Here is a 282,165-nt window from a genome sequence, read left to right as displayed (position 1 = left end):
TACAGAGCAATGGAAGAACGTGGCTTGGTAGGGTGAATTTAAAAATGGCTTGAGGAGCACGTTGAGTTTGAGGTATTGACTTGGCCTCCGAATTCTCCAGATCTCAATCCAATTGAGCATCTATGGGATTTGCTGGATAAACTAGTCCGATCCATGGAGGCCCCACCTCACAACTTACAGGACTTAAAGGATCTGCTACTGAAGGCTTATTAATTCTGGGACCAGGAACAACAAATGAAACCACGCTTTATAAGGTTTTTTTTTTTGCCTTCTTCTGGTTTAACAGTGGGTATAAGGCTCTTTGGCCCAGATTCTCAAAGGGCTTATGACGGCGCAGCGCCATGTACGCCGTCGCAAGTCCTAATCTGGGCCGTCGTATCTATGCGACTGATTCTTAGAATCAGTTACGCATAGATATCCATTAGATCCGACAGGCGTAAATCTCTTACGCCGTCGGATCTTAAATGCAATTTTTTTTTTGCCCGCTAGGTGGCGCTTCCGTCGATTTCCCCGTTGAGTATGCAAATTAGCTAGATACGCGAACGTACGCGCGGCCGACGCAGTAACGTTACGACGTTTACGGCATAAAGTTGCCCCTGGGTCTATGAGGTGCAGTCAATGTTAAGTATGGCCGTTGTTCCCACGTCGAAAATGTATAAAATTACGTCGTTTGCGTAAGTCGTCCGTGAATGGTGCTGGACGTAACTTACGTCCACGTCAAAACCTTGCAAAGCAATGCATGCCGGAAAATTTTAGGGACAGCGCATGCGCAGTTCATTCAGCGCGGGGATGCGCTTCATTTAAATGAAACACGCCCCCTACCCTCCGAATTTGAATTCCGCCGGGTGATTTACGCTACGCCGCCGCAACATTACAGGCAAGTGCTTTGTGAATAAAGCACTTTCCTGAAAAACTTGCGGCGGCGTAACGTAAATGAGATACGTTACGCCCGCACAGAGATACGGCGATCTCTGTGAATCTGGGCCTTTTTATGCAAGTGTTCAACTTATGCCGCGTACACACGGTCGGAATTTACGACAGGAAAAGTTCGACGGGAGCTTTTGTAGGCTCCATCTGACTTTTTCTGTCGGAATTTCCGACAGCAAAAATTTGAGAGCTGGTTCTCAATTTTTCCGACGGGAAAAGTTTTTGTCGGAAATTCCGATCGTCTGAATGCAATTCCGACGTGCAAAAAAAAAAAACACGCATGCTCAGAATCATTGAACTTAATTTTTCACGGCTCGTTATAGTGTTGTACGTCACCGCGTTCTTGACGGTCGGAATTTTGTGTGACCGTGTGTATGCAACACAAGTCTGAGCCGACGTTCCGTCTGGGAAAAAAACACGGTTTTCTTGTCGGAATTTCCGATCGTGTGTACATTGCATTACTCTTTTTTTCAGCCTAACTGCATAACTTCTGCTATCTGTACCTTTGGAGTTGACGGAAGGCAACTTCTGCATTACTGTCGTGCTTCATTTGCATTTCCCCGATTTATGACCCGTTTATGATAAAAACAAATGAGTTTTTCCTTCTGGCTGACAGCGCACGTGCCGAGATCACAATCTGCTCATGTGACAGTCAGTAATGTGCACACATTTCCCCCAGAGAACAGAAGGAAGAAATTATTATTCAAATACTCACTTACTCTAAATTCTTTCATCCACCCAAAGGACGTCCAAGAATAATATTGTGACTCCACACTAATTGTTACGTCTTATTGTTTTAAAACAACAGGGAAGCAGCTGGTATGAAAATCAAATACCCTTTTCTTGCCTTTATCTGACCCTCAGGAGATACGCCGTCGTATCTTCTCTGTGAATCTACCCCGAAGTCTCTACCTGCCAACTACCATACTACGGGAAGGAGAAGAATGGGGCTGCACCGCTACATTATTTTCCTATTTCTGCCAGTCTGAAAGTGTAGATCTTCTTCCAGAAGTTTGTAAAACCACTTTTAGATAACGGTTTGTAAACCGTAAAGGCCAACGTCAGAAGGGTCGGTGAAGCAGAGCGCCCTTTGTCAGTAATGACAAGGGGGGGTATAATGGCGCTTGCAACAGGATCTAATTAAAACTAAATATCAATAACGATTTCCATAATGTGAATAAGTTGTCAGGAAAATGTGCTCCACTGGTTCCTGTGTAAAATATGTTCCACTCTGAATAAAATCATATACCCACCCAACATTAACTGAGTAATGTGGAGAGTAGTAAGAGTGGATAAATGATGATAAAAAAGACAAATGTGCCAGTGACCCGCACAATATTAATAGCGAGTGATCTGGAATCGTTCAGATAAAATTAACAAGCAGTAGCTATCTTCACAAACATAAAACATATATAGTGCAAATATGCAAATGAGCTCAAACCAATCCAAAGTGCATAGTGCAATAAATGAATAATATCCATAAAAGTGAAAAAAACATCAAAAAGTGGAAGAAATATAAATAATAAAATTCCAATCCATGCATAAAAGTGAAAAAAAATTCAATCCATAAATGACTGCAGTGAAAAATGTCCCATATAATTCACCAAGGAATTAAAAAAAAAAATCAAGAAATGTCAATATAAAAAAAAATATATAAAATATATATATATATATATATATATATATATATATATATATATATATATATATAAAGCAATGTGTCCAGTGCAATAATAACGTGAAGATGAAAAACAATCCAATCCAATAGTCAAGAACGCAATATCAAACAAAGAACGAATGAATATAAAGTGCATCTGTGCTCCACTTCTATTAAGATTCCACGATGAGTGCTTCAGTGCAAAGTAAAAAACGTGCTTCCAAAATGATAGACTCCAAACCTTTCCACAGTGCAGTAGTGAAGATGGAAATAGTTAATACAAGCCCCTTACCTTGAAGCGGCTTGTATGTAAGCCTTATAACATGTAAATGAAGGATGTCCCACAGCCAGCCTGCCGTTCTTACACTGCATAAACAGAGACCTGATCCCAGCAATGGCACTCAAAAAGAACACAAGGAGGCTTCCATAGCGTAAGACCATTCACAATTTAATGAGTAAAAACAGTTAAAACACTTACAGACAGAGCTGTATAAACAGCATGTAGTACGATCGGGTCTCCGCTCTGCGGCCGCGAGCGAATCAAGTCACCAGCAATCCTCCTCTTCCTCACGCGTATCATAACGAACACACGTTACTTAATCATAGGATTTGCCCTTTGTCAGTAACCGCCCGTTAGACCGCCATTAACAAACGCATAACCGTTCACAAAGTATGCTGGTGATTTCTTTTGCGTACAATCATAACGTTTTTTTTGTTCTGCTTTGAAGGATTGAGGATAATAATACTACTGCTGACTCAGAAAGAGGAATTTATTTATAACTACTTACCCATGAAACACGTTGCGTGGGCAAAAACGTGGTGCTTTGGCAGACAGTTTGGAGATTTTTATCGTTTTTCCTTTCTATGATTTCCAAGATATTGTACAGCACTCTGCAAACAAAGAAAAGATTATCGCTGCCAGGTCACACGAACTTGTACGAATAACGTGAAGTTCATAGTACAACAAATAGATTAAGCATGTGCTCCGATGATTTTCCCTAAGAATAAACAGCTAGATACCGTGTGACCTACAAGTCACTGATAACAGATGACATGGAAAAATGCTGCCTGTTTAGAGGGCAGGGCGAGGTCACAGCCAGGGCCGTCTTTAAGGCAGGGCAAAAGGGGCAGCTGCCCTGGGCCCTGTCCTTGTTGTGGGGCCCAAAGCAGCTGCATCATACTTGCCAACTATCCCAGTTTAAATTCCCTTTTCCCTTGAAGTTTTAGTCCTGTGCTGTGTCCTGATGTCTCTGTGTGAAGTGCTGCTACTAATGCTGCCCAGCTCTGCCCTATTGTTGTGTACAGATGACTCACCTGCAGACCCTGTGTTTACATGTAAATAACCGGCATTCATATACAAATAACAGGAGCATTTATATGTAAATATCAGCGGCCGGCGGCATTTATATGTAAATAAAGGCGGCATTCATATGTATATCATGCCCCTCTGCAGTGAGGAGATGATGTGCTGTAACCTCTAGCAACCAATCACCAAGCAGAAATCATGTGCTGTAACCTCTAGCAACCAATCAGTGAGCAGTATTACTGTACAGTAGAGAAAAGGGAAACTGCCGCTCTAGGTGAGTGCACTCAGCAATCAGTGTCCTCTCAGAAGCGTGGGTGCTGGCAATGCACAAAGCGAAGACCGGAGGAAAGACTGGACAGCCGCACTTCCACGAAATTCTTAAAAAGTTGCCTTTAATGGTAAAAAATGGAAACAGCGCTACAAATCACAGCAGACAGTGGGGTGGATAGCTGACGCGTTTCGCACTGGGGTATCAGCGCTTAGTCATAGCTTTTTAAGAATTTCGTGGAAGTGCGGCTGTCCAGTCTTTCCTCCGGTCATTACTGTACAGTATTCTCTAGCAACCAATCAACAATCAGAAATCATGTGCTGTAACCTCTAGCAACTAATAAGTGAGCAGTAATGTGTGCTGTAACCTCTAGGAACCAGTCAGTAAGTGGTAAAGACATGCTGTAACCTCTAGCAACCAATAGCAATCACTGACTTATCTGAAACAGAAAACAGATTTTAGGTAAAGTTGATCCGGGGGAATATCTGATTGCCTCTCGGGGGAGCAGGAAGGAATTTTTTCTCCTGCTGTAGCAAATTGGATCTCATGCTCTGCTGGGGCTTTTCGTCTTCCTCTGGATCAACTGTGGGTATAGGATTGGGTATATGGGATTGTATTTGGGCACCAGTTCTCAAAAAGGATATCGGGGAACTGGAGAAAGTGCAGAGAAGGGCAACCAAACTGATAAGAGGCATGGAGGAGCTCAGCTATGAGGAAAGATTAGAAGAACTAAATCTATTCACTCTTGAGAAGAGGAGAATTAGGGGGGATATGATCAACATGTACAAATATATAAGAGGTCCATACAGTGAACTTGGTGTTGAGTTATTCACTTTACGGTCATCACTGAGGACAAGGGGGCACTCTTTACGTCTAGAGGAAAAGAGATTTCACCTCCAAATACGGAAAGGTTTTTTCACAGTAAGAGCTGTGAAAATGTGGAACAGACTCCCTCCAGAGGTGGTTCTGGCCAGCTCAGTAGATTGCTTTAAGAAAGGTCTGGATTCTTTCCTAAATGTACAGAATATAACTGAGTACTAAGATTTGTAGGTAAAGTTGATCCGGGGTAAATCCGATTGCCTCTCGGGGGATCAGGAAGGAATTGTTTCCCCTGCTGTAGCAAATTGGATCATGCTCTGCTGGGGTTTTCTGCCTTCCTCTGGATCAACTGTGGGTATGGAGTTGGGTGTATGGGATTGTATTGTGTTTTTTTATTTTGTTTGTTTATTTTTTTGTGGTTGAACTTGATGGACTTGGGTCTTTTTTCAACCTGACTAACTATGTGACTATGCCACTAGATACACACTTGTTGCTCATCAGTGACCACAAAGTAATAAAGTCAGGTAACTGGAATTTTTTAGGGAGGAGGTCAGCAATATCTGAATACGTATTTCTCTCAATACAAGTCAATTATATGAATAAAGGTACACCCTCACCTGTGTATCTTCAGCGCTGAGTGTCAAAGTTTCTGGGAAAACCCAACGTGGCAGAAAACAGAGTCACGAGATTACTTTCTTTGCCTTAGGCGACATACCTGAGAAGTGGAGCATCATCTGCATATCAAAAGAATCCTTCAGCACGGAATTCAGTATCACACGGTCACACAGAAATGTCACAAAGTGTAGGTCCAGCCATGTTTTTCTTAGTTTGGATAGAATAGGAAACGATTAGTCTGTCGGGATGTGGCGATCGGATACAACGATTTCCCTTTCTTAATGTCACAGTGACGATGGTTTAACCAGACAGGAAAGGAGAGACAATCTGTAATAAGGAGACAGACAGGAATAAAAAAAAAAGAAGCCATAAGAATTTCAACTAACTTTTCCTTGAAGGACATAACCCATCTCAAATAAGGATATACCGTATATACTCGAGTATAAGCCGAGTTTTCAGCACTTTTTTTGTGCTGAAAATGCCCCCCTCGGCTTATACTCGAGTCACCTTTTGGCGCCTGATCTCCCGGACTTTGGGGACCCGGTACCGGCTGGGACCTCTGGAACCCAAACTTGGCACACATACAGCCCCACTCTTCCTCTACAAGTGTGCAAAGTTTGTTGTGCGGAGGACCTACGGCCGGGGAGCACCGATTTTTCAAACCTGGGCACCCCTTCCATAGACTCCAATGTTAAATGGTAATTTCTCCGGTAACTTTGGGGACCCGGTACTGGCTAGCCGTAGGTCCCCTGGACCTAGAACTTGGCACACATGTAGCCCAAGTTCTTCTCTACAAGTGTGCAAAGGTTGCCGTCTGTGAGGCCTACGGCCGGGGAGCACCAATTTTTCAAATTCGGGCACCCCTTCTATAGACTTCTTATGTTAAATGGTAATTTCTCTGGTAAATTTGGGGACCCGGTATCGGCTGGACGTAGGTCCTCTGGATCCAAAACTTGGCACACATGTAGCCCAAGTTCTCCTCTACAAGTGTGCAAAGGTTGATGTCTGGGGGACCTACGGCCGGGGAGCACCGACTTTTCAAAGCCGGGCACCCTTTCTATATACTCCCATGTTAAACTTAAGTCTAGTCATGGACACAGTGAGGCATGGACACAGTGAGGCACGGTGAGGCATGGACACAGTAAGGCATAGGCACAGTGAGGCATGGGCACAGTGAGGCACGGTGAGGCATGGACACAGTAAGGCATAGGCACAGTGAGGCATGGGCACAGTAAGGCACGGTGAGGCATGGACACAGTAAGGCATAGGCACAGTGAGGCATGGGCACAGTGTGGCATGCACATGGACACAGTGAGGCATGGACACAGGGCTGTCTTAATGAGAGGGCACACCTGGGCACTGCCCAGGGGCCCCAGCTGCATGGGGGGCCCCTGCACTTTCCCCAAACTAGCTTGTCCTTGAGCCCACGCTGCCCCGAAATTTGGGACACCATAATGGCACTGAGAGTGATAGATGCACAGGGGAGGCAGTCTGCCTCCTACCTACTTGATGTCTGTTTACCTGCACTGTCATCATTGTAGGGGCCCCAGAGCATTACTTTGCCCAGGGGCCCATGATGCTATTAAGACTGCCCTGCATGGACACAGTGAGGCATGGACACAGTGAGGCACAGTGAGGCATGCAGATGGACACCCTAGCCTTATACTCGAGTCAATACGTTTTCCCATTTTTTTGTGGTAAAATTAGGTGCCTCGGCTTATATTCAGGTCGGCTTATACTCGAGTATATATGGTAACCCACAACTGTTGAGAATAAATGGGACTTTTAAGGTACAGAAGTGATTTACATCATTGCAAATATATTTTACCGGTTGTGAATCTGCTTTAAAAAAAAGTTAATAAAACTTTGAAAAAAGTGGTATTTACAGTCAATGTTAAAGAATTTAAAAAGGAAAAAAAATATTTAACTACTTCAGCCCCAGAAGATTTGGCTGCCCAATGACCGGGCCATTTTTTTGTTTACACACACAGATCCCAGTTCTCGCTCTGTCACGAGTGATTGCGGGTGTCCGGTGGTCATCGCTGCACTTTCATTGGCTCCGGAGTGGCGCCGCGGGTGCGTGGCCTAGTGGTCAAAATGCGAACCGACATACAGTTACGTCGGTTCGCCCAGAACAACAGTACAGGGGATGTAAACCCTCCCGGTTTTTCACCTCAGTGCATGCATTGAGATGAAAAACCTATTATAGTGCACCAGCCCACTCCCAGCCCACACTATTTATTATATACTGTATAGTGCATTCATAAAGTATTGTAAAGTAAGTACGACCCCCTTCTCTTTTTTTATTTTATTGTGTTGCAGCCTGATACTACAGTTGTTTACATTCATTTTGTTGTCCTCATTAATCTACAATCAGTACCCAATAATGACAAAGTGAAAACAAAATTTTAGAAATGTCTGTGAATTTATTAAAAAGAAAAAAGCTGAAATATCACATGTAGTTAGGTACAGACCCATTACTGCATACTTTGTTGAAGCACCCTTGGCAGCGATTACAGCCTCGAGTCTTTTTTGGGTATGACACGACAAGCCTTGGACACCGGGATTGGGAGATTTTCTGCCATTGTTCTTTGCAAATCTTCTCAAGCTCAGTCAAGTTGGATGGGGACCGTCGGTGGACATCCATTTTCAGATCTCTCCAGAGATGTTCAATGGGGTTCAAATCAGAGCTCTGGTTGGGCCACTCTACGTAGGACCTTCACAGAGTTGTCCCTAAGCCACTCCTGTATTGTCTTGGCTGTGTGCTTGGCATAAGTATTCAGACCTTTTCCAACAACAATTTAGCTCAGGTGCCTCCCATTTCTCTTGATCATTGCGGAGATGTTTCTACACCTTGTTTGGAGTCTACCTGTGGTAAATTAAGTTGGTTGCAGAGGCGTTGCTAGCGGGGTGCGGGGGGTGCGCTCCGCACCGGGTGACACCTGCTAGAGGGGTGACACCATCCGACTCTTCTGAGGATGAGGAGCGGGGGGTGCGCTCCGCACAGGGTGACACCCGCTAGAGGGGTGACACCATCCGACTCTTCTGAGGGTGAGGAGGGTCCTGGCCAAACATCTCTAGTGCCGTGCGCCGCAGCCGCGCGTGTGTCCTTTCTGCCTCCAACGTCCCTGCTGCGTGCTGAGCCTGTCACGTGTCTGCACTATCTCTGCCCGGGCGGCGCGGCTGCACACAGTTCTCATCTCTCCAGCTGCCGCCCGGGACGTGTGTCTGCGTGGCCCCAAGCTGGTGCTGTAACGGGCTGGAGCGCCGGGAGGGTGTCAGCATGTTGAGGGGATGACCGCCGCCGACCCGAGGTGAGAGGAGGGGGGGATTGCCATGGTGTCTATGTGAGTATGTGTAGCCTGTGCTCGTCTGATGATGGGGGGGGGGTGGGAACTGGACACAGCTCTCTCTCTCTATATATATATATATAGCCCGGGGGTGCTATGGGAGGTGAGAGGGGGTTCTGCACTGAGGGGGGTCTATGCTTATGGAGGGGGGGGGTTTGCACTGAGGGGGATCTCTTCTTATGGAGAGGGGGGTCTGCCCTGAGGGGGATCTATGTTTATGGAGGGGGGCTGCACTGATGGGGGGTTTACTATGCTTAGGGAGAGGGGGGGGAAACACTAAGTGGGATCTATTTTTTTGTAGAGGGGGTTCTGCACTAAGGGGAGGTCTATGCTTATGGAGGGGGGGGGGGTTGCACTGAGGGGGATCTCTGCTTATGGAGAGGGGGTCTGCCCTGAGGGGGATCTATGTTTATGGAGGGGGGCTGCACTGAGGGGGGGTCTACAATGCTTAGTGAGAGGGGGGTTTGCACTGAGTGGGATCTATTTTTTTGTAGAGGGGTCTGCCCTGAGGGGGATCTATGCTTATGGAGAGGGGCTGCACTGAGGGGGGTCTATGCTTATGGAGGGGGTCTGTTCTAGGGGGTGTCTATGCTAATGGGGGGGTCTGCACTGAGGGGAGGTATATACTTATGGATACGTACTTAATGGGAGTGGGTTATATTGAAAAAAGGGAGTCTGTACTTAGTGGGGGGGGGGTCTATAATGGGGGAGGGTGGTCTGTTCTGAAGAGGGACTATAATTGGTCGAGGGGGGGGGGGTTGACACCAATTTTTTCCGCACCGGGTGACACCAACCCTAGTGACGCCACTGGTTGGTTGAACATGATTTGGAAAAGCACACACCTCTAGATAAAAGGCCTCATAGCTGACAAAGCATACTGTATCAGAGCAAATGCCATGAGGTCAAAGGAACTGCCTAAAGAGCTCAGAGACAGGATTTTTGCAAGGCACGGATCTGATTGTAGGACCCTGGTCCTAAACAGACTGCTAATAAATCTAGTAGTGCTAGGTGGTAACTAGCCTGGCTAATTGGTAGTCTTTGATCCACTGATTTTTGTCAGAAGTCTGAGTTTAATTTGTAGTCTCTCTCTTCTGTCATATCCTTCTGTCTCTTCATGTAATCCCAGACAGACTCCATGATGCCGAAATCAGGGCTCTGTGGAGGACTAAACCATCACTTCCAGGACTCCTTGTTCTTCTTTACACTGAAGATAATTCTTAATGACATTGGCTGTATGTTTGGGACGATTGTCCTGCTGCAGAATGTATGTGGGGCCAATCACACGCATCCCTGATGGTATGGCATGATGGATAATTATCTGACTATATTTCTCAGCATTTCTCAGTTTGGCGTGGAGAAACTTGACTGGCTTGCACTGAGTCCTGACCTCAACCCGATAGAACACCTTTGGGATGAATTAGAGCGGAGACTTCGAGCCAGGCCTTCTTGTCCAACATCAGTGCCTGACCTTACAAATACGCTTCTGGAAGAATGGTCAAACATTCCCATAGACACTCCTAAACCTTGTGGACGGCCTTCCCAGAAGAGTTGAAGCTGTTATAGCTGTAAAGGGCGGAGCCAACTCAATATTGAACCCTACAGACTAAGACCTTGTACACACGACCGGTTTTCTCTGCAAAAACCAAAAAGAAAACTGCTTCTTGCCGAGATTACCATTTGTGTGTACGAGGCTTTCAGGTTTCTCGCCAGGAAATCTGGCCAGAATCTAAAAAAAAAAAAAAAAGAGAACCTGCGCTCTTTTTTCTCGTCGAGATTCTTGTTGGTCTGTTTCCCGACGGGAAACCCGAGAGTGTGTATACTTACCTGTCACCGTGAAAACCTGCGCATGCTCTAAATGACTTTGACGCATGCACGGTAGCTTCCACAGCATAGGTAGGGTGAAGCAAGATGGCGGCGACGGCATCGAATGTGACGAGCTCATGCTCGTCGTACACGATGACGTCACCGCTAAGAACCGCGGTTCTTTTGAAAAGGTTAGTGTGTACACTCGGGCGGCAAGAGATTCTTGCCAAGAATCTCGTCAGGGAAAACTATGTTTTTTTCCTGACGAGATTCTTGCCCGTGTGTACAGGGCCTTAGACTGGGATGCCATTAAAGTTCATGTAGGTGTAAAGGCAGGCGTCCCAAAACTTGTGACAATATAGGGCCAGATTCTCCTCCAGCGGCGTAATTTTGTGCGGGCGTAACGTATCTGCTTTACGTTACGCCTCCGCAACTTAGACGGGCAAGTGCTGTATTGTCAAAGCACTTGCTCCGTAAGTTGCGGCGGCGTATCGTAAATCGGCCGGCGTAAGCCTGCCTAATTAAAATTTTGATCAGGGGGGGCGTGTTTTATGTAAATGTACTGTGACCCGACGTGATTGACGTTTTTCCCGAACGGCGCATGCGCCGTCCGTGGAATATCCCAGTGTGCATTGCTCCAAAGTACGCCGCAAGGACGTCATTGGTTTCGACGCGAACGTAAATGACGTCCAGCCCCATTCACGGACGACTTACGCAAACGACGTAACTTTTTCAAATTTCGACGCGGGAACGACGCCTATACTTAACATTGGTACGCCGCAGTTATGCCTCATATAGCAGGGGCAACATTACGCCGGGAAAAGCCTAACGTAAACGGCGTATCTTTTCTGCGTCGGCCGCGCGTATGTTCGGGAATTCGCGTATCTAGCTAATTTACATATTTCGACGCGTAAATCAGCTTACACGCCCCTAGCGGCAGTAATGAGAGACTTACGCCAGTCGGATGTAATAGAAATCTATGCGTAACTGATTCTAAGAATCAGGCGCATAGATACAACGGCTCGGATTCGGACTTACGACGGCGTACATGGCGCTACGCCGTCGTAAGTCCTCTGAGAATCCGGGCCATAGTGTATACTATTGCTTCAGTATATCCAAAGCCAAAACTTGTTTCCAGTTTTGAATAGTAGTAGGAAAGGGTTACAACCCCTGAATATTTTTTCGCCATCAATACCACCAATAAAAAGGCATAAGAAAATAGAATAAAAAAAAAAAGACTCTTTATTTTTAAAAAATAACTTTTTTTGTCAGAATTTACAGAGCAAAATAATTAAAAAAATATCTCTTCTCAAACTTCTTGGGGTGAAAGGTATAAAAAATAATTTTGAGGTGAACACTTTTTTCTTTTGTTTATTTTTAATACTTGGCGTACAAAAAAAAAAAAAAAAAAGGGAAATTGTAACTAGTATTTCCTGCAAATTGCAAAATGATTCAGTTCAACGATCCCTTACACAGTGAAACAGTCTTGACCGATCGATCAAAATTGGAGTTAAATATGACTGAAAACACACAACAACATCAACAACAACATCAACAACAACATCTTCATTATCATCTTCATCAATCTTCATCAAGAACAGAGAAACAAAGAGTCCATTTTTTCCGCCATAGAACATTGTTCTCATTCAGAATGTTTGAGGTTGTGTTATATTGCACGACTGTTAGGAACTTGGCAGTTAAAGAAGACAAAAGTAAAAAGTAGACCTATTGGATAAACAGAATGAAGGACTCCACTGGAAATGAATCAGTAGAAGTGGAGTGTGGTTGGAGGATTTGGGGTGTAAACCTTGAAGTAAACCTATAGGCAAAACTTTTTTTCTATTTGATAGAGAAAGATGGTATAACTCCATGTTGGTTTATTTTTTGGGGAGATTTTGGGGAAATACCTTTGGAGACCCCCAGGTAATCTGAACTAGTGTCCCCATTGGAAGATTTCCCCCTCTATTACCTTTTTTGGGGACAACCCAAAATGTTGCATTTTCTTTTACTTTAATTTTCACTGACAATGGTAAACAGGACAAAGAGAAAGGGCTAATATCACTAATATCACTAACGGGGGCACAGACATCAATAAAAACTGACAGGGGGTCTGATCCCTCTCCACTGAAAAAAGTTTTGCCTTTAGCCATACTTTATGTAGAACTATGGACAATAAAATGAATATATATGATGCAGTCTGTCACTATAAAGAAAGATGTGACCACAAATATTTGACAACTTTTGGGTGCTTGAGGCCAGTAAGAGTCAATATTTGGGTCAGGGATTGGGGGGAGGGGGATTTTGGGGGGGACTTTTCGCGGCACTGATACAAACAATCTGGTAAAAGGTATCGATATTTATTTGACAAAGAAAATACATATATAATACAGATGAAATTTTAAGAACAATCCCCACATCATACATCAGAAAGTGATTAACAGACTGTGTTTTAGTGGAATCGATGACCTCGACCGGTTTCGCGGTTTTACCGCTTCTTCAGGAGGAGATTATATTCTAAAAGGTATATATAAACAGTTGAAATAAACAAGCAGAACATACAAAATATATATACATTATGTATAATTCAAAACAGCGCATTATACAGTAGAGCAAAGCACTCACCCAGGCTGGTCATATGGTCGGACGTGAAACCTGGCAAAAGCCTTCTGTGGCGCGTGGAGGGGGATATTTTTATTTAGACGGGCTCTATTAGGATAAGGAGTAGAATGAATAATATATATATAACAAGGATGGCCAATTAGTTATTGAGGTATGGATCACCAGGGGGTGAGGAAGGTGTGTGAATGACCAAACAGGATGAAAAGAACAAGGAAGGGAGGGAGGGGAAGAATTGGAAAGGGGGGGGGAAAAAAGAAGGAGGGAAGAAGAGAAAGGAATGGGAGAAAGGGAAAGGGGGGGAAAGGAAAGAAAATAGGGGAAGAAGGGGAGGAAAACAAGAGGAGGAGCGGAAAAAGAGTTATTGGAGCGGGACAAGGGGGGAGGGAAAAGTGGGGGGGGGGGGGGAGTTCCCCCCCCCCCCACTTTTCCCTCCCCCCTTGTCCCGCTCCAATAACTCTTTTTCCGCTCCTCCTCTTGTTTTCCTCCCCTTCTTCCCCTATTTTCTTTCCTTTCCCCCCCTTTCCCTTTCTCCCATTCCTTTCTCTTCTTCCCTCCTTCTTTTTCCCCCCCCCCTTTCCAATTCTTCCCCTCCCTCCCTTCCTTGTTCTTTTCATCCTGTTTGGTCATTCACACACCTTCCTCACCCCCTGGTGATCCATACCTCAATAACTAATTGGCCATCCTTGTTATATATATATTATTCATTCTACTCCTTATCCTAATAGAGCCCGTCTAAATAAAAATATCCCCCTCCACGCGCCACAGAAGGCTTTTGCCAGGTTTCACGTCCGACCATATGACCAGCCTGGGTGAGTGCTTTGCTCTACTGTATAATGCGCTGTTTTGAATTATACATAATGTATATATATTTTGTATGTTCTGCTTGTTTATTTCAACTGTTTATATATACCTTTTAGAATATAATCTCCTCCTGAAGAAGCGGTAAAACCGCGAAACCGGTCGAGGTCATCGATTCCACTAAAACACAGTCTGTTAATCACTTTCTGATGTATGATGTGGGGATTGTTCTTAAAATTTCATCTGTATTATATATGTATTTTCTTTGTCAAATAAATATCGATACCTTTTACCAGATTGTTTGTATCAGTGCCGCGAAAAGTCCCCCCCAAAATCCCCCTCCCCCCAATCCCTGACCCAAATATTGACTCTTACTGGCCTCAAGCACCCAAAAGTTGTCAAATATTTGTGGTCACATCTTTCTTTATATTCAATGGGATGTAGGCACAATTTTCATCTATTATACCCCCATTTTAAGAGAGGCGACACTCTCCCCTTTTCTCAGCAGTCTGTCACTAGTTGGTATTAACACAGAGAGTTTCCTGTGTCTATAGTTTGGTTGCCTTTTGATCCTGCCAGTAGATCCCATAATATTTCCACTTCCTGTAGAAGGGCAAAGCTGTCCAGCAAAAGTGGCAGTTACAGTTATACCCGGCATGGTTTGTGTTTCAATGACATGCTACTCCTAGGTCTTCGACTGAGCATGCACAAGATTGGCACATGTGTCAAGATCTGCCAGCGTTTGTAAAAGCTCCCCTAGAGTGAATGTGAGTAACCTGGTAAAATTTCCCTGAAAGTTGATGTAGCCTTCCCAGGGGAAAGCTGTGAGGCCCTGGTGATGTAGCCAGTGCCTTCTGAGGGCCATGAAGTGGGAGAGAAAAAAAGTAAATTTCCCAAATCTCTTTGAATGTACAAAAAAACAAAGCTAAATTCTAGGAATTCAACAACTTTGCAAAAAGTGCAGACACACTATGAGTTAAGGCCAATTAGGTGCATGTCATCTCCGGGACTTACTGTATCTCTACTGCAGGTTTATTGCACTCCCAGAGGATGCACTCCGGCTGTGAGAGGAGAGACGCACACACAGAGCAGCTGTGCCAGTTCCTCCCCTCTGCTGCCCATTCAGAGAAGCCTTTGTATTTTGCGAATGAGTTCACACAATACAAAGGCTTCTGTGAATGGGCAGAAAGAGGGGTGGGCATAGCAGTCCCAGCAACTCTGCTCTTGAATGAGTTGAGACCCCAGCGAGCAGTGTTGGAGCTCCTGAAGCTATCTTCCTGGCACACAATAAATGGAGATAAGTCTGCAAGGTGGCAGGCACCTCGTTGGGAGGACAGAAGCAAACACAGAGCAGCTATGCCAGCCCCTCCCCTCTGCTGCTAATTCACAGAAGCCTTTGTATTGTGTGAATGAGTTCACACAATACAAAGGCTTCTGTGAATGTGCAGAAAGAGGGGAGGGGTAGGCATAGCATTTCCAGCAATTCTGCTTTTGAATGAGTTGAGCAATTCTGCTTTTGAATGAGCAGTGTCAGAGCACCTGAGGTTATCTTCCCGGAGCACAATAAACCTGTGAGATGTGAATAATAGAGATAAGTGTACAAGGTGGCAGGCACCTCGTTGGGAGGACAGAAACACATACAGAGCAGCTATGCCAGTCCCTCCCCTCTGCTGCCCATACAGAGAAGCCTTTATATTGTGTGAATGAGTTCACACAATACAAAGGCTTCTGTGAATGGACAGAAAGAGGGGAGGGGTAGGCATAGCATTTCCAGCAATTCTGCTCTTGAATGAGCAGTGTCGGAGCTGCTGAAATTATCTTCCTGGAGCACAATAAACCTGTCAGATGTGAATAATAGAGATAAGTCTACAAGGTGGCAGGCACCTGGTTGGACTTTAAGTATTTGTAAAGGCAGAAAGTTTTTTTATCTTAATGCATTCGATGCATTAAGATAAAAAGCCTTCTGTGTGCAACAGCCCCCTAATACTAACCTGAGCCCCTTCAGATCCAGCGATGTTGCAGGAGTGTCTTGGTTGTCCAGGACTCCCATCCCCATTGGCTGAGACAGCAGTGCGGCGCCATTGGCTCCCGCTGCTGTTAATAGAAATCAGTCAGCCAATGAGGATAGAAAGGGGGTGGAGCCGGGCCACGACCCTGTGTCTGAATTGACAAAGAGAGCTCGGGTGCTGTGGGGGCACTCAACATGAGGGAGGGGCCAGGAGCACCGAAGAGGGACCTGAGAAGAGGAAGACTGGGCTGCTTTGTGCAAAACCATTCTACAGGGCAGGCAAGTATAACATGTTTGTTAATTTTAACTATATAAAAAAAGAAACTTTAAAATCACTTTAACAGTTTTTCCAAAGTACCTGAATTTCGGGAGTTCAGCTTTAAGGATGTTTAGGGATGTGCATGCAGAGTCCATCCAAAACTACCCTGTCCTTAGCATAACAATGTTGCAGTGAGATTTTACTACAGAACAACGTTGTCGCCCTGTTAAAGGAAGTGGAAATATCTTTGGATCAAACGTTACGGCAAGGAGGGGGGGATCAGAAATACAAAAACTTCAATGTCAATGTGTCAACGCTAGTGACAGACGGCATCCTACTTGTCATTTTTAATTCTAACTCATAAAGGATAAAGTTTCTGCCACACATTTTTTCAGCAGCAACTGCCATCTTGCTTTTTTCACCCCTAGGTAACCGTGTTCCTGGTTACTGGGATTGGTCCAGCCTAGTTGAACCTTTGGAAGGAGCCATATTGCTGGATAGTCAATAAACGGGACCAATACAGCAGGTACGGTTTCCGGCACTCTTAGCACTATTGAATAAACCTGTTTTGCAGCTCCCTCTCCAAGTGGGTCATGTTGGTTTCTTTCACAAGCTTCATCAGTTGTGGAAGAAGAGCTTTACGAGGCTGTGAATTTTTAATCTTTCTCAGCAGCTGGCGGATCTGTTTACGGCCGATCCTTTTGCTAGCTTCCTGCTGGCTCACAGTATGCAGAAGCAGGAGGAAGTTTTCCTTTGTAAAATGCTGGTGTGCGACAAATTCGAATACTTCATGATCGCACTCTAAATTTTCTGTTAACAAAAATTGAGAGAGAGGTTAGATAATCGTCAAGATTGTAATTTTTTTCACAGTTCACATTGGGAAAGTCAGTATTCTTTCCAAAAAAAAAAAACACCACAGACTGGTCAAAATAGGAGTTCCTCATCAAATTCTGGGTTATCGTTTTTCCACCCCGGTGTGAGTGAACCGTAACAAACATTTCTCAATAGGCAGAGAGGGACATACACTTCCAATGGGCACCAGAGATTCGCCAATATACTCCAACTAGACCCCAAGATTTACATAGTCTGGTTGAAAAAAGACACAAGTCCACCCAGTTCAACCAATACAAATCATACAATCCAATATACACAATCCAATACCCACAGTTGGTCCAGAGGAGGGCAACATCCCCCAGTAAAGCATTATAAAATTTGCTCTAGCAGGGGAAATAATTCCTTCCTGATCTCTGGAGAGGCCATCGGATAAGTTCCTGGATCAACTTTACCCATAAAAGTTAGTATCCAGTTATATTATCTACATTTTGGAAAGAATCCAGGCCGTAACCAATCCATTTGGATAATGTATTCCTATAAAAAAAATATTTTGGCCCATCTCACCACAACAACCTGTTGGGTTTACCTTTCTGTTGGTCACAAACCCTACATAGCCATAATTTACATGCACTGCACTGACGATGGCCAACAAGCCTGCAATGGCTAACAGCTACACAGTATGAGTTTTGCACTATACTATTAGGTTGTACCGCAAAATCGCATCCCACTGACTTCAATGCAAAATCGCCAGCCAAAAATAATTAAAAGAGAAGTTGAGGATTTCTTTCAGAATCATACTTACCTATGTGGATGCAGCATCAGTACCCTGCTCTAAAGCTGAGAACCGAGTGATCAAACACTGCTGATTGCTCAGTTCTCAGTGCTCAATGTGCAGAGAGCTGGTGACTGTCACTCACAGGCTCTCTGTTCTGCCCCATTCCCCCCGTGATCACTGGAGAGCTGAGCTGTAGAGGGAGCGGGAGTGGCTGGCACAGGCTCTCAGCACCTTGCTGAGAGGCTGAGCCAGGTGCCGGTCAAGGGATCTGACCGGATCGCTCGTCCTCTGCTGCGGACGGCGCTGGACTCCAGGACAGGTGAGGCCCCATACACACGAGAGGATTTATCCGCGGATACGGTCCAGCGGACCGTATCCGCGGATAAATCCTCTCGAGGATTTCAGAAGATTTCTATGCGATGGCGTGTACACACCATCGCATTGAAATCCGCGCCGAAATCCTCTGGCGATGACGTGTCGCCGCGATTATGACGCGGCGACGGGCGCGACGCTGTCATATAAGGAATTCCACGCATGCGTCAAATCATTACGACGCGTGCGGGGAATCCCTTTGGACGGATGGATCCGGTGAGTCTGTACAGACGAGCGGATCCATCCTTTGGGATGGACTTCAGCAGATGGATTTGTTGAGCATGTCAGCAAATATTCATCTGCTGAAAATCCATCCCAGGGGAGATTTATCCGTGGATAAATATCCGCCGGAGTGTACACACCATAGAATCTATCCGCTGAAACCCATTCGATGGGATTTATCTGCGGATATATTCTATGGTGTGTACGGGGCCTAAGTGTACTGATATTAAAAGTCAGCAGCTGCTGTATTTGTAGCTGCTGGCTTTTAATATTTATTTTTCAGGGGACATCCGCTTTAAGTACCGAGGAATGTTCCTAATATTCATTAAACTGTTGGAGGATTATCAAAATGCCTCCAGCAAACATTACAGAACAAGCCCAACTGAATGTAACTATTAGTAAATACATTTTCAATTAGACTCCAAAAACAAACCCATATACTGCAACTAGTCAATAGAAAGGCATTATATTTCTACTAAATGCAAAAAAATAGGCAGTAAGCTTCACCTGGGCGAGTATTCCTGGGCGAACTACTACTAAAGAATATTAATAGTTCTGGCGGCTAACACAAACTGCAGTATTCTTTCCAGCTGACAACAATGATTGGACTAGTGGGTGCCAGAGGAGTCTGTGAAATAAAGGAATTTGAGGTTTCAATAAAATAGACTCCTACCCATTCTTAGAAATACAACTTTGGGAGCCTCTGCCAATCGGACCACCAACAGGCCTTTTTTTTTTTCGACTTCTCTTTCACTTACTGATTCCTTATACCTTCCTGAGAATCCCTCAAAGAATCAAGGATGGAAACCTTTAATGCCCCGTACACACGATCAGGCTTTTGCCCGGCCAAACTCGGACGGAATTCCATCGGCATAAAAGAGAACATGTTTTCTATCTAAACTCTGATGGAATTCCTTGGAAAAAAGTCTGATGGGGCATACACGCGGTCGGAATTTCCGAGGGAAAAAGTCAGTCTGACTTTTTCCATCGGAAATTCTGATTGTGTGTACGGGGCTTTAGGCATAGAGCAAAACCATCTTAATCCTGCATGGTTTTCTTCACCATGGAAGGTTGTGTGTTTCCCACCCATTTGGGTGACCACAGCCTCAGTAGATGCAAGTCATCTTTTATCTCCTCTCTTCATACTGTGGAACCACTCTCTTTGTTTTTTTAACCTCATGAAGCAATTTACTACACTCCGTGGCCCATTGAGCTATACCAGGAGACCTGGTCAGTTCTTCAGGTCCGAACTCTTCAGGCCATGGTTGACCAACACAATTTAGACCCTGAACACAGTTGACCAGCCGAGGGAGAGGGCATAACACTGTGGCTTTCAAAGAGTGAAACTGCCCGGTATTGAATCATAAAATGAGAGACATAGACCTGCCTATAATGAAGAGTCCAATTAAACTGTCTGCAAGGTATAATAAAAAAAACATTCAGGGAGGCCGAGACATTTTCTGCATAACATCAGCAGCTTACTGATTAATGCTGCTCAAGTAGCCCTGAAACACACGGTATAGTCATAACTTACCATAATCGGTCTTATTTCTGCAATCCTTTTTGCAGTAATGAGAGTGCCATAGGAAGCCTGGCTTGCATTCGCAGACTCTATTATGGGTGGCATTGCACTCATGTTTGACCTGCTCCTTGTCCTCACAAATAACGTTGCAAAAGCGGCATTTTTCCACATAATTCCAGTATCCAGTGTAATGATGCTCCGGGCAAGGTTGGCAGTCCGTCTTACTCGTGGACGTGCAGTGTTTGGCCACAAAGGTCCCTTCGGGGCACTGCTGGCATGTGAAATCCTCCCCAGTCTCCTCGTCTGTCCATGTATAGGTTGGGGTAAATGTGAAGATCCCTTCAACGACTAGGAAAAGCAGGGCCAAAGACAGCTGAAAAACAAGAACACAAAAACAATCGAGGTTATTCTTAAATAATTTCAGCAGGACCATATAAAAAAAAAAACACTTTAAGGTGGAACTATAGGCAAAACTTTTTATTTTTATTTTGGGCAGAGTAATGCCGCGTACACACGGTCAGAATTTCCGACAACAAATGTTCGATATGAGCTTGTTGTCGGAAAATCCGACCCTGTGTAGGCTCCATCAGACATTTGCTGACGGAATTTCCGACAACAAATGTTTGAGAGCTGGTTCTCAAATTTTCCGTCAACAAAAAATCTGTAGCCAATTCCGATGCACAAAAATCCACGCATGCTCGGAATCAAGCAGAAGAGCCGCACTGCCTATTGAACTTAATTTTTCTCGGCTCGTTGTACGTGTGGTACGTCACCGCGTTCTTGACGTTTGGAATTTCCGACAACATTTGTGTGACCGTGTGTATGCAAGACAAGGTTGAGCCAACATCCGTCGGAAAAAAATCCACGGTTTTGTTATCGGAATGTCCCATCGTGTGTAGGCTGCATAAGGGAGGGTTATAACCTCTGTGATATTTTTTTCCACCATTTGTGTCCCATTGCGGAGATTTCCCTTCACTTCCTGCCCCATAGCCAATCAGGAAGTGAGAGAAAATCACTGCAGTTTAAAGGAATTTCTTGGGGATCCCCCAGGTCACCATAACTAGTGTCACCATTGGAAGATGTCCCCCTCTATTAGTTTTCTCAGGACAACCCAAAATGTGGGATTTTCTTTTACTTTGATTGATAATGGTAAACAGGAAAAATAGAGAGGGAGATCTCCTCGTTGGTGTCTATTAATGAAAGTGAGCTTGCACTTCAGCTAATGGAAGGAGCACAAGTTGGAAATGACTGAAACACTGTGGTGTCCTCTCTATGAAGCACTATATGAAATAGAGACTTTGGGGTAGATTCACGTAGATCGGCGTTTCTTTGTGCGGGCGTAACGAATCCTATTTACGTTACGCCTCCGCCACTTTTACAGGCAAGTGCTGTATTCTTAAAAGAAAGTTGCGGCGGCGTAGCGTAAATAGGCCGGCGTAAGCCCGCCTAATTCAAATTGTGAAGAGGTGGGCGTGTGTTATGTAAATTAGGCTTGACCCGACGTGATTGACGTTTTTCCCGAACGGCGCATGCGCCATCCGTGGAATTTCCCAGTGTGCATTGCTCCAAAGTGAACGTAAATGATGAATTACGCAAACAATGTAAAAAATTCAAAATTCGACGCGGGAACGACGGCCATACTTAAAGGGGTGGTTCACCCTAAAAACTACTTTTTCTTATTACACTGGCCCCCCACATTACAATACGATTAAGGCTATTATTATTTTTTTGATGCTGTACATACCTTTGTACAGCATATTCACCCGTGGCATCCGGGTTGCGAGTCCCGCGGGAGTGGGCGTTCCTAACATGTCTGTGATTGACGTTTTGACCAAAAACGAGCTCCCCCCATCGCGTAAGACGCGTCACGATTGACGAAAGGAGCCGAACGGCGATGCGCATGCGCAGTATAGAGCCGACTCGCCGTTCGGCTCCTTTCGCCAACCGTGACGCGGCTTACGCGACGGGGGGGAGCTCGTTTTTGGTCAAAACGTCAATCACCAGCATGTGAGGAACGCCCACTCCCGCGGGACTCGCAACCCGGATGCCACGGGTGAATATGCTGTACAAAGGTATGTACAGCATCAAAAAAAAAATAATAGCCTTAATCGTATTGTAATGTGGGGGGCCAGTGTAATAAAAAAAAGTAGTTTTTAGGGTGAACCACCCCTTTAACATTGGTACGCCGCACTTACGCCACCATATAGCAGGGGTAACTTTACGCCGGGAAAAGCCTAACGTAAACGGCGTAAATGTACTGCTTCGGCCGGGCGTACGTTCATGAATTCGCGTATCTAGCTGATTTACATATTCTAGGCGTAAATCAGCGTACACGCCCCTAGCGGCCAGCGCAAATATGCAGTTAAGATCCGACGGAGTAAGAGACTTACGCCGGTCGGATCTAATAGAAATCTATGCGTAACTGATTCTATGAATCAGGCGCATAGATACGACCGGCCGGACTCAGAGATACGACGGCGTATCAGGAGATACGCCGCTGTATCTTGTCCGTGAATCTGGCCCTTTCTGTATTGCACAACTTAGAAGAAGCCTTTTTATTCATATTTTATTGGATTTTGTAGTATAACTTTTGTATACACTCAAGGATTTATTTTCGCACTGGCACTTTATCTTTATGATATGTTTAACTATATAGTCACTTTTCAGTTGTCGCCTCACCATATTATTGAGGCAGCGTAATCACACATTCCATTATTGTTAATACAGGAGGTGTGTTACTGGCCGGATCAGCAGGTGAAATCAGAGAGAGAGAGAGAAATAGCCTAAAATAAAATATGACGAAAATCAATAGCGTCTCTGCATTCTTAAATGACGTCAAACCACAAGAAAACTCGTGGCTGACGAAAACCACAAGAATACAACCTTGTGACAGAAATAAACCTTAAGCCTTGCCAACCACAAAGGTTGGCTGCGTTCGCGGTCACATGATGAAGCAGAGTAAACAAAGGGCACTTTTCCAGGTACGTTTAGGTAATGTTGACGTAAGCCCTAAATTGTATAATGCTTACTTACTTCCAAACAAGTGACATTATGGCATGCAATATTGTTGCTCAATCCCTCAAAGGTTGGAAGAGCTACTCACGCATGACTTTGTTCCTGTTCTATTTTAATTTGCAAAGCTATTTTAGTAAGTGACAAAGCAGTATGTGGATATTGTGACTTCACTTTAACCCTTTTCCTACTCCAAGCACGTGGATAGCTCTCTTATTACTCAGCAATTGTTCCTCCAGAAAAGTGTGCATGTGGTAAATAGTACCTAGGAACCCTGGGCCAGATTCACAGAATAGATATGACGGCGTATCTCCTGATACTCCGTTGTATCTCTTGTCCTATCTATGCGGCTGATTCATAGAATCAGTTCCGCATAGATAGCCCTAAGATCCGACAGGTGTAATTGACTTACACTGTCGGATCTTAGGATGCAATACTTTGGCCGCCGCTGGGTGGAGTTTGCGTCGTTTTCCTGCGTCGGGTATGCTAATGAGCATTTACGGCGATCCACAGCGGTTTTCGCGTTCGTTACGTCGTCGCTAGTAATTTTTTCCCGTCGCAAAGTTAGTCATGATTTTACATGCATTAACTTTACACGAGCCATGTTAAAGTATGGCTGTCGTTCCCGCTTCGAATTTCAATTTTTTTTTTTTTTTTGCGTAAGACGTCCGGGAATAGGAAACGCCGTAACTCACATCGCCATACAAAAAAATGACGTCACATCGCACAAAGCATGGCGGGAATTTCAAAACTGAGCAGGCGCAGTACGTCCGGCGCGGGAGCGTGCCTAATTTAAATGGTACACGCCCCATTTGAATTGGGCGGGCTTGCGCCGGACGTGTTTACGATACACCGCCGCAAGTTTACAGGTAAGTGCTTTGTGGATCGGGCACTAAAACTGAAAACTTGCGGCGGTGTAACGTAAACGGCTTACGTTACACGGGCGCTATTGTACCTGAATCTGGCCCAGGATATCCAAATATAGATAGGAACATCATTCACAATGTTCATACCACAACAATGCTTAAAGTACAAGAGTGTCTATACATGTATTTTACTAATACTTAATGTACTCCAAAAGGAGACAAGAAGTATAGTAGGTCCTCACGGGACATGTGTTCCTCTACATATTTCACGGGGTTCTACCGCTTCATCAGGAGGATCATATCTGGAATGGGATGACAGGATTTGCATGATAGTCAAGAGTACAAAAAATACCCCTTCTACCGCATTCCCCATTTATTAACTGTGATTATTTCAGTGTGTGTTTTTTGTACACTATTATGCATATCCTGTTATCCCATTCCAGATATGATCTCCCTGATGAAGCGGTAGAACCCAGTGAAACATGTAAAGGAACACATGTCCCCTGAGGACCTACTATACCTCGTCTCCACTTTTTGGAGTACATTAAGTATTAGTAACACATATGTATAGACACTCATGTATTTTAAGCATTGTTGTGGTATGAACATTGTGAATGATGTTCCTATCTATATTTGGATATCCTGTTTTTATCTTTGTGTACAAATAAAACATTCTTATTTTACCTAATGTGTATTCTGTCCAATTGGTACCGAGATAGTGCATTCCCTTGTTCCTTGGAGGCCAGTGTGGGGGAACTGTCTTTATCCTCAATTCCTAATATAACTTGGATGATGGTACCCCCCCCCCTTCTGAATTTTGAACCCAGGTACATTTGAGACCTTCCTGTTACTTGATATTTCCCAAGTTGATAACGCTCACTAAATGTACTGTATCTATGGAGGATCAGCTTTGTCGCCCAATGCTGTTGACTCAGGATTTGGACCATAGAGCACCTTCACTTCTCCTCATCTCTATAACAAAAAGGTGTAGGTGTTCTATGGTCTACCATTATTTAGCCTGAGTTACACAGTGGCTATGGAATTTGCATCCTTTATGGCAATCATCTCTGTGAATTCTGAGCACTTAAAGTGGAGGTTCCACCAAAAAAAAATATCTGCCTCTTCATCGTCCGCGGTGGATTCTCTTCCTCCTCCTACACTGGGCGTCTTCTTGTGAATGGGGCACGCTGCATTCTGGGAACTGTGTGTGTCCCAGAAAGCAGCCAGCCCATTCACAAAGCGCCACGCTGCTCGCCCATGCGCAGTAGGAAACGGGCAGTGAAGCCGTACGGCTTCACTGCCTGTTTCCCTTACTGTGGATGGAGGCGTTTGGAGCTGCCAGGATCGAGGATCGGCCTCGGTGGGGGCTGACATCGGTGGCGGCTAGGACAGGTAAGTGTCCTTATTCAAAGTCAGCAGCTCCAGTGTTAGTAGCTGCTGACTTTTTTTTTTTTTTAATGGAACCTCCTCTTTAAGTGTTCAGTTTTTACTGGGTATGCAGTAAGTTATGAGTCCAATGTATTTTATAATATGTAATAAAGTGATATAATTGTTTGTAAATTAATATCAGAAAATCTGCTTGTGTTCAAAACAAAACTACTGCTTACATCTGTTGTGTTGTGTTTATCATATCAATTTTTTTTTTAGTACCTACAGAGGTGTTATCTGCCAAAGCAAAACATCACTGGGGGAGTTATAAGGTTATATAATGTCAGCCACGTTCACAAAACATTTAGCAATGGTCTACAGAAGATGGGTAAGAAGCGGTGGTCTACAGAAGATGGTTAAGAAGCAGTGGTCTACAGAAGAAGGGTATGAAGCAGTGGTCTACAGAAGATGGGTAAGAAGTAGTGCTCTACAGAAGATGGGTAAGAAGCGGTGGTCTACAGAAGATGGGTAAGAAGCAGTGGTCTACAGAAGATGGGTAAGAAGTAGTGCTCTACAGAAGATGGGTAAGAAGCGGTGGTCTACAGAAGATGGGTAAGAAGCGGTGGTCTACAGAAGATGGGTAAGAAGCAGTGGTCTACAGAAGATGGGTAAGAAGCGGTGGTCTACAGAAGATGGATAAGAAGCAGTGGTCTACAGAAGATGGGTAAGAAGCGGTGGTCTACAGAAGATGGGTAAGAAGCGGTGGTCTACAGAAGATGGATAAGAAGCGGTGGTCTACAGAAGATGGATAAGAAGCGGTGGTCTACAGAAGATGGGTAAGAAGCGGTGGTCTACAGAAGATGGGTAAGAAGCGGTGGTCTACAGAAGATGGGTAAGAAGCGGTGGTCTACAGAAAATGGGAAAGTAGCAGTGGTCTACAGAAGATTGGTAAGAAGCAGTGGTCTACAGAAGATTGGTAAGAAGTTGTGGTCTACAGACGACGGGTAAGAAGCAGTGGTCTACAGAAGATGGGTAAGAAGCGGTGGTCTACAGAAGATGGGTAAGAAGCGGTGGTCTACAGAAGATGGGTAAGAAACAGTGCACTACAGAAGATGGGAAAGAAGCTGTGCTCTACAGAAGATGGGTAAGAAGCGATGGTCTTCAGAAGATGGGTAAGAAGCGGTGGTCTACAGAAGAAGAGTAACAAGCAGAGGTCTACAGAAGAAGGGTAAGAAGCAGCGGTCTACAGAAGAAGGGTATGAAGCGTCAGTCTACAGAAGAAGGGTATGAAGCGGGTTGTCTACTGAAGAAGGGTAAGAAGCAGGTGGTCTACTGAAGAAGGGTAAGAAACAGCGGTCTACAGAAAAAGAGTATGAAGTGTCAGTCTACAAAAGAAAGGTATGAAGCATCAGTCTACAGAAGAAGGGTAAGAAGAAGGTGGTCTACTAAAGAAGGGTAAGAAGCAGCGGTCTACAGAAAAAGGGTATGAAGCGTCAGTCTACAGAAGAAGGGTAAGAAGCGTGTGGTCTACTAAAGAAGATTAAGAAGAAGGGCAAGAGAAGAAGAATAGGGAGCAGAGATCTGCAGTAGGAGAAAGGACCGAAAATCTAATAGAAGAGCAGCGATCATTGATCTGCAGCAGAAGAATTTTGAATATAACATTCTGGCAAAGGCAAAAAGCTGGATAATGTAGCAAAAGTAGAAAATTGCAGTAATAAGTATCTAGTGATCAGATTTGCTTACCTTTAGCCCAGAGGATTGCATTTTTCTTTTAGCCATTTTTAAATGTCTCTTCTTTTCAGGGGTCTATAGGGACTTAGCTGGCAAAGAAAAAAAAACTGCATGAGCGCCCGATTGCACCGCTAGGTGTCACACACATTCTCACATATGAGCTCTGCAGATGTTGCAGCAATGACATAACTCCAGAGACTGACACAGAATCTCCTTTCAGTTTTATTTCCTATACACAGTCACCCCTCCCCTACTACTAGACACACACACACAAACACGCACACACACACGCTCGATCTTCTGAGACTCACCTCTAACAAGTGCAGATTCCTGAGCAGAGCAGCACACTATATACTACAGTGATGAGTCACATGGGGATGTCTAATGAGAAAACCCCCACAAAGTGGGGGGGCTGTTTACAAAGATAATATTTAGTTATATAACAAAACAACTCACCCGGTTTTAACTGAACGTTAAATAAATATTCTAGTTTCATCACATGATCCTAAATTTTAGCGCGCAAGATATCTTGGTATTGGAGGTCCATCATGCACTAAAGATTCACACAAATCACAAATTCCTATCTATCTACTCAGTAGAGCAACAAGCTAGACTTAAATGATGTTGCCCCCCGTTCCCTAGTCATAATTGAGTGAGTAACTTGTATAGCGCTACAAATGCGAACTGAATTGCCTCAAGGCGCTTTGCATCCAGTGTCGTCCTGGTCCTTCAGAAGAGGTGGGTCGTCATGTCTGAGTCAAAGATGACTCCGAGGCTTTTTTTTTATAAAGTGTATTTTGTGCGTGTACTCGAGAGAGGAGCCGGACTGCAGGAGTTGGGAGTAGGCAGGCCTCCCCCAGAGGCAATCTGCCACCTTTCTCCATGCCCCGGGTGGCAATGGCGGGTGTGTGAGGGGGTCCTCTCACACAGCCCGCCCTACCTTCTCCGCTTTGAAGCCCAACGGGGCAGAGGGACTCCCTATAAGGGAGTGAGAGGATTTGCCCGCTCAACCAGCCCCGTTAGTCCTTCGCCTCTCTTTTTTTTTTTTTAGAGACCGCGTGGTCAAAGTGCGTGCATGTTAACCCAATTTCCAGTGCGTGTAAGTGTGGTGGTTTTTGTGGGAGGGGGGTGGGCGTACTAAGCGCAGGCTTACCTCGTATAGCACACCCACCGGGAGCCGGGCTGAGACCACCAAACTCAATTCACATGTAGCCGAGACCGGGATCCGAACCCCTAGCTGCAGAGGTGAATGGCTTGTCAGCGCAGTGCCAATCGCGTTGAGCCACCGCAGCTCCCTGACTCCGAGGCTTTTGACTTTTTTGCTTGGGTTGAAGCTTTCAAGCACCCCCTAAAAACACAACTCTTCAAGCAAAGCTTATACCAGTTTTTTTTTAACCTTTTAAGGACTATAGACACCCCCCCCCCCTAACCTTAATGAATTTCCCAATTATCCTCATACCCCCTTCCCTGGATAATTCAAATGATCATCACAAGCCCTTATAGCTACCACTTTGGCTTTAAAATAGGTCAATAGCTTGACTTTTCTTTACCTGTGGAAAGTCCGGTACTGAATAGTTCGATTCGGGTCGGATCGGGTTCTGATCAATTTTGAAAAAAACAAAAATGGGTCTGGAAACCAAACTAAACAATGAAAAAGAACAGACAATCATCTACGTACCCTGATGATGGGTGGGGTTCAGTGGCTAACCACGCAATGAAAAAAGGGACGGTTACAACAAAAGGAGAAAAGGTGTAGGAAAGGTACCACATATAGAACCACAGAGCTATAGTGTCTGAAAAAAGGACTAATGGATTCGAACAAAATAGAAATGTATTGTATGTATAAATACACAAAGTATAAAATCAATAACCTCCACTATTAACTAACCAATGACAAAGTTGTCAATGACCAAACAAACTAACAGACTGAAGCCCTGTACACACGACCAGGATTTCCAGCGGTATAAAAAGTCCAGGTTTCCCCGTGGTTAAAACTGCGGGGATAGATTTGGTCGGGAATCCCGGCTGTGCGTATGCTACCTCGCAGTGTTTTCCTATAGGAAAACTGTCGGGTTTAAAACCGCCGGGAAAATAGAGAGCTGGTTCTCTATTTTCCCGCCGGGATTCCCGGCAGTTTTCCTGTCGGGAAAACTGCGATGGAGCATACACACGGCTGGTTTTCCTGGCCAAAAGCTCTCCTGGCAGTAAAACCGGTCGTGTGTATGAGGCTTGACAAACATATAGGGCAAACCATGGCCGGGGGCCACATGTGGCCCTTTGCTTGCTTTTACCCAACCCTTGGGGCACTATTTCATCCACTGATACCAACAATGGGGCATGATTCTCCTCAATGACACCAGTGAAGGGGTGCAATTCCTCCCAATGACACCAATGATGGAACACAATTTCTCCCAATGACACCAACAATGGGGGCAAATTGATTTTTTTTCCCACTGATGTCAGGACCTTTTCTACTCTCAGTGGCCACAGTCCGGCCCCCCCTAAAGTCTGAAGGATGGTAAATTGGCCCTTTGTTTAGAAAGTTTGGAGACCCCTGATATAGGGGAACGTCTTCACTGCATGTGCATAAATATATGGGCCATAGAAATGCTATATAAATTTAAGCAATGTGGCAACATCAGACGTGGAACCTTTTATGAAAAAAAAATGGCAGCAAAAAATAATAGAACTTATAGTAATTCAAAATCGTTCGATTGAAAATTGTAGATAAAGTGGGCATTATGAAGCTGTTAAGGGCAAATAGCAAAAGGGTATTGGCATATTGGATTATAGCAGATGGATATGCATTTGGTGAGCACAAAAATATATATATGTTGCAGTCCATAGGACACAGGAAAATAGCCTGCACAGCGATCGTTAATAGCAGAGACCAAACAGTCTAAATAACAGAAGTAGAGCGGGTAGGTAAATAGTATGATCTACCTTACCCGAGATGTAAACAGTGATATGCTGCAGGTAGTTTTCCGCGGTCTGCTGTGTTCTACTAGTAGTCCATTCTACTTACGATGGAAAAGCAATGGTGTTCACATAAAGGTGGATATCAAACAGCTGAGCGAGGAAACACCTCTTGTATCAATCAGTATCTCTATGCCACAGTATTCACTTATGTCCGGACTTGTGAATTCATACATCGAAGATGGATAAAGGATGAATGATGACTTGGCGAATGAGATTGTCAGCCAGATAGAATTTAGCAGGAAAGCCGTGTCCTGCATTAGATGCTGTGCCATGGATCCTGAGTGCTGATGCACGATGCACACGTTCACATGGAGGGGGAGTGATGTCAACTAGTTTCACAGGGAATCTCCAGCTTCTTCAGGACTAGCGCCCCCTGGGTGGCTGAGACAGGTATTAATACCAGTAGTGACTCAGTTTCTGTCTTCCCAATCAATTTTGACCTTATAGGAATAACCCATCTATAGCGGGCAACCCATTCCATCCATATACCGTACATGAGGAAGTGGATTTCAAACGATAGCTAAGAAGATTTGAGCATAACTTACGATTGTAAATGATCAAACGCATCTCTGTGTCCACTATCTCGTAATCTGAGCGATCAAAATACAAATCGTATTCATGAACAAAGAATCTTTTTTTTCAATGAAAAACAATTGCTAATTTCCCATCCTTCCCAGGGCTAAATTGAACGCAAGGGAAGTTATAGCTATTCAGAGTCAATCGGTTCGATCGACTCGTTCAATAATCAGGGGGGGGGGGATAAAAATGAAAGCATGTGTGGTCACCAATAGACTTTTATTATATATAGTACAGTATATATCATTTGAAAACTGAATGTATTATGTTCATGGTTTATTTGTTTTCACAGTACAAATATGCTTCAACAATATCTGTGAGGCTTCAAAATGTCCTGACGAAGCGGTTTGTTCTGTGAAATGCGTAGACAGACCTCGACATTTTTGCCTCCTTGCTTTTTTTTTTTAAATAAGATTTTTTTTATTAGAGCAGTAAACACAAAACCTAAACACAACCCATGTACATAATGGATCTAATCGTAGTGGGAAATAAGAATAATACCAACATAAACAATATGTAATTTGTATTACAACAATGGTGTAAAAACATAATATGATGTAATTTAAGATGTTTGTAGAAAATACAAGATTAAGAGCATCAATCCATAATATAATAAATAAATAAATAAATAAATACATAAATAAATAAATAAATAAAAGAGAATTAGATATTCTGGGCATGTGCCAACTTCCTCTGATCGACATCTTAAGACAGTGGTCTCCAAACTGTGGACCGGGGGCCAGATGCGGCCCTTTGCTTGCTTTTATCTGGCCCTGGGTGTACCATTTCATCCACTGAAACAAACAATGGAGCATAATTCCACCCCACTGAACCCTAATGAAAGGGCAACATTCCTCCCAATGACACCAACGATAGGGTACAATTCATCCCAATGACACCAACGATAGGGCACAATTTTTCCCAATGACACCAACAATGGGGCCCATTGACTCCAATGATGGGACACAATTCCTCCCAATGACACTAATGATGGGGCACCATTTCTCCCAATAACACCAACAATGGGGCCCAATGACTCCAATGATGGGACACAATTGCTCCCAATGACACCAATGGTAGGGCACAATTTCTCCCAATAACACCAACAATGGGGCCCAATGACTCCAATGATGGGACACAATTGCTCCCAATGACACCAATGGTAGGGCACAATTTTTCCCAATGACACCAACAATGGGACACAATTCCTCCCAATGATGGGACACAATTCCTCCCAATGACACTAATGATAGTTCACAATTTCTCCCAAGGACACCAACAATGGGGCCCAATGATGGGATGCAATTCCCGACTGACACCAACGATAGGGCAGAATTCCTCCCACTGACACCAATGATAAGCTTATGTGCCTGAAAAAATTACCCTAAAAACAATAGGTGTAAAAGTGTTTTTAGGCAACGAGGATTCATCTACCATACTTAGAAGACAGATACCAGGGTCTTCGGTAAAGTTTGCCTGAAAAAAGAAATATATATATTTATAGTGGTAATAACACCTTGCCAATAAATGTTGCTTTTTAATAGTGTCTTTGATATGTCTTTTTGGTAAAAAAAACAAAACAAAATAAAGTCTTTTAAATAAAATATATTGAAAGAAAAAGCAAAAGATTTTTTTATCTTTTTATATTTCTTAAATTTTAATATATTAAAATATATTTTTTATAAATGTGTATTGTATATATCCACTATTGAATACACAAACAAAAACCCAGCGCCGACAGTTCTGAAATATGTTGCTTTTTCATAGTGTCTTTGACATGTCTTTTTGGTAAAAAAAACTAAACAAAATTTTTATATGAAATATATTGGAAAAAAAGCAAAAGATTTTTATCTTTTTTTATTTACTATATTTTAATATATTAAAATATATTTTTATAAATGTGTATTCTATATATTCACTATTGGAGAAACAAACAAAATACCATTATGGTTATTAAGTGTTTGCATATAGCAGAGGTGTATCGCAAAAGATTTATTTTTCACTCTGTGCTGACATACACTTTAAGAAAAATCTGCATAGTAAAAAAAGAATAATAATAATAAAAAAAAAATGTAACATTTTATAGAACTTTTGTAAAGTAAATTCCTTACAAATTTACTTGCATGAATACTGTATGAATGAAGGTTCAGTTTTTGGTCTATCGCCATGTGCTGGCAATATCACAAAATGCATAATGCAGATTATTATCTTTTTATATTTATTACATTTTAATATATTAAAATGTATTTTTATAAATATGTATTGTGTATATTCACTATTAGAGACACACAAAAAAAAAACAGTGCGGACAGTGCTGAAATATGTTGCTTTTTAATAGTGTCTTTGATATGTCTTTTTGGTAAAAAACAAAACAAAACAAAAAAAACGTATTTTATATGAAATATATTGAAAAAAAAAAAGCAAAAGATTTTTATCTTCTTATATTTATTATATTTGAATATATTAAAATATATTTTTATAAATGTGTATTCTATATATTCACTATTGGAGAAACAAACAAAATACCATTATGGTTATTAAGCGTTTGCATATAGCAGAGGTGTATCGCAAAAGATTTACTTTTCACTCTGTGCTGACATACACTTTAAGAAAAATCTGCATAGTAAAAAAAGAATGATAATAATAAAAAAAAAATGTAACATTTTATAGAACTTTTGTAAAGTTAATTCCTTACAAATTTACTTGCATGAATACTGTATGAATGAAGGTTCAGTTTTTGGTCTATTGCCATGTGCTGGCAATATCACAAAATGCATAATGCAGATTATTATCTTTTTATATTTATTACATTTTAATATTTTAAAATATATTTTTAAAAATGTGTATTGTATATATTCACAATTGGAGACACAAACAAAAACCCAGTGCCGACAGTGCTGAAATATGTTGCTTTTTAATAGTGTCTTTGATATGTCTTTTTGGTAAAAAAACAAAACAAAACAAACCAAAAACTTATTTTATATGAAATATATTAAAATGTAATACATTTTTTTTCAATATATTAAAATATATTTTTATAAATGTGTATTGTATATATTCACAATTGGAGACACAAACAAAAACCCAGTGCCGACAGTGCTGAAAATATGTTGTTTTTTAATATTGTCTTTGATATGTCTTTTTGGTCAAAAACAAAACAAAACAAAAAAAAAAACGTATTTTATATGAAATATATTGAAAAAAAAAAAAGCAAAATATTTTTATCTTTTTATATTTATTATATTTGAATATATTAAAATACATTTTTATAAATGTGTATTCTATATATTCACTATTGGAGAAACAAACAAAATACCATTATGGTGTTTGCATATAGCAGAGGTGTACTGCAAAATATTTTTCACTTTTCACTCTGTGCTGACATACACTTTAAGAAAAATCTGCATAGTAAAAAAAGAATAATAATAATAAAAAAAAGTAACATTTTAAAGAACTTTTGTAAAGTTAATTCCTTACAAATTTGCTTGCATGAATACTGTATGCTGAAGGCTCAGTTTTTGGTCCATTGCCATGTGCTGGCAGTGTATCCCAAAATGCGTAATGCAGATTATTGCAACAGACTACAAACCTACTATTAAGTTTTGTTTTAACTCTTATTTTGCATTCACTTCCAAAAAAAAACTTACAACGTAAAATTAGTTTTTACATTTTATTGCTATGACACATAACATGGTGGTGGCAGTCATATCGAAAGAATGACGAATCATCAGACTTTTCAAGTAGCTCCGAAGAACCGGATGCTACCTACTGCAATGATAAAAATGTCTAATACTTTAACTGCATTAATAATAGGGAAAATGTGAAATCGTAGCTATTTACATACAAAATATATTTTTTTTTACAAAACTTCACAAAATATTCTCTATCTTCTTTTGACAGCAGCATTCTTTTAGGGTATCTGAATATATATATATATATATATATATATATATATATATATATATATATATATATATATATAAATAATAAATAAAAAAACAATATAAATAAATAAATAAAAAGTAAAATATAATAATATGAGTTTGTTAATTTTTCCTAACTCTTTTTTGAGACTCTTGGCACAACCCGTATTATATATCTTCTAGACCAGGGGTCTCCAAGCTGCGGGCCAAATGTGGCCCTTTACTAGCCTTTATCGGGCCCTTTGGGCACTATTCCTCCAACTGATATGAGGCACTATTCCTCCCACTGACACCAACAAGGGGACACTATTTCTTCCTCTGATACCAATGATGGGATACTATTCCTCCTACTGATAGGGACACTACTCCTCCTCCTACTGAGACCAACCTTGAGGCCACATTTATTGTCACCGATGCTGGACATTTGCTGTCTCCACTGGCCACAATTCGGCCCTCCTAAATTCTTAAAGGGGTTGTAAAGTTACAATTTTCTTTCTCCTAAACAGCTTCCTTTACCTTAGTGCAGTCCTCCTTCACTTACCTCATCCTTCCATTTTGCTTTTAAATGTCCTTATTTCTTCTGAGAAATCCTCACTTCCTGTTCTTCTGTCTGTAACTCCACACAGTAATGCAAGGCTTTCTCCCTGGTGTGGAGTGTCGTGCTCGCCCCCTCCCTTGGACTACGGGAGAGTCAGGACGCTCACCAACACACAGGTCCTTTCTCTATCTGCAATATAGAGAGCGTCCTGACTCTCCAAGGGAGGGGGCAAGCGCGACACTCCACACCAGGTAGAAAGCCTCGCATTACTGTGTGGAGTTACAGACAGAAGAACAGGAAGTGAGGATTTCTCAGAAGAAATAAGGACATTTAAAAGCAAAATGGAAGGATGAGGTAAGTGAAGGAGGACTGCACTAAGGTAAAGGAAGCTATTTAGGAAAAAAAAATCGTACCTTTACAACCCCTTTAACAGAGAGGAATGGAAAAACTGCCTTTGAATAAGCTCTACCAGGAAATTAAACATCTGCTAAGAACCTTGGCCATCTGCATCATTCCAGCTGGACCATATTAACATAGTTCTTGGGACAGTTTCTACTTTCCTACGTTATTTTGTACAATGGCAGCATGGAGTTGACTGCTTTTCACCAAGAAGCCTGAGTAGGAGGGTCAGCATAAGTCCACCTTAACAGAATTTCCCTTCTCGCATAGAACAGCGCAAAAGTAAGACAGAACTATCTCCCACAATATCCTCAATATTGCTTAGTAACAAACCGAGAGGGTCCAAGGGTACAACAGTGTCACATCTCTCGCTCAGAGTGTCAACCACCGGCTCCCTATAACCCGATTTCGGTAGTGCACCTGGGTCCCTGTGAGAGTAAATAGTGGTCAGTCTTTGGGGAGTATACTATAGTATAGTATGTGAAGAAATTTTATTTGTAGGAACCAGTGGTGGCCGATCCATACGGAGCACAGGGGCCCCCCGAATATATGCGCCCGGCCCCTAATCTACATGCAGGGGCACATGGATTCCAATGTTTTTTTTCCTTTTTTTTGAAGCACGTGATTAGAGCCTGAGGCTCTAATCGACTTAAAAAAAGGGGGGCAGAGCACTGCCCCCCGGAGCCCACGCAGCTGTGTGACAATAGCAAATTAATATTTGCTATTGTCTTCCTCCCAGCCAATCAGGAAGTGGGTCCTGAGACCAGATTGGCCAGGGGGTCTTAGGACTTTTGGCCAAACGGGTCTCAGAACCCACTTCCTATTCAGCCAGGAGGAGAAGCAATGGCCCGGTGTCACGGCAAGCTGCAGCAGGTGGAGGGGCCCTACGGGTCCAGCACCACTTCCTAAGGTAAGGACATGGAGCCCCTCCACCTGCTGTAGCTTAACATGACACCGGGCCATTGCTTCTCCTCCCACCTGAAAAGGAAGTGGGTCCTGAGACTGGCTGAGAGTCCTAAGACTCCCTGGCCAATCGGGTCTCAGGACCCACTTCCTGATTGGCCAGGTTGCAAGTGTAAGTGAGGGGGCCAGGGGCAGTTTTCAGAAGCATGCACCACCTCCGATTGCCATCAGTCTCTCCCAGGGGGTGGCGGCTGATGCGAGTGAGGGGGGGGTCAGGTTTGTTTGCAACCCCCCCCCAAAATATTGAGCACCAGCCACCACTGGTTGGAACCTATCCAAGATCATGGGACGTAGGAGGAAACACAATCATCCCACTTATTGTCAAAGGTTTGGGTTAGTCCAGCATCATTGGCTATGGGCAGTCAGAGGTAGGGAGAAGATAGGGATTTCCCTATCTCATTGAGGGACAGAAGGCGCTCTACGGGATCTGTTTCTAGGACAATGGGGTCAGGGAATTGAGCCCTGAGAGTGTTTATATTTATTATTCTTATTCCGAGTTCCTACTATTAATATTTTACTCATATCTATACAGGGCTTTTTTTCTCAGAGAATAGGTGCAGGAACTCCCTCCTTCTGTCACCTCTTGTGTCCACCCCCTACCCACCTCCAAGCACCATTCCTTGGTTCCACTCCCTACCCATCTCTGAGTACAGTTCCTTGGTTCTACCCCCTACCCACCTCTGAGCACCATTCATTGGTTTCACCCCCTACCCACCTCTGAGCACCATTCTTTTCTCCACCCCTACCCACTTACGAACACCATTCTTTGGTTCCACTCTCTACCCATCTCCGAGCACCGTTCCTTGGTTCCACCCCCTACCCACCTCCGAGCACTATTCCTTGGTTCCACCCCCTACCCACCTCCAAGAACCATTCATTGGTTTCACCCCCTACCCACCTCCGAGCACTATTCCTTGGTTCCACCCTCTACCCACCTCCGAGCACCATTACATACATTCAGATCTGAAGGTGCCGGAACTGCGTTCCCCCCACGTTCCTGCTGAAAAAAAGCCCTGTATCTATACATCTACAAAAGTTACTTTATAGTAGATAGGCACGAACCAAGTTTGCCCTGTACAATAAAGGGGTAAAAAAACACTTGTCTTGAAGCAATTAAGTCATAAACATATTTCCCCCCTTTTTGGAGTCTGGAAGTAAAATAAAACAAGAGTATTGAACATAATAGTTTTTTATTTTTATTTGCACTAACAGTTCAAGTTTTTGGACTAGATTTTAGGAGATCCACTCTTCTCCAGGCAGAGGCGTATCTAGTTAAAATAGCGCCTATGGCAAGCATTTAAACTGCGCCCCTGTCGTAACATTTGAACCCCATCTTTCAGATAACCTTAACAAAAAAAAAAAACTAACAAAACTAGTGATATGTATCATCCTTTGTGATACCTTGGGTTGTGACATATCCTCTTTATGGAGAAATGTGGGGTTTATTAGACCCCTGATCCCTCCTCTGCCCTCCAAGGCCAGGTAAATGCAGAACCAATACTGGAAGTGATGAAATCTTCATCACCTAAGGCCTCAGTTTTCACAGAGGAGAGGGAGAAACTGATGTTCCTCCTTTGTGCGCTGCCAACCCGACCAGATGGAATGGGAGAGCCTGGGATTACAGGGGAGGACTGTGGCTGAACGCAGCAGGGATAGCGCTGCCATTGTCCATTAGCAAAGGTGCTGAAAAGGAGATCCTGCCTATGCTCAGGAGGAGGGAAGAAGAGACCCTGGTAAGTGCCTTGCTGCCCAGCCACTCAACAGCGCCCCCTTCATATGGCGCCCATGGCACTTGCCATGGCTGCCATACCCTAGATACGCCACTGTCTCCAGGTCAAAGCAACCTGGGCGAGAATAATATAAAAAAAGATAAAGATATGTTTATCATCATATCATTAGCCTTTGACAAAAGAGAGCCACCGCCTTGTTTATTACGCTCTGCATGCATAATAAACTCTATGGTGTACATGGCAATAATGAGTTTCAGAAACAGTATAATCATAACATTATTCTAATTGTAGCAACACGGTTGAGTGCTGCTCATGATTTTTGTTAAAGAACATGTAAACCCAACACTTCACATTCCTGATATGTGCCTGCTGTACCATGTATGTACTCGTATGAAAAAATATATCCTGTCATTTGCCAGTCCCTCTGCTGCATTCCTATTAAAAACTGACCATACTAGGCAAGAGAGACCAATGTGCTGCTGTTTCTCCTCCCCTAACTCCTTATGCAGCTGAAAACAGAGGGTATGTGATCACTCCTTTTTTTTATAATGTTTTTATATGTGTATACATAAATGTTTTGCCTCTCATTTCTATTTTGAACTGAATGGGTTATGCGAGGGGTTCACATATACTTCATGTTTTCAGGATAGAAGAGCTCTGCTTCAACCTAGAAGAGGCAGACTCCAGAAAATGTGTCCAGAAGAATTATAACCCAACAGAAGTTTAATAAAAAAATTTAAAAAAAATTAAGATAAATTTATGTTTACATACACACATGATTGCATTGTGGTGTGTAAGACAATGAAGGAGGAGCTTTAAAAAAAAATATATATATATATATATATATATATATAGTGACAGGAAGTCAGGTAAATCAGTGGGTGTTGTCACAAACGAGACATACATTGCTGCCTTGCTTAGACAATACACTAATCATTATTAGGCGTCGGCTGCGAGAAATAGCCAGACAAGGTCTAAGGGCGTTGAAAGACTCCAGCTGTTCAGAATGAGGCAATTAAGGCCTCTATAAGTAGCCCAAAGGATTACCACTAATTGGCTGCATCACTCCTAAGACTGTGCGAGTAGGAGAGCAGTGCCAGAAGGTCTTCGGTGGAGGTGAGGATTGATTTTTCTGTGTGATAAAAATCAAAAGACTATTGTTTTGTGCTGTATGACCAGCACTGTCTACCCAGCAGTAGGCTGTGTTAGACTTCATAGATAGGTTCCTGTGTGGAAGGTAGACGCCCAGAGTGGCTAGGATTTATTTTATGTTTGATTTTGTTTATGCTGTTTGGATGCTTGCAATTGTTTTCCAGCAAGATGGAAAAATAAACCAGAAACTTTGTTTTCAACCGTCTTTGACTGCCAGTCTGTATAAATTCAGTGTGTGGTGAACCCAACCAAGGGGTCACACACCCCGCTACCGAGCTAACCCCTCACAATATATATATATATATATATATATATATATATATATATATATATATATATAATTTTTATTACATTTTGTTTTTTATTTTATTTTTTATTTAAGTTTATCACTATCACAAGGGGGTCCAACAAGACTCCTATGTGATAACAGGAGCAGGTAACATCAGGGGACTATTGGACCACACCAGATGCACATCTTGCCAACGGGGTAAAGCTGTGATTTGCATGGCTCTTCCCACCAGGGCCATGGATAGGGAGGTAGAGCTGGCTCTCCTGTACAGGGCCCTGGCCCTATGAGTTCACTAGGTGAGAGGGGACTCTTTGAATACCTTTTGGCATACACAGTATTTCCAGCAGCCATGGCTCCGAGCAATTTAATAGAAGAGAACAGGGAAGGGGATATTTAATAATAGCCCCCTATAATAGCCCCTATTCCTCCCATTGATGGGACACTATTCCTACCGCCAACACCATCGATGGGGCACCATTCTTTCCGTCAAAAGCATCCTTTAGGCACCATTCCTCCCACTGACACCATCCCTGGGGCACCATTCCTCCTGCCGACACCATCCATCGTTCATCATTCCTCCCGGGAACACCATCCATCGGTCATCATTCCTCCCACCGACACCATCCACGGGGCAGTATTCTTTCCACCGACACCATCCATTGGGCACCATTCCTCCCGTCAACACCATCCATCGGGCACCATTCCTCCCACTGACATCATCCCTGGGGCTCCATTCCTCCTGCCGACACCATCCATTGGTCATCTGTCCTCCCACCAACACCATCCACCGGTTATCATTCCTCCCACCGACAGCATCCACGGGGCACTATTCTTTCCACCGACACCATCCACAGGGGGAAAATTCCTCCCACTGAGAGCATCCATGGGGCACTATTCCTCCCACTGACACCATTGATAGGGCATTGTTTATGCTTACTGATGCCAACATTTTCCGCTCCCACTGGTCACAGTCTGGTCCCCCTAAAATCTAAAGGACAGCAAAATGGCCCTTTGCTTAAAACGTTTGGAGACCCTTGTCCTATATCAATCTGTCGGGGAAGGCCGGATTGCTTCCTTAGGAACCTTTGACAGTAGGATGCTGTTGTATATAAAATTCTGCTTCCATATACGATGTTCGGCTCAGTAGGCCAAATGGTGTTAATCGAAATGCCCAAACAGCCAAAGTTTGTTCTCATCCTACTGTAGATTCAGATTGGACCATTGACTCATCCTTACTAAAAAAAAAAGGGAGGGGGGCCCTCTTTGGTTGGCAGTATGGGGTCTTTAGATTTATAATGGTTCCCCACTGTCCTGAAATTAGGAAATATGATGAAATTAGATATGGGAATCTTTTGCTGCTGAGCGGATTTGGTTGGAAGGCTTTTAGAATTTGCTTTAATCCCTTCTCACCACATCCCGCATGATTTATACTGTCTCTAAAATGGGTTCTGAAATGATTTACAAAGGAAATTTACTTGCTGGGTTTCCATTTACATCAATTGTTTAAAAATTATGAAGAATTATGTAGAAAACCAAGACGCAAGCAGGGTCGTTCATTAGGGAACTATTTTTTTTTTCACCTTCGTAATAGCAGGAGTTGGATGCCAGAAAGAATTCACCTCCTTGCCAAAAAAACAAATCTTCAGTAACAGAATCCATAGCCCTCATATTAGTAACGCTGACGCAGAAACCGATGGGGTCGTTTTATTTCCAGAATATCCTTTTTTTTTTTGTCAAATTGTGAAAATGTTAAATAACTGTGCTCTGTCTGCATCTCCGGCTGGGGAAGAATGCTCAGTCATTCTATTGCGCAATCAACATGATTTTCTTCTCAAGAGTGCCTGGCAATTAATTGCTATTTCCGTAAATTAGGAAGCCAAAATTTCCTCCCCGTCTCGTTAAACTCATGAAAAAATTCACCCTTTATGTAATAAGTTCCTGGTTGAATCTGAAAATTGACTATGTCATGTCTGCTAAAACATTCGTGTCTTAAAGCTCATTCTCATCATATATACGTCAGACAAGCCGCACTTCCTTTCAGTTTAGGATGTTGTGACACACTACACCATAAAAGAATAAAGATGAAGGAAGCGTAAATTTTGTGATATTGCAATAAAGATGAAAAAATGTAAACCGTGTGATGTGTCATTAGAAGGCATTGGCACTGCTCCTTTTACGGCGCACACCAATGGCCGATGGTGTGACCAAGACCTTATCCCGCGCAGGACCGTTTGAAAGAATTTGGGGGCCCCAAGCAAAATGGGGGCCCCCCAAGCATCCCCCCCGCACGCAAAGCCTACGTTAGCTCTACACTAATTTTTTACACCCATGTTCTTACTCTCCCCCCCCCCCCTCCCTTGTCCCTATATTTTTCTATTCTCACCTCCCCTTCTTCCCTGTAGGCTGCCGCTGTTGCGTGGCCAAGCTCCTCTTCCTCCTGTCAGTCCGGTGTTCTATCATTATGGGTCCCCAGTCAACGGTGCCCGGGCCAGGCCGGGTATAGGGTGACCACATTTCAGGGGACACCCCCCCTTCCCAAAAATCAGCTTGTGCTGTAGAGAATCACAGCACAGTGATTGGACACAAGAGGCGGGATTTATGATTTCTCCAATCACAAGCAGGAGGCAGGATTGTGCTCCTCCAGGCATTCCCGGCCAGGACAAGCACCGTCAGTGAGTAAAGCGGTGATGTGGCCTTTTTTGGGGTATCAGATTGGCCACTATATTGTCCTGCAATGAAGGTGCCCAGGACAGACCTGCAAAATGCAGGACTGTCCCAGGCAATCCGGGACACGTGGTCACCCTAAGTGCCCGGGCCGTGTACCGCGCGGTACAGGAGATTCAGTTTCCTGTGTTCCCGGCCGGACTGACAGGAAGTGAGCGCTCAGTGTGCACTTCCTGTCAGTCCAGCCGGGAAAAGGAAACTGAATCTCCTGTACAGCCTGGGAAGGGGAAGTTGGGGGGCCCCAGGCCAGCTCGGGGCCCCAAACAATTGTTTGTTTTGCCTGTCTTGTAGCGAGGGGCCTGATCCCGCATCTACCAAGCTACGTCCATAAATAGCCTAGGTCGTAATTGCGACCTGACGCCTGGGGCGGCACAGTTGGGCTAACCTGTCTCCATGCACAGAACCCCCCCCCACGATCGCGTCGGCCGCAGCTTTGAGGCCTTCTGCGGGCATATCCTTCTTTCTGGAATCTGGCGCCCTCTTGTGGTGGCCGTTGGTATTACAAGACGACCAGCAATGCTAATGGAGCTTGCCGTGTCTGTTTTCATTGCCCAACAATCTCCTTCTCTTAGAACCCCCAAACATTATATATATATATTTTATTCTAACACCCTAGAGCAGGGGTCTCCAAACTGCGGCCTTAATGCGGCCCTTGGGGCACTATTCCATCCAACTCCAATGGGGCATAATTCTTGTTGCTGACACCAATGGGGCACTATTGCTCCAACTAACACCATCAATTCTTTCCATTGACACCAACGATGGGGCACTAGTCCTCCCACTGTCACCAAAGATATGGTATTATTTACTTCCACTGGACACCTGGACATTTTCTACTCCCAATGGCCCTAGTTTGGCCCCCCCTAGAGTCTGAAGGACCGTAAACTGGCCCTTTGTTTAGAAAGTTTGGAGACCCCTGCCCTAGAGAATAAAATGGCGGTCGTTGCAATACTTTCTGTCACACCGTATTTTCACAGCGGTCTTAAAAAGCACACTTTTTTGGGAAAAAATACACTTTTTTTTAATTAAAAATTAAGACAGCAGTAAGGTTAGCCCAATTTTTTTTATATTGTGAACGATAATGTTACGCCGAGTAAATTGATACCCAACATGTCACGCTTCAAAATTGCGTCCGCTCATGGAATGGCGACAAACTTTTACCCTCTAAAATCTCCATAGGCGGCGTTTAAAAAATTCTACAGGTTGCATGTTTTGAGTTACAGAGGAGGACTAGGGCTAGAATTATTGCTCTCGCTCTATCAATCACGGCGATACCTAACGTGTGTGGTTTGAACACCGTTTTAAGATGCGGGCACTGCTCACATATGTGTTCGCTTCTGCACGCGTGCTCGGCGGGACGGGGCGCGTTTCTGGCTCCTTATTTTTTTTAGCTGGCTCCTAGATTCCAAGAAAATTTGTCAAGCCCTGTCATAGGAAGCATTATAGCAATATAGTTAACCACTTAAAGACCGCCCATTGCATTATACTGTGGCAGGGCAGCACTATTGCATGAAATTATGTTCCTGTACATCGTTTCAATTCAAAGATAGTGTGGGTAAGCCTGCACCGCTGGAGGCGCGTGCCTGCTGCAAGGAGGAGCCTTTGCGCGTGCCACCCGCAATCGCGGTACAGAGAGGTAGAACGGGGATCTGCCTATGTAAACAAGGCAGATCCCCACTCTGACAGGGGGACAACATGGAGATCTGCTGTTCCTAGTGATCAGGAATAGCGATCTCTGTGTTTTTCCCTGTCAGAGGGAACAGAGATAACCCTTTGATTGCCCCTGTAGTTAACCCCTTCCCTGCCAGTGTCATTTATACGGTAATCAGTGCATTTTGTTAGCACTGATCGCTGTATTGGTCAAAACTTTTGTATGCATACATGTGCCTACATTGTAATTTTTTATGTACTTTGACCTTTTTCCATAATAAAAACCGTTTGTAAACAAAAATTGCAGATCGCAGCCATTACCAGTAAACACAAAAAATAATCCATAGATCTATCTTTTGCACAAACCAATCAATATACGCTTATTGCAGGTTTTTTTTTTATACATATCGGCCTAAACTGATGAATACATTTGCTTTTTTGTAACTTTTTTTTGATGTGTATTATAGCAGAAAGTAAAAAAAATATTGTTTTTTTTTCAAAATTGTCGGGCTTTTTTTGTTTATAGCGCTCAGGAGGTTTTTACTTTAATGCACAGAATACATTAGGTAAAAAAAAAACTTTTACCATTACTACCACTTTAACCACTTAAGCCCCGGACCATATTGCTGCCTAAAGACCCAAGGGGTTTTTACAGTTCGGGACTGTGTCGCTTTAACAGACAATTGCGCGGTCGTGCGACGTGGCTCCCAAACAAAATTGGCGTCCTTTTTTCCCCACAAATAGAGCTTTCTTTTGGTGGTATTTGATCACCTCTGCGGTTTTTATTTTTTGCGCTATAAACAAAAATAGAGCGACAATTTTGAAAAAAATGCAATATTTTTTACTTTTTGCTGTAATAAATATCCCCCAAAAACATATATAAAAACATTTTTTTTCCTCAGTTTAGGCCGATACGTATTCTTCTACCTATTTTTAGTAAAAAAAATCGCAATAAGCGTTTATCGATTGGTTTGCGCAAAATTTATAGCGTTTACAAAATAGGGGATAGTTTTATTGCATTTTTATTAATTTTTTTTTTTTTACTACTAATGGCGGCGATTTTTTTCGTGACTGCGACATTATGGCGGACACTTCGGACAATTTTGACACATTTTTGGGACCATTGTCATTTTCACAGCAAAAAATGCATTTAAATTGCATTCTTTATTGTGAAAATGACAGTTGCAGTTTGGGAGTTAACCACAGGGGGCGCTGTAGGAGTTAGGGTGCACCTAGTATGTGTTTACAACTGTTGGGGGGTGTGGCTGTAGGAATGACGTCATCGATCGTGTCTTCCCTATAAAGGGAATGACGCGATCGATGCGCCGACACAGTGAAGCACGGGGAAGCCGTGTTTACACACGGCTCTCCTCGTTCTTCAGCTCCGGGGAGCGATCGCGACGGAGCGGCTATAAACAAATAGCCGCGCCATGGTCCCGGATCGCTCCCCGAGCGGACCCGACCTCCGCATGTAGCGGGGGGGGTCCCGATCGGACCCCCCACCCGCTAATAGGCGAGGACGTACCTGTACGCCCATGTGCCTGTACGTGCCATATTGTGGACGTATATGTACATGCGGGGGTCGGGAACTGGTTAATAGGGATGTAAAGGAACACTTTGATGCCGCGTACACACGATCATTTTTCGGCATGAAAGAAAACGTCGTTTTTCAGCATGTCCAAAAAACGAAGGGCCAGATTCACATAGAATTGCCCTGGCCCGCCGTATCTTACCTGGCTCCAAGTCGAATCCAGGAAGATTTTGCGCCGTAAGTTACGGCGGCGTAGTGTATCTCTCGGCGCGTATTTCAAATTGGGCGGGTAGGGGGGGTGATTCATTTAAATGAAGTGCGTCCCAGCGCCGATTGAACTGCGCATGCTCCATTTTGGAATTTCCCGCCGTGCTTTGCGCGAAATGACGTGGCACCGACGTCATTTTTTGAACTTCGACGTGAGTTACGTCCTTTCCTATTCACAGACAACTTACGCAAAAAAATAAATTTAAATTCGACGCGGGAACGACGGCCATACTTTAACATGGCAAGTCTATCTATACGCCACAAAATAGCAGCTTTAACTATACGCCGGGAAAAGCCGACTTGCGACGACGTAAGAGAATGCGTCGGCCGCGCGTACCTTCGTGGATTGACGGAAAAAGCTAATTAGCATACCCGACCAGGAAAACAACGCAAACTCCACCCAGCGGGCGCCGAAGTATTGCACCTACGATCCGAAGGCGTACGCCTGTCGGATCGAAGCCAGAAGCCGTCGTATCTTGGTTTGAGGATTCAAACTAAAGATACGACGCGGCAAATTTGAAAGTACGCCGGCGTATCAGTAGATACGCCGGCGTACTTGCTCTGAGAATCTGGCCCGAAGTTTTTCCAACTTCATCATTAAAAACGACGTTGCCCACACACCATCGTTTTTCAAAAATGATGAACAAAGCGCGGTGACGTACAACGGCACACTAAAGGGGAAGTTCTATTCGCCTTTGGGCTGCTTTAGCTGATTCCGTGTTAGTAAAAGACGATTCACGCTTTTTTGTCTGTTACAGCGTGATGAATGTGCTTACTCCATTATGAGCGGTAGTTTTACCTGAACGAGCGCTCCCGTCTCATAACTTGGTTCTGGGCATGCGCGGGTTTAAAACGTCGTTTTTGCCCACACACGATCATTTTGTACAACACGAAAAACGACATTTTGAAAAACGACATGAAAAAATGCAGCATGTTCGATTTTTTTTTTTGTCGTTTTTCAGAAGCCGAAAAAACATGTGAAGCCCACACACCATCATTTTAAATGACGTCTTAAAAAATGTCGTTTTTTTTTCATGCCGAAAAATGATCGTGTGTACGCGGCATTAAGACTTTGGGCTAGATTCAGCAACCAGATACGGCGGTGTATCTCCAGATACGCCGCCGTAATTTCAAATCTGCGCCGTCGTATCTGTACGCCGATTCTCAAAGGCAGATACGTTTAAAAAATAGGCTTCCTCCGCCGACGTAACTTGAATACGGCGGCGTATAATTGTGTGCAATTTTACGCTGGCCGCTAGGGGCGCTTCCGTTGTTTTCGGCGTAGAATATGCAAATGACCTAGATACGCCGATTCACAATCGTACGTACGCCCGGCGCAATTTAGTTACGTCGTTTACGTTAGGCTTTATCGGCGTAAGGTTACTCCTGCTATTAGGAGGCGCAGCCGATGTTAAGTATGGACGTTGTTCCTGCTTCGAATTTTGAATTTTTTACGTCGTTTGCGTAAGTCGTTTGCGAATAGGGCTGGACGTCATTTACATTCACGTCGCAAGCAATGACGATTTGCGGCGGAATTTCGAGCATGAGCACTGGGATTTTTTTTACGAACGGCGCATATATGCGGGGTCTACGTTAATTTAAATAAAACACGCCCCCTCATCCTCATTTGAATTAGGCGCGCTTACGCTGGCCCCATTTACGCTACACCGCCGTAAGTTAGGAGGCAACTGCCTTAATAATGCGCGCAGCTACATGAATCTAGCCCATTGGATTTAGAAAATGGGACTTTTCCTTTAGGACTCTTGGTAGACTGCCAAGTAAACAGTCACCTGGTTACCTGTTGTTGTCAGGGATTCCTACCATAACAGCATGCTTCCAAGTCACATGTGCTTTAAGAAGCAAAATCACCTTGTAGTGAATCATGCAAAACGACACAAACGTGGAGCCAAAAACATACAAAGAGAAAGCATAATAGAAAGGGAAACCGGGAGACACCTTGATGTTTGTATTATAACTGTGTGAGTAAGAGGAATACCATTGTAATTTTTTTTTTTTTATTCTCATTTTTGCAGGCAAGGAAATTAACCACTTCCATACCGGGCCTATTTTGGCACTTCTCTCCTACATGCAAAAATCATCATTTTTTTTTGCTAGAAAATTACTCAGAACCCCCAAACACTATATATGTTTTTTAGCAGACACCCTAGGGAATAAAATGGCGGTCATTGCAACTTTTTATCTCGTACGGTATTTGCTCAATCATTTTTCAAGCGCCTTTTTGGGGAAAAAAACGGTTTCAGGAATTAAAAAATAACAAATTAGTAAAGTTAGCCCAATGTTTTTGTATAATGTGAAAGATGAAGCTACGCCGAGTGAATTGATACCTAACATGTCACACTTTAAAATTGCGCACACTCATGGAAAGGCGCCAAACTTCAGTACTTAAAAATCTCCATAGGCGTCGCTTAATTTTTTTTACAGGATACCAGTTTAGAGTAAGGCCCCATACACACGATAGAATCCATCCGCTGAAAAATCCCAGCGAATGGGTTTCAGCGGATAGATTCTATGGTGTGTACAATCCAGCGGATCTGTTTCCGCGGATTTTTCTCCCATGCGATGGATTTCCAGCAGATAAATATTTGAAGACATGTCTTCAAATCTATCCGCTGGAATCCATCCCAACGGATTGATCCGCTGGTCTGTACAGACTCACCGGATCAATCCGTCCAAAGGGATCCCCTGCATGCGTCGTAATGATTCGTGGAATTCCTTATATGACTGCGTCGCGCACGTCGCCGCGTCATCATCGCGGCGACGGCGCGACACGTCATCGCCAGAGGATTTCGGCGCGGATTTAGATTCGATGGTGAGTACACTCCATCGCATCAAAATCCGCGCAAATCCTCGAGAGGATTTATCCGTGGAAACGGTCCGCTGGACCGTATCTGTGGATAAATCCTCCCGTGTGTACGGGGCCTTACAGAGGAGGTCTAGTGCTAGAATTGTTGCTGGCGCTCTAACACACGCGGCGATACCTCATATGTGTGGTTTGAATGTCGTTTACATATGTGGGCAGGACTTATGTGTGTGTTCGCTTCTGAGCGCAAGCTACTGGGGATAGGGGCGTTTAAAAAATATATATATATATTATTTGACCTCATTTATTTTATTTTTACACTTTAAAAAAAATAAATAAATTTTAATCACTTTTATTCCTATTACAAGGAATGTAAACATCCCTTGTAATAGGAATGGTTTGTGACAGGTACTCTTTTTGGAGAGATGCGGGGTCAATAAGACCCCACATCTCTCCTTCAGGCTGGAAAGCATGAGATCGTGAAAAAAAAATTCACGGATCTCATGCTTTCAGCCGCGATTGCGGCTTTGTTTACATTCCGGTACCCGGGCGTGACGTCATAACATCGTGCCTGGGCCGCGGATGATCATAGAGATGACTGGTGACCATCTGGTCACCAGCCACCCCCTCCCGTCGCCTATAAGAACGATCAAGCGGTGGAACTGCCGATTAGATCATTCTTAGGCTGCATTCACACTACAACGCGGCGTATTTTACCGCGAATTGCCACGACAAATTGCGGCGTTTTGTCCCGCGATTTGCCACGTCAAAACGCGGTAAAATACGCCACGGTAACATACACAGGAGGGGTGATCAACATTGTCGGCTATGGCCGAAAGCCGCCTGAAAAAAAGGTCCGGGACTTGTTTTGGGCTTCAGGCGTTTAGGCATTAGGCGTGGAGATGTGAACCATCTCCATAGCCGACAATGTAAACTCACCCCTCCAGCGTTACAGGGGCTGCTGCGGCGTCGCGCTTCAGGCGTATATACGCCTAGGTGTGAATGGGCACTTATGGTGCTCCAGTCATCTCTATGCCTCTCATTCGGCGCCGGCAGATCGTTTCTACGGGTCTCCGATGGCATGGGAGAGCACGGAGAAGCACCGGATGGCGGCGAGAGGAGGGGGGGACATCCCCTCCCGTTGCCTATAAGAACGATCAAGCGTTGGAACTGCCGCTATGATCATTCTTATGGTGCACAGGATCGCTAGCTGAAGAGATGGATATCTGAATGATGCCTGTAGCTGCAGGCATCTTTCAGATATCCCCACTGAAAGTCCAGGACGTCATATGACGTCCTTGGGCGGGAAGTGGTTAACATAAGAGGCCGTGAACAAAACACCACAAGAACAAACATTGCCAAAAATTATAATAGCACATCACATTTAAGCTAGTACATAAATGGCTGCTAGGTCAAATATCAAATGATCCATCAGCAACCGCTGGCATCAATGCCCATTATAGGACGTTACGTCGAAAACAATTGTATGTTTTTCAAATCAAAAGATAGAAAAGATTGAGATATCGGTCTCTATTCAAACACACAACGGAACGCAACCCCGGGCAAGGTGCGGATGGACACTTCCAAAGCCGCAGACGGACACTCACAAGGCTCGACGGACCCCGCGCAACGCCGCAGATGGACGCCGGGCAAGACAGCAGACGGACACCGACAAGGCTGGACGGACCCCGCGCAAGGCCGTAGGCGGACGCCGGACAAGGCCCCCGATGGACGCCGGGCAAGACATCCAAAATGTAAGTTTTTTCCCTAAACTTCCCTTCTCAGCTTGGGGTGCGCGCTATACGCCGGCGCGCGGTATATGCCGAAAAATACGGTATATATATTTATATATTTTTTAATTCATTTGTGCCATTTTCTGTTTGCAAAATTTATTTCATTTTAAAAGCTGTAGGAATCATCACCATTTACTCCAAAAATACCACTTACCTTCCACTTTTAAAAAACAGGCACATGACTATTGCGAATCCAATTCCTTTAAATAGTTGATGCTTTCAGAGTTTTATTGTTTTATTGTTGTTGAGATTTGAAGTCCAACACATGCCCGCTGACTCAGCTCACTGCTGACAACCAGTCAGTAAAACGATACTTCCAAATCGAAGTCCCCACCCTCTAGGTGGATAAAGTCAAATCTAGAATACGGTTTACGATGATGGAAAAATTATGACGATGTCAGAAATGACAGAAGAGAGACAGATCTGAGTACATTTGGCAACTCCAGGTTTTCTGTTATGACACCCAGGGATTTTACCGGGCCGATTTATCTTTCGCAATCTTGTTTTATAATAAGCGCTACCCTTACAGCATAATTGTGCGTGTTATTACCTCCATTTCCTTTTGTTTTATATATATATATATATAAAACGGTGCATTGAAAAAGTATTCATACCCCTTGAAATGTTCCACATTTTGTCATGTTACAACCAAAAACGGAAATGTATTTTATTGGAATATTATGTTTAGACCAACACAAAGTGGGAAATAATTGTGAAGTTGATGGAAAATAATTTTACAAATAAATATGTGAAAAGTGTGGGGGGTACATTTGTATGGCGCCCCCCGGAGTCAATACTTTGTAGAACCGCATTTCACTGCAATTACAGCTGCAAGTCTTTTTTGGGGATGTCTCTACCAGCTTTGCACATCTAGAGAGGGACATTTTTGCCCATTCTTCTTTGCAAAATATCTCAAGCTCTGTCTTTCTCAAGCTCTGATTGGATAGAGAGTGTTTGTGATCAGCAATTTTCAAGTCTTGCCACAGATTTTCAATGTGATTTAGGTCTGGACTGTGACTGGGCCATTCTAACACATGAATATGATTTGATCTAAACCATTCCATTGTAGCTCTGGCTGTATGTTTAGGGTCGTTGTCCTTCTGGAAGGTGAACCTCCCCCCAGTCTCAAGTCTTTTGCAAATTCTAACAGGTTTTCCTCCAAGATTTCCCTGTATTTAGCTCCATCCATCTTCCCATCAACTCTGAGCAGCTTCCCTGTGCCTGCTGGAGAAAAGAATCCCCACTACATGATGCTGCCACCACGTTTTCCACCACACATAGCGTTTTGCTTTTAGGCCAAAAAGTTAAATTTTGGTCTCATCTGTGGACGTTTGCTGTGTCCCCTCCCCCACATGGCTTCTCACAAACTGCAAATGGGACATCTTATGGCTTTCTTCCAACAATGTCTTTCTTCTTGCCACTCTTCCATAAAGGGCAGATTTGTGGAGAGCACAACTAATAGTTGTCCTGTGGACAGATTCTCCCACCTGAATTGTGGATCTCTGCAGCTCCTCCAGAGTTACCACGGGCCTCTTGCAGTGGCGGCTGGTGCTCAACACTTATGGGGGGGGCGCAAACAAAAAAAAAAAAAAGACAATTGCAGCCACTGTGCCCATCAAATGCAGCCACTGTGCCTTCAATTGTCACCACTGTGCCATGCCAAACATGGCCACTGTGCCCATCAAATGCAGCCACTGTGCCATCAATTGTCACCACTGTGCCATGCCAAACATGGCCACTGTGCCCATCAAATGCAGCCACTGTGCCATCAATTGTCACCACTGTGCCATGCCAAACATGGCCAATGTGCCCATCAAATGCAGCCACTGTGCCATCAATTGTCACCACTGTGCCATGCCAAACATGGCCACTGTGCCATCAAACGCAGCTACTGTGCCATGCCGTCAATTGTTACCACTGTGCCCACATCAATTGTTGCCACTGTGCCTACATCAATTGTCGCCACTGTGCCCACATCAATTGTCGCCACTGTGCCCACATCAATTGTAGCCACTGTGCCCACATCAATTGCCGCCACTGTACCCTGTAAAATGCTGCCAGTCAGATTGCCCCCCTGCCCAGCACTTACCTTCCTGGGGTCAGCCATCCTCCTTCTCTGGCTCTGATAAGCACTTCCAAAGCCAACCAGCTGCCGTGATTCAGATGGCCGGCGCTCACCAGGGGGCCGGCCATCTGAATAGTGGGCGGCAGCAACAATACATAGATTCATGCAATGCATGAATCTGTGTATTGTATTCAGTGGCGGTGCAGGAGAGAGAGGCAGCGGCGCTCCTGTGCCCTCTATGGAAGCACCGCCACTGGCCTCTTGGCTTCTTCTCTGATGAATGCCCTCCTTGCCCGGCCGGTCAGTTTAGGTGGACGACCATGTTTTGGTAGGTTTGCAGTGGTGCCATACTCTTTCCATTTTCGAATGATGGATTGAACAGAGCTCCGTGAGAAGTTCAAAGCTTGGGAGATTTTTTTTTATAACCTAACCCTGCTTTATACTTCTACACAACTTTATCACTGACCTGTCTGCTGTGTTCCTGGGCCTTCATGATGCTTTTTTTTTATGTTTATTGAAATTTTAACATTACAAGCAAAAACAAAACAAAAAAACAAGCCCTGGTTCACCATTATAAACATAAAAGAGAAGAGCAAAAGTTGAGCAATAAAAGGGGGGTGGAAGGGATGGGAGAAAGGGAAGGGGACAGAGGAGGTATATTTACCCATAAAAAACAATGTGGTATAGTATTTCAAGGTGATTCATCACAGTAGATATCAATACTTTCAAGAGTGGAAGCAGCATTAGGAACATCTGGGTGGTGATTGCCTGAGAATGATACAACAGCAATAATAACAACAGAGAAATCATGATGCTTTTTATTCACTAAGGTTCTCTAACACACCTCTGAGGGTTTTACAGAACAGCTGTATTTATACTGAGATTAAATTACACCCAGGTGGACTATATTTACCAATTAGGTGACTTCTGAAGGCAATTGGTTCCACTAGATTTTAGTTGGGGGTATCAGAGTAAAGGGGACTGAAAACAAATGCACCCCACATTTTTCACATATTTATTTGTAAAAAGAAATTGAAAACCATTTATCATTTTCCTTCCACTTCACAATTATGTGCCACTTTGTATTGGTCTATCACATAAAATAAATCCCAATAAAATACATTTATGCTTTTGGTTGTAACATGAGAAAGTGTGGAAAATTACAAGGGGTATGAATACTTTTTCAAGGCACTCATATATTTATATATACATACTCAGTATACGTGAATCTGATTGCCAGGAGCTACACTTTCAATTGCAGAACATAAATATTATCTATAGAAGCAGACTGTAATATATATGTATGATAATCAATTATATATATATATATATATATATATATATATATATATATCTAGATTCACAAAGAGTTAAGCCGGCGTATCAGTAGATACGCCGTCGTAACTCGGAATCTAAGCCGTTGTACATTTAAGTGTATTCTCAAATTGAGTTACACTTGAATGTAGCTAATACAGTATATTTGATATTTGATATATTTGATACAGTATCAAAAAAAATCATAAAAAATGTACATAGAAAATGTGGCATGTGTCTTCATGGTTCAGCCAGCTGCTCTGTGCTGACGTGATTTATTTCAATTTTGTTTTAAAAATGGACCCCCCTAATGTTTCACATAAAGTTATTTTATACAGGAATTGCACATTTTTGTAGTAAATAATTTATTACAATTTCATTAAGTATACACAAATATCAACAACATATAAATATAATGTATCACATTGCATCTGTTGCCCATTGGCTTCTATGCCACCTTCAAGTTTTTATTTTTTGGTACAAGCTCCAGTTTCTTTAGGTAAGAGTTGTCTGTGATCGCGCTGTCACTGACAGCTCTCGGTCACTAGTTTAAGCCTCGTACACGCGATCAAATTTTTCGACGGGAATTGTGTGATGACTGGCTGTTGGCAGGAAAACGTGACCATTTGTACGCTCCATGATGGCCAGCCTCAAAGGGGCGGGTGGTTTTCTGAAATGATCGGCCTGCGCTGTTCTATCAGCGAGCGGCGTGGATAAGCATAATACACCTGCCCCTTAGAAAAAAAACATCCGCCCCTTGCTGTATTTGAGGCTTTGGCCCATATTCAGGTAGCCTTGCGCTTTTTTTACGTTGGTGCAGGGCACTGTTTTTGCCCTGCGCCCCCGCAAATTTTCTGCGCTACCCGCGATTCACGGAGCAGTAGCTCCGTAAATTGCATGGGCGCTCCGGCAAAATGCCCGGCGTAAGCGCGTGCAATTTAAATGATCCCGTAAGGGGCGGGAATCATTTAAATTAGGCGCGTTCCCGCGCCGAGCGTAGGGCGCATGCTCCCTCGGGAAACTTTCCCGACGTGCATTGCGGTAAATGACGTCGCAAGGACATCATTTGCTTCAAAGCGAACGTGAATGGCGTCCAGCGCCATTTACAATTCACTTACGCAAACAACGTAAATTTCAAATTTCGCGACGCGGGAACGACGGGTATACTTTAGCATTGGCTGCCCCTGCTATTAGAAGGGGCAGCCTTACGCAAAAACCGACGTACGCAAACGACGTAAACTGCGTACGCAGGGCTCGCGTAGGGTAGTGAATCGGCGTTAGTATGCAATTTGCATACTATACGCTGACCACTACCGGAACGCCACCTAGCGGCCTGCGTAAGAATGCAGCCTAAGATATGAGGGCATTAGAGCCTTATGCCACGCATATCTTAGGCTGCAGTCGGCGTAACAAGCTCTCTGAATCAGGAGAAGTCGTTACGCCTGCGCAAGTTAGCAATTGCGCTGCGTAACTATGGTTACGCAGACGCAATTGTTTCCTGAATCTGGGCCTTTGTTTTTTGTGAATGGGTGCACATAATAGAAAGCACTCTGTGATTGGGCAGGAGGATGGGAAAGGCAGGCAGAGCTGCTGCATACAACACTGCAGCTGCAGGAGCTGAGGTCTGAAGGTCCAGCATCGTTAGTATAGAGCAGGGATATGCAATTAGCGGACCTCCAGCTGTTGCAAAACTACAAGTCTCATCATGCCTCGGCCTCTGGGTGTCATGCTTGCGGCTGTCAGTCTTGCTATGCCTCATGGGACTTGTAGTTCTGCAACAGCTGGAGGTCCGCCAATTGCATATCCCTGGTATAGAGATAGCTTTGCTCCAAGCACTCAGAAAAAAAAATATTGTAAATTAAAGGAATAAATCCACCAAGGTGGCATGCACCATGTTGGACTTAAACCCCTAGAAGTCCATAACATTAGAAAGTGGATGAATTTCTGGAGTTCTGCTTTAACAAATTCCGATATAGTGTACTCCCAAAAAAACAACAACTAAGCACTAGTTTCAGTGCAAAACGCGTCAGCAGTCGGGTTTTATTTTGCTATGACTTGTAGTGCTGTCCTTCTTTTAATAAAGGCTACAATTTGTTCAGAGTGCGGCTGTCCAGAGACAATTTTTGTTCCTGTTTCGGAAATTCCGATCGTCTGTAGCAATTCCGACGCAATTCTGAACTTTTCTCGGCTTGTTGTAGTGTTGTACATCACCGCGTTCTTGACGGTCAAAAGTTCAGAGAACTTTTGTGTGGCCATGTGTATGCAAGCCAAGCTTGAGCGGAATGTTTTTTTCCGACAGAAAATCCGATCGTGTGTACACGGCATGGGATTGGCTGAGCATGTAGGTTTATGGATGTATAGGAGGGAGGGGAAGAGCACAGGGCCGATCCTAGGCAGGGTGCATTGCACCCAAGCGCCTGCAAAGGTGGAGGCACCGAAGTGCCAAGGTTCTCCCCTACCTCCTTCTCTCCTTGTTTGTGTCCGTCCAGAACTAGTGTTTTGAGCATAGGTGTGTATCTGTCCAGAACTGATGTGTGAGCATAGGGCACGCCCGTCCAGCCTGGCAGTGCTCGGGGGAGGGGCCACTTCTCTTCCTGACATGAGAGTTCTAGTTTTCAGTGGCTGCTGAGTGCTGATGTGCAGGAATGAATTCCTCACACTGGGAGTCTTGGATCCCGCACTGTCTCCACCAACTCCAGTTGGAATGCCTCCCACTCCCATCTCTATCTCGGGCTGCACAGAGAGAGAATCGAGGTGAGTCACAGTGTTTAGTGTGCTGGGGGATGTCATCCCCAGCATCCCTTTACATGTGCTCTGGGCTGCCCCTGCTCTAGATGTTTTATGGCATGATAGATTGCATAGGATACACAGCCCCTGCCCATTCCTGTGCCTAGTCCATCTACAGATGTGATGTATAATGAGATGTAAAGGGGAGGAGTTAGTAAAATAGCAACGCCCATGTGGGGGCGCCAGAAATATTTCTGCACCCAGGCGCCTGTGACCCTAGGATCGGCCATGGAAGAGCAGACTATCCAATCAAATCACAGGAGAAAACAAAAGCGGTTTGCAAAAACTACCCAATGCGGCAATCACTAGTCCCCCCCCCCCCCCCCCCCCGAGAATACACAGATAGCCTTTGCAGACACATCCTGGCCTCTGTATGTTTCCCCATATCAAACAATCAGATCCAAAAGATCCATTGTTTCTAATTTCCTAATGCAGGTCTTAATGTTATTTGGTTGAAGTCAGGAGGCAGATTCAAAGGTCATGTAGGTCGATGTCAGGAGACACCTCAACATCTGGAAAAAAAGAAACTGAAGCAACCTGCCAACAAAATAATAATCTGTGAACGGAGGTCAATAATTCCTAGAGCAAAAAGGCAAACAAAGCTTTCGTAGCACGAGTGCAGATTACAAGTCCCCACCCTTGCATTATCCTCGGATCCTTGATTCTATGATCAGCATAAGTTATTCATTTTCTGAAGAATAGAGGATCAAGTAAACATAATTTATCACCACTAAGAATCATTTCTGTGGCTCCCCACAACAAAACAATCCTATTTCATCCTGCAGTGGAAAATGAGTGTAATGGGTTCTCCAAAGTCTTAGCAAAAAGTAAACTTGTCAAAAAAAGAAAAATACGAGACTCAGCAAATTAAACGCAAGCATGCCTTTTGGCTTATGCCTTGCCTGGATTATCCCAGAACCCTTGAGCTCAGACGCCCTCAAGTAAACAAATATCCGTTCCCTGCGGCAAAGTCAAGGCTCCTCTTCTTCACTCCCACATACCCACATACCACAATGCAATGCCAATGGAATTAAGGCCACTAAGGATGAGTGCAGGAAGAATGTGTGTATATATGGGTGAGAGATGTCATGACTCAAGTCACTTCATACTCATGTATATGGGTATGAGAGATGTCATGACTCAAGTCACTTCAGGCTTATAGAGCATACTCATACCCGTACAAGTCAGGGCCCCATAACAAAGAGAAACCAAATCAGAAAGGGAAACTAAAATACATTTTAAAGCGGGGGTTCACCCTATAAACGCAAAAAAAATAATTTTTTTTTCTTATACCATAAAATCAGGCATTGTAGCGCGAGCTACAGTATGCCTGTCCCGATTTTTTTATCCCCGTACTCACCGTGTACTCGTACATCGAAGATACCGACTTCCCTCGGGGAATGGGCGTGCCTATGGAGACGGAGGATGATTGACGGCCGGCTCTGGCGCGTCACGCTTCTCCGGAAATAGCCGAAATAGGCTTGGCTCTTCACGGCGCCTGCGCATAGCCTGTGCGCAGGCGCCGTGAAGAGCCGAGACCTACTCCGGCTGTCTTCGGGGAGAGTGACGTGCCAGGGCCGGCCGTCAATCATCCTCCCTCTCCATAGGCACGCCCATTCCCCGCGGGAGCCGAAATCTTTAATGTACAAGTACACAGTGAGTACTGGGGTAAAAAAATCGGGACAGGCATACTGTAGCTCGCGCTACAATGCCTGTCTCGATGGAAAAATGATGTAAGTGAGGGTGAACTACCGCTTTAAGTAAGATGCAGCATGCAGGTGCCTTGGGGCATTTGCTTTTATCTTACCCACATAACTTTCTCTATATGACAGGTTTACTTAAAGCGGAGGTTCAACCAAAAAAATATATAACATTACATTCAGTATACCTCAAACATGTACAGTATGCCGTATTTATTTTTTTGGGGGGTGTACATACGGTATTATCGGTATTTTCCTCCTGTGCCAGGTAAGCCTTATTATAGGCTTATCTGTAGGTAAAAAATAGTGAAGTGGAGGAGTTCCAAACGAAGTTACAGGCAAAAGTAGAACTCAAACAAAAGAACACCCCCCCCCCCCTGTTTTTGGATTTTTCTTTTCGTACTTTTTTTGGCATGTTTTCTTCAGAACTTCCGTCCCATGTCGCCGCAGCGGCGTCCGCCACTTCTGTGGTTTTATCCGACCCCCCTCCTTCCCCCATTGCCTTCTGTGACCATTCAGAAAGCACCGTGCGACTCGTGCATGAGCAGTAGGTTTCCCTTACTTGCCTGACGTCTGTACCCGAAGCCGATGGACGAATCGACTTGGGGGGCCGACATTGCGGGCTCCCTGGACAGGTAAGTGTCCTTATATTAAAAGTCAAGCAGCTACAGTATTTGTAGTTGATTGACTTTTACTTTTTTTTAACCCCGGTCGCGACTCCGCTTTAATGGAAATGTGGCCCATCACCGTATGCAAGCTCCTAAGCAGCTCTTAGTAAGTTTATAGTATAAGTAAACCCCCTATTGTTTTCAGCCAAGGAAGCTGCCATCTTCGCCTCTGTTTAATAAACAACTGCCATGATGCACACGTGATCAGTTATGACACCAGCCATTGAATGGTTTGACAGTTAGGTTGAGAGCACAACCAATGAGAGTGTTACATTTCCGGCACGTGCAAGAAATCAAACTGTTTTATGGATGGGTTTACTGCTTTAGGCACTACCTAAATCTTGATTAAAGCCTGCTAGCAGCTTGTTTAAAGTGACAGTCAGCTATTTAAATTAGACCTTAATAAGTGAAGGTTCTACTGCCAACCAGCACCCACGATAGAGTGCTGGTGACCAGTCCTGAGCTCAGGCAGCAGACATGTTGGTCCTTACAGCCTGATACATCTGCTCTGATAGGTAGAGAATTCAACTGAACTACAGCAAACATATTCATAAGACTGCACAATTGTAATAACTTCAGAGTGGAGATTACGATTCCTAAAAAAAAAAGTTAGTTACTGGTGGCTTCCCTTGAATTCTAAAAACAAAGCTTTCCTGGGAACATGATAGTTTTAGTCACAGAAACCAATTAGATTGTATCAGTCAGTATTCAGTCTTCTACCATCTGTGGTATCATTCCTGACCTTGATTTAAAGGTAAGAAATACTTCTGCCTTAATTCTCTCTTCTGAATATTGCTTTGGCATTTGGGGCATTTTCCAGTTTCCTGAAACAAAATAAAGATAATAATATCTGTGAGAAATGACAAGAAGATCATAGCTGTGGGGCAGAGGGGTGAGGTGAATTGAGAAGACCATGTTAGGATCTGGCTGGCAAAAACGACTTGGAGAATAAGAAGATATTTGAATGTGTATATGATTAGTATATCTATACCTAAAAAGTCCTGGGCCTGGATTCACGTAACACTTACGCGGTGTATCTCGAGAAACGCCGCGTAAGTGTCAATGTGCGCCGTCATATCTATGTGCGGTGCCCATAGAACTAGATACGCCTGAAAATAGGCTTCCCCCGACCGACCTAACTTTCCTACGCCGGCGTATATTGGGCGCATATTTAAGCTGGCCGCCTCATTGCAAATATGCAAATGAGGGAGATACGACGATTCACAAACGTAGTTGCGCCCGGCGCATCATATACGCGGTTTGCGTAAGGCTTATGTCCGGCGTAAAGTTAAGCCTCATAAAGCAGGTGTAAGTCATGTTAAGGTATGGACCAGGGAACAGCCGTCGTATTTTACGTCGTTTACGTAGTAGTACGTGAATAGGGCTGGTCGTAGGCAGTGATTCGACATATCTTAAGGAGCATTTCCGACGTGATTCTGAGGATGCGCATTGGGAAGCGTCCACGGGACGGCGCATGCACCGTTCGTTCGGCCCATCATTTGCATGGGGTCACGGTTCATTTAAATGGATCACGCCCACTTCCACCTACTTTGAATTAGGCCGGCTTACGCTTAGGAATTTACGTTACGCCGGCGCAACGTTGGGAGCAAGTGCTTTGTGAATACTGTGCTCGCCTCTCTGCGCTACGTCGGCGTAGCGTATATTCGATACGCTACGCCGGCATAACTATGCGCCGAGGCGTCCTTGACCCACAGAGGTATGGGCGACTCTTTCATCAAATGGATTGACAACTTGTACACAGATCCCTCAGCCACGGTGAAGTATATGGGGCATGAATCACCTTCTGTCCCTATAGCCATGGCATCCGCCAAGGATGCCCTCTATGGAATTCTATCTTTGCCCTGGAACCTTTGTTTTTTTGAAACCCGACATCGGAGGAATTGAATTGGCTGGTGTACAACACAAGCTAGCAATTTTTTGCTGTACATTACTTCTCCGGATATTATACTTCCCCATTTAATTTCTCTGTTGAATAGTTTGGCTTCCCTCTTGGGTCTTCATGTTAATCAGGCTAAAAACTTTGCCAAAACCTCTCCTTGGCCAACACCACTTTCCAGATGGTGCAATATCAATTCTCCTTTTAATGGTCCGCCTCCATCTCTTACTCTTCGTCCTCCGACCGGGTTTCTCGGCAAAAAACAGCAAGAAAACTGCTTCTTGCCGAGATTCCCGTTCGCGTGTACGAGGCATTCAGGTTTCTCGTCTGGAAATCAGGCAAGAATCTCAACGAGAAAAAAAAGAGAACCTGCTCTCTTTTTTCTCGTTGAGATTCTCGTTTGCTTGTTTCCAGACGAGAAACCCGAGAGTGTGTATACTTACCCGTCGCTGTGGAAACCCGCGCATGCTCGAAATGACTTTGACGCGTGCGCGGTAGCTTCCACGGCATAGGTAGGGTGAAGCAAGATGGCGGCGATGGCATCGAATGTGACGAGCGCATGGGGAACGCTCTCCAATACTTAAGCGAGAAAATAAAACCCTACGTCACCGGTCTCCCAACCAAAACCTTCTCCAAATTCCCAAATTCCGCTACAAATCGAAGGGAGAATGTAGATTTTTGGTCCAAGGACCACGGCTCTGGAATGCTCTACCCACTACCATCCGCTTGGAGGAAAACCATCAGGCCTTTAGGAAAAAACTAAAGACCCACCTCTTCTGAAGGACCGGTACGACTCTGGATGGAAGCGCCTTGAGGCGATTAAGTTCGCATTTGTTGCGCTATACAAGTTACTCACTCACTCACAGCGTTCTTTCCTTTCAAGAGAACCGCGGTTCTTTTGAAATGAAAGTCAGTACACTCCAGCGGCAAGAGTTTCTTGCCAAGAATCTCGTCAGGGAAAACGACAAGTTTTTTCTGACGAGATTCTCAAACGTGTGTACGAAGCCTTCCACTTTCTCATTTCTCTTCTCTCTCCGACTTGGGATTGCCTTTTGATCTATGATTACACTATATCCCCTCTTATCAAATCCCTGACACGGCTACTTGAGATGTGGAATAAGACCCACATTTCCTGGTTCAAACACAAAGGAAAATAACACCAAAGCTCATGACTTCCTCTCACAGCACTGCTGCCTCAAGCCTAGGCCTTTGGTCTGGTCCCTCTATCAGCACCACTGTGCTCATGTGCAACTCTGCATCTCTTTCTCAGCTCTCTTTCTTGCAGCCCCCTGCTGCTCTGGCCCATGCTCTGGCCTTTGGGCATGGGACCTTATTTTCCCAGGGGGAGCCCTGAACTGCAGACAGCCCCTTTGGTTATACTGTGATTGTGTGCACCTGCACACAAAACCTGCTGGGTCTCCAGTAAAGCTTGGACAAAGGGTTAGAGCAGGCATGTCCAAAGTCCGGCCTGTGGGCCAATTGCGGCCCGCGTTCCGGTTTAATGTGGCCCCACTGGTGATTAGGATATATATATCTTTTGTGGCCCACCCCAATGAATCCCAGAGGGGGCGGGACGAGTGCCATCAGATTACATACAGTGAGAATCTCCCGTAATAGGAAGTCCTGTCTCCTGGGCTGCATTGGACCACTGTTCTGTCTATCCTAGGAGTCAGATCTTTGTATTAAATAGGCCACTGCGTAAACAGGAGATTCTCCTGTATGTAATCTGTTGGCGCTCGTCCCGTCTCCCTCCCTGTCCCCTCTGAGGCTGCAGATGGCCATTGATCAGGCTGCATTGATGGCAATGGTGAGGCTGCCTGCATGTCGATGGTGAGGCTGCAGATGGGCACTGATTAGGCTGCATTGATGGCCACTGACCTTTATTTTGCTTCACAATTCTTTACTTAAAGCTAAAAAAAATCCTGAAATTTCCTTATTAAAGTGAAGGTGCGTGTTATACGCCGATAAATACGGTATATCCAAATAACACGCCCAAGCTCATCCTTAGACTCTTCACCACACACAACCACAAAGGCAAGAGAATTCTTGTTGGGCGGTGTATTAGTTCATTTGCATTTCATTTTAATGGTTCAAAAAATGGCAGGCAATATGGTCGACCCTCACACATGTTCAATTCATCAAATCTGGCCCTCTTTGAAAAAAGTTTGGACACACCTGGGTTAGAGGATTTGTCCCTCCCAAGACTCTTTGAAGTCCCTGGACTCAAGAGACCAATCCTGGAATTACAAAACCTGGAGAAATCTGAAAAAAACGATTTTCTCCATTTATAATATCTATTCTGGAGCCCCTCAATCTGCATCTTTGAGAATCCTGCATGCCATTTACCTTTTTCTTAGGCCTCGTACACACGACCGGATCTATCCGCTGGAATTGATCCGCGGATCAGTTCCAGTGGACAAATCTGGTCGTCTGTACGGCCTAGCGGATATTTATCCGCGGAGATTTCTCGGCCGGATCGATTTCAAGCGGATATAAATTTCTTAGCATGCTAAGAAATCTATCCGCTTGAATCGGGTCCAGCGGATTGATCCGGTGGTCTGTACAGACTCACTGGATCAGTCCGTCCGCTCTCCTCCCTCGCATGCGTCGTAATGATTCGACGCATGCGTGGAAGTACTTACATTCCAGCGTCGCGCACGTCGCCGCGTCATCATCGCGGCGACGGCGCGACACGTCACCGCGGATGAATTCCGCGCGGATTTTGATCCGATGGCGAGTACAAGCCATCGGATCCAAATCCGGAGGAGGAATCTCCGCTGGAAACGGTCCGGCGGACCGTTTCCAGCGGAGATCCCCTTGTGTGTACGGGGCCTTACACTGTGGCAGGGCACAACACCTACAGATTTAAAACTGTAACTTTGTGTTTTTTACCACAAGAAAAAGTGGCTTGAAAACGGATCAAGAAATAAAGAAAAAAGTCAGTCCGACAAGCAGACATCATGACAATCATGGCCATCGCTAGAACTGCCTGTTCTGGTTGTTATTATTATTATTATAAAAACTCAACGTTCCTATAGAAAGACTAACCTTAAGGTGTTTTACCCAGCATATCTTACAACAGTAGAAGGGACATGACGTGCATTTATAGGGAACAGAGCCTCTCAAGGTACACTGCGGACACTGTGGACCTTCTGCAAAAAGAAAAGAAAAAGTCACGTTATACTGCATTAGTTGCTAGTGTAGCTAACACGTATATCAACATAAAAATCCAGTAAGCTCATAATTTCTTGTTGTTGGCTGACAACGCTGCCTCTGTTGCTATGAGTTCTCAAGCAGTGTTGTCATCCTTGTCTAAGTTTCCCCTGCTGGGCTACAGAACTCTGCCTATCCCTGCCCCATGCCACATACATACATTAATGACCCCGCCATACATTAATGACCCCACATGAGTGCTCCCTTAGCAAACAGCTTGCTATGGGGCACTTAGCAGGGGGGGAGAAGCCAGGAGCACCAGCAGGGGACTCCAGAAGAGGAGGATCCGGGATGCTCCTTGCAAAACCATTATACAGAGCAGGTAAGTATAACATGTTTTTAAAAGAGACTTTACAATCATTTTACATACAACTATTATGGGATACAGAGTACAGGAACGTGACGGACTGTGAATATTATCATCCCCTGGCTAGATCCATCCTTAAAGGAGAAGTACAGCCAACGCTCATCCTGTGGATCATAGGAGCGCAGTTCGCTCTGCACTCCTGTGACCAACGCTGTATCCTGGCCTAGGCCAACAAGGCCCAGGCCTAGGGCAGCACTTTGCAGAATAGCAGCACGGAAAAAGTCCCCGCCGGCTTGTGCTACACTGTTAGTGTAACGCAAGCTGCTTCTAATTTGGACTGTCCTATCAGCCTGGACCACAAACCTTCCTCACTGTGCTTTATGTTTTCTGCTGCACCATTGGCATGGTTATATCTTCTTAGTCCTCTTCATAAAATTATCAGAAATTTGTGTTTAAAGTAGAACTATAGGCAACACTTTTTTTAAAATTTTGGATAGAGCAAGGGAGGGTTATAGCTAGGGTTGCCACCTCATCCCTTTAAAACAGAACACATATGAATTACACAGGTTCTGTGGCTGATTTAATGCAGGTAAGGCACCAAATGAGTCTAATTACCACCTTAATTAGCCACATTAATTAACCTGTGTAATTCATATGTGTTCTGTTTTAAAGGGATGAGGTGGCAACCCTAGTTATAGCCCCTGTCAGTTTTTTTTATACCATCCCTGTCCCATTGCAGAGATTTCCCTTCACTTCCTGCCCCATAGCCAAACAGGAAGTGAGAGGAAATCTATGCAAATTAAGGGAATCCATTGCCCCCCCCCCCCCCCAGGCCCTCAGAAAAAGGGGTGTGGACTTGACAGGAAGGGATGGGTCATATTTAAATTAGGGGGTACATAAGTTTAGTCAGGCCTAGGACAGCACAAATCCTTAATACACTACTGCCTGTGACCCATTTTCAGCAGACAGCAGGCTAAAGCCTGCTGACATCACAGAGCCTGTCCAGGCTCAGGAAATATTGCAACCATATGGTCGGGATCCCCCCACATGCCTGAACCAGCACCCGGGTCAGCCTCTCAACGAGCCTGTGACAGCCTGATCCGCCTCTCCCACTCCCTCCGCAGCCCAGTGCTTCAGTGAGCCCCTGAGGGGCAGAGCAGATAGCTGTGACTGACAGCCACCGGTTCTCTACTCAGGGAGCAATGAGAACTGAGCGATCAGCGGTGTTTGATCCTTTGTTCCTCATCCTTAGGCCCCTTTCCCATTGAGGAGTTTTTCAGGCGGTACAGCGCTAAAAATAGCGCTGCTATCCCGCCTGAAAAACTCCTTCACTGCAGACTCAATGTGAAAGCCCGAGGGCTTTCACACTGAGGCGATGCGCTGGCGGGAGAGAAAAAAAATCTCTTGTCAGCAGCATCTTTGGAGCGGTGAGAGGAGCAGCATGTATACCGCTCCTTCCCATTGAAAACAATGGGAAACCGCGGCAAAACCGCCCGCAATGCGCCTCTATAGAGGCGCATTGCGGGCGGTATTAACCCTTTATCGGCCGGTAGCGGGGGTTAATACCGCAAAGCTATCGGCTGATTCCCGCGGCAATCCCGGCGGTATAGCGCCGCTATTTTTAGCGGCGTTATACCGCCACTGCGGCTCCCGTCTGAAAGGGGCCTTCGAGCCAGCAGAGGACCGATGCTGCATCCACCTAGGTAAGTATGATTTTAAAATAAATAAATTTCTCTTTTAGGAAAATAGTGCATGTGATTTAGTCATCACGTTGGTATATGCAAGCTCAAATCAAATTGTATTTGCTTTAACATATTATATTTCATTTTAAAAGCCATTTTCAATCTGCCAAGGAGGTTCCGCGACACCACTTCCTGTTATAGGGTGGCACCGTTTGGTCCCTGTCTCTCAATTGTTCTCCTGTGATGTCATCCTATCACTCACTCTCCTAATGGAGACAACAAGCAGCTGCGCCAGCGCACATTGCCCTTGAATGCTCCACTGCTGTTACCATCAGAAAAAACCCACTCTGAGAAATGGCATGCTGCCATCGCTGGAATGTATAGACAGGAAGTGGCTGCAAAGAAATGTAACAAAAGATGAAAAAAAAAATGGAGAAATATATTAAAAAAAAACAAACAAAAAAAAAAAGTAGTTGATTTATGATATAGAATTCTTTAGAAACGGAATATCATTCAGTTAGGTCTATACAAGGTCATTTGCATTAAGCTGATCAAATATTGTATTTTCCTTTCCCATGTCAGACCATTGCTCTTTGTTCCCTGTACAGTTGTGTCATTCTGCATGATTGGACAATCCCCGAAAAGTTTACTTCTGCTTTTTTTAGAGAGAATCGTCTTCCTTCACCTTTTACCACAAAAAATGTGTTGCTCACTCCTGGGACCGGGGCCCATACAGGAAAAGCCCAGTGACCATTTACCGGCCTTACATGAAACGCGGCGTCTACTATTCTTCGAAACCGCACATTTCTGTAGTCAGACATCTCACTGGAAACTGGTTGCAACACAGGGAAGAGCAGAGAGACACAGGATTCCCATTCATCGTTGTCATTTATTGTACAAGTACAGGATGCTTGTATTTATTTTATCCATTTTTAAGATTCGACAGAATGTTTCAGCATACACAGACCATATACAGCTCTTGACCCTGAAGGGATTTACACTATATGACCAAAAGTATTGCGACACCTACCTTGACACACACATTAATGGCACTTTAACCTCCCTAGCGGTACGATTATTTCAGATTTTAGGTGCTGAAAGCGGTACCATTATTTGCAAGGAAATTTGGTGTTTTACATTGTAGTCCTGCAATTCTTAGGAATAACTCACATAAATCTGACCAAACAAGAGTCTAGTAGGCATCCCGGGTATGAAATTTTTTTAAAAACAAAATTATAAATTATAATATAATAAATAATTATAAATAATTCTAACAAATAATAATATAATTATAAAAAAAATTATTCAATAATGTAATCAACTCAAAATCACTGAAATTTGCTCAGTTGCAGAATTGTCGCTGTCATTACTTTTATTTTTTTATGACGAATTTCCCCACAAATCGCTATCCCACAATTCTGCAAGTGATTATCATTTATTATCGCTGTTTTCTAGCTGCTCTAAAACCATTTTTGACATAAAGGGACACTTTTGGTTGCTATGGACAATCTACAGTTTGCAGGCAGAAAGAACAGTTTTTATTATATAAAAGTACATGTAGGGCACTGGGCAGACCACTAGGGACAAGGGGGGTGTGTATTTTTTACATACAGTACTGTAATCTATAAGATTACAGTATACTGTATGTATTGTGTTTGTTTACTTTTTTTATATTGGCGCCGTTCTCCGCCCCTGTGCGTCGTAACGTCACAGGGAACGGAGATCGGCGGCACACAGAGGCACTGTGTGAATCGAGCGAGGACCCGCTCGCTCACACAGCGCGGTGGCATTGCTGGATCCAGGGACAAGGTAAGTAAACACTGCCTGTGGATTCAGCGAGGCAAGCCCGAGTCTGACTTGGGGTTACGATCACAGCAAAAAAATGTAACCCTGAGTCAGACTCGGGAATACCGCCAGGGGGGGTTAATGGCATTCCAGCCTTAGTCCGTAGGGTTCAATATTGAGTTGGCCCACCCTTTCCAGCTATAACAGATTCAACTCTTCTGGGAAGGCTGTCCACAAGGTTTAGGAGTGTCTATGGGAATGTTTGACCATTCTTCCAAAAGCTCATCTGTGAGGTCAGGTACAGATGTTGACGAGAAGGCCTGAATCGCAGTCTCCGCTCTAATTCATCCTAAAGGTGTTCTGTCGGGTTGAGGTCCTCCACCCCAAACTCACTCATCCATGTCTTTATGGACCTAGCTTTGTGCTCTGGTGTGCAGTCATGTTGGAACAAGAAGGGGACATCCCCAAACTGTTCCCACAAAGTTGGGAGCATGAAATTGTTTTCTTCTCATCTTTTTATCAAGTTTGAAGGGACGTCCCGTTCTTTGTAATGTCACTGTTGTGCCATATTTTCTCCACTTGAGGATGACTGTCTTCACTGTGTTCCATGGTATACCTAATGCCTTGGACATTCTTTTTTACCCTTCTTCTGATACATTTTAACCATGAGATCCCTCTGATCCTTTGGAAACGCTCTGCGGACAAAAAACAAACAAACAAACAAACAAAAAAACCCCACAAAGGTGAATACCACCACAAAAAAAGCTCAGTTTGTGGGAACAAAATGATAAAAATGTTGTTTGGGTACAGTGTAGCATGACTGCACAGTTATGTCACCGCGTTCAACGGAAGGAGGAAGGGCTCCTATAGTGCCGGCCGGCATATGTTTTTATATGCTCGTTATTTTTGGATCATTTAAAACGTTATCACGCTATGGTCCGCTCTTCTTAATTTATGATCCACGGACAGAACGTATGATATGGGCTAGCGCTCCTATGATCTGATGATACTCTGTTGAGGCTTTTGGAATACCCAGTGCTCACCTGCTGACGGAATACCATTATACTGCTGTTATGTGCTATGTGGTAAGCTGCTCTCCATGTGGTGGCGGTCTTCACGGATGCCAAGTGCACTTGGGTGTTGTTCGTCTTGATTTCGGTTATCAAGGAATTTATTCAGCACTAATTCTGGACATTATGGGCCAGATTCAGGTACATTGTCGTATCTTTGTGCCGGCGTAGCGCATCTCATATGCGCTACGCCGACGTAACATTGAGAGGCAAGCTGAGTATTCACAAAGCACTTGCGACCATATTTACGCCAGCGTAACGTAAATAGGCCGACGTAAGCCCGCCTAATTCAAAGTAGGCAGGTAGTGGGCGTGTTGTATTAAAATGAGTCGTGACCCCATGTAAATGCATGGCTGTACGAACGGCGCATGCTCATAATCACGTTGCATATACTCCCTAAGATACGACGGCTCAATGCTTTCGACGTGAACGTAACCTACGCCCAGCCCTTTTCACGTACGACTTACGTAAACGACGGACGGCTGTTCCGACGTCCATACCTTAACATGACTTACCCTGCTTTATGAGGGGTAAACTTACGCCGGACGTACGCCTTACGTAAACGGCGTAGCTTACTGCGTTCGTGAATCGGCGTATCTAGGTCATTTACATATTCGATGCGTAAATCAACGGAAGAGCCCCCTAGCAGCCAGCGTAAATATGCACCCAAGATACGACGGCGTAGGAGACTTACGTCGGTCGTAGGAAGCCAAAATTCAGGCGTATCTTTGTACTGTGAATACGGCACATAGAAACGACGGCGCATCCTAGAACTTACACGGCGTATAAGAAGATACGTCGGCATAAGTCGTTCGTGAATCTGGCCCTATAATTTTTTCCATTTAAAGACATTTTTATTTATTTATTTATATGGTTGCATTTCATTTTTGTGACCTGTAATTTGTATTTTTACACTGTTATATTTATCTTAGCCTTGCTTGCCAAGCCTAAATTTTTGGTTGGCGCAGTTTTTCCTCTTATTTATATTATCTGGGGCAGATTCACGTACCTCCACGCATTTCTCCGCCAGGAGCAACGTATCTATGATACACTACGCCGCCGTAACTTAATTTTTTTTTTCAAATCCACAAAGAATGCGCGCCATAAATTACGGCGGCGTAGTGTATCTTTGGCGGAGTAAGGGCGCGGAATTCAAAACGATGTAATAGGGGCATGTTTTATGTAAATACGTTGTGACCCGTCGTAAACGACGTTTTTTTTTAACGTCCGTGGGGTTATCCCAGTGCGCATGCTCGAAATTAAACCGGAACAAGCCAATGCTTACGACGGTGACGTCATTCTACGCAAATCCCTATTCGCGAACGACTTACGCAAACTACGTAAAAAATTCAAAATGCGAGGCGGGAACGACGGCCATACTTAATATTGAGTACGCCACCATATAGCAGGGGTAACTATACGCCGGAAAAAGCCGAACGCAAACGACGTTAAAAAAAGCGCCGTTCGTGGATCGCCGTAACTAGCTAATTTGCATACTCAATGCGGAAATCGACAGAAACGCCACCTAGCGGCCGTCGAAAGAATGCACCCGAGATCCGACGGCGTAGTAAGACGTACGCCTGTCGGATCGATCCGAGATGCCGTCGTATCTTGTTTTGTGGATACAAAACAAAAATACGACGCGGTAATTTGAAATTACGCTGCGTATCGAGAGATACGCCGGCGTAATTCTTTTGTGGATCTGCCCCTCTGTCTTTATATCACCTAATTGGAGCCTTCTGGTTTATCATTTCCTATTATATTTTTTATTGGGTTAGCGCAGTTTTTCTTGCACTATCATTTAAAAAGTGACAGTGCAGAAAGCTGAAAATTGGCTTGGGCAGGAAGGAGGGAAAGTGCCCGGTACTGAAGTGGTTAAACAATTTTTCAACTTTTCTTTTTGGAAACTACTCCCTTCCGTGGAAGAGGTGCAGTGCTGGAGAGGTTTGCACTGTGACTTCATTGGGGGAGACGAACGTCTGATGTCTTAATACATTTACATAGGATTTAGGGGCTTTCCTCCTCTATCTGAGATCAGCATTGGGCAGGAAGACATATTTAATAAACGTAATAGACCTGCTTCATGAGAAGAGGTCATTCCCCTCCGGTGAGTTTGTTTAGCCACATGGAAGTTTAGGAATGAAGCACAGACTGGAAGCTGGATGATCTAATACTTGGACTACACTCAAGAATAACTTTTAGGGAAATAGTCACGTAGTGGACGGTCTGTGACTTCATCGCACTTTATTATGAATTATATTCATTAATGAACTGAACTGTACACTATAAACTGAATATTTGACACTTTTGCATTTTCTACAGCACATTAACCACTTCAGCCACCAGAAACGTTTACCCCCCTTAATGACCAGAGCTTTTTTTTGCGATACGGCATCGCGTCTATATTAAAAAAAGAAAGAAAGGGCTATGGGGGTACCTCATCCTATATAATATTTAGAATAAAGCGAACAAACATGAGGGACTTTTACGGTACCAAAGAGGAACTTGTAAATAGAATATTTGACTACCGTATTTATCGGGGTATTGCGCGCTCCGGCGTATAGCGCGCACCCCTAAAGTGGACCCGCATTCCTGTGAAAAAAAGATTTTCGTACATACAGTTTTGGTGTCTTGCACGGCGTCCATCTGCGGCCTCGTCGGGTCCGGCGTCCGTCTGCGGCTTCGGTGGTGTCCTCCTCGTCAGGTCCTTCTGTGATGTCCTCCCCGTTCGATCTCCGCTTCCCGCACTGAGTTTGAACTACTGCGCCGGCATATACCGAGCGCAGTACACTCGTCTATAGTTGCGCAAGCTCGTCTCCTCTCGCGGTCACGTCCTGTGCGTCCTGTACATCCAGGACGTGACTGCGAGAGGAGCCGAGCCTGCCCGACTATACACGAGTGTACTGCGCTCAGTATATGCCGGCACAGTAGTTCAAACTCGGTGCAGGAAGCGGGTATCGGCGTATATCGCGCACCCACGATTTTGCCCTGAATTTCAGGGCAAAAAAGTGCGCAGGAAAAGCTGATAAATACGGTAAATATTTTTATTAACCACTTGCTGACCACCGCCAGTAGATATGTAGGTTGCTTTGAAATTCCCGCCGTGGTGCCGTGATCAGGTCAGGGAGCTGCAGAACAGGGGGATGCCTGTGTAAACAAGGCACTTCCCTGTTCTGCCTTGTGACAGGACAGTGATCTACTGCTCCCTGTCATCGGGAGCAGTGATCAATGTTGTGTCACCGGTAGCCCCCCCCCCACAGTTAGAATCACTCCCTAGGACACACTTAACCCCTTACTCGCCTACTAGTGTTCAACCCCTTCCCTGCCAGTGTCATTTACACAGTAATCAGTGCATTTTTATAGCACTGATCGCTGTATAAATGACAGTGGTCCCAAAATGGCGTCTAAAGTGTCCGATGTGTTTTTCCATAATGTCGCAGTCACGATAAAAATCGAAGATCGCCGCCGTTACTGGTAAAGACAAAAATATTTATAAAAATACCATAAAAATATACCCTTTTTTGTAGATGCTATAACTTTTGCGCAAACCATACACTTAGGGCCCTTTCACACTGGTGCGTTTTTGCCGCGTTTTCGCGGTAAAAATAGCGCTATTAATACGCTCCCCATGCCCCTCTCCATTGAAATTAATTAAAAACGCGGTAAAATCGCGGTAAAAACGCCGTGTTTTACCGCAATTTTAACGCTCCGTTTTTCCAGTGGTTTTTAATTAATTTCAATGGAGGGGGCATGGGGAGCGCTTTATGGGCGTTTTAATATCGCTATTTTTACCGCGAAAACGCGGGAAAAACGCACCAGTGTGAAAGGGCCCTTATTGTGATTTTTTTAGTATTGCCCTGCTTTTTTTTTTTGTTTGCGTCTATTTTATAAACGATAAACAATTACAGACAAATCTTCCAGGGCTGAAGTGGTTATAAAGTAAAAACATTGGGAAATGTGCACATCCTGCACAGATGTACTATATATATATTTTTTTTGCTTAGAAAGAAAATAAACTTTAATTGTTTTCCATTTATTTTTATTGGTCTATTTTTTTAAATACAAAGGCCCAGATCCACATACATTGGCGCATATAGGCAAGCACAGTATTCACAAAGCACTTGCTCCCACTCGCTCTCAAATCTACGCTGGGTTTCCTCGGCGTAAGCCAGCGTAGGTGGAAGTGGGCGTGAGCCATGGTAATGAGGCGTGACCCCATGCTAATGATGGGTCAAGCGCCATAGAAGTACTTAAAACGAACAGCGCATGCGCCGTCCCGTGGCCGCATCCCAGTGTGCATGCTCAGAATCACGTCAAAACAACTGCCTAAGATACGTTGAATCACTGCCTACCATGTGAACGTAACCTACGCCCAGCCCTATTTAGGTACTACCTAAACAACGTAAAATACGACGGCTGCGTTCCCTGGTCCATACCTTAGCATGACTTGCGCCTCATATATGGGGCTTAACTTTACGCCGGATGTACGACTTGCGCAAACCGCGTATATTATGCGCCGGGCGCAAGTACGTTCGTGAATCGGCGTATCTCCCTCATTTGCATATGCGCATAGAAACTCAATGGGAGCGGCCAATGCGCCCAGCGTAAATATGCGCCCACGGTACGCCGGCGTAGGAAAGTTACGTCGGTCGGATGAAGCCTATTTTTAGGCGTATCTCAGTTTATGGGCACGGCGCATAGATACGACGGCGCATATTTACACTTACGCGGCGTATCTCGAGATACGTCGGCGTAAGTGCTTTGTGAATCCGGGCTATTAAGTTTACGATTAAACAAGATTCTATCACAATACATATCTATTCTTCTTCATTATTCAATGTGCAGAATCTAATCAATATCTATAAACCACATTATCAACATTTCTTACAATATGTATCCTCATATATTCTGCTACCTTCCATTCTCATTCATCCTATCGCACATCCATACTAATTCAACCTAGAGAAGAAAAAAAAAAAGAAAACCCTCTATTCTCCCCCTTTTTTTTCAATTTTATGTTCCCTTTACAATGACCCTTCAAGTTCTTCCTATTTTTTTCCATTTATTAATATTCTTTCATTCTATTAGAGCACCGAAATTCATCCCATTTTTGCCATAGTTCTGGCATTTGACTATTTATGTATCCTTCTTCTCTTATCTGTCTTTCAATATATTGGCCCAGATTCTCGAAGGGCTTACGACGGCGCAACGCAATGTACGCCGTCGTAAGTCCTAATCTGGGCCGTCGTATCTATGCGACTGATTCTTAGAATCAGTTACGCATAGATATCCATTAGATCCAACAGGCGTAAGGCTCTTACGCTGTCGGATCTTAAATGCAATTTTTTTGCCGCTAGGTGTCGCCTCCGTCGTTTTCCCCGTCGAGTATGCAAATTAGCAAAATCCGCAAGTTCCCGAACATACGCGGGGTCGACGCAGTGAAGTTACGACGTCTACGTTAGATTTGCGACGCGTAAAGTTGCCCCTGCTATATGAGGGGCAACCAATGTTAAGTATGGCCGACGTTCCCGCGTCGAAATTAAAAAAATTTACATTGTTTGCGTAAGTCGTCCGTGAATGGGGCTGGACTCCATTTACGTCCACGTCGAAACCAATGACGTCCTTGCGACGTCATTTAGCGAAATGCACGTCAGGAAATTTTAGGGACGCGCATGCGCATTACGTTCGGCGCTGGAACGCGCTTAATTTAAATGCTATATGCCCCCTACCCGCCTAATTTGAATTAGGAGGGCTTGCGCCGGGTGATTTACACTACGCCGCCGCAACTTTATGAATAAAGCACTTGCCTGTAAAACTTGCGGCGGCGTAACGTAAATGACATACGTTACGCCACCACAGTTTTACGCCTATCTACGAGAATCTGGGCCATTGTATTTAGTTCACTTCACATACCCAGTCTGTTATGTTTGGGCTTTTATTTTCTCTCCAATTACGAGCTATTATTGTTCTGGCTGCTGATGTCATGTGATGGAAAATATCCTTCTTGATGCTCTTTATTGATTCTGGCATCAGGAATAACAATAAAATATCTATGGGCCAAATCTTCAAAGGAGATACGCAGGCGGAACTGCTGTTCAGCCTGCGTATCCCTGTGGCTATCTTTGGAAACGATCCTCAGAAGGATTTTTCCAAAGATAGTCAGAAGATCCGACATCTGTAAGACACTTACACTGTCGGATTTTAGGATGCAGTACCGCATCCGCCGCTGGGGGCATTTCGAGTTGAAATGCCGGCTAGCGTATGCAAATGAGTACTTAAGCAGATCCACAAAGCTTTTAAGCTTTGTGTTTTCTGCGTAAGTTACGATTTGCTTGCGCAAAATTAGGGCTGGTTTTACAATGTGTAAAGTTAGTACTCCACAAAGCCCGGCGTAAATCACGTTCGCGCGCTGCCCGTCGGGAAAAATGACGTCACACGCATGCGCAGTACGTCCGGCGCGGGAGCGCGCCTCATTTGAATAGGAATCGCCCCCTCGAGCAGACGACCGCCTTGCGACGGAGGCACTTAGGTTACACGGCGTGTAATTTCTAGGTAAGTGCTTTGTGGATCGGGCACTTAGGTAGAAATTTAACGCCTGTGTAACTTAACTGCTGAAAGTTAAGTTAGGCAGGTTTTTTGAGAATTTGGGCCAAAATTTAGATTCCTCTCTATTTTCGATACTTTTTCATATATCTCATATATTGTTTTCCAGAATGTTCTCACCATGTGACAATCATACTAAATGAAGAAACTTTAATTGGAAATTATCTGTGTCACCTCTTTGGCTGTGCAGTGTGGAAAATATGAAGAGATCACTGATTGTAAAAAAGTTGCAATCCTTCGGTAAACAAAAGCAACAATATATAATCCAACTGCCCACAGTTTCAGTTTACCACATTCATAAGATCGCTTATACTACGCAAGTCTTTTTCACAGGTATAATAATAATAAAAAAAAACTATAGTTCCCCTGTATGCTATATGGGGCTCTTGTTATCCTGTTGCCACCAACACATCTATTATATTGCCAACTCTACCGAAGAACAAAGTATAGGGAAGAACATATAACAATACACAACACCTAATACATAACGGATGTGCAACCGCAAAAAGCACAATAAACCAGCAAATACACTATTCATTATTATATAATAGGAGCTATTTTAAAATGACTAGGAAGGGAGGTTGTGTTTGTTCTGCAGAATTTAGAGAACCTGTAATGCGTCACGGAAGAAAACACAGGGTCACGGTGACATGCAGCGCTTCAACTGCCAGTTTGTCTCATGGCATGTCTGGACTTTGGGTTTCTTAACAGATATCACACAATACAGCCTTCATCTGCCTACACAAATTGTATTCATTGCACATTGTAAAGCACTCCACTATGCTGTTTGAAAATACCAACATAGCATATGGCTATTATAAACATAAAACTAAATACAAAGGAGCAGATCCTCGTAGAATTGCATGGGCGCAGCGTATGGAAGATACGCTACGCCGCTGTAACTTACTTTTTGAAGCTTCGAATCCACAAAGAATTTGCGCCGTAAGTTTATCTCTCGCGGCGTAATGGTGCGCAATTCAAATGCGGCGAGTAGGGGGTGTGTTTCATTTAAATGAAGCGCGTCCCCGCGCCGAACGAACTGAGCATGCGCCGTCCCTAAATTTCCCGCCGTGCATTGCGCTAAATGACGTCGCAAGGATGTCATTGTTTTGACGTGGACGTAAATTATGTCCATCCCGTGATTCACGGACGACTTTATAAAAATTATACGCGGGAACGACGGCCATACTTAACATTGCGTACGCCACCAGATAGCAGCTTTAACTATACGCCGAAAAAAGCCGACTTGAGACGACGTAAAAGAATGCGACGGCCGCTCGTACATCGTCGGATATAGCTAATTTGCATACTCGTCGTGGAAAACGACGGGAACGCCACCCAGCGGACGCCGAAGAATTGCATCTAAGATCCGAAGGCGTACGAAGACGTACGCCTGTCAGATCTAACCCAGATGCCGTTGTATCTTGTTTTGAGGATTCAAAACAAAGATACGACGCGGGAAATTTGAAAGTACGCCGGCGTATCAGTAGATACGCCGGCATACTCTCTTTGTGGATCTGCCTCAAAGGCTGTAACGAAAGTAATAAAAAAAGTGGGTATAACTTTTTTTTATTAGCTTACACAGGTCTTTCAAATTTTACATGGCGGAAGGTCCACAAGGGGCACGCCCCCCCAGCAGCCTGTACCATCTGTGTGGTCATGCACTGTGTGGGTGGGGCGCCGGACCAACGGGTCTCTACCAGGTCCGTCACCCCCTCACAAGCACGTGACCACATCCCGAGGCCCCAATTGGCCAGTTGTATATTGTCCTCGGGGCAAAGAGCACTGCGCCCCAAACCCTCCCACCCTGTGATACCAGCGAATTGGCTTCCCGGCCAATCAGGACAGAAAGACCCAGACCGGGCCAAGACAGAAGCCGCATCACTGGGCACCAGGGGAGCCGTGACAGCTGGAGGGCTCCACCGTAGGGTGAGTGCAGACTTGGAGGGGCCCGCCTGTGCCCCCATCAAATTCTCCAGCACCAGCCGCCACTGCATGGCAGTAGAGTAACTATTCCTCTATAACAGGGATATGCAATTAGCAGACCTCCAGCTATTGCAGAACTACAAGTCCCATGAGGCATAGGAAGACTGACAGCCACAAGCATGACACCTAGAAGCAGAGGCATGATGGGACTTGTAGTTTTGCAACAGTTGGAGGTCTGCTAATTGCATATCCCTGCTCTATAATAACTCTATAATGGATTTCAAGCAGAAGCAACTTGCTACCATTGAGTTCTCGATGAAGAAGGGGAGCAGGCTGCCCAACATCCACAGAAAGCTACAGAATGTTTATAGAAAAGACTAGCCGAACATGTCAGTGGCCGGAAAATCAGCACCAGGACACCGCATCGCTGCAGTGGAGGCAGATATAGTTGCACTTAAAAGGAGAAGTACAGCCAAAGCTCGTTTGGCTGTACTTCTCCTGTGCATCACAGGAGTGCAGTTCGTTCTGCACTCCTGTCACCCATTTTCAGCAGACAGCAGGCTGAAGTCCGCTGTCTGCTGACGTCACAGAGGCGGTCCAGGCTCGGACAAGATCGTGACAATGGAGTCAGGATCTGACCTCATGCCTGGACCGGACCCCTGCTTAGTCTCTCAGCGAGCCGAGAGCCTGAGCTGGCCCCTTCCATCCCCTTAATAGCCCAGCGTTTCAAAAAGTGAGGAGGGAGCAAAGCAGAGAGGCAGTGACTGACAGTCACCAGCTCTCCGCTCAGGAAGCACTGAGACCTGAGCGATCGGCAGTGTTAGATCGCTCAGTTCTCAGTCTTCGAAATGCCAGGGGACAGATGCTGCACCCCCCCCCCCCAGGTAAGTATGAATCTGCAAAAAGCCCAAACCCCATACTTCTCTTTTAAAGGAGAACTAAACTCTCTCAATCAACTTTAAATATTTTGAATCCTTATGCCGTGTACACGACTGTTATTCATGTCATGCAAAAAAAACGTTATGATTTGTCGTGATTCCTCTCAAGCCTGCCTTGCATACACACGTTCGTGAAAAACAATGCTCGAGCATAGCGCGGTGACACACAACACGTACGACGGCCCTATAAAGGGGAAGTTCCATTCGAATGGCGCCACCCTTTGGGCTTCTTTTGCTAATTTCCCCATCTCATAACTTGCTTCTGAGCATGTGTGTTTTTTTCCTCCTTGTTAAAGCGTACACACGACCGTTTTTTCACGACGTGAAAAACAACGACAAAAAATAGAGCAGGTACTAAAAAAAAATTCAGGCATTTTTGTCGAGAAAAATGCTCTGGAGCCCACACACGACCGTTTTTCACGACCAATTTTAAAAATTGCATTTTTCTCGTCATGAAAAACGGTCGTGTGTACGCGGCATTATGCTGCTAGTATTGGTAAATAAATAGGAAAGTATATCATATTTACTTGTTTTAAACTTTTTTTTTTTGAAGGGGTCTTCATGGGAGGAGGGGTTTTCTCAGCTAAGCACACCCTCCTGCCTGCATGTCTAAGCTAAGGGGAGATGGATTTCAAGTAGCTACAGGAATCTTCTGGCCTTACTTAAGATGGCCACTGTTATAAATGCCGGAGAAGTGTTTTTCAAAGTGATTTAACAAAATAAAGCATGGACACATGAATGGATGGGCGAGATTGCTCTAAGAGTATTACCCAATTCAGGTCCATAGCAGTTTTAGTGCTACAGGGTGACACGTGTGCACTGGATCACATATATATATTGTGACAGGAAGTCAGGTAAATCTGGGGGTGTTGTCACAGACGGGAGATACATTTCTGCCTTGTTTAGAAAATTCACCAATTACTATCAGGTGTCGGCTGCAGAGGTAGCCAGACAGGTTTAAGGACGTTGGATAGCTTCAGCTGTTTAGAATGAGAAAATTAAGGCCTCTATAAGTTGTCCAGAGGATTACTACTGAATGCTGCATCCTGAGGCTTGTTGAGTTAAAGAGAGCAGTGAGCTGAGGAAGACTTCTGAAGGTGAAGTGGTTGTTGATATTTTTGCTGTGTGATAAGAAAATCAAAAAGACTATTGTTTTCTGCTGGAAGACCAGCAGTGTCGGCCCAGCAGTAGGCTGTGCCAGACTCCATAGATAGGTTCCTGTGTTGTGAAGGTAGATGGCCCAAGTGGCCAGGGTTTATTTTATGTTTTGTTTATGCTATTTGGATGCTTGCACTTGTTTCCAGCAATATGGAAGAATAAACCATAATCCTTGTTTTTTCAATTACCCACGGCTGCCTCTCTGTATAATTCAGTGTGTAGTGAACCCACTCAGGAGGTCACACACCCCCGCTACCGAGCTAACCCCTTACAATATATATACGTGATCCGGCTCCCCCGGGTAGGGGGTACGCATGCGTGCTGCTGGAGATCGCTGCAAGTACCACGGACTCAATGTCCATCAGCACCTGCCAATGATCGAGCAGAGAGGCAAAACGGCGATCTGACTATGTAAACAAGGCAGATTGCCATTCTGTCAGAGGGGAAGGTATGGCTCCTGCATTCCTGCAAATCAGGGACATGGATCCATGCATTCCAATAGTAAAAGCACCTCCCACAGTTTAGAAAAACAACCGATGAAGTATCGCAGTCCCGCTATAAGTCGCTGATCGCCACCATTACTAGTAAAAAAAATTAGATAAAAAAAAAAAAAAAAAAATTATCCCATAGTTTGTAGACGCTATAACCTTTTGCGCAAGCCAATTCGTAGATGCTTATTGGGATTTTATTTACCAAAAAATATGTAGCATATTAGCCAAAATTTATGAAGAAATTTGATTTTTTTTTTACTATTATTTACTACTATTTTTTTTCTTTTTTATTGGATACGTTTTATATCAGAAAGTAAAAAATATTGTTTTACTTTTTAAAATGATCAGTCTTTTTTGTTTATAATGCAAAAAATAAAAACCACAGAGGTGATCAAATACCACCAAAAGAAAGCTCTTGTGGAGAAAAAAAAAAAAAAAAAAGGACATCAATTTTATTTACCGTATTTATCTTCCTATACCGCGCCCCAGCGTATAGCGCGCACCCCCAACCTAGAAGAAAAATTCCTGGAAAAAAAGAAATACTTACAGTTTGGATGCCCCTCGTCGGTGTCTTGCCCGGCGTCCATCGGCGGCCTTGTCCGGTCCGGCGTTCTTTTGCGGCCATCGTGGTGTCCTCCCCGCTGTGTTCTTCAGCCGATCCCCGCTTTCCGCGCTGTGTTTGAACCACTCCGCCGACATATACCGAGCGTAGTACACTCGGGCAGGCTCGGCTCCTCTCGCGTAAAGGACATACAGGACGTGACCGTGAGAGGAGCCGAGCCTGCCCGAGTATACTGCGCTCGGTATATGTCGGCGCAGTGGTTCAAACACGGCGCGGAAAGCGGTTATCGGCGTATATCGCGCACCCACGATTTTGCCCTGATTTTAAGGGCAAAAGAGTGCGCGGTATACGCCGATAAATACGGTATGTACAGCGTCGCACGACCGCGCAATTGTCAGTTAAAGTAATGCAGTGCTGTATCGCAAAAAATATCCTGGTCATGAAGGGGGGGGGGGGGGTCAAGTGATTTTGAATTAAATAGCATTTTCAGTTTGAAGTGCTAATTTTTGAGGCCGAAAGATACTAAAACCCTGCAGATCAGTTACATTTAGGTTTTTCCAGAGCTAACCAGCTTGTTATTACACCATTGTTTGATCAAGCCAAATTACATACAACTACTCAAACATCATAGAACAATCACATACCTAACGAGGTCTATGAATACAAGGTTCTGAGTAAAATTGTCATTGTCCATCAATATTCAACAAACAAATTCTTGTGAAAATACCCATTTCCTTGTAACTTTATCAGAGGGAGTTGCGTCCTTTATACAAACAATTGTCATAATGCTTGGAAACTGCCATGTTTTTTTTTTGTTAAGCCAACAAAAACTTCCCAGCTGAGTATTTGGCAATGTGTGCCTCTGGCCCGGGAAAGAGAAGCCGGAGCGAATTACACCAATCGCTTGTTATGGTGTAATGTTAACGGTTATTTCAATCCTTTCTCCCGGGTTTAAAGCGGAACTAAACCCATCATTTAACCACTTGCCGACTGCCGCACACACATATACATCGGCAGAATGGCACAAGGCAGGCAAATGGGCGTACAGGTATGTCCCTTTAAATTTGCCTCCTTGCGGGAGCGTGCCCCGCAAACTCGATGTTTGCCGGCGGCCTGTGATCGTGAGACCGAGAGGCAGAGCGTGGGGAGATGCCTATGCAAACAAGGCATTTCCCTGTTCTGCCTAGCAACATGACAAGGGATCTACCGCTCCCTGTCATCAGGGAGCAGTGATCACTGTCATGTCACTGGTAGCCTACCACCCCCACAGTTAGAATCACTTCCCTAGGACACAGTTAAAGGGGTTGTAAAGGTAAAAAAAAAAAATTCCCTAAATAGCTTCCTTTACCTTAGTGCAGTCCTCCTTCACTTACCTCATCTTTCCATTTGGCTTTTAAATGTCCTTATTTCTTCTGAGAAATCCTCACTTCCTGTTCTTCTGTCTGTAACTCCACACAGTAATGTGAGGCTTTCTCCCTGGTGTGGAGTGTCGTGTTCGCCCCCTCCCTTGGACTACAGGAGAGTCAGGACGCTCTCTACGTTGCAGATAGAGAGCGAAAAAAGGGGGGAAATATTGGGCTAACCAAAAATAATTGAAATAAAAACTAAAGCAGCCACACTACAATATGACAAATATTGAACAGTGATGTGAGAAAGAAAATGTAGCGCTGTGATACCATAGAGACAATGATTTCTCTTGGGAAAAATTAAATCAATAATCACTGTACTGAAGCAGTGACGTAGTGCCAAAAAAACACACAACCAACTAAAATAAATAAAAAAAACTGGTGTTGAAAAAAACATTATCAAAAATAATGTGGCACACAAAAGTCCATCCAAAAACGGTGAGATGAATGGATAGTGGAATGACCACGTAGATCCTCACAGAAAACAGGTCACTTTCGAAATGCAGATAAAATTGCGCTTACCAGAAAGCGTGGATCTACCCGTCAGCGACAGTAGATCGATCAGGAATGGACACACACGGGGCGTACTCAGCTCGGCTTCCTCGGACTGGATCACGGATGGAAGAGGTCATCAGTGGAGGGCCATGGATGCACAATATCCCAGATGGATGTCCCGATTATCCCAAGATGTCCGCTCGATGGTGGATGGAAGGGATGATGAGGGGTAAGTGGAGTGGAATAGCAAACTCCAAACAATGTATGGGGGAGAGAAGGAAAAACACAACCCCAATGGTGCAGGTCAAAAAAGATTTTTGGGTTTTATTATAATAAAACCAGCAAATACAATAAAAGTGATCACAAATATAAAAAAAGGCAATATGGGAAGTGGTAAATAACCAGGCCCTATGCGTTTCGTCCTAGAGGGACTTCAACTGGGGCCCCAGTTGAAGTCCCTGGTAAGCGCAATTTTATCTGCATTTCGAAAAGTGACCTGTTTTCTGTGAGCATCTACGTGGTCATTTCACTATTCATTCATCTCACCGTTTTTGGATGGACTTTTGTGTGCCACATTATTTTTGATAATGTTTTTTTCAACACCAGTTTTTTTATTTATTTTAGTTGGTTGTGTGTTTTTTTGGCACTACGTCACTGCTTCAGTACAGTGATTATTGATTTAATTTTTCCCAAGAGAAATCATTGTCTCTATGGTATCACAGCGCTACATTTTCTTTCTCACGTTGCAGATAGAGACCAAATAAAAAAATTGCATTTTTCTCGTCATGATTAACGGTTGTGTGTACGCGGCATAAGTGTAGAAATATGGTCACATTTAATGAAGGTACAACATTTAGCAACTTATTGCTACACTTAGAGGCGCTTCTCTTCTCTTTTATACTCTGTGGCTCCTGCTGGATTTTGCTTCTAATCCCCTTGTGGAGGCTTCCATTTGCGGATGGACATTTTATGGTTACACAACTCATCACATTGCTGTTATCTTTTTATATGGACTATAAACTGAAGGACTGCTGGATAAATGGTTGTGGAACAAATCATTTGAGTTTCCATTATTTCTCATGGGGAAATTTGCTTTGATATACAAGTACTTTTGGATTACAAGCATGTTTCTGGAACAAATTATGCTCGCAATCCAGGGTTTCACTGTACATTCAGAAATGAAGTTCTGTGCAATAAAATGGAATCAGGCCTCGTACACACGACCGAGGAACTCGTCGTAAATGAAACATCGTTTTCCTTCAACGAGTTCCTTGTTAGGCTTGTCGAGAATATTGACAAGCTTTCTTTGCGTACACACTGTCAAGACAAAATCTTGTTGTTCTCAAACGCAGTGACGTACAACACGTACGACGGCACTATAAAGGGGAAGTTTGATTCCACTGGCGCCACCCTTGGGGCTGCTTTTGCTAATCTCATGTTACTGCGTGTTAAAGTGGGAGTACACCCATAAAAAAATGTTTATCCTTAGATTGATGCTCATTTTGTCTAGGGGAATCGGCTAGTTGTTTTGAAATCGAAGCTGTACTTACCGTTTTAGAGAGCGATCTTCTCCGCCGCTTCCGGGTATGGTCTGCGGGACTGGGCGTTCCTATTTTGATTGGCAGTCTTCCGACACGCTTCCGACGGTCGCATCCATCGCGTCACACGTTCGGCTACTTTTGGAAAATCGTGACGCGATGGATGCGACCGTCGGAAGCCTGTCAATCAAAATAGGAACGCCCAGTCCCGCAGCCCATACCCGGAAGCAGCGGAGAAGATTGCTCTCTACAACGGTAAGTACAGCTTCGATTTTAAAACAACTAGCCGATTCCCCTAGACAAAATGAGCAGGAATCTAAGGTTAAAAAACGTTATTTCCGGGTGAACCTCCACTTTAAGTAAAAGTTTGGTAAGAGACGATTCGCGCTTTTCAGTCTGTTACAGCGTGACGAATGTGCTATCTCCATTACAAACGCTACTTTTGAAATTGAAACTCCCGATGAGGAAAAAGAGAACTTGTTCTCTTTTTTTCTCGTCGAGTTCTCATCGAAAAACCTTTTTCTCGGCAAAAAAAGCTCTGCCACCAAGTTTCTTGATGGATTCTGTCGAGGACTAGGTCTGACAGAGAAAAAGTATTGAACACGCTAATTAAAAGGTATTTAATACTTGATAGAAAATCCTTTTTTGGTAATGACGGCTTCAAGGCGCCTCCTGTATGGAGAAACTAGTCACGTGCGTTGCTCAGGTGTGATTTTGGCCCATTCTTTCACATAAACAGTCTTCAAATCCTGAAGGTTCTGTGGGCCTCTTATATTAACTCTGATCTTTAGTTCTTTCCATAGATGTTCTATATTTTCTTTCTTTCTTTGAAACCAATTGAGAGTTTCCTTGGCTTTGTGTTTGGGATCATTGTCTGGCTGAACTGTCCTCCCTCGTTTCATCTTCCTGGTAGATAGCAGCAGATTTTTATCAAGAATGACTTGGTATATTTTTTCCATTCATCCTTCCTTCAATGATATGAAGTTTGCCAGTACCGTACGCCCCCACCATGATGTTCCCACCTCCAAACCTCACTGTTGGTATGGGGGGTGTTTTTGGGGTGATGTGCCATTTAACCTACAAACATGGGGCCAGATCCATGAACATGGGGCCAGACATGGGGCGTGGCGCTTCTATCCGTCCGGCGTAGCGTATCTCTGATACACTACGCCGCCGTAACTTACAGCGTATTTTCTGTATCCTGAAAGAATTTGCGCCGTAAGTTACGGCGGCGTAGTGTAACTTTGGCGGCGTAAGGGCGCGCAATTCAAATGTATGAGTTGGGGGCGTGTTTTATGTTAATACGTCTTGACCTGACGTAAATTACGTTTTTTTTTGAACGGCGCCGTCCGTGGGGGTATCCCAGTGCGCATGCTCGAAATTAACCCACAACAAGCCAATGCTTACGACGTGAACATCATTCTACGCAAAGCTCTATTCGCGAAACAACTTATGCAAACAACGTAAAATTTTCAAATTTCGACGTGGGAACGACGGCCATACTTAACATAGGATACGACTCATATAGCAGGGGTAACTATACGCCGAAAAAATCCTTTACGGAAACGACGTAACAAAATGCGCCGGCCTGACGTACGTTTGTGGATTCACGTATCTAGCTAATTTGCATACTCGATGCGGAAATCAACGGAAACGCCACCTAGCGGCCAGCGGAAAAATGCACCTTAGATCCGACGGCGTACTAAGACGTACACCAGTCGGATCTAGCCCAGCTTCAGGCATATCTTGTTTTGTGGATACAAAACAAAGATACGCCGGAGCAAACTAGAAGTCACGTGGCGTATCAATAGATACGCCAGCGTAACTTCTTTGAGGATCTGGCCCATGGTGTGCAGGGCCATCTTTTCCATTGGGCACGCTGGGCAGTTGCCCGGGGGCCCCACTTGCCTGGGGGGCCCCACCGGCTGCCCAGCAACCCCAGTAAAAAATTGTGGAGAGTGACGGGTTAGAACTGCCCATGCCCAGTTTGCGGAAATCACAGAGAAGATCCGGTCCTCCACGAATGCAGGGGGTTGCTGATGTAAGGGGGAAGTGAATGCAAAAATGTAAGGGGGCACTGATATAAAGGTTCCCCCTCCTGTATTAGTGACCCCCCTTACCTTAGCGTATTTACTCTACGGGAGGTGGTCTCTGGTCACCAGAGTGCCCCCCACATCAGAGTTCCCCTTTACATCAGAGTCTGCAGGATTCCCCCTTACAATGCAAGGGGGAACTCAGTCTGCGGACCCTGATGTAAGTGGGAAAGAGAAAGCAGTGGACTCTGATATAAGGTGGTCTCTGGTCACCAGAGCCCCCCTCCACATCAGAGTTCCCCCCTTAGATCATGATCTGCAGCGTTCCCCTTTACATAAGAGTTCCCTTTCACTGTAAGGGGGAATCCTGCAGACTCTGATGTAAGATGAAACTCTGTGCTGGCTGGGTTATAGTAACCTGACCTTCATGTCAATGAAGACATTTTTTTTTTTACTTTTGTTTAACTTAAACACATTGCCATAAGCACTAGCTATATGTTTATAGTTTAAATACTGACATTTGCATTGTTCGGCCCTGAAAACTGTAATTTTAGGTACTTTTTTTGCAGTGGCAGTAAAAAATGTGGTACTGCCAGTAAATTTTATAATTTTTGTCAGTAAATTCTCGTGCGTGATTGTGTAGACCGGGCCCCAGTGCACTGTATTGCCCGGGGGCCTATAATGCTCTTAAGATGACACTGATGGTGTGCATTATGGCATCCAAAGAGTTCAATGTAGGTCTCATCTGAGCAGACTATTTTCTCCCAGTATTTCACGGGCTTGTCTAAACGTTGTGCAGCATGCATCATACTTTGTTTGTCCTAACTCAGAGCTGTCAACATTTGAGCATATTTGTCCAAGTAAGACCTGTCTTTGCTTTGTAGGCATATATTGTATGCATTCTTCTAAAAATAAAACTTAAATAAAACTAGATGTTGTGCAGCAAACTTTAAGCGAGCTTCAACATGCTTTTTCTTCAGCAAAAGAGTCTTGCGTGGTGAGCGTGCATACAGGCCATTGCGGGGGAGTGCATTACTTACAGTGAGTCAAAAAAGGTTTTTGTTCCCCCGCTGATTTTGCCCACTGACAAAGAAATGATTGATCTGTATAAACATGGAGCCCAAGACCGAGGGAGATTGACAGTTATTTTGCATTTCTTCCATTTGCAAATAATTGCCTGTTCCATCGAGGAACCCAAGAATCCAGCTGGTGGTTCCGCCAGCTGACCATAGAGCTGATCGGAGACCAGAACGGCTCCAAACATCTCTATGGCCTAAGAAACTGAAAGCTATGAGCATTTCATGACTTTGGTTTCGCCGGATATAAACAATGCCATTGGGAGATTGGGAAAGCATTTTTTCACGCCGATCTTGGTGTGGTCATGTGCTTTAAGGACAAAGGAAAGATCTAGAGTCTAACACACGAGTGGATTTTCCGTTGGAAAAACCTTGGGTGGTTTTTCCGACGGAATTCCGCTGAAGCTTGGCTTGCATACACACGGTCACACCAAAGTTCTCTGAACTTTTGAGCGTTAAGAACACAGTGATGTACAACACTACGACGAGGCAAGAAAAAGAAGTTCAATGCTTCCGAGCATGTGTCCAATTTTTTCCCGAGCATGCGTGTTTTTTTCCCCTGTCGGAATTCCATACAGATGAACAGATTTTCCGACAGGAATATTTACTGGCGGAAAAATTGAGAACCTGCTCTCTATCTAAGTCCTTAGGAAATTCCGACAGGAAAAAGTGCTTTGTCTTCCAGTGGTGAGAAGAGTGGGTGATGTGTGGCATAAGCTGTGAGTAATTTTTTTTTTTACAACTTTCACTAAAGCAGATGAAAAGGGGACAGATCAGTGCAGGTAACTCCCCCCGCCGCACAGATCATCCCTGACTGCCCAGCTATCGGATGAAGCATTGGAGCATTTCCCCCAGTACCAGTACTCTGGGAAATGCTTGGTATCGGAACCGATACTAGTATCGGTATCGGGACAACCCTACTTTGTATGTATGGATTGCATGACTTGTTACGGACTTGTGGTGAAAATTTCATGTCAATAGCATGTTTAGAAAAATATTTACCTAGAAAAATGGTGACGTGTGCAATACTTATTTTACCCGCTGTAACTATATAAGGTGGGGATAGTGCCTTTGTCTCTCAAGGAAGAAAGACATATACGTTCAGAATCTGAATAAGGCTAATTGCGGAAAGCACCACCGCTGTTGAAGGTGAGAAAATGAGCAAAAATGAAACTCCTTAGTCAATGATTGAAAGGTAAGCGGATCTTACTCCATCCATCATGAAAAGTTTGATCTAGAAAGATGTAGATCCAGTACCCAAAGATGTAGCGATTGACACACCACTTCATTTCAAGGTGGTTAGTATTCTGGGCTGTACAGATTTTGATTGACCAGAGTAACCCAGGGAGGTGAAAACGGATTCAGAGAGGCTATTTTAAATCTTAGTCATGGTATGTGGGTAGAGCAGGGGTTGACAAATTTGGAATCTAGGAGCCAGCTAAAAAAGTTAGGAGCCAGAAAACGCGCCCCGTCCCGACGAGCTTGCGCGCAGAAGCGAACACATACGCGACGGCCACCACCAGATGGCGCCAGCTTACACATCTGGTGGTAATAACTTGTAATACCAACGGCTCACCACCAGATGGCACCAGCTCAGCTTCCAAGCCAAGTTGCCAGGACACTATTTCTAGTCGCCATGGCGACCTGGCGCCCGGGATTTGTCGAGCCCTGGGGTAGAGGGTGCATGCCACTGTGCCAACTGAACAAATCTGGCCACTATATAATAATGCCAGAGATTGGGCAAATCTGATAGCGACTGAAGTCTATATACTAGCGATTTACCAAGGTGTGGTCTTTTGCCTCAAATTTATAGACCTTCGATTTGAATGTTCTCACTGGTGTAACGACGGACATAAATTGGAAGGGCTCTTAAAAGAAAAACAGCAATTTGGGGAGAATAGGCATTTTGACAGAAACCACCCTGCCCAGGAATGAAATATGATAGGATAGCCATCATTTCAACAATTGCTTGACGCGGGAAAACACTTGTGAGAAATTAGAGGAATTCAAAAAACAAAGCCGGTGCATTGCCACGAAATGAGATTTGCCATCGGATGAGATGGTCCGCCTCCATCACATCCTATTGGCTCACTCCTGTCACGTGACATATTTAAACGTCAAGTATCGATGCGAACATCAGTCTCAGCTAGGCTATCATAGGGAGAGGATCTCCTCTCCCTGTGATAGCTGAAGCTGCACGGAGCTGGTGCACGGAGCTCACATGGCCTCTGTGGCCCGATTCCGAGAGCGGAATCGGGCCACAGAAGCTCATACATTTACTAGGCTAATAAATGTTCTCCTTCATTACAATGTCAGGCTAATAAATGTTCTCCTTCATTACAATGTCACTTCGGGATCTACAGTGATATCGGGATCCCTCTGCCCGATAGCGCTGTCATGCCTCCCCGCGAGCGCGATAGATCCACAGCGCTATCGGGATCCCAATGCCCGATAGCGCTGTCAGCGTGCCTCCCGCCAGTGCTAACTACACCCCGCGCCCGCAGCTCTACTCCCCATCCCCCGTTAAGGCTCAGGGAACGGGGAACAGAAAGTAGAGCATCGGGTGCAGGTAAAAGTAGTAGTGCGCAGGCGCAGCACTACGCAAATAGCTCCGTGCAGCTTCAGCTATCACAGGGAGAGGAGATCCTCTCCCTATGATAGCCTAGCTGAGACTGATGTTCGCGTCGATACTTGACGTTTAAATATGTCACGTGACAGGAGTGAGCCAATAGGATGTGATGGAGGCGGACCATCTCATCCGATGGCAAATCTCATTTCGTGGCAATGCACCAAGAGAAGTTGAACCCACCACGGATACCAGCAATGGTGGGTGGACAGAGATTAATTGGCAGGGTTACACAATTGGAGAGGTTAACTCCCAAAGCAGTAAGGTCATCATGAAAGATCTTCAAAGTTGAAACGAGATTCGGGAGGGAAACCACATCAAAACGTCATCTGCATACATGCTCAATTAATATTCATCATTTCCTTTCCGGTATCCTTTTGCGTTAGGATCTTGCTAATGGTTTAAAAGCTAACACAATGAAAAGGGGTCACTCTCCTTTTTCTTGACTGTATAGACCAGTGTTTCTTAACTCCAGTACTCAAGGCACCCCAACAGTTCATGTTTTCAGGATTTCACCCAGATGAAACTGATCAAATCACCTGTGCAAAATAATGTAAGGCCTGAAAACATGACCCCATTGGGGCGCCTCGAGGACTGGACTTGAGAAACACGGGTATAGACTAAAGCCTGGTACACACCATTAGTTTGAGTTAAATGAAAAAAAAAAACTGACAGCTTCGGACAGACTACCAATTGTACCAACAATTCAACCTTAGTGCAGCGATCTCCCCTGCTTTTCCATTGTGTTCCGATAGGGGGGCGCCCCCCCGCCAGAACACTCGGGTCGGTGCTCTCAGCTATTGGCTGAGAACGCTGATCGGAAGTCGTCAGCTATTGGTTTTGATTGGCTTCTGCCGGACCGAAAGCCATACACGCGGGCCAAGTGTCAGACAGTTTTTATTGAACTGGCCAATGTCACCCAACATTCGGCCCGTGTGTACTAGGCTTTAGAAAACCAATACAAATCTAAAGAGCTAGTTATTACACAAAATTTCCTGGTCTATTATTCTACAGACCAGTGGTTCTCAACCTTGGTCCTCAAGTACCCCCAACAGGCCATGTTTTGGGAATTTCGCTTAGGTAAAATAGCTGTCCAAAATACCAAGCCATTGTCTCCAATTAAAAACACTTGTGCAAGATGAAGGAAAACCTGACAACATGGCCTGTTGGGGGTACATGAGGACTGAGGTTGAGACCCACTGCTACAGACCATAAGAAAGGACCACAAACATTTGTCTGAGCTGCTTTAGCATCAAGGCAAGCACTGAAGCAAGTCCTTTCAAGTGAACAGCCTGTGTGAGAGCAGACAAATTTCTTCCTAAACATCATTTTGTGGGTCAACATTTTCCTTTTTTTGGTGAACTGAATGTGACAAACAAGACCCAAACGTTATGCTGCTACTACTAAGGAGTGCCTACATATGCCACCAGCAAACGAGGATTCCCCATGTACATAAATGTACATTCAAACAATGTATTTAACCACTAGGGGCCCACGTTATAGCCGAATGACGGCTACAGCACGGACCCCAATTGCCGGGAGGACGTCAATAGACGCTCCCCACGCAGAGCACACGCGGTGCGTGCTGTGATCACCGGGACTCGGGTGATCACAGATCCAAGTATGGGGCCGGTCCACATGAACAGCTGTCAGCCAATGACAGCTGATCACGTGATGTAAACAAAGCTCTGTAATCATTTTTTTTTCTCCTCGCGCTGACAGTGTGAGGAGAACAAAAAGCCGATCACCGGCTCCTGTGTAAGGGACATCGGTCCCCAGTGGAAGAGGCACATCTGCCTCATTAGTAACCACCAGTACCGCCTGCCAGTGCCCACAGTGAACCCCAGTGCAATAACGTGCCAACTATCAGTGCCCATCACTGCCACCTATCAATGCCCACCAGTGGTCCCAGTCAATGCCTCATCAGTGCCACCTAGCAGTGCTGCCTGTCAGTCTCACCTACCAGTGCTGATCTGTGTCCATCATTTTTACCCATCACTGCCACCTATCAGTGCCAATCACTGCCATCTATTAGTGCAAATCTCAGTGCCCACCACAAAAAGCCGATCACCGGCTCCTGTGTAAGGGACATCGGTCCCCAGTGGAAGAGGCACATCTGCCTCATTAGTAACCACCAGTACCACCTGCCAGTGCCCACAGTGAACCCCAGTGCAATAACGTGCCAACTATCAGTGCCCATCACTGCCACCTATCAATGCCCACCAGTGGTCCCAGTCAATGCCTCATCAGTGCCACCTAGCAGTGCTGCCTGTAAGTCTCACCTACCAGTGCTGATCTGTGTCCATCATTTTTACCCATCACTGCCACCTATCAGTGCCAATCACTGTGCAAATCTATTAGTGAAAATCTCAGTGCCCACCAGTGCCACCTATCAATGCCCTTCAGTGCCACCTCTCAGTGCCCACCAATGTCACCTCTCAGTGCCCACCAGTGACGCCTTATCGGTGCAGCCTCATTAGCGTACAATAATGAAGGAGAAAAATTACCTGTTTGCAAAATATAATAAAATCTAAAACGTTTTTGTATTTAATAAAAATGTTAAAAAAAGAAAAAAAAAAAAAAAAAAAACGGAGGTGATCAAATGCCAAAAGAAAGCTCTATTTGCGGGAAAAAATGATAAAAATTTTATTTGGGTACAGCGTTGTATGACCGCGCAATTGTCATTTAAAGAGTGCTGAAAGCTGGTCTGGGCAGGAGGGGGGTTTAAATGCCCAGTAAGCAAGTGGTTAAAACATTCACTACTCACAGTCAAAACAGCTGTTTAAATGTAACTTGGGACATGATGAGACATAACCTTATAGGACTGAATCATGTGATCAGGCATGTTTATGTTGGCAATGAACACAGCAGGAAAATATTCAAGATGTGTGGGTATACAGTTTCTAGAGTTGTACGTGTTGCAAAAAAAATGAATGGGTTCTGAATAAACTTTATTGACTTTAATTGCCCGGTCTTCTTTTGACGCGAATTACTTTATACGGGAGTGACACATTTCCTTCCGTTGAGTATGCGATTCCAATATTCATGATACCAAGATTACAAAATCTTACAGTAGAAGTTTCACATTACTACAGATACGTGGTCTGCAAGTTGTTGCTGTGTTCACATTACGCAGGAATTACTGTAACATAATTGTAATTATTTCTATTATGCACTGTAAACTGCCAAACAAATGGCATTAAAGCGGAGGTTCACCCATAGAGAACACATTTTCCCCTTAGATTCCTGCTCGTTTTGTCTAGGGGAATCGGCTATTTGTTTTAAAATATGAGCTGTACTTACCGTTTACGAGATGCATCCTCTCCGTCGCTTCCGGGTATGGGTCTTCGGGAGCGGGCGTTCCTTCTTGATTGACAGTCTTCCGAGAGGCTTCCGACGGTCGCATCCATCGCGTCACGATTTTCTGAAAGAAGCCGAACGTCGGTGTGCAGGCGCAGTATAGAGCCGCACCGACGTTCGGCTTCTTTCGGCTACGAGTGACGCGATGGATGCGACCGTCGGAAGCCTCTCGGAAGACTGTCAATCAAGAAGGAATGCCCGCTCCCGAAGACCCATACCCGGAAGCGGCGGAGAAGATGCATCTCGAAAACGGGTAAGTAATGCTCATATTTTAAAACAACTAGCCGATTCCCCTAGACAAAACGAGCAGGAATCTAAGGGGAAAAGGGCAAAAAATAAATAAATGGTTGAACTCCCGCTTTAATAGGAGAAGGTGTTGGGATTTGTGTGCTTTTTTTTTTTGTTCTTGTGTTTGCATGTAGCAACAACAAAACTTTCCTCGATAACAAACAAGTGGGAAATTCTGGACACTGCTTAGAAACATAAAAGGGGCAGATCCACGTACCTCCGCGCATCTTTCCGCCGGGCGCAGTGTATCTAAGATACACTACACCGCAACTTATTTAAGTTACGGCGGCGTAGTGTATCTTTGGCGGCGTAAGGGCGCGGAATTCAAATGGATGTAATGGGGGCGTGTTTTATGTAAATACGTCGTGACCCGACGTAAACAACGTTTTTTTTTGAACGGCGCATGCGCCGTCCGTGGGGGTATCCCAGTGCGCATGCTCGAAATGAAACCGAAAAAAGCCAATGGTTAAGACGGTGACGTCATTCCACACAAATCCCTATTCGCGAACGACTTACGCAAACGACGTAAAAAATTCAAAATGCGAGGCGGGAACGACAGCCATACTTAACATTGAGTACGCCTCATAATAGCAGGTTTAACTATACGCCGGAAAAAGCCAAACGCAAACGGCCGGCCAGACGTACCCAACTCCTGGGACAGCCCTGCTGGGCGGTTGCAAAAAGGCTGGGAGAGCGGTGCAAGCTTCAGGAACAGTCCAGGATTCAGTGACCCCTGGCAAATCATCATTTGAGTCCCGACCCCCAGGTTGAGAACCATTGCAGTATATTTTCCTTGCCTAAGCAAAGACATGACCATATACAGTAATTTATTCAGGACAAGTATGGGGTTGATTTACTAAAACTGGAGAGTGCAAAATCTGGTGCAGCTGTGCATGGCAGCCAATCGGCTTCTAACTTCAAGTGGAGTTCCACCCATAAATATAACATTACATCAGTAGTTTTAAAAAAAATTAATTAGTCCTTTACGAATTATTTTTATTTTTTTTAGATGCCTTCAAAGTGTTGTTGCTAGGCAGAATAGTTAATCTTCCCACTTCCTGCACCTAGGTGCTTAATGCACCGCACAGACTCCTGGGAATGTAGTGGGTGTAACTTTCCAGGAGTCTGTGCACTCCCCAGTCTCAAAGAATCATGTGACTTGGACAGCACAGGTGCTGAAACCTGATCTGACACTGCTTGTGCATCTGCAAGGCTGAAATCCAGGAAGTCATACAGTCTGGCTTCATGATGCCCACACTTAAGATGGCCCCAGTCAATTTCTATTTTATAAAGTGTCTAAATGCTGTAACAACCTAACAAAACGGACCTTAGTTTACAGACTAACTTTACTAGAATACATTAAGCTTGTGTACTACAGGGGTATTTATATTTAAAAAGTGAAATTGTGGCCGGAACTCCGCTTTCAGCTTGATTGGTTTCTATGCAGAGCTGCACCAGATTTTGCCTTCTCCAGTTTTATCACAGCATCCCAAATATGTCAACTAGCAAGACAGTTCGGGCCATATCCACAAAAGAATTCCGCCGGCGTATCTCTTGATACGCCGCGTAATTTCAAATTTTGCGCGTCGTATCTTTGTTTTGTATCTACAAAACAAGATACGACTGCATCTCGGATCGATCCGACAGGCGTACGTCTTAGTACGCCATCGGATCGTAGATGCATTTTTTCCGCCGGCCGCTAGGTGGCGTTTCCGTCTAATTCCGCGTCAAGTATGCAAATTAGCTAGATACGGCGATCCACGAACGTACGTCCGTTTCAAGGGGGCTGCCTCTCACATAGCGGGAACCACTGATGAGGTCTGTGCATCAAATCAGAGTACGAGTGCGTTCGTAGGTGTTAATGCACCCTAAACCTGCTCTAAAAAAACAACTAGAACGGTAATATATATATATATATATATAAATAAAGGAGTGTTAGATTTACTGACAGAATGGGAACATACACTGTATTGCCAAAAGTATTGGGACGCCTGCCTTTACACACACACGATCTTTAATGGTATCCCAGTCTTAGTATGTAGGGTTCAATATTGAGTTGGCCCACCCATTGCAACTATACCAGCTTCAACTCTTCTGGTAAGGCAGTTCACAAGGTTTAGGAGTGTCTATGGGAATGTTTGACCATTCTTCCAGGTCAGGCACTGATGTTGGACAAGAAAGGAAAGGTGACCCCTGGAAGTCGCACATCTATGATGTCCTGCTGCAATGAATAAAGGACTCCCCCTTCTTCAGGGCTTCTATTTGAATAAAGATCCTGTTAGGGTCTGCCTAGGACTTGAACATCGTGACGGTCCAGCCGGAAAGTGCGGCTTGAGAGGCAGCAATTAATGGAGTGTCAACCCCAGCCGGGACTCCGACCAGGCCATGCCCCAACGCATTTCACTGCGCCCCCAGAAGTCATGGGGAACTGATGTTAAACAAGAAGGCCTGGCTCACAGGTTCCGCTCTAATTCATCCCAAAGGTATTGTGTCAGGTTGAGGTCAAGATTCTCCACCCCAAACTTGCTCATCCATGTCTTTACGGACCTTGCTTTGTACACTGGTGCTCAGTCATGTTAGTACAGGAAGGGGCCAGCCCCAAACTGTTCCCACAAAGTTGGGAGCACGAAATTGTCCAAAATGTCTTGGTATCCCTTTACTAGAACTAAGGAGCCAAACTCAATCCCTGAAAAACAACCCCCACACCATAATCCCCCCTCCACCAAATGATTTGGATCAGTGCACAAAGCAAAGGGTGGGCCAACGCAGGATTGAACCCTACAGACTAAGACTGGGATGCCATTAAAGTTCATGTGCGTGTTAAGGCAGGCGTCCCAATACTTTTGGCAATATAGTATATATAGTGGCGGGTTCTCAAAGTTCACAACAAACGTGGGAATAAACTATTTTCCTGTCACATACAAAAGGTATGAAAATCATGTAGACAGTAGGCTACGTGGTATGTATTTAATAAACAAAAGACTCTCTTGATCTACTGGTTGGAAACCAGACACCAAGAGACCTTGGTTACCAAGGAAGGGTCTATTCATGATAAGTAAAAGGTGCTTTTTATGCTTACAATAATAATGAAATTCGGCAGAGTTGACGTAATCTGTTGTGAATTTTAGACCCCTTTCACACCGAGGCAGTTTTCAGCCGTTTTAGTCAAGTCAAGTCAAGCTTTATTGTCATTCTACTACACGTGAGGACATACAGTAGAACGAAATGTCGCATCTCACAGGGTCAACCGTGCTACATACAAATTAACAAAATTATAAATAAATATACAAAGAATAAAAATACACTGGGCCAGATTCAGATAGATTAGCGGATCTTTAGATCCGCATAATCTATCTGATTTTCGATCCGCCGGTCCAATTTTGCGAGGCAAGTGCATGATTCACCAAGCACTTACCTCGAAAACTGCACCGTCGGATCATAACTCCCCCGGCGGAATTCAATTTCCGTGGCTAGGGGGAGTGTACAATTTAAATCAAGCGCGTTCCCGCGCCGATTTAACTGCGCATGCGTCGCCGGTGAAATTTGCCAGTGCGCATGCTCCAAATGACGTCGCTAGGACGTCAATGTTTTCTGCGGCTACGTAAATTCTGGCCATCCGTATTCCCGATCGACTAACGCAAACGACGTAAAAATTTGAATCTCGGCGCGGGAACGACGGCCATACTTAACATTAGCTACCCCTCATATAGCAGGGGTAACTATCCGCCGGAAAAAGCCAAACGCAAACGACGTAAAAAAAAAGCGACGGGCGATTCGGTCTTGAATCGGTGGTTCTCCTCATTTGCATATCCGACGCGTAAAAAACTGCGACGACACCTAGCGGCCGGCGGTAGATTGCAGCCTAAGATCCGACTGGTGTAAGTCACTTACACCAGTCGGATCTAAGGGAGATCTATGCGGAACTGATTCTTATGAATCATTCACATAGATCCGACCGTCGGATCTCAGAGATACGACGGCGGATCAGGAGATCCGCCGTCGTATCCCCTTGATGAATCCACCCCACTGTGTAGATGGGTGAAATATCCACGCTCAGTTAAAAAAATATATCAAGCAGCAGCTGAACACTAAAACCTGAATACTACATGTATCAATATTCCTGTATGGATAAAGTGCAGATGTGCAGAGAAATGCAACTACATAAAATGAAATATGCATATATCAATTAATGTGTAAACAAAACCATGTGCCATATAATAAGATGCAACAATAAAAAGTGACATATGTGATAAAAAGTCCATATAAGTGACTAAAAATCCTTGTGGGAATAAAGTGACTTGGTACAAATGCTTGACCTCGTGAGAACCGTCACCCCAGTGAGATGAAAGGCTTACCAGAACTCCAGCGATCCCCCTTACTCAGGGAGGTCACAAAGCGCTAATTGGATCAGAGATCACCAACCATGGATATCCAGATCTCATGGGCGTCTCAAGTCTCCCGGGCGTCTCCCAACAGGAGCCTCTGGATCCCGGGCGGTATTCAAAGCAAGCGTCTCGAATATCCAAAGAAAGTGCAAATCATGCAAACAAAATCCAAATAGTGCGATATTGTCTCTTTAAGTAGATTTAATTACTGTATATGCTCGAGTATAAGCCGAGATTTTCAGCACTTTTTTTGTGCTGAAAAAAAAATGCCCCCCTCGGCTTATACTCGAGTCTGTGTAACTGTGATTATCCGTAACATGCAGATTGCAGAGTCAGACTGTGGGAGTCCAGTGTAAAAAAGCCACGCCTCCTCCTCGTTCTGTTCTGTGATAGGTGGTACACTCAGTTTCCCAGCAGTTACTGTGTTCAGTGTTCCGCCTATCATGGACGTCCTCTCGTCCTCGAGATAATGGTATGGAGATCGGCAAAGTGAGGCTGCAATGGGTACAGTGAGGTGAGGCATGAGATATGCAATGGGCACAGTGAGGTGAGGCATACGATAGGCACAGTAAGGGGAGGCACGCGATAGGCACAGTGAGGGGAAGGCATGCGATGGGCACAGTGAGGCTGCAAATGGACACAGTGAAGTTGCAAGTGGGCATTGTTGACCCTCTTTTCCACTTACAGTAGCTGCTGCATTCTCCCCCTAGGCTTATGCCGCGTACACACCATCACTTTATGTGATGAAAAAAAACGACGTTTTTAAAGACGTCAATTTAAATGACCGTGTGTGGGGGAAAACGTTGTTTTATGTCTTGTGAAAAACGACAAAAAAAATTGAAGCATGCTTAAATTTTATGTGTCGTTTTTCAAAACGTTGTTTTTTACTTCACAGAAATTGACCGTGTGTAGCAAAAAACGACGTTTAAAACTACGTTTTTACACCCGCGCATGCCCAGAAGCTAGTTATGAAGCGAGCTTCAATGGAAAAACGTGGTGAACGTAACCTCGCTTTGCTAGAGCATTGTGAAAAAACGATGGTGTGTAGGCAACATCGTTTTTGAAAATTAAGGTTTCAAAAACGTCATTTTTTACTTCACAGAAAATGACGTTTTTTTCCATCACATAAAGTGATGGTGTGTACGCGGCATTATACTCGAGTCAATACGTTTTCCCAATTTTTTGTGGTAAAATTAGGTACCTCGGCTTATATTCGAGTATATACGGTAAATAAAACAGGTGCAATGCTACATGTGAATGCTGCATATAGGTAATCCGATTCCACCGAGTCTCCAATTCGCATAAAACACGGTAAAAACAAGGAGCTTGCTTACAAGTAGAAAAAAATTCTCAACACAGACGTGTAAAAGCGATCGCACATGCGCAGAGCGTGTGAGCGTGGTGTCCCGACGATCGTTTCGTCATAAATGACATCATGCCATTATTATATGGCACATGGTTTTGTTTACGCATTAATTGATATATGCAAATTTCATTTTATGTAGTTGCATTTCTCTGCACTTTATCGATACAGGAATATTGATACATGTTTTACGAACACTGCACTTCTTTTTAGCCAATAAAAACAAAGTGAAGAAAAAAAAAAAAGAAAAAATGATTATAAACCTATACACATCTGGGAACTACGTAATTGTACACAAGTCTTTGTAGCAGCAAGTGTTTATAAAAGTGTCTAGTGCATATTCAAGAGTAAAAAAGGAGGGGAAGTGAGATGTTCCTGGTCACAATTTATAGGTTGTAGAAGAGGTTTGAGGCTGGGTTCACACTACTACACTACTTTCATCCTACTTTGCTCTGCTACATTGGTCCTACATTTATCCTACATTGGTCCTACATCCATCCTACTTTCATGAACAGGATACTACTTTGGTCCGACTTCAATGATATTCAATGGGCCTGAAGTAGGATCAATGTAGGACCAAAAGTAGTACAGGGAGCATTTTCAAAGTCGGACCGACTTGTGTAGGACGCTACAAGACGCTCTCATAGGGAAACATTGAACACAGAGCAAAGTAGGATGAAAGTAGTGTAGTAGTGTGAACCCAGCCTTAAAGAGGATTGGAGTTGAGGGCTCTCACAGCCCTCAACTCCAATCCTCTGGGGAAAGGGGAAAAAAAAAAAACTGTTGAGCAGTCCGACAGTCCTGGTTTTGATCCAGGTGAGATCCTCTGAGATGCGCACTCCCAGGAATGTAAAGAGGTTGTAAAGCTTTGTGTGCATCCTATGCAGTAAGGTGAAAAAAAACACCTTACATTCTCAGGCCCCCCCCCCCCCTGTTATACTTACCTGAGCCACAAAACTCTGTGGGGGTGCGATCCCGCGATGCTTTCCCCCAGCTTGAGGTGGCCCCTCATTGGAGATTGATAGCAGCGCAGCCATTGGCTCCCGCTGCTGTCAATCAAATTAATGACGCCACGCGCCTGGGGGCGGCGCCGATTGATACAGTGGCAGCCATAGCCACCAAGTGTATCACACGGGAGCGCGCCCGCAAGCTAACCCCCTTTGGAGAGCGCTTCCCGGAAAGGGGGTTAGCTCTTGCGGGGAGGAGCCGAGACAGCCGCCGAGGGACCCCAGAAGATGAGGATCGGGGCCACTCTGTGCAAAACTAACTGCACAGTGGAGGCAAGTATAACATGTTTGTTTTTTTTAAAACATTTTTTAACCCTTACAACCCCTTTAATACTGCTTACTCTCTCCACAGTCAAGCGGTCGACGGTCAGTGGGGGGGTCGATCAACAGGAATTCTCCTGAAATCCATCACAACCTCCGCTAGAAGGTTTAGCGCAAGGATCCTCAAACTACGGCCCTCCAGCTGTGGTGGAACTACACATCCCATGAGGCATTGTAAAACTCTGACATTCACAAACATGACTAGGCATGATGGGAATTGTAGTTCCCGAACAACTGGAGGGCCATAGTTTGAAGACCCCTGGTTTAGCGCTAGGAAAAGCGCCTGAAAACTGCCTCCCATCCTCTGCAATGGGTGCTTTCACACTGGGGCGGTGCGCATGCGGGACGCTCGGAAAAGTCCTGCCAGCAGCATCTGTATACAGCACTCCCAAAACGTCCCTGCCCATTGCGCTTCTGAAGCACCGCAACACAGAAGTTTTTAACCCCTTCTTTGGTTAAAAGCTCCCGGCAGCGGCTGAAAAGCGACACAAAAGCGCTGCTAAAATGAGCAGAGCTTTACTGCGAGCGGGGACCCAGTGTGAAAGGGGTCTTAATGTACAGGTTCCTTTTAAATGCACCAGACTACCCTGGAACCTGGTAGAGGTCAATGTCGGACAAGAAAAAAAAAAATCTTCTGATGAGCAGGTCTATAAACCTTTTTCCTTTGTAATGGCGTGTAAAAAATATTCCAATGAAATGTTGCAAATGGCTAACGAGTATCAGCAGTTTTATTGTTAGGAGGAAGATACCCGGCTGGTGTTCGCAAATGATATATTTGCATTGGATCACTGAAGTGTTCCAGTGAATTTCTCGTGAATTTGACGCCTGTGAAACAACACAATCATACATGAAAAGCTCAACCTTTCCATTTCTGGCAGCCTTGGTCCAGAGGAAGATGGAAAAAAAAGAAATCGCCATGAGGAAATATTCCTTCCTGTTCCCACAGCCAAGTTACTATTCTTAAGTAAGGATATCTTATTCCGATGTTGGCCACGCACGCATCAGTTGCGCATGGACTTTCTTTAGATTTAAATGGAATTTTCGTGATTATTTTAAGGCTCCTTCAGGCAGGTGGTTCTGCTTACCGCCCGCTGAAAAGAGAGATCCGTGATGGCCCCTTCGGACACCTCTTTTGCTTATTTTCTTTTATTTAATTGCCGCCGCACCACAACTGAGAGCCAAGCATCTGGTTTTCAGTTGCAGTGCAGGCCCATTGATCTCAATGGGCAAGCTTGACAGGTGGTGCCACCTGTCAAACTCTGAAGCAAGAGTTAAAAATGGCGCGACAGTCCCGTCAGGCATTACGGTGGGTTCATCCATGCCGTTTAGTAGGATGGGGGGAATTGAGGTATGACCAAGTTACATATTGAAGTTTTTATTATTTTCATTAAGGCCCCTTTCTTACGGGACAAACTCCAGCAGCAGCAGCTCCACCTGCTGAATGAGTAATCTCTCCACTGATCGCCGCCGAGCAGGAGGATGATAGGTTCTTGTCTGCTACGCTGCTGAAGAGTGGACACAGGGCCGCTGCTACCACTAGGTACACTAGGCAGCCGGCTAGGGTGCACTGCTGCCTAGGGCGCCCGGCCATTGGTGTTCTTACTCTTTTCTCTCTGCAGCAAGCAACTAAGCTTCAGCATCAGCAGGCAGTCGCCTCTCTGTTCGCACTTAGACCCCTTTCACACTAAAGCGTTTTTACAGCGTTTTAGCGTTAAAAATAGCGCTATTAAAACGCTCTCCATGCATCTCAATGGACCCTTTCACATTGAGTCCTGCAAGCAGCATCTTTGGAGCAGCTTTTGGGCGCTGAAAAAAAAAACACTCCAAAAACGCCCCTCTCCATTGAAATGAATTGAAAGCGTTGTAAAAAAAAACAAAAAACGCCTTGCCCTTTCACACTGAAGCGTTGCACTTGCGGGGCGTTGAGAAAAGTCCTGCAAGCAGCATCTTTGGAGCAGCTTTTGGGCGCTGAAAAAAAACGCTCCAAAAACGCCCCTCTCCATTGAAATGAATTGAAAGCGCTGTAAAAACGCCTTACCCTTTCACACTGAGGCACGGCAAAAACGCCCTAAAACATTAGGGTCTTAGCGGTGCTTTACCAGCGTTTTTCGGCCGCTGGCAGTGTGAAAGGGCTCTGAAAGCACTCGTGCTTTCACATTGGGATTGCAGATGAGGCTTCGCTCAAATAACACTCGAAAAACACCCCAGTGTGAAAGGGGCCTTAGTGTCAGAGGCTCAGCGGTGGAGGACTGTGTCTGAGTCCCGACTCCTGAATGGAAGCAAGCAAACATTGATTGATAGGCACTGGAAAGCTGCGATTGATGGGCGCTGGTGTGGCTGCGATTGATGGGCGCTGGTGAGGCTGCGATTGATGGTGGGCGCTGGTGAGGCAGCGATTCATGGGCGCTGGTGAGGCTGCGATTCATGGGCACTGGATTAAAAAAGATGGGGGTATACACAGGCAGGGCAAAGGGGGTGGAGTCAGGGGTGGAGCCAATGGGGGCAGCAAAATGAGGTTTTGCCTAGGGCAGTGATGGCGAACCTTGGCACCCCAGATGTTTTGCAACTACATTTCCCATGATGCTCATGCACTCTGCAGTGTAGTGAAGCATCATGGGAATTGTAGTTCCAAAACATCTGGGGTGCCAAGGTTCGCCATCACTGGCCTAGGGTGTCAAAAATCCTTGCACCAGCCCTGAGTGGACATGTACACAGCCCACTATTCTCTATGGGACGGTCGGAAAGGAAACAGACCACCTGTCCATTTCCATCCGACTGCCATACGGACAGCGAACGGATCCCCATCTGTCTGTTTTTAGGGGACAGGGTCGGATTGGATGTCGGTGGGTCTCGCTGACATCCGCTGCTCCATAGACAGCAATAGATGATCCAAAAAAAAACTGACAGGCGGACCCGATTGGTCCGTCGATGTGAAAGGGGCCTTAGAGTTCAATTTACAAATGTTTCCAGAAAAGATTCAACTTTCATCTGGAATTCACACATTTTTCTAAATGGAATTTAACTGGAAGGATGAGTGAATCCTGCGTGAAGGATGAGCGAATCTTGTGTCAAAATATTAATACATAGATCCCTTAGCATTATTTTAATCCTACTTAGTTCCATGCATATGGGCGGCGCTCTCTAATAAACTCGTCTCCACTGCCTAATCATACAATCCCAATCAATATTTGAATCTGATGCATTTCTTGCAACTACCAGGCCAGCTATATATGGACATTGTAGTACACACATCTGTGGAGATGCATTCTTTTCAGCCCGGACTGGAAAAACAACATGGCCTTTGGGTAATGACTGCGCTCCCAATAAGTATTTTTATAAATAAATAAATAAATATATATATAATTAAATAGTATGACCAGCAGATCAGGACAGCTTTTAGAACTGGGCTGTCCCAAAATTGGAGCCTTCACTGAATGCCAAAAGGAAACCCAAGAGGTACCCGACATGGTATCGGTATATAGTAGCCAAAGACATAATGTAGTGAAAATGTAGATTAAAAGTGGTTGTCAATTCTCACATGCACCCAGTGAAGTGACTGGCCTCAGATTATACACTGAGATGAAGCAATTACTCCTACATAAGTTGTACCCGTTTATATGCAGCCCTATTCTCTACATAAGTCCAGATTTTAAACAGTATGTTTGAGCTACAGAAGGCAGGGGGTTGGAGATCTGATATCGCACACTGCGTAGTATAGAGCTTAGTGTAATCTGAACCTGAGTGGAGGGGATAGACAACCCAACTATAAACAGCCTCATAGGGAAACATGCACAGCTGAGGCTGTCAGTCATCCACTGGGTGCTATGGAGGGGGAGAGGCTTTCTCCTGGGTTTGACTGATATCGGCATAAACCAGGGGTAGGCAACCTTTGAGAGGTGGAGACCTACCTGAACAACATGAAAGAGATTAAGACGTTAACTAGCAAGGCCTAACTCAATAGTAAGGAAAACTTATTTTTTTCTCTAATAAAACAAATGTCAATGGAAAAATATAAACTTGGCCTAAAAGTGGACGGTGTCGGTAGGGCAGCGGACGGACAGTGCCGGTAAGGCAACGGACGGACAGCGGACGGACAGCGTCGGTAGGGCAGCGGACGGACAGAGCCGGTAGGGCAGCGGACGGACAGCGTCGGTAGGGCAGCGGACGGACAGCGTCGGTAGGGCAGCGGACGGACAGCGTCGGTAGGGCAGCGGACGGACAGCGTCGGTAGGGCAGCGGACGGACAGCGTCGGTAGGGCAGCGGACGGACAGCGTCGGTAGGGCAGCGGACGGACAGCGTCGGTAGGGCAGCGGACGGACAGTGTCGGTAGGGCAGCGGACGGACAGAGCCGGTAGGGCAGCGGACGGACAGCGTCGGTAGGGCAGCGGACGGACAGTGTCGGTAGGGCAGCGGACGGACAGAGCCGGTAGGGCAGAGGACGGACAGCGTCGGTAGGGCAGCGGACGGACAGCGTCGGTAGGGCAGAGGACGAACAGCGTCGGTAGGGCAGCGGACGGACAGCGTCGGTAGGGCAGCGGACGGACAGTGTCGGTAGAGCAGCGGACAGAGTCGGTAGAGCAGCGGACAGAGTCGGTAGAGCAGCGGACAGAGTCGGTAGAGCAGCGGACAGAGTCGGTAGAGCAGCGGACAGAGTCGGTAGAGCAGCGGACAGAGCCGGTAGAGCAGCGGACAGAGCCGGTAGAGCAGCGGACAGAGCCGGTAGAGCAGCGGACAGAGCCGGTAGAGCAGCGGACAGAGTCGGGAGGGCAGAGGTCAGTGTCAGTAGAGCAGCGGACAGAGTCAGTGGAGCGGTTTACTTTTTTCGTTATCTCATTTAGGGTGAACTTTATTAGGAAGTGGGGTTAAGACTATAACATTTTTCAAAAGTGGCGTGGAACTGTAGGTTAAACTGCAAGCATACTATAGTGCATGTAAGGTCGATGAATGCATGCAGCACTCACAAAGCTGCACAAACCTACCTACCTGCTACAGTCCTAAAAGGAAGTGGATAAATATGCACGGTTTCCTCACTGGGATTTTCAGCTTGGCCAGAAACTTGGCAGAGAAAAGAGGAAGAGACAACAAAAGGGAGTTCAAGTTCAGATAAAGTCTTGTCACTCATTCTTCTTATTACTAAAAATAACATTAAACTTTGCTGTCCTATTTTTTTTGTTTGGAGGCCAGACGGAAATTAATAAAAAACACATCTGAGAATATAAACCGCATACTGTGAGCCTGAGCTCTGCAGTCCTGCCAAACAAATAGGGAATTTTCTTGGAAGTAGTATCAAATAATAAATGCTTATTTTTAACCACTATACCGCCCACCGTCAAATGATGGCGGGACGATAAGCCTCTCGTTCTGGGAGGACGCCGTATGACATCCTTGCCTTCCCAAGCCACTAGGGCGCTAGGACCCGCCGCGTCACTGGGAACATGATGCACGTGCCCGGCGGCCGCGATGTCCGCCGGGCACCCGTGATTGCTCGTCACAGAGCAGGGACGTGGATCTCTGTGTGTAAACACAGAGATCTACGTTCTGTCAGGGAGAGGAGACCGATGGTGTGTCCCTTGTACATAGGGACACCGATCGGTCACCTCCCCCAGTCAGTCCCCTCCCCCTACAGTTAGAATCACTCACTAGGGTACACATTTAACCCCTTGATCGCCCCCTAGGGGATATTTATTATAGCAAAAAGTAAAAATAGGATTTTTGTACGGACACAGCAGCATGATCTTGACATTAGGGTATTAGCCTTCTATCAGGAGAGGTCCTCTCCTGATAGAAGGCTAATACCCTAATGTCAAGATTATGCTGCTGTGTCCGTCCATGAACAAAAGAGAAAAATATGTTTTTTTTCACAAAATTGACGCTCTTCTTTTGTTTATAGCGCAAAAAATAAAAACCGCAGAGGTGATCAAATTCCACCAAAATAAAGCTCAATTTGTGGCGAAAACAGCGATTACAATTTCATTTGGGTACAGTGTTGTATGACCGTGCAATTGTCATTCAAAGTGTGACAGCGCTGAAAGCTGAAAAAAGGCCTGGGCAGGAAGAGGGTGAAAGTGCCCTGTATTGAGGTGGTTAACCACTTCCGGACCGCCGCATGTACATTTACGTCGGCAGAATGGCACGGACAGGCACATTGGCGTACCTGTACGTCCCTGCCTAGACGTGGGTTGGGGGTCCGATCGGGACCCCCCCCCCCCCCCGTACATGCGGCGGTTCCCGTGGCTTCAGGAGCGATCCGGGATGAGGGCGCGGCTATTCGTTTCTAGCCGCCCCCTCACGATCGCTCACCAGAGCTGAAGAACGGGGAGAGCCATATGTAAACACGGCTTCCCCGTGCTTCACTATGGCGCTGCATCGATCGAGTGATCCCTTTTATAGGGAGACTCGATCGATGATGTCAGACCTACAGCCACACCCCCTACACTAGTAAACACACACTAGGTGAAACATAACTCCTACAGCGCTCCCCTTGTGGTTAACTCCCAAACTGCAACTGTCATTTTCACAATAAACAATGCAATTTAAATGCATTTTTTGCTGTGAAAATGACAATGGTCCCAAAAATGTGTCAAAATTGTCCGAAGTGTCCACCATAATGTCGCAGTCACGAAAAAAATCGCTGATCGCCGCCATTAGTAGTAAAAAAAAAATTAAATAATAAAACTATCCCCTATTTTGTAAACGCTATAAATTTTGCGCAAACCAATTGATAAACGCTTATTGCGATTTTTTTTTACCAAAAATAGGTAGAAGAATACGTATCGGCCTAAACTGAGGAAACATTTTTTTTTTTATACATGTTTTTGGGGGATATTTATTATAGCAAAAAGTAAAAAATATTGAATTTTTTTCAAAATTGTCGCTCTATTTTTGTTTATAGCGCAAAAAATAAAAACCGCAGAGGTGATCAAATACCACGAAAAGAAAGCTCTATTTGTGGGGGAAAAAAGGACGCCAAATTTTGTTTGGGAGCCACGTCGCACGACCGCGCAATTGTCTGTTAAAGCAACGCAGTGCCGAATTGTAAAAACCCCTTGGGTCATTTAGCAGCATATTGGTCCGGTCCTTAAGTGGTTAAAGCACATTTGTTATAATGTAATGCAATAACAATGAAATATACCAAAGTATTTGTTATAATGTAAGCTGTGCTTTAATTAATGAGAACCTGTCATCGAAGGGTATTAAATGACATTAGCATTTTATTTATAAGAAATATTTTAATAAAAATAAAATGTATTTACAGGAAATGCAATAAATACACAAAAATAATAATCCCTGTATCCAACCTCTGACATTCTTCTTCGTACTGCTCCAGTGTTGGAGTGTTGCCATCTTGCTAGGCACTTGGGTCACAGTAGGGGCCTTGCGTGTTTGCAGAGCCACAACCCTTGGCCAAGATTTGAGGAACATGGCACCGCAGGGCGGCAAGGATTATCGTACCCCGGCAATAAGACCATTTTAGAAGTTGCCCTTACTTTCAGACTTGTCAGTAGAGTCCCCATTGATCCTAGCAGCCTCTGGACCCAGCTTGTGGATATCTTCAGATGCCATCGGGTCTTGCGGTGTGGGTGTTGATGATTTCTCATTGCTGCACTGAGGCAGCTCTAGAGGCTTTTTCTTGCCTATACTGCTTCCTGTTAAGTCCTCACATAGCTTGTTAAACATTTTCTTGTGAGGAACCCGGACAAACCTGTGAAATTCTAATACAGAAAAAAAACATAAAAAAAAAATATATAAAGTCAGTATTGTTAACATCATAACCATTCAGCAGCTCAGCTCCCCCCTCCCAGCAGTCAATTGGGCTCTGGTAGGGGAGAGCGTGACTTGCTTTTGACTGCCAAGAGCAGAATAACTTAAATGGGTTGTAAAGGTACATTTTTTTTTTCCTAAATGGCTTCCTTTACCTTAGTGCAGTCCTCCTTCACTTACCCCATCCTTCCATTTTGCTTTTAAATGTCCTTATTTCTCCTGAGAAATCCTCACTTCCTGTTCTTCTGTCTGTAACTCCACACAGTAATGCGAGGCTTTCTCCCTGGTGTGGAGTGTCGTGCTCACCCCCTCCCTTGGACTACAGAAAAGTCAGGACGCCCACTAACACACAGCTCCTTTCTCTATCTTCAACGTAGAGAGCGTCCTGACTCTCCTGTAGTCCAAGGCAGGGGGCTTTGGATCGTAGGTGCAATACTTTGGCGCCCGCTGGGTGGAGTTTGCGTCGTTTTACGCATCGGGTATTCTAATTTGCTTTTTCCGGCGATCCACAAAGGTACGCGCGGCCGTCGCATTCTCTTACGTCGTCGCTAGTCGGCTTTTCCCGGCGTATAGATAAACCTGCTATTCTGTGGCGTATAGATAGACTTGCCATGTTAAAGTATGGCCGTCGTTCCCGCGTCAAATTTTAATTTTTTTTTTGTGCAAGTCGTCCGTGAATAGGAAAGGACGAAACGCACGTCGAAGTTCAAAAAATGACGTCGGTGCAACGTCATTTCACGCAAAGCACGGCAGGAAATTTCAAAACGGAGCATGCGCATTTCAAACGGCGTGGTGACGAGCTTCATTTAAATGAATCACGCCCCCTACCCGCCAAATTTGAAATATGCCCCAATAATACGCCGCCTTAACTTCAGTGCGAGATCTTCCTGGATTCGAAAATGTGCCAGGTAAGATACGGCGGGGTAGCGTATCTCTGATACGCTGCGCCAGGGCAAATGTCTCTGAATCTGGCCCCTATTGCCTACAAAATAGGGGACGGAATGATTTTTTTTTTTTTTTTTTATTGGAATGGCGGCGATCTGCGTTTTTTTCCGGGATTGCGACATTATAGCGCAGGGATATGCAATTAGCGGACCTCCAGCTGTTGCAGAACTACAAATCCCATGAGGCATAGCAAGGCTCTGACAGCCACGAGCATGACACCCAGAGGCAGAGGCATGATGGGATTTGTAGTTTTGCAACATCTGGAGGTCCGCTAATTGCATATCCCTGCGGACACATCGGACACTTTTGACACATTTTTGGGACCATTCACATTTATACAGCGAACAGTGCTATAAATATGCATTGATTACTGTATAAATGTGACTGGCAGGGAAGGGGTTAACCACTAGGGGGCGGGGAAGGGGTTAAATGTGTATCCTGGGTGTGTTCTAACTGTAGGGGGAGGGGGGGTGACCCATCTGTGTCCCTATGTACAAGGGACACAGATCGGTCTTCTCTCTCCCTGACAGGACGTGGAGCTCTGTGTTTATACACAGAGCTCCACGTCCCTGCTCAGTTACTGGGCAATCGCGGGTGCCCAGCGGCCGCCGGGCATTGTGTTCCCAGTGACGCGACGGGTGCGCGCCCTAGAGGCTTTAAATGACAGGACATCATATGACGTCCTGTCGGAACAATAGAGCGTGTGTTAAGTGGTTAAGGTAAAAAAAAAAAGAAAATTTTATTTTACAACCACTTTAACCACTTGGGATCCGCCTGCCGTCAATTGACGGCTACAGCGCGGATCCCAAAAGCCAACAGGATGTCAATTGACGTCCGCCCCTTTGGGCGGTCCCCGTGCGCGCTCCAGAGCGCGCAGCGGGGGAAATCTGTGTTGGCCGTGTCCCTTGGACACAGCCAATTACAGATCGCCGCGAACGGCCAATCAGAGTGGCCGTTTGCGAGGCGATCTGTGCGGCCAATGAGAGATGATCTCATATGTAAACATATGAGATCATCCGTCATTGCCGGCTCACACAGAGACAGCGTCCTGTCTCTGGAGAGGAGACCGATCTGTGTCTCTTGTACATAGGGACACAGATCGGTCACCCCCCCTCCACCTACAGTTAGAACACTATATAGGGAACATATTTAACCCCTTCCTCACCCCCTAGTGTTAACACCTTCAATGCCACATTTATACTGTAATTAGTGCATATTTATAGCACTGATCGCAGTATAAATGTGAATGGCGCCAAAAATGTGTCCGACGTGTCCATCATAACGTTGCAGTCCCAATAAAAATCGCAGATCGCTGCCATTTCTAGTAAAAAAAAAATAAAATAATAATTCTGTCCCCTATTTTGTAAGCGCTATAACTTTTGCGCAAACCAGTCGCTTATTGCGATTTTTTTTTTTTTAACCAAAAATATGTAGAAGAATACGTATCGGCCTAAACTGAGAACAAATATATATATATATTTTTTTAATTGGGATATTTATTATAGCAAGAAGTAAAAAATATTGTATTTTTTTCAAAATTTTCGCACTTTTTTGTTTATAGCGCAAAAAATAAAAACCGCACAGGCGATCAAATACCACCAAAAGAAAGCTCTACTTGTGGGGAAAAAAGGACGTCAATTTTGTTTGGGAGCCACGTCGCACGACCGCGCAATTGTTAGTTAAAGCGACGCAGTGCCGAAAGCTGAAATTTCACCTGGGCAGGAGGGGGGTATAGCAAGTGGTTAAGTTCATTTAGTATTTGATAAGAATATGTAAATGTATAGAATAGACGGCATTCTCTCACCTCTCAGCAGAAAGTAATGCTCTGGTTTCTCTGTAAGCAAAGCTGCGATCTCGCACACCATGGTGTCATAGTTGTCCGTCTTCTTGTAGGAGGTGAGGGCGGCAGAAAAGCGCTTATAATTCTCTTCTCCCAAGGCATCTTTCACCTGCTTCAGGTAAGTCGATATCTGCTCTTGATGGTCTTTCTTAGGAGGGGCAGCGCTATAGTTGCTGGCAGGAGCTGTAGAAAACAATTTAAAATGTTATCCTAAAACTGCTAGACGGAGAGGTGAAGTATGGCATCTGCTAAAATCACACGTGCCAAACACAAGGCCCGAGGGCCGAACCCGGCCCGTCCAGGCTATTTCATGTGGATGCGGCAAGCACCTCATCTCTGCCCCCTACCTTGTCTCAGTAGTTGGCAGCAGAGAAGAGGACAGAACTCTTCTGCCAGATCCTGTGCTTCTCCTCTCGTCTCTGCCTCCCTCACCCCTCATCTGTCTGTCTCAGCAGTCCGCAGCAGAGGACAGAACTCCTCCTACAGATCCTGCACCTCTCTGTGCTGCCGCAGTACCACCCTCCTCCCTGCTTCCCCTGGTTACCCCGATAATAGCAATACATATAACTGCTATCGACCAATTTTATGCCTAGCACACACGGACCGAACGTCGGGAGTTATTGGCTGGTTTAATAAAAATCCTCCGAATTCAACCCATGTCAGAAGCTGGATGTTTGGCCCCGCCTTCTGTCGGAGGAGCATTTTTTATTTTTTTTGAAAAGCCTATGGCGTGTGAACACACCCAAAAAACTCCACCCGGTGCAGAAAAAATGTGCACACACATAGAGAGTGTTCACAAAAACGTGCAGACGGGTGCAACGTCAAGTGGTCCTCCTGTCAAGAAAGGACCCAAAACCCTGATCCCCCGGGGCGTTAGGCTCCAGACGGGGACTGAGGTACTGTGATCCGAGCAACCAAAGCCGACACGGACCCCAACTTCCTCGGAGGGACTGCCGAAACAGAACCCTCCCAGTACTAGGTGGGGCTCCCCTGAAGGTAGACCCCATGAGAGCAGGCGAACTAAGCCAGAAGGCCATGTCCACCTACTCCCAAGACGTTCAGGGCTGGCCCGAGGACCGGCACCCTAATAGTCTGTCGGAGGAGCATGCTGAAAAACCAGCAGCCCACTGGCTCCCAGTCAGCGCTGACCCGGGTGTTCTAGTGGGGGGGGCTGTCCCCCTGTCAAAACAGCTCAGTGGGGGAGATCGATGTACTAACATCGGACGGTAAGTACAGCAGCTCCGACCGCTGGGTTGAAAAAAAAAAAGATTAGTGTGTACGAGGCTTTAGGCACTTGTCATTGGATATTCAAAGTGACATTTCTTTTTAGAAGCCAACAACATCTTTCCCATCATTCCTTGCACCAGCTGAAATTTCAATCTAGTCTTTCAGTGGGAGTGTCTGCAGTCGGGTTCCACCCAGATGCCTGAACCGGCGAGTCGCTGGCAGACCGAGCCAGCCACTCCCACCCCCTGCACAGCCCAGAGATCCAGTGATCTCTGAAGGGGCAAAGCAGAGCCAATGACTGACAGTCACCACTCTCGGAGGCAGTGTTTGATCGCTCAGTTCTCAGTGCAGAACTGGCAGGGGACAGATGCAGCATCAGATTGATGGTTCGGATGGGAGAACTGAATGATCAGCAGCATTTGATCGCTCAGTTCTCAGTGCAGAACTGGCAGGGGACAGATGCAGCATCAGATCGATGGCTCGGATGGGAGAACTGAATGATCAGCAGCATTTGATCGCTCAGTTCTCAGTGCAGAACTGGCGGGGGACAGATGCAGCATCAGATCGATGGCCAGAGCGAAAAACTTAGTGATCAGCAGTGTTTGATCGCTAAATTCTCAGTGCAGAGCTGGCAAGGGACAGATGCAGCATCAGATCGATGGTCAGAGCGGAGGGGAGAACTGAGTGATTAGCAGTGTTTGATCGCTCAGTTCTCAGTGCAGAGCTGGCAAGGGACAGATGCAGCATCAGATCGATGGCCAGAGCGGAGGGGAGAACTGAGTGTTTAGCAGTGTTTGATCGCTAAATTCTCAGTGCAGAGCTGGCAAGGGACAGATGCAGCATCAGATCGATGGCCAGAGCGGAGGGGAGAACTGAGTGATCAGCAGTGTTTGATCGCTCAGTTCTCAGTGCAGAGCTGGCAAGGGACAGATGCAGCATCAGATCGATGCTGCATTTACCTAGGTGAGTATAAAGGATTTGTTTTGGTTTTCCCAACCTCCCAATTCTCTTTTAAATTCCCCATCTTCCCTACAACACTTACATTTCATTGGTCCAACGACCCTCCATTTGGCCGCAAGGACCAGGAAAAGAAAGCCCTATGTAAATTTCCAAACCAACTTTTCAGAGCTTACACAGAGCTATAGACTCCATCAATGCCACCCTGTGACAGAGCTATCACATGGAAGAGGTGGGTCAGTCACATGCTCCTCCATACCAGGATGTACTGTGTATTTTATTTTGCACACCGTAGCTGAAGAGAGAGTTGGAGAAGGAAACGGTTGTTTTTACAGAAAGTTTTACAAACTTGGGAAAGAGTCAAACTAGCCGCATAGCATTGGTGTAAAACTGGCTTAAAGTGACACTATAGGATCGTTTTGTGGCCCCGAACGCCGTTTTCTAGGGGTCCCCCGGCGTCTGTCTCGGCTCCTCCGTGCATCAGATAACCCCCTCTGGGAAGCGCTCTACCAAGGGGGTTACCTTGCGGGCGGCCTCCAGAGTCCTGCATTCGGTGCCCAAAGCTGCCGAATGCAGGACTTGGCCCCGCCCCCCGCGTCATTGGATTTGATCGACAGCAGCGGGAGCCAATGGCTGCGCTGCTATCAATCTATCCAATGAAGAGCCGAGAACCCCGGGACAAAGATCCATCGCGTTCTCGAAGTGGGACTTTCCAGGGCTCAGGTAAGAAAAATAAATATGCGATATCATTTTCCACAATCAAAAAACAGAGAACTTGAAAAGATAACATTTTTTATTACTTTGCATACGTTCTTCCTGTTACAGTCTTGTAAAACGTGTCGCTGTAAATATCTGATTGGAAAAAAAAAAAAGTTCCCAGTGGAATACTTAACCACTTCAATACCAGTCCATTGTCATATGACGTCCACAAAGGACCTCTAACGATCCGGGTGGACGTCATATGACGTCCTGAGCTTTGTGGGGGGATATCTGAATGATGCCTGCAGCTAGAGGCATCATTCAGATATCCTTCTCTTCTGCCGGTGATTCTGTGCAACATAAGAACGATCATAGCGGCGGTTCCGCCGCTTGATCGTTCTTATAGGCGGCGGGAGGGGTCACCCCCCCCCCTCCCGCCGCCACCCGGTGCTTCCCAGGGCTCTCCTGTGCCATCGGGGGCCCGGAGAACGAATCGTCCGGCGCTGGCAGGAAGCATAGAGATGACTGGTGACCAGATGGTCACCAGTCATCTCTATGACCGTCGGAGGACCCGGGCGCGATGTGATGACGTCACGCCCGGGTTCCCCCGTAAGTAAACAAAGCCGCGGCTGCTAAGCAACAGTAATCATGAGATCGGTGAATTTTTTTTCACTGATCTCATGCTTTCAGGCCTGGAGGAGAGATGCGGGGTCTTATTGACCCTGCATCTCTCCATAAAGAGTACCTGTCACAAACCATTCCTATTACAAGGGATGTTTACATTCCTTGTAATAGGAATAAAAGTGATAATAAAAAAAAAAATTAAAAAAAGTGTAAAAAAAAAAAAAAAAAATATGTAAAAAAAAAAAAGAAAAAACATTTTTTTTTTTAAACGCCCCTGTCCCCAGTAGCTCGCGCGCAGAAGCGAACGCACACGCAAGTCCCGCCGACATATGTAAACGCTGTTTAAACCACATATGTGAGGTATCGCCGCGTGCGTTAGAGTGCCAGCAACAATTCTAGCACTAGATCTCCTCTGTAAATCCAAACTGGTAACCTGTAAACATTTTCAAAGCGTTGCCTATGGAGATTTTTAAGTACCGAAGTTTGGCACCATTCCATGAGTGTGCGCAATTTTAAAGCGTGGCATGTTAGGTATCTATTTACTCGGTGTAACATAATCTTTCATATTTAAAAAAAAAATTGGGCTAACTTTACTGTTTTGTTATTTTTTTAATTCATGAAACAATTTTTTTCCAAAAACAAAAAAGGCGTTTGAAAAATTATTGCGCAAATACCGTGCAAGATAAAACGTTTCAATGACCGTCGTTTTATTCCCTAGGGTGTCTGGTAAAAAAACATATATAATGTTTGGGGGTTCTGCGTAATTTTCTAGCAAAAAAATTATGATTTGTACATGTAGGAGAGAAGTGCCAGAATAGGCCCGGTATGGAGGTGTGTATAAAAGCCCGGTATGGAAGAGGTTAAAGAGGAAGTAAACCCTGGCGGGTTTTACTTCCTCTTTTGCTCCCTGCTAATTAAAACGCATAATGGGCTAGTATGCATCGCATACTAGCCCATTACGTGACACTTACCTGCAAAAGAATCCAGCGCTGCCCCTGTGTAGGCTGCATCCATCATCCCTCTTCCTTTCCGGGCCGGGGACTCCGGCTCTGCGATTTGCCGGAGCCGCGTGACGTCATTCCCGCGCATGCGCGAGATAACGGCACAAGCTAGGGAAGAAGCGGCATGGAGTTTCGTTTCTTCCCATCGCATGCGCCGTGAACATTTTCGGCGGACTACAAGTGAAATATCTCCTAGACCAGGGTTGGACTAACCCCGGCGCCAGGTCGTAATTAAGCGCCTTGAGGCGATTCAGTTCGCATTTGTAGCGCTATACAAGTTATTCACTCTTCAATTGCGACTAGAATTAGCGTTCTGGCGCCTGGGGCTGCACAGTTGGGGTATCCTGTGTCTCCGTGCCCCCGCCGCGTAATCGCGTTGGGCCGTGCCGGCCGGTAATTGAGGCCGCGGCTTTGCGGCCTTCTGCAGGCCTATGCTTCTTTCTGTGATCTGGCGCCATCTTGTGGCGGCCGTTGGTATGACAAGACAACCAGCAATGCTAATGGAGCTTCCCCTGTCTGTTTTCACTGCCATCTCCTTCCCTCTAATTAGAACCCCCAAACATTATACATATTTATTATCTTAACACCCTAGAGCAGGGGTCTCCAAACTGCGGCCCGAGGGCCAGATGCGGCCCATTGCTAGCCTTTATCCGGCCCTCAGGGCTTTATTCCTCCCACTGATATGAGGCACTATTCTTCCCACTGACTCCAACAAGGGGGCACTTTTTCTTCCACTGATACCAATGATGAGATACAATTACTCCTACTAATAGGGGCACTACTACTTATCCTACTGATCGCAAACTATGAGGTCATATTTATTCTCACCAATGCTGGGCCCTGGGCTTTTTCTGCCCCCTCTGGCCACAATCCGACCCTCCTAAAAGGTTGAAGAACAATAAACTGGGCCTTTGTTTTGAAAAGTTTGGAGACCCCTGCCCTAGAGAATAAAATGGCGGTCGTTGCAATACTTTCGGTCACACCGTATTTGCGCAGCGGTCTTACAAGCGCACTTTTTGGGGGGGAAAAAACACACTTTTTTTCAATTAAAAAATAAGACACCAGTAAAGTTAGCCCAATTTTTTTTTATAATGTGTAAGATAATGTTGCGCCGAGTAAATTGATACCCAACATGTCACGCTTCAAAATTGCGTCCGCTCGTGGAATGGCGACAAACTTTTACCCTTTAAAATCTCAATAGGCGACGTTTAGAAAAAAATTCTACAGGTTGCACGTTTTGAGTTACAGAGGAGGTCTAGGGCTACAATTATTGCTCTCGCTCTACCGATAGCGATTTGGGTTAAAGTGGAGTTCCACCCATAAATATAACATTACATCAGTAGTTTTAAAAAAATGTCATTAGTCCTTTAAGAACATTTTTTTTTTTTTTAGATGCCTTCAAAGTGTTGTTGCTAGGCAGAATAGTTAATCTTCCCTCTTCCTGTACCTAGGTGCTTAATGCTTCCTAACCTAAACCGCACAGACTCCTGGGAATGTAGTGGGTGTAACTTTCCAGGAGTCTGTGCACTCCCCAGTCTCGAAGAATCATGCGACTTAGGTTTCAGAACCTGTACTGTCCATTACACTGCTTGTGCAGCACTGAGCATGTGCAAAATCTGCAAGGCTGAAATCCAGGAAGTCATACAGTCTGGCTTCATGATGCCCACACTTAAGATGGCCCCAGTCAATTTCTATTTTATAAAGTGTCTAAATGCTGTAACAACCTAACGAAACGGACCTTAGTTTACAGACCAACTTTACTAGAATACATTAAGCTTGTGTATTACAGGGGTATTTATATTTAAAAAGTGAAATTGTGGCCGGAACTCCGCTTTAAGTAAAAAAAAACGTTCAAAAGCAACAAATGCATACATGTTGCAGGAAAGAACACTTGGAAGCGACTCAAAAGCCTCGATCGCTCCGGGTGTGACACAGATGAGTCACCTCCTAAATCATCTTTCATATTAGGATATCGCCCTAATTACAATGACATAAAAGAAACTAAAAAGGCATTGCGATATTGTCCCTTGAGGGGGGCCCGTGACTTACCTGTGTGCATACACATCATCCCAGTGACTCACCCAGAAGCGTGTTGTGGTCCTGAAACTAGGATGGTGTGTGAAAGTATAAAATAAAAAAACACAATCTTTCACCACCTTGGAATCATGTAGGTGTACCTGGAGCAGTTTCAGGCAGATAAGAAAAGGAGAACAAAAAACTATTTGTGGGTTCAGCCCACTGAATTCCCCCCCAAGTAATAAAGAATGTTGGGAGTGGAGTGACAAATGGCGATTGAACATGCTTATTCCAGCGTTCCTTTCTAATACGCATTGGGGTGGATTCAAGAAGCAATTGCGCCTGTGTAACCATAGGTTACACAGCGCAATTGCTTACTTGCCCCGGCGTAACGAGTGCTCCCGATTCAGGAACCTCGTTACGCCGACTGCAGCCTAAGATCTGCGCGGCATAAGGCTCTTATGCCCGCATATCTTAGGCTGCATTCTTGCGATGGCCGCTAGGTGGCGTTCCCGTTGTGCTCAGCGTATAGTATGCAAATTGCATACTAACACCGATTCACAACCTTGCGCGAGCCCTGCGTACGCAGTTTACGTCGTTTACGTACGGCGGTTTTCGCGCGGGGCAGCCCATGTTACGTATACCCGTCGTTCCCGCGTCGCGAATTTTACGTAGTTGGCGTAAGTGAATCGTGAATGGCGCTGGACGCCATTCACGTTTCAATTTGAAGCAAATGACGTCCTTGCGACGTCATTTGCCGCAATGCGCGTCGGGAAAGTTTCCCGACGGAGCATGCGCTCTACGATCGGCGCGGGAACGCGCCTAATTTAAATAATTCCCGCCCCCCTACAGGATCATTTAAATTGCGCGCTATTTTGCCGGCGCGCCCGCGCAATTTACGGAGCTTCTGCTCCGTGAATCGAAGGCAGCGCAAAAAAATTGCGGGGGCGCAGGGCAAAATCGTTGCCCTGCGCCTCCGTAATAAATGCGCAAATCTACTTGAATCCGGCCCATTAGTCACATATGTGGAACAGAGGAAGCCTTTGTGTGGGCAGAACTAATATACAGCGATTGTGACTACTTTCAGACCCGGCCTATAGTAAAAAAGACGGCCTCAAGGTGGCTCTATAAATCCGGGAGGCCGTCTTTTTACGGCCTCGGGTCCTCCAGCCACTGGGGGGGGGGGGGGGGGGCGTGCCTGGCGGCCGCGATGTCCAACGGGTGCCCGTGATTGGCAGTTTTAGAGCAGGGACATGGAGCTCGGTTTGTAAACAAAAAAAATGTCAGAATTCTACCCCCTATTTTGTATCCACTATAACCGACGTCCCTTGGCCATACAAAGGACAGGAATGTACCGTGTTTCCCCGAAAATAAGCCCGGGTCCTATAATAATTATGCCAACAAAATACACAGTAGGGCTTATTTTCAGGGTAGGTCTTACCATGTAATGTGTCGTCTTCTCTCCCCCTCTTCCTCCCTGCCTGTCAGGAATCCCCAGTGTAAACTGAATGCTTGTACAATCCTATAATCCACTCTATTACAGTAGTATATAATGTACAATGTGTGCGTTTCTGTAATATAATTGTGCCAAATACCTTTGTTATAGCGCCGCTCTGCACTTCTGTTACCCGCCAGAGCTCTCTTCCCCGCAATTATATTACAGAAACACACACATTGCACATTATAAACTACTGTAATATAGTAGATTATAGGATTTTACAAGCATTTTTAACTAGGGCTTATTTTCAGGGTAGGGCTTATATTGCAGCCCTCCTGGAAAATAACGCTAGGTCTTATTTTCAGGGTAGGTCTTATTTTCGAGGAAACAGGGTCGTAGGGAGCCACTGAAATGCGCTCAAAGTGGAGCCACGGGATATGAATTGGTGCAGTATGGCATTGTGCCAATTGAATCAACCATGCTGCCAGAACGTTTTTCCACAGGTGAGGGCCGACCTAGGCCTCCTCTAGATTGGGATCTATACGTTTATGGTCATCCAATAGGAAGCCCCTCGATTGCTGAACGAGGAATATATAGAGGAAGGGATCTAAAATGAAATAATACTTTTGGAAGGATGGACATCTTTACTGCTTGCACTCTTTCTAGAGATTTTGGGCCAGATTCTCAAAAGAGTTACGCCGGTGTATCTACAGATACACCGGCGTAATTCGAAAATCCCGCCGGTGTATCATTGTTTTGTATTCGCAAAACAAGATACGCCGGAATTAGGCTAGGATCCGACTGGTGTAAGTCACTTACACCGTCGGATCCTAAATGAAAATACAACGCTGACAGCTAGGTGGCGTTTACGTTCAGGTCTCATTTGACTATGCAAATGAGCCCGATACACCGATTCCCGAACGAATTCGCACCGCCGCGTCGCCGTTTACGTAAGCGTAAGGTTACACCTGCTATATGAGGGGTAACCTTACGCCAGTCCGCCGTATGCCATGTTAAGTACAGGCATACCCCACTTTTAAGTACACAACGGGACCAGAGCATGTATGTAAAACGAAAATGTACTTAAAGTGAAAAGATACCCTTTTTCACTTTTAGGGTGTAGTGGGGGGTCAGGGGCTGTAGTGGGGGTGTCAGGGGCACACTGGAACAGGGTGGGGTATGCTCTCGGAGCTTCAGCTCCTTCTACTGCGGCTGCAAAATGTCCGTACAGTACTTGTAAGGCACTTTACATACACTCGCAGGTATGTCCTTACTCGCGAGTGTATGTAAAGTGAGTGTACTTAAAGCGGGGTATGCCTGTATGGCGTGGGGTCCGCGTCGTCTTTTTCCGTCGTTTTACTAAGTCCTTCGCGAATACGAGTTGACGTGAGCGTCATTGACGTTTTCCGTCGTGAGCTGGAGCATGCGCACTGGGTTATTTTAACGCCCGGCGCATGCGCAGTTCGATCGGCGCGCTTAATTTGAATACAGGCCGCCCCCTTTGAATTACGCGGCCATACGCCGGGCCATTTACACTACGCCGCCGCAAATTACGGAGCAAGTGCTTTGCGAATACGGCACTTGCTCAAGTAATTTGCGGCGGCGTGGTGTAAATGGCTTACACTACGCCAACGCGGGATCTTTGAGAATCTTTGTAAATGGACCACAAACTCATTGGGTCTGCCTGGTTTTGGCTAGGAGGACCATGAGTTCCTCAGTCCCCTTCAGGAGTCTTGCGCCCCAGGGGGGGGATCAGTGCTAGGGTCCCTTCTCCTCAAAGGGAGGGCCAAGTGTACACCCTGTGCACTTTTTTATGGTTCACTTTTTTTGTATTGGGTAAAAAGCACCAGGGATGTAACAGTTAACTCAAACCGTTTAAAATCGAAAACTGCCTATTCATATGACCTCTCCACTCCTTGGCATGCATTGTTACACAGACACGTGAGCCTAGAGGGTACGATTTATAATTTCATCCCAGACATTCCCCACGTGTGCATTTCCCACATTGTGCCAGACTAAAGGGCATTGCCAGGCTTTCCTGTTGGAAGGGCAGACACTGGGAAATCTTCACCTTGGCAGCTTCCTCTTTGCTAAAGAAGGAACAAACATATTAAAGTGAGACTAAACATTCCAACTTCATTCTGTCGTCTGCTGTCCAATGCAAAGTCTTATGATTTGAGTTTCTTTCTTAAACATTTATAGAACGATTTAACATACTGTAATTATTTGCATACTACTTTGTTCATTTAATACCAAGCTGGCAAAAAAATTAATAAAAAATAAAAATCATTTGGCAACTTTGGGGTGTACTCAAACAATTTGCTATCTGTCCTGTGCAAAAATCGAAGGTTATTGGGCTAGTTTCTCTACAGGTCGAATGTTATTGGTTTATACAGAAGAGGCACACAATCTCATCACCATTAACCAGTGCCTTAGAGCACTGTGTTTACCGGGACTGGGATTACTGTCTGGTCCCCCCATACAGTTGTTCGGTCCATCTTCGCATCCACCCCCCCTGGCCGCCGTGGGACACCCTCCTCGGTGGTCTGAACATTTAAACCAAACGGGAATACTTGCTCATAGAACCTCTCCTGACGAAGCGACGTATGTCGTGAAACTAGTAGAGATCTTGTATATCGTGACCTCTACTCTCACCGGGATCTCCCCATGGGACATATGTTCGGTGACTGTTATGGTTGTCACAATGTGTATTGTTTTATTCGTTTGTGATGTTTAATGTTTTTTATAGTTTTTGATGCTTTGTCAATAAATGTACCCAATTTTGATATATTCTCGTTTGAAATTATCTATTTACCCTGTACCGGAACAGTCCACTTTGCCCACCCGCCCTCCCTCTTTTTGGGGTATCTTGGGGTACCCTAAGCCCCATTTCTATCTAATCTAGTCCTGGATGATGGTATTATTAAATCTATTTTGTATTTTTTTTTTATCTAAGAGGCTAAAAATGGTTTCACATTATACAAAAAAATTGGGCTAACTTTACCGTTTTATCAGTAGATACGCCGTCGTAACTCCGAGCCTGCGCCGTCGTATATTTAAAGTGGAGGTTCACCCAAAAACTCAATTTTTAACATTAGATTGAGGCTCATTTTGGGAAGCAGAATCGGGTGTTTTTTTTTTAAATCGAAGCAGTACTTACCGTTTTAGAGATCGATCTTCTCCGCCGCTTCCGGGTATGGGCTGCGGGACTGGGCGTTCCTATTTGATTGACAGGCTTCCGACGGTCGCATACAGAGCGTCACGATTTTCCGAAAGTAGCCAAACGTCGGTGCGCAGGCGCCGTATAGAGCCGCACCGACGTTCGGCTTCTTTCGGCTACTCGTGACGCGATGTATGCCACCGTCGGAAGCCTGTCAATCAAATAGGAACGCCCAGTCCCGAAGACCATACCTGGAAGCGGCGGAAAAGATTGCTTTTTTAAAACGGAAAGTACAGCTTAGATTTAAAAAAAAAACACCCGATTCTGCTTCCCAAAATGAGCCTCAATCTAATGTTAAAAATAGTTTTTCGGGTGAACTCCCGCTTTAAGTGTATTCTCAAATTGAGATATGCTTAAATGTAGCTAAGATACGACCGCCGGTGCCGTCGTATCTTAGCTGTCTATTTACGCTGGCCGCTAGGGCCGTATACGCTGATTTACGCCTAGAATGCGTAAATTAGCGAGATACACCTATTCACGAACGTACGCTTGCCCGTCGCAGTAAAGATACGCCGTTTACATAAGGCGTTTTCAGGCGTAAAGATATTCCACCAAAAAGATGGCGCAGCCAATGTTAAGTATGGACGTCGGAACCGCGTCAAATTTTTACGTCGTTTGCGCAAGTCGTCCGTGAAGGGGGCTGGGCGTAATTTACGTTCACGTCGAAACCAAAAAGTCTTTGCGGCGTAATTTGGAGCATGCGCCGTTCGTTCAAAACGTCAATTACGTGGGGTCATGCTTTATTTACATAAAACACGCCCACCTCTTCACAATTTGAATTAGGCGCGCTTACGCCGGCACATTTACGCTACGCCGCCGTAACTTACGACGCAAGTGCTTTGTGAATACAGCACTTGCCTCTCTAACTTACGGCGGCGTAGCGTATATGAGATACGCTACGCCTGCCTGACGTTAGGCACGTCTACCTGAATCCAGCTAATAATGTTTGTAGGGTTCTGAGTAAATTTTCTAGAAAAAAAATGATGATTTTTACATGAAGGAGAGAAGAAGTGCCAGAACAGGCCCAGGTATGGAAGTGGTTAAAGACCAAGCGGTGTTGACTGACATCATTTTTTTTTTTTTTTTTCACAAAGACTGACATCATGCTTCAGCCTCCGGTATGTTTTTCTTTTGCCCAAATATGTGCAGCTACCACCGCAATGTAAATAAGTCGTAACTTTAACTGACATTTGTACATGCTCTGGACTAGGGTGGGCAGTGTTATCTCCTTCCTGGAAAGATAATGTATAAGCCAGGATGGTAAAACCCACCCATCAATTTAGCTTTAGGGGAAAGCATGTTAAAAGTAAAACAAGGACAGTCCCCGCACACAAAGCGGACAGTTCTTGAAAATATTTATTTAAAAAAGGGAACAAACAGCTCAGGGCAATCATGATGACGTGTTTCAACTTTCAAAGAGGCCCTAGTTGGAGCGGATTGCTATTTGTTGACATAGGCAGGTTTCTGCCATATATGTATACATGTGTTTGTTCTTAAAGCGGGGGTTCACCCTTAGAGGGCACTTTTCCCCCTTAGATTCCTGCTCGTTATTACTAGGGGAATCGGCTATTTATTTTAAAATATGTGCAGTACTTACCCGTTTACGAGACGCATCCTCTCCGTCGCTTCCGGGTATGGGCTTCGGGAATGGGCGTTCCTTCTTGATTGACAGGTTTCCGAGAGGCTTCCGACGGTCGCATCCATCGCGTCACGATTTTCCGAAAGAAGCCGAACGTCGGTGCGCAGGCGCAGTATAGAGCCGCACCGACGTTCGGCTTCTTTCGGCTACGAGTGACGCGATGGATGCGACCGTCGGAAGCCTCTCGAAAGAATGTCAATCAAGAAGGAACGCCCGCTCCCGAAGACCCATACCCGGAAGCGACGGAAGAAGATGCAGCTCGAAAACGGGTAAGTACTGCACATATTTTAATATAAATAGCCGATTCCCCTAGACCGAACGAGCAGGAAGCTAAGGGGAGATTTTTTTTTTTTTTTTTTAAATGGGTGAACTCCCGCTTTAAAGCCGAGCTCCAGGCTCCTTCAGAAAAAAAATTGAAATACTGTAGCCGCTGACTTTTCATATTAGGACACTTACCTGTCCATGAATCCAGCAGTGTCCTCGCCCAGGCCGATGTTTTTAAAAAACGTCTCCCTGGTGCTGCCGCCGCCATCTTGGCGAAGGGAAGCCGGGAGTGAAAAAGGAGGAGGCCAAACTCACCCTCAAGTGGGAATGAGTAAGAGCCAAAACCAGGTACTGGAGCTGGGCAATTGTTTCCTCTAAAAAACATTTAAAAGCAAAATGGAAGGATGAGGTAAGTGAAGGAAGACTGCACTAAGGTAAAGAAAGCTATTTAGGGAAAAATAATTGTACCTTTACAACCCCTTTAAAACAAAATAACTGTAAATATATTTTAAAATATATATATTTATTGTGCTACAGAAACCCTGTAAGAAGACTGGACCGAGGAGAAGCCGTCGGAACCAGCGTGGAATGCAAATGGCGCTGATATCGGAACCGATGTCAGCATAATGTGCCACTGGATGGATGCCTGGGCTTCCTTCTTTCTCACAGTGAGCCACCCAGTGGACTCAGGACAGCATCGTTCTAGTCTCTAGTGGTTGTCGGCGGTATTGTGACGTGTCCAATTACTTCCTGCTTCTGAGGCTCAGGGTGGGACAGCGGTAGTATCTGAACACCATCGTTTACCTGGGAGCCTTTCCTCACCTACACACCGTCATCATGCCGATAAGTGATCAGAGGGGGGCAATCATCAGTGCCCACCTCTCCTATGTCAGTGGCGGCTGGAAGGAGCACGGTACTCCAGGAGATGGATCGTCCAACCAGAAAGTGCCGGGCGTGGCCCATTACTGAGAAGAACCCCCTATGGGTGATCCTCAGGTAGAGTGTGCCCCCCCACCCACATGTAATATGACAGGCCATGTTTTCTCAAGTAATATGACGGGCCATGTCCTTAGTACAGGGTTAAAAAAATATATATTTTTCGAAAATATGAATCGATTTTACCTTTCAACTTAAATCTAATCGATTTTTTTCCCAGCCTTGCCAGGTACCCCCACCCATCGAAAGGTGCAAAATGTGACAGCTTTGTACCACAGCTGAAGTGTAAACAAAAAAGTTGTGGTAGGTATCAGTAATTGGTATCGGCAAGTACAAAAAAAAAAAACATGAATGCATTAAATGCTTAGGATATTGACTGCAACTATTACATTTCTATGACCTAACTCTATGGACCGTTAGTGTAGCGGTAGCTTTCTACCACTACCACCCACCCCACATGTTTTTTTTTTTATTCTGTACCCCAAAATGGTTAATAAAAATATATTCAACCTTAAAATAAAAAAATGACCCCAATATAACATAATGGTCTTTTTTATAAAGAAATATTTACACAATTACATTATTTTTCATTACATCTGATTGAAGCAAAGAGTATTGTGTCTTATTGCCATTTGTTTGATATTGCCATTTGTTTGATAACCTAATGTTCAGGGGTCGTAATTTAAAAAAAAAATATATATTATGGATAATATAAATTAATAAAAAAAAAATATAAAAAACCAAACGTCTCAAATATCAGTGTTGCTAACACAAAAAAAAAAAAAGAGGCAGTTTTTGGAAACTGAAAATAGGAAAGTGATTATAAGTAGGGTTGTCCCGATACCCCTTTTTTAGGACCGAGTACAAGTACCGATACTTTTTTTCATGTACGCGCCGATACCGAATACCGATACTTTTTTTTTAAATGTGTCCCCAAATGCAGCCATGTCCCCCCACATATTGCAGCCATGTCCCCCCACATATTGCAGCCATGTCCCCCCACATATATCCAGCCGTGTCCCCCCATATATTGCAGCCATGTCCGCCCACATATTGCAGCCATGTTCCCCCACATATTGCAGCCATGTCCCCCCACATATATCCAGCCATGTCCCCCCACATATATCCAGCCATGTCCCCTCACATATATCCAGCCATGTCCCCCCACATATATCCAGCCATGTCCCCCCACATATATCCAGCCATGTCCCCCCACATATATCCAGCCATGTCCCCCCATATATTGCAGCCATGTCCCCCCACATATATCCAGCCATGTCCCCCCATATATTGCAGCCATGTCCCCCCATATATTGCAGCCATGTCCCCCCAAGTATTCTATTCAGGCATCGGGGGCATTTGCTCCTGCAAATACTCGGTATCGGTCCCGATACCGATACTGGTATCGGGACAACCCTAATTATAAGAGACCAATTCTCTGAAATGACACAGGTGTTGGGAAGACAAAAATCACACAGGTCTGTTTAACCTTTAAGCCTCTGATGGATCCTTTGTGTAATACAAATAAAGTCAGCTAAACAATCAAGTCCTTTAGTTGGCAATGGGTCATAAACAGAGGAACACCCTTATGCCCCGTAGACACGATCTGATTTTCCGTCTGAAAAACCTTGGATGGTTTTTCTGATGGAATTCCGCTCAAGCTTGGCTTGCATACACACGGTCACACAAAAGTTCTCGGAAATTTCGACCGTCAAGAACGCGGTGACGTACAACACTACGACGAGGCGAGAAAATGAAGTTCAATGTTTCGGAGCATGCGTCAGAACTTTGCGCGTCGGAATTGCTACAGACGATTGGATTTTCCGACAGGATTTTTTTTTTTGTCTGAAAATTTGAAAACCAGCTCTCAATCTTTTGCGGGCAGAAATTCAGACACCAAAAGTCCGATGGAGCATATACACACACGGTCGGAATTTCCGTTCAAAAGCTCACATCGGACTTTTGCTGTCGGAATTTCCGATCGTGTGTACGGGGCATAAGAGCACATGTTATGAGAAAGCAGGACGTTTCTTTGAACCTCATCAAAAACTCCCAGAACAACAAGCTTATCTTGGAAATCTTTCCAAAGAAACTCCTATTAAAGTTTTCTTTGTGGTCAGCCCTTGAGTCTGTGTCAACCGTACCGCACTGTATAATTAATTTAGCCTACGGAATGTGACTCAAGTCTGCTCAGCCAGGAATTCAGGGAAGTCTTAAGTAAAATTGACACTTCCCATAAATCAAATTTAGCTCAGATTATTGATGCCGATTAATCAAATGATATTAACCTAAAGGGGAACTAAAGGGCAAAATTTCAGGGTCTGGGGGGTCACACTTGGGGGCCAGTGACTGTAGCAGTAGAGAGGTTCACAAATAATCAAATTGAAATATACAAGCAGATCCCCATGGCACCTGAGGTGCGTGGGGTCTTGGCACTAGCCGGTATTCACCAGAGCGCCTGATAGTAGAGATGGGTATTGCTGCATGCGAATTGCCGAGATGTGGTTCTCTGGATTGCCAAGTGGGGGGAAAAAGCAAGCGGGGGTCAGGTAACGCATGGAGTAGATAAGGAACAAGCAGAAGCAAAGTCGATGAACAAGCCAAAAGGTCATTAAACCAGGGTTTGACAAATTTGCTTGGAATCTAGGAGCCAGCTAAAAAAGTTAGGAGCCAGAAAACGTACCCTGTCCCGACGAGCTTGCGCGCAGAAGTGAACACATACGTGAGCAGCGCCCGCATATGTAAACGGTGTTCAAACCACACATGTGAGGTATCGCCGCGATTGGTAGAGCGAGAGCAATAATTCTAGCCCTAGACCTCCTCTGTAACTCAAAACATGCAACCTGCAGATTTTTTTTAAACGTCGCCTATGAAGATTTTAAAGGGTAAAAGTTTGTCGGCATTCCACGAGCGGACGCAATTTTGAAGCGTGACATGTTGGGTATGAATTTACTCGGCGTAACATTATCTTTCATAATATTAAAAAAAATGGGGATAACTTTACTTCTGTCTTATTTTTTAATTAAAAAAAGTGTAATTTTTCCCCAAAAAAGTGCGCTTGTAAGGCCGCTGCGCAAATACTGCGTGACAAAGTATTGCAACGATCGCCATTTTATTCTCTAGGGTGTTAGGATAAAAACAAATGTTTGGGAGTTCTAATTAGATGGAAGAAGATGGCAGTGAAAATAGTGAAAAATGACATTAGAATTGCTGTTTAACTTGTAATGCTTAACTTGTAATACCAACGGCCACCACCAAATGGCGCCAGCTCACACAAGGAAGAGCTGGGGACTTTTGCCCACCTTCCAAGCCAAGTCGCCAGGATGCTATTTCTAGTAGCCACGGCGACCCGGATTTTTCGAGCCCTGCATTAAGGAGTAGTAGCTGGATGGGATCAGACAGAAGTGTAGCTGATTTATCCTTGTATTGCTTTTGAACGGGAGATGGCTCTACTTTTACTGGTCACCGGTCTTTTGGCCAATGTGTCGGCAGAGACTGAAGTTGGTATGTTATTGCTGAGGCGTTTTTTATTTTCTTCACCTGTACTCTTCATAGCCTTACAGCTAAATGGTACTGCTGTTTTGTAGTTGAAAAACATTCAGTAAAAATTGTGACAGACTCACCTGGGACAGAGGCTTTTGGAGAGGACTGAATGCTGGCCTCTTGACTACCGTTCATGGGCCCTGGTATTTGGGGGAACGATGCTCTTTGTGAGACCTATGCCTGGGGACCCTTGAGGTGGTGTTACTTTGGATTCAGGTCCATGTCCCCCCAAGACACACAGACTCTGGGAACCGTGTATATGTCATATTATAAAGAGTGACCCATTCATACTGTTGGAACACATACTGTTAGAAGATGCTGATGTCATCAACTACAGCCACCTGTCTGTCTGTTGTCTGCTATAATGTAAATGGGTCTAGTATGGCTTCTAAGGGTCTTTCAACCATTGTTGCTCGTGCTAATTAACCCTGCAATTGTATGAAGGAGTTCTTTGTTGATTTGTATGATAACATGTATTGTAGTTAGGGAGTCACATCAGCTGCTTTAAGGTATTAGTTAATTAGCTCATGTTAATTTATGTTTCTGGTCACAGGTGTATTGTTAGAGTAATATGAGCAGGAGGGGGGAACCTCCTCTTTAACTGCATATAAGAAGGCTAGGACGTCATATGACGTCCAGTCTGAAAGACGGAGGGTTCCCGCCGACATCATTTTACAATGACTCGGTAGGGAACAGGTTAAAAAAAGATACAAGGCAACATTGTCCAAGGGAGCTGGCCAGCATCTTAGGTGGCACAACAAGACAACCAGATATGGCAGAGATTCCAGGTTTTGATCTGGTTATTTTTTTTCAGAAAGATCAAAGAAGGTTATGTAACGGCACCCCAAATGCGAAAGGGGTTAAAGCCGTTTAGGATATTCCCTTTCCGAACACTCCACAGGCGAACGAGACCCGTAAGAACAATTCTTCCCCAGAGACGAGACAACGCTCTGTATGAAGTAAAAGCAGGTCTGACACTTGAGAAATACAGGCTCTTATATACAATTTAGGATACTGCAGTAACCAAATGAACAATGACCCAACTCCACCCACATCATCACACAATGGTTACATAAACAAGCCCCCCCAATACACATCATCCTTAATACATCTCTTAGCAGACACCCTGACCTAATTTACATGAGATAATTAACTACAGCTGATGACTCAGACACATGACCTTTAGGCTGTCTGCTAACTTACAATACACATTATCATCAATACACCCTCAGACAATTACAGGGTCAATTACCACAAGCCACAATTAGATGCAGAGCAGCCACCCTAGAATGAGTCACTATTCTAATATGGCATATATCCTGGGAGATATTGGGGATTACAGACCCGTGTTAAAGCAATACAAGACATATTCTGAATGTCCATTATTTTCTGGCTCATACTTTCTAAGAGCTCCTGGGTTCCATGGGCCCTCCCGTTACAGGTTATAACCCTTATTTTTTTTTTCTTGCCATCCGTGTAAAAAAAAAAAAAAAAAAACGCCCTTCGATAGCGCGTCACGGCTTCCGAAAACAGCCGAGGTGACACTTGGCTGTTTACGGCGCCTGCGCCTGCCGTGTAGAGCTGACTACGCAGGCGCCGTAAATTACCGAGTGTCACTCGTGTGGATTTTCGGAAGCCGTGACGCGCTATCGAAGGCTGTCAATCAACTTGCTTGTCTTCGGGAATGCCTATACCAGGAAGTAATCCTCGCTCGGAGCCATAGAAGAATTACTGCTAAAACGATAGGTACCAAAAAAAAAAGACCAGCATACTGCAGATGTCAACAGTATGCTGGATCTATGCTGCAAGTGTGGGGGAGAGTAAAGCACAGGGGTCAGGTAGGTATGTCCATGATGTAAAACATGGCTCGATAATATCCGGGCGCCAGGTCGCAATTGCGACAAGAAATTGTGACCTGGCGCCCGCCGGTAATTGAGGCCACGGCTTTGCGGCCTGCAAGGCCGCGGCCTCAATTACCGGCCATCGCAGGCCCGTCGCGATCGCGCGGCGGGGGCGCACGGAAACACCTGTGTTTACGATGCTTCAGTTTATGAATGGAGAGGAGCTTCCCTCCATTCATTTCAGCTGAGGCTGCAGAGAAAGGGACTGGGGAATCTGTGTCCTTAGTCCCTTTCTCTGTCTTAAAGGGGAGATGTCAGAGGTCTGTTAAAGCGGAGGTTCACCCAAAAATCTACTTTCTGCCATTAGATTCAACATACTGCTGACATCTGCAGTATGCCTTTTTTTTTTTTTGTACTTATCGTTTTATCAGCGCTGTTATCCGGCTCCGAGCTGGGATTCCTTTGGGGGATTGGCGTTCCTAAGCCAAGCGGATTTGATTGACGGGCTGCTAAAGCGCGTCACGCCTTCCGAAAATACCCGAAGTGACACTCGAGTGTTTACGGCGCCTGCCGTGTAGAGCTGACTGCGCAGGCGCCGTAAACACTCGAGCGCCACTTTGGGTATTTTCGGAAGGCGTGACGCGCTTTAGCAGCCCGTCCATCAACTCCGCTTGGCTTAGGAACGCCTATTCCCCACAGGAATCCCCGCTCGGAGCCGGATAACAGCGCTGATAAAACAATATGTAAACGCTTGTTGTTGGTTTGATTTACAGACATTTGACTCATGCAGGAGGATGTCCTTGTGACGTTCTGTATCACAATTTTTTATTAGCATATATATATTTGTTGCTCCTTATTGTATGCTATTCACTCCATTTTTTAGCATTCATATTCATTTATTTTTAATCCACAAAATGTTATTCTTATTTTACTCATATATTTTTTTCATTTTCACACTCCATTTTCACATTTCCATAAGTATTTGGATCACAAAATATATGTCCATATGTAATTTTATAGCGCGACTATTCCCTTTTGCACAGTTTTTACATGTTTTTGTGTCGCAGCTTATTTTTCACTTAATCTAATTTTGTCATATTTGTACCATTAGCGCAGTATTTACCCCCGTTTTCTTACATTCCTTGCAATAGGGAATAAAAGTGACCAAACAAATAATAAAAGGCTCTCTTTGCAGATAACATGTTAATGTTTGTAACCCAAACCCATCTATCTTTACCGCATATAATGCAGGAATTCACGAGGTTTGGGAAACTGAGCAATTTCAAAGTGAATCATACCGAGTCAGAAATCCTGAACATCCCACTGTCCAAGGAGGCCCTCCGCCAAGTCTCCACTAAGTTTCCCTTTAAAACATGTTCCACTTTCATCTGTTACCTGAAGGAATCCAAATACCCACAGAAGGGTCCCAATTGTTCTCCCTGAACTTTTGTCCCCTTCTGCTTAGAACCAAGACAGATCTCTCAAAATACATGAAGAAATGCCTATGATGGCTAGGCAGGGTGAATGCTCTAAAATCCCATTTCCATACCCTCCTGGTTCTTTAGGAAGCTCCGCCAACTGTTATCCTCTTATCTGTGTGGGGGGAGGGGGGGCTTGTCCTCGGATATGCTATGAGATTCGTGGTGGACAGGGGTCAAGTCCTGGGGAAAAAGTGTGGGAACTCCCACCCAAGATCCACTCCCCCACCAAAAAAAAGAAAAATGATACACTCATATGCATAATTACTAAACCGCATGTTTTGCTTTTTTTTTCGATCCACTGTACCTTAGTAATCCTTTATGTTACTGGCCGCTTCCTGTATATGGATTCATCAGGTAGTGTGCGGGTATTCCGTCACTTCCTCTATCCCGCAATGTCTCCTGGGAGCTTTTGTCATTGTTCCCAGGAGACATTGCGGCATAGAGGAAGTGACAGGTTAACCGCACACTACCTGATGAATCCATATACAAGAAGCGGCCAGTAACATAAAGGATTACTAAGGTTCGGCTGCCCCTGACAGTGACTCGAGCTGGGCATCACCGCTTAGTGAAGGATCGGCTCGGGTGGCTCGGCTGCTCTAGTCCTGCAGAGGGAACTGCGTTCCTGCTGTGAAAAAAGTGCAGGAACTCCGTTCCCACGCGTTCCCCCAGGACTTGAGCCCTGGTGGTGGAGCTGGAGCTCCAGATGCCTCTTTATACTATAGCACAGCAGTACTCACGCGTATACTCAACTGGTTCCATCATTCTTCCACTAAATTATGGGTACAAATAGAGAGCCATCTCAATCCAATAGATCTCCACCCCCTGGCGACCTCACCCGACAAACCATACAACTATGGACCCGAATGAATTCCTCCAAGCCTATCTCCACTAAAAGGACCCAAGACTCCACTGTTCGGCTTTTCCACCAGCCCTACATGAAGCGAGTTTTGTACCTTGGTGTAAGGAGGACCACAGACGACTTGCCCAAGTCCTGCGTTCAGACTCTTCTCTGATTTAAGACTTTTACTTCCGGATCACCTCCTCATACGTCAACGCATTGGCTGCAGAGGCAACAAGTGATATCCTACATCCGTAGCTTCCCATCTCTACCTGATATACTTACTGACTTAACAGACTTGCAGAACATGCTGCTCCAGACCCCCCCCCCCCTATGCATGTAGTCTCTCAACTATACTCTCTCCTACATATGGTTTCTAATCCCGACCTCCCCCCATACACACAGGCCTGGAAGGAAGACTTGGGCCACTCCATTTCACCTGTAGACTGGCAAAAGTGCTTCATTCTGACTATATCCTTAGGCTCAAAGCTCAAGAAAAAGCATTCAAGTTGTTAACCAGTTGGTACAGATGCCCCTCGACTTTGCACTGGAAAAACCCGGTGCTCCCGGATACCTGCTGGCATTGCTTGTCATCCAAGGGAACATTACTCCACATTTGGTGGGAATGCCCCCCCCCCCCCCCCCTTAGAGGAGGTTCTGGCAAAAGATCCTCAAGCTGTACTGCAGACTCATGGAGACCTCAATTACACCCTCTCCTGAGGTAGCTCTGCTATCTATGCTCCCTGGACTGCTTAAAATCGGTCAAAAAATACATTCTGTGTCACTTTCTGGCAGCAGCTAGAAACGGTCCTGCCCAGACATTGGAAGTAGATGAGCATGCCTTCCCTGGGGAATTGGGCAATTGAAGTGGACCAAATCAATAGCTTGGAATAAATGTTGTCACAGGAAACAGGTAAAGAGGAGCAATTCTCCAAGACCTGGACCTGGTGGTCTACGTTTTGATACTCCTCAGAATTTAATCCATGGGCTGCATAGGACTCCACCAACGCAACTGTGTAACCAGAGTGGAATGTCTCCCTCTTAATATATACATTCCATACTGCCTTCACCCCTCTATCCACTCATTTTTCTCTTTAGATGTTGCAGTGCTACACAATCACCTAAACCATAGTATCCAATCTCATTAGATGTGAATAAAATTCTGCATAAAACATTTAATTGGTGGCGAGTAACCCTTGAGGCCTGGCTAGTAGCTCAGGACTTCACATTTTGAGCCTTGCAGTGTAGCTTACTAGTCCTTCGATTTGGTGGCTTCATTCTTATACACTGCTCCAAAAACGCCCCTGCCCATTGAAATCAATGGGCAGCGTCGGTGAATCGCTGGCAAAATGTGCTTTTAGCGATTTTTTGGCCGATACCGGGGGTAAAGGGCACCCACTAAAGGCTGAAGAGCTCAGAAAAAACAAGGATAAAACGCCACTAAAAATAGCAGCGCTTTACTGCCAACGCTCCAGTGTGAAGGGGATCTTAATGTGAGGAAAACACATACATTTTATGCTGCTGCTTGTTCTATTTACTGCAACATTAAAATAAAAATTTAGGTACAAAGCTTGTTAGGGCCCTTTCACATGGGCGGACAAACAGTCCGTTTTTTACAAGTCCGTTTACGGACTTGTAATGCGTCCCTATGGGATTGCAGACGTTAGCGGATTGAGCATCCGCTAACGTCCGCAAACATCCGCCTCCGCAAAGATACGCTTTTTCAGACGAAAGAAAACCCTATTTTTCTTCCGTCTGGCGGAACGGATCGGATGAATACGGACACACGGTCCGTATTCATCCGATTCCCCATAGGGGAGAGCGGAGGAAAGACAGGGCGGTCTCTGCACAGTGTGCGGGGACCGCCCTGTCCGCCGACAGCTCAGCGGGGATTACGGATGATCCCCGCTGAGCCGACAGACACACACGGGGCGGATCAATACGGATCCGTTCCGTGTGAAAGAGCCCTTAAAGTTATTTACAAAAGAAGCATGCCCTGGTTAATTAAGATATAACTCCCTGTGCACACAATAAAAAAAAATACTTTCCTCTGCCAGCTGCAGCTCTAGTCTGATGAAATGCAGGAGATAAAAAGCTACTGCTTTAGTTGTTTTATTGTTGTTTTGGCTCAAAATGTTACATTGAATTCTCACTGAAACTGCCTGTCAGAGTGATCATTGTGAGGAAGACTAGCTCCCTTGTCATAGGATTTTACAGGCTGTGCACATTAGCTGAGCAGAAGGAGATAAGAAACGATAAGTGCAAGGTGTACAAGACACATCGGCCCGGATTCACAAAGCACTTACGCCGACGTATCTCGAGATAAGTGTAAATATGCGCCGTCGTATCTGTGCGCCGTGCCCACAAACTGGGATACACCTAAAAATAGGCTTCATCAGACCGACGTAACTTGCCTACGCCGGCGTATCGTAGGCGCATATTTACGCTGGGCGCATTTGTCGCTCCCATGGATTTTCTATGCACATATGCAAATGAGGGAGATATGCCGATTCACGAACGTACTTGCGCATAATATACGCGGTTAGCGCAAGTCCTACGTCCGGCGTAAAGTTATTCCCCATATATGAGGCGCAACCCATGCAAAGGTATGGACCAGGGCACTCAAGCCGTCGTATTTTATATTGTTTACGTTGTACGTGAATATGGCTGTGCGTAGGTTACGTCGTATCTTAGGCATTCGTTGCGACGTGATTCTGAGCATGCGCACTGGGAAGCGTCCACGGGACAGCGCATGCGCCGTTCGTTATTCATATCTATATGGCGCTCGGCCCATCATTTGCATGGGGTCACGCCTCATTAGCATGGTGCACGCCCACTTCCACTTACGACGACTTACGCCTAAGAAACCCAGCGCAGATTTGGCAGCATTGGCTTCCTGAATTCCATACTTGCCTCTCTGCGCTGTGTCGGCGTAGCGTAAAGAAGATACGCTACAGCGGCATAAATATGCGCCGATGTATGTGAATCCGGGCCATCCTGTGTACAGAGGATAGAGTTTTATGGACGTTTGTAAGAAGCCCAAGGTAGGCAACTGGATAAAGATCGGGTTTAGAGCTACTTTAAAAACGCAGCTGAATTCAGGACCGAGTTTGATAGAATTTCTTGAAATGACTATCCTGGTCAGCTAAAGCCCCTTTTCACACTTGTCCTGCGACTTGGGACTGCAAAGTCGAATGACAAGTCCTACCCCCATGATTTTCAATGAGTACCATTCATATCTGTACGACGTCAAGCCGCACCAACTTCAAAGTAGTGCCTTGTACTACTTTGGTCCGACTTTGATGCGAGTTAAGGTCCATAAGAGCTCAAGTTTACACAGGCATTCCCTGAAATCATGGCAAAATCTAGCAACTCCAATCACGGCAGTGAAAGGGGCCAAAAGCTTGTCTGCTGTGTGTATCTCTCGCAGGAATTTCAATGGACAAAATTTTTCAGCTGAATTCCTACCTTTTAAGGACTCGGAGCTCATGTGGCCTCCACCATGATTCAGGTGATGCTCTGAACCCTCAGAAAAAGTTAGCTTGGAAACGCCCTGGCTGTGTGCCGTGGTAGAAGGCTCTGCTGGAAACAAAATCAGCCACAATAGCAGTGTCAAAAAATAAGGCCGATATGAGATTTAGGTAACTAGAGAAGTCAGTCCCGACACTGAATTGCTCACCTTTCTCTCTCTCTTCCCGTGGTATACTGTGCTCCGGTTTGTATCCACACCCTTTTCCGGTAAATTTTTCACAGGCCAAATGAAATTCTTTCTTGTGATGAGGCCGGATGAACTGGTAAAAGCCTGTATACAAAAAAAAAAAGGAGAAATAGAAGTGGTTTATCATTCAAGAATATACACTATACCAGCCTTTGTCAACCTGTTTAACTCATTGTACATAATTTGAGGGTCATTAGGAAGAATGCTGCTTATTACAGACAGCTCAAAAGATCATTGGTGTCAGTGGTTATTCATCCGAGATGCAGAAATTGCTCAAGGAACCCCTAGCAAAGTCTGGAGGAATCTCAGGGTTCCACAAAACCTTGGTTGAGAATAGCTGCACTATACTATGGTCACATTTTAAATACCTACACATCTATATTAATATTACAACAGAACCCTAGGGTTCCATGGAATACTGGCTGAGAATGGCTGCCCTGAAGGATCCATAGGGTTCCATGAAATCCTGATGGAAAATGGCTTCCCTGGGGCATCCCTAGGGCTTGATACAACCCTGGTTGAGAATGTCTGCCCTGAAGGATCCATAGGGTTCCATGAAATCTTGGTGGAAAATGGCTTCCCTGGGGCATCCCTAGGGCTTGATACAACCCTGGTTGAGAATGGCTATCCTGAAGGAACCCTACGGTTCCATGGAATCCTGATTGAGAATGGTTTGACTATGCTGCCATCAATGAGTGCTGGTACCTGCCAGATCATTGGTGTCAGTGGTCACTCAGCTGAGAGGCAGAATTTGTTCACTATCCAAGGAACCCCTAGCAATGTCTAGAGGAATTCCAGGGTTCGGAATAGCTGCACTATACTATGGTCAAATATCTAGCAATGTCTGGAGGAACCCTAGGGCTCCATTAAATCCTGGTTGAGAATGGCTGCCCTGGAAGAAACCTAGGGCCCCAAGGAACCCTGGTTGAGAATGGCTGCCCTGGAGCATCTCTAGGGCTCCATGGAACCCTGATGGAAAATGGCTTCCCTGGGGCATCCCTAGGGCTTGATACAACCCTGGTTGAGAATGGCTGCCCTGGAGGAACCCAAGGGCTCCATGGAACTCTGGTTGAGAATTGCTGCCCTGAAGGATCCCTAGGGTTCCATGAAATCCTGGTTGAGAATGGCTGCCCTGGAGGAACCCAAGGGCTCCATGGAACACTGGTTGAGAATGGTTTGACTATGCTGCCATCAATGAATGCTGGTACCTGCCAGATCATTGGTGTCAGTGGTCACTCAGCTGAGAGGCAGAAATTGTTCACTGCGCAAGAAACCCCTAGCAACGTCTAGAGGAATCCCAGGGTTCCACTAAATCCTGGTTAAGAATAGCTGCACTATACTATGGTCAAATATTTGTAAACACCTGATCATTGCATCCCCACTACATAGACAGAATGTGGACTCCCCATCAAATGATTGAGATTGGGGGTGTGGCTCAGTAAATAGTACTGTAAATGCTGAAGCAACAATTTGGAGAAGGCCCTTTGATGTTCCAATACAACTGTGCTCTGGTACACAAAGCCCACTCCATAAAATACATGGTTTGAGGAGTTTGGTGTTGAGGATCTTGACTGTTCTACTCAAAGTCTTGACCTGAACTCTACTGAACACCTTTGGGATGAGCTGAAGTGCAAATTGCGAGCCAGGTCTTCTCATTCAACATCTTTACCAGATCTCAAACATTCTTCTGAATGGAAAAGAAGATTTCCACGCAGGGAGAAATACAAAAACAACACTCCATAATCTTCATAAGAAGCAGAAAGCCTTCCCAGAAGAGTGGGGGCTTTTATAGAAAAAAAGGGACGGAGGTACAATAGTGTACTTACTGCTTTGTACAGTAAATTTGCAAAGGTAGATGTAGCTAAAGCTGTAGTAAATAAAAAAAAATATTGTGTTTTTTTTTTTTAAATTGACGCTCTTCTTTTGTTTATAGCGCAAAACATAAAAACGCAGAGGTGATCAAATACCAAACGAAAGCTCTATTTGTGGGAAAAAAGGACGTCTGTAATTTCTCCAGCTCGGTGTATATCAAAACAGAGTACCTGGAAAATATTAACTGGACTTGGCTCACACTGTGATGTGCTACATAAAGACAGCATGGAACAACAAGGACAGCTACTTACCTCTCATCAGAGCCTTCTTCCCTGGGTCCTGGCAGAACAGAGCACACAGCTTTGGAACGAGTGCCTGCAGATCATTGTCCACCTTATAGCCTGTAAGGGCTTCCATGAAAATGTTATAGTTCTCCTGACTAAGACATTGCCTGACGGAAGTCAGGAACATGTTGGCGGCGCTCTTCTTCTTGCTAGGAGAACTGTCCTTTGGAGTCTGCAAAAAAAAGTGGAAGATTGAAAAAGGAAATAAAAAAGCTAGGAAAATAATAAGTTCACCTTTTCAATAAAATAAAAAGCACCTTTTTTGCAGGTTAAAAAAAATGGACCGTATATACTCGAGAATAAGCCAAGTTTTTCAGCAAATTTTTTGGTGTTGAAAATGCCCCCCTCGGCTTACACATTTGTGCGCCTGATCTCCTGGACTTTGGGGACCCAGTACCGACCGGCCGTAGGTCCCCTGGACCCCAAACTTGGCACACATATAGCCTCACTCTTCCTCTAAGTTTGTTGTCCGGGGGACCTACGGCCGGGGAATACCGATTTTTCAAAGTCAGGTATCCCTTCCATAGACTCCCATGTTAAACGGTCAAAGTTTGCTTTCTGGGGGACCTATGGCCAGGGAGCACCAATTTTTCAAAGCTGGGCACCCCTTCTATATACTCCCACGAAAAACGTAAGTCTAGTCATGGGCACAGTGAGGCATGCAAATGGACACCCTAGGCTTATACTCGAGTCAATACGTTTTCCCATTTTTTTGTGGTAAAATTAGGTGCCTCGGCTTATATTCGGATCGGCTTATACTCAAATATATACGGTATACTCAAATATATACGGTATGGAAAGCATTACACCCCTGATCAGCAGATCGCTGGTGCCATGCAGGTCTCCTGCAGACTTTCCATGTAAACTGTCTGCCCATACATCGTACAGAGGCAGTTTCAAACTGACAGGAAAAATCATTGACCGACAAGAAAAATCAATGAACTACCACAATGCTCAACAGCATCCTGGTAGTTCACTGAGAACTACAAGCAAACAGCTCCAAAGGCTGTTGGTAGCTGTAGTCCATTCATTCACAGAACACTGAATAAATTATGTGGCCGGCCAAGCGGGGCCTTGCACAGCCACGTTTTATTGACATTGTGGCAGCGAATGAGGGGGGGGGGGGATCCCCCACTCACTGTCAAGGCGGGGGATCGGGGAGGTGCGGGGGGCAGTAAAATGTTACATCCTGAATATGGTGCATCATGTAACATGTTGCAAACGGTGAACTTATCCTTTGAAGAAGTCAATGCCAATGAAGTCACTTAAGCCAGTACACACGGCAAGTGTCTCCAGACATTCTTCCCGAAAAAAAAATACCGGCCCGACATTCTGCCCGTGTGCATGTCGGTCTGTCCGATAGAAAAAAAGCTGGCCAATCGGCCAGCTTCTGTGGATGTGCATGCTGGAAAACCAGCAGCCAACCGACTTCCAATCGGCGTTCTCCACCAATGGCAGAGAGTGCTGATCGGAGTGACAATGGGGTTAATTTACCAAAACTGGGGCATGCAAAATCTGGTGCAGCTCTGCATGGTAGCCAATCAGCATCTAACTTTATTTTGTTCAAAAGAGCTTTGATTAAAAAAAAAAACCTGGAAGCTGATTGGTTTCCATGCAGAGCTGCCCCAGATTTTGCACTCTCCAGATTTTGTAAATGAACCCCATTGTATGAAGTCAGTTTAAAGGGCAGACTTAAGATGACTCCTGACCCTCGACTCTCAAGTACCATAAGTGAAATTAACCAAATAAGGAAGCAAATACAAAATCTTTATGAAAAACAAATTTTCACAACTTACAGTAAGTGCCCCTAAACCCAACACACTTAAGGTATAAAGCAAACTGTAATAAGAGCCTTTACATTCTTGGTCATGCTGTGGCCACAATTTACATAACACAAGATTATAGCTTCTGTGGTTTCTTAGAAATACACTGGAGGAGGCTTAAAGGAGAAGTATAGCCTGAGCTCGTTTGGCTGTACTTCTCCTATGGATTCGTTTTGCACTCCTGTGACCCATTTTTAGCAGAGAGCGGGACAAGCTCTCTGCTAATGTCAGTCCAGGAACCATGCCATCCCGACAATAAAGTCCAGATTCCGCCACATGCCTGGGCTGACACCTGGCTCAGCCTCTCAGTAAGCCTGCTGAGAGCCTGAGCCGGCCACCCCTGTCACAGCCCAGCGCTCCAATGAGCAAGGAGGGGGCAGAGCAGAGAGGCTGTGACTGACAGTCTTTACAGCTCTCTGCTTGGGAAACTCTGAAAAACCGAGCGATTGGCGAAATTCGATTGCTCAGTTATAAGTGCAGAGGCGGCGGTGGGACAGATGAAGCATTGGATCGATGCTGCATCCACCGAGGTAAAAATGATTTAAAAAAAAAAAAAAAAAAAGTCCTATACTTCGCTTTTAAGCGTCTTACACACAGGCAGAATGTCGGGAGACATTTGCCGCTACAAAAAATACCGGCCTCATGTGCAAGTCGGTCTCAGCCGACTGACTCCCGATCAGCGCTCTCAGACAATGGCAAAGAGCGCTGATCAAAGTGTTCTTGCAGGGGGGCCGCCCCTTTGTCAGAACACAACAGTTCAGTGGGGGAGATCATTGGACTAATCTTTCATGGTTAGTACAGTGGCTTTAAACCAGAGCTGTCAGGTTCTCATGCAACCCCCTGCAGTGTGTACCCAGCTTTAGGCACTTCTTGCCCCTGCTCCTCTTTTCTAAAACCAGTTTAAAAGGTTTGAAGAGGTTATGGGGTTAATTTAGTAAAACCAAAGAGGCCAAAATCTGGTGCAGCTGTGCATAGAAACCAATCAGCTTCTAACTTTAGCTTGTTCAATTAAGCTTTAACAATACAACCTGGAAGTTGATAGGTTTCTATGCAGTAAATCAACCCTTATGAGTACACTTTAGGCACCCATAAAGATGAATGTCCAAACAAATCTTAATGCCTGAAACCAGTTTTGCAACTTTGACATCTGTTGGGAAAACTGTACATACAGTAACATTATGTCACAAAGAAGTTGAGTGCACATGCTCAGCATCATATCCAGAGGTTGTCTTTGGGAAATAGACGTATGAGTGCTGTCAGCATTGCTGCAGAGGTTGAAGGGGTGGGGGGGACAGCCTGTCAGTGCTCAGACCATACACCGCACACTGCATCAAATTGGTCTGCATGGCTGTCGTCTCAGAAGGAAGCCTCTTCTAAAGATGATGCACAAGAAAGCCAGCAAACAGTTTGCTGTAGACAGGCAGACTAAGAACATGGATTACTGGAACCATGTCCTGTGGTCTGATGAGACCAAGATAAACTTATGAGGTTCAGATGGTGTCAGGCGTGTGTGGTGGCACCCAGGTGAGTACTACAAAGACAAGTGTGTCTTGCCTACAGTCAAGCTTGGTGGTGGGGGTGTCATGGTCTGGGGCTGCATGAGTGCTGCCAGCACTGGGAAGCTACAGATCATTGAGGGAACCATGAATGCCGACATGTACTGTGACATACTGAAGCAGAGCATGATCCCCTCCCTTCAGAGACTGGGCCGCAGGGAAGTATTCCAACATAACGACCCCAAACACACCTCTAAGACGTCCACTGCCTTGCTAAAGAAGCTGAGGGTAAAGGTGATGGACTGGCCAAGCATGTCTCCAGACCTAAACTCTATTGATCATGTGTGGGACATCCTCAAACGGAAGGTGGAGGAGCGCAAGGTCTCCAACATCCACCAGCTCTGTGATGTCATCATGGAGGAGTGGAAGAGGACTCCAGGGGCAACCTGTGAAGCTCTGGTGAACTCCATGCCCAAGAGGGTTAAGGCAGTGCTGGAAGATAATGGTGGCCACACAAAATATTGACACTTTGGGCCATTACTTGAGAGCGCTGACCAGGAGTCGGTGAGCTGCTGGTTTTCCAGCATGCGGGTCTGGCAGAAGTTGGCCAAACGGCTGGCTTCTGTCGGACAGACCGACATACACATGGGCAGAATGCCAACTGGTATTTTTTTTTCCTGGCAAAGGTCTCCCAACATTCTGTCTTTGTGTACGGGGCTTAAAGCATCGATCATCAAAAGAAGTAGAGGTTAATCATTTGTAAATGTAATTTAAACACAAAACAAAATGTTCTTATGATAAGGCAGTTTCACAACTTTAGAAAACCCTGACCTTGTTTTGAACAATTTTGATCTTCTTCTTGCCTCCCCTTCTCTCATCATCCAGTCTCTTATCATACTGTAGAGATAACGTGGACAGACGCGTAGCCTGTAGCAAAAAAAAAAAAAAAAGAAGAACGAATGCCTCCTATAAAAAAAATTATCTAGAAATATGAGCCTAGAATAAGTCACACACATCATCGTCACCTTCTCATCGAGGCCCAGGTCCCCCTGAAGTCTCATTTCACTGTGATCCAGAGCATCCAGTAGACTAGCCGGACGGTGGGGGGTGACCCCTAAACTCTGTTCATACCCGTCACAAAAGTCAGACTCTTGGCTTCCCTCTAAGACATAAAAATACAAACCATACACAATTTGTTACAGAAGACAAAACCATTCAAAGTGAAGCTGAAACAAAAATGTAAATTATGCTGTAGTATGCAATAGTACCCTATAGGGACGATTAAAATCTGGTGCAGTTGTGCATAGAAACCAATCAGCTTCCAGGTTTTTTGTCAAACCTATGGACGCCGATTGTATGGCACTGGAGCGCGCCCGCAAGCTAACCCCCTCGGGAGAGAGCTTCCCAGAGGGGGTTAGCTCTTGTGGGGAGGAGCCGCGAGAGCTGCCATGGGACCCCAGAAGAGGAGGATCGGGGGCCCACTCTGTGCAAAATGAACTGCACAGTGGAGGTAAGTATGACATTTTTGTTATTTAAAGTGGAGTTCCACCCATAAATATAACATTACATCAGTAGTTTTTAAAAAAATTCATTAGTCCTTTACGAATTTTTTTTTTTTTTTTTTAGATGCCTTCAAAGTGTTGTTGCTAGGCAGAATAGTTAATCTTCCCACTTCCTGCACCTAGGTGCTTAATGCTTCCTAACCTACACCGCACAGACTCCTGGGAATGTAGTGGGTGTAACTTTCCAGGAGTCTGTGCACTCCCCAGTCTCAAAGAATCATGTGACTTGGACAGCACAGGTGCTGAAACCTGATCTGACACTGCTTGTGCAGCACTGAGCATGTGCGAGATTTGCAAGGCTGAAATCCAGGAAGTCATACAGTCTGGCTTCATGATGCACACACTTAAGATGGCCCCAGTCAATTTCTATTTTATAAAGTGTCAAAATGCTGTAACAACCTAACAAAACGGACCTTAGTTTACAGACTAACTTTACTAGAATACATTAAGCTTGTGTATTACAGGGGTATTTATATATAAAAAGTGAAATTGTGGCCGGAACTCCGCTTTAAAATAAATCATCTGCGAACCTTTTCAACCCCTTTGAGCCTCATAGCTGCATATCTACAGTATGAGATCCTCATAGGCACTTCTGCCTCAGGCTGCATGAGATTTTATGGTGTTCTGCTCACTGGTCTTGCAGGAGAAGAAGCTGTACCTTAAGAACCTGCAGCGCTAGGACCTCCCTGCTCCTGCTCATTCTGTGAGTTTGTGAGTCCTTCATTTCTCCCACAGCTTCTCCATTCCTACACCCCCCCCCCCAGTCATCAGATCACCAATCAATAAAGGGAAATGCCAACAAGAGGAAGTCCTACCTCCAAATAGATGTTGGTCACTACAAAAAAAGAGACATTAGGGAATGGTTTACTAAAACTGGAGAGTGCAAAATCTGGTGCAGCTCTGCATGCTAACCAATCAGCTTCTAACTTCAGCTTGCATAATTACCCGCTTGCCTACTGGGCACTTTCACCCCCTTCCTACCCAGGCCAATTTTCAGCACTGTCGCACCTCCTATTGGTTTCTATGCAGAGCTACACCAGATATTTCACTCCAGTTTTAGTAAATCAACCCCATAGTGTAAAACAAGACATAGTAATACAGGAATAGGGAAAAATAGGATTTTTGTACTCACCGTAAAATCCATTTCTCTGAGTTCATGGACGGACACAGCATCCTTTGACCTTAGCGGATATAACCCTAAGGTCAAAAGATGCTGTGTCCGTCCATGAACGGAAGAGAAATAAGAGCTACAGGGAGCCCACAGGTAATGCAGGTGATTAGGTCTTCTTTGTGCACAGCTTCCAGGGCTTAGGTCCTCTTGAACCACATCACGCCGCCTGGCTTATAGCAAAATGACGGCCGGGCAACATGTCGCTCGGACACACTGCATCTATGATGTAGGCTCCATACCATGTGATCAGCTGTGTCCAATCACAGTGTAAATGGGAAGTGCCGGTTATCGGCATTCCTCTACTCACACCGACACCTCTACAGAGTAGAGGAGAGCTGATAAGCAGTTTTCTTGACGGGAAGAGGGGTTTGTGCTGATAATCAGTGCAATGTTTATCAGTGTAGCCCCATCAGTGCGCCCCACATTGATGCCCACTAGTGCTCCAAATCAGTGCCACCTCATCAGCGCACATCAGTAAAGGAGAAAAAAATAACTTATTTACAAAGGTTTATAAATAGAAAAAAAGAAAGATTTTTTTTCCCCCCAAAATGTTGTATTTTTTCATATGTTTAGCAAAAAATAAAAATCTCAGTGATGATTAAACAAGTAAAAATGCGCATTGTTCAGATATCCCAGAAAAGGTCATATGCGGTCCATATTAGTCCATATGGCAGATATCAGGAAGATAAAATAGGCGAGTCTGTCAGGGCTGCTGCCAGAGAAAACCAGATGCAAATTCCAGAAAAGAGGGGCGCCTCTGAGAACATATCAAAATCAGTTTATTGTAAAACAGCAATATCCACTCACATGGAACAAAAAAAAAACATTGGGTGTATCTCTGGGATGAGCAGGAGGAACCACAAGTGGCAGCAAGTCTATTTCGCTGGCAGGGAGCAGCAACATCAAATCCCAGGACGTGGAGGTCAGTGGGCAGTCAGATCCTTGCAGGGTAAACACCGCTATTCCCGTCTGGTCACCGCAAAGATGGAGGACGGCCATACAGTGTGGGAGCCACAACGGGGGGTGGATCGCAAGCAGCGTGGCACGGGATGACGACGTCACTATAGTGCAATGCGTTTCCCAACGCACGTGCTGCGATAACCACGCTCTATTTTCAAGCTGTTTACAATAAAGTGTTTTTGATATATTCTCAGAGGCGTCCTTCTCCTTGTTTCCAGTGATGATTAAATACCTCCAAAATAAAGCTCTGTCTGTCAAAAAAAAATTTTGATTGGGTACAGCATTGCATGGGCACGCAATCGTCATTCATAATGTGACAGCGCTGAAAGTTGACCTGGGCAGGAATGGGGTAAAAGTGCCCTGTATTGAAGCCATTAAGTAACGTCCAGGGAGATCACCTGACCCTTACCGCCATCTCTTTTCCGCTTTAAGCTTGGCACATGAGAGTCCAGTGCCTTCGCTTTTTTTAAGGAATCACGAAGGCTGGATGATGCACGGGAGGACTGAGAGAGCATAGAAGAGTCCAAGGAAAACACAGGGGGGCCGCCATCTTTTCTGACTTTCTGGGGTCCAGGCGGCGGCATCTACATAGGAGACAAAAACGTTGCCTTGCATCACCATGATTCTGAAAACTGAAGTTAAATTAAAGAGGAACTTCTCACATAATCTGTAATAAAAACATCTTTGCGTATTATTTTATATATACTGCGATTCTGTACCAAATATGCTGCAGAAATATCCCTCCACTGAGTCTGGTTGCATCCATTTTAACTGTGGGCAGCTGAAGCTGCTGTATGTTCACTTCCTGGATTTACACAGAGGCACACACCTCCATCTCTGCAGCTCTCATTGGCCCTCTGACTCATCCCCATGCTCCCTTCCTGGGAAATTCTAAGGAGGGAGGGAGAGAGGGAGAGAAGAGAGGGAAGAGAGGGAGAGAGAGGGAAGAGAGAGGGAAGAGAGAGGGAAGAGAGAGGGAAGAGAGAGGGAAGAGAGAGAGAGAGAGAGAGAGAGAGAGAGAGAGAGAGAGAGAGAGAGAAGAGAGAGAGAGAGAGAGAGAGAGAGAGAGAGAGAGAGAGAGAGAGAGAGAGAGGGAGAGAGAGAGAGAGAGAGAGAGAGAGAGAGGGGGGGGGGGGGGGGGGAGAGAGAGAGAGAGAGACACAGAGACAGAGACAGAGAGAGAGCTCTGCATGTCATAAGCCTAGGCCAATGAACAGACAAGAAAATGGAAGTGGGCTGTATAAGGGATTTACTGGCAGAAAAGAAAATGTTTTACTATCCAAAGTTGAAACCACAAGGGCAGAAGATTTAATAGATGGGAAGATGAAAAAATTACTTTAAGTAACTGAGGTGATCATATGTTGGCTCTAGTTTTAACCAAATACTTATTATTCACTTGGTACACTCACAATTTTCTGTGCTACACGGAAGAACTGAGACACGTCGCGGATGACATGACCGAAATTTTCATAAACACGTAGATACGGACGGACCCAGGAGGGAAGTTGTGCGCGAGAATCGCTATTAGTGAACCTGGGCAAAAGAAAAAAAAAAAAAAAAAACACATAGCAGATTAAATGTACAGAAAAAAAAATACAACATTTTGATCTCGAAATTGGATGAGATGGAGAGTGCGATATCACTGCCCGGCCTCTCCACCCCATCCAATCAGAGAACATTTTGCACTCATTCTGAAAATGCAACCTCAACAACCATACATGTAACTGGGACTTTTACATGCACAAAATAAATGTGGTAACCTACATATAAAAAAATAAATAAATCACAAATCTTTATTAAAGTGGTTGTAAACCCTCGTGTTTGGGGGGTCATGGGAAAGTGGAAAATTAAGGCAAGATGTATGTTTATATTGTTGTTTAACAATAGAAGCCAGGGAAACACCACCAGAGCCTGCAGACCGGCATCCACAGACCTAAGGACACCCCCCATCCTTGATGGACTACATCTCCTAGTGAACCTGTGAGTATATACACTATAGTACTTACATTATCTAGAAACATTCGGAATATTACAGTTGGCACCTCCACCCCCCCTCTTTCCTTATACTGTTTTGCTGACAGAGGTTATGGACACCCTCTGAGGATGGCTGCCTTTTGATACACAGACTGACTTAGAAGTGCCATTAGAGCCACTATTACCACTGTCTTATAGGCATCACATCACCAGGCCGTTCGTAACAGGACAGGCAAAACAAGCAACTGCTTGGGGCCCCGAGCTGGCCTGGGGCCCCAGCAGAGTGCCGCCGCACCGCCGCTTCCTATAAATGCTGCAGCCTGTAGCATGGCCGAGCTCCTTTCCTAATTCCTCCTGCAGTCCGGCCGGGTACCGTAACCGCGTGGTACAGGAGATTCAGTTTTTCTGTTCCCGGCCGGACTGACAGGAAGTGCACACACTCAGTGCACACTTCCTTTCAGTCCGGCCGGGAACAGCAAACTGAATCTTCTGCAGCGCGGTATGCGGTAAGGGGGGGGGGGAAAAAGAACATGAGGGGGGGGGGGTGACCCGGGGAGGCAGTCAGAAGAAATACTAGAGAAAGATTTTCACCGCTCCAGGTGAGCCTTGTAGATGATCAGGGACGGTCGGATTACCAAGGTGCTGGCGATGCACGTAGCAATAGCAGTGAGAAGAGAGAGATGGACAGCTGCACTCCGGAAAAACTTTTAAAAGAAAGTTGTTTTTATTTTCAAGCTGGAACATGTACAGTCACCGCAACCACAAAACAGGACAGCCGACGCGTTTCGCACTTAACTAGTGCTTGGCCATGACTAAGCACTAGTTAAGTGCGAAACGCGTCGGCTGTCCTGTTTTGTGGTTGCGGTGACTGTACATGTTCCAGCTTGAAAATAAAGACAACTTTCTTTTAAAAGTTTTTCCGGAGTGCGGCTGTCCATCTCTCTCTTCTCACCGCCAGAAGAAGTACTAGCTGACGTTCGGCAGCAGCAGCTGTATGGGGCGGTATGCGGTAGGGAGGGGGGCAGCAGGCAGCAGCTGTATGTGGTAGGGAGGGGAAGGTTAAAAAGAACATGGGGGGGAGCCGTCAGAAGAAGTACTAGCTGACGTTCGGCAGCAGCAGCTGTATGCGGTAGGGAGGGGGGCAGCAGCTGTATGCGGTAGGGAGGGGAGCAGCAGCTGTATGCGGTAGGGAGGGGAGCAGCAGCTGTATGCGGTAGGGAGGGGGGCAGCAGCTGTATGCGGTAGGGAGGGGTTAAAAAGAACATGGGGGGGCAGTCAGAAGTACTAGCTGACATTCGGGAGCAGCAGCCCCCCCCAGCTTATCTGGTTTATAGCAGAATCATTTTTACACTTGTCAATCACCTACCCCCCCCCCAGCTTCTCAACTTGAAACTCAGCAACACCACCTCCCCCGCTTCTTGCTTGGGGCCCCCAAATTCCCTCAAACGCCCCTGCACATCACCACGAGCGTCGGAATCTCCCCCTCCTTATGCACTTACCAACAAGACTGAACAGATCTTTTGGCAAGAAATATATAAAATTATATGGCTTCAGGCCGTGCATTTCCGTAAAAAGGATAACTTTCCGTAAGGTTATATTTTCTACAGCTCCTTGTGGTAAAGTGTAATCTTGACTTTGTATGATGTGAACAGTTCCACAGAACCTTGAATCATTTTTTTTCTCTTTAAAGTCCACACTGTAACAACATCACCAAGCATGTCCAGGTTTGCAAAGAGCGGCTCTCTACTAGTTCTTAAGAAGTCACTTCCTATTCCCTGATCCTTGAAAAGTACCATTGTTCACATCATCCAGAAAAAAAAAAAAAAAACAGACGGCAAAATTCAGAACGAGGATGTTTATTATTATAGAAGTAGAAAAAAGGACATGACTTTAATTCAGGAAATAGAAGAAGAGGATTATCAGGTCTTGTAAAAGGTGAAGCAGAGGTTTTGGGTGACGCCACTTTGGCACGGAGAAGATTCTGTGCCACTGCTTTCAAAACAGGATACGGCAAATTATCTGTGAAGGGCCTAGTTTAGTGGTGGAGATTAATTCAAGAGTTAAGTCGGGTTTGCTACAGCTGGTTGAGAAGTAATAATCTAGTGAATTAATAACTTCCTGCGTTCTCTCGTTATCAGTTAGGATTGTCCCCATTTCTCTATGTGGACTAGAGAACACCAAGCACAGAGAGCATAGACTGTGCCAATGTAGTGCCCAGAGGGCATTGGAGGATAAGGCCCACTTTCTGCTACAGTGCCACAGGTACTCAGCAGTGTTAAGCCAGCTATACATGGATCGAAATTTAGCCGGTTCAGCAGGGACCACCCGAATTTCCATCCATGTATAGGCACCCTGTTAGCACAAAAGATGATCTATTGATGCTGGTGCACAACCAGCCTGTCGAGTTGCCACTGATTAAAGCCGGCAATATTAATCATGGTGTTCTGCCTGCAGGGAAGGCTCCCCGATGGCAGAACACAATAGCGCTGCGCAAGGGATTCCACCATCAACACAGTCAGTGTTGTGTTTAAATTATTTTTATTGTTTTCACATAAATAGAAAATTCACAAGTTCTTCATACATATAACATTAACATATACAGACTACATATTACAACAATACAATAAACACTTGTGTGGGTACAGAGCTAGGTCCAACCTTACAATACTGTCTCTATAATGATGTCCTTTAAACTAAGGGCACATTTCCCTCTCCCCCCCCCCCCCCCCCAATGAGCAAAAAAAAAAAAAAATAGAAATTGAAATAGAGGGAGCAGGGAAAAAGGGGTTGTACCCGCTCCCCCTTCTGTGCCCGACCCATTCCTTATATATATATATATATATATATATATATATATATATATATATATATATATATATATATATGTATGTATGTATGTATATATATACACCCAGGTGTCTCTTGTCTTCAGACCAAGAGAAGAACAAAAAAAATATATATAAACCCCCTGGGAACTTATCCCTTTTATAGTACACAGTCAGTGTTGATGGGGGAATCAATTTTCTTTCTTTTTTATTGCATCTTTGGCCTGCCTTAGATACTCACTTCAGAATACTCTGCTCATATCACAAGAAGGGAGAAAGAAAGGCACACCAGCCTCGTGTACTACCATTTGACAATTTATTAAATGAAAAACTACTCACAAACAAATGGTGATAAAAGGCTTGTCACAAACGATGAAATAGATACCCCTCAAACCACACTCCGTAATGTAGGGGGGGTGATGAGGTGCGTCACTGCAGGCTGACGCGTTTCGAGGCGTCAGGGGCCTCTTCCCAGCCTTACCACCCCATTCTGCTGGGATCCAACAGTGAATATACTGTATCCGCAGAATATGTTCTAGCACGTCACAGACTGAGCGCATGTGGACTTGTATATCCCCCTAGTTGGACTCACCTCCTATTTTATTATCCTTTACTCTGGTAGTATTCCTACAAGAGGGAGAGGGAGAGAGAGGGGAGAGAGAGTGTGAGAGAGGGACACACACACACACACACACAGACACACAGAGAGAGAGAGAGAGAGAGAGAGAGAGAGAGAGAGAGAGAGACACACAGAGACACAGAGAGAGAGAGAGAGAGAGAGAGAGAGAGAGAGAGAGAGAGAGGGGGGAGAGAGAGAGGGGGGAGAAAGAGAGAGAGGGGGAGAGAGAGAGGGGAGAAAGAGAGAGGGGGAGAAAGAGAGAGAGGGAAAGAGAGAGAGGGAAAGAGAGAGAGAGAAAGAGAGAGGGGGAGAGAGAGAGAGGGGGAGAGAGAGAGAGGGAAAGAGAGAGAGAGAGGGAAAGAGAGAGAGGGGGAAAGAGAGAGAGGGGGAGAGAGAGAGAGAGAGAGAGAGAGAGAGAGAGAGAGAGAGGGAGAGAGAGGGGGGGGAGAGAGAGAGAGAGAGAGAGAGAGAGAGAGAGAGAGAGAGAGAGAGAGAGAGAGAGAGAGAGAGAGAGAGAGAGAGAGAGAGGGAGGGAGAGAGAGAGAGAGAGAGAGAGAGAGAGAGAGAGAGAGAGAGAGAGGGAGGGAGGGAGGGAGAGAGAGAGAGAGAGAGAGAGAGAGAGAGGGGGGGGGAAGAGAGGGAGAGAGAGGGGGGGGAGAGAGAGAGAGAGAGAGAGAGAGAGAGAGAGAGAGAGAGAGAGAGAGAGAGAGAGAGAGAGAGAGAGAGAGAATTATATATCCCCTGCCTGGACTTGTCTCCCTCCCACCCTATCCGAACTGTAATAATTTCTCGATTGCTTTGGCAAATGCACATAAACATGTATTTGGCTCTGCCAACAAAAGAAGATGAGGGAGAAAGATATTGATTGCCACATGTTTAGCAAGTCTTACAGGAAGTTGTGTGTTGGAAATATCTCCCCCCGGGGTCAGAATTGATATGTTACATAAATTCGGAGATGGAAAGTTCACAATAAATGTCTGAAATTGTTTTGAATAACCCAAGTAAATAACCGGTCATTTATTCCATAAAAGTGACAGCTGGGGACGTGTGACTGTTCTGTACAAGTCCCCTATTCTTCCCATTGGTATTTCCTACACGGCACTGTGTCCCCAGAATGCAAATAAAGGACTGATAGGGCCCAACAGAAAGGTATTGTGTTTCACAAACATCTTTGAGGAAATAGATGGAGGAAAGAAATCACATAAAATTCCTGATCACCTGACCTACCAAAGAGTAAGCCTTGTAAAGAGACACTTACAAGGTGTTTTTTAAAGGCCAGTTGTCTAATAATAGCCTTCCTTATAGCAGTAACAAGGAACTAAAGACCTAAAATAAACATAGCTAGGAGGTAGAGTGTTTTTTTAAAATAATAAATGAATGTAAAGTCCCTTCTGGCCAAAAATGTCTCCTTCTGGTACCTAGTCGTCTACTTATTTTCGTACACTTCCTGCAGTGCGGTGTACAACCTGCACAACATGCTGGGAAGTTTTAAATCAAGCACATGTGCTTGAGTGTTACATCATGATTGGATGCCCGCTGGTGAAGCTGGAAGATGCCAGACCTGGAGGAAGACGAGCAGAAGATGTCTGCGATGGAATGAGGAGGGGGGCACGGATGCTGCACCCCCTGAAGGAGTGTACAATTGAGGGGCAAAGCCGGCCATAGACTGTTCGAACCATGGGCAGGCTGAATGTACCATTGATACAACTAGCCTGCAAAAATTTTACTTGTGATTATTGCAGGTGGCTGCTATAGCAATAATCACGGTCTTCTCCCGGCCGGGACAGGATACAATGGCTCGGCAGGAGGGATCCCCCTATCTGCACAGTCAGTGTTGATGGTGGAATCGTGCAAATTTCACCATGGCCTTGCAGGAAAGAAATTTTTCACCGTCTATGGCCTGCATAAGTGTACCATAATGTGCAATAGAGTCTACTACTACCCTTCTCCACAGCTCTGCCTCTCTTTCCCAATTGAGCTCCTGCATTGTCAGCTTTCTGATGAATACTACAATATGCCATCTCACAAAACACATCACAAAGACATGGTTCACAGTTGCCACCATCAGGAAACCCGCCTTAAAGTACACACGATCGGTTCATCCGATGAAAACGGTCTGATGGATTTTTTTCATCAGATATCTGATGAAGCTGACTTTCATCACCTACACACCATAGGTTAAAAAAACGATCGTTTCAGAACGCGATGACGTTAAACACAACGACGTGCTGAGAAAAATGAAGTTCAATGCTTCCGAGCATGCGTCGACTTGATTCTGACCATGCGTGAATTTTTAACCGATGGACGTGCCGACAGACAATCGTTTTTTTCTATCGGTTAGTTAACCATCAGATAATTTTAAATAAAGCTCCTGGATTTTTAACCGATGGATAAATAACCGATGGGGTCCACACACGAAACCAATCGTGTGTATGCAGCATAAAAGGTTTTTCTTTTTTTTTTTAAATAACAAACATATCATACTTACCTCCACTGTGCAGTTAGTTTTGCACAGAGTGGCCCCGATCCTCCTATTCTGGGGTCCCTCGGCAGCTCCTCCCCGCATTAGATAACCCGCCCTCTGTGAAGCTCTCTCCCGAGGGGGTTACCTTGCAGGCGTGCTCCCGAGTCCAGCATTCGGCGTCGAATGCCAGACTCGGCCCCGCACCCGCGTCATTGGATTTGATTGACAGCAGCGGGAGCCAATGGCTGCGCTGCTATCAATCTATCCAATGAAGAGCTGAGAGCCCGTAGAGGGAGTGACAGCGGGGAGTGACATAGGATGCATTAGGGTGAAAAAACACAAAGGTCTACAACGCCTTTAAAGTAGTTTTTCAGTGATTGTAAACTAAACAAACAAAAAAAAAAAAAACACAAAAAGACAAAGGCACAAAGAGCTAGCATGCATAGCCTACTAGCTCATTATGAAATACTTACCGTATATACTCGAGTATAACCCAAGTTTTTTAGCACATTTTTTTGTGCTGAAAATGCTCCCCCTCGGCTTATACTCGAGTCACCTTTTTGCGCCTGATCTCCTGGATTTTGGGGACCCGGTAGTGGCCGGCCGTATATCCCCTGGACCCCAATCTTTGCTCACATGTAGTCCCACTCTTCCTCTATAAGTGTGCAAAGTTTGTTGTCCGGGGGACCTACGGCCGGGGAGCACCGATTTTTCAAAGCTGGGCACCCCTTCTATAGACTCTAATGTTAAACGGTAATTTCCCTGGTGACCCGTTAGTGGCCGGCCATAGGTTCCCTGGACCCCAAACTTGGCACACATGTAGCCCCACTCTTCCTCTACAAGTGTGCAAAGTTTGTTGTCCAGGGGGATCTACGGCCGGGGAGCACCGTTTTTTCAAACCTGGGCACCCTTTCCATAGACTCCCATGTTAAACGTCAGTCTAGTCATGGACACAGTGAGGCATGGGCACAGTGAGGCATGCACATGGACACAGTGAGGCATGCAGATGGACACCCTAGGCTTAAACTCAAATCAATACGTTTTCCCATTTTTTTGTGGTAAAATTAGGTACCTCGGCTTATATTCGGGTCAGCTTATACTCGAGTATATACGGTACCTTAGATCGAAGCTGTTACAGTGATCCCCTTACACTGCTGTGACTGGCGACATGTCTCCCGAAGTTGTTTCCGGGTTCGCGCACTTCGCCGCAAACCCAGAATTCAATACTTCACGATTAATCGTGTAGTTCTACCACGTATTTATAAACATAGTGTAAAACTCCCAAGTGCATCTTCAGTGCAATATGCACTTGTAGTGGGGAGAAGAGCGTGAGAAAAAAATCTACATATAGAGCTGAAATTGTTCAGAATGTGTTATACTTCTACATATGAAACTGTATTTGCATAATGGCCAGCACCAGCCCAATCAATATCAATAGATCAAGTTCAATAAAGGGTGAATTACAGAAAAAATTGTGGCATATACAATATAGGTTGGCTAAACTTCTTTACCTGTGATCGCACAAAAAGATGGCTCCATAGTCTTGCCGATGTCGAATGACTCTGCCAATGGCCTGGTTTACAGCACGTGAAGCCTGCTGGCGATACCAGTCCTGCCCAGACAAGTACTGTGGAAAGGAGGTAAAAACGCCACTTATCAGATTGCTTCTGCAGTATATTATCATTTATAAAAAAGGGACATCGTCACCTTGCCCTATCAGGTTAAAGTGACAACGTCTGCACAGGCAGCCAATCGCTAGGCCCAAGCACTGTCATATGGCAAAGAGAGTGACCTCAATGCTCCCCCTTTACATCTGACACCAGACAATACTGTTTTTTGTATTGCAACAAAGGAAGAGCGGTGGATGAGCAACACGGCAAGGTGAGTATTAGGAGTGGTGGAGGTAGAGGGAGACCCTTTGCAATAACTCTCACACTTTTCCCTAAACAGGCAGGTTGACAATGTCTCTTTAACCACTTAAGCCCCAGGCCACTTTTTGCGATTCGGCACTGCGCCGCTTTAACCGACGATTGCGCGGTCGTGCGACGTGGCTCCCAAAACAAGATTGACGTCCTTTTTTCCCCACAAATGGAGCTTTCTTTTGGTGGTATTTGACCATCTCTGCGGTTTTAATTTTTTTGCACTATAAACAAAAATAAAGCGACAATTTAGAAAAAAAAAAGCAATGTTTTTTACTTTTTGCTCTAATACCCCTATAAAAAAACTCTAAGAAAACATTTTTTTCCTTAGTTTAGGCCGATACGTATTATTTTACATATTTTTGGTAAAAAAAAAAAAATCACAATAAGCGTTTGATTGGTTTGTGCAAAAGTTATAGTGTCTACAAAATAGGGGATAGTTTTATGGCATTTTTATAAAAAATTTGTTTTACTAGTAATGGCAGCGACTTGCAAATTTTATTGTGACTGCAACATTATGACAGACACATTGGACACTTTTGGGACCATTCACATTTATACAGCGATCAGTGCGATAAAAATGCACTAGTTACTGTGTAAATGACATTGGTAGTGAAGGGGTTAACCACTAGGGGGCAGGAAGGGGTTTAGTGTGTCCTAGGGAGTGATTCTAACTGTTACGAGTGGCATGTCACTGATCCCCAATGAGAGGGAGCAGATATCAGTGATATGTCACTAGGCAGAATGGGGAGATGTTGTGTTTACATTGGCATCTTCCGCCATCGGGTCACACAGAGCTGAAGAACTGAGACACAGAGTCCGCGGGCCTTTCGGGCATGGTCAGGCGTGCGCTGCCGGTGGCGCTTGCGGCGGGAAAATTCAAAACGACGTAAGTATACGTCGATTTGTCCGTCTGTGCCATTCTGCTGACGTAAATGTACAGGAGCCGGTCCTTAACCAGTTAAATGAGAATTGGTCATTTTTAGATAAAGGAAATATTTCTAATAAGCTGTATTTACATAACCCCATTGGGGGGATCTGAACTCACTGTCTCTGTGCCCCTTAATCTAGGTTCACATGTATGCGTTCCCTGTGTGCTGCAGTTGCACGGGCACAGCCGCCCATTCATCTGAATTGGCTTCCGTACCTGCAGAAAATGCAGGGAAAACGTCCTGCGCCTATTCAAAACTACAGCCGCAGGGAAACCGCATGGTGCTTTTGATTTACGTGGTTTCATGCACTCAGAAATGTGCTTTCAGATATGCGAGGAGGTCATAAGGAATTAATGGCACCCTACGCATCTGCTAAAGAGTAGCGTGTTTTGTCTGCGGGTGCTTGCAGGAACGACTGCAATTTACACGCCCTTCCACACCCGCAATAGGGTGAACCTAGGGCAACACTATTTGGGGGGCCACATGTGGTCCTTGGGCTGCAGGTTGGACCCCGGGGATCTTAACGTTGTAAATGACAAGTACCTTCGCACTTGGTCCTGCTGTTCTCCTCATCTCATCCAGGAACTGCATCTTCAGGACCACCCGAGGGTCCATTCTTGGTGGAAAAGGAAGCCCTGTGATTATTACACCACGGCCATTGCAATCTGCAAAATCCAAGCCCTCGCTAGCCTGAAAGGGACAGAGAGGCATTAGTATAGCACACTAAACTTGGTTATCTTTTAGGAAGTCGTGAGCAACCTGTAACACACACCTTTCCCCGACACACAGCCAGGAAGCTGGCACCGGAGCCATTGGGAGCTTGTATCTTCTCATAATACGCATCCATAATCTGGAAAACAACAAGGAAATATGTAAAAGGCTAAAAATAAAAAAGGTAAAACAGATCTCATATATGTATTTCATCTGTGTCAGTGGCGGCTGGTGCTCAAAATTTTTGGAAGGGCGCCAAAAAAATAAAATAAATAAAAAACACACATCAATTGCATCCTCACTGTGCCATCAAACGTTCCAACTGTGCCATCAATCAATGCAGCAATTGTCACCACTGTGCCCAGCAATTGCCACCAGATTGCTTCCTCGTTAACAACTTAATGTTACAGGCAGGGTCGCCATCAGGGGGGTACAGGCAGTACACCTGTAAGGGGCCGCCTGGATGTCAACCCCCCCCTTTTTTTCTATTTTTATTAAAGGGCCCAGATGGCTACCCCCTATATATATATATATCATTTTTTTTTGTAAGGGCCCAGAGGTCCCTAGGGCAACCCCCCAATTTGTGGCACCCACCAACAACCCCCCCCCCCCGCGCTTCTCAATTTTCTAGATTGGCAGCAGCACTCCCCCGGTTCTCTGTTCCAGGGGGCCCTTGCCTGAAGCAGTGTAAGGGGCCCCATAATTCCTGATGGCGGCCCTGGTTACAGGATAGCCTATATTAAGGCTTGCCTGTAGCAAAAAAGGAGATATCCCTGCATTTGCATGTGCCGACATCATGCGGCACATGCAAACTTAAGCCAACTGAAGCAATAGCACTATGTGCCGTTGCTTCAGTTGTACTGTGCCATTATCGCGGGAGTGGCGTCATCGCGGCTCCGGCCAATCACAGCGCCGGAGCCGTGAGACCCGAAAGTCACTCCGGGACAACATGTCGGCGGCCAGAGGGGGAGACGTGGACGGCTGCGGGGACTTCGATCGGAGGTAAGTAAAACATAATCAGCTAGTATGCTATGCATACTAGCTGATTATACCTTTGTCCTTCAGGATTTTTTTATGTATTTTTTCTCATTTTTGAATCACGGGTTTACTTCCTCTTTAATGGAGTTGAGTTCAGAAAATTTGGCAAAAAAAAAAGCCAAAAAGGCCCTAAACTCGAGTTTAGGAGTAGCTTAGGGTCAGATTCACGTAGAAGTGCGGCGGCGTAACGTATCGTAGATACGTTACACCGCCGCAAGTTTTCATCGCAAGTGCCTGATTCACAAAGCACTTGCAATGAAAACCTACGCTGGCGGCCTACGGCGTAAGCCCGCGTAATTCAAAGGGGCGTGTGCCATTTAAATTAGGCACGCTCCCGCGCCGGACCTACTGCGCATGCTCCGTTCTGAAATTCCCGCCGTGCTTTGCGTGAACGGACGTAATTTTTTCGAACGGCGACGTGCGTAGCGTACTTCCGTATTCCCGGACGTCTTACGCAAACGACGTGAATTTTAAAATTTCGACGGGGTAACGACGGCCATACTTTATACAGCACATACGTGTGCTGTGTAAAGTTAGGGCACCCAAAACGATGACTAAATTTGCGAGGGAAACTAGACTAGCAGCGACGTAGCGAACGCGAAAAACCGTCATGGATCGCCGTAACTCCTAATTTGCATACCCGACGCTGGTTTACGACGCAAACTCCCCCCAGCGGTGGCCGCGGTATTGCATCCTAAGATCTGACAGTGTAAAACAATTACATCTGTCGGATCTAAGGGCTATCTATGCGTAACGGATTCTATGAATCAGTCGCATAGATACTCTGAGAGATACGACTGAGTATCTGAGATACTCCGTCGTATCTCCTTTGTGAACCTGGGCCTTAGTGTACACGAAGCCTAAAAATGACCGCCCCCCCCCCCCCCCCCCTTGTAATAGATTACTTTGATGCAAGGTTGCATTGTTTCCGCTATGTGATTTTTGCCAAAGATTACAATTCAGACGTTCTTTATTTTTACAGATGCTTTGACTCTCGGGTGAATCAGGTCTAAAGTGTCCACACTGCAATATTATTCCTGCATACCATTGTTCTACCTCACTCTACCAGACACCACCTGATAAAAACACTTCCTCCACTACTGCCCTGCATGATTGTCACCCAATACAGGCGGTGTGGGCGTGCTGATTCACAGAAAATGAAGGGAAATGCGGGAGCTACGATGACAGATTCTGTAGAAGATAAATCCGAAAATGAACAACATGCGCTGAGGAAATGCGGCATTCCAGATCCTCTTTAAAGGGAACCTGTGATGGCAGAATCATGGTAACGACTTGTTACAGATGCATTTTGTGAGGTCTTCCCGATTGCGCTACCTAGTTCCCAAGCTTGGCACACCTATTTTTGGGCAGTTTCTCCCATTCTTCTGTGCAGGACCTCTCAAGCTCCATCAGGTTGGATGGGGAGCGTCGGTGCACAGCCCTTATCAGATATCTCCAGAGATGTTCAATCGGGTTCAAGTCTGGGCCACTCAAGGACATTCACAGAGTTGTCCCGTAGCCACTCCTTTGTTATCTTGGCTGTGTGATTAAGGTTGTTGTGCTGTTGGAAGATAAACCTTCGCCCCAGTCTGAGGTCCAGAGTGCTCTTGAGCAGGTTTTCATCAAGGATGTCTCTGTACATTGCTGCATTCATCTTTCCCTCAATCCCGAATAGTCTCCAAGTTCCTGGAACTGAAAAACATCCCCACAGCATGATGCTGCCACCACCATGCTTCACTGTAGGGATGGTATTGGTCAGGTAATGAGTGGTGCCTGGTTTCCTCCAGACATGACGCTTGCCATTCAGGCCAAAGAGTTCAAGCTTTGTGAAATTAGACCAGAGAATTTGGTTTGTCGTGGTCCGAGAGTCGTTCAGGTGCCTTTTGGAAAACTCCAGGTGGGTTGTCATGTGCATTTTACTGAGGAGTGGCTTCCGTCTGGCCACTCCCCCATACAGGCCTGATTGGTGGAGTGCTGCAGAGATGGTTGTTCTTCTGGAAGGTTCTCCTCTCTCCACAGAGAAATGCTGGAGCTCTGTCAGGGTGACCATCAGATTCTTGGTCACCTCCCTGACTAAGGTGGAAGCCCTGTTAGCATGGAACAGCGTGCCACTGGAGGGCTTCGTTTTAGAGGTAAGCCTTTCATAATGTGTTAGTATGCGATGCATACTAGCACATAGTGGCATTAACTTGCAGCGGGACAAGATATATTTATACATTTTTTCGTTTAGACTTTACTACCACTTTAAAATGCACATTTTAGGTCTAGAGATTAGTTAAAACACCCAAACATATTTTCTGAAAGCAGAGACCCTGAAGAAACAAATGCTGGTAGCGGAATTTTTTTTATTTTGGAGGGCAACTATTTATCAAAATCATACATTTCTGTTGATTAATATAAAATTTAAAAGATGAGGATGCAAAAGAGTAAAGAATACCAAAGATGTTAAAGCATTAAAGTGGTTGTAACCCTCGATAAAAAACAAAAAAAACAAACCCTGCAAGACAAGAAGGCATATTAAGCTAGTGTGCATAGAATACTATCTCATTATGGATTACTTACCTTAGATCAAAGCCCCCGCAGTGGTCCTCGTCCCCCCCCTCCCATGGCGACATCTCTCCCAGGGGTTACTTCCGGGAATCGCGCCTCTGGCGCGGTGATTGGCCGAAGCCACAATAATGTGACTCCCGTGCATGCATGTGGGAGCCGCCGGTAATGGCACATGGACTGAAGCAACGGCACATACACTTGCCCCGGTGCACATGTGCTGATGACATTGGATATCTCCTAAACAGTGCAGATTTAGGATTTCCGGGGTAGCTACAGGTGAGCCTTATTATAAGCTTACCTGTAGCATAAAGTGGTCTGTAAGGGTTTACAACCACTCCAGCTATGAGGACACCTGTGAATCAGCGATAAGCTTCCCAAAATTGTCCAAAACCAACAACTTCAGAGTTAACCGATGGCCCTAGAATTATTTCTCTCACTCCGGCATTCCCAGTGATACCAAATATGTGTAGTGCAGTCGTGGCATCTGTACGAGTCAGTTTACAGGGCTGTGATGCCATGCATGCCAAGTACATCCGTGCCAAGGAAAGGGTTAAAAACCAAGCTCACTATAAGTAAACCACATAAAACACAAAGACAGAGCAGGATGCTAGCAGCAAAGATTTAGCCGTCTCACCTCAGTAAATGTTCCTTTGCCTCTTGGCTCCACAAACATCGGTTTAACATCCTCGATTCGGGAGGAAAGTCCATTTTCCTGCAAATGAAAGCAGTTTGAGTTTTGCAATTAAATGTGATAAATTACAGGAGCTTGGTACTGCAGTGGTAAGCGTTGTTCTCTTAGAATACCCAGGCCCTGCAGTTTGTGTGTTTTTCCGCATCTACAGATTCCCTCCTGCAATCTACAAAATGGAAATGTATTGGCTGCTTCCTATATCCGTGGACTTTAGTGTAGATTATGAATATTGCAAAATTGGACTACGAAAAAAACCTTCTTGAAGTTGACCTGCAACATCAGCTTGGTTGAAATCTCATTCCATAATTCATGTGTATGCATAACCCAGCTGGAATGAGTCATTGATATATGTCTTGGCATAAGACCTCTAAGGCCCCTTTCACACTGGGACGGGAGGTGCGTCGGCGCTTTACCGTCAGATTTGCGGCGCTATACCGCTGCTAGCGGGTCGGTTTTACCCTCCCCCGCTAGCGGCCGAGAAAGGGTTAAAAACCAACATAAAAGCGCCTCTGCAGAGGCACATTGCCGGTGGTATAGACGCGGTGCCCATTGATTTCGCATTGCCGGTGGTATAGCCGCAGTGCCCATTGATTTCGCATTGCCGGTGGTATAGCCGCGGTGCCCATTGATTTTCCTGCTAACCGCTCCAAAGATGTGGCTAGCAGGACCGCTCCAGTGTGAAAGCCCTCGGGACACAGCAGCGTCTGTTTAAGCTTGGTTTGCAGGCGCTATTTTTAGCGCAATAGCGCCTGCAAAGTGACCCAGTGTGAAAGAGGTCCAACAACCTTTGAGAATAACGTGATTGCTGTTGGATTCACATGGTCGTTTCTTTTCTATAATCATTCATTTGCATAAATTACCTGCTTTGCTCATTACCCATTGGACTGTTGCAGAGCGGTATGATCTTGACAATCCTAATGTGAACAAACTTTATACAAATTATGATAATAGCTTGTCTCTGGTACCATTTGGTATTAGGTGTAGTACTTTATATATCCCAGGAAGTGGTACGATAAACTTTGTTTATATTGTTGTTATTCCCACGTTTTATTGATGTGATCATTTAGATGTATATTTAACCACTTGAATACAGAGCTGGCGCACTTTGAATGACAATTGCGCGGTCATGCAACACTGTACCCATATGACATTTTGACATATGACGCAATTTTGAAGCGTGACATGTTGGGTATGAATTTACTCGGCGTAACATTATCTTTCATAATATTTAAAAAAATGGGGATAACTTTACTGTTGTCTTATTTTTTAATTAAAAAAAGTGTAATTTTTTCCCCAAAAAAAGTGCGCTTGTAAGACCGCTGCGCAAATACGGCGTGACAAAAAGTATTGCAACGATCGCCATTTTATTCTCTAGGGTGTTAGGATAAAAAATATATATAATGTTTGGGGGTTCTAATTAGAGGGAAGAAGATGGCAGTGAAAATAGTGACAAATTACATTAGAATTGCTGTTTAACTTGTAATGCTTAACTTGTAATACCAACGGCCACCACACAAGGAAGAGCTTGAGACTTCACAAAAAAAAAAAAAAGCCAAGTCGCCAGGATGCCATTTATAGTCGCCATGGAGACCGGGATTTGTCGAGCCCTGGATGTCTAAAAGTTGCTATGGGGTTGCTGCAATGCACTGTAGTGCCTTATATGGTCTACGTACGCTCCATGGTTTGTTTTTTATGTTTCTTTAACGCCCCATGAGGCATACTGTATTTTGTTTGCATTGTACGTATAACAAAGACCCTTGTAAATAAAATGTAATAATAATAATAATAAAAAAAAAAAATTAAACATGGTTTGATCCCGTTTAACTTGTTATTCTTCTTATCAAGATATATTCATTTATTAGAGATTATAAAAAAATATATATATTTTATTTGTATATTTTTTTGTCTTTTCAAAAGTTAATATTTATCACTTCCAAAGAATGAAGAATCCATCATACCCAAGTTTTCCTTTTCTAGACTGCAAAACATTGAATAAGAGAGCAGGCCATGTCCTCACCTTCCAGAACTCAATGCTTTTATCCATAACAGGATAGGATGGGAAAAAGATCAGCAGCCCATGTGGAACTACACGAGCGATATTACCTATCAACCAAAACAAAGAGACACTTGGTAAATTCACCAGATCAAGAAATATAAAAAAAAATCCCTGAGTCCCTGAAATTATCTCAACTATATATCCTACTTCACTTAGGCCCTCTTTCACACTGGGCCAGGAGGTGCGGTGGCGGTATAGCCCCGCTATACCATCGGAATTGCGGTGGTATTCGGGCCGCTAGCGGTGCGGTTTTAACCCCCGCTAGCGGCCGAAAAAGGGGAATACTACCGGCAATGTGCCTCTGCAGAGGCGCATTGCTGCCGGTATCACTGCGGTTTTCAATGGGAAGGAGCGGTAAACACACACCGCTCCTCTCACCGCTTCAAAGATGCTGCTGGCAGGACTTTTGAAGCGGACCCGCCAGTGCATCGCCTCAGTGTGAAAGCCCACGCACGGGCTGTATTTAGGTGCTATTTTTAGCGCTAAACCCGCCTAAAAAACTCCTCAGTGTGAAAGGGGTCATAGACTTCATAAAATGCCTACTCTTTCTTTGTGGCCACACGTCTCGGGCAAAAGACGGGTTTTTCCTGACTTCCCGTCTGTCCCCCGTTGTGTGCTGGGAACACTCGGCTCCCAGCACACAGCGTGTGAGCCAATCGGCAGGCGCAGCACGACTCGCGCATGCGCCGTAGGGAACCACTTCCTGGTTCCCTCACCGTGGATGGAGGGGGGAGCAGCAGGGTGACGAGCGATCGCTCATCCTCTGCAGCGGACGGCGCTGGACTCCAGGACAGGTAAGTGTCCTAATATTAAAAGTCAGCAGCTGCAGTATTTGCAGCTGCTGGCTTTTAATATTTTTTTTTGAGTGCACATCCGCTTTAATAGAGTATTTCAGACCAATGTGCCCCTAGACCCCAAGTAAGACCCCTTTCACACTACTGCGACTTCAAAGTTGCGCGATTTTGCCGCCGCAATTTCAGGGAAGGCCTGTTTAAGTGGCATCAAAATCAGACCAAAGTAGTGCAGGGACTACTTTGAAGTCGTACTAATATGAATGGTTGTCATTGGAAATCATGGGAAACGACTTGTCATGCTACTTTGCCATCACAAATCGTGGGACAAGTCGTAGCCCCCCCCAAAAAAAAAATCCCTTAGTGCCGGTTCACACAGGGGCGGCACGACTTTGGGGGTGACTCGGCAAGTCGATCTCAAGACGACTTGAGAGGCAACTTGCAAAATGACTTCTGTATTGAAGTCAATGCAAGTCACCCCCAAAGTCATACAAGAACCTTTTTTTAAGTTGGAGCGACTTGAGTCGCTCCTATTAGAACGGTTCCATTGAACAGAGCGGAGCGCGAATTGTCAGGCAGCTGAGTCGCCCGACGAGTCGCCCCTGTGTGAACTGGCTCACATAGGTAGATTCAGAAAGAGTTAGGCCGGCTTATCAGTAGATAAGCCGACCTAACTCTGAATCTACGCCGGCGTTTGTTTAAGCGTATGCTCAAACAGAGATACGCTTAAACAAAGCTAAGATAGGCCGTCTTGCGCCGTTCTATCTTAGCTTGCAATGTTTCTGTTGTCCGCTAGATGGCGCTTCCATTGCGGCCGGCGTCGATTATGTAAATGAGGGGATACGCCGATTCACGAACGTACGCCAGGCCTACACAGTCGCATTACGTCGTTTCCGTAAGGGATAGGCCGCCTAAAGTTATTCCACCTATGAGGTGGAATAACAATGTTAAGTATGGCCGCCGTTCCCGCTGCAAGGTTCGAATTTTTTACGTTGTTTGCGCAAGTCGTCCGCGAATCGGGATTTACGTCGTTTACGTACACGTCGAAATCAATAGGCCCGTACGGCGTACTTAGCCGCAATGCGCACTGGGAAATGTAGTCGCCCGGCGCATGCGCAGTGTCAAAAAACGTGAGGTCAAGCCTCATTTCCATACAACACGCCCCCCTCCAAGTCATTTGAATTAGGCGCCCTTACACCCGCTCGTTTTAGGCTACACCGCCGTAGATTAGCAGGTAAGTGGTTTGTGAATCACTACTAGCCTAACTAATTTACGGCGGTGTAGCCTAAAAAGGCTAGGCTAGGCCGCCCTAAAGTTAGGCACCCCCAACGTGAATCTACCTACTAGTATACAGATCTTTTATACAGGGTATGCAGGCTAGGGAGGGGGGAGAGGGAGGGAATGTTTTTAGAAATAATCTGTGTTAAGACTTTATTACCATTTTAAAGCAATTATACCTGTCATAGAAAATCATAACTGTATGAAAACAAAAAATCAACAGCATCTGTTACAAGCTTGACTTTTACAGAAGTGGAAATTGGCAAACTTTCAGCTGTCTAGATCTATTATATGACATATAAGTCGTGTGATTTTGCACATTTGACATGTGATTTACATAAAGCCATGACTGTGCACATCTTTGATATTTGCTCGGATCTGGATCACCCAGGATTGTGACAGCTTTACGTTAATACAATGAATCATATTGTAAACAATAAACAAAAGGCTATTACCAATTGTCATTCCAAGAGATGATAAGTAATCTGTCGAAAATCTGAAAGATAGGAAAGCAGAAATCAATGTGAATGATATCTAGTCATTGACCTTACCACAAAGTGAGTCATCTTGGAGCCACATCAAGACAGGCACAATGGGGTTTTGTTTACGAAAAGGCAAATCCACTTTTAAGTGCCAACCACAAGCGCAAAGTGCACTTGGAAATGCATAGCTGGATCCAGTAAGAGTTGGGCCGGCGTAGATACGCCGACCTAACTCGGAATCTGCGCCGTCCTAAGTTTAAGTGTATGCTCAAACAGAGATACACTTAAACCTATCTAAGATACGATGGCTTGCGCCGTCGTATCTTAGGGTGCAATATTTAGGCTGGCCGCTAGGTGGCGCTTCCATTCAGTTTGGCGTAGAATATGTAAATCACTAGATACGCCTATTCACGAACGTACGCCAGGCCGACGCAGTACAGATACGCCGTTTACGCAAGGCATTTTCAGGTGTATAGTTATTCCATCAAATAGCTGGACTAGTAATGTTAAGTATGGCAGTCGTTCCCGCGTCGAAATTTGAAAATTTTACGTCGTTTGAGTAAGTCGTCCGTGAATAGGGCTGGACGTAATTTACGTCCACGTTAAAACCAATCCGTCCTTGCAGCGTATTTTGCCGCAATGCACACTGGGAAATGTAGGCGGACGGCACATGCGCCGTTCCTAAAAAACGTCAATCACGTCAGGTCAACCCATATTAACATAAAACACGCCCCCTCAGCCTTTTTTGAATTAGGCGCGCTTACGCCCACCGCATTTACGCTACGCCGCCGTAACTTAGCAGGCAAGTACTTTGTGAATACAGTACTTGCCTTGCAAACTTACTGCGGCGTAGTGTAAATGCCATACGTTATGCCGCCGCAACTATGCGCCCGCCTACCTGAATCCAGCTAGCAGTCACTGTAGATCCGAGGGGGACATGCAAGGAAAATAAAAAAACAGCATTTTAACTTGCAGATGATTGGATAATAAAATCAGCAGAGCTTCCCCTCAGATTTACAGCAACTGCACAAAAAAATGACGTTTTTCAAACTTCATTTTAAAAAACGACGTTGCCTACACACCATAGTTTTTTTCAAAATGCTCTAGCAAAACGCGGTTACGTTCAGCACGTACGGCGGCACTCTGTTCCATTCAAGCTCACGTCATAACTTGTTTCTGAGCATGTGCGGGTTTTAAACGTCGTTTTAGCCCACACACGGTCATTTTTTATGACACAAAAAACGATGTTTTGAAAAACGAAATAAAAAATTGAAAATTGAAGCATGTTGTTTTTCAGAAGACATAAAACAACGTTTTCCCCCACACACGGTCATTTTAAATGACGTTTTAAAAAAACATTTTTTTTTTCCCCATCACAAAAAACGACCGTGTGTACTTGTCTCAATGCAGAGCACCAAGTGTCATATACTCTAAAGCCTTGTACACATGATTGGATCTTTTGCTTGCTGTGGGGGCACTGAACAATAGGGAGGGGCCAGGATCACAGAGGGTGGACTTGAGAAGAGGAGGATCGGGGCTGCTCTGTGCAAGTCCACTGCAACAGAGCAGGTAAGTATAACATTTTTATTATTTTTATATATAAAAAAAACACAAGACTTTACAATCACTTTGATTCAGTGGTTCTCAACCTCAGTCCTCAAGTACCCCCAATGGGTCATGTTTTGGGAACTTCCCTTAGATCAGTGGTTCTCAATCTTTCTAGGGCCGTGACCCCTTGATAAAATTTCCCAGGTTGTGGGGACCCCCAACAGTAAAATTATTTTATTGTTTTTTCCCCCATCCCTCTCTCTCGCCATCTTTCTTGTTTTTTCTTATTCTTTTTCTCCCTTTTATTCTTTGTTCCCCCCTCTCTTTTCCTCTACCATCCATATATTCTCTATTTTCATTCCTTCTCTTACTCCTTGGTGGGAGGGCTGGGGGAATGGAACGAGTGGCAGCAGTGGTGGGGGGGTAGGGATGAGTGGCAGTGCTGGGGGGGGGGGGGGTTGTTCTGATCAGCCAACTTAGGTGCTCTTGATCAAGGTCATCTGCAGATCTGAAAACTGTAGTGGGGACTTTTAATGGCAACTATCATCACAGGTAGTGTTACTCACTGTGTCTCCAGCTCTGTAGTGTCTTTCAGCAGTGACACCTATGCCGAAATCAAGAGATAGGGTCTCCTCCAGCCCCTCCCACTTCACTTTCCTCGCCAGTCAGCGGACCTCCAGTCTCTGCCCCCCCCACCCAGGGGCGGACTGATCATTGAGTCACTCGAGCACTGCCCAAGGGCCCCATGCCACTAGGGGGCTCCATCAGGGTTGCCAGGCTCATTAAACCAGGGACAGTATGTAAAAATCTATGTTTTTTTTTACATCTGTCCCCGATATGTCCAAAACCGACATGCTTTTGATGTGAAAATCCCAAGATTTTAGCTGCCCCACCTCTGCACTGCCTCCTGGCGTGGTGGCCATCTGTAAGCCCAGGGGCCCCATAATATTCTATTGCCCGGGGGCCCCATGAGTTGTCAGTCCGCCCCTGCCCCCACCCATTCTGTGAACTGAATGGGCAGCTGTGAAGAGGCTGAGTGGGCGGCCCCAGGTACAGCCACGAAAAGGCTGGGAGAGTGGTTCAGGCTCCAGGAGCAGCCCAGGATTCGGTGACCCCTGACAGATCATCATTCGACCCCCAAGGGGTTCCCGGCCCCCAGGTTGAGAACCACTGCCTTAGATAAAATACCTCGTCATTGATATTGATTTAAAGCAGCTGTAAAAGAAAACATGGCTCTTTGGGGGTACTTGAAAACGGAGGTCGAGTACCACTGCTTTAAATTAACTCCTTGTGTACCAAATGAGGGGGTCAAGCACAACATAGCATGATTGCGGCCCTCAGACCAGGGTAACAAACCTTCTGTCATACGCAGAGCTCAGCTTAGCTCCGTCAGGACCTTGAGGAACAACTCCGACCCAAATCTGGTGTTTCTCTATCACGTGTGGGTTTTCTAGGGACACTTGGAAAGGTCTGAAAGCAGAAAAAAATACAGCTAAAAATTTGTACATAACCAGCTACAAAGAGCAGGAGGTGTGCACATTGGTATCCAGAGAGGGTAGGCAACTATCAAGCCTGAAAGGCAACACCCCATGTTTAATTTGGCCCCTTTCCCACATTCAGCTAATGCAGGAACAACAACTGTGTGAAACTTCTTCTGTTTTGCAAAACATGGAGAGAGCCAATGGTATGCTGCTAAACCAGAAGCCTCCATTTGTTTCCTTGGCAGAGGCATGGTATGCAATGTGGGGGGGGGGGGGGGGGAACAGCCTTTGGTGGTGAATATTTCAGTGCATATTAGAACATGGCTTGGACATCATCTGAATGAGATCCATGGAGATGAACTACATACGATTTACATAAGTGGCTGATGAGAGCTTCCATTTTATGGGCACTTTAACCACTTGCCTACCAGGCCAATTTTGACATTGCTCTCCTGCACATAAAAATCATAATTAAATTACACAGAACCCCCCCCAAACATTATATATATGTTATTTTTTTTAGCAGAGACCCTAGAGAATAAAATGGCGGTCGTCGCAAATTTATCTAGCACGGTATTTGCGCAACAATTTTTCAAAAAAGTGAAAAAGTTAGCCCAAATATTTTTTCATAATGTGAAAGATAATGTCACGCCTAGTAAATAGATACCCAACGTGTCACGCTTCAAAATTGTGCACACTCGTGGAATGGCGCCAAACTTCAGAACTCAAAAGTCCCCATAGGTGACGCTTACATTTTTATTTATTTTACAGTTTACATGTTTTCAGTTACAGATGAGGTCTGATGCTAGAATTCTTTCTCTCACTTTAACGTTCACAGCGATACCTCACATGTGTGGTTTGAACACCGTTTACATATGTGGGCGCGACTTACTTATGCGTTCGCTTCTGCGAGCGAGCAAGCGGGACGGGGGAGTTTTTTTAATATTGTTAAAGGGGTTGTAAAAGGTACAATTTCCCCCCCCCCAAATAGCTTCCTTTACCTTAGTGCAGTCCTCCTTCACTTACCTCATCCTTCCATTTTGCTTTTAAATGTCCTTATTTCTTCTGAGAAATCCTCACTTCCTGTTCTTCTGTCTGTAACTCCACACCGTAATGCAAGGCTTTCTCCCTGGTGTGGAGTGTCGTGCTCGCCCCCTCCCTTGGACTACAGGAGAGTCGGGACGCCCACTAACACACAGCTCCTTTCTCTATCTGCAACTTAGAGAGTGTCCTGACTCACCTGTAGTCCAAGGGAGGGGGCGAGCATGACACTCCACACCAGGGAGAAAGCCTTGCATTACTGTGTGGAGTTACAGACAGAAGAACAGGAAGTGAGGATTTCTCAGAAGAAATAAAGACATTTAAAAGCAAAATGGAAGGATGAGGTAAGTGAAGGAGGACTGCACTAAGGTAAAGGAAGATATTTAGGGGGAAAAAAAAATTGTACCTTTACAACCCCTTTTCTTTTTTTTGATCACTTTTATTCCTATTAGAAGGAATGTTAAAATCCCTTGTAATAGGAATAGGGCGTGCCAGGTCCTCTTTACAGTGAGATATGGGTTCAATAAGACCCCACATCTCAACCCTAGGCTGGGAAGCTTGAAATAAAAAAAATAAATAAAAAAAATATGATGTTGGGCGGGCGAGAAGCGGTTAATACAAAGCTTTGACGTATTTACCAACATCCCTTATAGCTTATAAAGGACTTTTTGAGTTACAGCACCTACATTATACGGTATTACCACTTGCATGTATTCTATTTCAACATTTTAACTTCCTAAAATATAACTGCACTTTAACCACTTGACCTCCAGAAGATTGACCTCCCTTCCAGACCAGGCCATTTTTTTTTGCGATACGGCACTGCGTTAATTTAACTGACAATTGCGCGGTCGTGCGACGCTGTACCCAAATAAAATTTATGTATTTTCCCACAAATAGAGCTTTCTTTTGGTGGTATTTGACCACATCTGCATCCCCCCCCCCCCCCACTATAAACCAAAAAAAAAAAGCTAAAAAATGTCGAAAAATAAATAAATTATATATATACTTATTTAGACCTAATTTCAGAATACCTAATACCCATTTAGCTAGGGTCATTATGCAGATAATACATCATCCATTTTTGGGCAATTGGTCTGCCCTCTTTTTCTGCATCTGTTATATTGGGACAAGTACCTTAGTACTTCCCCTTTTTTTTTTTTTTTGCACCTCGGGGTATGCCGGTTTTTCATCTATGTAGTTTTTGCTGCATGCTATCATATAGTAAGTGGATGGTTTAGTCCATTACTTACTCATGGGGAGAATTGCTAGTTCAGTATAGTTATGGTTCTACTCTCTCCTACCAGACAGACGAGGGGTTAACCAACACCCCGCTGGCCTCTGACAATATTACACATTTTACACTTATATATAGTCTACCTTTTTATATATATTCCAAATTCATGCTCACATATAGATCTCATACTCTCATCTAACGCTGTCCATATGAGAAATATACAATTTTGATATATTATAATTACATTTTTCCCTTTGGTTACTGTACATCCATAGGTGGGATTTACCTATTCATCCAATGATATATGTATAATCTGAGTGCATGGCCTTTTTTTCACTTGTTGTAAGCTATATTAACTAATACAGATGGTCCCACCATGTAGTTGGTAGGCGGACCAAGGGTCTCTCAAAACTTCCGGTACGCAATTGGAGGTATGCAAATTCCTTTAGCGCGATTGGACTATGCCATAGATATGGGAGGAACTCCGTGGTGGTGCCTGTATTTGAGGATCGTATTATGGTGTGCGTGTTACCGCCTTTGAAAACGTCATACGAAATGTACGTCAGGCGGGTAGCACGCACACTTGCAATCGCGTCACTTCCGGGTCAGCTAGCTGAGACGTCTGCGCTATTCAGCTGGAGCGCGCGGTGTTTGTATCAGCACGGCAGACAACCCATTACCTGGAAGCTGACTGCTAGCCCAATTTGTTTTATCTTTTGTTTTGTTTTTTTGCTTAATTGTTTTTTATTTGATTTTTAAAATGACTTGATACAGCAGGCAGATGTTTAACCAGGTATCAGTGTTACAGCATACGAGAGTACATACAAACCAAGAAAAAAAAGTGAAAAAAATAAGAAAAAATAAATAAAACACAAAAACAACAAACTTCAGATCTTTTGTTTTTTTAAACCATTGTTTTATTTGGATACCTTTTGTAAAGCCAAGTTTGTTCTGCATTCCCCTGGATCAGTGGGGGTATTGCAAATAAAACCTTTTTTACTTTTTACTAGACCATGAAAGCCTGTTTTTTATGTTTTATCTGAGGACTGTGGATTACTGGCAGCTGTGCATAGTCTGATTTGAACATCACACCGCCGCAGATTCAAAAGGAGAGAAGAAGGACATCCATACAGCCCAGAGTGGAAAACGTATATTACACGCTGTCTACCCCTGCAGGGGTTGGGACATCTGGTGAGTGGGGACCACTGGAATCACATGTGGAAGCACTTTGATCGTATTAGAGCACTCATCAGTCACGGATTTTTTGTGATATATATTGCACCAGTTAACCGTTTGGATGGAATTTAGATGCGGCTCTGGACTTTTTCATCTTCAATGTTGATGCTGTTTAATTTTATTGATTTACCATAATTCATGCTTGGACTTTTGAATTATAGACAGGTTTAGCTCTTTATGTTTATATGTATATAGGCAGCAGCCTCACTGTGTCTGACATATCTTGTTACACATGTGCCTGACATATTTGGTGTTTACATATTTAATCTCAGTGTACTTATACACACACAATTATTGCACTTATCTTTTGGAGTGGTAATAGCGCATAAGAGTTTGCACCTGCACTTACACTTATATATTATTTATATATACTGCTGCATACCAATTTTGGCTATAAAGCAGCTCTTTGTGGAATGATCAACCCCTGTGTACACTTACACTAATTATAGCGCTAATTTATGCGCATATGCACTTTACATAATTAATCACTGTGTGTGGCATTACTCTATTAAGGGCAATATTATTCAATCACTTTATTGAGACACTCATCTACTACTCAAAGGTTAGATTGGGGGTATGCTCATAGACATCACAGTCAAATCTATCAGAAGACTAGTTGCTTATCCTAGCTTGGAACCATCATATTAGCTACATAGCCTGGTGACTCACTGTAATAGTGGTTAGCCCATTTACTACCTCCTAGTGGTAGGGGGACGTACAGACAGCGCCACTACCCTTTTTTACTATATATTTTTTGCTTATTATATGCTCTCTTTAAAGCGGAGTTCCGGCCACAATTTCATATTTAAATATAAATACCCCTGTAATACACAAGCTTAATGTATTCTAGTAAAGTTAGTCTGTAAACTAAGGTCCGTTTTGTTAGGTTGTTACAGCATTTAGACACTTTATAAAATAGAAATTGACTGGGGCCATCTTAAGTGTGGGCATCATGAAGCCAGACTGTATGACTTCCTGGATTTCAGCCTTTCAGGTCTCGCACATGCTCAGTGCTGCACAAGCAGTGTCAGATCAGGTTTCAGCACCTGTGCTGTCCAAGTCACATGATTCTTTGAGACTGGGGAGTGCACAGACTCCTGGAAAGTTACACCCACTACATTCCCAGGAGTCTGTGCGGTGTAGGTTAGGAAGCTTAAGCACCTAGGTGCAGGAAGTGGGAAGATTAACTATTCTGCCTAGCAACAACACTTTGAAGGCATCTAAAAAAAAAAAAAATTTGTAAAGGACTAATGACATTTTTTTTAAAACTACTGATGTAATGTTATATTTATGGGTGGAACTCCACTTTAAGGGGAACATAGCAGAGGGGGCTGCAGTCTTATATCAAGCCTATCCTAAGCGCAGGTTCTCCATTCTATAGAATATATATATATATATATATATATATATATATATATATGGATAGGGTCGAGATTGTAGATGAGCAAGTATAGAGGGTTTGGAGTTGATTATATAGTGAGGTTGTTGGGAGCTATATCTTATTTTCTGCAGTACCAGAGCTTGGGATTCAACATGCTGACATGGGAAATAATTCTGTGATCTAAATTTGAGATGTTTAATTTCAGTGGCGTGACAGTTTTTTTAAGTATTTGTTTACTCCCCTGTCTACACGGAACATTCAGATGTGGGTTATTTGTTGTTTGACATATTTGCTACGACCAAATAAATAAAAATAATTAATGTGAAAAAAAATCTGTGTCCGTGGGAACTCAGAGAGACAGAAATTTCTCATTGCTCAAGGAATCCCTAAAAACCTCGGGAGGAACCCTACAGTTCCCTGGAACCCTGGTTTAGAGGCTTCCATTACCCAACATAGGTACTCTTTAAGGCCTGGTTCACACTAGTGCAATGCGAGAACCCTACGTGGGTTCAAGCATCGCACCTGAATCTCAGTGGTACACACTGAGATCTGTAAACCGCTGCAGGGGTCAATGTAAAGTTAACGACACACCCAGATCGCACCATTTTGGTGCGAATGCGATGCAATTTCAGCCATACAGTTTTGGTTTGGCTGAAATCGCATTGCACAGACATCGCATGTGATCTGAACAGCAATGCGGTGCGAATCACATGCAATGTCTGGCATCGCACTAGTGTGACCCGGGCCTAACATAATTCACCACAGTATGCATTCCCCAGCAAAATAAAAACTCACATCTGCATCTCCATGGTGAAGGAAGAGAGGGGACATAGAGTTCCACTGGTCAGTATGATGCTTCGCACTCCTTGCCTCACCAGGTCGTTCATTGTGTAACCAGGACTGAAACACCAGTAACTGAGCACCTTCCCTGCAACACACAGATAGAAAATAAGTTAATTAAGGGTACCTTATTTTCAGGAGGAACTCCAGATAATCACTATATACTGAAATCATCCAAAAGGAAGTCTAAGGCTGGATTCACATATGTGTCTTGTAGCCCATTCCAGCCTTGTGTAGGTCTACAATCTTGTCCCTGACATCCTTGGACAGATCTTTGGTCTTGGCCATGGTGGAGAGATTGGAATCTGATCGATTGCTTCTGTGGACAGGTGTCTTTTATACAGGTAACAAGCTGAGATTAGGAGCACTCCCTTTAAGGCTGGGTTCACACTATACTACACAACTTTCATCCTACTTTGCTCTGCGACATTGGTCCTACATCAATCTGACTTTCATGAAGAGGATACTACTTTGATCCGACTTTGTGATAGTCCGACTTGTTCTTTGACCAATCAATACAATCCCAGAGTGAGATAAATTCCTTTTACTGCTGCTGTAATGTCACAAGTCACATGGTTAGGACAAGGCTTCTACTTTGGTCCGACTTCAATGATATTCAATGGGCTGAAGTAGGATCAATGTCGGACCAAAGTAGTACAGGGAGCATTTTCAATGTCGGACCTACTTGTGTCGGACCAGTTAAGACGGCTCTCATAGGGAAACATTGATTTTCACACGTCATGCGACATGAGCTCCCAATGTCGGAGCGTTTGTCGGATCAGTGTGAACCCAACCGAAAGCCGGCCATACACGGTCGAATTTCAAACAAATATTCTTTGTCAAAATCAGAAAGTTTTTTTGTGATCTGATGATGCCATCATTGATTTTTCGAATTTCGGCCGACAAAATATTAATGTTGCCGGGAATATTAGTTTCTCTCCGGGAATATTCGTTTCTCTCCGGGAATATTCTTTTCTTGCACATGCGCGTTTTTTTTTTCTATTACATTTCTTGCACGATTCTCCCATCATTGATCAGAAAATCGTTGGTTTTTCCAAAAATTTCCAACATGTCGGATTTCTCAAATTTGTTTGCCATACGCAAATATTAGATATTTTTTTTATTCAGCACTACCCAGCGTGCCTGGTCAGGGAGCACATCAGAAACTTTAATCTTCAGGACTACATGTCCCACGATTGCTTGCTGTCCCTACTGCGCATGCGTCCCCTGAGCAGTCAATCGATTGACTCAGTTGGAATCTAAGGAATTGCAACGGGCAGCAACACAAACCTTCATAAGCATGATTAATAGAATGAACGTCTCCCTAGGGCATGGGAGCTCAACCGGTGGCCCTCCAGCTGTTGTGGAACTACAAATCCCATCATGCCTCTGCCTTTGGGAATCATGTTTGTAACTGTAAGCCTTGCAATGCCTCATGGAATTTGTAGTCCTGCAACAGGTGGAGGGCCACAAGTTGAGCACCCATGCCCTAGGGTAACTTCTGTCCTGTTATGTCACATGACCTCTGGCTCACCTCCATGCTTCTTGCTATTGCTCCACACATCTCCCCGTGGTTTCTTCCTCTGGCTGTTGTCAGGGTGGATGTGAACCTGCTCGTGCAGAAGACAAAATTACACAATTGGGTAACAGATATTTGTAAAAGAGGTCTTCTACACTAGCAAAAAGTGAGGCTCTGTATAGCGTAGATGAGCAAGATCTAGCAGAGCGGAAAGAAGAGAATATAAGCCTAAGCAATGCATTTAAATACTAGCAGCACATTTGTTTAAAGAGGATCTGTTACGTTGTCCATTCAGGGCAATGTGCTGGAAGCTCTTAGTAAGACACCCCCCCCCCCCCTCCAATACTCACCTTTGCCAAGCTATCCTGCCCTTTTGTTTGTTACACAGGGCTGGAGAGAAGGCGATTTACAATGTTGCAACAATGACAGAGCAACGGGGAAGCACATGTAAAGCAATTGAATGGCCGAACGAAAAGGCGCATGTGCCGTCCCGTGGGCGCTTCCCAGTGCGCATGCTCAGAATCACGTCGGACCAAACGCCTTAGATACGTCGAATCACTGAATGTAACCTACGCCCAGCCCTATTCACGTAGTCTTACGAAAACGACGTAAAATACGACGGCTGTTCCGTCGTCCACACCTTTGCATGGGATGCGTCTCCTATAGGTGGAATAACTTTACGCCGGACGTACGCCTTACGTAAACGGCGTATACTACTGCGACAAACTCAAGTACGTTCGTGAATCACATGAGCGCATCGAGGCCTGCTGGTAATGACTGCGCTCCCAATAAGCATTTTAATAAATAAATAGACGTATCTCGGTCATTTGCATATTCGACATGTAAATCAATTGAAGCGCCCCCTGCGGCCATCGTAAATATGCGCTCCCAGGCTCCGACGGCGTAGGAAACTTACGTCGGTCGGATGAAGCCACATTTCAGGCCTATCTAGCATTGAGAATCAGGCGCATAGATACGACGGCGCATCTGTGCACTTACGCGGCGTATAGAAAGATACGTCGGCGTAAGTGCTTTAAGAATCCTGGCCATTGTCTATGCATGGGCCATCTATAATGGGCCCTAAGACAGCCTAAACTGAACCCAGTGTCCCTGCCTGATGAGACACAAACGTGTAAAGTAGACCATGTAGGGGGGATAAAGAGAGTGTTTTTACCAATATTGGACATGCTTATTTTTGAGCTTGCTGGTTCTGGCAAATATTTATCTTCTGTCATTCAAATAGAACTATAGGCAAAACATTTTTTTTTTTTAGGGTGACCTTAAGCTCAGAGGGGCAGAACGGAACGCACTGGGGAGGGTAACCTGGCGGGAGCCCAGGCTGAGGTTGCCACATATGCAATGAAGAGACTGGCCTCGGGTGATACACAGAGATTAAACAAATCCTCCTACATAAGTCGTACCCGTTTATCTGCAGCTGTATTTACCCCATAGCCAAAGTGCAGAATTTACACAGGTCTCTCAGCTCTGAAAAGCAGGGTGCAGAAAGATGAAGTTACAGCAGTGAGGAGAGCTGATAGGAAGGGACACAAAGGAACAGAGCCGGGGCTGGGAAGGCACCCCACACACACACACACACACACACACACAGCACACAGGAACAGAGATGAGGCTGGGAAGGGACACCCCTCCCCCCAAAAACAGAAAAGCCGCTCTTCCCGGACCTCCCGTCCCACCGGGAGACCTGAGCCACCCACCGGCGCGCCAGCTGGCTAGGCTGAGACCCGTACGGAAGCCGGATACGGCTCTGATCGGGTCTCCGAAGTAAAATCCTGGAAGCAACGTCACTTCTGGTTTACTCGGCTGCCAATGGCACAGATTAAAAAAAAAATTTAAAAAAAAATAAGATTACAGTATTCAGAATCACCAGTTTTGGCGATCTGAATACTTTTAAGTGCAAAAGGAGCGATTTGGGGTCTTTTAGACCCCTGATCCCTCCATAAAGAGTACCTGTCACCACCTATTACTGTCACAAGGGATGTTTACATTCCTTGTGACAGCAATAAAAGTGATCAGAATAATTAAAAAATTTTAAAGGGAAAATGTTAAATAAATAATTAATTAAAAAAAAAATTATAAACATTTTTAAAAAGTGCCTCCGTCCCCCGTGCAGCAAAGAAAAACGCATATGCAATTCGATCCCGCAAATGTAAACGGTGTTCAAATCACACATGTGAGGTATCGCTGCGATTGTCAGCGAGAACAATAATTCTAGCAAAAGACCTCCTCTGCAACTCTAACCTGGTAACCGTTAAAATATTTTTTAAAGCGCCGCTTATGGAGATTTTTAGGTACCGTAGTTTGTCGCCATTTCACAAGTGCGCGTAATTTAAAAAGCATGTCATGTTAGGTATCTATTTAATTGGTTTAACATCATCTTTTATATTATACAAAAAAAAATGGGATAACTACGGTTTTGTTTTTGTTTGTTTTTTTAATTCATGAAAGTGTAATTTTTACCCCAAAAAATTGCGTTTGAAAGACCGCTGTGCAAATACCCTGTGACATAAAATATTGCAACAATCGCCATTTTATTCTCTAGGGTCTTTGCAAAAAAAAAAAAAAAATTATATAATGTCGGGGGGGTTCCAAGTAATTTTCTAGCAAAAAATACAAAATTTTAAACTTGTAAGCAACAAATGTGAGGCCCCGTACACACGACCGAGTTTCTCGGCAGAATTCAGCCAGAAACTCAATCGGAGCCGTATTCTGCCGAGAAACTCGGTCGTGTGTACACTTTTCAGCGAGGAAGCCGACGAGGAACTCGTCGGGCCAAATAGAGAACATGTTCTCTATTTCCTCGTTGTTCAATGAGGAAAGTCAGCCCGCCGAGATCCTCGGCGGCTTCAACACTGAACTCGACGTGTTTGGCACGTCGAGTTTCTCGGACGTGTGTACGGGGCCTCAGAAATAGGCTTAGGCATGAAAGATATAAAATAATTCTTCATTCAGGTTATTCGCAGACCCTTGCAATAGCTAGTTGCTAAGTAGTACATAAAAATGACTATCTATTGGGAAAACGTAAGTGTCTGATACCATGAAAAACAATGCTTCCTTGTATAAGAAATGCCTATGCAAGCTATATATATATTTTCCAATATGTTGCAATGAAAAGACAACAAAAAGGAAAAAGTAAAGATCATCTGAATGTTGAAAAAGTGGAAAAATGACTCCAACTTCCTAGATCAATCTTTCCGGGGACTTTGGCCTGTTGTAAGTCCTTAGTCAGAGTGAAAAGATGGTAATGGATTAAATCACTTTACCTTGTAGTACCTTGAGACCTGCTTGGTGTTGATGACAGCAGTGGAACCTTCAGGGATCTCAATATTAAATACAATCTGCAGAAAACACATAAATCAAGAGTGAGAAGGAACATCAACAATGAATTGCTGATTTCCCTTTCTTCCACCCAATTATTATTATTAATATATACAGGATTTATATAGCGCCAACAGTTTGCACAACACTTTACAACATGAGGGCAGACATTACAGTTACAATACAATACAGGAGGAATCAGAGGGCCCTGCTTGTCTTAATGGGTTTACTACATTACCAATGGAAAGTGTCCAATCCAGTCTTCTTAAAGCAGTGGTTCTCAACCTGGGGGTCGGGACCCCTTAGGGCAGGGGTTCTCAACATTTCTAGCGCCGTGACCCCTTGATAAAATTTCCCAAGTTGTGGGGACCCCTAACAGTAAAATTATTTTTGTAGCGTGGGTTGTCAGCACCCAAGGCAAAACAAGTCATTTGCACCCCTAACCCACAGATACTTAGCACTCCCTGAGTCCCTCCCACTCGTACGATATTAAAACCCCTTATGGTACTCACTGTGTCTCCGCAGCAGTGACACCTATGCCAAAATCAGGAAATGGGGTCTCCTCAGCCCCTGAATGAATGACTTGTACAGTATAGCGCTACTCATGCGAACTGAATCGCCTCTGGGCGCTTTTTCCAGCCAGTAACTACTTGGCTGGTGCGGTCATTTTACCCCGTAGGATCGTGACACGCTTGGGACACACAGTCATACACACAGATATACATATATATACTGGGCCGATTTGGACAGGATCCAATTTACCTACCAGCATGTCTTTGGAGTGTGGGAGGAAACCGGAGTACCTGGAGGAAACCCACGCAGGCACAGGGAGAACATGCAAAGGAGACGGGCAAAGAGGAGAAGGAGACGGGCAAAGAGGAGAAGGAGATGGGAAAGAGAAGGAGACGGGCAAAAAGAAGGAGACGGGCAAAGAGAAGAAGGAGACGAGACGGGCAAATAACACCTGCAAAACGACCCAGTGTGAAAGGGGTCTTAAAGTAAAAGGAAGTCTTACCTGGATAATATCTGACAGTTTCTGGAGGCCAAGAGTGTTGGTGAAGATCCCAGAACCTAAAGACAAGACATGAATACAGAAGTAGTACATTATTTTTGTGGACAGGTGAAATGACAAAAACGTAAAAACCAATTTGATGAGCCTGCCTGGGAAATGCCTTACGTCCGCCAACATGCTGTATGATCTGTTCCAAGAGTTCCAGTAGATCCGTCTTGGTGTTGTAAGTGATTCCCGCAGATGCAAAGAGCTCAAAGATGTAACTGCAAATAGACAATACATACGGCTTTCAGAGGAACTCAGCGACTGACCCATGACATATCTAAACTAAATCTGAAGGTCTAAACTCATCCACACGTTTTTAATGTTTGTTCCAATGAGCTTCATGTATCTAAGGAAAGCCTAACTGGCCTTGATATTCCACATTGTCACCACCAAATCCATTGGGATCTAATAAATTATGGCCCGGATTCAGAGAGCAATTGCGCCTGCGTAACCATAGTTACGCAGCGCAATTGCTTACTTGCGCAGGCGTAACGAATGCTCCTGATTCAGGAACCTTGTTACGCTCTTAAGGCTCTTATGCCCGCATATCTTAGGCTGCATTCTTGCGATGGCCGCTAGGTGGCGTTCCCGTTGTGCTCAGCGTATAGTATGCAAATTGCATACTAACGCCGATTCACAACGTTACGCGAGCCCTGCGTACGCAGTTTACGTCGTTTGCGTACGGCGGTTTTTGCGTAATAGCAGGGGCAGCCAATGTTACGTATACCCATCGTTCCCGCGTCGCGAAATTTGAACTTTACGTAGTTTGCGTAAGTGAATCGTGAATGGCGCTGGACGCCATTCACGTTCACTTTGAAGCAAATGACGTCCTTGCGACGTCATTTGCCGCAATGCACGTCGGGAAAGTTTCCCGACGGAGCATGCGCTCTACGATCGGCGCGGGAACGCACCTAATTTAAATGATTCCCGCCCCCTACGGGATCATTTAAATTGCGCGCGCTTACGCCGGGCATTTTGCCGGAGCGCCCACGCAATTTACGGAGCTACTGCTCCGTGAATCGCGGGTAGCGCAGAAAATTTGCGGGGCGCAGGGCAAAAACGTTGCCCTGCGCCTCCGAAATAACTGTGCAAAGGTACCTGAATCTGGGCCACTATATATTGTTGTACAAACTAGGTGTTACCTTTAGGGGAAAATAATACAGATGAAATAACACAATAATATAACAAATAGCCCTACTACATGTCCAAAGTGTAATGAGAGTCCAATCCAACAAAGTGGTGAAGACATCTAATGAAATGGCCTCCAAATTATAAGAGGTCTAAACAGCCATGAAAATATAATCCATCCAATATCATCCCCCTGTGTCTCCACCTATAATGAGTAGTTCACCTCTTACTCCACCATCTCTCCTCCAATAGTCTCCATGGATTGTTATTAATGAGTGCAGCAAAGTATCTTAAGGCTGGGTTCACCGCATCCAATTCGCAATAGCTGGAGATTGTGATCGACTTTCTATGGAGCCGTCCACATATCTCCACTGCGGCTCCGGTGCAAACTTGCACATTGGTCCTGTGTGCCTCTAGGTCCGAATACAGCCAACAATTTAGGCCGAAATTGGACCTGAAAACGGTGAACGGGAACGCATCAGGCCCCTGCTGCGAGCCGCATGTGGCAATAGTGTGAACCCAGCCTAAAACAAGAGGAAAAAATATGCGAACCAAGATTCACTATATTGTCGAAAGTATTGGGATGCCTGCCTTTACATGAACTTTAATGGCATCCCAGTCTTAGGCCATAGTGTTCAATATTGAGCTGGACCACCCTTTGCAGCTATAACAGCTTCAACTCTTCAACTCTACAGACACCTCTGTACCACCAACCCCCCATCCATCCATCTACCTCTGTATCCCGCCCTGTATCCTTCCCTGTCCACAGCCACCTCTATATCCCCCCCCATCCACCTCTATATCCCCCACCCCAGCCACCTCTATATACCACCCCCCCCCCCCCCCCCCCGCCACCTCTATATCCCCCCTGCCACAGCCACCTCTGTACCCCCCCCCCCCACCTCTATATCCCCCCCATCCACAGCCACCTCTATATCCCCCCCCCCCATCCACAGAAGTGCCATTTGCTTGCCTTTATCTGGCCCTTGGGGAACTTTTCCTTCCACTGACAATTGCACGGTCGTGCAATGTGGCTCCCAAACAAAATTGGCGTCCTTTTTTCCCCACAAATAGAGCTTTCTTTTGGTGGTATTTGATCACCTCTGCGGTTTTTATTTTTTGCGCTATAAACAAAAATAGAGCGACAGTTTTGAAAAAAAAATGCAATATTTTTTACTTTTTTCTATAATAAATATCCCCCAAAAATATATAAAAAAAATTTAGTTTAGGCCGATACGTATTCTACTACCTATTTTTGGTAAAAAAAAAATCGCAATAAGCGTTTATCGGTTGGTTTGCGCAAAATTTATAGCGTTTACAAAATAGGGGATAGTTTTTGTTTTTTTTACTACTAATGGCGGCGATCAGTGATTTTTTTTCGTGACTGCGACATTATGGCGGACACTTCGGACAATTTTGACACATTTTTGGGACCATTGTCATTTTCACAGCAAAAAAATGCATTTAAATTGCATTGTTTATTGTGAAAATGACAGTTGCAGTTTGGGAGTTAACCACAGGGGGCGCTGAAGGGGTTATGTTTCACCTAGTGTGTGTTTACAACTGTAGGGGGGTGTGGCTGTAGGACTGACGTCATCGATCGAGTCTCCCTATAAAAGGGATCACACGATCGATGCAGCCGCCACAGTGAAGCACGGGGAAGCCGTGTTTACACGCGGCTCTCCCCGTTCTTCAGTTCCGGGGACCGGTCGCGGGACCCCAGCGGCGATCGGGTCCGTGGGTCTCGCGGTCCCGCTCCCGGAGCTTCGGACCGGGTCGCGGGCGCCCGCGACCCACGGATGGGTAGATGTAAACGACGTGCCGGTACGTCGATCTGCCCAGCCGTGCCATTCTGCCGACGTATATCGTCGTGCGGCGGTCGTTAAGTGGTTAATAATCTGCCTGACCCGGTGATGCTGTGTAGAAAAGTTAGTAATAAATGGGCTGGATTCCAGATCTTGCTCGTTACGTATCAATAAGGATTCTTTATCCATCCTTGTGATCTCATTCATGGTCACATCTGCCTCCTACCTCCTCACAGTCATATCCGTTTTCCTAAATTCACTGTCTGAGAACTTGCACCCGCATAAAACAATTCTCCACACATTGTTTACGCATGAATTTTAAGAACAATCGTAAGCCATGCTTGGATGACAACTCGTGCGTGGAATGTTCTTACAAAAAAAGACTTGGCCTGCATTCTCTCATTTCTAAACAGATCAAGATGTAAAAAATGGAATTCCTGACGGCTGTACAAAAGATTTTTTTTACGTCATCATTCAAAAATCTCATGAATTCTTGCAAGGCATTTACATTTCTATTCCAGAATGTCATCAATGAATCATGTATATATATAAAAAAAAAAAAAAAAAAAAAAAAAGATAACTTGGGCTAGCGAGTTCCATACACAACATCCGCCTCTCACCTGGCCATAAAAAAAAAAAGAGAATTTCGCTCCCATTGTTATGCCTCTTAGTTGTAAATATTACTAATGCTTAATCACTTCCCCCATGGTGACATCATATGACGTCGGGTCCTTGATGTGGTGATACCTGAATGATGGGTGCAGCTGCAGGCATCATCCAGTACTCATTTTTTTTTTTTCCCCCAGCAGGCGATTCCTTGCAATGTAAAAGCAATCATAGCAGGGGTGTAGCCGCTTGATTGCTTTTATAGGTGGTGGGAGGCGTCCCTCCCAGTGGTGGGAGGCGTCCCTCCTGACCCTCTAGGGCAGTGGTCTCAAAGTACCGGCCTGCGGGCCATTTGCGGCCCGCGGACCAGTTATAAATGGACCGCAGGCAGGGCGGAAGTGGGGGGAGCAAAGAGGAAATTTTGTTTATTTTTTTTTGTAAGCTGGCGCCATCTGGTGGTGAGCCGTTGGTATTACAAGTTATTACCACCAGATGTGAGCTGGCGCCATCTAGTGGTGGCCGTTGGTATTACAAGTTAAGCATTCCAAGTTAAACAGCAATTCTAATGTTGTTTTTCACTATTTTCACTGCCATCTTCTTCCCTCTAATTAGAACCTCCAAACATTATATATATATTTTTATCCTAACACCCTAGAGAATAAAATGGCGATCATTGCAATACTTTCTGTCACGCCGTATTTGCTCAGCGATCTTACAAGCGCACTTTTTTGGGAAAAAATTACACTTTTTTAAATTAAAAAATAAGACCACAGTAAAAGTTATCCCCATTTTTTTTAATATTATGAAAGATAATGTTACGCTGAGTAAATTCATACCCAACATGTCACGCTTCAAAATTGCGTCCGCTCGTGGAATGCCAACAAACTTTTTTACCCTTTAAAATCTTCATAGGCGACGTTTAAAAAAATCTACAGGTTGCATGTTTTGAGTTACAGAGGAGGTCTAGGGCTAGAATTATTGCTCTCGCTCTACCAATCGCGGCGATACCTCACATGTGTGGATTGAACACCGTTTACATATGCGGGCGCTGCTCACATATGTGTTCGCTTCTGCGCGCAAGCTCATCGGGACGGGGTGCGTTTTCTGGCTCCTAACTTTTTTAGCTGGCTCCTAGATTCCAAGCAAATTTGTCAAACCCTGACTTACACCAGTGCTGGTGGTAATAATGCGCTCGCTGACACCAGTGCTGGGGGTTAATGTGTTCGCTGACACCAGTACTGTTGTTTTTGAAGTTTGAAAGTTTGCATGCGGCCCCCCATGGCATATGAAAACTTGTCTTGTGGCCCTCAGGTAATTTGAGTTTGAGACCCCTGCTCTACGGTCTCATCCGTGCAATCGGGCAGCCAGAAAAAGAATCCACTGCGGTTCACCATAGAGCTGGCTGTGGACCGGATGGCCCCCCGGCCATCTCTATAACCCTCAGAGGTCGGAAGCAACGTCATGACATCACTCCCGGCTCCTCCAGATGTAAAACACTGCCTTTTTTTTTCCAGGGAAAGCATGAGATCAAACTATTTTTTATCTATCTCAGGCTTTCCAGCATAGGATGAGAAATGTGGGGACTTACAGACCCCAGATCTCTCTGTAAAGAGGAGCTGTCATACCCTATTCCTATTACAAGGGATGGTTACATTCCTTGTAATAGGAATAAAAGTGATTAAAAAATTAATAAAATTGCACATGATGGTGCAATTGTCAGTTAAAGTAACGGAAAAAATTGCCTAGTCATGAAGGGGGGGGGGGGTAATTCTTCCAGAGAAGAAGTGGTTAAAGTGCCACTAAACCCCTCATCATAAAAAACGTTCAATAATGCTGTTCATACTCACTCGGTCACTATGAGATTAGTTTTCTGTATTCTGAAAAAAAAAACTGGTTGATCTTGCTGCTCTCTATCTCCCCCTTCTGTTCATGTCCCCAATTCAGCTAGGGATTTGGCAGCTGTAGTGGCAAATCTACACATGCTCAGTTGTCACTGAGTTTCTATGCTGAGCATTTCCTCCCTATCACATCTGAGCAGCCCATGTGACAAACGACTCCCTCCCTCCTCCTCCATGCCCACTAACCAGCTAAACACAATGGGGGTGGGTATATTACATGAAGATTAATGGTGGCTTCACCTCCCTCTTATTCCAAGCCACAGGCTGGAGGGGTGCGACAGCCTGTGACTGGCAGAAATTCTCCCACACAATGTTATTGTGCCCGCCGGTTTCACGCCATCATCGCCTGTCTCACACACATACCTCAGAGGGGAAGGAGGGGGACGAGCGCCCGCCGGAAAAATCACAGAGCCGTCATCTCCTCTCCACTCGGCTGTCACGTCACACATGCACTGTCCCGCCTCCGCCATCGGCATTGGACCATCTCCTGTGATAGACAGAACACTGGTCCAATGCTGGTGGCGGAGGCGGGACTGTGCGTGTGTGACGTGACAGCCGAGAGGAGATGACGGCTCTGTGATTTCCGGCGGGCGCTCGTCCCCCTCCGAGGTATGCTATCGGCGTATAACACGCACCCACGATTTTCCCCTGATTTTATGGGGAAAAAAGTGTGCGGTATACGCCGATAAATACGGTAGTTAAAAACTTGTGTCCAGTCATGAGGAGTTTATCGTGGAGTGTTACTAGCAGAAATTACCTCCCGTCTCTGGTAACCCCAGTCCCGGATGCTGGAAGGGTAACGGCATCAATAGTTCTCTCAATCTGTAGGAGGGCCCCTAAAAAAAGCCAAAGAAAAAAAAGCCAGAAATGTCACTTTAAAATAGTTTCAAAATTAACTACGAACACTATTTGCCTGGCCTTCTCCAGCTTTAATTGTCCCTGAACCATTGACCACAACAGGAATATGGCAAAGTAAGGCTGCATTCACACCTGAGCGTCGGTCGTTTTTTTGGGCGTTTTTTTCTGGCGTTTTGTCGCGCGTATTTGCATACAGCGTCGTGCAACGTTTTTGTACTTCGGCGTTTTTTATTTTAGCCAATAGGAAAAATGATCATCTTTTCATCACTTGTTGCTATGTTGGTAGATTTTTTTAATCTTCTGCATGGGCGACAAGTTCTATTTATTAAAGCGACGAAACGCCCGTTGTCGCTCAATTCGCGCGTTTCCCATTACTTTCTATGGGAAAAAAAAACGCTCAAATACGCCCAAACCGCACGATAAGCGCGACAAAAAAAGGTGAGGTCCGGGACTTGTTTGGGCGTTCAGGTGTGAACAGTTACCATAGGGAATAATGTTAATTCTCCCCTCTGGCGTTTGTGAGCAGTGCGCTTCAGGCGTAAAAACGCCTAGGTGTGAATGGGGCCTAAAGCTCTGACTGCAGATCTGCATCCCTATAACAGGCCAAAGGCCCCATATATTAAAGTAATTGAATCAGCTTAATTACTTCGGGACCGCCCGCTGCACATATACTGCGGCAGGGCGGCCCGGCTGAGCGAAACAACCTACCTGTAAGTTGTTTGCGCTCCCTGGTCTGGGTCAGGCACGTGCACTGCCGGCGACCCGCTCCCGCTGTGATTGGACACAGCGAGAGCCAATCAGCTGGTCGGGTGGCCGCCGGCCACCCGCAATCGTTCAGGGAATAACAGAACGACGGTCTGCCTATGTAAACAAGGCAGACCGTCGTTCTATCGCAGAGGAAGAGAGAGATCTGCGATTCCTACTAACAAGGAACACAGATCTCTCTCTTTGTCTAGTGTCAGCATCCCCCACACAGTTAGAAAGCACATGCAGATAACACATGTAACCCTTTGATTGCCCTTGATGTTAAACCTTTCCCTGCCAGTGTCATTTATACAGTGATCAGTGCATTTTTTTTTTTTTTTTGCACCGATCGATTTTGGTGTCACTGGTCTCCAAAAAGTGTCACTTAGTGTCCCTAAATCTATCCCATAGTTTGTAGACGTGATAACTTTTGCGCCAATCAATATACGCTAATTGGGATTTTTTTTTTTTGCAGAATACAAATTGTCATAAATGGATTAAGAAATCGTATTTTTTACATATTTTTATTGGATATGTTTTATAGCAGAATTTATTTTTTAAAATTACTGCTTTTTATGTTTATAGCGCAAAAAATATAAACCGCAGGTGATCAAATACCACCAAAAGAAAGCTCCATTTGTGGAAAAAAAAAAAAAAAGGACATCAATTTTGTTTGGGTTCAGCGTCGCACGACCGCGCAATTGTCAGTTAAAGCAAAGCAATGCCGTGTCGCAAAAAATGGCCTGGACATTAAGGGGGTAAATCCTTCCGGGGCTGAAGTTGTTAATAATGGCCAGGCATCTAGTGTTTGGATCGGAAAGGACGAATCAGCAATGGCGGCCTACATATTCCTTATTGCTTACATTGCCTTGAAGTCTAGGGAAAAAATACAGACATCTAGCGCCATCTAGAGGTGGTACAAAGGAATAACTGAGACTAATAGTTTATCATGGTTGGTGATGAAAACAGGTCTTGAATTAGACAAGACTCACATATAAATAGAAAAATAAATTTACACACAAAGGCCCGGATTCTTAAAGCACTTACGCCGACGTATCTTTATATACGCCGCGTAAGTGCACTGATGCGCCGTCGTATCTATGCGCCTGATTCCTAAAGCTAGATACGCCTGTATTGTGGCTTCATCCGACCGACGTAAGTTTCCTCCGCTGTCGTATCTTGGGCACATATTTACGCTGGCCGCAAGGGGCGCTTCCATTGATTTACGCGTCGAATATGCAAATGACCGAGATACGCCGATTCATGAACGTACTTGCGCCCGTCACTGTAATCTACGCCGTTTACGTAAGGCGTACGTCCGGCGTAAAGTTATTCCACCTATAGGAGGCGCATCCCATGCAAAGGTATGGACGACGGAACAGCCGTCGTATTTTACGTCGTTTACGCAAGTCGTAGGTGAATGGGGCTGGGCGTAGGTTACGTTCACGTCGTAGGCATTGAGCCGTCGTATCTTAGGGAGTATATGCAACGTGATTCTGAGCATGCGCTGTTCGTTGGGCCCTTCATTTGCATGGGGTCACGGTTAATTTACATGTATCACGCCCACTACCTTCCTACTTTGAATTAGGCGGGCTTACGCCGGCCGATTTATGTTATGCTGGCGTAACGTAGGGAGCGAGTGCTTTGTGAATACTGCTCTTGCCTCTCAGAGTTACGTCGGCGTAGCGCATATGAGATGCGCTACCCCGGCACAAAGATGCGCCGAGCTACCTGAATCCGGGCCAAAGGGTTCAACCCCCTCCCGCCAGTGTTTCTAAGGCTTATCGTATCTGCCGGTTCACCTGAGAAACGATCCAGTTGTGCCCGGTTGCTGCTCCCATAGGCGATCAAAGATTAGATACTCTTTGATCGCCTCTATGGCATGACATCACGTCAGGTCCTGGCTGGAAGTAAAGTTTTATTTATTTTTTAAACGCAAAAGATCAAAAACATTTTTTGCTTTTAAAAAAAAGTAAAAAGGAGATTTGGCATGTTTTTGACCCCAGATCTCTTCATAAATAGGACCTGTCGTCCTTATTAACCACTTAAGCCCCAGACCATATTGCTGGTCAAAGACCAGAGCACTTTTTGAGATTCGGCACTGCGTCGCTTTAGCTGACAATTGCACAGTCGTGCGACGTGGCTCCCAAACACAATGGGCGTCCTTTTTTCCCCACAAATAGAGCTTTCTTTTGGTGGTATTTGATCACCTCTGCGTTTTTTTGTTTTTGCGCTATAAACAAAAAAAGAGCGACAATTTTGAAAAAAAAAAATAATATTTTTAACTTTTTACCATAATAAATATCCCCCAAAAATATATAAAAAACTATTTTCTTCCTCAGTTTAGATACATATTATTTTACATATTTTTTGTAAAAAAAAAAAAAAAAAATCGCGATAAGTGTTTATTGATTGGTTTGCGCAAAAGTTATAGCGTTTACAAAATAGGGGGTCGTTTTATGGCATTTTTATTAATATTTTTTTTTCTACTAGTAATGACGGCGATCAGCGGGTTTTTCTTCGGTACTGCGACATTATGGCGGACACTTTTGGGACCATTGGCATTTTTATAGTGCTATAAAAATGCATTGGATTACTATAAAAATGCCACTGGCAGGGAAGGGGTTAAAACTAGGGGGTGGGGAAGGGGTTAAGTATGTTCCCTGGGTGTGTTCTAACTGTAGGGGGGGTAGACTCACTAGGGGAAATGACTGATCGCTGTTCATACATTGTATGAACAGACGGTCAGGCATTTCTACCCTGACAGGACCGGGAGCTCACAGAGAGAGGGAGGGACAACGTCAGTTCCTCTCTCTCTGAGATGCAGCGGATGCCAGTGTATGTGCGAACCAACCCTGCCAGGTTCAAGCTTCACAAATACTTTTAAATGTCTTTATCGCCATGTTCTTCCTAAGAAAGTGCCTTACCCTTTATCTTCGCTAGGTCTTCAAGCTGTACGTTCAAGGCTGGAAACAAGAATAAAGATGTTGTAATTGATGAACTTTGGTTTAGTTGACATCCATTCAGTTCAAAATTAAAGCAGCAAAAGATTCAAACTTCAGCATGAGTCAATGCAAACCATAGCCCCGATACTAGAAAAACAAATTATGGACATACTGTATAGCCAAGGCTGCTGATAGAGGGGGTACAGACAGTGCTCCGATACTAGGTCTTGGCACCATGGATCCGCAGGGGCTGCCTGTGGGTGGTGCCAGTGCAGCGTCACCCTATAGTGCAAGACGACACCTGCTCTGCAGATAGAAGGGACTTTGTTTACTTGCCCACCTACTTGTAGCAATCATGTCCCAGCAGAGGGGATTTTTCTATTCACCTCGTTTCTGTGGATATTGGAATCTGAAGTCCCCATCCCCCCATTTAGCCCACTGGCGGAATGAAAAAAAACAAAAAACAAACACCAAGGGCCAGATTCACGTAGAATTGCGGCGGCGTAACGTATCGTAGATACGTTACACCGCCGCAAGTTTTCATCTCAAGTGCCCAATTCACAAAGCACTTGCGAGAAAACTTACGCCGGCGACCTCCGGCGTAAGCCCGCGTAATTCAAAGGGGCGTGTGCTATTTAAATTAGGCGCGCTCCCGCGCCGGACCGACTGCGCATGCTCCGTTTTGAAATTCCCGCCGTGCTTTGCGTGAAGTGACGTCATTTTTTCGAACGGCGACGTGCGTAGCGTACTTTCGTATTCCCGGACGTCTTACGCAAGAACAAAAAATTTTTACATTTAGACGCGGGAACGACGGGCATACTTTATACAGCACATACGTGTGGTGTGTAAAGTTAAGGCACCTAAAACGACGACTAACTTTGCGACGGGAAACTAGACTAGCAGCGACGTAGCGAACGCAAAAAAACGTTGTGGATCGCCGTAACTACTAATTTGCATACCCGACGCTGGTTTACGACGCGAACTCCCCCCAACGGCGGCCAAGGTATTGCATCCTAAGATCCGACAGTGTAATTCAATTACACCTGTCGGATCTTAGGGCTAACTATGCGTAACTGATTCTATGAATCAGTCGCATAGTTAGGAAGACCCTAAAACAGAGATACGCCGTTGTATCTCTTTTGTGAATCTGGGCCCATGTGTGTATGGCCAGCTTTACATTCACCTACAATCGCCCTCGACAATCCCCCTCATCTCTGCAAGCCAAAAGTAAATTAAAACAGTAAAAAAATACGGATCTACTCACAGCTGTTAGCCGACTCCATGTTGAACTGGGCACTGATTTGTTTCTGCTGCAAATCCTCCGTGAGTTCCCTCATCACCAAATCTAAAGCGTCAATCGCAGAAGCCAAATCATACGGCGCTAGGTCAAAGGAAGCAGATTCTTCACACATTCTCTCCTAGAATGATAAAAAGGGATAGAAAAGCTCCAATTGCAAAGATAATGACAAGTGGAAACATTTCTGTGTGGCCAGGATTAGTAAACCCAGCCAGCCCCCCCCCCCCCCCCTTATACTTTTCTTTTTTTAAGATAGATTTATTGAGTTTTCACAATTATACGCAAAAAAAAAAAACCTCACAAAATCTAAAACAATGGCAATGTCCATGTGCTGGGAGGGCGGGTTTGGGAGGTTGGAAAAGCTTCCAACCATGTGACATCCAATCACAGTGGTCACATGGGCGTTTAGGGCGCTAGGGCTTAAATTACGTGTGTAGCAAATGTCCCTGTTGCAGATTTTCCTTCACTTCCTGTCTGATGAAATCAAGGACCGATGCAAGTACAATTGACTGCATATCAATCAGCAGAGCTCAATTTAAAGAAAAAAGAAGAAAGAAGAAAGAAGAAAGAAGACACACATATATAGAATATCAAGACAGAGAGAATGCGATTCCCAGTTCATGTGGTGTGCATTAGCATTAATGCCACCTGCACACCACTCCAGCGGTTTTCTGTGCGGGTGGTTGCGGCGGTGGGAAGAGGCATTTTCCCACAGCAGTAAACTCCCCGCACAGATGTGAACCTAGCCGTGCCGTCAAGAAGACGCACAAAGATGTCCCTGCGAGTTTCGTTTTTTTTTAGTCATATTGAGGAAAAGAGCAAAAAAAAGTGTTGTAGGCAAGAAGAAGAGTAGTGAAAAGTGTCAAGAACCCTGAAAGTCAAGTGAAGGGAGCTGGCATTTACCTACCACATTGTGAGCTTCGTCAAATATCACAACTGCGCCTTTCAGGTCAATATTGTGGGCTTTACGACTCTAAAATGTAGGAAAGAAGAAAAAAATACTAAATTTAGATTTTGTTTTTGAACAGCAAAAACATTTCAGATCCTACCGATTCTGTAATTATTCTTCAATGTCATATTTTTTATTTTATCATTAGTACCTTAGTATCCAGAAGGTAATTATAAGGCATAAATATTATGTCTGCATGCTGCTTCATATTTCTGGATAGGTAATAGGGACAGGCTCTGGATAAAAAGAGAAAAAGCACAATAAACATTTGATGAAAATAAAACTGGCAAGGACAACCTAATCCATACAAATATCAGACTGAAAATTGGGGATTCCCAACCTCTCAATGCCATCGCAGGCCAGTTTGGGGTTCTGGGGTAGAACCCTTTCTGGTATTACACATTACATTGGTTCGGCATAATAAAGTGGAGTTCCACCTATATAAAAAGTTAGCAGCTACAAAAAAAAAAAAAAAAAAAATTTAGCTGGTGACTTTTAATAGAAAAGTCAGAATTGGCCCATCCCAAATTTTATTTTATTTATACTTTTTTGTATTCCGTGTCTGAAGTTTAGGTGTGGTGTGAGAGGAATGGACAGTGACATTACAGCAGTACCTGTGCTTGGTGCCATTCTTCACCAGATCTTCAATGTCCAATATCTGAGTGGTGAGATCCTTCTCAGTGCTTTTCTCTGGGACAAGAAATGCAAAAGTCTGTAACAATTTTCCAACAATCTGGAAACGTCAAGCCATATGTTCCTTATATGTTTCTAGAACCTTTTTTTTTTTTCCCCTTAGAAATTATTCTTTCGACCAAAATAAATATAACAGGACACAGTCCTTCCTTCACACCATCTTCTAGTGGCAATCCCCTGAATCACATACATGAACACTTACCTTCCACATTGTTGTAAAAGTGACAGGATCTACTGGACACTTTGGAACGGCACATATGGACCTGGAAAAAACAGAGGCTTATGATATGATGTGGTAACTGCTACACGAAAAATCAATGCAGTGTCAGTTTTGGTCTCTTGACTACCTTAGACAGATCGGCTATAAGATTGCAGCACCTCCCCCCATGGCTACTCTAAAGTAGCAGTTAAAATATATAGCCTGTTCCTGACAATGTTAGTGCCCCATAGGACATCATTTATGATGAAACGCATTGGGCGGAGCAGGAAGCCGTACCGTTACTATGTGTGCATTGCCAGGAATTCTGGGATTTGTAATGCTGATTTTCGAGTCTCATAGGCAGATTCAGGTAGAGAAGCCTATAGTTACGGTGGCGTAGCTTAGCGTGTTTAGGCTACGCCGCCGTAAGTTAGCTAGGCAAGTACATGATTCTCAATGTACTTGCCTGTTAATATACGGCGGCGTAGCCTAAAGCGGGCAGGCGTAAGGGCGCCGAATTCAAATGTGTTGAAGGGGGGCGTGTTTTATGGTAATGAGGCTTGACCTCACGTTTTTTACGTTTTTTTTTAATGCGCATGCGCCGGGCGCCTACATCACCCAGTGTGCATTGCGGATAAGTACGCCGCTCGGGCCTATTGATTTCGACGTGGACGTAAACTACGTAAATCCCAATTTGCAGACGACTTACGCAAACGACGTAAACATTTCGAATCTCGCGGCGTGAACGGCGGCCATACTTGACATTGTTATTCCACATAATAGATGGAATAACTTTAGGCCTGCTAATGCCTTACGGAAACGGCATAAAACTACTGCGGCGGCCGGGCGTACGTTCGTTCGTGAATCGGCGTATCAACTCATTTACATATTCTACGCCGACCGCAATGGAAGCGCCACCTAGCGGCCATCCAAAAAATTGCAACCTAAGATAGGATGGCGCAAGCCGTCTTATCTTAGATATGTTTAAGCGTATCTCTGTTTGAGCATACGCTTAAACATAAGTCTGCGTAGATTCTGAGTTAGGTCGGCTTATCTACTGATAAGTCGGCCTAACTCTTACTGAATCTACCTATGAGTGTTTAACTGTTTTTATTAAAGTGGTTGTAAACCACGTTACACCACTTGTACCTACAGGTAAGCCTATAATAAGGCGTACCTGAAGGTACTGTAAATATGTCCTAAACCTGACCACGATCTTGACGGTCGCAATTTCCAACAACATTTGTGAGGCTGGTGTGTATGCAAGCCAAGCTTCAGTGGAATTCCGTCGGGAAAAAACATCCAAGGTTTTTCTGACGGAAAATCCGGTCGTGTGTGTGGGGCATTAAAAGACCACTGGCCATTGGGATCTTATGCTTGCAACCGAATGAATGTGCTGCCAACTTTTTAACAAAGATGTAGACTGAACCCCGATGTCCTCCTCACCTTGACATGATTACTTTCCTGCTTCTTGACCTCGGGGTGTATACACAGCTGTTCCCTCGAGCCCAGGACACTGACTTTGGGTCTGAAAGAAGAACAAGAATAAAAAAAAAAAAAAAAATCAGGGATAATTTCCAGAAACTGCATGGTTTTCGCAACCCTGCAGCGGCGCATGCGCAGGGGGGATCTTCGGCTAAAAGACCGGCCGCCACCGGCCCTTGCCGAAATGAAATCTCCCAACGTCATCGCCGCTCCAGCCAATCACAGCGCTGAAGCGGCGATACCCGGAAGACACGCCGAGTCAAGATGACATCTCGCTCGGCGTGGACCAGGTAAGTTCTCTTCTCCTCGTTCCGAGGTAAGTATTTCATAATGAGCTAATATGCGGTGCATACTAGCTCATTATGGCTTTTGCCTTGCAGGTGAAAAAAAATAAAAATTGTATATGCGTTAAAAAAAGCGCTCATAAAACGCTCTCCATGCATCTCAATGGACCATTTTACACCAAGTCCTGCAAACAGCATCTTTGGAGCAGCTTTTGGGCGCTGAAAAAAAACCTTCCAAAAACGCCCCTCTCCATTGAAATGAATTGAAAGCGCTGTAAAAACGCCTTGCCCTTTCGCACGGAAGCACTGCAAAAAACGCCCTAAAACGTTAGGGTCTTAGCGATGCTTTACCAGCGTTTTTCGGGCGCTGGCAGTGTGAAAGGGCTCTGAAAGCATTCGGTCTTTCACATTGGGATTGCAGATGAGACTTCTTTCAGGCGCTCTACAGACTTTTATTTTAATGCCAAAGCGCCTGAAAAACGCTCGAATAACAGCCGAAAAACGTCCCAGTGTGAAAGGGGCCTTAAAGAAGTCATAAGCAAGCCACCAATGAAGTCAACTTTGAAGCTGCGCCAGTGTGAACTGAGCCTTACCGTCATTGTTTCCCTTCACATACATCTTAACTCTAGTTAGGATACTTCTGAGATTCAAATGCACTAGTATTAGACCCCTTTCACATTGAGGCGTTTTTCATGCGGTACAGCGCTAAAAATAGCGCTGCTATACCGCATGAAAAAATCATGCCCTGCAGGCTTCAATGTGAAAGCCTGAAGGCTTTCTCGCTGAAGCGGTGCGCTAGCAGGACCGCTCCAAAAGTCCTGCTAGCCGCATCTTTGGAGTGGTATAGGAGCGGGGTGTTTACCGCTCCTATACCGCGCCTTCCCATTGAAATCAATGGGAAACCGCAGTAATACCGCCCGCAATGCGGGCGGAATTAACCCTTTTTCGGCCGCTAGCGGGGGTTAAAACCTCACCGCTAGCGCCCGAATATCGTGGTGAATACGACGGTACAGCGGCACTAAAAATAGCGCGGCTATACCGTCACCGCACCTCCGCTGCCCAATGTGAAAGCAGCCTAAGGGCCAGATTCACAGAGCGATACGACGGTGTATCTCCTGATACGCCGTTGTATCTCTGAGTTAGGCCGGTCGTATCTATGCGCCTGATTCATAGAATCAGTTACGCATAGATATGCCTCAGATCCGACAGGTGTAACTGTGTTACACCGTCGGATCTTAACTGCAATTTAAAAATGGCCGCGGGGGGCGTTCTCACTGATTTACACTGAGAAATATGTAAATCAGCGAGATACAGAAATTCACGAACGTACGCCGACCCGACGCAGTGTTGTTACGACGTTTCCGTAGCGGTTTTCCCGGCGTATACTTACCCCTGCTTCTATGAGGCGCAGCCAATGTTAAGTATAGCCGTTGTTCCCGCGTCGATTTTTTTTTTTTTTACGTTGTTTGCGTAACTCGTTCTCGAAAACGGATGGACGTTATTTACGTAAGCGTCGAAACCACTGACGTCCTAGCGACGTCATTTGGAGCAATGCACGCCGGGAAAATTTGCGGACGGCGCATGCGCATTTAAATCGGCGCGAGAACGCGCCTGATTTAAATAGTACACTCCCCCTAGCCGCGGAATTTGAATTCCGCCGGGGGATTTACGATCCGCCGCCGCAAGTTTGGAGGTAAGTGTTTAGCGAATTAGCCACTTGCTTCTCAAACTTGCGCCAGCGGATCTTAAATCACATAGATCACGCGGATCTAAAGATCCACTGATCTATGTGAATCTAGCCCTAAGTGTTTATTTTCCAGACCCCTCCCAGTTATCTCTGGTAAGCATATGACTACACACCTACATGAAAGTCAGAGGAAGTATGATCTTCTGATGGAAATGAAAGAGAGAGAATATAAATACCTGTACAAGGTATGCTTGAGTTCATTGATGACTTGCGTCAGCTGGGAGTGTGTCCGGGAAGCATAGATAATCCTAGGAATATCGCTGTAATATGCTGTATTTAAACAAAAAGTTGATATTTTTTTTATTTTTTCAAAAGACATACACGTTACTTTGATACTGTATAAACACACATAAATACAGTATTCATACCCCTTGAAATTTTCCACATTTTGTCATGATACAACCAAAAAACGTAAACGTATTTCATTGGGATTTTTAGGTGATGGACCAACACAAAGTGGCACATGTAACGGAGGGTCCCACACTCCGCTTGAGTGCTTCCGTCAGCAAACTGCTTCCTCCAGTCTGGAACTTCAGATATCAGATATTACAGTCACATATTGTAACCAAGAACTAGGCGAGACTAGCTCAGTTACACAGCTTGCACATGGAATGTTTATTTGAACAAACTCACCCAAATATATACACCAGGAGGACATCACTCTAGCAATACAAACTGTAACCAGAAACAGAATATAGCTACCGTATTTATCGGCGTATACCGCGCACTTTTTTGCCCTGAATATCAGGGCAAAATGGTGGGTGCGCGATATACGTCGATACCCGCGCCGAGTTTGAACCACGGCGCCGGCATATCCCGAGCGCAGTACACTCGGGTATAGTCGGGCAGGCTCGGCTCCTCTCGCGGTCACGTCCTGGACGTACAGGACGTGACCGCGAGAGGAGCCGAGCCTGCCCGACTATACCCGAGTGTACTGCGCTCGGGATATGCCGGCGCAGTGGTTCAAACTCGGCGCGGGAAGCGGGGATCGAGCGGGGAGGACACCGCAGAAGGACGCCGGACCCGACGAGGAGGACACCACCGAAGCCGCAGACGGACGCCGGACCCGACGAGGCCCCCAATGGACGCCGTGCAAGACACCAAAACTGTAAGTACTAAAATCTTTTTTTTTTTAAAGGAATGCGGGTCCACTTTAGGGGTGCGCGCTATACGCCAGAGCACGCAATACCCCGATAAATACGGTAATAAAAAAAAAAAAAACAGCCGAGGTGACTCCATGCCCACCTGCCCATTGTTGTGATTAAGCAGGACTTCACTACAGGTCAGACTTGTTGTCACCGAGCTTCACACAGAAGATGATACATTACTAGTAAAAAAATAAATTAAAAAAATGAATAATAAAAATGTCATAATTCTATCCCCTATTTTGTAGATGCTATAACTTTTGCGCAAACCAATCAATATACCAGGGATCGACAAATCCCGGGCGCCAGGTCGCCATGGCGACTAGAAATAGTGTCCTGGCCACTTGGCTTGGAAGGTGGGCTAAAAAAATATATATATTTTTTTTGTGAGCTGGCGCCCTCTGGTGGTGAGCCGTTGGTATTACAAGTTATTACCACCAGATGTGAGCTGGCGCTTATTGCAATTTTTTTTACCAAAAATATGTAAAATACATACCGGCTTAAACTGAGAGCCTGAGCCATATGCCAGTCCAGGTATGTGGGTGGATCCCGACCCCAGCGTAATGATCTTGCCCGAGCCTGGACTTGCTCTGTGACGTCAGCAGACAGCGGACTTCAGCCCGCTGTCTGTTATAAACAAACTGCACTCCTGTGATCCATAGGAGGGAGTACAGAAAACGAGCTTTGGCTTTACTTTTCCTTTAATTTGGAACCACCAATATATTTTAGGGTATATAAAAGTTGCCCATCTATAAAATTTTCAGAAAATGTGCAGAGAATATATTGCAGGTATCCTTTGCTTATTAGAATAGATTTTTTTTTGGATGACCCTTGAAATTATAATTATTAGAGATGTCAAATTTTCTGAAATTTAAAAGCCATAGAGAAAAAAAAAAAAAAAAAAAAAAAATTCCAGTTTTTTATCTCCACAGTCCCCCCCCCCCCCCCCCCCAGGAGAAAAAGTGAAAATTGTAAAAGGGAACAAAAAAAAAATTATGAAATTAAAAAAACAAAATCAGTGTAGAGTAGAGCTGCACGATTCTGGAAAAGATGAGAATCGCGATTTTTTTGCTTAGAATAAAGATCAGGATTCTCAAAAACTTTTTTGCGGCGATACCCAACATGTGTGGTTTGGACGTCATTTACATATGCGGGCGAGACTTGTGTATACGTTCGATTCTGTGTGCAAACTCGCGGGGACTGTGTGCACTTATACAGACGGGCTGTGCCTGACAATCACTCTTCAGAGGCATGGGGTTTGGCTATCCATAGAATAGACAGACGGCGATCTTACCTGAGCCCTGCGGGTTTGCCTCTCCGCTCCCCCAGTCTGCAGTCGGGCGGTCTGGGAACAGCTCCCCGCCATGCATGCGCTCTTTGATCTTTTGTGAAGTGATGTTGTCTTTAAAATGCTGACGCCATGCCAACGTGGCACACAGCAGGCAAAGCGTTTTTCCTGTCCCCGTTGGACTTTCCAGGACACCATTCACACCCTGTGGGGGGGGGGAGAGAAATAAAACATCTCTCCAACACATGTACAAGTTCTAGGACATAATAAGCCATCGTATATGAGATAAACCTCTTATTGATAAATTGGATAGATACAAATCCAAACCCATAGACTCCCCCTCTATACACAGTACATCCTCTTCTATACACAGTACATCCTCTTCTATACACAGTACAGGCTACTCCCCGCTATATACAGCACAAGCTCCTCCCCTATACAAAGGACAGGCCCCTCCCCCTTCTCTATACACAGTACAGGCTCCCCCTCTATACACAGTGCAGGCTCCTCCCCGCCTATACACGGTCCAGGCTCCTCCCCGCCTATACACGGTCCAGGCTCCTCCCCGCCTATACACGGTCTAGGCTCCTCCCCGCCTATACACCGTCCAGGCTCCCCCTCCTCTATACACAGTCCAGGCTCCCCCTCCTCTATACACAGTCCAGGCTCCCCCTCCTCTATACACAGTCCAGGCTCCCCCTCCTCTATACACAGTCCAGGCTCCCTCTCCTCTATACACAGTCCAGGCTCCCCCTCCTCTATACACAGTCCAGGCTCCTCCCCACCTACACAGTCTAGGCTCCCCCTCCTCTATACACGGTCCAGGCTCCTCCCCGCCTATACACGGTCCAGGCTCCTCCCCGCCTATACACGGTCCAGGCTCCCCCTCCTCTATACACCGTCCAGGCTCCCCCTCCTCTATACACCGTCCAGGCTCCCCCTCCTCTATACACAGTCCAGGCTCCCCCTCCTCTATACACAGTCCAGGCTCCCCCTCCTCTATACACAGTCCAGGCTCCCTCTCCTCTATACACAGTCCAGGCTCCCCCTCCTCTATACACAGTCCAGGCTCCCTCTCCTCTATACACAGTCCAGGCTCCCTCTCCTCTATACACAGTCCAGGCTCCCCCTCCTCTATACACCGTCCAGGCTCCCCCTCCTCTATACACAGTCCAGGCTCCCCCTCCTCTATACACAGTCCAGGCTCCCCCTCCTCTATACACAGTCCAGGCTCCCTCTCCTCTATACACAGTCCAGGCTCCCCCTCCTCTATACACAGTCCAGGCTCCTCCCCACCTATACACAGTCCAGGCTCCTCCCCACCTACACAGTCTAGGCTCCCCCTCCTCTATACACGGTCCAGGCTCCTCCCCGCCTATACACGGTCCAGGCTCCCCCTCCTCTATACACCGTCTAGGCTCCCCCTCCTCTATACACAGTCCAGGCTCCCCCTCCTCTATACACAGTCCAGGCTCCCCCTCCTCTATACACAGTCCAGGCTCCCCCTCCTCTATACACAGTCCAGGCTCCCTCTCCTCTATACACAGTCCAGGCTCCCCCTCCTCTATACACCGTCCAGGCTCCCCCTCCTCTATACACAGTCCAGGCTCCCCCTCCTCTATACACAGTCCAGGCTCCCCCTCCTCTATACACAGTCCAGGCTCCCCCTCCTCTATACACGTCCAGGCTCCTCCCCACCTATACACAGTCCAGGCTCCCCCTCCTCTATACACAGTCCAGGCTCCCCCTCCTCTATACACAGTCCAGGCTCCCCCTCCTCTATACACAGTCCAGGCTCCCCCTCCTCTATACACAGTCCAGGCTCCCCCTCCTCTATACACAGTCCAGGCTCCCCCTCCTCTATACACAGTCCAGGCTCCCCCTCCTCTATACACAGTCCAGGCTCCCCCTCCTCTATACACAGTCCAGGCTCCCCCTCCTCTATACACAGTCCAGGCTCCCCCTCCTCTATACACAGTCCAGGCTCCCCCTCCTCTATACACAGTCCAGGCTCCCCCTCCTCTATACACAGTCCAGGCTCCCCCTCCTCTATACACAGTCCAGGCTCCTCCCCGCCTACACAGTACAGGCTACTCCTCTTCTATACACAGTACAGGCTACTCCTCTTCTATACACAGTACAGGCTACTCCTCTTCTATACACAGTACAGGCTACTCCTCTTCTATACACAGTACAGGCTACTCCTCTTCTATACACAGTACAGGCTACTCCTCTTCTATACACAGTACAGGCTACTCCTCTTCTATACACAGTACAGGCTACTCCTCTTCTATACACAGTACAGGCTACTCCTCTTCTATACACAGTACAGGCTACTCCTCTTCTATACACAGTACAGGCTACTCCTCTTCTATACACAGTACAGGCTACTCCTCTTCTATACACAGTACAGGCTACTCCTCTTCTATACACAGTACAGGCTACTCCTCTTCTATACACAGTACAGGCTACTCCTCTTCTATACACAGTACAGGCTACTCCTCTTCTATACACAGTGCAGGCTACTCCTCTTCTATACACAGTCCAGGCTCCCCCTCCTCTATACACAGTCCAGGCTCCCCCTCCTCTATACACAGTCCAGGCTCCCTCTCCTCTATACACAGTCCAGGCTCCCCCTCCTCTATACACAGTCCAGGCTCCTCCTCTTCTATACACAGTGCAGCCTCCTCCTCTTCTATACACAGTGCAGCCTCCTCCTCTTCTATACACAGTGCAGCCTCCTCCTCTTCTATACACAGTGCAGCCTCCTCCTCTTCTATACACAGTGCAGCCTCATCCTCTTCTATACACAGTGCAGGCTACTCCCCGCTATATACACAGTACAGGCTACTCCTCTTCTATACACAGTGCAGCCTCCTCCTCTTCTATACACAGTGCAGCCTCCTCCTCTTCTATACACAGTGCAGCCTCATCCTCTTCTATACACAGTGCAGCCTCATCTTCTTCTATACACAGTGCAGCCTCATCCTCTTCTATACACAGTGCAGCCTCATCCTCTTCTATACACAGTGCAGCCTCATCCTCTTCTATACACAGTGCAGGCTACTCCCCGCTATATACAGCACAAGCTCCTCCCCTATACAAAGGACAGGCCCCTCCCCCTTCTCTATACAAAGTACAGGCTCCCCCTCTATACACGGTCCAGGCTCCTCCCCGCCTATACACGGTCCAGGCTCCTCCGCGCCTATACACGGTCCAGGCTCCTCCCCGCCTATACACGGTCCAGGCTCCTCCCCGCCTATACACGGTCCAGGCTCCTCCCCGCCTATACACGGTCCAGGCTCCTTCCCGCCTATACACGGTCCAGGCTCCTCCCCGCCTATACACAGTCCAGGCTCCCCCTCCTCTATACACCGTCCAGGCTCCTCCCCACCTATACACAGTCCAGGCTCCTCCCCGCCTATACACAGTCCAGGCTCCTCCCCACCAATACACGGTCCAGGCACCCCTCCACCTATACACAGTCCAGGCTCCTCCCCACCTATACACGGTCCAGGCTCCCCCTCATCTATACACAGTCCAGGCTCCTCCCCGCCTACACACGGTTCAGGCTCCTCCCCGCCTACACACGGTTCAGGCTCCTCCCTGACTATACACGGTCCAGGCTCCTCCCCGCCTATACACAGTCCAGGCTCCCCCTCCTCTATACACAGTCCAGGCTCCTCCCCGCCTATACACAGTCCAGGCTCCTCCCCGCCTATACACAGTCCAAGCTACTCCGCCCCACCTATACACCATCCAGGCTCCTCCCCACCTATACAGTCTAGGCTCCTCCCCGCCTATACACAGTCCAGGCTCCTCCCCACCTATACACAGTCCAGGCTCCTCCCCGCCTATACACGGTCCAGGCTCCTCCCCGCCTATACACGGTCCAGGCTCCTCCCCGCCTATACACGGTCCAGGCTCCTCCCCACCTACACACGGTCCAGGCTCCTCCCCACCTATACACGGTCCAGGCTCCTCCCCGCCTATACACGGTCCAGGCTCCTCCCCGCCTACACACGGTCCAGGCTCCTCCCCACCTATACACGGTCCAGGCTCCTCCCCGCCTATACACAGTCCAGGCTCCTCCCCGCCTATACACAGTCCAAGCTACTCCGCCCCACCTATACACCATCCAGGCTCCTCCCCACCTATACACAGTCCAGGCTCCTCCCCACCTATACAGTCTAGGCTCCTCCCCTTCTCTATACACAGTACAGGCCCCTTTCACTCTATGCTCCTCCCTAACACTATAGTCAATTACAAGCTCCTGTCCTTACACCTATAATGTTGTCTCTCTCTTTAAACTCCTCCCATAAGCACAAATCCGTCCACTATCATTATCGTGAATGACAGGCCATTTCTCCCACGTTAGGCCCCTCCCATAAATACAGAACGGCTCCTCCTCGACCTCTAAGCCCCGCCCCTCTCCAGGACACCAATGGCGGCACACCTGCTGCAGACACTCGATGACTTTGTTCATATAATCCTCCTGACACTTGTACGGGGTGAACGGGAAGTCCACGGGGATGCCGGCCACTTCAATCTGAGGCATGTCCGCTCCTCAACCCCTCCCCGGGCCGCCGCTCACCTCAGCTTCACAATTCCCGCCCGTACGTCATGACGTCAGCGGGATACCCACGTTCCGTCCACTGGTGACGTCACTGGAGCGCTCTCCACCTTCCTGGTAGCAACCGAGGAGAGCGGCGGGGCGGGGCGGGGCTGTGGGCGGGGCGGATGGGCAAAAAATGCATTTCAGAAAAAAAAAAAGAACACGGTGCATTTCTACTGGACTGGGAAGGCTGTAAAATGTATCAAAAACACACACATGTCCTTATTTAACCACTTATGGACCGAGAATCTTTCTGAGAGTTGGTGATTACATGTTAAAAACTGTTTTTTTTTTTTTTTGCTAGAAAATCACTCAGAACCCCCAAATATTTTATATATTTTTTCTAACACCCTGTAGAATAAAATGGCGGTCGTTGCAATACTTTCTGCCACACCGTATTTGTGCAGCGGTCTTACAAGCGCACTTTTTTTGAAAAAAAAAAACACTTTTTTTAATAAAAAAATAAGAAAACAATAAAACTTAGCCCAATATTTTTTTTTTTATATTGTGAAGGATAATGTTACGCCGAGTAAATTGATACCCAACATGTCACGCTTCAAAATTGCGTCCGCTCGTAGAATGACGACAAACTATTACCCTTAAAAATCTCCATAGGCAATGTTTAAATAATTCTACAGGTTGCATGTTTTGAGTTACAGAGGAGGTCTAGAGCTAGAATTATTGCTCTCGCTCTAACGATCGCGACGATACCTCACATGTGTGGTTTGAACACCGTTTACATATGTGAGCACTGCACGCGAGCTCGTCGGGACGGAGCGCTTTAACAAATATTTTTTTTATTATTTTGCTTTTTATTTTGACACTGTTCTTTAAGCCCCGGACCATTTTGTAGCTAAAGGACCAGGCCAGGTTTTGCGATTTCGGCACTGCAACGCTTTAACTGACAATTGCGCGGTCGTGCGACGTGGCTCCCAAACAAAATTTACGTCCTTTTTTCCCACAAATAGAGCTTTCTTTTGGTGGTATTTGATCACCTCTGCGGTTTTTATTTTTTGCGCTATAAACAAAAATAGAGCGACAATTTTGAAAAGAATTCAATAATTTTACTTTTTGCTATAATAAATATCCCCCAAAAATATATAAAAAACTATTTTTTTCCACAGTTTAGGCCGATACGTATTCTTCTACCTATTTTTGGTAAAAAAAAATCGCAATAAGAGTTCATTGATTGGTTTGGCGCTGTGATTGGACGCCTGAGAGAGGACGGAAGAAGAAATGGAGGACGTGCAGGAGACCGCCGCTGAACCGCTTCGAGACAGGTAAGTGATGGGGCACACTGGCAGCATCTGATGGGGCACACTGGCGGCATCTGATAGGGCACACTGGCGGCATCTGTTGGGGCACACTGGCGGCATCTGATGGGGCACACTGGCGGCTTCTGTTGGGGCACACTGGTGGCATCTGATGGGGCACACTGGCGGCATCTGATGGGGCACACTGGCGGCTTCTGTTGGGGCACACTGGCAGCATCTGATGGGGCACACTGGCGGCATCTGATGGGGCACACTGGCGGCTTCTGTTGGGGCACACTGGCGGCATCTGATGGGGCACACTGGTGGCATCTGATGGAGCACACTGGTGGCATCTGTTGGGGCACACTGGCTGGACCTGATGGGGCACACTGGCGGCACCTGATGGGGCACACTGGCAGCATCTGTTGTGGCACACTGGCGGCATCTGATGGGGCACACTGGCGGCATCTGATGGGGCACACTGGCGGCTTCTGTTGGGGCACACTGGCGGCATCTGATGGGGCACACTGGTGGCATCTGATGGAGCACACTGGTGGCATCTGTTGGGGCACACTGGCTGGACCGGATGGGGCACACTGGCGGCACCTGATGGGGCACACTGGCAGCATCTGTTGTGGCACACTGGCGGCATCTGATGGGGCACACTGGTGGCATTTGATGGGGCACACTGGCGGCATCTGATGGGGCACACTGGCGGCATCTAATGGGGCACACTGGTGGCATCTGTTGGGGCACACTGGTGGCATCTGATGGGGCACAGTAACAACCAGATGGGGCACACTGGGGGCATCTGATGGGGCACAGTATAGCTGCAATTGATGGACACACTGGCAGAAATTGATGGGCATAGTGTCAGCAATAGATGGGCACAGTGGTTGCATTTGATGGGCACAGTGGTAGCAATTTATGGGCACAGTGGATGCGTTTGATGGGCACATTGGCTGCATTTGATGGGCCCAGTAGCTGCAATTGATGTTTTGTTTTTGTTTTCTCAGTTTGTTTGCCCCCCCCCCCCCCCCCAAAAAAAAAAAATTGAGCACCAGCCGCCACTGCTTGCAGGTACAACCACCCTCCATAGTGGGAACCAGGCCTGTGACATTACATAATATATTTTTTTTTCTTTGTGAATAACATCTACTCTTAGTATGTTATATTCTATCACCCATGAGATTACAGGTATCTTTAGACCCTGGCTTAATTTGTTGAGATAATATCTTGGATATGGATTTTATCCAGGGTCATAAAATGTAACAAATTCTCAATACATTGTAACCTTTGTAAATATTGTTTTTTAGTGCTTGTTATTGTGTTACATAACCCCCAACCCATCCACATACTTTGCACCTTATCAAGATGCAATCCAAGGCCCGGATTCAGAAAGATTAGCGTATCTTTAGGGCGCAAGTTCCGTATTCAGAAAGAACTTGCGCCCTAAGTTAAGGCGGCGTAACGTATGTTGTCCGGCGTAAGCCTGCCTAATTCAAATGGGGATGATGTGGGCGTGTTTTACTCAAATGAATGGTGACCCCACGTATTTTAAATTTTTTACGAACGGCGCATGCGCCGTTCGTGAAAGAATCCCAGTGCGCATGCTCGAAATGACGCCGCAATTCCTCATTGCTTTAGACGTGAACGTAACTTACGTACAGCCCTATTCGCGAACGACTTACGCAAACGACGTAAAATTTTCAAAACTCGACGCGGGAACGACGTCCATACTTAACATAGGACACCCCTCATATAGCAGGGGTAACTTTACGCCAGAAAAAGCCTAACGTAAACGACGTAAAAAAAAAATCGGCGTATCTACCTAATTAGCATATTCCTTGCGTAAATATACGGAAGCGCCACCTAGCGGCCGTCGTAAAGATACGACGGTGTAAGACACTTACACCGGTTGGATCTTAGGGAAATCTATGCGTAACTGATTCTATGAATCAGTCGCATAGTTACGACCACGCACACTCAGAGTTACGACGGCGTATCCAGAGATACGCCGTCGTATCTCCTTTCTGAATCCGGGCCCGAGACTCTAACCTGTCCTTTCAGCCCCACATCCAGTCATTGTAAAAGTCTTATAGACTTCACCTCTATAACATCTCTAATATTCGCCCCTTTGTAATAAAGCTGTGGGGGGCAAACATGAATGCTGTTAGGCAACTTCCTCTCCAGATTGAAGGTTATTCTTCATACAGGTTAAAGTGAATCGGGAGAATACCACTATATGGCCACTAGATGGAGATGAAGTTCATAGGAAGTAAATAGTTACAAAGATTGTTGGCTTCACCTAGTGGCCGTATTTTCTGATCTACTTTATCCTATATGAAGAATAATATTCAAACTGGAGAGAAAAAAGCTCTATTCACACAGAACGAATGTAAATTAACCTTCACTGGGCTAATTGTTATGTGAATAAAAAAAAAAAATAGAGGCGTCTCCTCCTTCCTCCTTTTTGGCAGCCAATAGGATCGCTTCTCCTCACGGCTGATTGGGTCTCAGGACCTGCTTCCTGAGCTAGGATTGGCCGGGAGGAGAAGCAGGAAGACAATAGCGAATATTCATTTGCTATTGTCACACAAGTATGTGGGCTCACTGCAATCCGAGGCCACCCTTTTTTGAAGGGGCTGGGCGCATGGATTAAGGGGGCGGTGCAGAGAATGAGCCCTGTATGGACGGGCCACCGCTGCACAGGATCCTTCTGCCATCCGGACCGCGGCTGCCCCGGACCTGTGTGAATGGACTCCATTGAGAGCCAGTCACACTCACCTGTCATGTGAATTGGATGCCGAAAAATCTGCATCCAATTCGAATATATGTGAACCCAGCCTTAGTCTGCTCTAGAAAGACTTTTCCCCTTCCCTCCAGTGCCACCATTCTTGTGCATGCGCAGATGTACCCATGGATCTGCGCATGCGCAAGGTGTTTTACAGCGTACGTGAAAAGGCAGGGAAGGTTTCAGGCTTGCCTGTTGCCAGTCATTGCGCATGGGTGGGAAACCCTGTTCTTATGTGGATGACCGGGGAACCTGATCGGCCACGGGGCTCTCTCTATACCTGGACCCTGTGGCACACCTGCACATGCTCGGGGGATGGGGAGAACATTTTGCCTAGGTGAGAAAAGCGAAAGCGCCGCTTTGCAACACAAATAAAGTACATTGAAGAAAAAAAAGTTTGGGGGTTATTTACTAAAAGTGTTGCACACAGAATCTGGTGAAGCTCTGCTTATTAACCAATCAGCTTTTATTTTTTATTGTCAAAATGTAATTAAACAAGCTGAAGTTAGAAGCTATTGGTTACTGACCATAAATGTAGGGGCGTATCTGCCATGAGGCAAACAAGGCGTTTGCCTCGGGCGGCATTCTACAGGGTTGGCGGCACACCCCCTCTCCTGGCAGAAGAGACCATAGCGAGCAGTCCGCTCGCCGAGGAATGCAGGGAACTGAGGTAGACTGGGCCGCCGCAGAGGCGCAGATAGACTAGCCTGAGAGCCGCTTTAGTTTAGGAACCCGGCCATACCACAGGTTCCGCCTCCACCTCCATCACTGGCTGGGGCTCTACTGGCCACTGGTTGCTACAGCTGCCTGGTGTCTAGCAACCAGTGACATCATGTCCATGACTCCCCACCCTAATGCAGAGGAAGCCCAAGGCAGCCCCAGCGTACAAAGCAGAGGAGGATTTAACTTCCGTCTCCTCCACGCCTAGTGCTCTCCATGGTCCACCCACCTCCTCTATCTTCTACTGGCCTCCAGCATGCTCTGAGGGAAGAAGGGAACTAAACTGTAAAATGAGGCCAGGTGCATGCAGTGTCATCATGGGGGAGCAGGGCACAGTCACTGCAGAGCCAGACACCCATACAAACAGGAGGAATTACTGCTGGGACTTGTAGTCCTTCACTTTTGGGTGATGTGACCCCCCAAAAGTGAAGGACTACAGGTCCCAGCATGAGTCCCTCAGAGCTGAGGATGTGCCCCCCCCCTTCGCCAACCAGTATGAACCCCTGAGATCTAAGGGGTTACATCCTTGGATCTCAGGGGTTCATGCTGGGACTTGTAGTCCTTCCCTTTTGGGGGTCACATCCTTAGATGTCAGGGGTTAATGCTGGGTTTTCTACCAAAAGTGAGGGACTGCAAGTTCCAGCATGAAGCCCTCAGAGTTTAGGATGTGACACCCCCCAACTTATGAAGGACTACAAGACCAAGCATGAACTTCTAAGACCTAAGGATGTGACCACTTATATCTCAGGGCCCAGGGTTCATTCATGCTTGGACCACATAGCCACCAGAGACCCCACACAGCCACCAGAGACCCCACACAGCCAACACAGACACCGGAGACCCCACACAGCCACCAGAGACCCTGTATGGCAACCAGAAACCCCACACAGCCATCAGAGACCCCACACAGCCATCAGAGACCCCACACAGCCACCAGAGACCCACACAGCCACCAGAAACCCCGCACAGCCACCAGAGACTCCACACAGCCACCAGATTCCCCCCATATTAACCAGAGACCCCGCACAGCCACCAGAGACCCCGCACAGCCACCAGAGACTCCACACAGCCACCAGAGACCCCCCACATTAACCAGAGACCCTGCATAGCCACCAGAGACCCCGTACAGCCACCAGAGACCCCGCACAGCCACCAGAAACCTCACACAGCCACCAGAGACTCCACACAGCCACCAGAGACCTCGCACAGCCACCAGAGACCCTGCATAGCCACCAGAGACCTCGCACAGCCACCAGAGACCCCACATAGCCACCAGAGACCCCTTACAGGCCACAGAATGAACCCCTGAGATCTAAGGGGTTACGCCCTTCAACCTCAGGGGCTCATGCTGGGACTTGTAGTCCCTCAATTCTGTTGGGGGTCACAAGACCAAGCATTAACTCGTAAGATCATAAGACCCCGTATGGCAAACAGAGACTCCGCACAGCCACCAGAGACCCCACACAGCTACCAGAGACCCCGCACAGCCACCACAGACCCCATATGGCAACCAGAGACCCCGCACATCCAGCAGAGACCCCACACAGTCACCAGAGACCCCACACCGCCACCAAAGACCCCATATGGCAACCAGAGACCCCGCACATCCAGCAGAGACCCCACACAGTCACCAGAGACCCCACACAGCCACCAGTGACCCCATTTTGCCACCAGAGCCCCTGTATGGCAACCAGAGACCCTGAATAGCCACTTGAGAAGAAAAGGGGGGGGGACAAATTTAGATGGTGGGGCGCCCGATTTTAGTCTTGCCTAGGGCAGCACAAAACCAAAATACACCAACTGCACAGCTGCACCAGATTCTGTGTGCATGACTTTTAGTAAATCTCCCCCATTATGTCCAATGGTAAGAGATGGAGGGGGGAGGAGGAAGGGCAGCTTTGCTAATCGTAGAATCATTTAAGAATGCACTTCCACTTTAAAGATGCACAGAAGAAAAACAAATCCCCCATAACAGAGGAGGAATGGAGCAGACCTTGTGATTTTTTTTTCTATTGTCTATTGAGAATCAGACATAGGAGTGTCACATATTGCCATTCATTCACATGCATCCTCTGATCACAGATCAGTATATGAACACACGCAACATATGAATGCATTTTCACCATATTAGGAGGTTGGGACTAGGCAGAATTAAAAGGGGTGTGTGGGGGGGTCTGATATAGGGAGCTGGGTTGGTCCATGTGGATACAATGGTGGGGGTGGAGGGGGGGGGGAGTCTTCAGAGCTGGGTGTGACTCTGCACTCCTTCTCCTCTCATTGTTATCCCAGCTAGAGGAAATCTATAGAAGCTGAAAGCAGAATCTCCCTCCTGTGAAAATCACCCAGCAACCCCCCCTCTCTCTATCCTTATCACACACACCCTATATCCTCTACTGGATCCCCCACCTCTGTCTCCTCCCTCTCCATCTCCTGGATCCCCCCTTGAGCTGAGTCAGGCGTTAGCTCTCCCCCTTCCACAGCATTGCAGTAGTCAGCCACCCAACAAGCCCCTTCCTTTCTGATCATCTTCCACTCTGCATCCTTCAGCACCATGGCCAGCACCCTGTCAGGTAGGAGACTTGCATCCATCCAATGGACCAGCAATGACCAAGCACTGGGGATGGGGATTGGGGGGGGTAGTCAATGCATCACTGATCTTCTTTCTATATGTGCATGTCCTTTAAGGAAAGGCATCGTGCACTAAAATGCATTCGTTATTCGCTGTTTTATCTCCTTTTTTTTTTTTTTTTTTGCTGCGTATTGCATGATCATTGCTCATTGCATTGCCTCTCTGTTTGCCTTGAGGTCCCTGGGCGTGGTGCACTTGCAAAAAAAAAAAAAAAAAATGTGCATTCATCCTTTCATTTGTGCAAAAACCTCCTTTTTCTTTACTCATTATGAATACAGCATGCAAAAAAAATGAATGTGTGTATGTAGAAATCTGCGCATGGTCCTTTAAATCATATCAGTAGCATTGAACATATTTATCAATAATTGGGTTCTATAGGGGGGGTTAAGTCTGTATTTGATCATCTAGTAAGCGCCACATTACTCTATTTTTCATTTTTGCAATTGTCCAGTGTGTTGGAAAATATTTTTTTTGCGGCACATTGCTAATCATTGCCCTTTTTTCCATGGCAAGAAAAGGGAATACACCTTATTCCTGTGCATGCGCTGCGTCTGAACACCAGTGGGGTCCCTTATTGTGGCAGCACGCTATACAATTTGATTGTACAATCTCTTTTAAGGTTTACCAAATCCAAAACCTTTAAGAAATTCATTTTAATTCATTTCAAAATCAGGGAGGCCCTTGCACTACATAATAGTCGGTTGATAGGATCTAAAGGGGGATGTACAAATATGGAAATAAGGAGGAGGTACAATAGGAAATGGGGTGACTGTTCCTGAAAATGGGAAAAAAAATATTAAAAATTGCAACTTGTGCTCACTGCAAAAGAATTTTTTTTTTTGTGGGAGAATAAAGAGCTGAAGGAGTCTACGCAGAGATTTTCCAGCACGCTGGGCGATCTGCATGGTCGACGCCCCCTTTGGAAATCATTTGCATTCTATATGCAATACTAACCCTCAGTCTTTTTTTTTTTTTTTTTCCTTTCTAGCTTTTTTTGCTATTAAAATGAAAATCAAATTTTTTCGTTTTGCTGAAGGCATATGATGAACATGGCATGTAAACCCCATGTAGCAATCCCTCATTGCATGCACATGTGTTTCATGGCTGCATCTTGTCGTACAAACACACCTCCTCCCCTCCCTGTCTGGTTTTGCATAGTCCATGCAGACAGATTTTTGTCTCTTTGTTGATCAATTGCCTGGTAACAACAGCAGAGAATATTTAAAGACCTCTTTTTTTTTTTTTTTGCTGCTAATAATTGGTCCCGAGACCTACGCAGCCACACAGGGTCTCATTGCAGCAGCATGGGTGTGATTTTCAGAGGGCGATGGCAGTGAATCCCCCATGTCTATTTGTGAGTCTTATTTTATTTTGGATTCAGAAATGACACTGCAGTACTCCACAATTGCCATCACGCACCTTTCTTCAGCTAGGAAATATGGCCTTGGGTTTTATATGGAGATCTGAGCTGATGAAAATTGTGGAGACTGCAGTTTCTATCCTTGGGTTACAAAGGATTGTTGCTCAGTAGGGCAGCAAAAGCAAGCAGAGACAAGCTGCACATTTTCCAGCGATGAGAGCCTGCACTCATTGATGGCAGCAAAGTCAAACCATTCTCAACCAGGGTTTTATGGAGCCCTAGGGTTCCTCCAGAGCAGCCATTCTCAATCAGGGTTTTATGGTGCCCTAGGGTTCCTCCAGAGCATCCATTCTTAACCAGGGTTTCATGGAACCCTAAGGTTCCTCCAGAGCAGCCATTCTGCACCATGGTTTTATGAAGCCCTAGGGTTCCTCCAGAGCATCCATTCTTAACCAGGGTTTCATGGAACCCTAAGGTTCCTCCAGAACAGCCATTCTGCACCATGGTTTTATGAAGCCCTAGGGTTCCTCCAGAGCAGCCATTCTTAACCAGGGTTTTATGGAGCACTAGGGTTCATCAAGAGCAACCAGTTTCCAACAGGGTTTTATGGAACACTAGGGTTCTTCTAGAGCAGCCATTCTTTACCAGGGTTTTATGGACCCCTAAGGTTCCTCCAGAGCAGCCATTCTCAATCAGGGTTTCATGAGGCCCTAGGGTTCCTCCAGAGCAGCCATTCCCCAACTGGGTTTTATGGAGCCCTAGGGTTCCTCCAGAGCAGCCTTCTCAGCCAGGGTTACATGGAGCCCTAGGGTTCCTCCAGAGCAGCCATTTTTCACCAGGGTTTCATGGAGTCCTAGGGTTCCTCCAGAGCAGCCATTCTCCACCAGGGTTTTATGGAGCCCTAGACTTCCTCCAGAGCAACCATACTACAACAGGGTTTTATGAAACCCTAGGATTCCTCCAGCGCAGTCATTCTCCACCAGGGTTTTATGGAGCCCTAAGGTTCCTCCAGAGCAGCCATTCTCAATCAGGGTTTCGTGAAGCCCTAGGGTTCTTCCAGAGCAGCCATTCTCAATCAGGGTTTCATGAAGCCCTAGGGTTCTTTCAGAGCAGCCATTCCCCAACAGGGTTTTATGGAGCCCTAGGGTTCCTCCAGAGCAGCTTTCTGAGCCAGGGTTCCATGGAGCCTTGGGGTTCCTCCAGAGCAGCCATTCTCCACCAGGGTTTTATGGAGCCCTAGGGTGCCTCCAGAGCAGCCATTCTCCACCAGGGTTCCTCTAGATATTTCTAGGGGCTCATTGAGCAAGGAACAATTTCTGCCTCTCAGATGAAAAGCCCCTGACACCAATGATCATTTTAGCTACGGTATCTGTAAGAGGGGATTCTTCCCAAAGATCACAAATGTAATGAGCATTCTTCCTAATGAACATCAGAATATGTAAAATGAGTGGTAGATATAATAACTATAAACAAGGGTTCCCTGGGACCAGAGAGTTATTTCAAGGGTCCCTCCATATTAAAAGGGTAGAGAAAGACTGCTATAGAGGGGTTCCTTGAGCTGTGGCCGTCTGACCGCCCATTTGATAGCACTTTCATAGTTCCAGGTCCATCGTCACTTGGCAGAGCCATGGCACCAATGATTTTTGTAGGTGATTCTAAGCGTGATATTGTACCACCACTAGAAGGGAGGCATTCTTCCCACCAATGTAATAGGCATTTTCCTAATCTTAATAGGGGTTCCCTAAATTTGAAAATGAGTAAAAGGGTTCCTTTGGGGTAAAAAGGTGGAGAAAGGCTGCCTTAGTCAATGCCGTACTGACATAGGTATTAACTTGTTTGCCGAGTGGACTGTTGAGGCAGCATATTTTAGTAGATTGGAAAATATTTGGCCATACCCATGCAGATCTTTGCCAGGAAAAAGAGATAAAAAAAAAAAAAAAACACTCAGATAGTTGAGAACTGCTCCTGAAATGGGTCTCATATGTTACAATCTCAACTGCTCCTACCTCACAGCTTTTGGGAAGCGCATGACCTCCTCCATGATGCAAAGCTCCAGTCTGGAGGCCGATAGCTGGGCCCAAGCACTGTCACATGACAGAGTGGTTGAGAGAAGTGGAAAGATAACGCTTTTCCACTCAGCGCAGAGTTATTTCCTGTTACCACTATCTTAAAATATTGATGTTAATGATGATGTAAATGATCTGGCAGGAAGCTTCTACACCCCAGAGGATCTCCACAGTCTCCTTGGCTTATAGTATAATGTAACAAGAATGGAAACTGAAGCGCCACTCCACTGCTAAGAGGTCCAGGTACAACTTTATTCCAATATAAGTCAGGGGGACAATCCAAAAGGTAGCCAATGTGTTTCAGGGGTCCAAGAGCACCCCCTTTTTTAGGGCTTGATTGACAGCAATGTGAATAGACTAAAAACGTGTTGGCTACCTTTTGGATTGTTCTCTTGGCATTTATTGGAATAAAGCTGTATTTGGACCTATTAGCAGTGGTGTGGAGCTTTAATTTCCATTTGTGTTACATTACACTACCAACCAAGGAGACCATGGATATCCTCAGGGGTGTAGAACTCAACTGGACCTTTACTGTTATTTTTTCTCTCCAGTGTGACTGCAAGCACAAGCTGCCAAACCAGCTGCTGACAAGGCCTGTGCTTGCAATCACACTGGAGGAAAATGAAGAAAGAGGGCCAGTATGGCAGCTAGGAAAGTAGCATTTTCAAAGAGAGGTCAGCAATGACAGTGTGCCCTTTAAAGGGCAAGTCCAAGAAGAGGAGGTCTCAAGATAAGGGGTTGGGTGGTGAAACTGTAAATTACACTTAGGGCTACTCTCACACTTCAAGGGTTAAATGTTTGCCAGACCTCTAAGGGACTGACAAATGCATTCCCCTTGCAGTTGGCGGTCCTCTATGCTCCAGAAGCAGACTGGTGGGCAGGGCTTTGTACTTAGAGGCAGACTGGTGGGCAGGGGGACGATTTCCCCCTTGGACTGCTATGATGCCCCATAAAAAGGCTGCACTGCTTCCACTGCAGACATGTCTAAAGACTTCTTGGTGAAGAGGAGTAAAAAGTCCCCGCCGGTGTCCTACCAAGTGCGGGATGAGGACGAGGACAGAGTGCAGGCAGTCCCCCCCGTATGGTTGGTGTATGCCGTGTGCGAGCAGAGGCCGGCTCTGCGCCTTACCGGAAGCTCTACTCTTCCGGACAGCCCTGACCGCGCCACCCCGCAGCCCCCAGCTGGCCAGTTCTGGAATCCGTGCAGCAGGTGCTGTCCAGCCTGACCCGCCCAGTGAGCAGAGGGTAACTGGAGCGGAGCTTAAGCTTGGGACGGGGGTCAGGAGGAGGCATGGAAGAGGGAGAGTGGCAGGGGGGTTGAGTGGCTGTACCAGGGCTCCATGAGCTGTACTTGCCCCCCCGGGACAAAAATTGCCAGTTAGCCCCTGTTTGTACTTGATGATGTCAGAGGACCTGTGACCGCTGGAGCATGAGTTACTAAAAATGCTTTTACCACTCCCCTAGTTCTAAATGAACATTTAACCCTTGCGGTGCGGAGGTATGCCCCACAGCAAGGGGGAATCATTACTTTTCCCAGAGTTCAGCTTCAAGAGAAGTAATACAAGGTCTGCCTATTCTAAGAGTCAGCATGATACAGTGGAAGGAAGCGGTGTTCTGTCGAGAAGTGCCCCCCATCAAATAGTGCAACGCGCATGCGCAGGACGGAGCCGCACTCCAGCTGGAGTGACGTGACCAGGGCGCAAGCGCACATGGTAGGAGGTATCTCTCTATGGGAGATACCATTTCACGAGCACAATTGAAACCTATACAAACAGCGGGAGGAGACCGTAGTTCTCACATTGTGCCTCGCTGTTGCGGGGCGACTTTACAGTGTGCTGACGGTCCGGTTTCCCCCCGCTGTTTGTATAGGTTTAAATTGTGGCTGTGAAATGGTGTCTTCCATCGAGTGATACCTCCTACGATGTGCGCATGCGCCCTGGTTACGTCAGCCTAGCTGATCGGCAAATCAGCAGTTGTGCTATGAGGTACGGCGCATGCGCAGTTCGTCCCAGGCACTACTCGATGGGGGGGGGGGGGCACGTCTCGACAGAACACCGGCACACTTTAAAGATCATGGATTACAAATAAGGAAACTTGCTTATTGCAAGTAAGAAATAAAAAAAGTGCTAGCTGGATATAATTGTGATTAATAGCCAGATTCAGAGAGATTTACGCCGGCGTATTAGTAGATACGCCATCGTAACTCTGAATCTACGCCATCGTAAATGTAAGCGTATTCTGGAAACCAGATACGCTTCAATTAGGCTAAGGTACGAGCGGCGTAAGTCTCCTACGCCATCGTATCTTAGGGTGCATATTTACGCTAGCTGCTAGGTGGCGCTTCCGTTGTTTTCCGCGTCGAATATGCAAATGAGCAAGATACGCCGATTCACGAACGTACGTACGCCCGTCGCAATTAGTTACGCCGTTTATGGAAGACATACGCCGGCGAAAAGATAAAGCTGGTCTCTAGGTGCAAAGTATGGACGTCGGAACAAGCGTATCTTTTTACGTTGTTTGCTTAAGTCGTACGCGAATAGGGCTGTGCGTAATTTACGTTCACGTAGTAGGCAGTGTTCAACGTATCTTAGGCATTCTATCCGACGCATGCGCACTGGGATATGTCCACGGACGGCGCATGCGGCGTTCGTTTAAAACGTCATTTAGGTGGGGTCATGGTTTATTTACATAAAACACGCCCACCTCAACACAATTTGAATGAGGCGGGCTTACGCCGGCCCATTTACGCTACGCCGCCGTAACTTAGGACGCAAGTGCTTTGTGAATACAGCACTTGCCTCTCTAACTTACGGCGGCGTAGCGTATATGAGATACGCTACGCCTGCCTAACGTTAGGCAGGTCTTACTGAATCTGGCAGCTTTTATATTTTTTAAATATCCTGGCTTCCAGAATTTTCCCATGTCAGTGGAGGTCTTGCAGAAAATGCCTTTTCCCTCTGACATTCGCTTCCTGCTTTGCACCCAAGGCACACATCTGTAGGCAGCTGCCCGCCGTGTCTGGCATGAAGTAATTAGGGCTGAAGGCTGGCGCCAGGCTTCGTGCCTCTGGAGGACGGAAGGTTGTACTTGTACCAGCTCATTAGGATTGGGAGTCCTCTGCGACACGTCTGAGTTTTGTGAGAATCGTAGGCTTTTGTCTAGGGACTGGCAACTCCTGTCTGGGAGGAGAAAAGGATGATGTAGTAATGTTGGCACCAGGTGCCATCTTCCTCGTGTAGAAAAGAGAGACTACGGGGGTTGGTTTACTAAAGGCAAATAGACTGTGCACGTTCAAAGTACAGATGCTCCAGAGCAGTGGCGCAGCTTGAAGCTTGTGGGCCCCGATGCAAAATTTGACCTGGCCCCTGGGCTGTTCTCACCCTTTGCTCCCCTCCATTCAGGAAATGGCTCACAGCTTGTCCCTCGGCCAATAAGAACAGAGGGTTGTGGACCGTGGAAGGCAAAGTTGAAGCCCAGTACTGGAGCGTGGCTGTGGGGGCCCTTGGGCAGATCGGAGCTGGACTTTGTGGAAGATATGATAATATGACAGGGGGGCCCCCTGGAGCTAGGGGTGGGGTTTGCGATTGTGACCCCTGCAACCCCTTATGCTACGCCCATGCTCCAGAGCTTAGTAAATAAGGTCAAGTTTCATTTTACAAAGAATATCCAATCACATGCAAGAAAAAAAAAATTTTTTTTGCTTGCATATGATTGGATGATGGAAGTCAGCAGAGCTTCTGCTCATTTACTAATCTCAGGAGCAACTGCACTTGCAAAGTGCACAGTCTATTTGCCTTTAGTAAATCAACCCCTTACATCTCGCACATATTTGCCATGGTCCCCAAGTTTCAGAGCACCTGTAATTCTTTTGGATAAAGTCCCTCTGTTCCTTTTGCAACAATACTCCTTTTTCATGTCTACTACCAACATGTTTAAATTGCCCTTAAAGTGTTACTAAACCCAGGAGCTTGCATTCACTATATCTGGTCCCCCCAGGAGCCTGCATTCACTATATCTGGTCCCCCCAGGACCCTGCATTCACTATATCTGGTCTCCCCTTGGAGCCTGCATTCACTATATCTGGTCTCTCCAGGAGCCTGCATTCACTATATCTGGTCCCCCCAGGAGCCTGCATTCACTATATCTGGTCCCCCCAGGACCCTGCATTCACTATATCTGGTCTCCCCTTGGAGCCTGCATTCACTATATCTGGTCTCCCCAGGAGCCTGTATTCACTATATCTGGTCTCCCCGGGAGCCTGCATTCACTATATCTGGTCTCCCCAGGAGCCTGCATTCACTATATCTGGTCCCCCCAGGACTCTGCATTCACTATATCTGGTCTCCCCAGGACTCTGCATTCACTATATCTGGTCTCCCCAGGAGCCTGCATTCACTATATCTGGTCCCCCCAGGACCCTGCATTCACTATATCTGGTCTCCCCTTGGAGCCTGCATTCACTATATCTGGTCTCCCCAGGAGCCTGTATTCACTATATCTGGTCTCCCCAGGAGCCTGCATTCACTATATCTGGTCTCCCCAGGAGCCTGCATTCACTATATCTGGTCTCCCCAGAACCTTGCATTCACTATATCTGGTCTCCCCAGGAGCCTGCATTCACTATATCTGGTCTCCCCAGGAGCCTGCATTCACTATATCTGGTCTCCCCAGGAGCCTGTATTCGCTATATCTGGTCTCCCCATGGAGCCTGCATTCAATATATGTGGTCTCCCCAGGAGCCTGCAGTCACTATATCTGGTCTCCCCAGGACTCTGCATTTACCATATCTGGTCTCCCCAGGAGCCTGCATTCACTATATCTGGCCTCCCCAGAACCCTGCATTCACTATATCTGGTCTCCCCAGGACCCTGCATTCACTATATATGGTCTCCCCAGGAGCCTGCATTCACTATATCTGGTCTCCCCAGGAGTCTGCATTCAGTCTGGTCTCCCCAGGAGCCTGTATTCACTATATGTGGTCTCCCCAGAAGCCTGCATTCACTATATATGCTCTCCCCAGGACTCCACATTCACTATATCTGCCCCCCCCAGGAGCCTGCATTCACTATATATGCTCTCCCCAGGACCCCGCATTCACTATATCTGCCCCCCCCCCCCCAGGAGCCTGCTTTCACTATATCTGGTCTCCCCAGAAGCCTGCGTTTACTATATCTGGTCTCCCCAGGAGCCTGCATTCACTATATCTGCCCCCCCCAGGAGCCTGCATTCACTATATCTGGTCTCCCCAGAAGCCTGCGTTTACTATATCTGGTCTCCCCAGGAGCCTGCATTCACTATATCTGGTCTCCCACAGTCAGGGCTGCTGTTAGAAATCATGGGGCCCTGTACAGCCTTCTTGACAGGGCCCCCAACCCCACCCACCACTCTGGGGTGCAGTGAAACAGCGGCACTGACTTAACCCCCTACATCCCGATAATGAACACTTCCTGGGCCCCTCTGTTGAACTGTGGAAATATAATTTAAGCCCTGGTAAACAAGTAGGAGCGAGGGTGTGGTCTAGTAAAATACATTTCTTAATTTAGGAAAAAATGAACAATAAAGTTGCCCTGGGCCCTCCTGTTTAGCTGATGAGGTCTGGGCCCAGTACAACAGGACCGGTTGTACTGCATTACACAATGCAGAGGATTAACCCCTTAGGTTCCACAGTAAGCATAGCAAGCATGCTTTACTGCATATACACACTGATTTTACTGTTGTGGGTTTAGTAACACATTAAAGTGCACCTGTCATGAAAGGGGATTACTTTACTTTCATTATAATCATATTGGCTTGGCTTGGCAAAACAAGCAGAATTCAAATTAATGGGGTGTACAGTACCATGTTTGCCCTGAGGTGCAGGGGCGGCAGGGCCAAGCAGAGCCGATCGGAGCCATTTGGAAATACTCTGTTTACGGGGTCAGCCGAGCTGTCCCCGATCATTTCTGAGGCTCTCCAGCACCCCCCCCCCACCTTTGGCCACATGCGGTATTGCATGCTATTGAAGTCAATGCGGAACAAATTATTTTCGTTTCCATTGACTTCTATGGGGAAACCCGCTTTGATATGCGAATGCTTTGGATTACGTGAATTCTCCTGGAACGGATTATGCTCGTAATCCGAGGTTCCACTGTATATATAGATATCGGATTTTGCTGACCTGATTTACTAAGCTACAATTCTTATTTTATTAAATCATTTATTTATTTATTGCAGCCTACAAAGAGAAGATGAAGGAACTTTCTATGCTGTCTCTGATCTGCTCTTGCTTCTACTCCCAGCCCCATCCCAACACAATCTACCAGTATGAAGGTCAGTCATTTTGTATGTGTAAAAAATACCCTGCAATGATGTCATAGTAGATGATGCAATTACTACTGTGAACGAAAATATGCAATACCTGAACATTTTCCCATGTTTCCTTCCTGTAACCACTTACTGCAAACCACCGTCATTGTACATTGTCGGTACTTTGACCTTGAGTACTGGGGTTATGGCAGCTATCTGGTATTTTCTGAAACGTCGGGCGGTCCTCTTTCGAATAAAAGTGGTCTCCACTAAGGATTTTTTTTGCAAGATCACTTTTATCGGAAATAGCTAATTTGCATACTCAACGCGGATTACGACGGGAACGCCACCCAGCGGACGCCGAAGAATTGCATCTAAGATCCGAAGGCGTACACCTGTCGGATCTAACCCAGATGCCGTCGTATCTTGTTTTGAGGATTCAAAACAAAGATACGAAGCTGGAAATTTGAAAGTACGCCGCGTATCACTAGATACGCCGGCGTACTTCCTTTGTGGCTCTGCCCCATAATGTTTGGGGGTTCTAAGTAATTTTCGAGCAAAAAAAAAATGATTTTAACTATAGGCCCGGTCCTTATGTGGTTAAATACAGAAAAATACAGATTGATCTGCCAGAAATCCAGTGACCTCCAAACCGCCTCTAAGGGGGAAATCTTCTGGTCTGTATATGGTTAACTTAACTACTTCACGTCCTTTTGGTGGTTATACCAGGATGAGGCCAGCAGCAGCAGGCATCATCTTGGCATTGTTTTTTTTTTAGAGCCGGCGGTCAGCTCCCTTGTAATAGCAATCGGTGCAGCTTACTATCCGCTCGATTGCTATTACAAGCAGCGAGAGAAGTTGCTCCCCTCCCCCTCCTGTTACCTTGCGTAGCTGTCTTGTCCCACCGGGAGACCCAAAGGACCAGCTGGCGTGTCCGCCGGCTGGCCAGACTGCCAAGCGAAGCCAGGATCGGCTTTGATCAGCTGTTCACAACAGTAAACCGGAGGCAATGACATGACATCACTTCACAAAGGATGTTTACATTCCTTGAGACAGCAATGAAAGTGATAAAAAATAAATAAAAAATAAAGCAACAGTGTAAAAATAAATAAATTTAAAATTATTTAAAGTGCCCCCGTCCTCCAGTGCTCCCGCGCAAAGGTGAACGCATTTGTTGGTCCGGCACGCATGCAAACAGCAATTGTCCCACACATGTGAGGTATCACCATGAACGTCAGATCATGGGCAGCAGTGGCGGCTGGCTCTCCATTTTTTGCGAGGGACGGCAAACAAACCACCCGCTTGCTCGTTTAGCCCTCTTGCTCTCCCGCCAGCCCTACACTTACCCCATCCAGGTCAAGGGTGGCTTTGGCAACTTCTCCTTCCTGCCTCTCCGGTCGCTTCTCGTCCCAGCCAATCTGGTCTTAGGACTCGATTCCTGTCCTGATTGGCCGGAAGGAGAAGCAGGAAGACAATAGCAAATCAAAATACGCTAATGTCACAAGTGGGTGGGCTTGGAGTGCAGAGCCCAACCTTTTCAAAGCCAAATAGAGCCTTATGCCGTGTACACACGATCGGAAATTCCGAAAACCGTGGATTTTTTTTCCGATGGAATGTTGGCTCAAACTTGTCTTGCATACACACGGTCGCACAAATGTTGTCGGAAATTCCGAACGCCAAGAACCCGGTGACGTACAAAACGTACGAAGGCATTATTAAAGGGAAGTTCAATACCAGTCGTGTTAGTAGAAGTTTGGTGAGAGACGATTCGTGCTTTTCTGTCTGTTACAGCGTGACGAATGTGCTCTCTCCATTACGAACGCTAGTCTTACCAGACCGAGCGCTCCCGTCTCGTACTTGATTTAGAGCATGCGTGGAATTTTGTGCGTTGCAATTGTCCACACCCGATCAGAATTTACGAGAACGGATTTTGTTGTCGGAAAATTTGAGAACCAGCTTTTCCGGAAATTCCGACAGCAAATGTCCGATGGAGCCTACACACGGTCGGAATTTCCGACAAAAAGCTCCCATCGAACACGTGTTGTCGGAAAATCTGACCGTGTTAGGCTCTAATCATGTGCTTCACAATAAAAAAAAATGCATGGAGATTAGGGGGGGCGTTCCTTAGGCCCCTTTCACACGATCGGACCGTTCAGGTCCGCCTGTCAGTTTTGACGTCAGACCTGAAAGGCCGCTTCATGCAGTCCTATGGATCGTCGGATGTCAGTGGAGACATGTCCGCTGACATCCGACCCGATCCGGCAAAATCGGACGGATGGAGATACGTCATCATCCGTCCATGGCGGATCGGATGAGATCTGATGAAAACGGACTTGCTCTCCGTTTTCATCAGATCTCCCCATAGGAGACAGCGGCGCTGCACAAGCCCCTCCCTGCTCAGTGAGCAGAGAGGGAATGGTCATCCGCCGGCTCAGCGGAGATCAGCGTAGCGTAGCGACGGAGTCCGTCTGTGTGGAAGAGGCCTTATGTACCGACCGCCGCTGACGGGCAGTAATTCTTTATATGGCACTTGAACGAATCATATCTCAGGGTCTGATGAGGGAGCCGCAGCTGTTCACTATGAATAGCTGCAGCTTCCCCATTAGACCCTGAGACAAAAATTGTTTATCGCAGCTGGGGTGGGACAAATTTACATGGGGGGCACCCAATTTTAGTCTTCCCTAGGGCAGCACAAAACTAAAACCACTAGGGCAGGGTTTCCGGTGTCTCAGGAAAGACCTACCCGAGGGAATAAGCCCCCAGGAGGATTAGGAGGCGCCCAAAGACATGGTTAGGAAGAAACCAGAGGAGGAAAGAAGAGAGAAAGCAGAAAAAAATGTGATCAGGAAGAAGAGAGAAAAAAGGAGAACAGAATTTCTCAGACTCAGAAACACCACAGGTGAAAGTCATTCGACGGCCCAAGAAAACCGTAAGAAATACGGGGAACGCGTAGGAAATCCACGGTTCCCAAACCTTAAAGGGGTTGTAAAGGTACATGTTTTTTCACCTTAATGCATTCTATGCATTATGGTGAAAAAACATCAGATAATTAGTGGCCCCCCAGCGATCGTTGCCCGGGGTTCTCTGCTCTTCATTGTATAGATTGATAGCAGCGCAGCCATTGGCAATACTGGACATATACTCAATGAGCATCAATCAGAGCAGTGTCCCCTGGAAGGCAACACTTGCGGTCCTCCAGGTCTGGGCTATAGTCTGTTTAGCTGAGAAAAAGAGCTAGGCAGCCAACTTTTGTTGGGACCCAATACTACCTCAGGAGGACCTTATAAGCAACTTCAAGCGTATTCGTGTTGAAGGAATATTTGGCAAAGCTTGTCCCCTCCTTTTTCTGACCTGCTGGGCTGCATGCTTGGAAAAGAGTCCGGTATGGTATTGGGGGGGACCCCACGCCATATAAATTTTTACTATAGGGTGGTGTTCCCCTCAAAATCCATACCAGATCCGAAGGACCTTGAATGGATTGGGGGGGACCCCCATGCTGTTTTTTCCCTGATTTTTTTTTATTGCCAGCAAATTTGTTTTACATTCAGCTGTCAGTAGGAACCCCGCTGACAGGTGATGACTCATCGGTTGTTAGGGACACGGAGTCTGGCTTCCCAGGCCATGCCTAAAGCGTTCCCCATGGGAAAACAAAGAAGAAAAGTCAGCAGCTACAAATACTGGAGACTTACCTGTCCAGGGAGCCCACAATTTCCTCACCCAAAACCAACCCGTCCCTCCGCTCCGGGTGCAGGCGCCGACATCCTTACTAAGGATCTATGCTGGAAAGTGGGAGCAGATACCCAAAATGTGGCACCGGAGGTAGGGAGGTATCTGATCAGCAGATCAGCGTTAACCACTTCCCTACCGGGCCTATTCTGGCACTTCTCTCCTCATCCTCTTATGATGTAAAAATCATAATTTTTTTTGCTAGAAAATTACTCAGAACCCCCAAACATTATATATATATGTTTTTTTAGCAGACACCCTAAAGAATAAAATGGCGGTCATTGCAACTTTTTATCTTGCACGGTATTTGCGCAATCATTTATCAAACACCTTTTTTTTTAAATGGTTTCATGAATTAAAAAATAACAAAACAGTAAAGTTATCCCATTTTTTTTATTTAATGTAAAAGATGATGTTACACCAAGTAAATAGATACCTAAAATTGCGCACACGATAACCTGCACCCTCTTTGGGGACTGGCACTGTTTCGTGCTCACCATGTAATCCCTGTTGTTTATTCTATGTAATTGTCCTCCGTGCCTCGTTCATGTCATGGTATTTTGTTTTCTTAATATGCTAATAAAAATATATTCGACTCTAAAATTGCGCACACTCATGGAATGGCGTCAAATTTCGGTACGTAAAAATCTCCATAGGCGATGCTTTAATTTTTTTTTACAGGTCACCAGTTTAGAGTTACAGAGGAGGTCTAGTGCTAGAATTGTTGCACACGCTCTAACGCACGCAGTGATACCTCACATGTGTGGTTTGAACGACGTTTATATATGTGGGCGGGACTACCAAGGGCCAGGAGCGTTTTAAATATATATTTTTTTATACATTTTTTTATTTTACTTAATTTCTTTCTTTTTTTTTACTTGCCGACAGCCGTGATCGCGGCTTTGTTTACTTCTGGGAACCCCGGCATAAAGTCAAAACGTCGCGCCCGGGCATCCGACAGTCATAGAGATGACTGGTGACCATGTGGTCACTGGAAATCTCTATTGTCGTCATCCGGCGTCGGCCGATTCGTTCTCTGGGCCTCTGATGGCACAGGAGAGTCCATAGAAGCACCGGATGGCGGCGGGAGGGGGAGGGATGTCCCCTATAAGAATGATCAACCGCCAGAACTGCTTAACCTCTTATGGTGCACAGAATCGCTGGCTGCAAAGAATAATATCTGAATTATTTATTGAATATTTTTGTTAAGCGTTAAATCACATAAGTATCAAACCGCTACCCGGCGACGGGACCAGGTGCCATTCGCCGTACATACAATAACAACAATAAAATCAGAAACATCAAAACCGTTAAAACAAAAAAGCATTAAAAAACAATAACATAAATCAAATAAAAATAGAAAAAAAATCAGCCCGTCAGTTTCCACCCCCTGTCGCACAACCATCTACCCAGCCTCAGTCCACAGAAGGGTTTTCAGTCCCCTCCTGAACTGTAGCAGGTTTGAGGTCTGCCTAAGAGCCAACGGCAGGAGGTTCCACTCTCTATGTCCCAACCTCGAGAATGCTCTGCCCCCCCACTTTTTTAATCTAAACTATGGGACCTCCAGGCGGAATTGAGTGGCCGCTCTCAATGAACGGCCAGTGACATGTCTTGTCAATTTCGCCTGGAGGTAAGTAGGACCTAATTTATTGAACGCCTTAAAAACTAAGGTTAAGACCTTGAATGACGCCTGTAGCTGCACCCATCATTCAGATATCCCCCCTGAAAGTCCAGGACGTCATATGATGTCCAGCGGTAGGGAAGTGGTTTTAAGGAACAAATCCAGATTAATGTGACGAACTGCTACTAGCGATTCCTGACATGTTATTATAACTGATCTTTCCTTTGACAGACATGGAGGTAAAACAGCTGAATAAGAGAGCGTCAGGACAGAGCTTCGAGGTGATCCTGAAGTCTCCTTCAGACTTGTCCCCGGACAGTCCTCCACTGGCCACCTCTCCTCGGAAGAAGGATATCTCTCTGGAGGAGCTGCAGAAGAGGCTGGAGGCAGCCGAGGAGAGGAGGAAGGTATGCGGCCACTACTGTAGGATCCTAATTGGGGGGGGGGGGGGGGCGGGATCCAATGTCTATCATAATCATTAAGAGTGGACCCTATTCATTCAAAATTGCTTTTTGTGGGGGGTTTTTTCATTCTGATTTGGAAGAAAAATAAACAAATTGCTGGATTTTAAAGCAGGAAAAGCATGCATCCGACAACTTCTGCTTGTGTATAACATTTATTATTATTATTAGACATGTGCACTGCCGAAAAATTAGCTTGTTTTCGTTTTTGTTTCATTAGTTTTTTTACTTTTTTCAGAAATTTCCAAATTTTTTGATTTTCAAATTTCCAAACTTTCCAATTATTAATTTTTGAATTTACAATTTTCGAATTTCCAATTTTCGAATCTGAAATTTTTAAATTTCCAAAATGTAAAAATTTCCGAATTTCCGAAATTTTTAATTTCTGAATTTTCCAAATTTCCAATTTTCTAATTTTTTAATTTTCCAAAATTTCGGGAATTCGAAAATTCAAAATTTTGGAAATCCAAAAAATTGAAACATTTGGAAATTACGGAATTAACGAATTTTTCAAAATTAGTTAAATTTTTTTATTTGGAACTAAAACTAATTGCACATGTCTTACTATTAGTCAGGATTTATATAGCGCCAACAGTTTGCGCAGAGCTTTGCAGCTATAACCTATATTTGCAATCCTGCTTCTGGGTACTTCTCCCACGGGAGTAGGCGTTTCCAAGCTGAGCCGCAATGTAATCTGGGCGTTCGCCCAGATGATTAATGTCTATCAGAAAATTTTCCCCCTGGGGGATAAGGCCCCGCCCCCCGTATTGAGTAGGCACGTCACGGAGTTTCTGAAAGGAGCCGAACAGGTAGCTCTATACGGCGCCTGCGCAGTCAGCTCTACATGGCTCCTAGTCTGTGACGCGCCTACGCAATACGGGGGCGGGGCCTTATCCGCCGGGGGGAACATTTTCTGATAGACATCAATCATCTGGGCGAACGCTCAGATTACATTGCGGCTCAGCTTGGAAATGCCTACTCCCGCGGGAGAAGTACCCGGAAGCCGGATTGCAAATATAGATTATAAGGTATGTACAGCCTAAAAAAAAAAGTGCCGACTGTACATGCTGGTAGTATAAAGAATTTGGTCTTATATAAATGTTATTTGGGTGAACCTCCGCTTTAAGTCTGCTCCTCAGATCAAACAGAATTTCCTAGAGTTAAGCTCACACCTAGCTTACTCCTGATCAGTGCCTTGCTGCTCAATCACCAATGACATCTGCCTCCTGCAGACATGCATGCTCTGGCTGCACCCATGCAGCCTCTGACTCCTCTCAGAGGGATGGGAGTCCACCTGACTCCCAGCAGAGACTTTCCTGTCTGTTGGGTGGGGCCCTGAGCCATAGTCAGGTCAGAACTAAATAGCCAAACACACAGCTGTGCAGTCAGTGTGTCTTTCTCTCCAAAATATGACGCAAAACAGCAATCTTTAAGGTCACACAGGGTCCCACCACCACAGTAGGCATAGTCACACCCCCTGCCACAGGAAAATTAACCAAAAAAAAAGGTTAAATAAATCCACAAGTGCTTTTTTTAACCACTACTATTCCTTTATATTGGCTTTTAAAATTTACAAATACAGCCATTTAGAATTTGGATAAAAGTATTTGTGCGACTTTGCAGGGGGGCCAAGAGAAATCTGTAAGTGCAGATAGACTTATAATTAAAGAATATGCAAACACAACAGCCATTGCCAGACCATTGTTTCTCTGTCTACTGACTGGAATAGTACCAGCAGATTGGAGAAAAAACAATGTAGCACCAATATATTTAAAAGGGCCCAAAAAACATCCCTGGGAATTACAGACCAGTTAGCCTAACATCAATAGTATGTAAGCTCTTGGAGGGGATGACAAGGCACTATATACATGATTTTAGTAATGAGAACTGTATCATTAGCAGTAATCAGAATGGATTCATGAAGAATCATTCTTGCCAAACCAATCTATTAACCTTCTATGAGGAGGTGAGTTGCCATCTATATAAAGGAAGGCCCGTAGACATGGTGTATCTGGATTTTGCAAAAGCATTTGATACAGTGACACATAAATGTTTACTGTACAAAATAAGGTCCATTGGCATGGACCATAGGGTGAGTACATGGATTGAGAACTGGCTACAAGGGTGAGTTCAGAGGGTGGTGATAAATGGGGAGTACTCGGAATGGTCAGGGGTGGGTAGTGGGGCCCCCCAGGGTTCTGTCCTGGGACCAATCCTATTTAATTTATTCATAAACGACCTGGAGGATGGGATAAACAGCGCAATCTCTGTATTTGCGGACAATACTAAGCTAAGCAGGGCAATAACTTCTCCGCGGGATGTGGAAACTTTGCAAGAAGATCTGAACAAATAAATGAGGTTGGCAACTACATGGCAAATGAAGTTTAACGTAGAAAAATGTAAAATAATGCACTTGATGGAAAAAATATGAATACAATCTATTCTATACACTGGGGGGAGAACCTCTGGGGGAATCTAGAATGGAAAATGACCTGGGGGTCCTAGTAGATGAGAGGCTCAGCAATGGCATGCAATGCCAAGCTGCTGCTAACAAAGCAAACATAATACTGGCATGCATTACAAAAGGGAATCAACTCTAGGGGGGTGGGGGGTGCCCGGGGGGCTTGGGTTGATGATGGCTGCCGGCTCAGAGGTTGACCTTGCATACAGCTTTGATCCACAGACAATTTCTTTAAATAAATTTGTTGTAATTCAGAACTTGTGTTCTTTTTCCCCATCAGTCCCAGGAAGCTCAGGTGCTGAAACAGCTTGCCGAGAAGCGGGAGCACGAGCGAGACGTCCTGCACCGGGCAATAGAAGACAACAACAATTTCAGCCGAATGGCTGAGGAAAAACTCAACTACAAGATGGAGCTCAGCAAGGAGATCCGTGACGCACATCTGTCCGCTCTCAGGGAGCGCCTCCGTGAAAAGGTACGGGTCTCCTGGGAGCATAACAGGACATCCTGTAAAAAAAAAAAGTGTGACTATAGGCTGAAAAGCATGATATCTTCAAATGTTGTATGGCAAATGTGAGCAGTGCTGGGACAAGGTCATCCAGTGCCCAAGGCAAAGATGCCAAACTGCGACTGACCCCCCACTCCTCCCTATTAATGACCCCTGTTAACCATGTATTTTGTGCTTTTGGCCTAGAGTTCCACTTGTACCCCTTAACCTCAGTAGCGTTATTTCATTCCCTCTCACGGACCCCGATGTTGTTTCTTTCCAGGAGCTGCATGCTGCTGAAGTCCGCAAGAACAAGGAGCAGCGAGAGGAAATGTCCGGATAAAAAACGCCGCCACTGCCGCAATCTTCCATGTTGTCTCCTGGAAAACAGCAAAGGAAACTGTTTTACGTACATGTCATCTGTCACTTCATTACACAGCCCCTTCTCCCATCCTTCCCCTCTTACCTGTCACCTTCATGGCCCCCCACCGCCGCCGCCGTGGGGTAACGACATCAATACGATAAACGCCATCTGGATCGCACGACAGCAGATTCTCCCAGAGGAGAACGCCCCTTGCATATCTTATTTTTAAACCATATAAAATATGATGGTTCGACCACCTGCCTTCCTGTGTCTTTATTGTTTCCTTTCCTGTCTACCTCTTCTCATTTATTAAGGACTGGGTCGCTTTTTTAAACTTGTTAAGTAATTTTTTTTGCTAGAAAATTACTTAGAACCCCCAAACATTATATATATATTTTTTCAAACAATAAAATGGCGGTCGTTGCAATACTTTATGTCACACCGTATTTGTGCAGCGGTCTTACAAACGCATTTTTTTGGGGGGAAAATACACTTTTTTGAATAAAAAAATAAAACAGTAAATTTAGCCCATTTTTTTATTTTTTTTTATTTTGTAAAAAATAATGTTACGCCGAGTAAATTGATACCCAACATGTCACGCTTCAAAATTGTGCCCACTCGTGGAATGGCAACAAACTTTGACCCTTAAAAATCTCCATAGGCGACATTTAAAAATTTCTACAGGTTACCAGTTTTTAGTTACAGAGGAGGTCTGGGGCTAGAATTATTGCCCTAACGTTCGAAGGGATACCTCACATGTCTGGTTTGAACACTGTTTACATATGTGGGTGCGACTAACGTATGCTTTCGCTTCTGCGCGTAAGCACAGGGGCGGGGTGCTTTGAAAAAAAAATCGTATTTATGTTAATTTTCCGCTGTCCGATAAAAAAAAAAAAATGTGGACCACTTTTATTCCTATTACAAGGAATGTAAACATCCCTTGTAATAAAAAGAAAACATGACAGGACCTCTTTAATGTGAGATCTGGGGTCAAAAAGAACTCTCATATTTACACTTTAATGCAATGACAAATACACCCATGGGCATGTAGCCTTGTCCTAGACATGTGCAATTCATTTAGTTCTAAATTAGTTTTTTAATGAATTTAGACAAATTCTTTAATTTAGAGAAATCCAATTTTTCTGAATATTCAGAAATTCTAAATTAGAAAATCTGAAAAATTCTAAATTTCGGAAATTCGAAAATCTGAAAATTCCAAATTTCGAAAATCAGAAAATTCTACACTTCGTGAAATATGAAATTTGGAAATTCCGAAATGCGTAACTTCGGATAAATTTGTATTTGTTACATTCACTAACAGTCAATTTTTTTTTCCAATAACAGTTTTATTTATAGATTTTTGACAGGTATACATGCAAAACAGTACACGTTTACAGAAGGTTGCAACCCTCGCATATAACGCAATCTGGTGCACTATATTTTCGATCATGCAACACCTTACAACAGTCACATTTTAAAGGGAATTCCAATACCTATAATTTAAAAGTTATTATTAGTTAGTTATTTCTAATTTTTGGAATTTCCTTCTTTCTAATTTTCGGATTTTCCTTTCTTATTTTTGGATTTTTTTCCAATTGTCGAATTTCTGATTCTTCGAGTTTATGAATTCCGAATTTTCAAATTTCAGAATTTCCGAAAAAAACAAATGAAAAGGAAGCGAAAACTAACAATTTTTTTCCGGCAGTGCACATGTCTAGTTGGGACACAGCTGCTGCTCCCAATTTGACATCTGCATGGGTGCCGGTCCCCAAACACAGTCAATGTGAATTCCGGGCCCTCTGGATGTCACATTGGGAGCAACGGCTGTGTTCATGCAGATGCTGCGTCCCAATAGACATCAAGAATATTGAGCATTTTTTTATGCTGGATTTTTCTGCCAGCACCTGGCAGAAAGATCCAATGTCAAAGGGCATATTTTCATACACCCATGTGCATGTAGCCTTATTTTATAATTTGTCCCATTTAAAAAGGTATTTGCAATTTTGTGCATTTTCTTGTTATGTAACAAAGATTAAAAAAAAATAGCAAAAAAAATAAATGAAAACTAAAAAATTATTTTAAAAAACGGTTAAAAAAAAATCTGCATAAAAAAATAGATGAGAGGAGAAAGGAGTTAAGTAGATGTAGCAAATGTCCGGGCCTCTTTAGGCCTAGTGGTGATCTCCAGAGCAGTGGCGGCTGGTGCTCAAAATTTTTGGGGAGGCGCAAACAAACTGAAAAAAAAAAACAACAAAAAAACATCAATTGCTGCCACTGTGCCCATTAAATGCACTCACTGTGCCCATCAAACTCCGCCAGTTTGCCCCCAAATGCAGCCACTTTACCCCCTCAAATGCAGCGTTTGTCCCCTTAAATGCAGCCAGTTTGTCCCCTCAAATACAGCCAGTTTTCCCCCTCAAATACAGCCAGTTTGTCCCCCCAATTGCAGCCAGTTTGTCCCCTCAAATACAGCCAGTTTTCCCTCTCAAATACAGCCAGTTTGTCCCCCCAATTGCAGCCAGTTTGTCCCCTCAAATACAGCCAGTTTTCCCCCTCAAATACAGCCAGTTTGTCCCCCCAATTGCAGACAGTTTGTCCCCTCAAATACAGACAGTTTGTCCCCTCAAATGCAGCCAGTTTGCCCCTTCAAATACAGCCAGTTTGTCCCCTCAAATGCAGCCAGTTTGCCCCTTCAAATACAGCCAGTTTGTCCCCTCAAATACAGCCAGTTTGTCCCCTCAAATACAGCCAGTTTGTCCCCTCAAATGCAGCCAGTTTACCCCTTCAAATGCAGCCAGTTAGTTGCCTCAAATACTGTACAGCCAGTTTGTCCCCTCAACTGCAGCCAGTTTGTCCCCTCAAATGCAGCCAGTTTGCCCCTTCAAATACAGCCAGTTTGTCCCCTCAAATATAGCCAGTTTGCCCCCTCAAATACAGCCAGTTTGTCCCTTTTAAATACAGCTAGTTTGTCCCCTCAAATACAGCCAGTTTGTCCCCTCAAATGCAGCCAGTTTGCCCCTTCAAATACAGCCAGTTTGTCCCCTCAAATGCAGCCAGGTTGCCCCCTCAAATACAGCCAGTTTGTCCCCTTTAAATACAGCTAGTTTGTCCCCTCAAATACAGCCAGTTTGTCCCCTCAAATACAGCCAGTTTGTCCCCTCAAATACAGCCAGTTTGCCCCCTCAAATGCAGCCAGTTTGTCCCCTTTAAATACAGCTAGTTTGTCCCCTCAAATACAGCCAGTTTTCCCCTCACATACAGCCAGTTTACCCCTTCAAATACAGCCAGTTTGTCCCTCCAATTGCAGACAGTTTGTCCCCTACAATACAGCCAGTTTGCCCCCTCAAATGCAACCAGTTTTCCCCCTCAAATGCAACCAGTTTGTCCCCTCAAATGCAGCCAGTTTGTCCCCTCAAATACAGCCAGTTTACCCCCTAAAATACAGCCATTTTGTCCCCTCAAATACAGCCAGTTTGTCCCCTCAAATGCAGCCAGTTTTCCCCCTCAAATACAGCCAGTTTGTCCCCTCAAATGCAGCCATTTTCCCCCTCAAATACAGCCAGTTTTTCGCCTCAAATACAGCCAGTTTACCCCTTCAAATGCAGCCAGTTTGTCCCCCCAATTGCAGACAGTTTGTCCCCTCAAATACAGACAGTTTGTCCCCTCAAATGCAGCCAGTTTGCCCCTTTAAATACAGCTAGTTTGTCCCCTCAAATACAGCCAGTTTGTCCCCTCAAATACAGCCAGTTTTCCCCTCAAATACAGCCAGTTTACCCCTTCAAATGCAGCCAGTTAGTTGCCTCAAATACAGCCAGTTTGTCCCCTCAAATACAGCCAGTTTACCCCTTCAAATGCAACCAGTTTTCCCCCCTCAAATGCAACCAGTTTGTCCCCTCAAATACAGCCAGTTTGTCCCCTTTAAATACAGCTAGTTTGTCCCCTCAAATACAGCCAGTTTGTCCCCTCAAATACAGCCAGTTTACCGCTTCAAATACAGCCAGTTTGTCCCTCCAATTGCAGACAGTTTGTCCCCTACAATACAGCCAGTTTGCCCCCTCAAATGCAACCAGTTTTCCCCCTCAAATGCAACCAGTTTTCCCCCTCAAATGCAACCAGTTTGTCCCCTCAAATGCAGCCAGTTTGTCCCCTCAAATACAGCCAGTTTACCCCCTCAAATACAGCCATTTTGTCCCCTCAAATACAGCCAGTTTACCCCTTCAAATGCAACCAGTTTTCCCCCTCAAATGCAACCAGTTTGTCCCCTCAAATACAGCCAGTTTTCCCCCTCAAATACAGCCAGTTTTCCCCCTCAAATACAGCCATTTTTCCCCTCAAATACAGCCAGTTTACCCCTTCAAATGCAGCCAGTTTTCCCCTCAAATACAGCCAGTTTACCCCTTCAAAAGCAACCAGTTTTCCCCCTCAAATGCAGCCAGTTTCCCCCCTCAAATGCAGCCAGTTTGCCCCCTAAAATACAGCCAGTTTGTCCCCTCAAATGCAGCCAGTTTGTCCCCTCAAATGCAGCCAGTTTGTGCCCCCGAATGCAGCCAGTTTGCCCCCTCAAATGCAGCCAGTTTGTGCCCTTGAATCCAGCCAGTTTGTCCCCCCAAATGCAGCCAGTTTGTGCCCCCAAATGCAGCCCACAGGCTCTAATCGGGAAGCCTATTAGAGCCAATGCCTCTAATCAGGCATTTCCAAGACACACCCACCGCTGTTATTCAGATAGTCGGCGCTCAACAGGGGGCCGGACACCTAAAAAAATGGGCGGCAGCAGCGACAATAGATATATTTATGCAATGCATGAATATATCTATTGTTGAGTGACGGGTGCAGGAGAGAGGGGGTGACGTTCCTGCGCCCACTATGGACGCACCACCACTGCTCCACAGTTAGGGACAGCTGACATTCTTCTATGTGGAGTGGGTTACAAGGCATGGTGGGTGTAATGCAAAATGGATTGATGGGCGCCAGACACTTCTTGAATGCAAAGAGATTTATTGTCTCTTAAACAGAACTAAGGGAGAGAGGGTTAGGACCGGGACACCCTTAAGTAGATGCAATGTTAATTGGCAGACTCCGAGACTTCTATAGGCAGACAGTCATGACACAATTTAACTTTCTGCCACAGAGGTATAGTGAACTTGTGGATATGGAATTCATGTATTTATACAGTAATACGATTACGAGTATAATGTTTTCCAGAAGCATGCCTGTAATCCAAAGAACTTGCATATTAAAGCGAGATTCCCCATAAGAAAGAATGGAAACTCAGATGATTCGTTCCACAACCAATGCTGGTGTATGCAGTACTGTATGTGGCCAGAGGTGCGGGGGGCGCTGGTGTATGCAGTACTGTATGTGTCCAGAGGAGCAGGGGGGGGGGGGGGCGCTGGTGTATGCAGTACTGTGAAAAAAATCGGGCTAACTTTACTGGTATCTTATTTTTTTAATTAAAAAAAGTGTATTTTTTCCCCCAAAAAAGTGCGCTTGTAAGGCCGCTGCGCAAATACGGTGTGACATAAAGTATTGCAACAACCGCCATTTTATTCTCTAGGGTGTTAGAAAAAAATGCCACTGTAACAAATTCCCGCCTCCTAGGATGGACAGAAAACTGATTTAATTTCCCGGCATTGGATCAGTGTGTCGTCTATCACAGGAACCGCCACCGATCTAGGAGGCAGTACTTTGTTACAGTGGGCGGCCGCCAAACATTGCAGACCCAAGCTCCGCGACACACACTGTGTATAATGCAGGCACAGGTGAGTCTGCATTTGATGGGCACAGTGAGGATGCGTTGATGGGCAGTGTGAGACTGTATTTGATAGGCACAGTGAGGCTGCATTTGATGGACACAGGTGAGTCTGCATTTGATGGGCACAGGTGAGTCTGCGTTGCTGATGGGCACAGGTGAGTCTGCATTTGATGGACATATGTGAGGCTGCATTTAATGATGGGCACAGGTGAGGCTGCATTTGATGATGGGCACAGGTGAGGCTGCATTTGATGATGGGCACAGGTGAGGCTGCATTTAATGATGGGCACAGGTGAGTCTGCATTGATGATGGGCACAGGTGAGTCTGCATTTGATGATGGGCACAGGTGAGTCTGCATTTGATGGACACATGTGAGGCTGCGTTTGATGATGGGCACAGGTGAGGCTGCGTTGATGATGGGCACAGTGAGGGGAATCTTTGGTATGTTTCCACACTTTTTTCCCCAGGGCTTGACCCCTGATGCTAACCACTAAGCCAATGTGCTACCAATTTCATATGAATGGTCATTTCAAATCCATGAGCCTTCGCATCAGATGAACATTCATTGTTGACATAAAGTATTGCAACAACCGCCATTTTATTCTCTAGGGTGTTAGAAAAAAATGCCACTGTAACAAATTCCCGCCTCCTAGGATGGACAGAAAACTGATTTAATTTCCCGGCATTGGATCAGTGTGTCGTCTATCACAGGAACCGCCACCGATCTAGGAGGCAGTACTTTGTTACAGTGGGCGGCCGCCAAACATTGCAGACCCAAGCTCCGCGACACACACTGTGTATAATGCAGGCACAGGTGAGTCTGCATTTGATGGGCACAGTGAGGATGCGTTGATGGGCAGTGTGAGACTGTATTTGATAGGCACAGTGAGGCTGCATTTGATGGACACAGGTGAGTCTGCATTTGATGGGCACAGGTGAGTCTGCGTTGCTGATGGGCACAGGTGAGTCTGCATTTGATGGACATATGTGAGGCTGCATTTAATGATGGGCACAGGTGAGGCTGCATTTGATGATGGGCACAGGTGAGGCTGCATTTGATGATGGGCACAGGTGAGGCTGCATTTAATGATGGGCACAGGTGAGTCTGCATTGATGATGGGCACAGGTGAGTCTGCATTTGATGATGGGCACAGGTGAGTCTGCATTTGATGGACACATGTGAGGCTGCGTTTGATGATGGGCACAGGTGAGGCTGCGTTGATGATGGGCACAGTGAGGGGAATCTTTGGTATGTTTCCACACTTTTTTCCCCAGGGCTTGACCCCTGATGCTAACCACTAAGCCAATGTGCTACCAATTTCATATGAATGGTCATTTCAAATCCATGAGCCTTCGCATCAGATGAACATTCATTGTTGGCTACTGACAGAGAGGCGGAAACACTTGAGTGCTCCCTTATGAAGGGAGTGAAGAACAACATTTAGCAAGGAAAAATTCATCTTGGATAATGAATTGCTTCCTTCCCGAAGGATGCTTTGTTATTATGAAGAATGGAAGAGTAACTTCCTATCAGCACAGGAAGTGGGTGTGGACAATTCAGGGTTGGATTGAAGTCCCTTGTATCTAATGGCCTCTCAAAAAAGGATTCGAGGGAGAGAGAGACATAAAGAAAAAAAAATAGAGAGATGGAGCACAAGAGGGATGGAGAGAAAGAGAGAACAAGATGAATGGAAAGAGGGAGAAGGATGGAAAAAGAGAGAGAGAGAGAGAGAGAACAAATTCAAATTCCAAATTCTACTGGGAGAAAAGGAGCCAATGGTGAAGATAGCTGCCCAATATGTGACAGCGTGTCACAGACTGAGAGGGACATGAAAAAATGAGGACTTTCACAGACTTATGTCCTTTCCCCTATATATTACCCCCTTCCCCTTTTCCTTGCTTTGGCAATGCTAACTTGTATTTGGTCCTGCCAATAAAGCTTATTTGAATTGAATTGAATTGAACAAGAGGGATGGAAAGAGAGAGAGAGAGAGAGAGAGAGAGAGAGATAGAACACAAGAGGGATGGAAAGAGAGAGAACAAGAGGGATGGAAAGAGAGAGAGAACAAGAGGGATGGAAAGAGAGAGAGAACAAGAGGGATGGAAAGAGAGAGAGAACAAGAGGGATGGAAAGAGAGAGAGAACAAGAGGGATGGAAATAGAGAGAGAACAAGGAGGGATGGAAAGAGATAGAGAACAAGAGGGATGGAAAGAGAGAGAGAACAAGAGGGATGGAAAGAGAGAGAGAACAAGAGGGATGGAAAGAGAGAGAGAACAAGGAGGGATGGAAAGAGAGAGAGAGAACAAGGAGGGATGGAAAGAGATAGAGAACAATAGGGATGGAAAGAGAGAGAGGACAAAAGGGATGGAAAGAGAGAGAGAACAAGAGGGATGGAAAGAGAGAGAGAACACAAGGGATGGAAAGAGAGAGAACGAGAGGGATGGAAAGAGAGAGAGAGAGAGAACGAGAGGGATGGAAAGAGAGAGAGAGAACAAGAGGGATGGAAAGAGAGAGAGAACAAGAGGGATGGAAAGAGAGAGAGAACAAGAGGGATGGAAAGAGAGAGAGAACAAGAGGGATGGAAAGAGAGAGAGAGAACAAGGAGGGATGGAAAGAGAGAGAGAACAAGAGGGATGGAAAGAGAGAGAGAGAACAAGAGGGATGGAAAGAGAGAGAGAGAGAACGAGAGGGATGGAAAGAGAGAGAGAGAGAGAACAAGAGGGATAGAATGAGAGAGATAGAAAGAGAGAGAGAAAACAAGAGGGATGGAAAGAGAGAGAAAGAACGAGAGGGATGGAAAAAGAGAGAAAGAACGAGAGGGATGGAAAGAGAGAGAAAAAACAAGAGGGATGGAAAAAGAGAGAAAAAACGTGAGGGATGGAAAAAGAGAGAAGGAACAAGAGGGATGGAATGAGAGAGAGAGAGAGAACAAGGAGGGATGGAAAGAAAGAGAGAGAGAGAACACGGAGGGATGGAAAGAGAGAGAGAGAGAACAAGGAGGGCTGGAAAGAGAGAGAGAGAACAAGGAGGGATGGAAAGAGAGAGAGAGAGAGAACAAGGAGGGATGGAAAGAGAGAGAGAACAAGGAGGGATGGAAAGAGAGAGAGAGAGAGAGAGAACAAGGAGGGCTGGAAAGAGAGAGAGAGTGAGAGAGAACAAGAGGGATGGAAAGAGAGAGAGAGAACAAGGAGGGATGGAAAGAGAGAGAGAGAGAACAAGAAGGGATGGAAAGAGAGAGAGAACAAGAGGGATGGAAAGAGAGAGAGAACAAGAGGGATGGAAAGAGAGAGAGAACGAGAGGGATGGAAAAAGAGAGAGAAAGAACGAGAGGGATAGAATGAGAGAGAGAAAGAACTAGAGGGATAGAATGAGAGAGATAGAAAGAGAGAGAGAAAACAAGAGGGATGGAAAGAGAGAGAAAGAACTAGAGGGATGGAAAAAGAGAGAAAGAACGAGAGGGATGGAAAGAGAGAGAAAAAACGAGAGGGATGGAAAAAGAGAGAAAAAACGTGAGGGATGGAAAAAGAGAGAAGGAACAAGAGGGATGGAATGAGAGAGAGAAAGAACGAGAGGGATGGAATGAGAGAGAGAAAGAACGAGAGGGATGGAATGAGAGAGAGAAAGAACGAGAGGGATGGAATGAGAGAGAGAGAACGAGAGGGATAGAATGAGAGAGAGAAAGAACGAGAGGGATAGAATGAGAGAGATAGAAAGAGATAGAGAAAACAAGAGGGATGGAAGGAGAGAGAGAAAACAAGAGGGATGGAAAGAGAGAGAGAGAGAACAAGAGGGATGGAAAGAAAGAGAACAAGAGGGATGGAGAGAGAGAGAGAGAGAGAGAGAGAGAGAGAGAGAGAGAGAGAGAGAGAGAGAGAGAGAGAGAGAGAGAGAGAAAGAAAGGACGAGAGGGATATAATGAGAGAGATAGAAAGAGAGAGAGCAAAAGAGAGAGAACGAGAGGGATGTATTAACTATTAATAGATTACAAGTATCTATATTTTATTATTATTATTAAACTATATCATCATCATCTACTAGTATGAATATTATGAACTAATACACACCGGGTTAGTATCTTTTACATAGATATATAGATAGATAGATAAAGATTGAGATAGAGAATTGTTAAAGTATAAGATCATACCATTATTCTTTTAAAAAAATATTGTTATAAATAAATATATAACAGCATTATTACAGTACTATTAAACTATAAAGTTATATTCTTAAAATATATTATTATTATCATAAGAACTATATATATATATATATATATATATATATATAAATAAATGTGATTAAAGTATTAACTATCAAAATAATAATATTATAAGCATACTTTGGGCTAGCATTAAAAAGATATTATGAGCACACAGCGCCACCTTTCGGCCATTGCCACACCTCGCGCATGCGCGGTAGCTCTTTCCCCCGAACGGCCATATTAGACATCACGTGAGCGCGCACACCCCCTCCTCCTCCCCCTTTGCCTCAGCCCGTGAACGCGCGCGGCCTTCTCCTCTCAGACCCCCCCCGCCCCTCCTCCTTTTCCTAGGAAGGCGTCCGATAATCCCGAACGGGCGGACGGCGGAGGGAGTTTCCGGGCCCAGCAGCGGCGGCGGAGAGCAAGGTGAGTGAAGCGGCCCAGACGGCGGCGCGGCCTCTCCTCCCCTCCCCCTCAGCACGCACCGGGTCCCTGCGGAGCGTCAGGACGTGACGGCGGGCCGTGCTCACGGCGGCGCCGGGGGGAGGAGGGAGAGCGCGAGGCCGCCTTATAAGCGTCACCTCGGCGTGTGGACAGTGAGGAGGGAGCCGTCCATGGTGACCTGGGGGAGAAGAGAGCGGGGTGTACGGGGGACCCCGAGTGTGAGGGAGCCGGGCCTGAGAGCGCGGGAATGGGGGGGCGCCGGTCGGCGACATATCCTACAGTGACCTGAGGGGGCGCCAGAGTCATACCGAGAGGAGTTGTGGTCTCCTCAGTATTACAGTCCATGCTGAGACTTGTAGTCCTCCCAGTGATTGAGAACCTGTATAGAGTCCATGCTGATACTTGTAGTCCTCCGAGGGATGGAGAGCCTGTATAGAGTCCATGCTGAGACTTGTAGTCCTCCTAGTGATGGAGACTCTGTATAGAGTCCATGCTGAGACTTGTAGTCCTCCCAGGGATGGAGAGTCTGTATAGAGTCCATGCTGAGACTTGTAGTCCTCCCAGTGATTGAGAACCTGTATAGAGTCCATGCTGAGACTTGTAGTCCTCCTAGTGATGGAGAACCTGTATAGAGTCCATGCTGATACTTGTAGTCCTCCCAGGGATGGAGAACCTGTATAGAGTCCATGCTGAGACTTGTAGTCCTCCTAGTGATTGAGAACCTGTATAGAGTCCATGCTGAGACTTGTAGTCCTCCTAGTGATGGAGAACCTGTATAGAGTCCATGCTGATACTTGTAGTCCTCCCAGGGATGGAGAGCCTGTATAGAGTCCATGCTGATACTTGTAGTCCTCCCAGGGATGGAGAGCCTGTATAGAGTCCATGCTGAGACTTGTAGTCCTCCCAGGGATGGAGCGCCTGTATAGAGTCCATGCTGAGACTTGTGGTCCTCCTAGTGATTGAGAACCTGTATAGAGTCCATGCTGAGACTTGTAGTCCTCCCAGTGATTGAGAACCTGTATAGAGTCCATGCTGAGACTTGTAGTCCTCCCAGAGATGGAGAGCCTGTATAGAGTCCATGCTGAGACTTGTAGTCCTCCCAGTGATTGAGAACCTGTATAGAGTCCATGCTGAGACTTGTAGTCCTCCCAGAGATGGAGAGTCTGTATAGAGTCCATGCTGAGACTTGTAGTCCTCCTAGTGATGGAGAACCTGTATAGAGTCCATGCTGAGACTTGTAGTCCTCCTAGTGATTGAGAACCTGTGTAGAGTCCATGCTGAGACTTGTGGTCCTCCTAGTGATTGAGAACCTGTATAGAGTCCATGCTGAGACTTGTAGTCCTTTCAGTAATGGAGAGTCTGTATAGAGTCCATGCTGAGACTTGTAGTCCTCCCAGGGATGGAGAGTCTGTATAGAGTCCATGCTGAGACTTGTAGTCCTTCCAGTGATGGAGAGTCTGTATAGAGTCCATGCTGAGACTTGTAGTCCTCCCAGTGATGGAGAACCTGTATAGAGTCCATGCTGAGACTTGTAGTCCTCCCAGTGATTGAGAACCTGTATAGAGTCCATGCTGAGACTTGTAGTCCTCCCAGAGATGGAGAGCCTGTATAGAGTCCATGCTGAGACTTGTAGTCCTCCCAGTGATTGAGAACCTGTATAGAGTCCATGCTGAGACTTGTAGTCCTCCCAGAGATGGAGAGTCTGTATAGAGTCCATGCTGAGACTTGTAGTCCTCCTAGTGATGGAGAACCTGTATAGAGTCCATGCTGAGACTTGTAGTCCTCCTAGTGATTGAGAACCTGTGTAGAGTCCATGCTGAGACTTGTGGTCCTCCTAGTGATTGAGAACCTGTATAGAGTCCATGCTGAGACTTGTAGTCCTTTCAGTAATGGAGAGTCTGTATAGAGTCCATGCTGAGACTTGTAGTCCTCCCAGGGATGGAGAGTCTGTATAGAGTCCATGCTGAGACTTGTAGTCCTTCCAGTGATGGAGAGTCTGTATAGAGTCCATGCTGAGACTTGTAGTCCTCCCAGTGATGGAGAACCTGTATAGAGTCCATGCTGAGACTTGTAGTCCTCCTAGTGATGGAGAGCCTGTATAGAGTCCATGCTGATACTTGTAGTCCTCCCAGGGATGGAGAGCCTGTATAGAGTCCATGCTGAGACTTGTAGTCCTCCTAGTGATGGAGACTCTGTATAGAGTCCATGCTGAGACTTGTAGTCCTCCCAGGGATGGAGAGTCTGTATAGAGGGTATGCTGAGACTTGTAGTCCTCCCAGGGATGGAGAGTCTGTATAGAGGGTATGCTGAGACTTGTAGTCCTCCCATTGATGGAGAGTCTGTATAGAGTCCATGCTGAGACTTGTAGTCCTCCCAGTGATGGAGACTCTGTATAGAGTCCATGCTGAGACTTGTAGTCCTCCCAGGGATGGAGAGTCTGTATAGAGGGTATGCTGAGACTTGTAGTCCTCCCAGTGATGGAGAGCCTGTATAGAGTCCATGCTGAGACTTGTAGTCCTCCCAGGGATGGAGAGCCTGTATAGAGTCCATGCTGATACTTGTAGTCCTCCCAGGGATGAAGAGTCTGTATAGAGTCCATGCTGAGACTTGTAGTCCTCCCAGGGATGGAGAGCCTGTATAGAGTCCATGCTGAGACTTGTAGTCCTCCCATTGATGGAGAGTCTGTATAGAGTCCATGCTGAGACTTGTAGTCCTCCTAGTGATGGAGACTCTGTATAGAGTCCATGCTGAGACTTGTAGTCCTCCCAGGGATGGAGAGTCTGTATAGAGGGTATGCTGAGACTTGTAGTCCTCCCAGGGATGGAGAGTCTGTATAGAGGGTATGCTGAGACTTGTAGTCCTCCCATTGATGGAGAGTCTGTATAGAGTCCATGCTGAGACTTGTAGTCCTCCCAGGGATGGAGAGTCTGTATAGAGGGTATGCTGAGACTTGTAGTCCTCCCAGTGATGGAGAGCCTGTATAGAGTCCATGCTGAGACTTGTAGTCCTCCCAGGGATGGAGAGCCTGTATAGAGTCCATGCTGATACTTGTAGTCCTCCCAGGGATGAAGAGTCTGTATAGAGTCCATGCTGAGACTTGTAGTCCTCTCAGTGATGGAGAACCTGTATACAGTCCATGCTGAGACTTGTAGTCCTCTCAGTGATGGAGAACCTGTATAGAGGGTATGCTGAGACTTGTAGTCCTGCCAGTGATGGAGAGCCTGTATAGAGTCCATGCTGAGACTTGTAGTCCTCTCAGTGATGGAGAGTCTGTATAGATGGTATGGTGAGACTTGTAGTCCTCTCAGTGATATAGCATGCATGCTGAGACTTGTAGTCCTCCCAGGGATGGAGAGCCTGTATAGAGGGTATGCTGAGACTTGTAGTCCTCCCAGGGATGGAGAGCCTGTGTAGAGTCCATGCTGAGACTTGTAGTCCTCTCAGTGATGGAGAACCTGTGTAGAGTCCATGCTGAGACTTGTAGTCCTCCCAGTGATGGAGAGCCTGTATATAGTCCATGCTGAGACTTGTAGTCCCCCCCCCTGCGATGAGGAACCTGGTCAGGTGACGGGGGGGGGGGGGTGGGCTTAAAGCAAGAACTAATGCAGCCACCCCTTGTAATGATTGGTAAGCTGTAATGTGACATTTGGGGTTTATAACATTTTAAGGACAAGATGTAATGATTGGCTTGTGAAATGCCATGCAGGAAAACCATGGAGTCGGGGGAGGGGCCCTGGTTGGGTTTGAGAGTAAACATTTGATAACTGAGACACCGTAATAAATAAATAAACCTCTATGTGTTATGCTTTTGTATGCTGTTGATGGAACATGAAATGTTTAAAGGATAAGTCCGTATTTTGTAAAAAAAAAAAATGAATGCAAATGATTTTACTTGTTAAAAAAAAGTGTATTTATGATTCCTTTACTCTGCAGCCATGATCAGCAGATGGCGGGTGCAGCGCCAGGCTCCTGCAGCCCCTCAGTACAGATGTCTGCCCGTACCCGCTGGCTGGCGGGTGCCAAAGTGTCTCGGTGTGAAAGGGCTCTTATTGTCAAAGCTTAAAGCAGAGCCTATAAATAAAACATAATTAAAAGTCAGCAGCTACAAATACTGTACCTGCTGACTTTTAAGATTAGGTCACTTACCTGTCCAGGGGGAGCCCACAATGTCGGCACCCCAATTCGTTCCGTCGGATGCATTGCTAGTAAGGGAAACCCACAGTGAAGCCTTCAAGGGGTTGTAAAGGTACAGTTTTTTATTTTTCCCTAAATAGCTTCCTTTACCTTAGTGCAGTCCTCCTTCACTTACCTCATCCTTCCATTTAGTTTTTAAATGTCCTTATTTCTTCTGAGAAATCCTCACTTCCTGTTCTTCTGTCTGTAACTCCACACAGTAATGCAAGGCTTTCTCCCTGGTGTGGAGTGTCGTGCTCGCCCCCTCCCTTGGACTACAGGAGAGTCAGGATTCTCTCTACGTTGCAGATAGAGAAATGAGCTGTGTGTTAGTGGGCGTCCTGACTCTCCTGCGTTGTTTAGCCAATAGGAAAAATGATTTTTTTCATCCCTTGTTGCTATGTTGGTAGATTTTTTTAATCTTCTGCCTGGGTGAAATGTTCTATTGATTAAAGCGACAAAACGCCCGTAGCAAACGCTCGTTGTCGCGCAAGTCACTTGAATCAAGCGTTTCCATTACTTTCTATGGGTAATGGAAACGCTCAAATACGCCCAAACCACCCGATACGCGCGTCAAAAAAGGGTCCGGAACTTGTTTGAGCTACAGGCATTCGGCGTGGAGATGTGAACCATCTCCATAGAGAATAATGTTATTTTTCCCCTCTAGCGTCTTTGAGCGTCGCGCATCAGGCGACAAAACGCCTAGGTGTGAATGCAGCCTAAGTGTTTAAAGTCCAAATCTTTTTCTGACACTTAAAATCAATTAAAATATTAATGTTTTGCTAGAAAATTACTTGGAACCCCCAAACAGTATATGTTTTTCAGCAGAGAACCCTAGGGAATAAAATGGCAATTGCTGCAATATTTTATGTCGCACTGTATTTGCCCAGCGGTCTTTCAAATGCAATTTTTTGGGGAAAAAATGCACTTCAATGAATAAAAAAAGAAACAGTAAAGTTTACCCCTTTTTTTATTTTATTTTAGGCCCTTTTCACACTGGGGTGTTTTTCGGGCATTATTCAAGCGTTTTTCAGGCACTTTGGCATTAAAAATAAAGCCTGTAAAGCGCCTGAAAGAAGCCTCATCTGCAATCCCAATGTGAAAGCCCAAGTGCTTTCAGAGCCCTTTCACACTGCCAGCGCCCGAAAAACGCTGGTAAAGCGCCGCTAAGACCCTAACGTTTTAGGGCGTTTTTGCAGTGCCTCGGTGTGAAAGGGCAAGGCGTTTTTACAGCGCTTTCAACTCATTTCAATGGAGAGGGGCGTTTTTGGAGCTTTTTTTTTTTATTTTTTTTTCATCGCCCAAAAGCTGCTCCAAAGATGCTGTGAAAGGGTCCATTGAGATGCATGGAGAGCGTTTTAATAGCGCTATTTTTAACGCTAAAACGCTGTAAAAACGCTTCAGTGTGAAAGGGGTCTAAATGTGAAAGATGATGTTACGCCGCGAGAATCGTGCTCTATCTTCTAAGCAAAAAAAAAATCGTAATTCTCATTTTAGCCAGAATGGTGCGGCTCTACTTGAGAGGTGCTGTTTGTAGCGCTAAAATGCTTGAAAATCGCCTTGCACTGCATGCCCACAGTTCACAGTAAAGTGAATTCCATGGCTGTAATAATGTTGGATTATGATGGGTTCTCCCTTTAAGGCAGGGCTTGACAAATCCCGGTCGCCATGGCGACTAGAAATGGGGTCCTGGCGACTTGGCTTCGAAGGGGGGGGCAAAAAAATATATATATATTTTTTGTGAGCTGGCGCCATCTGGTGGTGAGCCATTGGTATTACAAGTTATTACCACCAGATGTGTGAGCTGGCGCCATCTGGTGGTGGCCGTTGGTATTACAAAGTTAAGCATTACAAGTTAAACAGCAATTCTAATGTCATTTTTCACTGCTATCTTTTTCCCTCTAATTAGAACCCCCAAACATTATATATATTTTTTATCCTAACACCCTAGAGAATAAAATGGCAATCGTTGCAATACTTTCTGTCACGCCGTATTTGCGCAGCGGTCTTACAAGCGCACTTTTTTGGGAACAAATTACACTTTTTTTTAATTAAAAAATAAAAACAGTAAAGTTATCCCCATTTTTTTTTTAATATTATGAAAGATAATGTTACGCCGAGTAAATTCATACCCAACATGTCACGCTTCAAAATTGCGTCCGCTCGTGGAATGCCGACAAACTTTTACCCTTTAAAATCTTCATAGGCGACGTTTAAAAAAAATCTACAGGTTGCATGTTTTGAGTTAGAGGAGGTCTAGGGCTAGAATTATTGCTCTCGCTCTACCAATCGCGGCGATACCTCACATGTGTGGTTTGAACACCGTTTACATATGCGGGAGCTGCTCACGTATGTGTTCGCTTCTGCGCGCAAGCTCGTCGGGACGGGGCGCGTTTTCTGGCTCCTAAGTTTTTTAGCTGGCTCCTAGATTCCAAGCAAATCCTGCTTTAAGGCCCATGTATGGAAAGAGCCAATTCTGGTCTTACAAGCTCTCCACCGGCTTCTGTGAGAAAAAAGAAACAATTACTCAGGAGATGAAGAGTACAGAACAATCTGCATCCCGCTGTTTCAATCATTTCCTGTTTTTCAAGCGAAGCAAACGGTCAAAATTGCAGTGGAAGATGAATGAAAATCGCTACGGTTCTCACTAAAAGCTGTTTTCAGTCAACGTTCACCCCCCCCAAAAAAAAAATTATTTGTTTAGTTTCTTGGAACAGGAAGGTGATTGAAAGTATGTGCGGTGGACGGCTGTAAACTCTTCCCAGTACTTCCTCTTTTTTTTTTTTTTTTCATTTTTGATCAGGAAACATTTTTATTGCCAAGATTATGAAATCGGAATGCAGATAATGGGGCAGATCCACAGAGATCTGCACCCGCGCAGCGTATCGGAGATACGTTACGCCGCCGTACCTTACCTGGCTTTAGTTCGAATCCTTAAAGATTTTGCGTAGTGTATCTCTGGCGGCGGAATTCAAACTGGCGATTAGGGGGCGTGTTTCATTTAAATGAAGCGCGTCCCCACGCCGAATGAACTGCGCATGCGCCGTCCCGAAATTTCCCGCCGTGCATTGCGCTAAATGACGTCGCTAGGACGTAATTTTTTTTAACATAGACGTGAATTACATCCATCCCGATTCACAGACTTACGAAAAAAAAAAATTCAAATTAAACGCGGGAACGACGGCCATACTTAACATGGCAAGTCTATCTAAACGCCGCAAAACACCAGCTTTAACTATACGCCGGAAAAAGCCGACTAGAGACGACGTAAAAGAATGCTGCGGCCGCGCGTAAGTTCGTGGATCGTCGGAAATAGCTAATTTGCATACCCGACGCGGAAAACGACGCAAACTCCACCCAGCGGACGCCGAAGTATTGCATCTAAGATCCGAAGGCGTACGAAGCCGTACTCCTGTCGGATCTAACCCAGATGCCGTCGTATCTTGGTTTGAGGATTCAAACTAAAGATACGCCGGCGTACTTTCAAATTACCCGCGTCGGTTCAGTAGATACGCCGGCGTACTCGCTCTGTGGTTCTGCCCCATTATTTTTTTTGGTCTCCAGGCGGTGTATTAGTTGATTTACTAGGTGATCAATGTCCAATGTTATGACCTCTTGGACCCTGTCTGTGGCCTTTATTTTTTATTTTTATAGCCAATCCAAAATGTAGATGCTCTTGCGACATTCCCTTGCGTGAATGAGGCTGGGTTCACACCGGTGCAATGTAAGACACTGCATGCGATTCGCACCGCTGTGCAGATCACATGCGATGTCTGAGTGATCCGAATTCGCATCGCAGCCAAAGGGGTAGAGGTCGACCGATATGGGTTTTTCTCTGTCCGATATTTAGAAATTGCGGCGGCTGATGGCCGATATGCCGTTTTTTTTTTTTTTGGGACGATTGGAAAAAAAAACAGTTGGACTCCTTTCACACTGGGGTGTTTTTTAGGTGCTTTTGTGCTAAAAAATAGCCGTTGGCGGCTTGTAAAGAAGGCGATCGAACCAATCTCGGTTTGATTAGCTGCTTTGGAGTGCAGATGAGAGAGAAGGGATCTCCTAGATCTCTCCATAGAGACGACTTGTAACGGCCCATACTATCACATGGAAATTTGTTCATCTTTTGTCATAGCAATAAAGTTGATAAAAATAAATAAAATTAAAGCGCCCCATTTGAGGCGATCAAATACCACCATACGAAATACAGTAATACCTTGGTTTAAGAGTAACTTGGTTTGAGAGCGTTTTGCAAGACAAGCAAAATGTTTTAATACATTTTGCCTTGATATACAAGCGATGTCTTGATATAAGAGCAGCGTCATGTCACAACTGAGTATAAAAGAGAAGAGAGGAGCCTCTAAGTGTAGCAATATGGTTACATTTAATGAAGGTACAACATTTAGCAACTTATTGTTACACTTCCTCTATTCTCTTTTACACTCTGTAGAAAAAAAAATGCTTTGATATACAAGTGCTTTGGATTACAAGCATATTTCTGGAGCAAATTATGCTCACAATCCAAGGTTTTACTGTGTGTGTAAATATTGTGCAACGTAAAAGATTGCAACAGCCACCATTTTATTCTCTAGGTCCTCTGCAAAAAAAAAAAAATATATATATAATGATTGGGGTTCCAAGTACATTTTCTGGTAAAGAAATGCAGATACTTGTAAAAGTCCCCCCAGGTGTTGTAAAAAAATAATTAGAGAGGAGGTCCACCAATCCTGTTGTACCCCCCCCCCCCCACCAAAAAATGAAAAGCCAGCAGTTGCCAAATACTGTAGCTTCTGACTTTTATTATTGGGACACTTGCCTGTCCAGGGATCCTGCGATGTTGGCACCCCTGTCTATTTTTCCGATCGGCTCGCGGGTGCTGCCGTCGCCATTTGCGGTAAGGGAAACCGGCAGTGAAGCCTTTCGGTTGGTACCGGAGGGGGGGGAGCAAACAGGGCTTCCCCTTTTGGGTGGAGCTCCGCTTTAAGAAATAACAGTTCTGACTGCAAAACTCTTCGGCCCAGATTTACATACATCGGCGCATATTTATGCCGCCGTAGCGTATCTTTTTTACGATACGCCCACGCAGCGCAGAGAGACAAGCACTGGATTCACAAAGCCAGTGCTGCCAAATCTGCGCTGGGTTTCTTAGGCGCAAGTGGAAGTGGGCGTGAGCCATGCTAATGAGGCGTGACCCCATGCAAATGATGGGCCGAGCGCCAGATAGATACGAATAACGAACGGCGCATGCGCCGTCCCGTGGACGCATCCCAGTGCGCATGCTCAGAATCGCGTCGGAACGAATGCCTAAGATACGACGGATAACTGCCTACGGCGTGAACGTAACCTATGCCCAGCCATATTCACGTACAACGTAAAATACGACGGCTTGTGTTCCCTGGTCCATACCTTTGCATGGGTTGCGCCTCATATATGGGGAATAACTTTACGCCGGACGTACGACTTACGCAAACCGCGTATATTATGCGCCGGGCGCACGTACGTTCGTGAATCGACTTATCTCCCTCATTTCCATATTTGAATAGGAAATCAATGGGAGCGCCAGATGCATCCAGCGTAAATATGCGCCCACGATACGCCGGCGTAGGCAAGTTACGTTGGTCGAATGAAGCCTATTTTTAGGCGTATCTCAGTTTGTGGGCACGGCGCACAGATACGACGGCGCACATTTACACTTACGCGGCGTATCTCGAGATACGTCGGCGTAAGTGCTTTGTGAATCCGGGCTTCCTTTTTTTTCTGAAGCTGACCCCTGCAGTACCTTTTCTTGACCACAAGATGTCCTTCGTCTTCCTGGTTGCATGACACCCTGGTTGCATGACACCCTGGTTGCATGACACCCTGGTTGCATGACACCCTGGTTGCATGACACCCTGGTTGCATGACACCCTGGTTGCATGACACCCAGCATTATTGGTGCACTACTCAATGAATTGCCTGGCCTTTTTTCATTTATGAATACCTGATGTTGATCAACCGAGAACAGCTGCCTGTTATGGAAGACTGCCAGCACTCTCTCTGCTCAGCCTTTCCTATTCTGACCCGGTCAGCCAAGGCTAACGAGATTATGGAGGAGGTTTCCTGTCTGTAATGAAGGGGGGGTGGAATTTTTACAACTAGTCCATTGTGTAACTTGCAGAGTTCATTCATTATGTGTATGAGGGCTGCAGCTACAGCGGTCATCACCTAGTCTATGGAGAAAAGAGTTTTGCTCCTTGATTACAGTGCAGATACACTGATGATGATATTTTGTTTTAATAGGAATTGTAACCTCATCACAGTCCAGCGGCTGAACCAAAAGAAAATTAAAGGAGTTGTAAAGGGAAAAAAAAGTTTTCACCTTAAAGGGGAGTTTCACCCTAAAAACCACTTTCTCTAATTACACTGGCCCCCCACATTACAATACAATTATGCCTGTTATGTTTTTTTTGATGCTGTACATACCTTGGTACAGCTATTCACCCGTGGCTTCGGGGTTGCGAGTCCCGCGGGAGTGGGCGTTCCTCACATGCTGGTGATTGACGTTTTAACAAAAAAACAGCTCCCCCTGTCGCGTAAGCCGCGTCACGATTGGCGAAAGGAGCCGAACGGCGATGCGCAGGCGCAGTATAGTGCCGACTCGCCGTTTCGGCTCCTTTCGCCAGTCGTGACGCAGCATACGCGACGGGGGGGAGCTGGTTTTTTGTCAAATCGTCAATCACCAGAATGTGAGGAACGCCCACTCCCGCGGGACTCGCAACCCCGAAGCCACGGGTGAATAGCTGTACCAAGGTATGTACAGCATCAAAAAAATCTGATGATGCCGGCCCCCCTAATTACTTACCTGACCCCTCGAAAGTCCCTCTCTCGGTCCCGAGATCCTCTTCGCCGCTCAGCCTGGCCGCTGATTGGCTAGAGCGGATGGATTTGAGAGCAGCGCAGCCTTTGGCTGGCACTGCTGTCAATCACATCCAGTGATGCGGTACGCCGAGGGGCGGGGCCGAGTGATACAGTAAGCGGGCGCTCGCTGTATCACGGGAGCGCGCCCGCAATTACTGACCACAATGCGAGCTCTCGCGCATGAATGTGGTGAGTTCTTGCGGGGAGGACCAGAGACAGCCGCCGAGGGACCCCAGAAGACGTGGATCGGGGCCACTCTGTGCAAAACGAACTGCACAGTGGAGGTAAGTATAAGGCTCCATGCACACTGAAGCTGATAAACTGCAGTTTCTTGGCGTTTTGGCTTTTTTTTTTTTTAAAGCCCATAAACTGAACTCCATGTTGGCCTATGTGCCCATGCACACCTGAGCGTTTTTTAGTGTTAATGAGCTTCGGAGTTTATTGGCTTTTTTCTTAACGCCCGAAATTTGCGTTCAACGTGCCGTTTTTGGCTCAAAAAAAACGGGGTGAGCGTTTTTTAATCCATTGAAAAAAAAAAATCTACGCTGATTAAAGCTATTGCAAACACGCTAAAAAAACGTTCCCTGCAAAGCTACTGGCGTTTTTTTATAGCTTTTATCAGCTTCAGTGTGCATGGAGCCTAACATGTTTGTTATTTTAAAGAAAACATTTTTTTTCCTTTTTATTAACCCTTTTAATGGCCAGCTTTAAATTGTGCACGGGCCTAATGTAATGTAAAAACTTTTTTTTTATTGTGTTTTTATACTGATAGTCTGTGGTCTATTGCGGCGCAGTGTACCTGGGGTTTTCCCGCCAGTTAGCTGCACGTTGCCATCGACATCTTGAAGGTGCGGTGCACTTTCTGAAAAGCCGATTTCTTTCCTCTAGCGCCGGCTTTATTTACAGCACTGATGCTCTCAGGTGGAAGGTCGGCAACCTGCAATCTGGGCTTGCCGACCTACCATCCCAGAGCAGGAGGTCGCGGGCCACATCAGAGGGCTCCGCGGGCCACATGTGGCCACTTGTTGGACACCCCTGGTATAGAGATAAGTCCTCCAGGATTATCATACTATTGATTGCTTATGTTTTAATATGAATTCATTGTCCTTTTTTTAAGAAGAACTTTTGGTGTCGTTTTTTCTAATCCAGACTAACCACGGAAACCATGGCCACCGAAGACGTCAGCGTGCATGTAGAGGAGGTGGTGGTGGTGACCACGCCGGATAATATAATGGATGGCAGCATGGAGGAGGTGAAAGCGGTTCTTGTGACCACCAACAGGTAGGGCTCTGTACTTTAAGGTTTTTTTAAACCCGCAACCGTAAAATCAATTTGTATATGCAGTAAGGCTCTGTTCACACCTAGGCGTATATACGCCTGAAGCGCCACGCCGCAGCAGCCCCTAAGATGCTGGAGGGGTGATTTTACATTGCCCTCTATGGAGATGGTTCACATCTCCACGCCTGCCGCCTGAAAACAAGTCCCGGACCTTTTTTTCAGGCGGCTTTCGGCGTTCGGCATAGGAGAAGTGGACCTGGGGGTAAGCTGCATTCACAATCGCGGCATTTTGTCGCCGCAAATCGCGGTACAAAATGCCGCAATTTGTCGCCGCAATTCGCGGGACAAAACGCTGCGATAAGGTACGCCAAGGTGTGAATGCAGCCTTAAGCATGCTTGTTATACTCACTGTGGAACCTAATAGGGTAATTTACAGAAATGTGTAAAAAGGCTGTTTGATCCTGTCTTCTCTGATCCTCCCCTTCTTCCACGGTCCCCAATCCATCTGCTGATAGTACAGAGCCTTGGGGGCACTCTGCACATGCTCAGTTTGGTGTTTATTGCTAGAGAGCTTTTCAGCACATGGCCAATCAGCACTGTCCAGACAGAGGGGTCAGGGGTCCTGCAGCCTCATAGGACAGTGAGAGGAGAATGAAAACTCCTCCTACAAGCTTTAACCGAACACTGATAGAAGTCACAAGACTGCTATATACTGCTGATGAGAAAACGGTATTTAACCATTTTATATTTACTAAAACCATTACATTTCCATGTTCTGTGTACTGTGGGAGACCAGATATAGTGAATGCAGGTTCTGGGTTTAGTAACACTTTAATTCTGTAGTATCTGAATACAGGATAATAAGGCAATCAGCCTTGGGGTGGGATATGTTCACTTTCTTGATCATAATTGCACTGGAGCAGTGGTGCTGCAGTGGGAAGGGAATGTGGCTGGTTAGGTAGGGTCCCAGGTTTAGGGGGCTATGAGACCACTACAGAATTGTTCTGGAGCTGGGATGCTGCAGAAGGAAGGGAGTGTATTGGGGTAATGAAAGCCCTGGGTTTATGGGGCTATGGGACCACTACAGCATTGCACCAGAGCTGGGGTGCTGCAGTGTGGAGGCAGTGTGGCTGTGGTTAGGTAGGGTTCCAGGTTTAGGGGGGCTATGGGACCACTACAGAATTGCACTGAAGCAGTAGTGCTGCATAGGGAGGAAGTTTGGCTAGGCAGGGTCCCAGGTTTAGGGGCTTATGAGACCACTACAGAGTTGTTCTGGAGTTGGGATGCTGCAGAGTGAAAGGAGTGTATTGGGGAAGGCCCTGGGTTTAGGGGGCTGTAGGACTGCTACAGCATTGCACTGGAGCTGGCATGTTGCAGAGTGGAGGGAGTGTGGCAGGTTCCCAGGTTTAGGGGGCTATGGGACCACTACAGAATTGCACTGGAGCTGGGATGTTGCAGTGGGAAGGGAGTGTGGCTGGTTAGGTAGGGTCCCAGGCTTAGGGGGCTATGAGACCACTACAGAATTGTTCTGGAGCTGGGATGCTGCAGAAGGAAGGGAGTGTATTGGGGTAATGAAAGCCCTGGGTTTACGGGGCTATGGGACCACTACAGCATTGCAACGGAGCTGGGATGCTGCAGAGAGGACGGAGTATGACTTGTTAGGTATGGTCCCAGGTTTTAGGGGGCTATGGGACTATAACAGCATTGCTCTGGAGCTTGAGTACTGCAGAGGGAGGGCCTGGGTTTAGGGGGGCTGTTGGACTGCTACAGTATTGCACCGGGGGTGGGATGCTGCAGAGAACGAGGGAGTGTGACTGGTTAGGTAGGGTCCCAGGTTTTAGGGGGCTATAGGACAATTACAGCATTGCTCTGGAGCTGGAGTGCTTCAGAAGGAAGGGAGTGCATTGGGGTAATGAAAGCCCTGGGTTTACGGGGCTATAGGGCCACTACAGCATTGCTCTGGAGCTGGGCTGCTGCAGAGGGAGGGTTAAGAAGGCTCTGGGTTTAGGAGGGGCTGTTGGACTGCTACAGCATTGCACTGGAGCTGGGATGCTGCAAAGGTGAGGGAGTGTGGCTTGTTAGGTAGGTTCCCAGGTTTAGGGGGCTCTGGGACCACTACAGAATTGCTCTGGAGCTGGCGTGCTGCAGGGTGAAGGGGGTGTGGCAGGTTCCCAGGTTTAGGGGGCTCTGGGACCACTACAGAATTGCTCTGGAGCTGGCGTGCTGCAGGGTGAAGGGGGTGTGGAAGGTTCCCAGGTTTAGGGGGCTATGGGACCCCTACAGAATTGCTCTGGAGCTGGCAGGGTGGGGAGGGGTGTGGAAGGTTCCCAGGTTTAGGGGGCTATGGGACCCCTACAGAATTGCTCTGGAGCTGGCATGTTTCAGAGGTGAGGGAGTGTGGCTGGTTAGGTAGGGTCCCAGGTTTAGGGGGCTATGGGACCACTACAGCATTGCACTGGAGCTGGGAAGCTGCAGAGGGAGGGAGTGTGGCTGGCTAAGGGGGGCCCTGGATTTAGGGAGCTGTAGGACTGCTACATCATTGCTCTGGAGCTGGTATACTGCAGGGCAAGAGAGGGTGGGTGGGGGATATGTGATGCCTGGGTTTAGGGGGCATGTAGGACTGCTAAAGCACTGCTCCAGAACTGGGATGCTGCAAAGGGAGAGAATGTGGCTGGGTAATGGGGGCCCTGGGTTTAGGGGGGTTATAGGATTATTACAGCATTGCTCTTGAGCTGGGATGCTGCAGAGGGAGGGAGCGTGACCAGGTAAGGGGGACCAGGGATTTAAATGGGCTTTAGGACCCCCAAAGCATTGCATCGGAGCTGGGATGCTGCAAAGAAAGGGAATGTAGCTGGGTAAGCGGGGCCTTGGATTTAGGGGGCTGTAGGACTGCTACATCATTGCTCCAGAGCTGGGATGCTGCAGGGGGAGAGAACTTGGCTGGGTAATAGGATCCCTGGGTTTAGGGGGGGTTATAGGATTATTACAGCATTGTTCTGGAGCTGCGATGCTGCGGCGGGAGGGAGTGTGACCAGGTAAGGGGGGACCATAGGTTTAAAGGGGCTATAGAACCCCCCAAAGCATTGCTCCGTTGCTGGTAAGTTGCAGAGTGAGGGAGCATAGCTGAGTAATGGGGGGCCTGAGTTTAGGGGGGCTATGGGCAAACTGTCAATGTCTCTAACACTCTGGACAACCTCACAATTGGAGACCATTTCATCTCTAAGGGTGCAGCATTTCTTAACTGTATTCTTTCAGTACATAAATAATTGATCAGGCCTGCAGCAGTTCTTTCCCAAAGGTTTTGATCTCAGCGATGTACATTACACGGGGGTGATCTCTCCCAGCCAGGATATGTGAGTTTTTGGGCTCACTGCTGTCCTGAAATGCCATCTTCAGTCCAGACACTAGATAACAAGGCTTTAACTGGCTGCACCCATCTGCCTCCCACAGTTTTGCCATGGCAACAAGCAAGGGCCTGCTTCCCGACATGTACACTTGGGGCCGACATCAAACACCTCCAACCGGGGGGGGGGCTGCTGACATATTCATTTCTCTCTGGACCAATCGCATTATAAGGAATGTAGAGCAGGTTAGAGATTTAAAGAGACACAAAAAATACCAGGTAGTCCTGGATGTTAACACCTGATTGGCCAGGTAAAATTGCATAAGAGGGGAAGCGTTCCTTGTTTTGCCAGTTTTCTTTTTTAATGGGGCAATTGAGACTTTCTACCGCCTGGGTCCTGTGCCAAGCATGGGAACATTGAGGAGCCTGGCGGCTTCTGTCCTGACCTGACCCCCTCTTTATTTTTCCTTTTAAAGTTCCAATAAAATTATCTTGTTAAAAAAAAAAAAAGTTCCAATAAAACAGTTGAAATGTTTTTTTTGTGTGAATTGTCTTGGATATAAAAAAAAATTCATTTTATGGGCCGGATTCAGATACATTGCAGTATCTGCCGGCGCGTTGTAACGTAGCTCACATACGGTACGCCGCCGTAACTTAGGGCGCAAGTTCCGTATGCAGAAAGAACTTGCGCCCTTAGGGCCAGATCCACAGCCGCCGAGCGCAACTTAACTTTTCAGAGTTAAGTTACACTGCCGCAAATCTCCCAAGTTAGGTGCCGATCCACAAAGCACTTACCTGGAAATTTGCGGCGGTGTAACTTAACTCCGTCCGGCGCAAGGCGTTCCTAATACAAATGGGCGATTCCCATTTAAATTAGGCGCGGACGTACTGCGCATGCTCCGTCGGGTAACTTACCCGACGTGCATTGCGCTAACTGACGTCGCTCCGACGTCATTTGCTTAGACGTTAACATAAATGGCGTCCAGCGCCATTCACGAACGTCTTACGCAAACGACGTAGAGTTGAAAATTTCGACGCGGGAACGACGGCCATACTTAATAGGGCTTAGTCAAATAGGACCCAGCCCTATTTTTACGCGGCATAACTCGACGTAAACGACGTAGATTTAGCGCGATGGGCCCGTCGGAACGTTCGTGGATCGCCGTAAGTGTTCATTTGCATATTCTAGTCCGGCCGCAATGGCCTCGCCACCTAGCGGCCGGCCTAGAATTGCATCCTTAAGATCCGACAGTGTAATTCATTTACACATGTCGGATCTTCTGCCTATCTATGGTAAACTGATTCTGTGGATCAGTTCTATAGATAGAAACAGGGATACGACGGCGTGTCAGTAGATACGCCGGCGTATCCCTTTTGTGGATTACCCCCTTAGTTACGGCGGCGTAACGTATGTGTGTCGGCGTAAGCCCGCCTAATTCAAATGGGGATGATGTGGGCGTGTTTTACGTAAATACACTGTGACCCCCGCGTATTTGACGTATTTTACAAACGGCGCATGCGCCGTCCGTCGAATATCCCAGTGTGCATTGCTCCAAAGTACGCCGCAAGGACGTATTGGTTTCGACGTGAACGTAAATGACGTCCAGCCCTATTCGCGAACGACTTACGCAAACAACGTCAATTTTTTAAAACTCGGCGCGGGAACGACGTCCATACTTAACATTAGCTACGCCTCATATAGCAGGGGTAACTATACGCCGGAAAAAGCCTAACGTAAAAAAAATGCGCCGGCGGGACGTACGTTTCTGAATCGGCGTAAATACCTAATTAGCATATTCCTCGCGTAACTATACGGAAGCGCCACCTAGCGGACAGAGTAAATATGCAGCCTAAGATCAGACGGTGTAAGACACATACGCCGGTCGGATCTTAGGGAAATCTATGCGTAACTGATTCTCTGAATCAGGCGCATAGATACGACGGCCCGCACTCAGAGATACGACGGCGTATCTAGAGATACACCGTCGTATCTCGTATCTGAATCCGGCCCTATATGTTGAAATATATTTTATCTGCCAAAATATATATATATTTTTTTCCATTCTAACCAGCCGCTTATACATTGAATATACTTCTACCGCACAGCCAGAAGGGTGACGCCATTTTCCCTGTTCTGGTCCGTGTCACTAAAGCAGTGGTAGGCAACCTGGGGCCCTCCAGCTGTTGTGAACTACATTTCCCACGAGGCATTGCAAGACTGGCAGTTACAATCATTCCCAGAGGCATGATGGGACTTGTAGTTCTGCAACAGCTGGAGGGCCCCTACCCCTGCACTAAAGGCACATCATTTCCTTTTTTTTTTTAAATAGTGTAGAGAGGGATTAGAACACTTGTCAGGTTTTATAGCTGTCTGTGCCCCCGTTTTGGGAGAGTCACCCTCTCTATTTTTTCCTGTGTACGGTTATCACTGAAAGTTAAAAGGAAACCCCACATTTTGGGTTGACCTCAGAACAGGAATAAGAGAAAATCTTCCAATGAGGACACTAATGCCCCGTACACACAATCGGATTTTCCTACAGCAAATGTCCGATGTGAGCTTTTGAACGGAAATTCCGACCGTGTGTAGGCTCCATCGGACGTTTGCTGTCGGAATTTCCTGCCAGCAAAAGATTAAGAGCTGGTTCTCAATTTTTTCACCGGAAAAAAAATTCCTATCGGAAATTCCGATCGTCTGTAGCAATTCCGACGCTTGAATGGCCTGAGCCACGATAATGTCACTCCCATGCACGGGAGCCACGGTCGCGGCACAACGCTCTGAAGGGACGGCATGCCCATGCAAGGGTGACATCCCCAGGAAGTAGTGAATATCTCCTAAAAGGTGCAGGTTTAGGAGATATTCCTTGTTACCTACACTTGTGCTTTATTACGAGCCTACCTGTAGGTACAAGTGAGCTCGCAGTATTTACTACCGTTTTTAAGAGAAAAAGAGTAATTGAGGCTATTGCTTGTTATTTTGAGAAGTTGTATTTTATTTTTATTTTTTTATGTTATATGCTTGCTTAAATTTCAGCTTTAATACTATGGGCTGTAGCCGGATAAATCTGCAGTGTGCCTGTTGTGATGATGTCCACGAAGCTGACAGTTGTCCTAACCCTCTGTTCTCTGTTGGGTGCAGGAGCCTAGCCGAAGAAGCCATGGAGTCTGAAAGTGTGGCGGCAGCAGCTGCAGCCGCCTTTAACGCCTCAACAGAACTGAAAGAAGCTGTATTAGGTATGTAAAGTTTCTGCTTATTATATCGTCTGCTCAACAACAGTGGATTTGCTTGTTTTTGTTCAGAGATGCAATACAGTCTACTAGATTGAAAGTCAACCTTTTGTCTTGCCCATTCAATCAGGTTCTCTTTAATGCTGACCCCCCCCCCCCCCTTTACCAACAGCTGTAAATATTTACTTTCCTTTTATTCCTCCATTGCTTCATGTGACGGTAGTGGAGGATATCCCCGTCAAACATTCCCTTCTTCCCATAAAGAAAATCACCCAAGGAGGAATATTCCTGGGATCGCCCAATAATCCACACATGAGCCAAGCTTACTGCTGGAACTCAAACAGTGGGGGCTCCCATACAGATTATAGGCAGACACTTTGGAGCCGACCCTGTAGACACATTTCTTAAGGGTAAACACAGGTCTTCTTCACACACACAATAGATCAATTACCCTTTAAAATAGAGAGCTGGCTGGGGGTGGGACATTAACATTTCAACAGTCTGTTAGGCAGAGGAATGAGTCACACATGAAATCACCTTTTACCTCTAACACACACAGCATTAAACTAGCAGGGAGAATTAAACTGAAGCATATAGGCAAAAAGTCCTTCACACTTCATTTGCCCACTAGAGTGAGGAGACTGAGAATGTACACAGGGTGGCTCCCCTGACGACATCACTTCTTCCTGTATGATAGATGCAAGCGCTGGTGTTGTGTCTCCAACTCCATTTAGAGTAGATGGAGAGGGAGATATGACACTAATCTACGCCACACGTATGTTGATAGTATTGCTCTTGCTGTACCTCCTATCCGGGGAAACTACAAACTATGGGGTAGATTCAGAAAGAAGTTACGCTGGGGGTATCTATTGATACACCGCGTAACTTCTAAGATGCTCCGGCGTATATTTTCTCTGTATTCAGAAAACAACATACGCCGGAATTTGGCCAAGATCCAACTGGCGTAAGTCTCTTACGCCGTCGTATCTTAGTTGCATATTTACGCTGGCCGCTAGGTGGCGCTTCCGTCTATTTACGCGAGGAATATGCAGATTAGGTAGATACGCCGATTCAGAAACGTACGTCCGCCCGGCGCATTTTTTTACGTCGTTTACGTTCGGCTTTTTCCGGCGTAAAGTTACCCCTGCTATATGAGGCGTATCCTATGTTAAGTATGGACGTCGGGCCAGCGTCAAATTTTCCGTCGATTACGTCATTTGCGTATGTGGTTCGCGAATAGGGCTGTGCGTAATTTACGTTCACGTCGAAAGCATTGGCTTTTTGCGGGTTAATTTGGAGCATGCGCACTGGGTTACGTTCACGGACGGCGCATGAGCCGTTAGTAAAAAAAAACGTAAATTACGTGGGGTCAGCCTTCATTACCATACAACACGCCCACTACATGGATAATTTGAATTCCGCGGGCTTACGCCGGACCACATACGCTACGCCGCCTTAACTTAGGGCGCAGGTTCTTTGTGAATACAGAACCTGCCTCACTAAGTTACGGTGGCGTAGCGTATCTGAGATACGCTACGCCCGCACAAAGTTACGGCGGGCTATCTGAATCTAGCCCAATATTTTTAAGCTTTTATTTAAGAGATTCAATATTGTTGTACCACCCCATGGAGGTAAACATTTCACCTTAAAAACTTTGTGATAAACATAGTAATATACTAAATACATATTCATTAAAGGATAAGTTCACTTTTCCTAATATGTTTGTCTGTATCCTGGGTGTAACATATTACTGATGCAGCAATACCCCCATACTCCCCCCCTCCTTCCTTGTGACAGCGGGCCAGTGATCTTCTCCCCGAACCCGCTGTCGCAATTTAAAAAATTCACAGTTCTGTGAATGGGGGAACTACAATTACCATCAGCCATTGCAGGTTACAGGTTGTAGTTCTGAATGATCTACCAGGGCGCTGATGAGCTCTCTAGGGACTTCATTGATGCTTTCTGTCATTCAGTAACTGCCTTCCCGTATGAGGAACAGGCAGCCTGCTACACTGACAGTCTGCAGGAGCTTGAGATTGCACCTGTTATCTGCTAATCATGGGTGCAATGCTCTGCAGGCTCCTAATAATGTATCAAAGTGTTTTTGTTTTTTTAAATAACAAACATGTTATACTTGCCTCCTTTGTGCAGTTGGTTTTGCACAGAGCAGCCCAGATCCTCCTCTTGCTGCTCCTGGCCCCTCCCTCCTTTGAGTGCCCCTCAGCCAGCAGTTTGCTACAGGGGTCACCCAAGCCGAGTCAGAGCTCCGTGTATCCATTCAGACACGGAGCCCCAACGTGGCCCCCTCTCTCCTCTGATTGGCTGACTTTGACAGCCACGGGAGCCAAAAGAGCCGCTGCTCTGACTCAGCCAATCAGGAGGAGTGTACTGGATGGCTGAGGGGATCGTGGACATCGCTGTAGAGAGAAGCAGCTCAGGTAGGTAATTAGGGGGGGGGGGGGGTGCTGAGGGGGGCTGCTACACACAGAAGGTTTTTTTATCTTAATGCATTAAGATAAAAAAAACTACTGACTTTACAACCTTTAATGCACTTCTTCTTTTTTTGTTGCTTTTTAAAAAAAATCACCAGTTCATGCGCTGATCACAACACCCTCAAGGCAGGCTGGTAATAATGTGTATGGAACTTCTATTACTAAAGTGTTGCAGCTCTCCTGCACCGATGCGTGGCGCTGGCTGGTCCGGGCGCATTCGCAGTCCCCTGTGCATGCCGGACACTGGGTTGGGTGGTCTGTGATCAGCTCCAAGGTGACTGGATGTCTGTAGATACATCTTGTAGCGCCGATGCAGGAGAGGGGAACAAATGATACCACACGCCTGTTTTTACTACTCTGATTGTGAGTGCAACTATTGCAATCTTTTCTTGCGTGTGGTACAAAGGCTTCTATGAATGGGCAGAAGAGGGGGAGGGTCGGGCATAGCTGCTCTGTGTGCTTCTCTCCTCTCACAGCCAGAGTGCATTCTACGGGAGTACAAAAAAAACTGTCACATATATGTAATAGAGAGAAGTTGCAGAGGTGACATGCACCTAATTGGACTTAACTTAAAAAACGTGCCTGCACATTTTGCAGAGTTGCTGAATTCCTGGAATTCAGCTTTAAACTTGGCTAGAAAGTGATGGCATGTAGGCTTTCTTCAAACTGTTAAAAAAAAAAAAAAAAAAAAGAGATCTTTTTAGCAATCCTACATAACACAGCTCCAGACATGAGCGCTACAGGTCCCCAGCGCTGGTGTTGTCCCCTCTCTGACCGCTTGGCCATTCACAGCCCATGGGATGTTGTGGGAGCTTTCTTTTTCCAGTGCTTCGTGAACTAGAGATTCACAGAAATCTTGTTCTTCTTCTTTTATCTATGACGTTGGCTGAGAAGTGAAGATGGAGGATGAGGACGAGGAAACTCTCGAAGCAGAGATTGCGTACGCCATCACCTGTGGAGAGAGCAAGGCCAACCTGATCTGGAGAAAGTTTGTGTGTCCGGGGATCAATGTCAAGTGTGTACAGGTGAGCACGAGTCCGCTTATAATGGAGCCTGCACTCTATTTACTGAGCATTATTGTCATTTAAAGCACTTTTAACCCCAGAGAAGGGGTTAATAAGGGGTTAAAAGCGCCCGACAAGCACCGCTGCCGAAGTGCTTTGCAGGTTCAAAAGTGTGAAAGTACCCTTAGGGAACTACTACTGAGGGAGGGGGGGGGGGGGTTATTCTGCGCTGGTAAAATCAGTTTGGGGGGAGTGCACCATGTTGGGGCAGCCAGAGCCCCCACCCCCCGGGCAGATGGGGGAAGTGTGGGGTGTAGGGACATAAGAGAGGGATAGGTTAGAGTGGGAGTAGAAGAGAAAGTGGCAGAAAGTTTGTGTGGATGTGGGGAGGGCTGAGCTAGAGAGAAATTGCTTCCTCTATAAAAGGGTAATGTAATTATTAAAGGAGAGCGTTTTTAACTTGTAAGTCCATTTCCTGGTAAACTGGTAAGGTCCTCCATGCATGCAGGTTTGTATGTCCGCTATAGAATAAGACTCAACACGTGACTTCAAACTCTGGGGTGTCTTGGCATACACAGGAGCAATCTTCTTAGTATAAATTATTTTTTCCACCCCAAGTCTGCTCTCTAATGTCTTATTGGACTCTATTTCTTCAATTTTCAGTATAATGAACATCTGATCAGTCCAAAAGAATTTGTGCATTTGGCTGGGAAATCTACCTTAAAGGACTGGAAGAGAGCCATCAGGATGAATGGAGTCATGCTCAGGTCAGCACATGATTGGTTCATGATAATGTGTACTCATTGTTGACTGCTCAGTAGATTGCTTTAAGAAAGGCCTGGATTCTTTCCTAAATGTACAGAATATAACTGAGAACTAAGATTTGTAGGTAAAGTTGATCCAGGGTAAATCCGATTGCCTCTCGGGGGATTAGAAGGAATTTTTTCCCCTGCTGTAGCAAATTGGATCATGCTCTGCTGGGGTTTTTTTGCCTTCCTCTGGATCAACTGTGGGTATGGAGTTGGGTGTATAGGATTTTACTGTTTTTTTTTATTTTGTTTTTTTATTTTTTGTGGTTGAACTGGATGGACTTGTGTCTTTTTTCAACCTGACTAACTATGTAACTATGTAACTATGTAACTATGTAACTATGTTCAGTACCTAAAAATTGCATGCATGTTATGTGATTGGCTGGAGCGGCGATGATGTCACTCTGCGCATGCGCGTGAGAGTCATCAAAGCCAGCATTATTCATTTGGAAAATCTGCATTCTCAGTGCGCCTGCGCCGACAACGTTGTATTCTTTTTGGCAAATATTGCAAACACCTACAGGTAAGCCTTAATCTAGGCTTACCTGTAGGTGAAAGTTGTAATGGGGGGTTTACTTCCATTTTAAGGACCGAGCCTCTTTCTGAGATTTGATGTTTACAAGTTAAAAACATGGGCCCGGATTCACAAAGCACTTACGCCGACGTAGAACAAGATATGCCAACGTAAGTGCAAATGTGCGCCGTCCCCACAAACTAAGATGCGCCTAAAAACAGGCTTCATCCCGCCGACGTAACTAGCCTACGCCGGTGTAGGGTGGGCGCACATTAAGGCTGGACGCATGGTGGCGCTCCCATTGATTAGCCATTCAAATATGCAAATGTGGGAAAGACGGCGATTTACGAACGTACGTGCGCCCGGCGCAGGCTACGCGAGGTGCGCGTAAGTTGTACGTCCGGCGTAAAGTTATGCCCCATAAAGGAGGTGCAACCCAGCAGCAGACATGCAAAGGTTTGCACCAGGGAACACAAGCCGGCGTATTTTACGTTTGACGTGTGTCTGGCTGGGCGTAGGTTACGTTATTGTCATACGCAGTGATCCGGCGTAGTTTAGGCAGTTGTTCCGATGTGGATGTGAGCATGCGCAGAGGGATGCGTCCACGTCACGGCGCATGCGCAGTTCGTGATATGTATCTGTCTGGCGCTCGGCACATCATTAGCATGGGGTCACGCCTCATTTGCATGGCTCACGCCCACTTCCACCTACGCCCTACGCCTTCGAAACCCAGCGCAGTTTTGGGAGCACTGGCTTTGTGAATTCCATGCTTGCCTCTCTGCGCTGCGTTGGCGTATCGTATATTGTTTGCGCTACGGCGGCGTAATGTGCGCCCGCTCTCTGTGAATCTGGGACATGTTTTTTTGCTAAAAAAATTACCTCGAACCCCCGAACATTATATATATTTTTTCTAACACCCTAGAGCAGGGGTCTCCAAACTGCGGCCCGAGGGCCAGATGTGGCCCTTTGCTAGCCTTTATGCGGCCCTTGGGGCACAATTCCTTCTACTGATATGAGGCACTATTTCTCCCACTGACACCAACAATGGGGCACTATATATTTTACTGATACCAATGATGGAATACTATTCCTCCTACTAATAGGAGGAATACTCCTCCTATTGACCACCAACCCTGAGGCCATATTTATTCTCACTGATGCTGGGCCCGTGACATTTTCTGCCCCTGCTGGCCACAATCCGGCCCTCCTAAAGTCTGAAGGACAATAAAGTGGCCCTTTGTTTGAAAAGTTTGGAGACCCCTGCCCTAGAGAATAAAATGGCGGTCTTTGCAATACTTTTTAGCATTTGCATGAGTACCGATACCCTTTCATATACTTAGTATCAGCACCGTTAAGGACATCGGTGCAACCCTAGCTGCAATCGCTGATCGGATGTCGATCAGCTGCTGGTTTTCCAGTATGCCTGTTCAGCAGAAGCCGGACAGGCTGCTGTACACACTGGCCGCATTTCTGTTGTAGCGGCTGATATTCAGCCTGTGTGTACTCGCCTTTAGAGTGTTAGAACCAGGAAACGCACTAGTGGCATTTTCTTAGTGCTAGATTCAGGTCGATCATACTGGCAACCCTAGTGATGTAACCAGTGGAGCAAACTAACAGCAAATTTCTGTACCCTCTTTTAATGCAATCATTTAATGTTTAATTAGAGTGTATTCTTTTATCAGGAAAATAATGGATTCAGGGGAGCTGGATTTTTATCAACACTCCAAGGTCTGTTCCAACACCTGTAGAAGTACCAAGATTGATGTGACGGGGAACCGCGTGTCCCTCTGCAGCCAGGTGTCCACGGAGTATATTCCCATCACCACATCCAGTGACAGTGAGTGGAGACTCAGGAATAACGCTTCTTTCATCTAATACATTTTTTTTTTTTTTTTACGGTACCTTTATTACATTTTTCGAGCAAAACAAAATACACGAAACAGGCTACATAATCAAAGCCCAGCAATACAGCCCATATAAAAGAATAAGCAGACATGCAAGGTGTGTCTTAAAAAGTTGGGTGAATGGTATCAGAAAACAAAACAGAAGATACAAAAAATGTCCTTTTTATTGGCCTTCAAAACTAGGGATCGACCAATATCGGTATCTTGTCGGCACCGAAAAAAACGATATTTCGGCCGCCTCTCCAACAACTCTCCGATATTTTTTGCTGATATTTTATACATTTAAAGAAAATAATTTTACACTGTCATTTTTTTTTTTTTTATCACTGTTATTGCTGTCACAAGGAATGTAAACATCCCCTGTGACAGTAATCGGCAGGTACTCTTTATGTAGGGATCGAGCACTTCAAAGTATTCAAAACATCAAGATCAGTGTTTTTTAATACTTCATTTTTTTTAAACTGGAGCCCTTAAAGGGGAGTTCCAGCCAATTTGTATGTTTATTAAAAGTCAGCAGCTACAAAAAGTGTAGCTGCTGGCTTTTAATAAACAGACACTTACCTGCTCCAGCGCTCCAGCGACGCGCGCCGGCCGGGGCTCCGCTCCTCTCCCCCCCTCCCCGGCCGGCGTCTTCATTCTCAGTGTAGGCACCCGGCCTTGACAGCTTTCGGCTTCACGGCCGGGCACCCACTGCGCATGCGCGAGCGGCGCGGCCCGGCGCTGCGCCGTGTAATTGGCCAGGAGATCGCCTAGGACCTGTGACGTGTCCTAGGCGATCGCCTACAGCAGCCCCTTCCTGTAGGCGATTAAGCTTAGTCGCCTACAGGAAGGAGGAAGTGGGACAGGAAGTCCCACTCTTCCTGAAGCCCCCACTCCCCCCCCCCAAAAAAATTACATGCCAAATGTGGCATGTAAGGGGGTGAGGAGTGGGATAACCGAAAGTTCAAATTTGGGTGGAACTCCTCTTTAAGATGTCAGTAATCCAGGAAGTGATGTCATGACATCCCTTCCGGATAACTAGATCAGAGGGCCAATCGAAGCACCGGCTTTGTTCGGGTCTTCGCCCGGTCGACGGACGTTCCAGGTGGTTTCTCGGGCCTCCAGGTGGGACAGGAAAGCCTGGGCGAGCGACGGTAAAGGGGGGGTGGGGGGTCGCGGCGGTTTCCATCCATTTTGCTTTCTGTTTGTCAGCTTTTTGCGGCACAAACCGGGAACAGATCTTCCGCTTGCCCAAATCAGACTTACTGGCTGGATTAGCAGATAAAAATTGAAGAAAGAAAGCCCAAAATGAAAACTAATGCAGCCATCACATCAAAGAATTGGTAAGCTGCAATGTTTGCTTTTGGGTTTAATATTGCTTTATCACCCCCCCCCCCCCCCAACCCCCTGCTGTCCTTGTCCCTAATCTATAGTAACCAGGCTTGGACATATATAAAACAAGTATATAGGACGATGGGACAGGCATCTAAAAATGTCTGAAGTCTCATGATTGGTAAAGCGTTCCATCACTGCCATACATAATAGATTCAGCTGGTTTTAACCATCTTTTCTCTTGTACAGCTTTTACTGTTAACGGGAGCCCGGCAACTATTACTATAGAGACGTGTGACGGATCGGGAGACTGGGGCAATGTGATTGGAGGTAAGTTCTGCAAATGGTGAAATGGATATTTTTTTTGTTTGCAGTCAAAAGAAAAGTTGACTGAAAGAAGAGTTTGTAACTTCACAGTCTGCTGGTGAAAATGTTGCCGGCTTAACAAATTGCTGTTTCCAATATCAGATTGAAAGATCTGTCTATGCATGCATGAAGCAAACTGTTTTGGTTTTTGATTTTTAACCAATTGAGCTCAAACATAGGGGTTGATTTACTAAGGGCAAATCCACTCTGCAGTACAAGTGCACTTGGAAGTCCAGTTGCTGTAGGGGAAGATCTGAAATAAGTAGAAGCTCTGCTGACCTTATCATCCAATCATGTACAAGCAAAAATGCTGTTGTTTTTTTTGTTTTTTTCCTTGCATGTCCCCCTCAGATCTACAATGACTATATGTCCAGGGGCACTTGTAGTGCAAAGTGGATTTCCTTAAATAAATAAACCCCACAGATTGTTCCCCCTGTACAGAGCCCTGTGTTAATTGTCAACCCAGGGCTCTGAGCTGTGATTGCACACAGCCGATCAGCAGGTCTTGGCCGTGATTCATTGGCCAGGCCTTGCTGACCAGCTCCTGCTTTGTACAGTCAGAGCAGGTGTCAATGGGGGGGCATGCACGCACGCACGCACCTACCTTAAGACCCCTTTCAGGCTGGGGCGTTTTGCAGGCATTTGGCGTTTAAAAAAAAAAAAGGCTGTAAAGCGCCTGAAAGAAGCCTCATCTGCAATCCCAATGTGAAAGCCTGAGTGCTTTCAGAGCCCTTTCACACTGCCAGCGCCTGAAAAACGATGGTAAAGTGCCGCTAAGACCCCTTTCACACTGGGGCGTTTTACAGGTGCTTTGGCGTAAAAAAAAAAACTCCCTCAATGGGAAGGGGGCTTTAGGAGCGGTGTATTCAAGCGCTGCAAAGAAGTTGCTTGCAGGACTTTTTTTGACATCCTGCCAGCGCAGCGCCTCAGTGTGAAAGCACATTTCAGGTGCTTTTTTTAACGCTAAGACCCCTTTCGCACTGGGGTGTTTTTCAGGCGCTTTAGTGTGAAAGCACTCGGGCTTTCACATTGGGATTGCAGATGCAGCTTTTTTCAGGCGCTTTTTTTAACGCTAAAGTGCCTGAAAAACACCCCACGGGTACGTCACTTTGCCTGTGCTGCCTGTCCATAGTACATTGCAGGCGGGCAGCCTGCAAGTGGTTAAATCCAACCACAAACAGCTTGGTGATCGCTTCTGCCATTTATAGGTTACACCTAGGAGGAGGGAAGGACCACTTCTGCCACAACAAGTGCTTCTACTCAATCATCAACATTATCCAACTTGTTGGAAAATTTCTGAACAATGTATCCAACACTTTTGGAAATGTGCTCTGAAAAGGATAGGAAGGCCCTGTGATGTGAAGTATCTGAACCATATTTAAAATGTATTTCCATCCTACATGCTTAACCCCCCCTGGTTTTGTTTCCCATGCAGATGATACCCTGGTCTTTTGGCAGGGGCTGCGTGACGCCGGACTTCTCGGTGATGTCATTCAAGAGTTTCATCGGGAGCTGCTGGAGACAATGAAAGGCCTGAGGGAGCGGTTGCAGACTCCCCCCATCCAGCTACAGGGTAATTCAGCTGTCGATGTGATTGATTCATGCTTAAAGTGTCCAACAACTGCTCTGCCGCCCACTGTATGCTTTTTAATACTTTTTTCCAAAAGTCTTCAGGTGAGTTATGTGACACAGTGGTAGGAGGAGATCCTTATCCACTTAACCTCCTGGAAGGTTTACCCTCAGTGGTAGGAGGAGATCCTTATCCACTTAACCTCTGGAAGATTTACCCTCCTTCCTCATCAGGCCATTTTTTGAGATACGGCACTGCGTTACTTTAACTGACAATTGCGCGGTCGTGCAACGCTGTACCCCAAAAAAATGTGTACATTTTTTCCACAAATAGAGCTTTCTTTTGGTGGTATTTGATCACTTCTGATCACCCACCTTTTGCTCTATAAACAAAGAGAGACGGACTATTGTGAAAAAAAAAATAGAGAGAGATTTTACATTCTGCTATAGAACATATCCAATAAAAAAATTGAAATATGTATTCTGCTACATGTTTTTGGTAAAAAAAAAAAAAAAAAAAAATCCAATAAGTATATATTGATTGGTTTGCACAAAAGTTACCACGTCTACAATCTATGGGATATATATTTAATTTTTTTAGTAGTAATTGCTGCGATCAGCAACTTATAGTGGGACTGCGTTATTGTGGCGGATATTATGACACTTTTTTATTTTATTTTTTACACTTTTTGGGACCAGTTATCCTAATACAGTGATCAGTGCTAAAAATATGCGCTGTTACTGTTCTAATGACACTGGCTGGGAAGGGGTTAACATCAGGGGCTATCAAAGGGTTAAATGTGCCTAGCCTGTGTTTTACTATACTGTGTGAGGTTCTTTTACTAGGGGAAGAGATGGAATTTATTCCCTGCTGCGCAGGGACCCAAACTCCATCTTTTCCCTCTGTCAGAACAGCGGTCTACCTTGTTTATGTAGGCAGATCGGCGTTCTGTCTCTCTTCCTAACGATCAGCAGGTGCGGAGGACATCTGGTACTGTGTACCTGCCGATCGTCTTCCGCTGTGTGTGAGTGCCCCTTTCCCTAACTGGAAAAAAACGTCATTACTTTTAACGTTGAATATCGGGTTTATGGTTGTAGCTAGATGCCATAACCCCATTAGAATTTTATCCCTCAGGCGCTGGTCTTGCTAATAAAAATGCTAAACAAAAATGGGAGGTTTCGTCCCACATCCCCGCTGCTTGCCGGTGGTTTTTGGGCTTACCTGGCAGATCAGGAAGCCGAAAACCGATCTGGTGCTCGCAGTGGCTAGGCATAGCGATGAGCAAAGGAAATATGGACTCCGCTCATCTCTATGGCCTAGAACAGGTGTAGGAATCCTCGGCCCTCCAGCTGTGGTGAAACAACAAATCCCATCATGCCTCTAGGAGTCATGCCTGTGATCGTCGGGGTCTCGCAATGTCTCATGGGACCTGTAGTTTCAAAACAGTTGGAGGGCCGAGATTGCCTACCCCAGGAGGACCGCAGCGACGTTGTGACCTCACTTTGGGTTCCTTCTCCTCCTTCTCCCTCCTCCTCCTCCTTCTTTCTTCTTCCTTCTTTTTTCTTCTTTCTTTCTTCCTTCTTCTTTCTTTCTTCCTTCTTCTTTCTTCCTCCTTTCTTCCTTCCTCCTTTCTTTCTTCCTCTTTTCTTCCTTCCTCCTTTCTTCCTTCCTCTTTCTTTCTTCCTTCCTCTTTCTTTCTTTCTTCCTTCCTTTTTCTTTCTTTCTTTCTTCCTTCCTTTTTCTTTCTTTCTTTCTTTCTTTCTTTCTTTCTTTCTTTCTTTCTTCTTCTTTCTTCTTCTTTCTTCTTTCCTCCTTTCTTGCTTTTAAGGGTAGAGCAATAATTCTAGCACTAGACCTCCTCTGTAACTTATACTAGTAACCTGTAGAAATAAAAATTTTAAAGTATCGCCTATAGAGATTTTTAAAAAACTGTAGTTTGGTGCCATTCCACGAGCATGCACAATTTTAAAGCATGACATGTATCTGTTTACTCAACGTGACATCATTTTTCATATTATACAAAATGTTTGGGGTATATAATGTTTTTTTGTTTTCTTTTTTTGCATTTGAAAAACCACAACCACCATTTTATTTTCTATGGTCTGTGCTAAAACATATATATATATAGTGTTTGGGGGTGCTAGCAAAAAATACTGATTTTCTCTTGTAAAGTGTCAGAAAAAGGCCTGGTCCATGATACTTTGCTCTGACAGTATGTCCTCAGTTTGTAGACCTTTAGTGGCGAAGGGGGATTAGTGCAGGGGTCGGTGCCGAAGCAGAAGGTGAGTGTTTCAAGAAGAGAGTGTTCTCTAGGACCCTTTTATTTGGAGCCACTGTTGGCTTATAAGTGATTAGACAGCAGGGACTGGGCCTTTTTAAGGACTAATGTTTGATCTCTTGCGCGTCCCTCATGATTGAATCTGTTTCTTTTCTTTCAGCTGGTATCCTCTTCTATTTTTCAGACGCTGTGCTGCTCAACAACATTGTCCAGAATTTCGGCTTATTGGATTTGATTAAGAAAGTGCTGGCCAGTAACAAAAGCCAGATGGACCGCTCTAGAGAGCAGTACACCAGAGATTTAGCAGGTACTCTTTCTCTATTGGTTTCTAGAAGCCAAAGTATATGCACAAAGAACCTTCAATGATCAGCTACGCCACCCTCCCCCCCCCCTTCCGGCCACCTCTTATACTGACCTAAACCAAGTCTTGATCCAGCGATGTGCATAAGGACAGCAGCACTCTCGGCTCTCTCCCTGCTCATTGGCTCAGAGATAGCAGTCATTGAGTACCACTGCTGTCAATCACAGTGAGTGAGGGGCTGGATCATGCTCTGTGTGTCAATGGACACACAGAGCCAGCTTGGGAGCAAGCCTGCACGAGTGCCCCTCTAGCAAGTGGTTTACTATGGGGGCACTCTGCAGAGGGGATGTGATCAGGAGCGCCGGTGGTGGACCCAAGAAGAGGAGAATCGAGGCTGCTCTGTGCAAAACCATTCCGCAGATCAGCTAAGCATAACATGTATGGTAGTTAAAAAAAAAAAAAAAAAAAAATTAAAGTTTACAATCACTTGATTGTTGTTGAAATCCTTTTCTCCACAGCGCTGGAGCAGCAGTGTGATGAACACAGGAGACGAGCCAAGGAGCTGAAGCACAAGTCTCAACATCTGAACAACGTGTTGATGACATTGACCCCAGTCAGCATGCCCCCTCCGGCCAAGCGGCCACGCTTAACCCGTGCAACCTCTGGCCCAGCTGCTATAAGCTCGCAAGTATCTTCTCAGCCAACACAGATCACCCTTCCCCAAGGAATGTCCCTCTCTCAGTTGACCGGCATCCCATTTGGTAAAGTACTGTCTGCTTCCTCCATTAACAAGAACTCGACTTGCCAAGGCAGCTCGCCTTCCTCCCCAGTTTTAGGAGGCTACACTATCCTCGCCCCTTCGGGAAGCACCTTCCCAAGCACTCTGGAAATTCACCCCGACTCATCCAACCTCACCGTCCTGAGCACGGCGGCTATGCAAGACAGCAACACCGTTCTCAAAATGATGAGTCCCATCCAGCTGCTCACTTTGCCAGGGCTGGGCACCATACAGAACTTTGCACAGTTAGCGTCAGCCGGGGGTACCCTCGTAGCCATGCCCTGTGACTCGGCGGATGGAGAGGATGAACATACCACCATAGAGGTGACATCTCTGACCGAAGACGATATGCAGAACTAGAGATGCAAAGCCTCATTATTTGGTACCTTAACAGTTTGGACATGTCATGTGACTGTGATGGATGATGGGAGCTTAGCTGGAGGAAGCTGATGAACCAAAGAAGGATTAGGGAAGTTCTGTGCTTTACAGATCTGCGGCACATTGCACAGAATACGGCCGTAGATGGTTCCAGCACCAAACAGAACGTTGAATATTATTAGAGAGAGCCTCACGCCTTAGTGGTGAGATCTTCCTGTGGTCACTCCTAGGAAAGTCTGATGGTCGTGCTTTCTAAAAGAAGGGGCCAAGATGGAATCCCCAAACCTTCAGTGTTGTTATCATCATCCAATATCTGCATTGTACAAAAATGTTTAGCCACTTTCTAGGAGCTCGTACTCACAGGAATTTGAATGTATCGGAAATATGACAGCCCTGCAAAGTTTATCAAAGTAGATAACTTTAGGTTGCACCAGGTGAGAACCCCATTTGCCGGTACCCATTAAGAAGCTTCCATGAACGCTGGAGCCCAACAGACTTTCAGCTTTCATCAAAGCTTCCCTTATGGGATCATGCAGGTTTATTCTTTATGATGTTCATTAGAAAGGTGGTGAACAGACTTGTTTAGAATTCAAGCTAACAGGCAGTTTTTTTATGAACCAATAGGAAAGGCTCAAAATACACTATATTGTCAAAAGTATTGGGACACCTGCCTTTACACACACATAAACTTTAATGGCAACCCAGTCTTATTTCGTAAAGGTTCAATATTGAGTTATCCCACCTTTTGCAGCTATAACAGCTTCAACTCTTCTGGGAGGGCTGTCCACAAGGTTTAGGAGTGTGTCTATGGGAGTGTTTGACCATTCTTCCAGAAGCTCATTTGTGAGGTCAGGCACTGATGTTGGGCGAGAAGATCTGACTTGCAGTCTCCGCTCTAATTTGTCCCAAAGGTGTTCTATCGGGTTGAAGTCAGGACTTTGTGCAGGCCAGTCAAGTTCTCTGAAGGCCGTCCACAAGGTTTAGGAGTGTGTCTATGGGAATGTTTGACCATTCTTCCAGAAGCTCATTTGTGAGGTCAGGCACTGATGTTAGACGAGAAGGCCTGGCTCACAGTCTCCGCTCTAATTTGTCCCAAAGGTGTTCTATCAGGTTGAAGTGAGGACTTTGTGCAGGCCAGTCAAGTTCCTCCACCCCAAACTCACTCATCAATGTCTTTATGGACCTTGCTTTGTACACTGGTCCAAATCATTAGGTGGAAAGGGGATTGTGGGGTGGGGTTTTTTTCCAGGGGTTGGGCTTGGCCCCTTGGTTCAAGTGAAGAGAACTCTTAAGGCGTCAGCATACCAAGACATTTTGGACAATTTCATGCTCCCAACTTTGTGGGAACAGTTTGGGGACGGCCCCTTACTGTTCCAACATGACTGCACACCAGTGCACAAAGAAGGTCCATAAAGACATGGATGAGCGAGTTTGGGGCGGAGGAACGTGACTTCAACCCCATAGAACACCTTTGGGATGAATTTGAGGGGAGACTGCAAGCAAGGTTTTCTCGTCCAACATCAGTGCCTGACCTCACAAATTAGCTTCTGGAAGAACGGTCAAACATTCCCATAGACACACTCCTATACCTTGTGGACGGCCTTCCCAGAAGAGTTGAAGCTGTTATATCTGCAAAGGGCGGGGCCAACTCAATATTGAACCCTATGGACTAAGGCTGGGATTCCAATAAAGCTCATGTGCGTGTAAAGGCAGGTGTCCCAATACTTTTGACAATATGATTCCGTCCAATACGCAGTACTGATCCATTTTTTAGGGTAATGAGAAGTCAACAACTTTCATATGAGACCAATTACCGGAAGCTTACAAATAGGCCAAAAAAAATGTACAGATGGTTATTGGGTGGGGTAAAGCACCCTTTGATCCCTGACTGGGTCTTTAGCGCTGTCTGAGATCTTCCCACCAAAGTGTGACAACCAGGTCTCTGGGTAGAGTTTCTCTTTAAATTTGTTCACCGACATGCCCACAATTATAGGAAATATATCCATAGACGACACTTTGTCATATTCTATCTAATAGAAACATATAGTTTTGTTTATGTGACTACTATTTTTTAGCATTTTGCATTGTTACAAGTACCAGAGGCGTTCACCAAAACAATTATAGTGGAACCTCGGATTACGAGCATAATCCGTTCCAGAATGCTTGTAATCCAAAGTACTCGCATATCAAAGCGAGTTTCCCAATAGAAGTCAATGGAAATAAAAAAAATTCTTTCCACATTGACTTCAATGGCATTCAATACAGCATGTGGCCAGAGGTGGGGGGGCGCGCCGGAGAGCCTCGGAAACTGAAAGGCCCGAGGACAGCTCGGCTGAACTCGGAAACTGAGTATTTCCGGGGTTTTCCAAACGGGTCCGCTCGGCTCCGGCGCCCCCCTATCTCAGTCCAAACGCGGTACTACACCCGTTTACCACGTTACTCGCAATCCGAGGTTCCACTGTACAGGGTAATTTGGAGTTTGGTTTCTTAATCATTATTATATTCTAGTTTTTCAGTAGTGTCCTGACTGGTCCAATTGAACATGAGATTTCAAGACAAACTATACTGAGAAAAACAATGGGTTGGTTCTGCCATTACTCGCCTCCTGAAAATTCTGGTTGCCTGGCCACCAGTAGCTTCAATATTTGCTAAACTTTTGACAAGGAGCAAGCACGCAGCAAGAAAAGGCAGCAAAGCGTGAAGTTAACTCTCGATAAGCTTATTTCAGTAAGCGACTTAAAATGCATTGAAATTATTGGATCGGTATGACAGTCAGATAACCAGTACAGTGGAACTTCGGATTGCGAGTAACGCGGTTAATGAGCGTTTCGCAATACGAGCACTGTATTTAAAAAAAAAAAAATCCTGATTCAGTTGTCTCGCAAGACGAGCAGGATTCAAGCCAAAGCGGTGTGCAATACCACGTTTGGCCTGAGGTGTGGGGGGGGTGGGGTGCCGGAGCCGAGCAAAGCCAAACCAGCGCTGATCGGAGGCGTCAAAAAGCATGACCTGCAAGAGAAGAGGAGTTGTAGTCCCACCCTTCCTGCCCAACTGTTCTTCCAATCTTCACTTTGTTTTAAAAGCTACAGAAGAATTTTCACACTCAACATTTCTGCGTCCCCCCCTGCCCAGGGCTGTGGTTCCTTTAGTCAACCCCTATGGGGTTTTTTTTTTGTCCTGTAGTGACGGGGGCGCTGGGTGGAGAAATGGTAGATCATGGTGGGGGGGCACCAGAAATGTGTTAGACAGGAAGAGGTCATTTTTCTGCAAGAGAGTAAAGATCGGAGGAACAGGAAGCTGGACAGACGGGTATAAATCCTTTTCTTAGAGAGGGTATGCTTGGTGATATGGTTGCTTTACTGTATACCTCCAGTTATTGTTTTTTGTTTTGTGTAGGGTAGAGGAGAACCTTTGTCAAGTTTCATTGCTATCTGAGCCACCATAAGGGAGACAGCCCCTCACTTCCTATATGAATCTCCATAAGGGAGACGGCCCCTCACTTCCTATCTGAGCCTCCATAAGGGAGACGGCCCCTCACTTCCTATCTGAGCCTCCATAAGGGAGACGGCCCCTCACTTCCCATCTGAGTCTCCATAGGGGAGACAGCCCCTCACTTCCCATCTGAGTCTCCATAAGGGTGACGGCCCCTCACTTGCTATATGAGCCTCCATAAGGGAGACGGCCCCTCACTTCCCATCTGAATCTCCATAAAGGAGACAGCCCCTCACTTCCTATCTGAGCCTCCATAAGGGAGACGGCCCCTCACTTCCTATCTGAGCCTCCATAAGGGAGACGGCCCCTCACTTGCTATATGAATCTCCATAAAGGAGATGGCCCCTCACTTCCCATCTGAGTCTCCATAAAGGAGGCGGCCGCTCACTTCCCATCTGAGTCTCCATAAGGGAGACGGCCCCTCACTTCCCATCTGAATCTCCATAAAGGAGACAGCCCCTCACTTCCCACCTGAGTCTCTATAAGGGAGGTGGCCCCTCACTTCCCATCTGAGTCTCCATAAGGGTGACGGCCCCTCACTTACTATATGAATCTCCATAAGGTAGACGGCCCCTCACTTGCTATAGGAATCTCCATAAAGGAGGCGGCCGCTCACTTCCTATCTGAGTCTCCATAAGGGTGACGGCCCCTCACTTTCTATATGAATCTCCATAAAGGAGACAGCCCCTCACTTCCCACCTGAGTCTCAATAAGGAGGGGGGCCCCTCACTTCCTATCTGAGCCTCCATAAGGGAGACTGCCCCTCACTTCCGATATGAGTCTCCATAAGGGGGGCGGCCCCTCACTTCCTAAAAAAGTAATATGGGTTCTAGTCTTCCCTTTACACTTCTAAATAAAGAATGATTTTACTGTTGTATTTGTCTTCCTGGCCTGGCAAGAACAAAGTGATGGAAAAATTCCCCAACATAGGCAAGCGAAAGGTTCTCCACTCTTCCCTACGCTCTCCAAACAAAATAAGGTTTTAGCTGGAGGTATTATATATCTAGCCGTACATGAAGCAAGGCTGCACAAGAGAAATGAATGGAATCCCCCATCCATGCTAAACAGCATATATGGAGGAATCTCCCCTCCTGCCTGTTATTTGTATTACAGCTGCTGCTCCCACAGCTTGTCAAAAGACCCGATCATTGACTGCATCTGATTTGCTACAGTCACTATTTAGATCAACATTTTTTTATCTTGCTCCTTTATTTTTCAGAACAAATCCAAATCATCAAAACCTGGTGGAAAGCAAAGTACATTTTGATGCCCAATATTCGTTTTGTTTGAATTTTATATTTATAAAAGAAGCAACAATTTACATCTCATGTGTTGTTTTTTTTTTTTTTTACTTTATCAGTTTCTTAATTAACGAGATTCCTGGTAGCAGATGGCATGTAATCTCAGTTGTAAGAAAACTGACAGTCTGAAGGATGGAGGTGACTAATATAGTAAGGTAACCCCCCATTATATCTGGCTTATTATAGAGAGATGGCAATTAAAGGATCAGCACACCCTAAAATTGGTATATCGGTTATGATCGCACACTGCTGGAGTGAGTGGCCCGCTGGCTTCTTGCATGTTGCAAGGACTCAAGCCATAGGATTTCCCATAGGGATTGCCTTAATGTTAAAGTGACCACAGTCCTGATTCATCAAGCTACAGTGGGACTTAAGGTATGCTAAATGGTGCCCAAGGCATGCTAGGATGACAAGTGATGATATTGACTGAGATGCTACGTTGGCGTGTCTTAAGCTAACATTAAGGGGTTGGTTGTAAAGGTTCGTTTTTTATTTCCTAAATAGGTTCCTTTAAGCTTGTGCATTATTGATTCACTTACCTTTTTCCTTCAATTTCCCATCTAAATGTTTTTTTTCTTTGTCAGAATTTCTCACTTCCTGTTCCTCCTCAGTGTAAGCTTGCCCCCATCATCCGAGCCGTTCTGGCTGGGGGGTTAGTCAGCGTGCTCGCCCCCTTCCCTTGGGACTACATCTCTGCGGGGAGACGCTTCAGTGTCTCCCCGCAGGGATGTAGTCCCAAGGGAGGAGGCGAGCAAGCTGACTAACCCCCCAGCCAGAACGGCTCGGATGATGGGGGCAAGCTTCGCAGTGTCTCCCCGCAGGGATGTAGTCCCAAGGGAGGAGGCGAGCACACTGACTAACCCCCAGCATCTCCCCGCAGGGATGTAGTCCCAAGGGAGGGGGCAAGCACGCTGACTAACCCCCAGCCAGAACGGCTCGGATGATGAGGGCAAGCTTCGCAGCTTCTCCCCGCAGGGATGTAGTCACAAGGGAGGGGGTGAGCACACTGACTAACCCCCAGCATCTTCCCGCAGGGATGTAGTCCCAAGGGAGGGGGTGAGCACGCTGACAAACCCCCAGCGTCTCCCCGCAGGGATGTAGTCCCAAGGGAAGGGGGTGAGCATACTGACTAACCCCCAGCGTCTGCGCTGACTAACCCCCAGCGTCTCTCCGCAGGGATGTAGTCCCAAGGGAGGAGGCGAGCACACTGACTAACCCCCAGCATCTCCCCGCAGGGATGTAGTCCCAAGGGAGGAGGCGAGCACGCTGACTAACCCTCAGTCAGAATGGCTTGGATAATGGGGGCAAGCTTTGCAGCGTCTCCCCGCAGGGATGTAGTCACAAGGGAGGGGGTGAGCACACTGACTAACCCCCAGCATCTCCCCGCATGGATGTAGTCCCAAGGGAGGAGGCGAGCACGCTGACTAACCCCCAGCGTCTCCCCGCAGGGATGTAGTACCAATGGAGGGGGTGAGCACACCGACTAACCCCCAGCGTCTCCCCGCAGGGATGTAGTCCCAAGAGAGGAGGCGAGCACGCTGACTCACCCCCAGTCAGAATGGCTTGGATGATGGGGGCAAGATTACTGAGGAGGAACAGGAAGTGAGAAATTCAGACAAAGAAAAACATTTAGAAGGGAAATTGAATGAAAATGTAAGTGAACCAACAATGCACGAGCTTAAAGGAACCGATTTCGAAAATAAAAAACAAACCTTTACAACCCCTTTAAGGTATTCTAAACGGTGCCCAAGGCATGCTAGTAGGATGACAAGTGATGACATTGACTGGGATTGCTACGTTAGCATGTCTTAAGCTAACTTTAAGGTACCTAAAGTGCTGCTTAAAGATTGATGAAGGACGTGCAGTGACTCACGTGCCTGTAATGGCTCAGGTTGGTGAGTGGAACCTAGGATCTGATGAATGGATTCTGCCCACCGGTACGCACTCAGAACTGAAATGTCCCGCATTGACTCTTTCACTGGAGCATTTTTTATGATATCGCTCCAAAGTATCTTGGAAAAGGGAGTTGTTTGTAAGCCCACAATGAATCTCTATAGCAATGCCAGTGAGAGAGGTTTATTAGGATATAAAGTTGACTTGTTATGTAGTTTATGTTTTTGATATGTTTGGCTCATTTTTTCCTGTGTTTATAATGCCTGGATGTACACAGGGAACTGCCTGTATTGCTAGTAACTGAACCCTGTATGGCTATTCACTGGAAGGAGTCACTGGATGATGTAACGGGCGGAATAAAACACTGAAACACTGATCTTGTGTGATTTTTCTTTTCTTTCACTGTTTGATTAAACTTGCAGGAGTCTCAAACTGGCGGCCCTCCAGCTGTTGCGAAACTACAAGTCCCATGCGGCTTTGCAAGGCTGACAGTTACAAGCATGACTCCCTTAGGCAGAGGCATGATGGGACTTGTAGTTTTGCAACAGCTGGAGGGCCGCCAGTTTGAGACCCCTGGACTAAAGCCATCCTATGCCATCCATGTCAAGATTCTGCTGTTCATCACACCACTCCTTTGTTTAAGCATAAAAAATTGTTGAGAGATATTAGAAATACTTTTTCATTCTTGTTCATTGAGGAACACAGGAAGTCATATACTGTTGGGTTATACAGCCACCTACAGGAGCAGTGAACCCTGGCAAACAAAAATAATGTAGGCCAGACCAGGATAACCCCTCCTCTACCCAGCATGCCTCCATTTTTTCTTTCTTTGCTATTGTCCTAGGACAGTGGTTTCCAAACTGCTGCCTTGCCCTTGCCTTTACCCGGCCCTTGGACACCAATAGCATAGCTCCCAACTGTCCCTGATTTTGAGGTAATGTCCCTCTGTCCCTCTTTCCTCATTTGTTCCTCATTTTGGTCTGATCTTTATAATTGTATATAAAATGCACTATTTATCTTACAAAAACTGTTTCCCAGCGCTAAACCTTTCATTCGATTTCTAAATTGCTGCATTTGTAAAGTTCAAAAACAAGTATAAAGGATTAGTAGTGGTTAAAAAAAGTGGGTTTAACTAATGATTTTTAGTGTGTAATACTCTATTAAGGGTGGCGTGGAAAGGGGTGTGTCCCATGTCTGCATACTTTTGCTGATAGGTGTCCCTCGTTCCCATCGCAACAAGTTGGGAGGTATGCAACAGTGGAGCACCATTCCTTCCACTGACACCATTGATGGGACACTATTCCTTCTCCTAATATCAACAATAGGCACTATTCCACCTCCTAGTATATGGGACTATTCTTCAGACTGACACCAATAATAGAGCACCATTCCTCTCACTGACACCAATGATGGGACACTATTCCTTCTCCTAATATCAACAATAGGCACTATTCCACCTCCTAGTATATGGGACTATTCTTCAGACTGACACCAATAATAGAGCACCATTCCTCTCACTGACACCAATGATGGGGCACTATTCCTTCTCCTGATATCAACAATTGGCACTATTCCACCTCCTAATATATGGGACTATTCTTCAGACTGACACCAATAATAGAGCACCATTCCTCTCACTGACACCAATAATGGGGCACCATTTCTCCCACTGACACCAAAAATGGGACACTATTCCTCCTGGCACTATTAATGGGGCACTGTTACTTCCCCTGAGGCCTCGTACACGCGACCGGCCATGTCTGCTGAAACTGATCCGCGGACCAGTTTCCGCGGACTTGTCCGACCGTGTGTACGGCCTAGCAGACCGGATTCCTGGGCTAGCGGACAGGTTTCCAGCGGAC

General features: G+C 45.6%; 5 protein-coding genes across 10 annotated transcripts; 2 read left to right on the top strand and 3 right to left on the bottom strand.

The window, feature by feature from the left end:
- Positions 1-16,855: 16,855 nt before the first annotated feature.
- Positions 16,856-27,471, bottom strand: TNFRSF6B (TNF receptor superfamily member 6b). Its single transcript, XM_040331838.1, has 3 exons — positions 27,144-27,471; positions 20,167-20,527; positions 16,856-17,239 (listed from the first exon to the last, which is right to left on the bottom strand). Exons 1-3 carry the CDS (start codon positions 27,177-27,179, stop codon positions 16,980-16,982), a joined length of 657 nt encoding a protein of 218 aa, XP_040187772.1. The 5' UTR covers positions 27,180-27,471; the 3' UTR covers positions 16,856-16,979.
- Positions 27,472-59,259: 31,788 nt separating this feature from the next.
- Positions 59,260-105,784, bottom strand: LOC120919431 (regulator of telomere elongation helicase 1-like). The gene is made up of 3 exons (XM_040331596.1): positions 105,515-105,784; positions 63,946-64,049; positions 59,260-59,824 (listed from the first exon to the last, which is right to left on the bottom strand). Exons 1-3 carry the CDS (start codon positions 105,675-105,677, stop codon positions 59,732-59,734), a joined length of 360 nt encoding a protein of 119 aa, XP_040187530.1. The 5' UTR covers positions 105,678-105,784; the 3' UTR covers positions 59,260-59,731.
- A 1,890-nt stretch (positions 105,785-107,674) lies between these two features.
- RTEL1 (regulator of telomere elongation helicase 1) lies at positions 107,675-204,431 on the bottom strand. 2 transcript variants are annotated; one of them, XM_040331594.1, is made up of 32 exons: positions 204,221-204,431; positions 199,771-199,969; positions 197,508-197,601; positions 195,262-195,343; positions 193,819-193,879; positions 193,538-193,613; positions 193,075-193,159; positions 192,882-192,947; positions 191,942-192,095; positions 190,660-190,698; positions 186,888-186,966; positions 180,814-180,911; positions 180,652-180,707; positions 179,582-179,656; positions 176,316-176,391; positions 174,737-174,869; positions 168,922-169,035; positions 165,991-166,031; positions 163,428-163,513; positions 161,354-161,431; positions 157,193-157,270; positions 156,964-157,110; positions 155,081-155,196; positions 147,097-147,220; positions 146,097-146,271; positions 143,020-143,156; positions 142,826-142,921; positions 138,643-138,847; positions 136,481-136,603; positions 136,270-136,383; positions 111,042-111,260; positions 107,675-108,243 (listed from the first exon to the last, which is right to left on the bottom strand). In XM_040331594.1, exons 1-32 carry the CDS (start codon positions 204,320-204,322, stop codon positions 108,002-108,004), a joined length of 3,570 nt encoding a protein of 1,189 aa, XP_040187528.1. In that variant the 5' UTR covers positions 204,323-204,431; the 3' UTR covers positions 107,675-108,001. The 2 variants fall into 2 exon arrangements, with proteins under 2 accessions (XP_040187528.1, XP_040187529.1); XM_040331595.1 differs by having other exon boundaries at positions 136,270-136,380.
- A 7,012-nt stretch (positions 204,432-211,443) lies between these two features.
- Positions 211,444-230,857, top strand: STMN3 (stathmin 3). Its single transcript, XM_040330095.1, has 5 exons — positions 211,444-211,716; positions 221,415-221,510; positions 227,065-227,240; positions 230,036-230,227; positions 230,523-230,857. Exons 1-5 carry the CDS (start codon positions 211,698-211,700, stop codon positions 230,580-230,582), a joined length of 543 nt encoding a protein of 180 aa, XP_040186029.1. The 5' UTR covers positions 211,444-211,697; the 3' UTR covers positions 230,583-230,857.
- Positions 230,858-240,844: 9,987 nt separating this feature from the next.
- Positions 240,845-274,316, top strand: GMEB2 (glucocorticoid modulatory element binding protein 2). 5 transcript variants are annotated; one of them, XM_040329704.1, is made up of 10 exons: positions 240,845-240,984; positions 253,216-253,347; positions 259,824-259,918; positions 263,299-263,429; positions 264,072-264,175; positions 266,414-266,568; positions 268,196-268,276; positions 269,748-269,885; positions 272,345-272,467; positions 272,980-274,316. In XM_040329704.1, the coding sequence occupies exons 2-10, from the start codon at positions 253,232-253,234 to the stop codon at positions 273,597-273,599; spliced, it is 1,563 nt and encodes a 520-aa protein (XP_040185638.1). In that variant the 5' UTR covers positions 240,845-240,984; positions 253,216-253,231; the 3' UTR covers positions 273,600-274,316. The 5 variants fall into 5 exon arrangements, with proteins under 5 accessions (XP_040185638.1, XP_040185636.1, XP_040185634.1 ...); XM_040329702.1 differs by having other exon boundaries at positions 259,719-259,918; XM_040329700.1 differs by having other exon boundaries at positions 259,719-259,918; positions 272,321-272,467.
- Positions 274,317-282,165: the final 7,849 nt, after the last annotated feature.

This window comes from Rana temporaria, chromosome 12 (assembly GCF_905171775.1).
Source record: "Rana temporaria chromosome 12, aRanTem1.1, whole genome shotgun sequence".
Lineage (NCBI taxonomy): Eukaryota > Metazoa > Chordata > Amphibia > Anura > Ranidae > Rana > Rana temporaria.
The sequence above is the reverse complement of the archived record's forward strand: the minus strand, read 5'-3'. Positions and strand labels throughout refer to the sequence as shown.

Bases quoted from the DNA above. Each gene is read 5' to 3' on its own strand.
- LOC120919431 (XM_040331596.1), bottom strand. From the start codon at position 105,677: ATGTTATTTTTAGTAATAAGAAGAATGAGTGACAAGACTTTATCTGAA. The intron at 64,050-105,514 runs GTAGGTAGGTTT...TTCTTTTTGCAG, and splicing joins TCCTTTTAGGACTGTAGCAG to AAGGTCCACAGTGTCCGCAG. The intron at 59,825-63,945 runs GTTAGTCTTTCT...ATTTTGTTTCAG, and splicing joins GCTGGGTAAAACACCTTAAG to GAAACTGGAAAATGCCCCAA.
- GMEB2 (XM_040329700.1), top strand. From the start codon at position 253,232: ATGGCCACCGAAGACGTCAGCGTGCATGTAGAGGAGGTGGTGGTGGTG. The intron at 263,430-264,071 runs GTGAGCACGAGT...TTCAATTTTCAG, and splicing joins TCAATGTCAAGTGTGTACAG to TATAATGAACATCTGATCAG. The intron at 272,468-272,979 runs GTACTCTTTCTC...TTTTCTCCACAG, and splicing joins GTACACCAGAGATTTAGCAG to CGCTGGAGCAGCAGTGTGAT.
- TNFRSF6B (XM_040331838.1), bottom strand. From the start codon at position 27,179: ATGGCTAAAAGAAAAATGCAATCCTCTGGGCTAAAG. The intron at 20,528-27,143 runs GTAAGCAAATCT...CTTGTTTTTCAG, and splicing joins TGCAATCCTCTGGGCTAAAG to CTGTCTTTGGCCCTGCTTTT. The intron at 17,240-20,166 runs GTAAGTTATGAC...TTTTGTTAACAG, and splicing joins CAGAAATAAGACCGATTATG to AAAATTTAGAGTGCGATCAT.
- RTEL1 (XM_040331594.1), bottom strand. From the start codon at position 204,322: ATGCCTCAGATTGAAGTGGCCGGCATCCCCGTGGACTTCCCGTTCACC. The intron at 192,948-193,074 runs GTACTAATGATA...CCTACATTTTAG, and splicing joins ATTACCTTCTGGATACTAAG to AGTCGTAAAGCCCACAATAT. The intron at 176,392-179,581 runs GTAAAGTGATTT...CTGCACGAGCAG, and splicing joins AGGTCTCAAGGTACTACAAG to GTTCACATCCACCCTGACAA.
- STMN3 (XM_040330095.1), top strand. The intron at 221,511-227,064 runs GTCAGTCATTTT...TTCCTTTGACAG, and splicing joins CACAATCTACCAGTATGAAG to ACATGGAGGTAAAACAGCTG. The intron at 230,228-230,522 runs GTACGGGTCTCC...GTTTCTTTCCAG, and splicing joins GGGAGCGCCTCCGTGAAAAG to GAGCTGCATGCTGCTGAAGT.